Source organism: Chelmon rostratus, chromosome 8 (genome assembly GCF_017976325.1).
Source record: "Chelmon rostratus isolate fCheRos1 chromosome 8, fCheRos1.pri, whole genome shotgun sequence".
Taxonomy (NCBI): domain Eukaryota; kingdom Metazoa; phylum Chordata; class Actinopteri; order Chaetodontiformes; family Chaetodontidae; genus Chelmon; species Chelmon rostratus.
The window spans coordinates 26176252-26464609 of NC_055665.1; the positions used below are offsets into that span (position 1 = coordinate 26176252).

The following is a 288358-nucleotide window of genomic DNA, read 5'->3' on the forward strand; positions in this document are numbered from 1 at the left end:
AAATCAAGGCTAACGACACAAACACAAGAAAACATCCCAGGCTGAGAGGCAGCCAGACGAGCATTTCCCACGCCAGATGCCTCTCTCTTCTGACGTTGGCACAGAGGCCTTTAAACACTTCAGTCCCAGGTCAGGTGCACCTCACTGAGCAATTAGATGTAGCACAGAGGGGGCAGAGGAGGAAAAGGGACAACACAAACAGCTGTAACACGAACACCTCAGCAAGAATCAGGGTGGTTACGACTGATCTTAATCACATTACCACCAAAAGCATTGCTTCCAGCATTCAGTGGTATTAGACAGTACTGTACAGAAAACTACTACAGAGCCTTTCAGTTACTGTGGTTTTTCATGTATGGGTTACCGATGATAGCCACTAATATATATCACAACGAATCAAGACACAGGATGTCAGTGCCAACAAGCCTCCACACTTCAAACCCACTCCATGGAATACAGTCATCTACCTCGCGCTGTGCACTGCGCTGATCCTCCTGCATAACTGGCTGCCTGCAGGGTTGCCTGAGCCAGTGATTGGTTGCTCAGTTCCTCGCCCCAAACAACATGAAGCTGGACAGTTGAATTTCCCTAAACTAGCTCCCTTTGCTTTTTCAGTTCAGCAGATCATGAGCCAGTCTGCTCAAACTGTCACGCCTTTTCCTTGACGATTATTCGTGTTTTTCCCTGGAATTTTACAAATCTAAGAAAGCACAGTCACAGTATATTTTACTATCCAACGTGACAAACAGCATTTTGAGTTATCCATCACTGTCTTTAAAATGTGGTGAAAAAATCTGTTAACCCCTGACTATGCATTCATTTGAAGGTGGTAAAGCTAGTGAGAAAATAAAGATTTGAAACGGTCCACCAGCAGATGGTGATGCAGTGATGCTAAGAGCCGTCACAGCGGTCAACAGAGAGTGGCCTTTAAATTCCACTTTAGTTACTTGGGAACTGGTTGAAATCAGTGAGGGGTGTTCCAGTCTTCACTCCCACTGTGCAGTGCGTTGTCTTTTAAGGACACTTCCTTGCTCAGTAGATGTTTGCCCTTTAATTGGGTTGGCAGTGCACATTTTGTATCAAAGTGTATTTCAAGGAAATGCAGTTTAGCATCATTAATGGTCATGGTTGTGAAAATGATGATTATAAAGCTTTAGAAAGTCTGCAGCTATGAGTTTAACTTAAAGCCTTTTCCCTGTCAAATGTGTCTGCCCAACCGAAACAATCTGAATTGTAGTGTCACTGTTTGCAAATCCAAACCCAATTATAACGATTGTTTGTCAGACTATTAAAGGGAGGACCACTGTCTGCTGTCCTCATCGTTCCCCTGAGCCGAGCCAAACAGCATCAACAGCCCACGGTGCAGAAGAGACCCTCAGTTTGCAGAATACCACGGTACAGTATGACCTAAATGTGTGTTTTGTGCAATCAGTTATGCTTGTCTGCAGAGTTTGTGGAGAGTGTACACGGTTGACTGGGGGAAGGAAGGAGAGATGTGTCTTTTCTCCTCTGTTAGGTGCTCATGAAGAAAGCTGCAGAGTCACTGAACGTACAGGACTCATGCAGTCACACAGAGGTAGCACACCCAGCACACAGAGGCTACAGCAGGACACCAATCATGGTGCAGCAAGCTTCTCAATGTGAAAATTAAAACTCATCTTCTTTCAGCTTTACATTTACAATTACTTGAAACTGCTTTCATTAAAGCAATTAAAGCTGCTTTGTGTTGAGATTGAAATATTCTAACTTCAGTACCCTTTATTGACAAAAAGACACTAACGTAGATATGCAATGTGTCCCGACCATCCCCTGAGCAGGGGATACTGAGGTTAAACAAAACCAACACACTGCACCATGATTGCGCAGCCAAACACATTCTATATCAGCCAAAAGCAACAGTGTTGGGCAGGTTACCTGTTATAAATAATAATTTGCTCATTACTCATTAAGAACGTGGTTGCCTTGTTATCATCAGCAAAAGTAATTACTTACATTACCTTTGTTAGGAGCACAACTCTGTCAAAGGAGCCTTTAAACAACTCCATAGCCTTAGTACCTATACCTAATGTGAAGTCTCACCGTGTTGAATTTTATATAAAATATATAAATTGTCAGTACAGTATAATGTACAAAGCAAAGCCACGACATTTATGTAAGCTGTGGTAGAGGGTGTCTGGTAAACTGAAGTGACAGCTGGTAATGGTAGTGAACTGGTAAACAAGTCCTGTTACCAAGATTAGTTTAAGGTTAGATGTGGTGGGTTGGTCTGGCAGACAGCATCCCTTGTTAGCAGCACCAGTGGTGATATGCTGGCCAGTATGCAGGAAACAGAGGTTACACAAACTTCATCTCAAATGTGTGCCTATGGAAACAGCTAACACAGCTCAATGACAACTCATTTATTCCTGTAATTATTGAAGAGGAAACTGATTACAGAGAACATTTGATTTTGAGTGTAACCTGTGGTGTGACATACCAAAACCAAAAAGAGGCATTTTATCTAACTTTTGTGGGTGTGACTGCACTCTGCACTTGCAGTTGAATGTAAATTAGCAGATATGGTTCTCTGCCACTACAAAACCATTCATTAGCGTCTAGAGATTTTTAACTTTTGAACTCACACAAAGTGTAAGCACTCAGGCCACAAATCTGTTTACGATGTCTGAGTATTTATTTAGCCTTTATTTAAAACATGCAAGGCCATTGAGAACAAGCACTCTTTTACAATAACACCCTGATGACAACACATATATAATACAACACATCTAAAAATGACAAAACAAGACAACAGTGTGAGAAATAACATCAATTTAACTAAAACACATATCTATCAAAAGAGATTTGAATTGATTGAAAGCCATCAGCTGGTCTGGTTTACAGAGTTTCTGGAGGTTGTTCTATTTATGTGGTGCAGAGCATTGTAGAGTTTAAGATTTTCCCAATCTCAGTACTGACATGTTGATCCTCAAGGACCAAACAGTCTTTAGACAAGTGCAGCGTGAACTTGATTTACAGATAAGAAGACAGGAGAGATACTCAGGTAATTTGCAAAGTGCTTTGTAGATAAACAGAATATAGCGCAGTTCTTTTCTGACTGCTAACCACTGTCACCCAAATTTCTCAAAGTAAACACTGGTGCAAAACACTGGTGCAAACAATCCCCAGTGATGCACCTACTGGTGGGATGATAGACTGCATGGAGGGGATGACTGGACAATTTTGACTCATGTAAGCCTTGTTTTTGTTAAATAAAATCCCAGTTTTCCTTTTCAGGAGTCACTTCATCAATATGTTTTTAAGGCACAGCTTGTCATTCAGCCAGAAACCACGGTATTTAAGAAAGGATACTCTTTCAGTTGGTGTCCCTTTAAGAGTAGTAACATTCATTTCAGTGAGTTTTCTAGAAAACAGTGTGCATTTTGTTTTATCTGCTTTCACAGTAATTTAAGAGTTTGCTGTACAGTACAGAAATCAAAATGCAAGTTTTTGAACCACCTGGGCAACAGAGGGAGTTGTTGCATATAGAACGGCGTCATCCGCATAAAGATGAATTAATAATAATTAATTAATTTGTGAAAATATGTGAATCAAGTTGCCCACTAATAGAACCTTGTTGCACACCTTTGTTAGCATCTCATAGAACAGGTTGTGGTCTGCTGATGAAATAATCTGCAAACCATTGACACGATTTTTCACCAAATCATCATCAATCATCAAATTTTCACAGATTTCAAGTGTTTCAAATGAATCTGATGATCAACAGTATCAAAAGCCTGAGATAAGACAATGAAAGAGCAACATTATCGGAGCAAGCACACCATTTGAGACGTTAGATGTTGCTCTCATAGTACTATGCCTTGGTCTAAAATGTTATTGATACAATTTGAAAATGCAGAGATAAAAATGTCTGTAAACAGTAAGTTAGGAAATTGGTCAATAATTCAGCTTACTTGACTGAACCCCTTTAGGCAAATGTTGGCCGCAGGCTGTCTTCCACAGGTCAGGGATGCTTTCTATCACCACAGTCAGATTAAAAAAACAAGAATAAGCATTAAACTAAAAATGGAGCCACTAACAATAATAACAAGCCCTGTGGACTTTTTAGGATCAGTAGAACTACGAGCATTAAAAACACTAAACACAGATTTGTAAACTGCTTCATTGACAAGATCTGAATGCCAAGTGTGTTTGCCCCGCAAGGTGCACGATCATTAGACCCAGGGGGAGGAGATCCAGCATTTTCACACATATAACCTGAAGGAATAAAGAGGGCACTGAATGCATCACAAATACTCTTTCCAGTTGAGATAGTAGTCTAACCTTGAGCAATTTAACTGGGTAAGGATGAAGTAGAAATATGTGTTATTGATTTAACCATTTTCCAAAACTTAGCGCAGTTTATTGTACTGTCAAATAGTTCAGAGACATAAAATGATTATTTAACATTTCAAATAACAGTAAGACAATATTGGATGATTTAATTTTCTGAATGTCAAAGTGAAGAAATTCAGTGAAGCACAGGTAAACGGCGGGGGCAACTGACTCTCTTAAGGTGCTGTAATTTGAGGTCCATAGCGTAAATAATTTGCTTCTTTGTTTCAGTCAACCAAAGACACAAAGTTGTGTGGCAGAAGACATCTGCTTTAGACACAGGGTTGTAAAATCTTGAGGGGACAAAGACTTGTGCCTTTACCAATACGTGTGCTAATTGTACAGCCCAGATACACACACACACACACACACACAAAGCTTGGCCTCCAGAGTATTTTAACAAAGGTCAAAAGCTGATGATCAAAACCTCAAACCACAATGGTGCCTCATCTAACCAAGAGGCTCACTCTCCTTCCAGAAACTCAGGCAATGTTGCATTGATGCAACATTGCAGACTGTCCTCCCTCTGTGGCAGGCTTCTGCAGTCGTAGTAAGTCAGTTTAATTGGCCGCCACAACCAGCGGAGCAAAAAAAAAAAAAAAGAGAGCAGTCAATCATATTGATCCAGTGTTTGTGGTTTTGTAATAGAGGTTTAAGAAAATGCAAGATGAATAAAATGATGAAGATCACCAGGGAAGACAAAAATAAGCACACCATGTTCACTTACATCATATTATATTATCTTGGCCTGGAGTCCAACAACAACAGTTTAGGTTGTAACAGTGTGTTATGGGTTTATGGGTCATGCTTAGATTACCGCCCCTGACAACTCTTTTAATGAGAAGGCCTCAAGGGAGCCTCATTAAAAAGTGAAACAATAATTAGCTACAGCCAGCATCCACTGGTACGTCTACAGTCCCACAGGCTCACCATGTTTTACCATCCAAATGAAACCATTAGTCAGATTGTGTTGGGGTGAATGGTTATGTAATGGACAATCCTTTATAATCTCTATCATCTTCAGTGCACTGAGGAGTGGGCCATCCTCAGCTTTAACCTAAGGTGGCACATTATGGTTTTGACTTTAATGAGTGGACGACTATTATAATCATCACTGAATTAATCAGGAATCCATGGAAGCCCACAGCAATTACCAAGGAAGACAAGAAAAAGCTTGTGTTTCTGTAATTATTATCTCATATTTCTGAATTTAGACTCTTGCACTTTTGGGGAAATTGTCACAGTTAAGAGAAATTTTTGTCTTGCATGTGGTATTTTTAGCTGTTTTAATTTTGACATGCAAGTATTTTGTAATGTGAAAATATCTGAATGTTTTGAAAAAGACTGTAGCCAGCCATTTGCAAAGTATGCTCCTGTCTTTTTCAATTTGGAATGTATAAATTATACCATTTCAGTCGTCAGCTGGTTACTATTCATTACATGAGCAGATTCCTGAAACTTGTCTGAATTACTGCACGCAATCGGTAATGGAGACCTCAATTCTGGATGCATTTGCCTGGAAAAATCTAAAATTGTTCATGATTTGTAGTTAAGGAGCTAAACGTTGCAAACACAGGGTCCTTTAACTGTAACATTTACAGCAGCTATGCGCACTATTCTTCAAGCCATCTGAGATAATAGAACGGCTAAAAATCTGTACATCACTGATCACTATTTGCAATAGCCAGTTCATTTTTTACAAAATATTATGCTGCTGAAAGGGAGTTTCTTGAAATTTACAAACCTCATTATTGAACCTTTCTGCACATCATCAGCTTATTTCATCTGTTTACCTTAAAACGTTCATCCCTGCTAACTAAAACATGACTTACTCATTTTTGTGAACACTGACGTGAAGAATAGGACAAGGTTACTTTTAAATTGAAATAGCTAAAAAACTAGTTCTCACTTATGTTGAACTACAACTGTTGCTGTTGAGCAAATCACATTCATTATTCAAAACAGGATTAAAACATTTTTGAACATATTTGTGGAGACAGCGTCTAAGCCTTAAGAGAGTGTCCACACCACAAGAAAGACAGCGTCAGTTGTTTCAGCAGCTGCCTCAAATGGCATGTTTATGTTCAAGTGACAAAACCTTCTAACATCTGTCGTAATAATGATGAGGCCAAAGGAGGATGTCATTGTTGCAGGTAGCGCTGTTATAGAGTGACAAAGTCTGCGTAGGGAGAAGTTCAGGGTGGATGGAGGGGACAACAAAACAGCAGATTTAACCTGAACAAAGAAGCAATTTTAAACCAAACCACAATGTTTCCCTAAACCTCACCACAACCAACATATTTGTTGTTCAACTTACAGGAGTGATGATAAAAATGGCAAAATTAAAATGACACAACTAGCTCGAGAGCCCATCAGCATCAGCTAAAAATACCATAAAAAGCAGAATCAAAGAGAAGAAACTAGATGTTGCATATAAAAGACAATCAGTGTTACAAAGGACGACCCACGCAAAACAGCTGTGGCAGATTCCTACAATATGACCAGAGACAATGTTATTTAAAGCCACATATGATCACGAGTCAGTTTACCTTATTACAGTGGATGTTGCTTCAGGCTCCAGCGGTCTTAAACCCTCCATCTAAGCAAATAAATGAGAAGGTTATTTTACAACTATTAAAGCCCAGCTGCCAGAACGAATTGTTGGCTTTGTACCAATCTGCAATCTACAGATACATGAAATTCGTTTTTATTATGTGTTCCATTTCAATATTTCTACAATCAGTATCAAAGTGATGTAGTTCCAGTGTAACCAGTGCATGTATATGAGATGAGTTTTTCCTCATCAGGACGAGGAGGGGGTGGTGGTGGTGGTGTGACAGCCATGTTTTAACAAGATGTCGGATAATCTCCCAGCAATGTTCGTGGCAACAAAACTGGGTTTTCCAACCCTAACCATGTGGTTAACCAGATATTAACCACAGCCTTGTAAATGTACTCATCAAAAACAACTTAACATCTTAAAATGATTCCAAAATCAAAAAGAACTGCCATCACACCTTTCAGTGGCTTTCCTCGTTTCTACAGTCCAACCTGACCAACCAGGCAAAGGCACTGTCTTCCATCTGGTCATTTCATTTGTTTTTTCAAAAAACATGAGACTAAAAGCAACACCATGTGATGTCTTAGCAAAAAAAAAAAATTTTTTTTGGTTCAGTTTGACTTACACCAAAACCACCAATCAACAATGTAATGTTAATTTTGAACACAATCCAAACAGCAATGAGCCTCTTGTTTGCTTCCTCCACAACATACCGAGGGCAAACTAGTAGCACTAGTAGCCCCTGGTACTAGAATTTAACCCTGACCATAATTATAATGGTGCAAATGATGAGAATTGTACAGAGGTGTTAAAACTCTTGAAGAAAGAGCTTCGAATCACTTTGAATAACTTGTCACTTACTTGATTTTTTTTCAAAAATTGTGAAATATTTTTTCTCAGAATTAGAGATAGTGAGGTTAGAAATAGGCTATAAACAGTAGCCTTATGCTAATACCTCTCCACTTCTTTGACAGAAGATCAGTGTAATGTCAGACTGAATTATGAGGCACTAAAATCCTCCTCTGTCTGTTGCCCTTGTCCAGCAGCATTCGTCTTGCCAGTTCTGCAGCATTATACAAAGAAGCCTCCTCAGTTTGTGTTGAGCCACAAATGAACAAAAGCCATTAATCAGAGTCAAAGTTTCCTCAAAGATTAAACTGTCGTTGAGAACACTCCTGCATCCCCACTCCTCACAGCCTCGCCATTATAAAACATTTATTTGCAGAGATACTGAACAAGTGCAAGTGTATAAAAATAATTACTGGGAGGGAGCAGTCGCAGTGAAGAGTGCAGGCCCTCACAGAGGACTTTTCCAATTAATTGACTTTAATGCACCATAATGTGGTGTCTTCCTCTCCCACTCTTCATAATGGCTGCCACCTGACTGCTGTACAGTCAATTAAAACATAATACAAATTGACTTAAGCAGTCAGCACTCAGTGATTAGGTTTCCTCAAGACAATTAAATTTGAGAAAGAAAGCAGAGAATGGTAATTCATAATCATTTTTTTCTTCATTTCCTGCTGTCACATTAATTTTGTTATATTTAATGACATGTCGCTTGTTCCAACGAATAACTTACAGATGTTGATAATCATCTAGGTGTCTTGGATGTCGTACATGTGTGCACCAGGGAGGCTACTCTGTGTGCAGTGCAAATGTGTTTGTTGGCGTTTTGGCTGCATTATCTGTTTGGCAGTGATTGAGTGCGGCAGTAAAAAGGCACTGAGAAAGACACAGGGATGTGGAATGATTGCCGGGTGGCGTCGCGGAAAGCCGAGGTAATTTCCCTCGCCGCCAACCCAACTCCGTCGTTTGTCAGCCACCACTTGTGCCGCTGGCAGCTATTGTGCCAACAGCAGTCAATCACGCAGCTTATGAATCCGAGCCACAGTCAATCGGCCTGCTTATGAATCCGAACAGCAGTCACCCGCTCAGTGTGGGAATCCACTGACACATCTGGTGATTCCAGCTGGTCACATGAATACCTAGCGACAGGACATCCTGGAGGCAGGCAGAGATTAATCGCGACAAATGCCTCAAAGGAAAAAGATGGATCTGGAAATAAGGGACGGAAAAACTAATTCTCAAGTACAGAACTTACAAAACTACTAACAAGCCTTAAATAATATATCTGATGTTATGGCATACATTTACATTGAGTTGCTGATGAAAGCTCTTATCCCTTGCACCTATACATTGAAATAAATTACACATGTGCATTCTTTTGTTTGAAACAAGCACACTTGGCCACCAGCTCAGGAAATAATTTCACTCAGTGAGATTTATAGAAACACATCAGGATGTCCAGCTGCCAGAGTCTTCAGTCATTACAGCTTGGAATATGTGTTAGAGCACGCTGGAGAGAACAGATCAAACATGCCCCTCGCTGTAAAACTCCTAATTGAGACAAGGCAAGTGACACTGACTTAATGAAACCAAAGAGTCTTACATAGTCACCACTCGATAACCCAATCAATACTCGGAACAAGTTGGACCAGATTCTGAACGTAAATAAAAGATCTCACTTTGAAATACAGTTAGAGCTATCTGTTGCACCAGACAGGCGTTGGATTATTGTGAAGGTGTTGTTTTGTCGTTGCTGTGTGAATGGATGTCAGATGTTTTGTTGTTCTTATAATTTTTTTCATTGATATATTGTAAATATGCTATGTGGAGCCAAGGAAAAGCAGCTTCTGTTTTGGTTATAGTAGCTAACTAAATAAAACCAAACAAGGTAGAACTTCAGCACAGCCTGAGCTAACACGATGCTGCATATGGGAAATACTTTTTGTCAGTTAAACGGACTAAATGCACATTTCCATTTGTGTTGTGGTATTTTTACATTTGTCTTGACAAACCCAGCCACATTCACTGAAAGAGTAGAGTCAGAAAAGCTGGACAGGTTGTCATAAGTGGACTTCATAACTCTTAAAATTATATATTTCTTCGTTGTGAAATCCGTTAATTGCCATTAGTAACTATTACTCCAGCTTTCATGCCAACTTGCTCCTAAGCAAAAAACGGCAAACATGAATACAAAATAAAATAATGCAAAATAATGGCGTTCAAGCTCATGAGCACCAGATACACAGAAAAAATACACTTACATGCACTCAGGAAACAATCTGATTTAAATGGATGGATGTACACCCTTCCTGCGTGCACGATGCCTCTTGTGCTTCTATCCGCCCTGCAGTTGTTGAGTGAGGTTAATGATGTAGAAATTGGGGTGATGAGTTGGAGAGTGGTGCGTTCCCTGGCCTGGGAAAACTCGCCTCCGCAACCTGTTAGCTCTGCCTCGGCCTCCTCTCCCGCAGCCTGCCTTTGGAGGATAACAGTGGTCTGGTCGGCATCCCGCTGCAGTGGTTGGAGGTTAAATGGATTCCACCCTGCCGCTCTCTTATCATAACTGTCTGCCATTCTGTCAGAGCAGACCGCAAATGCAATTCCCTAACCTTGGGGTAGACCGACCAAGGCATCTGTTACACTTAATAAAGTGCTGACCTAAATTTAACTCTACACTCTGCTACTTATGTGGTCCAGGGGGAGCAGGGAACCAGGCAGAGGGTCTTCCTATTGTCTAGTGTTTGTGCTTAAAGTGCTGTAAGTGATGTAAATTCATCTAAAAGGACATAAATTAGAATAAATGTGGTTTCATCTATACGTTGTGTAGCAGTGTCACACAGATGCTGAGTTAAAGGCAAACACGAGCTCCCGAGCTTTTAACCACAGCAAAAAACAAATCATTGGAAAATGGAGTTATAATATTTTTCCACTTTACTTGACAATTCTGTTAGAGCGGATCCACCCGAACCCAGTGGCCTTTCTGCTGTTAATGGCTGAGAAAGACTCACTTTTTATCTTTCAGAACGTGTTTTTTTCAAAAACAAACAAACGGAGGATGTGCCAGTGGGGTGCAATTATTCCACTTGCTCCTGTGAAAACTGGAATGTTTCCACAAATGAGAGTCACTGCCTCGAAACAAAACAGTCTGCGCTCGAAACTAGAAAATCATGCAAATAAGGTGTTTTGTATTGGGAACAGGTTTGAGTGTCTGGACCTTCAGCCCTGCTGGTTCACCTCACAGCTTTGACTGTAACACTCCTGATCACCTCACCTTTAGTCTAGCGCCACCGGCACATAAACATGTTCGCTTCCCCGTAAAATAAATCAACGTGCACAGAATGGATTGGCACACAATTGAATCGAAACATTCATGGTACAATTCCCAGATGATGCATCTTAATGACTGACAAGTTCTCCAAGCTAAATCACAAAATGCATCGTTTCTTATTGCTTTTCACAATGACCCTTGTTAGCTTTTTCTGATCCGACCCTCCCATCAGCAGGTGCAGTGCCTTTCAAAACTGTCACAGAAATGACTGGTGTGACTGTGTCATCATCTCCTGTATCGCCACTTAATGTTTGATTAGTTTAGCCCAAGGTTAGGTAAAGCTCATGCTTGGGTTTTGGGTTCAAATAACTACTTAATTAGCAAGCAGAACCGCTTGGTTAATGTTCAGGAAACCCATCATCATGGCTGACAGAAAAGGTCGACATGATTTGCCAACCCGTCCAGCCACTGCCACCACCAATGCAAGGGTGTTTAAGGCTCACATAATGTCAGCCTTTGTTTCCAGAGAGATAAGAGTCGTAATTCATGTGGGCGCCAGAGGTCCTTGTCAGAAAATCACATCAGGAATGGCTTTGGTGGGTCCCCGGCTTTTCATATAGTGGTCAATATGTTCGGTTCAAAGAGGAACTCCATTGATTTTCCACGTTGAACTGTGTTTTCTGGTGTTACGACTGTGTGTGTGAAGTCTGATTAATGTCCTCAAGTGATGTCACTTGAGTCAGCGTTGGTTGGGGCTGAGGACTACAAGTTTGAAAATCCAGAAAAATCTGGTGGTGTGGAGTTAGAAAGAAGAGCTTCCAGACCTTTGGAGCTGCTCCTCTGCTGGTGACAGAGGCTCAAGGCTTCACTCTCCTCTCCTACCATAACACGCCCCTGCTGGAGATGGAGTTGCATTGTGGGTAATGTAGGTGCCAGGTTTTGACAAGGAGAAGCTGATATATCTGGCTATGCATCAATGTGGATCCTTAAAAAATCAAAACAAAAAGATCTAACAAAAAAAAACTACATTTCATGAGTCTGACAATGACTGTCCCACAACTATTCGATCGATTGCCATGAACTTTGGCACCTTCACTTTGAGACGTAGTCCTCACATGAATGATTGTATTAATAATGACTGTGGTCTCAGAAAATCTCAAACAGGTTAACACACTAACCTTTCAGTTTGCACCATCCTCATCCAAAACACTATGTCACAGTGCTAAAAACATCTCAACACTTTCATCCACGAAACATGATAAACCCATTTGGTTGATGATACCAAAAGCCAATTTTCACACATGCTTCACCACGGGTGCTAAGAACTCACTGGCTTCTTGGTTTTTGAGAATAACATTTTAGTACTCAACAACAGACGAAATGACTTAAGGTGGATTTTTTTTTTTTTTTTTTTTTTGTAGTTCAGAAAGACAATAATTGGATGATCCATGGTGTGTATTCTACACATTTCTGGTTATGTCATCGCTGAAATGGCCAGAGATGTGCTTTGCGACCATTTGCTTCTTTGCTATTTGCTGATCTTTTTGAGGCATGTACCCTTCATGTGCTCTTGACTGCAAAGAGAGGAGAAAGTGGAGAGAAACCTGCGGAGGAGAAAGAGCGGGGGCAAAGAGCTTCCACTCTCCTGTGTAGATTTACTGATCTGTCACGACTTTATGTGGTTGAAATGGAAAAGAGAATTGGGCTATGTTTACAGCACTATAAACCTTTCTTTTAAACCCAAGGACTTGGCCACCCTGAAACTGTTGCGCAGCACCCATAAAACTGAGGCTAACGCCGTCTTTTAAATCTGATGAAACATTTATCGATTCTTTTTAGATCTTGTTTTATTTGCTCCCCCTCTCCCACCTCTGGGTTAATAGAAACGAATCAAAGGACAGCAGAGGTACTGAGGATGGTGAAGGTTTGCATGCAAACAGCATGGAAGACAGACAAAAAATACACAGAGGGGGCTGCTGGGAAGAAAGAAAGCTCAGTTTGATGGCTTAACGCTGGCTAATATATCTCTGCAGTCCGGCCTGCGTTAGCTGTGCTGTAACTTGCTGAAACTTTTAGATTTTTACACTGAGTGATGTATTTGAAACCCTTAGAAGATTACCCTGGTGTTCCTTTCTATTTTTTTACTGTCTGACTGTCCAGAACATTCCTTAGATGTCAATTAAAAGATTATAAAGCTATAAAGCTTTATTATTATTCTAAAAGCTCAGTCATTTCACTGTAGTTTTTCTCAAATGTTACTCAAACAGGAGGAATTGTGCATTTGTTGAGCACTATTATATACCTGGCTGTAATAAACAGAGTAGTAGCTGTTTGCCAACCATTAATACACCTCAAAGAAGAAGAAGCAGAAGAAATAAAACCAGTCGCCATGGCGATCTACGAGGGAAAAATGGAGCCAGGCCTGACGGCCACCTCAACCCGAGCGCGAACATGTTAAGCAAAATCGAGGAAGTGTTTTGCAGACGTGTAAGATGTATAAAGCTCTGTGTAGCAAACAATGTGTATGCACACAAACATGCATCTCCATTTTTCTGTCAGATTGATGTGGTGTGAATTCATTCTATTTTATTCATTGCAACTACTGTGAAGCCTCGTACGGGCCAGTTATTAAACAAGACGGCAATTTTCTCTTCCCTTCCCAACCCTGCTTATGGACACATTATGATGATGATTTGATCGTCAATCAAATCATCATCATAATGTGTCCATAAGCACGGAGGACTCCACGTTGTCTCGAGACCATGTCCCCTGAACTTCCGAACACACCTTGTGCCAGTAAAATGTTTGTCTTTCACTTGAACTTTTTTATGTAATCATACGTCCATATTTTTTTTATTTTTTTTTAGCTTGGACACCCCTTTTGGCATTCACGGTGTTTGTTGCTGTATGGTGCTGAGCAGGTAGTGCAGAGTAGGTTTTTCGAGCCTTTTCGCTGAAAACAGCTGCTTGACCAGGCTGAACGCGATGCGGGTGAACGCCATGAGACTGAATGAAAACAGTGACACTGTGGGCTGGACAATGAAAGCGATGAGTTGAAAGGCACTAAAACGCTCCACAGAGCTGAGGAGAGCTGCGTAACCGGGTGTTAATTTTCTGCGGATTTGTGACCCCTTTCCAATTACGTGTGGTAATGTGATCCCTTGTGAATATTTAAATAGTGATTAAAGCTGCATTAATTAAATGAAGTGTGCATATTATACTTTGCACATAAAACGTGCTCACAACCTAAACTTCTTATGTTATTGTTAGATGCTGTGCCTCACATAGCGAGCGTGTACTTTCACCACACAAAACGTGGGTGCACCTGCTCTGAAGTATGCGTGAGATATGCATAATGTCTCTGCGTGTTTTTCTTTTTACCAGTTTATGTTTTCCTGCAGGTCTGCTGCAGATTTATCAGATTTATGTGGAGCTGACTGAAAATAATGACGCCAATGAACATCAACGGAGCTCTGTGGCACAAATGACATACGTACATTGATCATTTATTGCTGGTATTGGTATTTAAAATGGATTAGTTGACTATAATGTGAACATAATATAAATATATGATATATAATATAATATAAAAGTTTGTCATTGGTCAGTGGTATTATCCGATTATTGTATTGTTTTCCCCTCTGTTTGTGTTATTAAGAGCACTATCGCAGCTCTCTCATGCTCTGCCTTCTCTTGTAGATTTTACATGCACTGCACACTGCCTCTAATTCTTCTCCTCTCATTCTGCCTGAATAGGAGAGGAGACAAAATAGAGCCGTCTGAGGAGGTTTGTCATGAGAAAGACAGAGGCAGGATCGGGCTGTTAATTTCAAGAATTTCAGAATGAGCTTTACTGCTTCGGACAATTTACATCCCCAGGTCTTTTTACCCTCATTCTCATTTATTGTTACATCTTCAGCAACATATATTTCATGTTGCAGACACTAATAGCAGAGCTGTGGCTGGAGTCCGTACAACGAGCTGATGGGTGGCTGTTGTTTTCTTCTAATAGCCTGCTTGATTCAATTTCAAAAAGTTGAGACATTTTATGGCTGAGTGTTCTGCGTAGATTGTATATTCTATACTCTATATCATTAGGTACATTGTAAATCATTCTCTTACATTATACAACTGTATGATTATTTACCTCTGGCTGCTCTTGGTTGATAGGAAATAAAACAAGGTGCCCATTTCTCCCTGCCACCTTTTGTTTAATACGTCACTCTTCAGTAGGCCACTGTCCAACAATGAATATTCAGTTCTTCAATAGACTGATAGCCTCTTTCATTACGTCTCAGTCATGCCATTTCGATTAGTGCTCGAGCACCTCAGAGATGTCAGCAATGCTTGACTTCCTTTGTTGATCCCCTCAGAAAGGATATAAGAGCGGGGCTGTGGAGCCGTCTGTCCATCACGCGCTGTATCTCACATGCTACTTTCAGGATTTCGACCAAACTTCAGAGAGTTATGAGCATCATCGTCTCATTCCAGCAGCTTCAAAACAATGACTGGTCCTCGAGGGGTGTGACAACATTTGTGCAGCATGTCTCTGAGTCACGTCCAATATCTTACAAACACTTCTGAGCCTTTCATGAAACAAGAGGGAGTGGTGTGTCTCTTTGTTGCACTTGGCGCAGCGAAATGGCCCATTGTGGGACTGAGTCATCCGAGGGTGACTTGGGTGACATTTTGCTGTGTTGATATTGAATCTCCATCTTTATTGGTAAGTGTAAGTGTAATTGCTGTGGTACTATCTTCCTGCATTTTCTGGAGATCATTAAATGTTGATGAAAAAGAACAAACACATTTGTCTTTTATGTTAAGTTTCGATGAGGCTGTACATAAGTTCAGCTGCTGTAAGTGTACAAGCTTACTTTCCCTCAAATATTGAAAAGCATTATTTTAACTTGTGTCGTGCTTCTAATCAGATGGCGGTTTATATTACTGAGGGTATAATAAATATTAGAAACGCCTTTCAGTGCATTGCAATACATCGACTACAGCATGAAAGTCTGAGCACTGCTGATGCAATATTTAATGGGGGGGGGGGGCATGTTTAGATTTTAACTCGTGCAGACACAGGAGAGCACATGTGCGCACATGTGATGCACATTCCAACAAACAGTATCACACTAATTTGTTGGTGGCAATCACATGCTAAGAAATGTAGTAATGTACCAGCATACAGGCAGAGAAGAAGACTGCCGTTAACGTAGCCTTAGGGGCATTACAGAAAGCTGGATAGGATGTTGTAGGATGGTGTCTCATTCATTCCTTGCTAACTGGGTAAAAGGTTTTTCAGCGTTCCTTGTTTTGGGGCCTCGGCGCATTACAGTCCTTATGCCACCAAGCCATCGGACTTCCTGTTGGCTCCCTACACACATGAATGGGATAAAATGATTCAATGATGGGGCTTGTAGTATTTCCATTTTTTATTGCAATGAATGGATCAAATTCTGATAATACAAAAAGCCATTACAAGGTGTTTGCCTCCTGTGATGATTGTTATACCCATTGTGGCCTTCTGAAGTTTCCATGTCGAGTTCAACTTTAATAAGCAAATGTAATTTTTTGCAGTGGGATTGCTGAGAGGGCAGCCACGTGGCAGAACCAAACAAAGACTCAAGATTTAGAGATTAATGAGCTAAAATGCGGCAAAGCTCCAGATGGGAACACAAGGGCCAGCTGGGTATCAGGCCAAAAGATTTTATCCTGCTGGTCAGCTCTGTTCCTTTGATCCTTTTGAGAACAGTGACAGCACTGTTGACACTGATCGCACCACTGGCCACAACCTTTCCCTTTAAGTTTATAAGTTCACGCTAAAGTCTCTTTCCTTGGGTCTTTGTGTGAGTGCAATGCCTCGTCCATACTGTCATGAAGCCACTGGTCTTGCAGCAAAAGCTTTTCTTTTTTTTTTTTTCACTTTTTAATGATATTTTGGTTTAAAATATTGTGTTTGTGTGTGTTCTGCTTCCTCCAGCACCGCCATGATGTTGATTCATGATAATTAACGTCTCATGAACACATAATCCATCTGCAAGTGTTTGGAATGAATTAATGATCTGAATGCTGCGTGGCGAGCGAAAGCTTATGCCAAAACTCACTGGGCGTAAGGCACGGTGCACCACGGGCAGGTCACCAGTCTATCACAGGGCTAGTTAAGAGAATACAAATGAAGGATTCCACACTTTTCTAGACATTTGAGACACTTAATAATGTCAGTTATACTTCCTGAATGACACTAATTTATTGTACATAACTATAGCAGTGTTTCATATTGAGTTACTTCTTGTATTTTACAGAACTCTAAGATGCTTCCTGTGATTACAGGCACAATGTGCAGTAATGAGAGTGAGGAGCCTGTGTTTTGAATGAGTGTTTCTATGTCTTGATCTAAGCATTACCAGAGAGGATTGATGGAAATGATTTTGGTGACTGTGATGCACAGGCTAATGGATTTATCTTATTCAACACATGATTTAAATGTTTTTAAGTGGTGTTGTTTAGCAGGACAAACGGTTGGCCTGCATTTATATTTCGACTGAGAGAAGTGCAACAGTGTTTCAGAAAATATTCTTCAGTGATAACACCTGTTGCTGTTCTATATTTTCTTACCATCATCACCCTGTCTGTGGCATTCAACCCTAAGCTCATTAGTTCTTCATGAAAAAGTGAATCTTTAAAAATGTGTGTCGAATATATAATTAGATTTTTAGAATCGCTAAAGTCATTTAATAAAGCTGGGCACTGTAGCTTTTAGCAAAATGTGTTTTAATGGTTTTTGGCATTTGAAAAGCCAGCGAAAATAAACTTTTTTTTAAAAGTAGACATTCTGACTTGAACAGCGCAGGTTACCGATAACACTGATGATCGCTCCATTCCACTTCTGTCCTAATAAGCCATGCACGATAACGGGACTCTTAAACTGCAATACCTTAACAGAATGCAGCAACTTATGTTACCAATTACTCCTGTGCTTTTTGTGCAGTGACAAGTCAAAATGTCTGCTGTGAGGAAGACCTAAATGAAGGTACGTGCTGCGTATTTGCCATGAAATTGAAGTTGAACACATATAATAATTTTCCAGGGGTAAAAAGTTCTAGTAACTGTTGATTATAAATGTTAATTGTTACTGTTATGATTATACTGATTTGAACATATATGATGACAGAGCTGGATTGTTTTACAAAATCTGACATGCAGACTATGACAATTTGAACAATGCAACCAAAAAGATGCCTACATTACATTTGCTGAATACAGACCTGTAACTAATCCGTCATAAAATAATAGTCCTAAATAGTATTACAATGCTTTTGTTTGTAATTATTTCCTTCTGTAATTTTGCTAACAAGTATTCTTTCGCTGTAATCGGTATGCAAATGTGACATCAATTCAGAATAAAGTAATATGATTTGTTTTCCAAAAGGTTGATTGGGACATTAATTACTGTGCGCTGTACAAAACAGAGCAGTCTAAATTAGAATGTAATTATGAGCAGTCCCATAATAGACTGTTTTAATGACACAGAGTATATTTTTGCAAGGAGCTGTGAATGTACAGCATAATTACACCATGAGAATATCAAGTCAGGCCTGTTTGCACTAAACACAAACTGAAGTTAACTTTTATTGAAGGCCCATGTCTGTTTGTTAAGTATGAACCTGCAGAACATGAACTTCATGTTCATGCTCTGCAGGTTGTAAGCTAGTTGTAAAACCAAACGGTTTTATGCTAAAAGCACATGACTGTCAGTCCACCACTGGACTCAAATATCTCATCTCATGGTGCCCAGAGGATGAATTTGTCTTTATTGCTAATTAGTATAATCATATGCTAAACATAATTGTGAACATGGTAATCATTATTACTTGTTAACACCAGCATGTTAGCATTGCTACAACAAGCATGTTAGCATTCCTGTTACATTTAGCCCAAAGCACCACTGTGCCCACAGGAAGTACATCCTCAGAGCAGCATGAGCATGGCTGTAGATCCTTCGCCTTGTTATGTGCCTGTGTATTTCAAAGAACTCTTCCTCTGGGACCATCATCAGCTCAGAGTCTCAACCTGAATACAAGAAATATGAAAATGCATCTGGCAGATGACCAACATGTTCTCAGTAAGTCTGATTAACTTTTTCCATTTGGGACCTTTCCACCACAGAATCATGTTTTGTTGTACTGTTTAGTTTTATCCAATGTCATGAACATTTCAGCCTTTACACCCCACTTGAAGGCTTTGACTGCTATGGTAATGTTCTGTATCATGTGCCTTCCCGTGTCCAGTTTTGAAATAGCGAGAAAATGAGTTATACGCGTTTTGCAGAAGTTGGCAGTAACATAACAGGGAAGCAAATCATAAACACAACTTACAAGCCTTTGTCCAGAGCTTTCAGAAACCATTCCCCACAGCATACAAGTCTTATTGCGACGACAGAAATTTGCTCATGTGATAACAAGTGGCTGGGCACGGGAGATGGAAACTCCTGTCTCCTTTCAAAGATGGCTTCTGGCATCAGCTGTGAATGTCTCTGATCCGTCTCTGGTAGTCTGTTGACTCCTGTTCGATGACCTTTGACCTCTTCCCAGTGGACGCTATGACTGGTTTTGGTCTGGCGTTAACAGGCAGAGGATGCTGTCTGTTTCTGGTGTTTATTCAGTCCCGTGTCCAGGCTGTTTGCTCTTTCACTGATGCAGTGGTGTCTACAGCTGTCACATGTAATGTCACTACTCCAAACTTCCTCTGAAGACCCTTCCTCTGTGATTATAATGCATTAACCTACAGAATGCAGCACATTGCAGTCTAGTACAGTAATTCAGTCACAGTTTTTAAAGGTAAATTCGACCTGTCCAGAATTTGAATTGAATTTATTTTTTTGGATCAGCATTTGGAAAATTGATTGTAGATACACAGAATTTTGGTGAAGGTTGAGTTTGAGTGATAAAACAATTACATTTGAAAGATGTGGTAACCGAATGTGAAAGAAATGCACATTGACTGCTGTTGTGTTGAAGGTCGGCATCTATCTTTTCCAGTCTGTGAAGTGGTGTTGTGTACACTTGAAACAAAAATTAAAGTTAAAAATAGATAAAATGATGTCACATCAGATATTTTGCAACACTGTCTGACAATGTAGGTGAGTATGAAACAATAAAGGCTTCTTTACAGCCCAGACATATTTGCTCTGATGTTCAACAATAATGTGAGGAAAAATACATCGATCACCCACCCACAGTGGCACCAAATGTCAGCTCAGTGATGCAGTGGTAAGTGGTGCATCATATTTTTCCTCAGCAGGGGAAAAAAAAAAAAACATTTTCTTTTTTTTTTTTTGCATTTTCTTTTCTGATGAAACAATACAATCTTTCTTCTTTGGAAATTATCAAAAGGCATTTTAAGGATTGAAGAAGTCACTGCAGAGGAGGTAAAAAGCTCAGACTGAGTACAGTTTTATACAAGACTTAACAGTCAAAACTAATACTGGAGAGAAGCACCTGATTAGCAGTGTTGTATAAGTTGCTTCCAAAATATAATATATCACATATTAGCTTTTGCTGTTGTTTTAAAGTAATAAGTTACTTTGCAGCGTGTCTGTCTGGGTGGAGTAATGTGTTACCCATTACAATACTTTTGCATTTCATTCAGCAAAATAAGCAGAGTAGAGTTAAACAGGACCGACTCACGAGAAAAGTGGTCACTATGTGGATTCACAGATATTTATGAACTAATTATTACCTAAAGCTTTGTTAATAAAGCATGTCCCAGTCTGTTCTCCAGTAACTCCTCATTGTCTACTACATAGTTCATGAATCACAGCTGTTCAGGAATAACTCTTTAAAGATTCATTAATTATCAGGACATTCCTGATTCATGCCTCACTTGCCCCTGAGTAACTACTGTTAATGACTATGAGCCAGTAACAGTGTATATGTATGAAGAATAAAGTTTTTTTTTTAATCCGCTGTTGGATTTGATTTAAGAAAACCACAAAAGCAAACAACTGCAGAAAACACCCACCACAGCAGCAGCAGCAGCAGCAAGGCAAAATGTAGGAATTGTAATCAAGGGAAAGCATGGAAATCAGAGCATATCCATTCCTGGTTTGTGGCATAATGAAATATGACAAATGATTTATGTCTGGCATTATTATACTATGGGAGGTAATTTGTTAGGCTCCAAACGCACAGACGTCCCCTTTTGTAATTGAATCACACAAAATAATGAACATCCTACTTTGTTTAGTCTGGCTGTTTGTCTTTGTTCCCCATTGTTTTGTTTGCTCCTAGAAATTAATTATGCCATACATTATGCAAGTGCGTTTGATTAAACCTGGGTGATAATTTCACCAGACGTTTCACTCAAGAACTTTTTGAATTGTAAAACTCCAGAGAAACCTTTTTGGCCTAAAGTTCAAATATTTATAGTTCTGCCCATCACACAAACTCATCATGCTGTGCCATGTGAACTGCTTTTATAAGTGTAGCCTGATACGTCAATGGAAATTATTCTGCATGAAAAAAGTTCCATTTGCTGATGAAGGTCATTTGACTCAAAAGATCTGAAAAAAAAAATAGGAACTTAGCTTAGAGTTTAGATTCATTAACCACAGATCAGATCAGATTTAGATGCAATTAAATTGAACTTTAAAACATATAGCTTAAGGGATAGCTTTCGTTTTTTACAACCTGGACCTTATTTGTAGCATTAAATACGCCCATTTACTCACCCAGACAACTTTGGTGGCATTTGGAGTCGTTTTGAAGAAATTAGCCCCAGAGGAGCAGCGCGTATATCCGTATAATGCGAGTACTCGGGGCATCCATGCGCAGCCTCTATATAACGCATAATCTGCAGCAAAACTTGTTCATATTCCAATATTTTGTTATGATATGCTGGTGCTATTCCCCTCTGAGCCCGTGGTGGCATGTTATCAACATCTGGCGTCTCGAGGCAAAACAGCTAAACTAGCCGACCGCCGCAGAGTTAGCCATGTTGTGGCTGGCTGCTTTGGAAATGACATCATCCACGACAGAGGTAGTTGCCGCAGGAGTTTTGCCGCAGATTATGCGTTATATAGAGGCTGTGCATGGATGCCCCGAGTACTTGCATTATACAGATATACGCGCCGCTCCTCTGGGGCTAATTTCTTCAAAACGACTCCAAATGCCACCAAAGTTGTCTGGGTGAGTAAATGGTCTTATTTAATGCTACAAATAAGGTCCAGGTTGTAAAAAAACGAAAGTTATCCTTTAAAGAATGGCCTCAGATCAAGTTCAGCATTTATGCCACAGGAGATAGGAGCAACAGTGATTGTCCATTTCTCCCCATCCATCAAAACATGGACGCTTTTTAAAAAAGATAGCAGCTAACAGGTGGTTATTGCATTTTTTTGTTCTTCCTTCTCCAAACACTTCAAGGTACGCAGCATCTGTGACTGAGCTGTCCTGTCATACGATAAACCACATTTGCCATGACTAAATCCCACTGTTGCTCATGATAAGCAATTAATTTAACTGTGAGCTTACGTGAAAGAATCCGCGCTGACATTTTTTTGACATTCCCACTTCCTAGTGGTGAACGGAACATGTAAAAGAAGGCATTGTCGGCCCTATATCGTTTATCGGAGGCCAATTACTGTACCTAATCCAACATTTCAGGCTGGTTCATTTTAAATGATCACATTTCCACATTTAAAATCTCACTTTGCACATACCGTGACGGGAAGATGTCACTGTGCGTCAGCACACTGAGCAGCATTGTAAAAGCTTTACATGCAGTCGTCACTCTGTAACCGATTTACCAGAATTGGATTAGATGGAGAAACTCCTCTGTGGATAGTTTGAGATGATATCAGCATTCAGCTGCTGTACAACATCACTGTGAGCCCTTCTGTGATTACTTTAATGCTATCAAAGCCCTGCTCCTTTTCAACACAGTCTTAATTAGTACGACTTTAATTAAGGACTGATTCATCCTGCACTGACTGACTGTTCAGTGCAGGGACGTCCACTTTCCGTCATGCCTGTAAATTTCACCAGCCGTGAGAGACCCCCGCAGAGGATGGCTGACTGTATGTTGGTAATGATTATATCCACTGATGATTGACAGCATGTGTGGCGGCTTTAGCCATTTTTTTGGTCATATGGCTGTACTCGTGAGTCGGAATTGGCTGTCAGGATCCCAGAAAGGCCTGTGATGGCTGTATCATGTATCTGCTGTGGGGGGAAAAAAAATCTCATTAAAAATGACATAGAGATTATTAAAGGTTTTTTTCAACATACATTGTAATACCAAACGTCATTAATCTGCAGCCATCTCCTTCCCATCAACAGTCGGGATGAACAAACGCTGCGTTTATAAATGCATTGCTGGAGATTACAGAGCAGGAGCTTCCCATAGCGAGTCTGAATGTGTCACTCATTAAATGTGCAGAAAGACTGAATATCTTCTTCACTCCTCACTTCTTTTCAGGATTGTGATAGGTGCTGATGGCTTGTATTGTGCAAACACTGTGGACAGGTCTACTTCATGACAAGACATACAGAGGGAGGCCTCTAACATTTATAGAATTTAAAGTCTGTTATTGTCACTGCAGGAACTTTTCCAGAAGCACTTTGAGGAACTCTGGGATTTTACCTGATGGGAGAAAACAAGGTCTCAGTTTGGTCCCATTCTTTCCTGCTCTGGGGAAGCACATTCTGAGGGCCCACAAGCATCATGGTGGGGTTTGCTGCACTGAATTCTGCTGTCGCTAACGCACAAGTCTCAAAGGCTGTGACAGCCTTTGTACATTATTCACTCAGCAATTTGTTTATTTAAAGCTTTCAGTCTCCCTTTCAAGCCTCATTTGCAACACCCACTTAAACATCACAGTCACATAACACTTAACCAGAAAGAACAATACAATGACTGTGTTGCTGCATGGAAAAATTGCACCAAAATAATACTTTGTGTTCAGCTACGCGAGCTGCAGGGATTGCAGTGTCCATAGTTAGTTAGTCCACGATTCTGGCCCAGACGGAAATATCTCAGCAGCTGTTGAATGGATTGCCACTGCCACAGTAAAATGTCTCCTAATGACTGTGGTGAGTGTCACACTTTTCTTTACCAGCACTAGCAGGATGACAGATTTGGTTTTGAGGGACATATCTCAACAAGTATTGGATGGATTATCTTGAAACTGTGATGTTCCCATTAGGATAAATTGCACTAACTTTGTGCATCTGTTATCTTTTCATTGTGCACCACCATTAGATCAAAATCTAATTTGTCCGATCATTTTTGCGTTGGGTTTGGGTTTGGTACCGAATATTAGCAAAAGTAATGACTGGACGTTGTGTTCATGATGTTGCTAATCAGCAAGTGTAAACTAACATGTTAATTGGATAAACATCACTATATTAAGATGTCATTTTGAGTATGTTGGCCTCACATACTCCTCACAACAGCATGTGCAAAAGGCACCTTTATTTTCTTAGCTCTGCTCCTGAGGAGCCCTCAATTCCAGGTATGTTTTGGTTAAAAATAGTTTTTTTTTTTTTTTTATTGATGACTGCGTCAAGCAAGACTTTGTGCTTCAGCTGCAATCATTTACACTTAACTCGTGACTCAGACCAGGAGTTGGGGCTTGTGCTGTTGAATGATGTGCACACTCCTGCAATTTAAAAGTAGTCTCAGTGGTTTCTGCCACTGATCTGAATAGTGCGTCCCTCGACTCAAACAGAACTCACTGTGTCCTTCCCAGACACAGAAATGCTGATAATGCAGTTTACAAGATTACAGGCATATAGAGACCAAAAAAGGCAACAGCTTTGTCAACGCAGTCTGGCTGCTAGTTGCCAATACCATGCAATATGTATCCATGTGGACATGACTATTGACTAACTGCCTAACTGCACAGAATTTTGTGGGATGGAACTGAACACTAATCATGGAACCATAATCTGACATTTTATTTCAGGGAAGGGGATCGGTTATCATATTTTAAGGTCTGGGATTAATCAAAAATCTGTTTTCATTTTACTTTGTCAAGCAATATCTGTCATGAGTGTTATGTTTTAATGGCAGGGTGATTTTCTCATAGATGACAGCATCACTCTCGGGATGGCAGCGTGGGTCTGTTGGTCCACCTCTTTGGACCAGAATTAACTATCACGACAACTATTGGGTGGTTGCCGTTCGGGTAGAGACATTTATTATATTACTGAAACAAAGGGACTTATGCATACATTGATGCTCTCTGTCCACGTTTCAGATCACTTGTCCTCATCGGCCATTTTTTTCCTATCATCTACCGCTCGTTTCCAGAGGGGGGCATCTTTATTAAAATGGATGGCAGAGTTTGCTCAGGGGTGGGAGGGACTCTCTGTCTTGTAGAGCTGAATGGTTATTCCCAGCCTCTGTTGACTTATAGCTGGCTGCCCAGTAATTAGGCTGGGTAATAGCTTGCTGTGAGCGACCAGGGTGCTATCAAAGCCAGATTCTGTGGTGTCTCGAAGTGTACAGGCTTCAAATGCAAGGGCTGTAGCTGGGGTCAGCGAGAACAGGTCGACAGCAGGGTGTGATGGCTGCTGCTTTAAGCAATGGCTGCAGGCTAGTGGAGTACAACAAAGTAGCGCAGGGCTGAGTAAAGTGTGTGCCTGTGTGTGGGAGCTTGTGATTGAAAGGTGAGCAGGTAGCATGACTATTTGACCAGCCACATCGTGAGCCACCTGCTGTATATGGTGGTGACCTGTGTTAAACTGCACCATGTGTCAGGTGAACATGGTTGCATCGTACATTAAATTGAGAAAATGATGCTATGAGATACCATCATTCATCTTGAATCTATCGTGAAATATAGGAGCTCAGGGAAGCTGTATGCTTGACTTAATTACTCAGGCTGACTCACTTGGCTGTGTGTCAGAAGGTACGAAATTATCCTAAATAGAGACACGAGTGCTATGATTCCTCGAGATGAATCATGTATCTTCTAATTTTAATTATTTTCTGTAGAATACCCAACCAAAACCCATTAACAACTTGGCAAGTCTGCCCATGCCAAGTCCAAAACATGGTGTTTTCATTAAATCAGAAACACTCTCTCGGCAGCCAAAAAAAGGGCTAAACCTGCTGCTATTTGTGAATTTAACTGTGAGGCTTTTGTCTCCAGCATGCTTACAACAGGACTAGCTGTAAGAGTTATTATTTATTGAAGTTGCTGAGCACTAATATTCAGTGCCAGTAGTGAAGAGCTTTAAATTTGACCACTTTCATGTCTGAAAATTGGAAAATTGGACTCAGTGAGAGTCATTTTTTTTTGGTTTCTCCCACACCAGCATGCTAAAACAACAGGAACAGGCTTAAATCTCACCTTCTTTCTCTTCTTTACGTTAGCAAACAACAGGATGAAATTACAGTCATCATTATTTATTAAGTAGTGGGACAGAGACGGGGAGGGTTAAACCTCTGTTCTGTCCTCTCTGTGAACATTCCTGTTGTGTTTCAGTACAGCCAAACCTGCAGTATAACTGTTATTATTTGTCTTGTCTCTGTGATTTAAGTGATTTGACCGCATATCATAAATGTCAGCTTTAATATTTAACTTTTAGGTAATTACTTTGGACCAAAAAGTAGAACTCAGATTCAGAGACCCTGTGAAAGTTCAACCAAGAGCAATTTATTAGAGGATTAGTTAGTGGTGGGAATCCACAGCAATGGAGCGGGGCTGTCTGGACTGTGTATTGTGAATCAGAAGCAAACAGTGGAGCAGGGCAGGCAGGGGCTGGAACACTGAAGACCAAGGAGGATCAGGATGTAGCGGGCAAATCAGGAAGGCAGGAGGACCTGAAGCACAGGTAAAACAGGATGAGGCAGGTTCAAAGACAAACACAGTTCCACTGTGACACACAGAAACATCTGGCTAAGAGTAAAGTGAAGGACCGGAGCTCATAAACTGCAGGACACAGGTGTAGCTGATGAGTGGAGTGGCAGCAGGTGTGCAGGTGAGAGGAGGAAAGTCACCACACCCTGATTGAAAGAGAGAACATGGGGGGCAGCAGAAACACACGAGATGAGCGAGGAACCCTGCTAGTCCCTAACAAATGACAAGTAATCATACATGCAGATCAATCAGGAAGCCTGTGTGATCAGCTGTATCGACAATAACAAGTGATGATGCTAGTGAGTCTAAGACGCTGTATTTAAAGGTGGAATATATAAGAACCATAGGCTAAAATGTTCTAAAATAACTAAAATCACAGACAGAATGTGAAAAAATAACAGTTTTGATAATCAGTCAAGGAAGTCTTTTGTGTTGCAGCCATATTGACTGAAGTTAGGACGTTCACCAGCCCATCCTGTCTCATAATACCATTTTGTAACTTAATAAGTGGTGATAGCATGTCGTATCACCCCCAGACGCTTAGCTGTTCAGCTAAAGCTGGCGTTTTAGATGTGTTAACTATTCTTACACCTTTTTTCTTTATTAAACAGACACACACAACGCCTTCTGAATTCAAGTTTTTTTTCTCTTTTACCAAACTTAGACAAACTTAGTTGCCTTCTTTAGTCAAAGAAAAACACTTTTCATTCAAACTTGACAGAAACGAGCTAAAACTCACCAAAACTGCCTTGGTTGGTCTTTCGTCTGTTCTATGACCATAGCGGTGATGGCCCGACCTCCCTCTCGCTGCACTCTCTTCAGGCCTCACCTCTCCCCGCCTGCCGTGTCTTCATCGCCACCCGAGTCAGAGAGGTGGTCCGGCCACTGACCACCTCTGTACTGTATCATCAAACTGGCCTCCGCCACTCAGCCAGACTTGAGTCAGCTGATAGCTCCAGGGTTAACTGAGCTAACAACAGCAACACATTTTTATCTTGAATCACGTGAGGCGTAGGATTAATTCTCCGGCGACAATGGATGTCTGTACCAAATTCCAGGCCAATCCATCAGAGTTATTGAGATATTTCAGTGTGGAGAAAAGGGCCTTTCTTTATGACAGTTGAAGCAAGGATCTGTGAATACTAGGATACCTTATGACAACTAATAATGCAGTATTACTCCAGTACATGTTTTACAATACACTGTACCTCACTGAAACCATACCGTTTAACTGCAATGAACTTAATATTTGAAGTCTTTCTGTGTGGCTGAAAGCAGCCCTCATCAGCAGCCTGACAGCTGGGTATTAATACCTAATTGGTTTACTGTGGGCTTTAGGTCACAATAATTGACCTCACACCACGTCTCGCTCACAAAGCAGTGACTTTTGGCTTCATTAGTTCTCCCTTTGAAGCACAAAGAGGACAACTTTCATGACCCCAAGAGAATTGGCTGCTTGATTCATACAAATTGATGTTTGGCTCGCTGTCTGTTCATGGCCCTCACTAGCTCGCGGCACTTTGATCATTTTTCAAAGCAGTAGGCAACACAGAGAAGTGAATCAAAGCTTTCACACAGCCTCTGGGATTCGGTAAAGGGGGAACACTCAGGGGAGACCGCGGTAGTAAAAGGCCGGTGACTCCACCTGTTCACTGCAGCAGTGTTGCACTCATCAGAGGACAGATGCTAACTGTGCAGCAGGGAGCTGCACTCCAGCAGAGGCACACTGATGTCCTTAGAATGAGACACTGTTAGAGTGACAAATGCATTGCTGCCATAAATTACTGACCGAACAGTAAAGGATGGCATGATTATGGCAGTGAAGATACATGTTTTTGTACATGTAATAGTTGACAATTTGCAGAAATTCTCAGGATATCAAAATTCCAGGAGGAATATGCATCCTATGAGCACAATTGTTAACAGTCTTTCCATTTTAATCTTGGGGATAATTGCTCAGTGTCAAACCTGCTGGGGAGCAATGGCTCTTGCAAGACATAACCAGCAGAATGGCAAAATGTGTCGTGAATTTGGGTGACACGGTGTGGAATCCAAACAACTGTGCCAAGGTTTTTTTTTACGTGTGAAGGTGTTGAAATTTGATGTAAAAGACAAAAAGAACCAAAACAATGATAATAATAACAGCAACAAAAAGAGAAAGAGGAGGAAGAAGAATCAGAACACGGTGCTTGGACCTCCCAGTAATTACTTGGCCACTCTCTGAGATTTTATGGATATCAAAGCTGAGTTTCATTGCCAGTAGAGACTGCAGATTATTCCACAGTCACAGATAATTACTTGATAACTTGGTACTATTCAAAAGATATGCTGTTCTAAGAACATATGATGCTATAAATGCTCTTTAACGTAATTAAGATTTACTTACGTAATTCTAAAGAAATCTATCAACAAGATTGGACATCCGTGACATTTCTTATTGCTTCACTATAATGACGGTATTATAAGAATTACGACACTAATGTAGAAATGCAAGTGAACACTTTTCCTAATTATGGCTATTGATTTTCAAATGTATTAATAGCTATCTGTATTTTTCCAGTTCCTTTCAATAAATCTTTCCAAAGACATGCACTAACTTCACTGATACTCATGAAGCTTACTTCCACTCTGCTGACAGTTAGCAGGCCTGTCAGCCAATCACAGAGTCCAGTCTCCAGCAGCATTCTGCTGGAAATCACTTTGACTTCTCTTTTGCAATGGAAATAAGAGCGGAGTAGAACTTCAAGTCACCTGGCTCCTTCAATAAATGCATTCAGGGGGGAAAAGGGAGCTATCGTCAAATCAGTGTTTGCTTTATCCCTTCAGGGTTTTTATAAGTAGTGTGAAAATGTTGATGACAAATCCTGTTTCTTTGTGTGGAGGTAAGAAAGGCTTGCTCTTTGCAGTCCCACTTCTGCAGTTAGTGGGGGCAAAGAGCTGGGAGGGGCAGCCGGGGAAGAGGTGCTAGCCAAAGGATTTACAGTTCAGAAAAGACAGGCTGCTCCAAAAGCAAAGCAGTGCCATTGTCAGAGAGTAATTTCATTTCATGAATAAGCGCTTGACTGCTTACAGTGACAGCCTAGTCCTCATCCTGTCTGCCCTGGCATCGCTCCCCTTCACCAACCAATGACAGAATGTCATTCCTGCTTCCAAAACGCACAGACCAGGAGGATGGGGCTTATGTGCAACAACCAAAATCTGTGCCACCCTGACGGATGTTCAAAATAAAATGTGAAAGGAAGAGGACTGCGTCGACTTCGCCTCCTCTCAGTGGGAACCGTTTTGACACTTGCTCCGGCTGGGAGTAAATTTGCGGAGGTTAGATCTCTCTGGTGAATATCACTGTCAGGTAGCAAATGGCATCGAGCAGGAAAAAAAGCACATGAGCCAGGTTCTGCAAGAGCTCAGCTCACATGCAGATACGAAGAAAACAAATCACAGTGCCTTCCAAAAAAGTCCAACATAATGCCAGTATTCATGTTCAGGCTTACCAACCATTTATTCAGTGCATACAATAGAGACTGTCCCTCAAAGAATCATCAATGGGCCAAGTCTGTACAATGAAGTGGTGCAAAGTCCATTTACTCAAGTACAAGTACAAATTTCAAGTACTTCTACTCCACAGTTTTACAATGGCACAGATAGTCTAGAACCAGGACTGAGGTCTTAGTTGATTTAACTCTTGATGATTTTACCCAGAACCATTACTCCTCTAAACCACACATAGCAACTCCAAAGACTTGTCTGCACCATTAACAGTGGAGACTCTGCTGTGTGTATTCTATGAGTTCTACAGCTACTGCTTTGCCTTTGTGTCCGTGATTAGACTTGCTCTGTGTGCTGCTGTCCCAACATATTAAACAGAGTTATTTCTCCCAGACTGTCCTGAGCAGAGGCCAAGTGGTGCGGCGTTGTGATGAAAACAGACGTGTTAATGTGCAGATAGGCTGGGCAGGGGCTGCCTGGGACACAGTTTAATATGGTTCAGGCCTGGGTCTAACCGGGAGTGACAGTTCCCTGTTTTAAAGAGGCGGTAGGACTGATGCATTATGTATGAGCGACCTGTGTTGCACGAGTCATGCTGCTTCGCTTTGCACCGTGTACTACTATTACTGCTCTACTACACACAGCTAGTGACACACGACACATACTTCCCCATGTCCCTCTGCTGTGCTGCCAGAATGCCAATGGAAGTAGAGTTAGTGAGCGGTACACACAGCTGTGCTTTAAGTCAGCAGGCTTTAAAAAATATGTAGATATGTAGTAAAGAAATACTCATTATTTACAGTTCAATGCATTTACTGAGGCTGCATAATAAATTCTTAAGTTATTTGACAATTTAAAACTCATAAAATGATCATCTTTATCTACAGAACGGCTTGTAAGGCTAATGCTGTGAGTAATTCCGATGTGCTGAAATGAATGAGATGGGAGTACATAAAAAGATACACAGAAGAAACCATTCAAGCCCACCCCTCTGTAAATGTCAGAGTGCAATCACCAGTGTGTAATAATGCTGATTAGTGAATGTCAAGTTCAGGTTTAATGAAGAAACAGAAACAACTGTGCTGACTCTTTATTTGGTGCTATTAAACTGTCTGTTATTGTGTTCATTTTTAATTACTGCTGGGTTCTTCCCTGAAGGCTGTTCATTTCAGTAGTCGAGCTACAGTCAGACATTGAGACACTGAACATTTAAACTTAATTTTCAACTGTTTTTTGGCCACTTTGGGGCAAAACAAGTTGAAAACATAACATTGACGTATCGTCGCATTTAGGCTGATAAGAAACAACCAGCAAACACAGAACAACAATAACATTCCCCAAATTTTCACTTTTTAACTCTGCTCTGGTCTCCTCCAACACCTGAGGGAAATATGTGGCTGCCTGCTGTGGCTGAAAAAAGCACCAATTAGAAAGGTAAGAGTGAACCAGAACAGTAAACCAAAGCCAAACCAAACCAACGAGTTAACAGATGTTCAGAAGCTCTGTCGAGCTGAGGCGAACTGCAGAGTTGGAGGATGATAAAATAATAACGTAGCCTTTTCCAGTAGTCATGGGACATATTGCTGATATGAAAAAGAGACGCTTCAATAACTTAGGAGAGCTTGAGTTTGACTAATGTTTAATGGCTCGAGACTGAATGTTTACACTTCTTTCTAATGACTCAGGACTTGACTGGGATTTGCCCATAATTGTGACCTGATTTTAATTAACAACTGAAGACTTGACCCTGGATTGTTTCTGATGACTCGAGGTTGCCTTGGGCTTCTCCTCTGAAGACTTGAGGCTTTATGTATGCATGTGTTTAATGAATTAATGAGACTTAACTCAGATTTGTGCTCAGTGAACCTGGACTTATCTCAAACTTGCCTCTTATTACTAGAGACTGCATATCAGATCAGTGTGTTTTTCTGAGGTGTGTCATCTGTATCTGAGCCCTGACTCGCTCTCGCAGTGTCAGAGGCCACTGACAGAGAGCATTTGCTGACGTCACAATTATCATTTCACATAGAATTAAAGGATGAAATAGTCCTGGGAACCAGCAATCTTTTCCACCAATTAAGCACGACATGGCTGCTTGTTCCCGGCGTGGCTCTCCAAGATGGCAATTCAAAGCTAATCAAGTGCAAAGCCCTATCATTCTTCACATTCTCCTCCCGCTGTTCCTTAACAACATCTCATTTCCACCGATACTCTTATTTAGCATCCAGGGAGACACAACTGAGCAGCACTTTGCATCCTGGGAGAAGCCGGAGCATCAGTGGACAGGGTGACAACATGACAGAGTACCGGGGTTCCAAAGTGTGTCTATTGCCAGTTAGATAATGGGTTATTTTGGGCGTCGAGATGAATCTTCCACATCATTAAGTTGTGTGATGGGGGTTTCTGTGGAGCGGCTAGCAGGGGGGAGGCACCGAAGCCGAGATAAGGAATGTGACGAGAGCCCATGCAGTGACATTTTAGTACAGAGTGCAAAATGTGACCGCTGACTACACGTATAAAATACCATCAACATGCATGCAAAAAAATAACATGTTATGCTGGCAGCAATAAGTTTTACATGTGCGGCGCTATGGTTTTGCAATTGTGCGAGACAATGTTTTTATCTCCTTGAAGAGAGAGGGAGGAGGGATGCTGATGACTCCCTGTGGCTTTAATTAGAGTTTAAGAGGTTTCATTGCACATTTCTAAGGTCCCCCATTGCTTCTTAATTTGATTGTATCGCACATAACTGTACATAGATAATGTAGAAAAAAAGAAGAAAAAAAAAAACATATAGAGCCACAAGCAAACGCACCAGGGTATGACAAATATAGATTTCTGTAAAAGATTTAATAAGTTAATCAATTTAAAATCTCCATTTTCTATGTGGTCTGCAGTTCTCTAACAAAGGCTGAGCCAAATGTTTAGTGGTGGGAGCACCTGGAATATACTCCTGTTTGTAAATGATTTCCAATCAACCAAGAAACAACTGCACTAAAAAAAGAAACTGTTACATATCTGATATCTGATGTTACTGAGCTTTCTGATTCATGTTTTACTCTGATATCATTAAAGTAGAGAAGGCATGCATTGGTCAGTGAATGTTTTTTAACGCTGTAAATATTGACACATACTAAAAAGTGGCTTCAAAAGTCGATTGTCCTGGACAGAGAAAATTCAATAACTTTTACAAGAATGTGTCAAATTTAATGTTAATCAAGAGCATAATTTCCACCGGGGACAGGGGCTATGCCCCCCTCACTTTTCAGAATCCTACTTTAACCCCCCTTTTATTGTTTCAGGCTGATTTTGGAACTGAAGCATCATTCTCTGACTGCTCAGCTGCCGTCATCCAAGAGAGAACAAACTTTAATGCACTCATCTGAGCTGACTTCGGTTACTACCATGATCTTAACTATTAGCAGCCAGAAGCGTGGCCAGTGGAAGTTGGACCTTTTGCCTTGAGGGTCTCTGGGTTTACTTATATAGTCTGAAAAGAATGCCTGTGCCTATTGTCTACCACAGCCATGTCAAATCTATTCCATAAAGGGTCGTGTGGCTGCAAACTTTCGTTCCAACCAATCAAGGGATCACTTAATTATCAGCTGGAGACTGAGATCAGCTGATTAAATGAGTCCAGCCTGGTGTGCTCTTCCTTAGTTGGAACGAAAACCTGCAGCCACATTAAGGTAGCGGTTTGACATGCCTGCTTTAGTATATAGTAAAGGTCATAGCTATAATTTCATCATTATCTATTTGCTGAAATTCTTTTTTTTTTTTATTATAAAATTTAGTTTTTACTGAGGCCAAACACATGTCCTTATTCTAAACTGTTAGTGATCTTAAGGAAACAATACCTTTCCGAGCTGAATTTCTGCAGCTCATCAACTATTTCTTGCCTTCAAACTTCATTGTTTTTCTAGGAATTGTAATAATGGACCATTGCTAACATGCTAAACTAAGATGGTAACAATGATCAACATTATACCTGCTAAACATTAGCATATTGCTTTGTCATCCTGAGGGTGTTAGCATGCTGATATTAGCATTTAGCTCAATGCACACTCTTACAGAGCCTCCATGTGGCTGCTGAGTCTTAGTCTTGTTTTGCAGCTGCTGTATATCATTCGTTTGTCTTCCATTCTTGCTTTCTTGCTAAATTTTGATCATTCATGAATTTTTTCTTGTCGTGTAGCCAAAAGAAACATATCTCGCGTCTACTCAAAGAAACACTGGATTCCTGCAACTACAGTGGATCAGCCCTGGAATATCCCGACTGTAGCATGGACTGACATCAATGTCTACGCCTTGTATTGATATAACAAAAAACAACAAGAACAAGAACATTATTATCATGCATAAAAGCACCCACCCCAAAAAAAACATGTTTGCGTGGCCTTGCTGCATAAAGAGGACACAAACCCCAGTCTCATGACACTCACTGGGTGTACATGTTCATTTGGCTTAACAGCCTCTAGTCAGCTGCAGTTGGTGAGTCCATAAATCAGTGTTTGTGTATTTGGATACGTGACATTTTGATGCTCTTTAGGAGGCGGTGGGTGGGCTGAGAGGAGCAGGGGAATGCAGCCTGAGAGGAGTCGAGGAGCTCTGAGAGGCATTTATCCAGATGTCGACTACAAGAGGCATCTTGTCAGTGTAACTCCCGCGCTGGCTCACACGCTCTCACTCACGAACATCTCTGTCAACACTACGGAAACACTTCACACAAACGATCAATGCCGTCAGCATTCAGGGGATCATCAATAAGAGGCGGCCCCTCTGTGTTCAGATGAGATTTGGCGTGTCAGGTGTTTGATTAGCCGGGCTGCTCTTCTGAGCTGTGTGACACGCAGCGCTGCCAAAGCAAAGGCTTCCTGTTAATAACGACCGCTCTGCTCTTTGTTACAACAAGATCCCTGCAATGTGACGACCTGAACTGAGCCCTGTGCAGCTGGCCTCTGTCAGAGCACACATGTTCACACATATGCAAGTGTAGAACTTTTCAAATGACTAAACGTTGTCAAAGGGATTAGGTATTTAGCAGCAAGTCATGCAATATAACTGTTTAAATTGTCAGTACATAATTACGCTTTTGTGAAGTTAGGCCTCAATAACCGTATAAGTGAGTGCAAGAATTCCTTTATTACAATATAAAATGTCAATTTGCTGGCATTTGAATCACTTGAACAAATACATTTGAATGCCATACGCAGTTGCTGAAAATCTAGTCCACACGTACACAGGCATTTTTCAAAAGATTGCTTTGTCTATGTGTTTTATTTGTTCAGGTCACTGAAAATGATGCTGTAGCACATACAGAGGAGTAGGTGGTCGGAGCTGCAGCAAACAGTGTGGCGTCAGGGCATCAACAAATGTACAGATTAAGCCAGATTTTAGGCCAGAATTTGTACACCAGAATAATTTTAGAAGTGAACCAAATATAAATCAGATTGGTTGTCATGTGATGCGCTGTTTGAGGTCACAATTCCAGATTAATTACCTGAATAAGCAACGATCTGCCTGTCTGGCAAACAGTTGGTTTGTGGTCATTAAGGATCCAACAGCACTTACTGCAAAGAGTAAGGGGTTCCCTGGTGTCCTGACTAAATTCCCAACCTGGCTCTCTCCATCTGGCCACCTAATCACCCCCCTGTGTAACTGGCTCAATGTTTCCCTCCCTCTCCACCTCAAGATGATGTGTGGGGAGCGTTCTGCCGCAAAATGCCTGCCATATATCACCCAGGTGGGTGCTACACGTTGGCAGTGGTTGAACTGAACCCTTTACTGAAGAGTTTTGAGAATCATGATAAACCATCTATCTCTGTCATCTACTTCTATCAGACATTTACCTCAAATGCATCTATGTCAGTTGATCAGTCACTCCAGATAATGATGGTGTATTGCAAATGGTACCGTCTGTACCAAACTATACTGGTTGAAATCATATGGACTGCTTCATTTTTTGTTCACAAAATATGCAAATGTTTCTATATTATACAACGTATGACCCCAACTCCAAAAACAGAACTGTGTTTCTGACACACTGTGTGTACCATTGTTACATTTGGTTTACTGGCCAATGGTTTAACAAAGTGTTGCTGAGCCCATGGAGTAATATCCTTCATGTGTTTTGCAAAGTGGTGAACCTCGCTCCATCCTCACTTGTGAATGACTGAGCCTTTCCAGGATGCTCTGACGCTGTGAGTTGAGAGAGACCCAGGAGCAAAAACGGAGAAGGTTTAAACAAGGTTTATTGCACAACACAGGAAGCAAAAACAGGGAAATGGTGAATGTGATCCAAACAACAAAAGGAGGCTTCAGAGAGTGCTGGGCTGTGTGGGCACGGGAGGCCTGGAAGAAAAAACACGAGACACAAACAATTACTCCACACGAAAAAGTCACGAGTAGGTAGTCTATATATATGTTACCACAAGAGAGATGTGAAGCCACTGGTACCACGGTACGTGGTAGTATACTCTGGCGTCGAGAGGCTTCTCTGTGGAGTGTCAATAGCGTCCTTGATTAGGAAGTGAATCCAGGTGCGCCCAATCACTCCTCGGCGCCGCTGGGGGAAGGGAGCCTCAGTAAACAAAAGTAAAGTTAAGGAAAAACACAACAAAACAGGAAGTGGGTTTTCAAAATAAACAAAAGGAAGTACCAACCGCCACAGATGCTCCTTTTATACCCAGTCATGATGCTATCACCTGTTTCCAATCAACCTGTTCACCTGTGGAATGATCCAAACAGGTGTTTCTGGAGCGTTCCACATCTTTCCCAGTCTTTAGTTGCTCCTGTCCAAACTTATTTGAAACGTGTTGCTGCATCAAATTCAGGATGAGCAGATATTTATAAAAAACAATGAAGTCAATGAGGATATATGTAAAAGAAGGGATTAGTAAATGAATACATCTGTTGTATTTATGTTTTACGTAAATGATCCTGTACTTGACCCCCAGATGAACATAAAGATGAATTTAAGATGTTCTTTTGAAGAGTTAGATAGATGAAAGAAAAATAAAACACAGCTAAAAACTACAAAAATGTAAGAAGCTCCCTTGTTCCATGAGCGTGCACTTTGGAGACGGTCCCTAACTTCAGCTCCTCAGTTTCTGTCTTCTGTCAAGTCACAGCGAAATCGTCAGAATCTGAACTGACACCTGAAGTAACACCTGTGGAACATCAGCAAAGCTTTTCGCTGCACAACAAACCTGGTGAAAACTGAAGTTGATTTTTTAAATCTTTCATATCTCTAATAGATTTTATTTTCTTTCACACACACACTCAGGAAAAGACATGGCAGAGACAGGGCACCCTGTTAGCTGGAGTCATACAGAGGGTCGCTGAGACAAACCCAGTGAAACCAGCAGCAGATGAAAAGAGTTCCAAATGAAAAATGAATGACATGCACACAGGGCAATTTTTCCCTTGAGAGAAAGCAGAGCCCTGTAAGTATGGCATTAAACTGGAACGGCACATCTTTTATGTTGTGAGTAACAGTAATATCTTTGTTTGGAACCAATTCCATTCCCTTTAAAAATCTGACCCCGTTGCTCCGTAGCTGGGAGCTCCATCGTAATGATGTAGCCTTGTGCGGAGGAACCTGATGGAAGAAAAGACCTGGACAGCCCATTAATGCTGACCGGTGAACCACAGAGACCTTTAATGTGCTGTTGCCAACTATCTACACAGCTTTGTCTTGCCAGCAGTTTCTATGGAAAGATATCAGTCTGATTTGTAAAACTGATCGATGTGCAATGATATGGCTGAATTAAGTGGCAATCCATCATATGTTTGTACATGGGGGCAGGTCTCCCACAGTTATGCTTCCTGCTTTGTTAGGTTTTGTTTTGCCTCCATAATCACTTCTGTAATGCCGTGTTAGTGCGTCGATAAAGTTTGAGTTTCTGCAACGCCACTCCTTTCTGGTCTCTGCTCATGCTGTACATTGTTCTTTTACTTTTCATGCTCATTCAAAACTAACTGGACACACACAACTGATCAGTTCCTTTACAGTAAAGTGCTGTTTGCTTCAAAAAGGCAACTCTTCTTTGCTGTTGTTTGTTTGTTTTGCAAACTGCTGAATGCAGTTCTGTGTGTTCTCCGAACGATGGTGGTGATGGTTTCAATATTTTGGTTTAATGGTGTGGGTTTTCCTGACTTCAGACACGAGCAAACATATGTTGTAAAAGGATATGCACTGTTGAGAGGAAACATATTGTTCAGCCAGAGAAATGTTGCTGCATGAGCAAAGGGAAAACCTAATCAAGAAATGCCTATCGGTCTGGATCACAATCGTTTCATATCACTGACAGAGATCAAATGAATAATTAAATCAAAATGAAGTATGTAATCAAAAACATCATGGATTAATTGGAGTGCATTTGCTGCACAGACATTAAAGATATTAAAGCAATAATCATTATACCGACACAAGGAAGTTAAGGTTTCTCATTTGCTTGTCATTTCATACCAGTCAGCCCGAGACGTTCAGTGTTCAAGGTTAACTGACTTGCATGCTAATTTGCTAGCTAACCACAGTTAAAATCTGCCAGAAACAGTCAGAGCTAACTTACTAGAAATGAGAAGCCTATTTTGTCCACCTCTGTCTGAAATCACTGACTTTAAATAAATAATATTTATTTTGAGTAGTTCATCTGCATACAGTCATTGCTAAGCAGCAAAGTTTGACAGTTGTAGCAGCAGTATGTAAAGGGGTCAGGGCTGAGTGAAGGGTCCATCTCATCTCAGGCTGAGCACTAAATACAAGTAGATTGTAAATGACTTTCAGGAAAATCTGCAAAATAAAATGCAACCGTTCCATCCACTGCTGTTTTGTGAATATTAGGAGTTGGTGCAAAGAGATAAAGAGATGGTGGAGCCAATTCTGCAGTCGATGCCATTATTAATTAAAGTCAGTAGCTGTGTTTCCATCAAGGCACATTTTGAAAAATATTATAAAATATTCAAAAAGCTTGATGGCAAAATTCGAAAAAAAATCCTCAATTTCCCAAAGAAGCTTTTACCCTCGCTTGAGATGGTTTTTGCCTTTTTAAAAATTTTAATTGGCTAAATGGAAATTGAAAAACACCTTTGCCGAATAAGTTCTGTACCATGAGTTACAAGACTGGTCAAAGAAGAAGAAGAAACTGTTTCTGCTGTCATCGTCTTCCCGGATATTCCCATAATACACAAAAACATGGTTGATAGTACTAACAGCAGGTACGTAAAAACATGACAGTAGTACCTGATATGAAAGAATAATTATGTTGTTGACAGTATGAACTGTCAACATGCTGAGTTTATTTGCTCCAAACCAATTTATGGAAATGCAGCTAATTTGCACTTGTTTTTTTCATTTTTTTGTACATGTGAAAATTTCACTTCTAATTCGCTTGACAAAGTGAGAATACACAGGTGTGTCTTGCAGTCTGTTGTCACTCCCAGCTCATCACAGAAGGATGCTTGGTCTGACCCCTTGGCGTCACTTAATTAGGAACTGGGTACCCCTTTTTTACCACATTTTTCAATGTGCAGGATAGTCTGACAGACTTTTATGGACAGCCCGTTCTGACTCCCAACAAGTCAAAGAACTATAAAGAGGTTGGTTTCATTTCTAAGTTAAGTGATGTATGTCCCATGAGCAACTGCCTTCTCGTCCCAGGTAACATGCTCGGACCCACACCTGTTGCATATCATGCACACATTCTCACTGATGGAAGGAACACACACATCTTCAACAAAATATGACCCCAGTTGCAACACACATGCTTCATGCATCATTGTCATCGTTTTTCCTCTAAGTCTGTTTCCCTTGCACTTTGTCGCATTTTGCTTTCATGGATACACCTTTCAACTTTTCCAGCTCAGCCAAGCACATATTTTTTTAAAGCTGCCTCTTCCCACTGCACTGGGTCACACATTCTCACTCAGTCAGGAAATTCAGCGTTGAAGTGACTGGTCTGGGAGAGAAATTATAATTGCCACCCACACTGACCTTCCCTTTTGCCTATATTCAGGCCAAGAAATTGCCTCGTGAAAAAACAATCCTCTGCTCCCCGGAGAATTATCCCTTTTCACCCAGTGGATGAAACTTTAAACACAAGATCTACCATCATCTCACACAGTAAGCCACTGACAGCCTTACGACACAGTAAGTCGTAAGGCTGCAAACAAATGAAAAAGCAAAAGCAAGTCGCTAGTAAATTGGTCATTCCGTCATTTACTTTAGCTTTGTGAGGTGTAATGAACATTGCAGCCTCTTGGGTGTGCTATTGGCACTTCAGAGTTTGAGTCCTGTTACCTCAACTATGGTATCTGAGACGCCAGTGGAATGACTGTGATGGAACTTTGAAAGATGACTAAAGAGTATGGTCAAGACCTGAAAGTGCTGAATAGTTTTATGAAACAACCTCTGGCGATTTGGCTCGATAGACACAAAACTGAACTGAAGTGAGAAATTGAATAGATGTTAGAGGTTTATTTGCCATAAACATCTCTGTTTTGGAGATGTTGGCAACCTTATATTTGTGTCTGTGGCTCAGGGAAGCAGCACTGTGTTGTTATGACAACAAAACTCAAGCCTCTGTTCGTCCATATGAGGATATAAGAAGATGGCATTGTGTTCTCAGATACAGCAATATGTTTCAGCTGTGCGGCCCATTAGGAAGCCTTTAATTTCTCACTGCAGAGCTCAGTCTGATACACGGAGCCCCTAGGAGCTATAAAATGCTGATTTATTTCCCTCTCCTACAGCTCAGCACATAGAGCCGGGAGAGGAGCTAATGATGTACTACTGCAGCTATTTAAACCACTGTTTGAACACTGGTTTAAATATGGAAGGGGAAGTGAGAAATTAGCATCAGTTTTTTCCCAGTGTGATTCCAGCCTGGCAGCCTTGTCCCGGACACACTGACTTGCACATTCTCCAGAGCAATGGCACATACAAGGAGAAGTTAACTTTAGGGGGAATATTCCATTTAAAATAATGAGTTCATCTGCAAAACATGTGAAATCAGGTTTTAGAAGCACTTCATGTTTATCAGTGTAAGAAAAGAAAGAAAAAAAACACATGCAGTTGACTTGTGGGGGAACAAATCCTATTAAGATTAAATATTATCTTTTGCAGGCAATTATTTTACTCAAAATTTAAAGTAACACTTATTTCTCCACTGTAGATGTTTCCAGCATTTAAATTGTAACACATCATCACATCATGTGTTTCTTAGACCCCATCTACACCTGGTATTAAAACACGATCTGTATGTGTTTAAATCTTAGAAAGATGCAAACACAATGTGTACAATGTGCTGGCATCCATGCACGACATAACTGGCACGGATACTTGTTTGAAAAGTATAGGTTGAAGCTCAAATTCAGAGAGTGAGCAAATGAGAAGGCTGAAAGAAACAATTACTGGTTATATGTCTGTTCTGTTGGATGGAAGCAACAAAAGATGTGTCATTCAACAGGAATATGTGAACAATTAAAATACATAAGTGTGGAAAATGAATGGCTTACAATAAGAAATAACTGTGTGTGCGTTGCACACATTTGTGCAGCTGTTCTGCTGTTACTGCGGCAAATAAATTCTGATGTAATATTACGGATAAAATGATCCCCAAGCCGCCGAGCACTATAGTTAAAAAAAACATAGCTCCACATGTGAAATGGTTTATGTATTAATACATCAACATGCACAACAAGTGCATATCAATGAATGGCAGCAGCTGTTCAATTTAAGCTAAGAAAGAAGTTCAGTCAATAGTGCAAAATAAACATGGTTACCAGCTGCATTCAACAAAACATTTAATTATGTAATATATGCAGGTAGAGGGTACATACGTTTTTCCTTGAATACACAGTCTTCGAAGAAACTTATTCAACCTACAAGAAGAGAAAAGTGGCAGAAAGCAGGCCAAGAAAGGCATACCTTCAAAATAGCCATTACATTCTCCCACTGTAACAGCAGGAAGGACGTAGACACCTGGCTGTGAGCACTCAGTAAACTCCACTGGATAATCATTGGTCCAAACATCTCCAGACACACACACGTTTGTTCATGCAACAACAACAGAAACGTTCAATCTCCATGCCACAAGTCATGCTACAGTTACTTGATTTTTTTGGTGAGGGCATTCCACTGCCAGAATCAGACCATGTCACAGGAGACCCAGTCTGCTTTGGGACTGGTCAAATGGAACCTGTCGCTGCTGGAGAGAACTAGTAAACTGGAGTGGTAAAGAAAGATGAAACAGTGGTTGTCAGGCCGGGACTCAGAAGAGGACTCAGACGCAGAGATCAGTACACACAGAAGTTTATTGAACACTCTGGAACCGATTCGCGAAGTGTTAAACAAACAGGCTATAAAATTAATTTAGGCAAAAAGCAATATCTAATAAATATCTATTATAAGAAAAATAATAAAGAACAGAAAACGCTCACTAAGAGGAATAACTAAGGAACTCTACGACTATGAATACTAGAAACAAAAAACGCTCCCGAAGGAGGAAACTCAAACAGCCATGACTAAACAAGACTAGGTAGGGAAAACAAAGAACTCAAAATCTACTCCGAAAATAATGGAGGAACAGGAAACAAAAAGACAAAACTATCACAACAGAAATCACTCTACAAAAAAGGTAAATAATTCGGCTAAGTAGAATCTTACATAAATAAATCAAAAAACCTAAGTTATCAAAGTTACAACACAAAACACTCACGAAGAGGAAACAAGAGCTTACAACAATATCTGTGGCTGTGGTACGGGCAAGGGAGATGACAGGCTCGGGTGAATTGCTCGACGGACAAAGACACACTGGCACAAGACAAGGGAGACGCAGACTATTTAACACGTGGAGGGTAATCAGGAACAGGTGGAGACAACAGGTAATCAGGGCGGACACACGGGACACATGAGGAAGGGCAAGTGCTCTGAAACGAGAGGAGAGTTAGGCCTTCAAAATAAAACAGGAAATAACAAGACAAAAAACCCATGACAAGACAAACCTCACTGCGGTGTGACAGTGGTAATCTTAACACACTGAAGGACATAGATACACATCAAAAGCCTGTGTTTCTGAAACATTTTCATGTGTGTGAGATTATAGAAGTGAGAGCGCACACCTTGAGTTAGGGCCATACGTTTTTTGGACATTAGCAGGAGTCATGTAATTTTCACTCTGTTATCCAGAGCAGAATCAGAAGTTAAATAATCACGAAGGACTTCAAGTGCAAATTCCTCTTAAATTTGTTGGTTTTTTCCAACATAGCAAGTGAAGCATGTGGTAATTATCACTGTTACATCTGTCGTAACCACCACTAGACAACACCATGTGGACAGGTCTGGTGACAAGCGATCTCCTTAATAACAAAAGTAACAACACAGACACAATCCATTCTGCAATTAGTGGGTCCATCACTGATGAGATTTGCTGTTATTTAGGTGGTAGATTAGCCCAGTGGCTAGGGCCACACTCTCAACCACACATCCCAGGGGGGCATATGGGGCAATCTTGGACATCAGTCTGCAGGGATATGCACTCAGTTGCCACTTTATGAGGTACACCTATTATTTATTATTTATTAATTTGGCTGGCTGAATAACCCTTCCTTTGTGGCACGGAGTCTAATCAACCAGGAAATAAACCACACTTATTTCTTGTCATGGACCTGAAGGATGGATCCTTAATCTCAGGGAAAGGTCTCTGATACTCTTCCTGCAGGGCAGAGTGCTTGATGTTGCTGAGGATCAATAATAAGAACCACTTGACTGACTGTCATGTCTTTCTCATCCTTCTTCCACTTCTTTTGCAGCTGCAGGTCAAGTAAGTAATTCCTGACAAAGTTGATCCAGAAATGATCCATGATTTGGATTACCTCCATGTTTTGTAGTGCATCACTTGCAGCATATGTGGTCTGCTGAAGTGATGTATCACAATGGCACATCAGTAGGATATAAGGTGTGATTGTGTCCAGATCTGCCAGGTTGGATGACACTTAGCCCAACTGCTTTGATTTGGGCACACCTTGCACCTCAAATAGGACTGTGCATAAAACGGCAAACAAAACTACTCGCAGAACAACTTTCTGATGCTTTACCTCTCGTTCCCCCACTTCTCTGAAATGCAGTAAGTTAGGCAAAATGGAAGGCTCTGCCAGCTGCTTTTGAAGAGAATCACCATTACCTCAAATGCCACATTCAAGTGGTTTCTCGTGTGGTGAGATGAAAAGTCTAAGGGACAAGAGAAATCCATCAGTATCCATGCCTTCCAGGGGGTTCAAATGAACACACACCCAGTGTTGTGAGACAGTTGTATACAATTTCCCAGCATTTCTCATCCAGTTCTGATGGTATTGGAGCGATGAGCACTCTTCCCCTGAGGATCCAGCAGCTGTGTTTCATCTTAGAAAATATGCAGTTTGCACCAGAGTAGAATAGGTTATTGTCATATTCCTTCAAGAGAAGCTTTGTGATTGCATAGTGGGAGTCCAACACAATGGGATGAATTGCTCAGGTTCCAGGTCTACAGACTTGGATTTCTAATAGTGAAAGGCAGGACAGGTGAGTGGAGGCAGTTAGTAGTTTGTCTGAGGTAAGTGCCTTAAATGCCCTAGTCTCACCTGGAAAGGAATCAGCTTGAGCTTTCCTGAGAAGGTGCACCCTACATCCTTATATTTTGAGACTAGAATTCCCCCTGCAAGTCTGTCAGCTGCTCTGTGGGGTGACTTAAGAGCTGTTTGCAGCAAATCTTTTCATGTGGAGAACTGATCTAGATCACAGAACTTTGGACTTTGACTAACATTCACTTTAAAACCAGTTCCCTGCACTCAGCTCGAGATGGGGCATGGAGAGTTGACTTCTGTGTGGTCCTTTGGGTACCACACAAGAGCCGGGCTTGACAAAGGTAGTGTGGACATGACCTTGTTCATCAATAGACCGCAAGCATGCAACTGCCCCACAAGCTCTCTTCAATGTGTCATAGAATACATGGAATTCCCTAGTCACTGCAGCACAGTCTGCACATGTTGGGTCAAAGCACAAAGGAATCTCCATGTTGTTCAGGTCACTTAGCTCTAGTATCTTCCCAGTAGGTCTTGCTGCTGAACTGAGTCATCCTTTCCATTCTCAAATATTGTCGAACAAAACCTTGGCATGGGAAATGTACATAAGTTAAGTCTATGGATCATATTGGAATGCAAGCACCTTATATATGTATCTCAAGTCAGTAGGGGAGATTCCAGGGTTCAACTCTTGTACTCTAAGGGTGTCTTGTAAACAGTCCCAGTGCAAGCCAAAGGTGGGTTCCTGGGGGTTGGGGCATTTATGAAAAAGCCACAGCTTGCCACTGCTGCTAGCATCACCGGGCAGGTGGTCTGTGCCAGCGATGTCACTGCTTCTCTCCGCTATTATTGCACATCTGCCCACAGACAACACTTCCCTCATCTTGTTCTCTGGGTCCTGGGCTTCAGTCACTGTCCCAAGACTTCCCAAGACTTTGCAATTGCTAACATGGAATACCTGTTGGATGGACTCCAAGATGTTGTAATTTCCTTCCTTGTTGTCAAGCATGTCACTGCAGTACATAGGTGGCTTAGCAGGGACTGCCTGTGGGTTCCTCCGTCCTCACCAAATCACCAATGAGCACTTGAAATCGTACATCAGCTAAGAATGGGAAAACATTCCACTTGCAAAATTACAGCAAATGGTCTCCTGTCCCAACTTTTTGAAATGTGTTGTTGACATCAAATTCTAAATGAGGATAAAATTTTCAACAACAATGACATTTCTCAATTTCAACATTTGATGCTGTCTTTGTACTGTTTTCGATTAAATAGGGCATTTCAGTGGAGAGTATTTTTATATGTCTTGAAACATGTCATCATCATTGTTTTACAGAAAAAGAGGGATTTGATGCAAAGATCCTTAAAATGACCTGACAAGTGCTTGGCATAAACCAGGAATAGCATAATGATATAGAACAGAACTTACACCACAGTGTCTGAAAGGTGCTTTTGACATAACGACTTTGGCTAGAAGCCCTGACAGGCTAGCCACGTGAGGGGGTCCTACTAGGAGAGAAGTTGGTCTGCAGTGTCATCCAAGCAAGTTTCTCAAAGATTTTAGAAAGGCCTATAATGTTCATTTTGACCTTTGATTAGTCTAAGGCAAGATGGACAGTTGCACAAAAATAAAGATTGACTTGTTTTAAGTCTAAAAATTTAACAAGCCTATCCACAGGCTAACTCTGAACCACAAGTCATGTTTCTGACAAGCCCGGAGGCACGAGGTTTCTGGACTCAAGGATGCAGACCCACACAGCAGCGAAATTTTCAAAATAAGAATAATTTATTTAACAGAAATCGCTCAGGATGTAATACAAATAAACTAAAAGAAATCAAAGTACAACAAAAAGTGCTAACGGTAATAAAGACTGGTAATTAATAAACTAACTATGATACAAAAGACTAGGAGGAAAAGTAACAAACAAAAGGCTTAAGGCAAAACTTGGCACTAAGGCTGGTTAACAAAGTATAAACAAAAGACGCAAGGCTAGACTAATCACTATGGCAAAGTTCAAACAAAAGATATAACACTATGCTAAAGACAGACAGACTTCCAAGGGAATCAGGAGACAAGGATCATGAAAGCTAGATAGCAAGGCAGTACAAGACATGGCACGAGACAATCTGGCACAGGACAAAGGGAGACGCAGACTATATATACACAAGGTAACAATGAACAGGTGGAGACAATTAGGGCGGGGTAGACAATCAGACAGGCGGGAAACACACCAGGAAGTCAAGGGCCTGAAACGAGAGGAGAGTTTCACAATAAAACAGGAAGTGCAAGACAAGACATGACGCTCTTGAACAAAAGACATTAACAAATCTGACGAGACGTGACAGTTTCCATGGCAACAATGAGTGACACCAACTGACAACGAAGTAGCCTGTGGATGCCTCGTACTTTGAGGTCCGTAAATGATGTTATGAGGTGACAATAAGAAAGAAACAAGTTTTAAAAAGAATGCGATGACCTGTTGGCCATTTCTTCATACCAAAATTCATAGCAAATTAATCCCACTTGAGATCGTTAAGAACTAAACAGCTTTGTGTCAGGAATGAATTTAGACATCTATTTGAAGTCTGAGTTGGAGTGAGACTTAAACGACGGTCAAAGTCTATCTTCGTTCTCTAAGTCAGGGTGGAAATCTCAGCAACAGCAGTTATTTGACACTGTTGACACCTGATGCAGCTCCATGACATCCACTGATGAAGACCCTGGATTACCATCGAAAGCTCTGGAAAAACTAGTGGACTTGACTTTAAATTGTCAAACTGTGGAAAACATGTTAAACCAAAAGACTTTTAGCTTTACAAAGACAACCAGTATAGTATGGATCATTTAGGAAATATGTAATGAACAGAATAATAATACTAATATACACATACATGGATTGTAATTGACCACTCCACTTTCTACAAATGAGGGCCTGTCTTTTAACAAGTCCTTCTTTTGACAGCAGCAGCATAGTCCAGTGATGGTGCTGGAGACGAGCCTGTCCTCTGTTATAATTGCACATTCTTCCTCTGGGATTTTCTACTGAAATAAACCTTCGTTAACATTCCAGACATTGACCAGAGGTGATAACCCCTCCGCCTGCCATTGAAATTCCCCTCAGCCCACATTTCCTGGGAGATTTATCCCCTTGTTCGTGCTGTATTTACAGAGGCAGCAGACTAGAAGACAGTAAACCACTGTGAGCAATCAAGACCATGGTTAAGTTTGTCCAACAACCTGCACAGAATGAAATCAGAATGAAGATACAGGGCCACAAGGTTAGGAAAACCTGACTTTGATTGCTTTTCAAATGTTTGAAAAGCTTTTTCCAAGCAAGTTTCCTATTATATCTACACATTAAATTCTTTGAAAAATGCAAGGACATATAAACTTGTCAAGAACATTTTCTATAACGTTTCTCAACAATAACAGACGCATAAAGAGAATGACTGAAACAAATTTATGTTACATAAATGCCTCAGTCAAAAGGACGGCTACAAGCCTTTTGTTTCATGTCTTTTTTCATCTCCTTTTCCATTAAAACTCTTGAATGAAAAGCAGTCACTTTGGTTTGAGGAAAATATTGCTGATTGAAGTGTGTTGGCAGCGTCATAACCTAATAATTCCAAAATGTCAAGAAAGAGATGAGCGATGATGGACAAATCTGAGCAAAAAAGCAAACAGTTTCACCAGCACTGGTAGAAAGTAAAGGATGATGGGTTGTGGGACTTGACCCTGTGGCTACACAGCATGACATCATACTTATCGCTGTATGGCCCTGGGAAACAACACGCAGCATAATCACCCCTCTTAAAGATCAAATTAAGCCTATTACTATCTCTAAATAAGACCTCCTGCTAGAAATGTGAGGCAATGAGGAAAAGAGCAAAACTGTGTGTCTGCTGTTGATTAAGTGATGCTCCGAGCCACTAAAAGCCTGTAACATATGGGTCACATGTTCCAAATTTTGGTGGCTGTAAATGTATGAATGTGCATTTACATAAACAGGTTTTTCACTTCAAGAATTTAACAAGCCTTACTACTCCTCTTTGGGGGCGAGGTCCTGAAACCAAATTTCAGCACTGCTCAGAAGGTGGTACTGAACCAAGTCCCAGGTACTCTCTTCTGAATGTTGAAGAAGCATGTGGAGATGAGGGTACACATGAGAAACACAATAAATGTTTTGTTTGGACCCTACAAGGTCCTCTCCCAGAGCCCCCATCCACAGAACACCAGATTATGGAGTGACATGTCAGTGCTCTCTCCACCATCACCAAAACCTAATAAGGGTGTTGGTGGAGTAGTGATCATCTCTTCAGTAGAGTTTCTGCACTCAATTGATGAATCAACTAATCTTTCATCATTAACTTAATGTACATAATGTTTAATTAATTAGAAACTCATTTTTAGTTTCCATTTTTAGATCAATTTAAGAACTTATGAACGTGAGTTATTTTGATTTGAAATGATAATTCAAATGGATGCATATTAACAGACAGGACTTGAGGGCTAAACTCTCCACAGACCCCTCTTTCTTGTAGTTTGGAGAAAACATTAATGGAAACGTGTTATGTGTCTTTTAAAACGTGATCAGTCATAGTTGTTCATTCTGGTAATAATGAAAACAGTGCTAATCATGATGAGGATTTGTTATCAGTTCTGTTTCTGAATCTACACTTCTGGTTTCACAAGGTCACAGGGAGCACACTCACATTTAATCTTTGTATGAGCTCCTGCTCAGCAGTGGCTCCAACAGGAGCAGCAGCTATAAAGACCTTTGTGGCAAAGGCAGAAGTGACGATAAACTGTGAAGCTGGATTTATGTTTGACACAGGGGTTAACAGCAGTCCTGTCGTTGGTACCTCTGCTGTAGGTTTTAAATTTATAGTTCAGTATCGGATTTCACCTGTTGTAAGCCCCATCAAAGCACAAGATGTATGTGTACGATCAGGCCGACTTGAGGTTTAATCCTATTCCTCACAGTAAATGTGTTTTTGTCTTTTCATCTGCTTGGTGATATCTGAAACGTTGTTTGTCTCTGTGTCTTTGTTGCATGTGTGCTACTGAAAAGGAGGATGATACTGACCTGCTTCATGTTGTCTTCACTCTCAGAAATCTCCACCGGCATGAGGAGAAAACCCAGGCAACCAAAATGACCAATCACAATCCTTGTTGTCTCCATGTGATGTCTCTATAAACACTGTAGTTCCAATGTGTTTTTAGATTTTTGAGGAGGCACTTATGAGGTACAGCGTAGCTGAGGCTATGTGTATACTTCTTAGCTACACAGTTTCCTTAATACACAACTGGAAACCTGTGTTCAGTCTCTGCTGGATCCCTAATGCCCTTTTTTATGTTTCCATACAGAAATCCAATTCTACTACTGATTTCTCAGTAAACTATATTCCCTGTGTTGCATATGGCTTAATACAGATAAAGTAACTTGAATTGTAATGCATGAAAGGAACACTCAGCATTTTGGGAGATGCACCTCTTTGTCCACAGCCACATCATGCTTAAGGTAAAAACATCCCAGAGCTTTCTCTGCACAAAAATGAAATTGATATTGATCTTCTCATCTGACACCAGTTTTGACAGCTACTGAGCTTATTTCTCAGTGTTGTGACTTTGCCGTTAAAGTTTCTAATAGGCTATTGACTGTTGGCCTGAACTCAAGAAGAGGGGTCTTGGTAAAACTTGACCAATGCTATAAAATCCCATGAGGGGCCTCTACAGTCTGCTATAGGATTTGCCATGTATGAAAAAAAGTTAGCAATGTGAAAAGGTTTAAATGTAAGCTTTTGTAAGAAATAATGAAGCTTAGTGAAAGTTCAATCAAGTAGACTGTCTTCATGCTACTCATGTATTTACTCTCTGTCTCTTTTCCCTGCTTCCCACTCAGTCAGTTGAGGGTGTTCAGTTAAACCAATAAGATATTGCCAACTTCTCTGAGCCAACTTAAACTGTTCCTCACTCTGCTGCTGTCAGATGTCATTTCAGTATCAGATCATGCAACCCTTGTCAGGTGTTGCCGGTAGTGAACCCACAGGAGAACGCACAGAACAGGCACAGGCAGATCAGGGTTTACGTGAGTTTATTGAAAAAAACTTAACTCTCCGTGTGGCAGGTGGAATGCTGGAGAGGAATGAGTGTTCAGTTCACTGAGGAGTCCGCCGGGCAGCTGTAAGTCCACAGCGGCTGCTTGTGGAGCAGCGGAGAGACGGAGCTGTCCAAGGTCCAAGGCTGGATGCGCCGGAGCGCACAGACAGACGGGGAAGGTATCGGCAAGTGGCCGAGCAGAGGGAAGGCGGCGGAGTCGAGGGCTGCCGAGCACAGAGGCAGTGGAATACTCAGCTGGTGTTGTTGGCAGAATGCAGGTGAATGCAGGATCTCGACGGAACGGTCAAAGGACTGCAGACAGAGAGGAAAACACAACGTTAAACAACGTTCAGAAAAATCTTGACACTAAAACGTGCAAGCGGGTCAATCACTAACAGTCGGAAACTGAGTTTACGATCTTGCAGGGAGTGGAGTGTTGAGCCCGGTTATATGGAGGTGGTGATAATCAGTGAGATGACACGCAGCCGTCGGGAACCCTATGGCGCTGATTGCAGATGGGAACCGCTGCTTGAGAGCTGCAATGACAGGAGCTGAGACAGGTGAGTGAGAGAATGTGGAAGGAATGACACAGGATCAGAGAGGGCCTAAGCAGACACAGGGTGAGCCCTGACAACCCTCCTCCACCCCATGCATCTCCAGTTTTCATCACAACCAGCACTCAAGGCTCCTTCCACTGAGCTCATCAGAAGGCTTTTTTTTTTTTAACATAGGACATTACCTTTAGAGAGTGAGGATGATTGAGGAGCAACCTGTGGACTTCTTTCTTCCTGGGGACCCAGCCTATCTAATGATGGAATGGCTGATGAAGGGATACATCCAGTCTCTCCAGCCATAACACCAGAGCAGGAGCCATTCAACATCTACCGTAGCTCAGCCAGAACTGCAGTGGAGAGGGCGTTTGGGAGATTAAAGTAAAGATGGAGGGTGCAAACGTAACAAAGTGATTTCCACTTCACATTTATTCCTCTTGTGGTTGACCTGTTTTGCCCTCCAGAACTTTTGGGAAAGAGAAAAGGGACATGTCCATCATGCTTGGGTGGAAAAAGCTGCAGTCTTGGAGAGAGCCTTCCCACAACCCTTTGCAGCCCCAATACACAACAGAGCCACTGCTGATGAAGCTGCATATACAGTACATACACAGTCTGCAAAATTCCCTCAAAGGAGACATGAGACTGCACAGATTTCGATTCTGATGAGCTTTTTTTGTTTTGATCTGCTACTGTCAAATTATGTTTGACAGTAACAGCAACTGTATAATAGATTTTGCTTGGATGAAAACAAATTTTAATGTAGTTTAGAGATGGGCTCTACGAACAGAAAATGAATCCACAACAGTAACAATATAACACTTTCATATGAAAGAAATGTCAGTAAGCATTCATTTGGTGATTCTGGAGGTCAAGCGACATCAAAACTCGGCCAAATGTGCTTGTAAAGTGTAATGTATTAGACGTCTAGGTTATACACATCTGTTGTTTCAACAGCTTTTCAATGAGGACATTTCACTTTTAAGATGCATTCCCTTAAAAACCCTGATTCTCGGTCAAAGCTGTTAAATGAGTACATTAAATATTGTGTCTGTCATGTAGCCCTCTATTCAACTTTCACTTCCACATATTGCCCATTGATTGATTGATTGAGAGCGTTTTTGATCTCATTGATTGTATCTTTGACTAAAGTGATGACATCATTATCTGTGAGCAACAATAACAGGGTATGCATCAGCCTGTTGTTTTACCTCACATGTGATGCCACAGCTCAGATATTATTGTGGGCTACTGAGACTGGTTTGTGACCTCACAGATATTGCCACAGTCTGCATTTCATTACAGGTTATCCCCATTAATGATGTCACTGGTTCAGGTAAACGAGTTGGGCCGCTGACGACCTCCAGAGTGCCCTGCTCTAACCGAGTATTGCCATGGGAAAGCTGTCCTCAAACTTGTTTCATCCACCAGAGACCACCATCTAATTCCTTTGTTGCTATGCCTCTTACACTGTTGAGTCTTACTTGGATGTAAAAAAACATGAAACGTAGTTTAGAAATGGGCTTTACAAGCAGAAGATGAATCCCCAACAGTCATACTACAGCACATTCAGATAAACTAAATGTCAGTAAGCATTCATTTGGTGATTTGGAGGTCAAAAGACATCAGACCCAGCTAAATGTGCTTTGGATCTCTTCAAAGAGCACTTGGTAGGGAAATCAGACACACTAGACTTTGTGTTGTATTCATTTTTAAATAAGAGGACTTAAGACACTGACATTGATTCTGACCTACTTATGTCAGGATGGTGGCAAGAAAATGATCAATGAAGTGATGAAGATTGTTGGAACTGGAGGTGCCATAATTTCTGATCCAGCCAGCGCAGGGATACCTGAGCACAAAACACAGGTCAGTTTACTGAGCACAAGCAGATACGAGACAGACTTGGATACTGGGCCTAGTTGTTAACTTGTTGTTCACTGGTAGGCGTACAATTTGATGAGTACTGGTTGTTTGTCCGGGGTTTTATACTGTGTGGCCATGTGGCCCTGAGTGTATGATTGAGCACAGGTGTGCTCAATCATACATTGTGGTGCGTCTGAGGCGCTGGGGGATGGGGAGGGACAAACATAGGCGGTGGCTGGTGCTGGATGCTTCACAAACCTTCCACACGGAGTGATGCCATGCGCTCAGTGGAACAGCTGCTCATCTTGACAATCATTGACAGAGGCCTCTCCTCCCCTTCCAGGGCCTCTTGGATCTGGGATTCTAGCCACTCATTTTACTGGTGCTGCGTTGTGCTGTGCAGACCAAGTGCTCATGGCAGAGCTCTTAAGCTTTACATTCCCAGATATAACACAGAGTGAATATGAGCTAGCTACGACTATGAGGCAATGCATTTACATATTGTTAGTCCTCCTGAATCATGCTGATCTGGAGTCCTGGATGGAGGGCTCTCCTCATCTTGGACAATGCGCTAGTTCCAATAATATCAATATATTCCCTTTCCCCAGAAATCATGTAAACACTGAGGTACCTGAGTTAAACCTGTAGTCCACCTAGTCAAGCTGAGGTATACACTGTATGTAGAGGTTAGTATTAGGACAGGACGGTTTAGCTGGAGTTACAGCTCAACATGTGCTTATTGTAACAAAGCAGTCAGGTTCAGCTGTGTTTAAACCCCTTAAAGTTCTGGTTGAGCTGAACCATTTAAAGCATGGCTAATCTACTCAGATGCCAGGGGTCACAGCAGTGGTTATTAATAGTTTGTATTATTTCCTATTTAGCCAACAAACAAACAAACAAACAAATAAACAAACACAGCCAAAACTTTCTGTTGCTTTGAACTTAGACTTTTATTTGGGAAGATATATTTGGTCAAACAATATTTACCAATATCAACAAATGCTACAGTATAATACTGATGAAATTACACTACAAGCTGATAAATAAGTTAATTTAAGTAAAAATCCATAAAAGACACAGAGCGTACAGTACAGCAGTGAAGACAGTAGAGCTCAAGCTGCCTGGTCCCACCCTGAAACTCTAAGACAGGAAACACCCCAGCTCATGCCTCTGAGCTAATCACTCGATTCACTATTGTGGCTTCAGCTTTGATGATGACATTTGAGTCACAGAAAACATCCACAGCAAACCCCCCCCCCCAAAAAAAAACAAACAAACAAACAAACAAACAAAACAGTAAACAGTAACAAAAAAAGGAGAAGAAGGACACTGATTACATGAGAGGCTCTGACTGGGGACTCCTTCCCCACACTGATGCACATGTAAACAGAGGCAGGGATGATGGAGTAGAGATGTTGTTGCAGGGCAGCCCCCTCCCACTGGAAACCAGCTGCTCGGGTCAGGGATCGGACTGGGCAGGAGCACCGCTGTGTCACTGTAATGACAGCAGCTACCTGTAAAACACAAGCAGAGCAGACAACAGGCATCAATCACCCAGCAGACACCGCCGCCTCATGCTTAGCGATGGCGCTGTCAGCCTTCACAAAGCACACGGAGGATGCAGAACTCCAACCAGAGCCCTGCCTCGGGCCTGTTATTCTCTTTCATTTGTGAATTATTAATTGGTGAGAAACCAATTTGTTCTTTTTATTCTAAAAGTGTCACAGGTTGTGGGAAGTAATTTATGATTCGTGGTCAACGGCTGAGTTTTAATTAAGTCCGGGCCAGAGTTCACAGTGCTGGAGATGGAAGTGGTTCATTAATCACCAACTAGCAGACTAGCCTGGTACATGAAAGGCCAAAGCGCATCACTTTTATCTGAATTACAGTTAATAGTTGGCCAACAGGAAACACGTAAATGAATTAAGCCCTGCGAGTAAAGAGGATTCTGAGGATCGTGTTGGCTTCTGATGACGAGGCATAGGAAGAATCTGATCAAATCAATGCAGGAGCTTCTCAATCGGTGTATTTAATAATATGTGATAAACAACCAGAGATTTAAAACACTCAGTGATTCAAGGCTTTTCACAATGAGGGGAAACATCTAAATTCCCACTGGCATTGAGTGTAATGCATTACTGTCAGATAATAGGACAAACTATCATGGGATGGATGCAATTGATGGATAAACAATGGGATGGGACTTGAATAGGACTGAAAGCGTTAGACATGGCAATATTTGGCACCTGAGAGTTTTCCAATCCATCAGCTTAGCTGTAGAATGTTTTGCTGAGTCACTGGAATCATGTCAAAAGTCGGAAAAAGACAACTTGCACCATTCCTAAAACAAAAGGGTGGCGTATAGTAGCTTTGTGTAGGAAACATTGGGAAACATCAAAAATATTTCCCAGATAAACACATTTCTTCACCTGCAGTAGTCCATCAAACTCAGCAGAATTCACCAAACATTTCCATGTCTTCATCAGGGTTTTGTCACCTTACAATGTCCATCCATGCAATATATTAGACTGGATTTTATTTATTTATTCATTCGTACTCTCTGAATGGTGTTTTAATGCGACAGGCCAGTAAACACAAAGAACCTTTGGTGAATCCAATGTTTGCTTGTGTGCTGTCCTTTTAAGTAGCTTGAAGGTGAAACCGACCACCGAAAGCTGCTGGTCTTACCAGAGCACGCAGGGCTGTAAGACAAAACCCCTGAGTGTGTGATGTGTGAACGAGGCTGCTCATGAAGTTTTCTTTTCATTCATATGGAGCATGTTTTTGTTGTCCCCTCATTCAAAAGTTGGAAAAATCACCTTCCTTCACGCTGTATGTCTGGGTTTGTGTGACAGCTTGTTCCAACTGTTCATTGACGGGATATGATATTTTCACTGAGTGACATGTTCAAACACAAGTCACGAGACTCCACGTTCTTTTTTTTTTTTACTGCATTATGCACAGCGCTTTTGACAGGAACTCTTTAAGCGGGGTGTATGTCAAAGTCACTTAAGGCACATAACTGTGATTTAGTTGTCGCAGTCCAGTCAAAAACCACTATTGTGGTTTGAAAAATAAATATATAGAATAAAAAGAGAGGACGGCACGAATCAATGAGCAGTTAAACACCGAACATAATCAGCACCATGGTGCAGCAGCGCCGCACAACACAATCGGATGACCAAAGGTAAATATGACGTCCTCTGCTCCGCTGACCAAACATCACTGGTGGCTCTGAGCCACAGTAAATATTTTCCTAGGATTAACAATAGCAATAAGTGGATGATTATGGGTGTAACTGTGGGAAACATGAATGAACCATTGACAGAAGAGTGGTGTCATAATTCTGACATCTGAGATGGGCAATTACCCTAACATCTCCTGTGTCATTTCATGCACAGCTCTGACACGTTTGGCATCCTTGTAAGCTTTGGGACAGTTCAGGTGTGCAGTCACTCAGTGAAACAATTAAGCAGCGGCTGACAGTCTACCAAAGACACGTGAACGATTATGTCGCTACAAGGTTCATCATTAGACAGCGACAGAGATCTGTATCGTACAATCAACCTAAAACTTTCTCCTTCCTTCTCCAGCCAATCAGATGCTTCCAGATAATCACTAAATGAGCTGCCTGCAGCTACGTCTCATCTTTTATCACTGCTCCTGAGGGCTGCAAGTGACAGACCACACACACACACACACACACACACACACACACACACACAGAATTAAAAAGAGAGAGAGACGGGTGCAGCAAAAACAGACACCCAGACAAATTCAGGAACAAATTGTATTTCTCTTCACATAATATATTTTTTATGTAGCAGTTATGCTCTGGCAATACTAATAAAGAAGATTAAATTGAATAGAACTAAGCGAGTAAGGCAAATAAATTTGTGTTTCCCTAAGTTTTCTGATGGGCTCGAGAGTTTCCAGACCTTGAGTGAGAGATTGAACCTGTATTAGGTGAGCAGAGCCTGAGATCAAACAGTGGCTCATTGCACGTATTTCTGCCAAAAATGTGAACAAAAAGCAATAAAAGTTAAAATATTAAAAACGACAGATACCGCTGACAACTGCCCTCATGCAAACAGATGTATGATGACAAAGCAGGCAGATCATATCAGAAATTTCAAATGTCATTCACTCCATCGGCAGCTATCATCGACAGGGACGTTTGGGGAAATTTGGAAAACGGAAACCCGCCATCAGAGTGAGAGGGGATCACTGGGACTGACGCGGGAAGGACGAGCACGAGGAGGGGAGAGAATAGAGAGAGCACGGAGAGAGAAAGAGTGATGAGGGGGCTATGAAGTTTGACAGGAGAATGAACATGACTATACTGCAGAGCTCGTCCATGAAAAGACCTAAGGCGTCCGTCAGATTGGTGATTTTGTGCCCATCTGCACAATGTTCCAATCCAGACCAACTGGAAGGATGCCAGTTTAGGGGGAAAGGAGGTGGATTTATATGAAGGTAGATCTCTCTGTGTGTGTGTGTGTGTGTGTGCAGAGAGGGGTAAAGATATCTCTTTGTACAGATCAGACTGTGTCTGCTTGGCTCACACAGTCAGAGAGTGTTGCCAGTCATGGCCACATCAAAGGTCTGCCTGCCTGCCACCACAGAGAGCACCCCCCTCTACTTCCGCACAACACACACACACACACACACACACACACACATGCACAGACACACATTTGTATGACCACATTCATTCCTCAGCCCATAATCCTGCTGGCAACCTTCACCACTTTGTCTTAACCTTTCCCCCAGTCTGGAATGGGAATCCTGGTTTCCCACAGCATTTCCTTCAGTTATGATATTCACCCGAGTACCTGAAACACGAGCAGTCGGATGGGACAAGATGTGACCAAGCCAACAGCTTCTCCAGATTATAACTAACTTCATGTGAACGCGAAACCAGCACTAGCACTAGCTGGCTAATCTCCTAGCATAATGCACATGATCTGCTCAGCACCAAACAGCAAACACACACACACACACACGCACACACACACGTAGCGACTCGCTGGTGACCACAGCATTTGTTGGAGACTAAAAAAATAAATCAAAAAATAAAAGAGCTACATTTATCATGTGGAGCATAGTGTCATAATTTGGATGGAGGCTGGTTAGCAACAAGTCTTCACTTTCATTTTTATTTATATATTTTTTTGCATTGATTATAGTGGAATCTGAATGAATGTTTCTTTTCCTTTGACATTTTCCTCTTTTCAGATATGTCTTCCCTGATCACCATCTTACCGGTGGCCTTGCTAGTGTGGACAAGTAGGCAGGGTGTGTGGGGTGGGGCTGCTTCCCACAAACCCTGCTGACACAATCTGGAGTTACCCAGCGTTCACTCGGTTGAACCACAACTATACTAGAAAGACTTTGACCATAATGCTGTTCATCTCTGTTTGTGGTGCAGCGTTTCACTCTTCTACCTTTATAAAAGAACCAGTGCTTGTGTGAGAAGGAAGGAGGAAAAGCCCATTTTAAACAACCTGCACACATTGCAGGTCCTAAATTGCCATATAAGACTGCAGGTTGTGCTCTGTTTGTGGGCAAGTTGTATTCACAAAAATGTTACTGAAGAGTAAAAAGAAGAATTTCACACCAATTTCACATGAAACTTCAAATCCTGCTGTTGGAGACAGCAAACAAAAACATAATAAATGTAGCAGTGTCAGCAGTGGTACAAGAGGACCTAAAACCATTGGAAATATTAATACAGCTGTCAGCAATGTGTCATCAAAGCAGAGCACTGTGACAGAAAAGAGTGAATTTTCCTAACTACTCAACTGTAGCCTATAAGTTTCCATGCCAAAATAGGCCAATGCCAATAAAAGCATTCAATCACACAAACAAAAAGCTGCATCAAGCTTATTTTAGTTGTGCATTTTCATCTTTGTTGATTTCTGTTATATTAATTTGTTGTTTTGTTCTTGTTCATGTGTGACACCTAATGGCCTACATTTCTGCATGTCACAAATTCTCTTCAATTCTCTGAACAAATCTGTTCATGCGCGTGGTTCTTGTATGAGGTCCATTTTTTTCCTACAAAATACAGTTCCCTACAGAATACTGATGCAAATTAGCAAACATTTGCAAAACATTGAAGCTCAACGATGCGGGGAATCACAACATCATCCAAACACTGTCCCTATTTAACCAAGTTCAAATAAGTCCTCAAGACCTACCAAAGGCTACATCGACAAACATCAGAAAGTCCAATACTAAACAACGCTGTGATCTAAATCTGAGGTGACTGAGGCAGTTATAGAGGTTTATCCAGAGTGATGGGAGATTTAGAGGTTTCAATCTACTATAGATCGATACAGACTCATTGGGTCGGTCTGCACTGTCCTGCCGCATTTCCAGAACATAGTGTCCAGATGCAGGAAGCTAATAGCTCAGATCAATCACAGCCAAAACTGGTTCCATGGCACCGCCATTGATTGTCAGTCAGCAGCAGGATGAATGGCATCTGTGTAATGTTGTGGAGACCAAGCCAGCAGGGTCTATGTGTTAGAGGAGTGAGATGTCCAGAGGTCCTCACAAGACTGAAAGCTTTACTGGTGAATGTGTAGCCTCAATCAAGAACTGGAAGAGCTATTATAGCAAGGTGTACAATAAACAAGCCCCCTCCCAAACAACTTTAACTTTGTGACTAATTCATGGTTATACAAGCCACGACTTTGAATGTTTTATGCTAGTTACTACAGTCATGGTGTATTAATTCTAAACTGTCTTCTGATCACCCAATCACTGATGTAAAAACCAAGATTGGTCCATTTGTGATGACAAAAAGGTCATCAACTCCAAAATAATCTCTTCCCCTACATCCCTTTTCACAGTATATCACCTCAAAAATGCATCTTATTAGAGTGGCCTCGCACACAGCATTTAAAAGCAACACGGCCAAGGATTCTTTTTCTGCTCTTCCACAAAAGATTCAGAATTTGTCTCCATCATATCATAGCCAGCACCTTGCTTTGTCAAAAACAGTCTGAAGGACTAAACTGTAATCACTAACTGTCATCAGTTTTACCACCCACATGCCCCTGTCTCATGTCTCTGTCTGCTGTCTATTGTGCTCTTTCTGTATCGATCTCACTCTGTATTCTCTTGTTTTTGTCACTTGGTTTGTTGTCCATGGTGGTAGTTAAAGAACAAAAAGGCTTTTAACTAAACCAGCCCTGGAACATGTTGTTTTTGCTTTTTCTTTTCTAAATAATCAAAGTGAAATTGAAACTCAACTGAAACAAATGGAAACTACTGGAGAATTCAAACTGTGGAAACTGCTTTCACGCTCATTCTTGGGAACACAGGCAGCACACTGTTCATCAGGTCAGAGGTTCAGAAATCTGACGTTTTTTAAAGGGCCAGTTTGTTTGATATTCCCCTGAGTGCACAATACAAAAACATGATTTATGAAAACTCAAACATTTTAAGATGTCTATCAAACCAACCGAAAACTGGTTTGATTGGTATTCCCTGGAGTGTGTGCAAAAAGAGAAAACTCAGATGTGGAAAATGGGAATGGTTCATTCTCTGGGGAACATGAATATTCTCAGCAAAGAGTACATTTGAAAGAGGATAGGTCAACGAGCTGTTGTTACTTTGTGATTGTGAAGCATGGCATACTTGTGAAAGACCCTTCATAACCTATACGTCTACAACAACCTGTTTTACTTGAATATCACTGTCTCTGTTGCATTGCTTTGGATCTCATCATAGTTTTGGGCAGAGCTGCATTCTAACCGCAACCACACCAAACCATTAGCTGCTCCCAAATGTCTGTATGTATAAGAACTGATGACATTCCCATCAGCTTAATTTAATGGTAACTGGCGAATGTTAGGATGCTAACATAAGATCGTCGCTGTGGTACTGCTGAACAAACTGCTGACCGACCAACTAATATAACTGGTGCAATTGTAATTTCAACTTCTTTGTGAGACACACAACTTCCCTTCTGTCTCTTCATCAATTCTCAAATCCATTTGTCGACCACTTGAGACTTCCTACTTCCCTTTTGCTCCTTCAACAATATCCAAATCTTTTGTATTTAAAACTGTGATGTCTAGACCATTTAACACACACCTCAGGGGGTCGGTACCGATACCCACAAGAGACAAAGGTACGAATTACACCTTTGGGTAAGGGGCCGACCCTGCAGCAAACAAAGGATGGAAAGCACACTCCAGGGGTGGGTTTCTCCACAAGTATAAAATGTCCAGTTTTCCCCATGCTCGGGGTCTTTCTTCATCCTGACCACTCACATGTTGATTGACCTTTTCTTTGCAAGGGAAATAAAAACTTCTCTATTCTCTCTATAACGTCTCTATTTCATTCTTCACCAGTGGAAGCAGCAACAGGGAATTTCCACCACAGTGGTGTCCTCTCGTTGCCAGGTCAGTCAGTTTGTATGGCAGGAAAAAGCATTCAAACACCTCCGATACATCACTCGAAGACGTCCCAGTCCCGTGGCAGTCCTCATATGATGTGATCCAGTATTAAGCTCTCCACTGGGGGATGACACTCATTTCACCTGTTAAGGTAATCAGTCAGCTTTAGGTAATCTCAGATCTTCTGGAAAGCTGTTAGCAGTGCATGCTGGGAGCTGAGCAGACAAACAGGCAGTGGAGTGTTTGCTTGTGTTCCGCAGTGGAGGGAAGGGTGGCATTTTGATTTGATTGGGGATTAAAGGTCATGAAGAAGTATTTAAATGCTCCCGCTCAACTTTGGGCTAATCATCCCTCCACAGCTGTGAGTTGGAGGAGTCGGCAGCACTCTCAGATCACCGTTGTCACAGTGTGTTGTCTCCCACTTTGCGGTGACAGAGCCTTACCCACCCAGCCAGTAATCCCCTGCAGGAAAGTTTGGAGTAAGCTGACGGCATGGAAAAAGATAAATAAGGATTTTCATTTTTTACCCTGTAATGAAAAATTGCATAGCACTCTCTCCTCGCTGCATTTATCTCTAATACAGTTTCAGATATTCCCATGCTGTAATTTACCACAATGAACAAAAACTTTCCACCTGGGGTTTTTCACAGTCCAAACAACGGAAACTTACTTAAAATAATTATTTCTTACTTCCAGACTAAGCGTTCAGGCATTTAGCATCTGCTAAACTTCCCAGCTTAGCGTACTCAGTGCCAGACTGAGTAAGTAACACATCCATACGCACAAGAAACTTCTCCCACTTAGAGAAGAGAGATTGAGGACGTCAGTGACAAATGTCTTGCATTAACTTTGTTGTTTATTTTTCCCCGGAAGATGTGAAATAACCCTATTAAATCAAGTAGTCACTTGGCCATTAATCTCAATGCAGCTGACTAGTCCCTCAAAGCTAATGGGGTTTAGAATTTGCATGAGGCGAGTTTACCCACAAAGCTTCGCCTAAGAGGATTGCTGTTCAGACAGAGAGCTTATTGTCACACTTGTTCATAGACATGGATTAACGATACTAGGCCCAAAGAACTCCACTAACTGTGGCAGCAACTCACAAGTTCCCCTTCAGTGGCTCAGATCTCTGTTTCAGAGGGACAGACATTCAGACAGTCTGCAGCACGCACTGGCAAAATACCTCGAATCTGTTTAATTTCTACAAATACAGTCCCACTCTGTTCAGCACCCATCGACATCATGACACATCATGCTTCTTTAAACTGGAAAGGTGAAGAGAAAGCCGAATGTGACGACTGTCCCCAGTTTGAAAACATTCCTCAAAACTTACCTCCTGCCTCCCAAATATCAGTTCTCTTTCAATATTTATTTTCTGTCATATCATTGCAGCATTGCAGCACTCCTGAATTCCCGCTCTGTGTTGTCAACTTAGCTTTTTACATCATTTGAATAAGCCTCTTTCAGTGCAAGCGTGTGCGCTGTGTTTCATAGTGACTAAAGCAGCTTTGGAGTCTAAATATAACATGTATCCACTGCATTAATTCTTTAATATTTATCAGCAGGGAAAAGGTACTTGAAATGTGGCATATATCCACGTTTAAAATTCAGTAGGAAAACAGCAAAAAAGGAAATAAAAAATACACAAGTTCTGCTCAAGTTGCGACACAGTTTGATCAACACACACACACACACACACACACACCTGCATCTCCAGGACAGCACAAATCCTTCAATATCCTCAATATCCTTTGGAAAAAAGAAACTCTATCTTGTCTATCACTGCCCACACTGTGTTACTGATCCACAGTGTGAATTCTAATAGCAATCTGAACACTGACTCTCACTTGTGTGATAGCTGCTCAAGGTTGACAACAGGCTGTTGTGATACAACTGCAGTTTATTCCCTCGAGTAAAGTGGTGTGTTACGGATGTGTAGCACATCACAGCGTAATCCGACTCTATTGTGGAGCAAAATGACAAAGCAATGCGAGCAGAAGTTTTAAAGGGTGCTAAATGATTCTTTTGTTTTCCCCGTCCATCTATCTGCTCCCAGCACTTGCCGATTTCTTTTCAGGGCCACAGGGGGACTGGAGATGATGCACAGTTAGACTTGTGAGGGGACAACATTCGGAGGCAGACAGCATTAGTGAGGACTGAGCTACTGGTTTTGAGTTGGAGAGCACCGAGAGAAGGAGACGCCTTCTCTGCCAGGCCTGCCCAGAAACCCAAACATCTCCTTACAGAAACCATGGAACAACATTTGTCTCAGCAGAAGTCGGGTCACTTAGAAATACCGTTAAATGACATGTAAGTGGTACCGGACATGTTCGGCCACAGAGCGAGTGTTCAACAGCGGTCTCCTCCAACATCATCAAAACACTAATTGAGGGAATATGTTTTAGAAGAATTCTGTTCATCCATCCAAACACTGGTGGAACTACACCATACAGTGACTCTTTTGCCCTACAGACTGCAGACTATCAAGTTTGATGCTGAAAATCAAGCTTCCCAAATGAAGATTTCTTAGAATTATGGCCAAAAAAATGACCATGAAACAGGCATCATTCAATACGTTTCTAAGTGCTTCCAAAGACAACGGGACTTCCGCCTCTCATCCAAGAGGCCTCTTCAGTTCTGAGCTATAGCTGCCACTAGCTCAGAACTGAAGACCCTTGAACCACAAGCAAGTCCAGTTGCCTTTGGAAGCACTTAGAAGTACCATGACCTGGATGAATGAGAATCTTCACAGACATCATTTAATATGCAGATTACCGTAAAAATACGTGAACACATTTACACTGCTGTGGAAATAACTCATAACTCACTCGATTTTAGTTACCCTATATGCTTTCCCCTAATGCCACCCTCAGGCCAAACTTATCATATATGATATTTTTACCCCACTGCTGGACAGGCACTGTGAGTAACACAGTTTTCAACATGTTGCTCATTATAACAATCTAACATTATGGGCTGTAACATGAATATTAAAACCTCTTGTAGTCACTAAGTTTAGCCTATTTAAACATAAATGTATTATCATCAAATGAATTGTGATGCCTTTGTATGTTCACTGTTAGACAATGTTTTCCTGAGATGTGGGGAATCAATTTAAAAGTGCAAATAGAACTAATCACTCTTTTGTCTTCACTAGCTAGGCGCTAACCTTGTCTGCTGTTTGGGCAGGAGCAGAAACAGTTTCCTGCTGCTATGGCAGCAAGGTAGAGGAGTGCTAACAGTTGCATGGCAACAACGATGTTAACACACCGATGTTTAGCAAGTAGTGTTCACCATTTTTTCCATCTTAGTTTGGTGTCTGGCATGCTAAGACTGCCAATCTGCACTACACATGAAGAACCTCTGAGGCTGATGAAAATGTCATTCATTTTACAGGTATGTGATCATAAGCTAAAGTATGAGATCAAAGGTTATGACACGTATCTGGCAATATTTCATAAACTCACAGCAACAAAAAAATGCAATAATTTAGAGATAGCAGATAATCACTCTTGGTTGCCAAGCAACACACAGACGCAGTGGAAAGCATGCTTAAAGACGGTGGTGATTCCTAACATTTATCTGGATACTTATATTAATTGTGGGATTGTTCTAGTAGTGTTCAGTTAGCATGTCCTGTTGGCATCCCTCTTTGCTGGGTCGTTGACTCTGGTTCCACAAGCAAGGATTTTGCTCCACGATCTTGTCTCACTGCAGTTTGGGCAGTAAGTCAACCACAGGGTTCACCTTCTCTGTTTTGCACAGTGGCACAAATCTGACAGAAAGCCTGGTTTAGCTCCATTTTGCTGATTGTTTTAAAATCAATAGCCGTATCTTTCTTGGCACACCACTTCTGAAAACAGTGTGTTCAATGGTCTTTCTTAATAATTTCAGCATATCTCCTTTCTCTCCATATGTCCTGACATTTTGAAACAATTTATTGGCTGCAGTAATATTGATGTAGAACATCACAGCTATTTTGTATTTTAGAACAGCTCCACACACAGCTTAGCCTATCATTAGCAAGGAACTCTCAATTTCCTATGTGCTAAATGAAAAGCCATTAGATTTATTTATTTATAGCAGTTCATCTAGTTGGAGACATGAATGTGTGTGCCAGATTTCATGGGAAACACATCCAACAGTACGCAGAGACATGTTAACTGAACTCAAATCAGTCAAACTGCACCACATGTACAGACCCCAGGAAGATAAGTGACCACTTTATCGAGGCTAACAGGGTCCAATTAAAGAATAAATAATTAAAGATAAAATAATAAACCTGCTTGTAGCGCTAGATGAAAACTTAGGGTATCACCCAGGTCTTGTTCTCTAGTGACTATAATTGTCTGTTCTAAGTATCATGGCAATGCATCCAATGGTTGTTGAGATATTTTAGGCAGGAATACATTTACATTTTGTGCAATATTACATATCATTTACTGTTTTGTATACTTTATTCTTCTGTGCAATAGTAGTAACACTTTTTATTATTATTTTTACTCTGAAGGCATATTTTTTATATATTTTTTTATACATATTTTATTTGTCTTTTATATAGTCAAATTCCATTTTTAAAAATGTTTGTATAATATATATATATATATATATATATATATATATATATATATATATAGATAGATAGATAGATAGTCTACTTTTTATTTTGTTTTATCTTATTGGTGGACTGACTGACCATCACTGTCACCCTCAGAGCCATACCACTGGTGTAGCTAAAATTCCGATTAATGCATGTTTCCATCCACTACCATTATGATAATATTAGGAGTTAGTTCATTGATGTAAACAGTCAACAGTGCTAAGTCTCCAGTTACGTTTCTTCAGATCCATTCATCATTGTGGATGACTGCAGAAAACAAATGTACATTCCTACTGTAACCGTCCTCCCTCCCTCGTGTTGCCCCTACTGCGAGCTACATCACACATATTGGGGTACACAGGCACACTCTCTTTGGCTGGGGAGGCATGTGTATGTTCACTGGCTGAGTGTCAGGGGGATATGAGGGGTTGGGCCGGGCCCGACGGTTAGTGAACAGTAGAACAATACACAATAATGCACTAAGATTAAGGATGACACAGGCAGAATTAAAAAGGTTGCATCCACCCTAATAAATCACTGATTTAATGCACCACCTGGCCAGCGCACTAAGTGACACAAAGCGAACAGCATCCAGGATGGTTTTGGCTGAAGGCTGAAATGCTCCTGGTGGATCCTCCAGCTGTGACATTTGCTACATTGCTAGCTTCTTCCTTCAGTGACTGTGTGAGGGCTTTTTACTGTTTCTGACAAGTTCTGTCACAGTAACTGCAGAGCCTCATTCAGCAGAAAGTGCCTGAAAACTTTGAGGATCCCAGTGGGACACAGAGATGGACTGATTATAGTGGGACAGACAGGCTGAGGGGACAGTTTGTAATGTGAACTGACACTGGTGGTGAAGCAAAAAGGCTGAATCAAGAGAAGACTGTTGAGGACTTTGAGATGCACAAGGCTCAGAGAATGACGTTCAGACAGGTGAGCAGCCTACAACAACTACAGAGACAACAACTGTGTTGCTTAGCAACATAGCGTCGTGTGAGTGTATGCATGCTAGGTGGTATGTGAATGCTGTGCAGCTCTCTTTGCTTTAATAAGTGCGTTTGTCACTGCAGCCACTGTGGAGTTTGGATTGTTTATACGTCTCTTTACGATGTAATTTCACTTCTGTAGCCTAATACTACTTGTTGTACCTGCTGTTGTGTCCACAGCTCTTCATTATTGGTCATTTGTGTTGAATTGTCTGAGTACTGCCCTCTTTTCTGATAAATTCTAGCGCGGCTGTACATTTAGAACTTATAATCTGTCGTGCACAAGCTGCAAAAATGTTGTTCCATTAGTGTTGTTGGGCTGACATTTGATGCAGTTGTAGTCTAAAGGTGTTCTTTAATTTAACAGTAGTATCATATATCACCAGAGTACATTTTAATTGATTCACTTTTTATTTTTACCTAAGTACATTTACAGTATTTTACACAAGTACCTTCTTTTCCTTGTAGTTGAGTAAATGTTGTTTTATTTGATTATCACATTCCAGGATTCTTTTCATCCCTGCACACAAACTGCAGTGATGTTAACACATCCAAAAACACAAACACAACAGTACTAGACTTTAAGATTATTCTCTTTAATTGAAGGGTTATGTTCTATATATCTTTACTAAACAATAGGATCTGTCCCCAATGCAAAACAGAGTCTTTCAATCTGTAAAATTTTTTTTTTTTTTTTTACATTATCTGATGTCCCCCAGTTAAAGTGTGTGTGTGGGGGGGGGGGGTTCAAAACATAGTTTAGTTAAAAATAAAATAAAAAAAAGACAGAGAGATGAGAAATACAGTATGAGGATAATGAAACATATTTCATAACTAAGAATGAGAATAGGGTCTTTAAATGCATCATATACCAACATTAAATCAATCAGATGCTTTAAAGGCACAACAGTTCCATTGCCAACGAGTATTAAGTTACATCTGCCTGATTTAACTGTCAGTCAGTATAAACCACACTCTCTTCTGGTCTTCTATCCAAAGACAGAGACAGAGACGGATATTTTGTTGGTTTAACAGAACGCCAAGACAATAAAAAGTGTGTCACTGTCCTTTTGTCCTTTCAGACAGGCAACAGGGCATGTGTGCGCCTTATTTGAAGGTGTAGTTCCCTTTTACATGGCTTTAGGAACTCTCCCATTATCCTCTTATCCTCCAATACGCGTGTGAAGCCAGGTATGTACTCAGTCTAATCTGTGGCCTTGTTTAACTGTGAAGTCCATTCACAGAACATTCTGAGGTCTGTCATTAATGGATGTTTGCACCTGATGAAAATTCATCACTGCTCAGAAGAGCCTTTTCTAGTCTGTTAATGTCTGAACGACTGTCCAGTCAAACAGGCCGTTTCGATGGAAACTGTGGAAACAGCTATCCAACTCATGAACAAAGGTTGTTTTAAGGTTTTGAAAGCACAACAATCCGAAACTAACAGCAATTCTCATCACTCAAACACTGAGATTTTTTTATAAACTATATTATATATATATATATATATATTTCTATATTTCTAAACTCATTTTCTAAAATTTATCCTGAAATTTGAATCTACTCTTCCTTTGTTCCATACTGACCATCTCATTATTTGTCTGTTAATACCAAACTGTATCTGTGACAAGTCATAAAACCCTCAAAAGATTTTTAAGGTCCATTGTCAGGAAGGTGGGATTTACCGGGAAACTAAGGGGAACTATGGGAGCTATGGGTAGAACTCAGATGCAGACTCGAGGGGCGCTTGGTTTAAAATAATAAATTTATTAAACACAACGAAAGACACAACTATGGGAACTATGGTTTAACACACACACTAGGGATAAGGGCTATACATGCAACAAGGGCAACACAGGGAAAAACTGAACAATTACAACACACTAACACAACTCACAACGGGGCGTGGATGAGACAAAGACGGCACAGGAAACACAGAATGCAACAGGGGTTTGAACAAGACGAGACTAGGAACATACAGGCCGTGGCGTGGGTAAAAAATAAACACAAGATTTGACTAAACACTACGGCTACAAAAAATAGAAAACCAAAAACGCTCTCGAAGGAGGAAGAAACAAACGGCCACAAAAGATCAAAGAACTACACTGACAAAATAACAGAAACAAAATTCACTCCTGAAAACTGGGAGGAAAATAACACTACTATTAAATAAAACAAAACCAAGAAACAATCTAACAAAGAACTGAAATTCGGCAATAACTAGCAAAAACAAAACAAAGCTTGACTATACAAATTATAATAAAAGTAAAACTCACAAGGAACACGGCACGGACATGAACACAGACAAACCAAGGGACAACTCAGACATGAACTGAAACACAGACCTGAACAGAGACAAAGTAACAAAAAACACTCACTGAAGGACTATGGCAATGACTATGGAAAGGGAATGCAGACAGCAAGGAAACACAGACACGGACATGAACAAAGGTAACGCAACAAGAGACACTTACATGAAACACGACAAACACTCACTAGGGGGGCTACGGCTAGGACTATGACTATGACTGTGACTGTGGCTGTGGCTGTGGTTGTGGCTGTGGCAGACGGCAAGGGGATTTACAGACAAGGTAACGCAGACAACGACCCAACAAGGACCGGGGGAAGACACGGACTTAAATACACAAGGAGGGATCACTAATGACACACAGGTGGAAACAATCAGACAATCACACGGGAGGGAAAACACAGGAGGAAAGAAAACCAAAGACACATAACATGAACCGGAACAGGATGTGACAAAACCCAGACAAAGACAACACACAATGGCAAAAACATAAACACAACGGGGCAATGGTTGAGACTAAGACAAAATAAAAACTCTTAAATAAAACGTGGCATGACTATAGACTAAGACAAGACTCGAAACTCGAGCACATAAAACACGGCATGACTTAGAAGACATAGGGGAAACACTTACAAGAAACAAGGCATGGCTGAGACAACACTAGGGATACACTAACATGAAACGTGACCTGGAGGTGAACAAAGACAGCACATGGACAAACACTTAATAACTGAATGGGGCAACGGCAGAGATCAATAAGAGAAAACTAAACAAAAAAACGGCATGGCACGGGTCATGACAACCATAAAGCAAAGGGGAAAAAGTTCCATGTTATTCTTGTTAAAGTTCAAGAAAGTTTTCTGAAAACTTTAAGCCACAATTTCTAACAAACATGAAAAATGTCTCTTCTTCTCTTGCTTCTAACCACCTACTCTAATAACCAACAAATCAAATCAGCATCAGAATATTCTTGGAAAGAGCTCTTGTAAATTCATTCATGGGAATCATACATGACATTATGGTGCCCTCTTGGTTATCCTATTGTAAACTGTGCAACTTTGAAAGGCACAAAAGTACATTTTTCCTCATAAAAACAAAGGTTGGATTTCTAAGCAATAAAATTAATGTACCACACCCACCCTAACTTCTGTTTTATGCCTTGCTGCTGGCAAAGGCATATTTTCTAACACTTTCATTGTTTCAATGCGATGTCTTCACTAAAATCTTTGTAAACAGTGTCTTCTGACTGCCCAGCTGACAAAGTCCACAGCAGAGAAGACAGAAGCTCTCGACACGCTGAGATGTCCGTCTAGCACTCAATGATGAGGGTGCATTTACAACGATAAAGCCTGAGGAGCAGCAGCAAATTTGGTTTGCAGGCTTTTGTGCACCAGTTTTTGTCTCTCAGGCCACATCTGTCTCTCATCTGTCCCGCCAACCAAAGTGGCTGGGTGCAAACACTTCCCAGATATTTAATATCCATGTTCCCAAGGTTCTTAGGAAACACAAAGACACCCTCCACCGTGGGCAGCGGTGAGCCACCTCATTGTTTGCTGCCACCATAAAGTATAAAAAGAGCAAGAGGGAAGTTGATCACAACTAACATGTCAGTGGAAATGTAACTACCATCCACTGGAGTGTTCAACATGACAAGTAAGATCAGCAGAGGGCCAGCAGGCCTCGGAGAAAGTGACAAAAGGTGGAGTAATACACGAACAGCCTGGTGCAACAATGAAATGATGGAAGAAGCAAAGCAACAGCTGAGTGTCTGAACAGACTCAGAGACAGCGTCTGTTTGACTCGACCGCTAACTTCTAACATTGACCTCTGCTCTGCACTGGTGACCGCGCTTCTTGTGGGGATTACGTTTGGACGGCTGCTGCACAGTAAACAAGCGGTGAGACCGACGATTGCAGTTGAGTAGTTGAGAAGTAGAGTAGTAGAGAATGTAGCCAGTGATACAACAAGAGGAATGCAGACAGGTGATGCAGACCTTTCTGTGTCGATTAGGTGTTCGTCCATCTGTTGTTAATGCTCGGGGCTCCAGTAGGGGGATCACGCTCCTCTTCCTCACTCAATACAGACGAGTCAAACCGTTTCATCATCTTTCTCCCATTACTGTCCAAAAAAAAAAAAAAATCTATTATCTTGTTAAAAATCTTAGAATTACATCTATTGCTCCATCATCAAGAAATGCTGAAATGCTCTATGATTGTTCAAATATGTGTCACTTCAAATGTTGAACTACTTCACAGGAAATGTCACATATTTCACTATTTCGGTTCATTCTCAGTGTTTGTGCATTGGTGGCTTCAGGTTCCCACATCACACTTGTGTAAATTGAGTATTGGACCAGGATTAGCATTGGATTGTAAGGTTTGTGCTCTTATTTTAGATCTGTAAGAGCTGAGTTCATATGGCAGCAAAAACAAGCTAAAAATGAAAAATGTACCTGCTAATTCAGCAGAAGCAGCTGATACTGCTGCTCACCAAAAGTTACATAGGCACACTTTTAAGCTCCTACTCATGTTTCAAACTTCAGCCTTAATCGATTGAAAGGCCCCCATGGCTAAATTCTATCTTGATTAATGACAGCAATTTTTAGACCTTTGATCCACTGGCCAATTTTAGCCTTAATATATGCTGTAAATATATTAATAGGCTTTTATAACTCTTTAACTTTGCCCCAGTCATGTCTGTAATAGCTGTGGTTTGAGCTGGAGAGACGCGGGATGAGTACAATTCAAATGCACTTCTTGTAAAATGTGATGGGCTCTTACTTTAACCCTTTCAGTGGAGAAGATCATGTTTTCTCTGCTGTAGCTTATACAACGCACAGCAAGTGTATTTTTAGCACATGGCGCTGACATGCGTATAGAGAAATCTCACTTCCCAAATGACTTTGTAAACAAGATGTGAGGGCAGTGCCAGTAACATAATTCGTATAGGAATAAGTGTCAGGGTGCAGTTATTGCATTATTTAGAGTGCCATAAAGAGCCAGGCTATTGATTTGAGAGCAGAAGCAGCTCCGCAGTTATTTCTGTCAACGTCACCCTCATTAAACTGATGTATGGCTCTTGCTATTCTCCTTTCTGCCTCTCCTGCTTCTGTTCTCTGTCGCTCTTTCACTCACTTTTTTATGCACTCTGTCTGGCTGGATGTCTGCTCAGGCAAAAAAAAAAAAAAAAGAGAGCAAGGACCACGTTTGTTGCAATTTAAACTGTGATTGTTGGATCATTGGTAAAAGATGTGCGATCACCTTTCACAGTTCTTCTCATGCCCTCTTAAGCATGCAGTGTATGGATGCCTCTACCAGTGAACAGCAGTGGATAAACATCATCATATAGATACATCATCCAGGAATATCAATGTCTGTATCTGTATATTTTATGCCAGTATGCTGTATTTAGTATACGTTGCACCACCAGCTCGTGGTGCTAGATGAAATGTCAGGGGATCACAAAGGCCAGTAAGGATCAAGCTCAGGCCAAAGAATATCTGTGAGACATACCCTGGCAATTCCTCCACCTGTTTCACTCTGGACAGACCAACCAATTGACTGACTGATCAATCGACTCCCAAAAGCCCAGCCACTATCATGACTAAAACATTTTGAAGGGTAATAATTGCTCGATATCATAAAGGTTTAGGCCGGGGGTAATCTTTTTCTTATGAGGGCCATTTTAGCTTTCCTTCGAGGCCCATACTCAGTGGTGCCCACTTTTCACAGGGGTGGCACACACAGGGAGATGATTGGGTTGCACCTGAGAAGCTTATAGTGTATATGCGACAGGGTGGAGGGCAGTGCTCACTTGAGGGGCCAGCAAGTGCGTCACATTGTAGAGCATCACAATTTTGCCTGTCAAAGTGCAATTTAATTGAAGTCTGTACAAAAGTGAAAGAGGTCAATCTGCAAAAGGGGAGCAAACCCGTCTGATCCAGTCTGAGCTCACGTGACACCTGCAATAATGGATTTCTTTTGTCTGCTTGGAGGCTGCAGAAAGAAGTTATGAACACAGCATCGACCTGCCATCACATTTTCAGTTGATATGGTGAACTTGTTCATGAATAATTGTGTTTTTGTGTGCATCTGATGAATGTAAGCCAAATATTTACTCTCTCTTACCTCTGAATCTGTCTGTGCCTTTGGCTGCTAAATGCTCCACTAAGTTCACCAGCCACTCTCTAACTGCGTCTGCTGGTTGGTGCTGAGTAGGTAGTGTACACTGGGTTTTTGGAGCTTTTTCTCTGAAAACAGCTGCCTGCTGCTGCTGTGAAAGACACTATTAGAGCAGTGAGAGTGAACCAATACAGTAAAGTTACAGCTAGACAGCTAAACAATGAACTGAAACACACCATAAAGCTCTAAGGGGAGCTGCAGATTTAGCTGATTATTCTCTGCATGTTCATCAGTACAATAGTCACATTGTTTTCATGAAATAATGGAAACTATCCATTATAACTGCTTTAAGATAACTGCTTTAAGGTGCCAGTAAAGCCAGGTCTCCAGTCACTGCACTATTGGTCGGATTCTGCATATGGCACCCGCTCAACCAATCCATGGTCAATCAAAGACTGCAGAGGAGGCATCATCTGAAGCACAGGCAGATGGCCATTTTGACTCATGATCAACTTCCTTACAGCTCCAGTCTGAAGATTTAAGGGGATCTATTGGTGGAATATAGCAGAATGTGAATATGATATTCATAAGTTAGCAGTAAGTCTGCTACTTTCCACCGTCATGTTTCTACAGTAGCCTAGAATGGACAAACTGAACACTGGCTTTTGGAAGTGCCTGTTGCACTTCCATTTTTCATGTTTTCAGTGGTCACTCTAGGTTCCCCCACGGTTGGTTGCAATCTGCAACCTCACCACTAGATGTTGCTAATGTCAGGATCAGACGATTTTGGCTAGGTGGACCAATTACTAGCATTCGTGGCCGATGGTGAATGACAATCGTGCTCTATACCTGTGTAGTGTGGCATGCTCAATGATCTGTTGTGCAGCGTTTGGGACCCTCCACAACACCCCGACAAAAAGACTAGCATGTCAGAATTCTTTTTGTCTTGACACGCCTTGTGTGACATCACAACATGTTCCTGAGTGACCAATCAGATTCTCTCCACAGTGTAGTCTGGACATGGCAAAGAGGAAGAGGAGGAGGGATGCTGAGCTTGCTGCTGTCAGGTGGGACAATGAAAGAGAGGAAAAGGTCATTGAGCTGCGGCAACAGTATCCCTGCCTATCTGATGTTTCCCTGTGGGAGAACCATGACCGAGTCAAAAAAGACAAACGTGGGAGAGAATTAGTGGAAGCACTTCATCAGCCAGGCGAGTAGCTGCTGTCTATGCTGTCATAACATTATCCCCAGTCCTAATTGCGGGAATATTCTTATCATTACTCTGGTAGCATGTGATTAGCTAGCTGCTAATGCCAGATCTAACATTAAAGTAGCGTGTTTGATGCGGCCAACCCAGCCAAGCCTGCTCTTTGTGGAATATATATGGAAATGAATGGCTATATGGGAAACTTGTTGTACCTGTCCTGATTGTCATCCGGATGCTATCAGGACAGGTACATGGATGCATGAATAAAGACAGAACTGGCTGAAGTTTACACCACCTCCTGCATTTTTTTAATGTCAAAGCGCATCCACAGCTGTTTTTTCTTTCTTTTCTTTTGTTTTTTGGGGGGGTACACAAAGACCACCAGCATCACACACAACGCTTCTGTCAGTTTGACTGACAGTTGCTTCTCCCGCCTCCTCAATGACATCTGAACTCGCGCATGATCATGAAATAAGACGTGCCGCGATTGGTCGGGGTCATAAATGTTGTCCTGCTATTCACCCCACCGAGAGGCGGCAGGGGTTTATGGCGCTGTGACACGGTGACCATCGTCAAAGATGAAAACATTGTGTAGTCTGATCCCAGCGTAAATCCTACACACTGGTCCTTTAAAGCAACGAACATGAGTATTCGATGTTCATTGTACGTATACACAGATACATTCTATTTAACGACGACCCTTACTTTATGAGCTCTACATCAGAGCCTGTCACTGGTAGCGGTGGGTAAGGTAGACCAAAGGTGCCAGCTGAAGAAGACTTGTCCTGTTTCGCCTCCCTGTGCTTCACATTGTTGGACCCTGTTACAACTTTATTTTCTTCGGTGACTGTCGACTCATTAGATTTTCACGAGCCCTTCTTCAGTTAACTTCTTTGAGTTTTGCTAATAATAAAGCGCTTTACAGCTAAAAGAAGCTGGCCTTGTCTCTCTCACTTTGATATGTGGGTTTTGAAAAAGCTTGTTTAGAGACACATGAACTCTATAGGATGCTTTACAACCATATAAAAGATCTGTTAAGGAACAGTCATTGTGTATTGTGTAATTTCCATTTCATTTAAGCTTTCACTGATAAATATTTTGAGCTTTAGTTTTAACATCACTCCTTTTCTCCAGTTTTCAGTGATCCTTTTGTGTACTGCCTCGCAGGTTGCATATTTGCTCTCTCTTTTCAATCTCTTTGATTTTCTTTAACCCTGTTTTTATCTGCACCTTTTGAAGCACACTGGGGAAACTCACTTTGGTTTTAAACTACCATATCAATAATTTGACACTGATATGGACACTGACAGACAGCCACGAGAAAAAAGGCTGAGAGGATAAGAGTGTGCACTGAGCCATGAAGAGGTCAGCAGCAGATTCTGTGCCGGGGTTATAGATGTTATGATCATCCATCATCTCAGTAAAGAGCAGGAGAGAGAACGTCAGGTCAGTTATTTTCTCTGGCAGCCACCAAAAGGTTGTTTATATGAGGACCTGCTCAGCAGAGCCAAGACATCATAATTCCACAAATGTACAATTAGTGAAGCAATATTCTGGGCTCTGGAAGACTTCATGTGTGCCGACTGCATTTAAAAAAAATTGAGTTAGAGCTCAGCAAATCACATTTAAATAGTCTGAACATCCCTAACAAACTTTTCTTTTTTTTTAACAAAATGCTATGCAAAATAAAACATGCAAAATAAGGTTGTACTAATAAGGAGGATTATCATCCAACTCTGTGATTCCTCTCAGAACAGCTGATGATCTGATCTATCAGATCATCAGCTGATAGACACTCTAAAACCCCACCATACACGACCTGCTCAGCAGCAAGCAGCAGGCAGAGTGAAGCATTTAGAAGCTAAAGAGCCAGATATTTCCCTCAGCAGTTGGTGGAGACTAGAACAGAGCTAAAAGAGAGTGAATATTATGGATGATATTGTTGCGCCATAACTACTAGATATGGAATTTTTTACCTTGCTTAACATTTCTAAGATGATGAAATGTCCAAAATCGTCCATTAACTTGACTCTAAAGTTGATCCATCAGTGCTTTTTAAAGCTTGAAAAAACTAAACTAAAACTAAAAAAAATATGTGCTTTGTGTTAGAAGGCTTGTGAACCAAAGTTACAGTATACACCAGCTGTTTGGAAACATATTGCTCAAAGGTCTGCACCTGATTTTTATTCAAGGTCAGAGGTCCGAAACGATGGCTGATGACAAAATAACATGCAATCAATCATTTAACGTCAGATCAGTTGTGATTTGGCCAGCATGAACCCGAGGCAGACAAGTCTCATTCTGTCACCATATTTATTTCAGACTCAGACATTTTCTCACCACTACATTTACTGTAGTTGGAGGAATCGTGCTCAGGCGAAAGGAGACAGATTCTGTTTCTGTGATTTCGGAGCTGATAGCAAATTCTGTGGTGAACTCGGCAGCAGCTCTTGGTGGAGCATTTTCCAGAGCTCCACCAAGGAGGCAGTCAGAGCTCAGTACAAAACCCACAGTTCAACTAGCGATGAGTGAGTCCTGACCTCAACTAAAAACTCCTGTTCAGGATCCCAGGAAGCAAAAACAAATCAAAAATCCCCCATAATACTCATTTTGAGACTCAATACAATAGTTGGCCGACAAAAACAAACACAGTGACATGTTGGAGATGATGGAGTCGGACAATGATTTGTTTCTGTAGGACTCTTTGGCTCGTTGCCCATTGGCTGGCAGGTTAATCAATGATCACTGTCAGGACAGACTGGACCTCTCCAACCAGAGAGTAACGTTAGATGTGCACATGTTCTGAATTCATTAATATTCTGAGGGACGGATGTGGCCCATGGGCTGCCAGCTCACGATCACTGAGTTAAGGGCTGGGTCCACACTGACCTGCCATTTGTTCCTGATGCAGACTGAGGTCCATGCACGTAAATGTGTAGTATTTCATGCACATAAGGTGCATGCCAGACAAACTAAGAACACTTTTCAATACATCTGACTACACTGTTTGGAGGCTGTGCTTTCTGCCACACACTGACTGACAGGGAGCCTGAACATTTGGACCCATTTGCTGGTCTATTTATTCATTTTTCCAATCTGTTTAGCAAATAGAAACTACCTGTAGACATAAATTTGCACATTCTTGTTCAAGCCTCTTCCTTGAACAGGAACAGGTGTGTGCTGACTGAGAATATCTCCAGACTATCTGACCGCCTATTAAGATAATTCCTTTCATGGACGCCTCAACTGAAAGCAGAGAGAGTTGCTGAGAGTTACGTGAGCAAGTGAAACAGGGAGCTGCTTCTCTTCAGATTTCCGCAATATACCTTCCAACACCTTTAAAGCTCACTAATAAATGCAAATGCATACAACGTACATATGTGTACAACACATCAATTAACAACTATTAGAGGTGTTGGTAGGTGTATTTTAATCTTTTAGTCGGACTAGTTATGTCCTCCTGCGTCCAGTTAAACTATTAACCTGACTCCAGCTGTGTATCAAGAACAGACATGAGTCAATTTTCTCATCTATCAGACAGGGAGGGAAGAAGTGCTCTCATTGCTACCTCAATACAGTAAATAGCTTCCAGTTGAGCTCTTATTAAAATGAAGCTAAAAGTCATCTGTCTGTGTTCACTGCATGGCTTATGTCATTCCTCCTGTTTTTCATCTCCATCTGTCCATCCACAGTCTTGCTACTGTGGATTGGGACATCCTCCCTTAAAGGAAACTGTCTGAACAACGACAGTCTATAACATACTAAACATATGAAAATATTCATCTGTGCAAATATGTTTTACAGAAGAGGGTTTGTCTACATGTGTATTCCTGGTGTGAAAATTACTTGAATAATGGTAAAACAGTTGGGCAGCTACTGCAGTAGAAATTAAGATGTTTAAGACACCAAAATGTTAGATGGAGCTGAAAGCAGGTGTGTTCATCTGGATCTTTAGAACAAGAACTTGTTGACTTTGTCAGGCTTATGACTGTTCTCCTGTGGCAATAAACCCAGTTTATTCTGCGAAACTCAAATAGAGATATAATACTTTACCCTTCAGTGCGAATGAGGATAGTTATTCTCTCTCTCTCTCTCTCTCATACACACACACACACAGAACAGTAGTAATCCTGCCTCATCTGCTAAAACAAAGACTTTGGTCTATTTCCGTAAACATAAAGAGCTAATCTGAGATCTGAGTAAATATAGTAGAAGGCGATTTCTGCTAGAAATGTATGCATGCACCACAAAGAAATCTCCAACAAAGATTTTAAATATTTATAACTGATGTTTTTTTTTCTCACTAGTATACTAAAATGTAAAAATTCAGAGCATATAACAGGTGAAAACACAAGGAAAAAGTCATAGCTGACAAACAAATATGTAGCAGAGCCAAAGAGTCTTATCATGTGGCTTCCCTTCAGTTTCAGAGGCTAAACGATTAAAACAACAGTCATGCTGAAGTAGGTTCAAAAGAACAAGACAGTCATGCTCGGTTATGTTTTGAGCTAAATGTTAACATCAACATGCTAATATACGCTCATAATGACAATGCTAGCATGACAGTGAAAATACATCAATATCTTAGTTCAGAGTGTTAGCATGCTAACATGCAGTAATTAACACTAAGCGCAAAGAACAGCTGAGGCTGATGGGAATGTCATTCGTTTTTCAAGTGTTTGATCATAAACCTCAAATATTGGACAAATCCAAATTTTGCCTCAATGAAAATCAGGGGATCAGCCAAAGGGATTACAGTTCATCCTGGGGGGAACATGACTGTCGTAACCACATTTAATGGGCAATTCATCCAAAGACATTTCTGAATCTGAAGCAAAAAATGTCAAGCTGCCAATATACACAGAATCCGGCTGTGTCGTGTTCCAGCTCTGCCACAGCCTCTGAAGATGATCCTCTGCCTTTCTATCTGCTGTGTGAGTGTTTGTTTGTGTGTGTGTGTCCAGAGCTCTGTGTCCAGAGTGTCTTGCACCTTTTCGCACTGGTCAGCTTGCATGTATTGATCGTATAGTAAATGCCTGTGTATATCAACAGCCGACTTCACAATATAACTGTTCTCATGTACATGTTTTTCTGTTTCTGTTATCAGATACTGGAGCGAGTATAAAATTTGATTGCAGCTCATAAATTCCATGTTGTCATTACATTACAAAGCTGCTGAACTGCAGATAAAAATATTATTTCACAATCATGGCATCGTCAGAAGAAATAAACAAAAACAGAGGTTAATGACAGCAGCTGTGCTATAGTGACATTTAAAATGAGTGATGATGGAGAAGCTTAGAGGTTGTCATATTGAACTAAAGAGACAAAGCATCTGCTAGCATCTCAATGACCTGCAAATGTGTGTGCGTATGTGTGAAATGTGAAAAAATGTCAGCAAAACAGTTCTAGACGACAAAACAAAGGTGGGTGCTGAAGGACAGATGCTCTCCTCCTGAGATGGAACGGTGATGAATAAGAAAGCGATGCACCAGGATGCTGTGAACGTTAGCTGATAACCAGAGTTATCCTGATGATTCATCCTCCTCTGGCATTTCATGGCATGCCATTAAATATTTGTCAAGATATTCCAGTATGAGGTGGACAGATCAACAATGTATGGCTAACATGTCTCTGGCAATCAAGACATTTTTTTAACATTTAAAAAAAAAAAGGCTGGGCTAAAGTTTTCAGAATGAGACCTCAGTAAGATCTAAATTGGGCATTTTTTTGTATTTTAGATTTCTTAAAATATGGCGTCTACTTGACCCTTTTAGATATTGTGATCATTTATGTGAAATGTATAAACAGTACAGTAGTTAATGGTGGACCTCTCAGTGGCTCGTCTCTTTTTTTAGCTCTGAGACTGTCTTGCTGTGGTAACTGATAGTGTCTAGCCACTTGAGCCTCGGCCACCAACCGCTGAGCCTCAACATGGGCCGGTCACCATGGGAGCATCGATTCAGCCCGCTGTTTTATGAATAGAACACTTTGTTGCACAGGATTTCCATTTTCTTCCCCTCAGAGGAAAATAGGTGACGATCAATACTTTATGCAAGCAGAGACATCTTGTATTGACCATCAAGTAACAGTGAAGGTAAAAAACAGTGATTGTCAAAGGAGCTTTTGCAGCTATGAGTCATATGAAGCTAAAATCAGTTCTTTTAGTGTCACATGGCAGCTTGGTTAAACTTGGAGGACAGTTGGAGCACATCATTTATCTGATCGCCAACTTCAGGCCAGAGGTTAGCTATCTCTCAGCTTATCTTCCTTACTGGTTCTAATTATGCTTGAGAAATCCATCCAGGTAACCAGAGGAGATAACAGACAACGTTAGTTTTCACCACCACTATCTTATAATATGTGGGAATATAAAGCAACAAGTGAGTCTCATGAATACACTGAGCCGGTGGCTGCGAGTAGGGCCAAGGAAAAGCTCAAAGTGTAATAGACTGAAAAACCAGACGTGAGCCCAAAGACACCTTTGTGTCTTTTTAAAAGTTGCTGATACAAACTCCCCAAGCTTGGTATTAAATATGTTGAAAAATGTTTTCAACAAAATACGGTTAGCTAAGCAATGGCATGCTACACAGAAGATGCTATAGATATATTCAGGAATCAGGCTTTAGCAGAAGGCACAAATCAGGGGCATTTTTTATATGTCTTATATGTCAAATGACAGCGATGGAGGAGAGTCACCATTCAGCACGCTGACTAAGGCTTTAACACTTCTCAAACCGATTCCATGAAGGTTTTCATTCCAACCCAGGAGGAGCACTGATCTCAGTCTTCAGCTGATAACTAATGATCCCTTGATGTTGATTGGTTGGCCTGGTGTGCTCCTCCTGGGTTGGAATGATAACCTGCAGCCCTTTATGGAATCGGTTTGAGATTCCTGCTTTAACACAAATGGACACTGCTATTTGAATGCACAGAAGTAATGCTGTGACAGCAAAACAGAACCAATACGGCTGGAATGTGCAAAAGAGAGCAGACCCACAATCCTCTGAACTTATCAAGTGTCCAGTTGACTATTTTTTCTTTAAATGTCCTGTCTTATTCCCATGTTTTTCTCTAAATCTGCGTGGTACTGGTGAGTGATGTCTTCAAACCTGGACAGAGGGATGTGATACGCAGTCTTGATCAGACAACAGCGGGCCAACACAGGGCACATGTGGCAGTGAGTGTGTGAGCAGAGGGCTGAACCTGACACAGAGTCAGTCAAACAGCATTTTCATAAAGTCGGCGAACATTTTCAGAAAGCTGAGCTGGACTGACCAACGCAAACTATCATATTTCTCTTTCACACAATTTATGTTTATGGCCTCGACGGCACGACGGCAGTGAGTGTGAATCTCAGTCTTAAAACAAGCAACTGCCTTCAAAATGAGATTCAGACTGTGGACTAAGTGTTCTCTAAATAACCACTCAGTCACTAAGACACCTAAAATATATCCAGGACTATCGCTGTGTGCATTCTCCATACAGCATGTATGCAGTATACATGCTGTACCTTTGAATATATTTCCTAAAAACATCTCAAAATGTTAGCCTATGGAGTTAGAATTAGCTGACCCTTGCTGGCCTTGCTCTCTCTCATATTGAATTGAAAATGCCTTCTGACTGGGTTGTTTTTACATCATGTGTCCATAAGGCACATGGAATTATGGGATGTTTTTCATTCATTTTGTGTGAAAATTCATATTTAATGTTTTCCGGTAAACAATGCACATCCAATTTTCAAACTATTTGCACACAGTAGGAAGAATTTCTTTAATAATAATTAATTAAAGTTGATGGCCACTGTCCATTGTGCTGAATGTGCTTTAATTTCATTTTCCACCTACATTGTCAAATTTACATTACAGCTGGGGTTTGAGAGCATTTGAATTTGGGGTTCAGCATCAAATTCAAATCCTGTCAAATCCCTGAGCACATCTAACAAGGTTTAGCTTTCAAAAAGCAGGTAACTTCAATTAGTAAGTGTAAGTGGAAGGTTCATACCCATTATATTTACATGATGCCTTTATATAGATAACTTCTCCACAAAAACACCCAGTCCACTCATGGTTGGGGGCTTCTTCTCTATCACAAATCATCTTGGCTGAGCCACCAGCTTGCACACACCACTTTTAAAAAACAACTGCCGAAAGTTTCCTGTTAGCGGTCACAGCCTCATTGTCTACGAATATATAAGTGGTCTGCTCCACCACAGCTGTCTGTCGTTTGAACCAGCAAAGTGGTGGTCAGTCACAGCTACAAATGACAAACCTGCTACTTAAAGCGGCAGCAATATAGAAAAGAAAGAGTGAGAAAATATAAAGAGCTTCAGATAATTGTGACATTATCTGCAAAGATTAGCGAGTCCTTTGGGTATCAACATGAAACAGAATCAAAATTGGAAAAGTAATCAACAGCAATCGAACACCTGTAATAATAATAATGCTTGTGAAGTGATGTTGCTGTGCTATGGCCTGCTTTTAGGTTTGGTTTCTCCCGTCATGGACTGCATTTGGCCAATAATCTGTGCAGAACACGAGGCATGACAGCAGTTTGTTTGGCAGAGCGTTGCTGTAAGATGAAATTTGGTCTGCGTTCTGAGAAACTGCAGCATTATACAGTCAAGATGTTAAGGTGAGAGCAGAATTTAAGACTGCTGAAACCTGCAGGACAGGACAGCACAGACATAATGATTCTGTCCAGCAACAAGCACAGATTTGTTTTTAGTGGTGGCAGAACAGGCTGATGAACAACTGAGTAAATACAGCAGACAACACACTGGGCAATCGTTAGAGTCGCATTGCCAGGCAACCGCTGAAATCCTGTGAGAACACAAACTCTCACGGGCTGAGGCCCGAACACAGAGTGGACATTCAATAGTTACTCCTGCACTCAGGATAGATAACACGAGTTCACCTCCAACTGCCAGCTTTGGCCAGTTTTTTGTCTTCAGTGTTTTTTCGATTCAAAATAGTAGATCAACTGTCCTGATTCCTGCTGTAAATATCAAACACGTTTAATCTACTGAATATAAAGATTACCAATTACAATCCTACAACAGACAAACACACGGGTACTGACAAAATGACAAACAATTACTTGACTGACAGCAAATTATTTGCCAACATCAACTAATTATTTAGTTGATTATAAAGCAAAAAGGTGACTGTTCCAGTCGGTGTTTTTGGAGCAGTCCAGAACAGAACCAGTCTTTTGTTGTTCCTGTCCCAACTTGTTTGAAACATGTTGCTGCATCAGATTCAGAATGAACATGAAATGAGTATCTGTCGAAAAGGACGAGCAAATGATCACATTTTGTTTTATGTTTTATACAGTGTTGCGACTTTTTAGAAATTGTAAAGTAAAGTGAATATTTTTCCAGTTTTGGAGGGAAAAAAAAGGATTCAACAAAACAATAAATTGATTAATCAATCATCTCCTGACTGTACACACCAACTGACCACTCATCACACCCAAATTACATTTTATATAAGTTCAACAGTCAGAAGTTGTGTCGCATCAAATTAGATAACTTGGATCAAATGTGTAAGACAGTGTCTGTGTGTGTGTGTGTGTGTGTGTGTGTGTGTGTGTGTGTGTGTTCTTTTGTGTGCAGTTAATTCAGGGAAAAATGGAAACATGTCAGTAACCTCACCATCACTTTATTAAAAGGCAAATATCAGCTCTAATTGAAGCAGGAGCATCATTTCAACCAGTCTGGAGCCGACAGGACGGGGGTTACAGTGTTGTGTTTGGATGATCTTACCACAGTGGCCGGTCTCATTTTCTCGCTGAAGCGGCAATGATGATGATGAGGATGGTGAGGACGACGGCTCCGGCCACCAGGAGGTAGCACTTCCTCTTCCTCAGTTGCCTCTGTGGGAAGACAGAATTCAGCTGGTCGGTGGAGATGAAAAATAAAAATAATGAAGGCGCTTTAAAACTTTGCAGAACTTTGCATACGTGTAAGTGATCGCCATAGCACGTTAGCAGCCTGGTAAATGTCAAGTTCCTGTTTAATAGCCACATAACCACAACACACCAACTGCCGTATTTTGTGTTTTTTTAACCAATCCAATGCAGCCACCTGTCACACATTTGAGTGCACTCGCAATGTGAAAGAAGGAAAAGGCAGTCATAGTGAAAGTGAGCACAGAAGAACACACAAAGTGACAGAAGATTAACGCAAAGTTGTGAAGGAATGAGAGGATTCAAGGTCATGCAGACAAATACAGATAAAAAGCAGGAAAGGCTGAATGGGTTGGCTATAAAAAGGCCAGTGGTGGCCTACACTTCTATCCATTAAAGCCCTGTGCAGTCATCACTGCGATGGCTCTGCTGTACATTACTCTCGACTATGTGATGGCAGCCTTACGTGAGCTGAGAGGAGGAAGAGGAGGAGGGAGGCAACACACAATGTAACATACATTACCCAGATAAAATATTTTTTTTCTCCCGAATGTCTTTATTCAGCTTGTGCACGGCTATCAGTTCATTAGCTTGTTGCATATTTGTGTCACTGCTTGAGTTGAGAAAAAAGCAACAAATAAAACCTGAGATAAACTGGTGATTCCTGCAGGTTTATCACCTTATTACAAAGCTTCTGAGCCTCTGTCAGCGGGTAAACGGCACTCATCAATCTGCCATCTTTTCAAAGAGCATCTTTAGCTCGATGATGTTCAAACATACACCACAGATGTTAGAATATGCACAAGTATGCAACAAATGGGTTATTAGTCTTCAAATGCTTTTAGCAAATGGCACTGAGAACTGTTACTACATAATCCATGAGTGTGTCTCCCATGATCGCATTTCTCAAGACCGATGGAGGCTGTTAGGACTGTTGCAATTACAATGCATTCACTTTCATGTTGTACATGGCACTTGTTTTTTTTTTAATATTATACACATACTACATGTATATGTACATGTTTTTGGCTCATGTGATCATTTACAGACAAACAGGTTGGACATTGCACTGTGTGTATATGAATATGTGTATATGTTTGTATATATGTGCATGTTGTTTCTATACTTTTTAAGCTGTATGTTGTCCATTTCTTATGATTTATTATTTATTCTGAATAAAAAAAAAACAATTTATGTCTTTTTGGTCCTTTCTCGTTTTTTTTGTAAGTTTTTTTCAGAACTAATTTAATTTGTTTTCATTTAAGTATTATTTTTTGGCTGATTTTTCTGGGTGAAACGTGTAAGCAAGATGGAAGTCAAGCGTTACTCAAACAGTCAGTCTGTACAGAAGACCGAAGCGTACACTCACAACTGCCTGATCACAGAACACACAACTCAGAAACATGTTAAAGCACACAATTTCACAGCCGCTTGCTCTCAGTCAGTTCTTCCGATCTCAAGTGCTTACAGCCCTTAAATGGCTTTAAACACTACTTTCTGTTTCACTTCTAGTATTGCCTGTGCTATAATTTAGATTTCCAATACTTCAAACATTTCCTCCACACAGCACATGAGCTTCATTCATCCATGTCAATTACTTGCCATGTCTGTAAAAAAAAAAGGGGGGGGGGGTATTGACTGTGTTAAGCAAAAATATTAAAGTAAATAGAGTGAAGAGTAGGGGTTAGGAAATATTTATATTTCCTAGTTTCCTCAGGCGGTGACGATGTGTTGAAGCACAGAATCTATGTTGTTTCGAAATGCTTTTTCTCCCATTTTTTTCCAGCCTGTTTTCTGCTACAAAGGCAGCAAGAGCAGCGGCGTTAGACCAGAGCCGAGGCTGGAGTCTTTAAATCCTGACGCGCTTCAAAGCAGGGAGAGAGCAATTCATCTTCTTATCTGAGACTCAAAACAGGCTTTCTGTGTGGAAGAGAGAGGCAGAGCGGGAGAGGGGGAGAGGGGGAGAGGGAGAAAAAAAATGCTGTCGAGTAATTTTCCGTTTAAACGTTCCACTCCACAACAATTTGCATAAGCAGCCCTGCGTCTGTGATAAGAAGATTGGTAATTTTCAAAGGCTCTGTGGGGATTGAGAATTAAAAGCCTTTCTCCGCTATCTCCCCTCTTGCAGCTGGCCACCACAGATTCCCCAGCTTCTCTCACGCGTTTCCTCCTAAACTACGCCTTATAAACTTTCTCTGCTGTCCTCTCCTTCTCTCTGCTCGCTCTGACAGTGCCGAGGCGCTCCCTCTGTCTATATACTGTATTCCCTCCCTCCCTCCCTCTTCCATACACTCTTTCCCTTCCTTTTTATTTCTCCCGCTCACTCGTCCCAGCACTGCTGTTATTTGGGGAGAACAAGAAAATAAATAAGGTAGAGGGGGAACAAAAAAGGGCTTAGTATAACAAAGGAAGTGTTGCAGTATTTTTAAACCAGAATTTTCCAGATTGCAGGGCAGGCTGAGAGGCGGGACAGAGAGACTCACAGAGGGAGACATGGGGAAGGATAGAGGAGGAATGCTCTTATCACCAGTAGACTTAATCTGCCGGAGAATGTGTCCTTAGTAGCAGCACTTCAGGTCCTCGGGGTGCTGCAAGCCCTCAGGGAGAAGACAGTGTCTTCCTGACACCTGTTCTATTCACTTTTAATGTCTAATACGAGGGGAATAGTTCATATTTAAGCTGGGATATAATCAGTATGGGGTTTTAAAGATTGATATCCACACTGACAATTTACAAATCAGGCTTCCAAAAGCTATAGCCAGTATCTCAAATCATGATGTTGATGCTAAAAAGAAGGTTTTATTGGGAATTTTGTTCTTGTCAATGTGCAAAATCCTCTTAAACAGTACTTTTTTCTCAGTAATATTTATTTTATCGCTAACTGTGACATGAACTCTTAGCTGAAACCCAACACTAAGCGTGTTTCTATTCACTGATTTTTATGCACATTTTCAATTTATGCACAGTGGAAATACCAGGAAAACAAACGTCTACAACAAGAATGAAATCTTGCAAGAAAGTTTTCAAGTGGAAGAGTCGGCGTATCGATAAAAAGGTGTGACAGGGTGCCATGGTAGCAGACTTAGCTAATAAGTCATGACATACAGAACATTAAGCACGTGACTTAAGTGTCAGTCAAGCCTCCACTGAGGAAATGAAAAATTACAGTAGCATGGAAGATGTGTGGTGCAATAAGGAGACTGTAACCTTTCTCAAATTAATTCATTATTAATAGGCAGCATTAATGCCATACGTCCGTCAAGTTCTCCACATAGTTTTCCACTACTTGAGGTTTGGCTGGTGCTCTGTTAATTACTTCATCGAGCTCGTTGAATTGTTGTCTTCCTCTGTGGTGGTTTAAGGGAACTGGACTGGAGAATCACTACCTGTTTGTTTAATGAACCAACTCCTAATATTCTCATAGTGGGTGCTTTAAATTAATTTAAAATTTGCGCTACATGTTGATGGAAAACTGGCTAATGACAACAACAAATTCATGCATACTTGCGCTCTAAAGCTATTCCTTCATACATCCAGTGCAGGGTAAGATATACTCCATATACAGTGATCCCTCGCTATAACGCGGTTTACTTTTCACGGTTTCGCTACTTCACGGATTTGCATCGTGCATTGTGTTCTGCATTCTGATTGGCTAAAAAGTCACTCCGCTTCTTCTCTACCTGTGCGTCAATAACGTTGCAGTTTAATATGTACACGTACGTAAAACAGCTCGCCAAATTTACATTACGTACGTGCAAATTCTCTTGCAATTTCGAGTTTTGCCTATCACTATGTTCTTCTCCCGAACAAACACACCTGCACCGCGGGCTTCAAAAGAAGAAAACACTGCAGAGCAGAGTCAGGATGCAGCGGCTCAGTCTGAAGAGCAGTGAAATACCCCTGAGTCACTATTTGTCCGACTGTACTTTGTATTTTTTTCATAATCATTTTTAATTTTCTCCCATTTAATCCAATTACTCGGGTCGCGGTGGGCGGTGCTAATCTCCGCAATTTGAAGCCTTCTGTTCACATTGATGATTAAAATTATTATTTGACAGTACAGTACAGAAGTTATTTGTTTAAAAAAAACATTTCTAAAGTACTTTTATTTGTGAAACAAATGCTTGAGCCTGTAAAATGGTTTGTTCTTTCTTTTCAATGTATAATAGAGTATTTAATTGTATAATAATTGTAAAAAAAAAAAAAAAAAAAGGTTTCTACTTCACGGATTTTGCCTATCACGGGTTCTTTTTGGAATGTAACCCCCGCAAAAAACAAGGGTATACTGTACAGTAATCGTTTAAGGATTATATGTGAGGTAGGTAAACAAAGTTCAAAATAGCCAGTATTCAATATTTAAGACAAGGCTAATAGCAGGTACTACTGGAGGTAGCACTTCCTAACACTTCTAGAAGTTAACACTGGTCAACCTTTGCTAGAATTCACTATTTTGGATATTAACCAACACACCCCTGCATGTTTGGCTCTGTTTCCAGGTCCAGGTAGCAGTGGGAGCAAATTCAACAGGCCCTTCTTTTCCCTAGTCACATCCTCCAGCTACTCCTGGGGCCTTCCCAGATCAGCAGACATATTGAATCTCTCCAGTGTGTTCTGGGCCTGCTCCAAGGTTGCCTCCATGTTTGGATGGAAGGTGCCCAGGAACACATCCTAATCAGGTGCTCGAATCTCCTCACCTGGCTCCTTTCAACAGGAATGAGCTGATCCATGGCAAGCTCAGAGAGAGTTCAGCAATCACGTCAAAGGAACGCACTGAGTACAGTGTACTACACTTAACTGTCATAACGTCTACATTGTAATATTACATGAGAACTACATTTTCTTCAGCAGAAATGCAAATATATAAATATTAACTAACTGTGTGGGAAGGAGTGACACTGTTTGACACTATTCACTGCAGATACACCTAAACTTACAAAGTGAATTTCAAGCTTAAAGTGTAGCGTATTTGAATACGTACATCTACCTTTGGACAAGCTGACAAACTCGTGTTTTTAGCTTGACTGGATCAGAGATGGTTGGATTGTCACAGAGCTGTTCTATGGCTGGGTTATCTTGGGCATAACATATATACCATATATGGGTCAGCGTGAATGTTTATAGTTGAAATCTTGTTTGCTTGGTGCAATATGTTGTTCATAATTACCTGAATCACATGAACTAAGTGCGTTTAGTCAGGGTGAATTAGTAAGGGGTTAGTCTACAGTCATGTAATGTTAACCCCTTGACGCCTGAATTTATTTAGAATTATATTAAAAATAATAATTATTTGTGTTTTTGCTTTCAAATTGATCCTAAATTAAGAGGAGTTTGTTAAGTTTTCTGTAGCACATACAATAGATATAAATTTAGGTATGATGCAAATTAGTGACAACAGGCGTTAATGCTTGCATTTAAGCATTAACGCCTGTTGTCGCTAATTTGCCTAAAGATACTTTTTTTTTTCAAAATTCATAAATGTGCATCATAAAAGCCACAAAACTGTCTTACAACCATTACATTGTAACAACAACACAACAGCTGTAATTTTCACTTTGACCGGTCCGACGAGAAACCAGTGCTTGCAAAAGGTTCCTAGGTGTGTGTTGAATATGCACAAACCGGCATTAGAGGAATGCATGTGCGATTCAGCTGCAATGTGGATTAAAGCGGTATGATGTGAATTTGCGACAATCGGCATTAAGGGGTTAATGTTTTAACTGTTCAGCAAACGTATCAAATTAAAAAACAAAAGCAATGACATCCACATGTAACTATGCAGGAAAGGTCAGCTATTTATTTCAGTTCTTTAAAACTAAAGGCTTAAAAGTTGCCAAAGAGAGGGAGCTTAGTCGACAGAGGAGGAGAGGAAATGCAGCTGATGTTAGCTGCTTTCCAGCAGAAAAAGTCATCAGGCTTGTTTGAAATGAGCTGCGACTTGCCTCGAAAGTAGCCGACTGCAGTCGGGGGAGATATCAAATAGTGTGCCTGAAGTCGAACAGCTTGGAGTTGACTTGACTTATTTTGCAATGACTGGAGAAGCATTTGTGTTCTTCGTTCCTGATGACGTGGTTGCAATAGAAATCCCACTGATATTGGATGGGGATGGACATGATTAAAACAATCTGTCAGTATCAATATGCATTTAAAAGTATGATAGTATTTACTGAACTTATGAATTTACTGAATTTCTTCATTTCAGAAATCATCTAAATTGTTAAAGAAACATTTGAAGTCAAAAGCTGATTAAAGATATAGAAATCAAAGCAAGATTTAAGACATAGACTAAATAAAAGCATAGAAATGCAACTAATCCTGCATGTGAAAGGAACAACAACTCATTCCTTTTACAAGTACAACTTCCGTCAGTGGTTTTGACCTCTTTGCATTTATGGAGAATGAACAAATGTGCTAAATTGCTAATGTCACAAATGCACTCACGAAATACATTTGTTAGTGCTTAAGTTCACGCGGATCAATGCTGTGGAATAATCATGAAAAATGATAATGAAAGAGTCATTTAATTGTGTGGTGATATAAAACTTTTGCACAGCCAAGTGGAGCGTTTCATCCATAGCACAGGGTAAGAACTCCAAATGAGCGCTCAGCTTGATCTATGGGCAAGTTGTTTCCCATGAAACAATTTGCTTCTGCAGCTCGTAAAGAGCAACTGCGGCGCCCAGCTCTCACAGTGTGTGTGTTGGCCTGCAACAGTTCCATGTCTCACACAGTAGAGCATCCAGAGCAGGTTGGACAAAATGACAAACCATCATGCAATGCATTCCGAACGATGGTGATTGAAATTGTGCAGGTCTGCATCAGTCGGCTCATCTCAAACAAGCCTACCCTGTGAGGTTGACATTAGAGTAATTTAGCTGGTGATGACTACGCTCAAGCTACCTATTTCAGTGGGTGAGTCATTTAAATGTACCAAAATTAATTTAAATCATGCTGGCTAGGCCAGTGTGTATGCCATTACTGTATTGAACATTGCGCAGCAAGTCATTTATCGTAGTGGTTACTGGATGTAACTCCAGTTCTATGAGTGCATGCTACACCTCCTATCAGTCTTCACCAGTGGTGTATCAGGTTTTGTTTAGAGAGACAAAATTTTGAACATATTTTTGAATAGCATTTGCCAGTCCAATCCTCTTAGTGCAGCCTTAAGTGAAAAAGGTCCTCTTGGCACAGCATACCAGAGAAACACATGGTATTTAAAGGAACATTTCTCTACTGTTGAATGGGAAAGGCATTCCAATATCTTCCAATTTTACAATCCGTATCACAAATTCTGAAAAACAGTGACATTCAGGAGGTGTTGAAGAGTGCAATACATTGTGGTTCTTCAGTACACTAGTTTCCAGTATGATTCCCACTTCAAGGAAAACAAATTTCTACCTGGGGTGAAATTTAGGCAGTCACTTCTACTCTACTTTGATGATTTTGAAAAATGTGAACCTTTAGGAACGTCTCAAAGAAGCACAAGGTAACAGGTGTCTACTGGTGCAGATATTCCATTTGTTGAAGGTCTACAATAACATCAGTTTACTTAGATGTTTGGTGCAAGGCAAATGATGTGAAGAAATATGGCTATCCTTGAGTGCTAGAGCCATTACTAAATGATATGAAAGGTCTGAAGAGGATGGTCTTTTTGTATTCTGTTTGGGAAAAAGGCAATACAAGGAATACAAGGCACTGTATTCATAACCTTGGTGCCCACTCGACCCACTTGCAGATTTTGTGTTGGAGAGTGGTCCCAGTTTCAGAAACTGGAGCATTCCCTGTTTGAACAAAACAGCAACACCAGCTGGACACTGAAACAGCATTGGCTAGTAACAACCACTGCCATGGAGTTTAAAGGAATTGTGCAATTACTCAAAGTTTATTAAATAATTTTCATGTGACAACAGGTTACCCACCTGATTTACTTCATTATTTCCTTGAGGGTATTGCACGTGTATAATTGGCATTGTGTTAGATATCTTGACAAGGAAAAAAAGAGCTCAAACAGCTCAGCAGAATCGTCAAACAGTTCCCATAAGTGGAAAGACAGGACAAATTGTCCCAGAGGTATACAACCAACCTTTGCCTTCTGGTGGTAAAGCACATGAAAATTGGTGCTGACCGAGGCTGCTTCCACTTATGATGGGAAACAAAGTACAGGAAGAGGAACAGAATTGGCAGTTGTTGATGTCACTCAAAGAGTTGGTTATGTCACCTACCCACACAAAGTATTACCCAGATATCCTGATTGCTGTGCATAGAAAAAGATGTAGCGCTGTAGCACATCTAGCACTGTTTTGTTACGAGAAATCAATTCCTAAACATCATTTTGAAGAGCATTACCCACAGCTTATTAAATAATTTAGGCCACGAGTGTCCTTATGGATGATGAATTTGAAGCTAAGCACCACTTCTTTAAGAGGAAAGTCAGACAGACTGCTTGTGTAACATTTAGTAGCATTTAGGAGTCTATAGCAAACATAGAAGATATATAGAGCATGCATTAATCATAGGCTCTCGTGAGGATATATATTATTTGCTCGTCTTATCCAGTTCTTCTTTGCTTTCTCTTGCAGCTCTGCTTGCCAAAGTGGTGATGATGTTTGCCCCCAGTCCCAACTACGTGTTATTATTTCAGAGACTAAAGTTCACAAGTTAACCCTTCCAGAAGGAGTTTCGAGCACTGAGGACATTTTGGCAGCTGCACAGGATTGTTTTCAACTCCAAGAAAGAAGACTTCCTCCTCTGCAGTGCCACTGGATCGGTCTTTCCAGGATGACAGTTCCTCAGTTAGTTCATCCAACACCATCATTTTACCACAGCCCCCAGAGTATCAATCAGAACCGTGGCCAACTAATTTTGTGATACCTACCTTTTCATATAATCTTGAAATGTTCCTTCAAACAGGAAATAAGGCTTATGAAAGTGATGGATCATTCCTCCAGAATCCAGCCTGAACTCTGACATACTTGAGAAACTTGCTGAAGCAATATTCCAATACATTCCTATCCCACTGGTCTTCAAATACCGCAGTTGTGGAACATCCAAAAAAGCATTCATGCCTAAGGGAGCCTGGAATCTCATTTTCAGGCATGTATAGGTTGCAGCACCATCTTAAATTTAAAATGGCTAATTACTGTTCTAAATGAGGAGACATGTTGTCCTGAGCTTGATATCAACTTCTTGAAAAAGAAATCTGCCGGCCTGCTTCATTTTGTGAAGCTGAGGTAGGTGAATCTATAAGCCCTTAAAATGTTACCTGCTCCATTGAGCAGTAACAATAATTTGTTTTAATTATATATGTCATGGAGTGCTGTTCAGGGTTGAAGACGTGAAGATAAATAAACCTGAAATTCACTTCTCTCAGAGTTAAAATTGGAAACCAAATTAGTGCTCCTCTTTTTGTGTTGATCGTTGTTTAATGCAAAAGCTCACGCACAGCTCAAGTTTCATGTAGACAGGTGCGTAGGAGGAAATATCCATGCACAAGAGAACAGAAAAAAAAAACAAATTTATTTAACAACATTTTGGTTCTCAGAGCCTGATGGAGGTTTGAAATGTTTTTGTGTCAGCTAAGGTGCTGTTACCCTCACTAGCTGTTGATCAAAATGTTTTAATGCATTAAAGTCCTGATGGTATACTTAAAGCGCCCTCGTCCAGAGTGAAGTTTGAATGTTGAGATTTGTTTTAGAGGGCTGTAAGGTTAATTGAAGATTTGAAAAGCACCGTTCTATGTCTGTGTTGGATGCTGCACAAACAAACCTTTGCAATATTTACTGACAAATCAATGCCTGTTTTAACTTTGATACTGTATAATACTTGGAGTGGGTAAGGTACTGTTATGGATTTAAACAAACTGTTACTGATTGTTATTGTTGATTATTCTAAAACTAAAGTAATCAAAATTTGGTTATGTCAATATTACCTTGCTTTGTCATGTTAAAACTCATCCCTGTTCTTTTTGTCGTGATATGCCTCTATATTTTATTGACTTTTATTAGTTTAAATAAACATAACTTAAATATAATTAACATTTTCTTCAGTTAAGTGGTCAGTACATTTTATTTGATACTGGCAAATGAGTTGCACTTGATATTACAGCAGTAAATGTACTTAAAAAGTACTTGTGCAAATTGTTACGAGGATTTTATCAAGTATATCCCACCAGTTCTTCTTGTATCTATGATCTTGGTCAGGCGAGGTTGGAATTGTGCATCTGGCTCTTCACAATGACAAGCCAAGACAAAGGTAAAATAATTGCATTTGCTGCTTCACTCTCATTTTTCTCCTTTGTGAGCAAAGCCCTGAGATACTTAAAATCCAGCAACAGGGCCACTGGCTCCCGTCCACCCTGTAGGGAACAATTCATCTTTTTCTGACAGAGAATACTGGCCTCAGACTTGGAGGTGCTAACCCTCATCCCGACCGTTTCACACTTGGCTGCCAAGTGAAGTCAATGCACAGTGGAGGTCACGGGCTGACAAAGCCAGCAGAACCACATCACTGGCAAAAAGCAGAGATGCAAGCCTGGGGTCATCAAAGTAGACACTCCAGTCCTTTGCTGCACCTCAAAATTCTCTTCAAACCACATATAGAAAAGGGCAAAGTCCAACCACCCACAAAAAAATGACCTAGAAATAATACAATCTTTGCAACAGGCCCAGCACTTTGCAATGGAAGCACACCTGACAAGACATCTCTGGGGAAATGGTAATAAGTCTACAACTTTCTCTGAACAGAAGGAAATCAACAGCTCCATGATGGGACAGATTGTAGTGCACCAGCTGAATCTGAGATTTGGTAACGTGGAGTACAAGAGTGTGGTAGAAATTCATGGACATAAAGGAATGTATGATTTGTGCATTTTGTGAACCTGAAAGGCCTCAGAGTCACACTTGGTATGCTTTATGTCAGGAGGCTTTGGGTGTCCTCAGGTTGAGATAAGACACAGAGCTTGTAGATGTTCCAGGCTCCCTGATAGTGTTGGATGACAAATGACATTGGCGGAGAGTTAGCCACATTGGTGTTCATTGTACAGGACTGCAGGTGCCCTATAAAGCTGTGTGATGTATAATGAAGTTTAAGCTTTTGGTATTTGCCTTTGTACATGTTAACATGCTGTACCAGGATCTTCTCTGATGTGACATTTGCACTGTAATAAACATACATATTCAAGTCAGGACAACTGAGGCTCATCAGATTTTTCTTGTATCCATCAAAGTGAAGACCAGAAGCCCATTTTTCCACATCAGCCAGCATGTCCCCTGCTTCCCTCGGTGAGCACAACTACCAAACGTCTGTCTGTACATGAGGACCGGCGCAAACTTCTTGAAATATGTTAGCCACAACAGGTTGACAAAATTCAGAGCCTTCAGCAGCATAGGGTGAACCTCACCCACCTGGGTCACCTTGTTTTTTTTAACTACATCAGTGATCTCTGTCAGGGAGGTGGGAAAGGATCCCTCATAGTCCTCTATCAATACGTTGTACAACCTGCAACACACAAAACTACCAAAGCCACATTCATACTGGTACTTAAAGAAAAAGAAGCTAAAGAAAAAAAGGCACTGAGCTTTGTCCTTGTGGTTCAGTTTAAAGTTATTAATGTCTGCAGTGAGATGAATGCTAATGACCAGACCCAAATGTTTTGACAAATAGCATGTAGGCATCCCAGTTTAGAAGGACAGCACACACACATGCATGCATGCACGTTTGTGTATATATACAGCATGTAATTATCAATATCATTTTATTTTATTTCATTATTATAAATATTATTATAGCCGTTTCCTGTTCACAGTTTTAAGACTCATTACTGTTTTGCATCCCTTCCAGCCAAATCATGAACTGTCTTCAATAAATCCCACCTGTAGATACATAAGGTACACGAGGGTCAGCAGCGCTGGCCTTGGAGAAAAGAGGACATAGAGGAGAGCGTAAATGGCTTGTTTACCTTTCAATTTTTCAATATATCTGAGCCCGTAAGAGACTTTCAACAACCATAAACCATTTGAAAAACATCTTTTTACCTGAGCGAGAATGCAGAAAAACTGAATTATAACCATTAGAGCTGATGGGACTGCCACACAAGCCATCTCTCTCATCTCCACCTCCCTTCCATGGAAGACAAACGTGCTATGTCTCTGGGAGAAAAACTACTTACCTTGTGTGACATGAGAAATATCCTCATAATACAACAATAATGCAATGCAATGCAATGATAATGGCCATAATATTATTTTCCATTTATCGCATCTGGTTGTGAAAATTGGAAGTCCATAAAATAAATAATGTTTACAGCGGAACTGCCTCACTTGTAATCGGCTTATATGCAATTTACATAAAACTCAGAGTCCCATGCAGTCACCCTGATTATGATATTTAAGAGGAGCAGCAAATAAACACAGACTTCACGGCCAATCCTGGCATCCTGGGAAGAAGCCCTGTGACAGCTATTGTCAACAATGGAATAAAAACACTCAGCAGCATCAGCATATTTGGCCTTTTATTAAAGATTGGTTGACCTTTTGTTAAAAATATCCTCTGACTTGGTGGAAGCTCCTCTCTGACCACAGTAACTGAGTGACAGAAAACTGGCCAGCTCAGACTGAGGAGGCTCGTCCTGCTAACTTACACACAAATGCGACATTAGCCATGATTCTAATCGTGGCAACACAAGTGAGGAAAGATTAGTACGAAGAGAAGCTTAAAGGACCTATCATAACCTGCACATGTTTGAAAGCATGCAGCATCAAAAGAAATAGCTAAGTCTGGTTTGCAGTTTCAGCATTGTGTTTCAAAGCTAATGTCTATGCCTCACCTCCTCTGTGGACTCATGCAAACTATCCGTGACCACAGCTGTGTACAAACCGCTGCCCTCTCTTTCTTACTGGAACTGCCACCGCACATCGACACTGCTGTTTGCTTCCTGGAGAAATGTACAGTAAACACAGTGCAAATCCTACCAGGAACTCTAGATAAACCAGGAAACGAACAGATTACTGTGTATGATGCTATTTAAATATAGAATCCTCAATTAACTACACAGTGTCTTTATTCCCAAATGTAGGCAACACATAACTTGACAAACCGTGTTCAGAAAAGGTCTGTGTGATCCTCAAACAGTTAATTAAGTGCTGGTTATACAAGAGCCAATCATCATTAAGGAGGCGTTCACTGACCGCAATGTTGCCAACCTGAAGAGACACCCACGAGGCAAACTGCAATGATGTAATTGTGTAGCCTGGCACTGGCAGGCACTAGAGCGCATCAGCTGGCAAAGAGACATACAGTGGGCCTAGGACCATGTTCAAACACGCTGTAGACTTCAGCCAAAGAAATGATTGTGGTCACTTTGGCACAGATCAGTTAAAGGCTGGTTAGCCAAAGTGAATTGCCATTTTGCTTCACCTAATTAATTCAGCCCGGCTCTGTGTTAATGTTACCAGATTTCTTGTTTTGCCCGAAACAATCACTAGCAAGTGACATTACATATTATTATTATATTCCTCAGTTATTTCTCCAACCAGTGGAAACAGACTACAAAGCTGTACATATTTGAATATGTGAGCAGCGAATCAGGTGTGTGGAACCAAACTACTGGTAAAAGTATCTGCCGCAATGCAAACATAATGTCACCAGACAAAGACAAAGATACTGTTCAGAACCCTCAGCTCCAACCATGAGCAGTTCAAGTAAAAGCTTGACTCCTGCTTGCCCTGTGTAAATTGTGACATGTTTTTGGGTGCACTAGTAGTCAATTTGAAATTTTGGGTCACATTAATGGTCAGATATTGCCAAATTGTAATTTCTTTAAAGAACATTAACCTACTCCCCCACAGAAAACAAGCTTTTATAAAATCAGACGAGGGTGGAAAGTAACTACTGAACATAACTACTTCACCTTTGACCGACCACTTCAGATCTCATTGTTTGAAGTGACAGCAGAGCTATTTACTGTGATGTGATTCACTCATCCAGGCTCTTAGATACTACACTGAAGGCAGATTAAACCTTTTTTGACTCACAAAGGCATCCTCATTGAGGCCATGGAGGGTTAACCTTGAGCAAGAAAGCTGAACTAATCTTAGAGTGCTGTGCGTACAATCACGCTAGATTCCATAGGAGAGCCTTTCACATCACATCTGTGTGTGTGTGTGTGCGTGTGTGTGTGTGTGCATGTGTGTGTTTATGTGTGTGTGTGTGTGTGTGTGGGAGCGAGTGTTAACTTCATTAATGAAACAAAACCATCAATGCAAACCAGCATTTTTTTCCATGTCTAAGGTGAGAAGATGTTCCCTGTACTGTGCAGGGACCCCACCCCCCCCTACTGATACTGTAAAACTACAATGGCAAAACTTTTATTCAACTAAATATAATAATAAAAAAAACTAACAGGGGCATTTGACCTAAGACTAAGAGTAAGACTAAATAATGGCTGACAAACTAGTGGGGGTCAAACAGAGTGACTGCGGAGTCGTTCTCTGGGCTCAGATTCAGGCTGTGAGGTAGAATTAAGCTTTCTTGGGGGAATGCAGTGTGAGTGTTAGATGTATGCATGTAACAGAAATACGACATGAATCCATCCCAGCATTAACATGGTGCTGTAAAGCATGTGCACCTCATAGAGGATGCCAAGCACAACCTTTCACATGCATTTGTCCTCTTCTGGACTACCTGAAAGGTTTGCTGTTGAGTAATCATTGTTGCTGTGTTTTTTCAGCTCCTTCCTCAGTCTTCGCTGCTCAGACCTCATTTCTGCTCTCGCGCTGCACCTTCCACAGATCACTTGTCAATCAAACAGCATGCCTGCTTTTGTGATTACTTTTTCGCCTGGGCTGATTTGGGATTCTCCGTTAATCAAGTTTCTGTAGGTGGCGACCTGTCAACAGTGCTCAGTCTAAACACCCAGTTTTTGTTCTATTCTGAATTTAAAACTGGAAGCAAGGTGAATAACTGTGTATTCAATGATGGGTTTTCCAGACCTGCCAGACATATTTAAAACACAACAACAACAAAAGCACTGATGACCTGACAACATAACCACTGCTCTGCTACAGCAATCACTGACAGAAAGTAGACACACAGCTGAGTGACAATGTCAGAAGTTATTAATAAGACTTTTGTTCTCTCACGCCAAAAAGACAATAATATACAGTGTTGGTGGGGAGTAATACCAACAACCTGTTCTGACATTCAGTTTAACTTGCAGGGCAACAACAGTCACAACTGTAACTGTAACTGTAATGCTTGTTTTAAAGCTGATCATTAAACAGCAACACCGGCCACAAATGATGAGCAGTAAGTTTGCAGTGTTCTGCTCACTGAAATAGCATGATGAAGTTAGAGCAACTGACCCATCAAGACCTTACCACAGCCAAAAAGCTTGGAATCAACTCACTGCCACGCATTTTTCTCTAGGTATACACTCGTGGTCTCCAGAGGATGATATTCAATCTTTTTGGCGACCTCCTGGCCTCTATAACTGCATCATCCGGCAAACATGGCAGCGCACACATTTCAGTTTCATTCAACTTCACATGAACATGCTCAAAAGGGGATAAACACAGGTCATTTTAATAACCCCATGAGCTTTTACAGTTTTTAGGGCCTCAGGATACATTTGCAGTTTTCTTCCCTCTAATTGTGATGCTCTTAATTACCGAAATTGTTGTTCATACATTGACTGTATTATTGGGCGTATTGACGCCGCAGTGGCTATGGGTCTCGTTTTTGATCAAACTAAAGCACGTCTAAGAAATGCATCCATGTTTTATCTAAAGTGAGTTTTTCTCTTTCCTCCAACACGCTCAGGCCAGCTGTGGCTGTGGAGTGTCACTGACATCAACTTGGGGAACTTCAAATATTGTTATTTCCACTCCATATCCTTCAAAGTAGCATAAAGAGTCCAGAGGGACTGGGGGAAGAGTGATTGAACAGTAAGCCAGTTTCCCTGCAATCTGTCAGCGTTAGCCCCCCAGCCCAAGTGCAGTGATCAGTCAGAGCTTTAACACTGTGATTAGGTTATTCTTTTTCATTATCTTCTTCGTCAAAAGGCCAACAATTTGTATGTGTCTACGTGTGGATGAGTCCATTCATCCACCCATTCATTTACGAGCCATCTTCCTTTCTTGTCTTTGTTTCCTTCCCCTCCCTCTTTCTTTGTTGCTTTCGCGATCACAATACCCAGCACTCTATATTATTCTCAATTAAGCCAGAGGAAAACTGTGTTACATTGATTTTTTTTTAGATCCAGAAGGATGTAGTCGCTCGCGAGGAGATCAATTTCAGTTCTGAAGATGGATGGACTTTTAAGTCTTAACAATTACATCAGATCAGATCAATAATAACTCAAGTTATTTCATAGTTTTTTTTTTTTCTGCCTGAAATGGCAACAACAGCTTTTGTTCACTGAATTGCTGGAACATCTGTGTTTTATTGGTAATTATATCCCATCTTGTGCAGCAATCAACAATCAGTTCATTGTGGTCCACTGAACACAGATGAGGTGATAAAACATCACCGCAACTAGAGAAACTTGCAGCGCGGAGAGTAATCTGCCTCCGGATAATGGATTATAGATTCAATTTATTTTCAATGTAAAGTGAGTAGACAAGGCGGGGCACGCGAAGAAAATGACATCCGCTCTTAATTGACCATTGGTGGAGATGTGCAGTGGTGCATGTAGAGCAGCATCAAGGGGTATTCAAGACTACATCAGCGCTGAGGCTTGCTGCAAAGTGTTCAGTCTCTTTCTTTCAAGCGTTGCCTCCCCCCTGTTCACCCTCCCTTGTCTGTTGAATTTTTATGTGGTCACAATAGTGCCATTAACTTCACGCTACATTCACTTCATATTGGGTAAATACAAGCTACCAACTGGTAAAACTGTTCACACCAGCCCGTAGGGGCAAATAAAGTAGATTTAGAGGATTTAGGGCAGATTCAACACCCAGACAACCAACACCTGGCTAATGCTGAAACAGGTCGACACATGTAGTCTACCTTAGCTCCAGATGGACCCTGACTTTAAATCAATGCGGCCCTCAGTCTGCATCATTTTGTGTGGACATCAGAGAGAGTCTGCATCTCTGATCTGTCTGAAAAAAACAAAAAAGTGGGAATATTGTTCTGACCCTCATCATTTAAAGAAGATTAAAATTCTAGTGGAAATAACAAATGTGTCAGGCTGAATTCTGGGACACAAATATCGTACAGTCTGATCCTGGCACACGACTCAAACTGTCTGATAGAATTCAAGTGCGCTCTCTTGTGCTCAAAAAGTTGGTCCAGGCCTTAATGTTTATTTGCTCATGAAATTTTGTACAAGAATTAAAGTTAAATCTAAAGCTAGCTGAAATGTAATCACAGTGTCATCACAGGAAAATGGCAATTGAAAATTTAGCAGTCAGTGGACCGTCCGCTCCAGCTTGTGTGATAAAAGCTCAATAAAAGCTGAAGCGGAGGGCCGAACTGCCAGCTGAAGTGTAAATTGAATTTATAATTTCAGCTGAAGGGATAGCAACAGCTGTGTACAATGTGTGTGTGGTCAGTGCACTGCTGTACTGTAAGCAGTTGAAGTGAACTGTCGTTCATCTGTAACAGCTGAAGTTTCATTTGAAGAGTAAAAATCTACTGAGGTCTCAGCTGATGCGCAGACCCTGAAAGCAGGTGAAAACATCGCTTTAATTGGAAGCGCTAAAAGCAGTTCAGCTGTCCGTTAAGAAAGTGTGAAAAGTAAAAGAGGGATACAGCGAGTTGAAGTTTAGGTTGAAGTGCAACGATGGAAACAGTGAAGTGTTCGCTGAAAAGTAAACAGAACGCCGTTGAAATGTCAAAGAGTAACAGCCGAAAGCGACTGAATTTACAGTTAACGGATATGTAACTGCTAAAAGCAGTCAAAATGGAGGTTGAAGCAGATGCACCGGAGAATGTGTGCACTGCAAACAATTGAAGTGTCAGTTGGCATGAAAGCACTGACAGCAGGTGGAATGTCTGCTGAACACACAGCACTCCCCTTTCACACACTGTAGCTTTAATAAAGTGTTGGAACAGGCAGATGCACTCTATATATGGCAGTCATATGGTTTGGACACAGTTTTATAATTTTATTGGACTGCAGCCTTGCACAGAAAGATATAGTTTATGATCTATGACAGACATTGCATCTGATGAGAAATCTCACTGCATTTGTTATCACCAGTTATTCTATGTATTGTAAGCAGCAGCTATAAAGTCTAGAACTTTTACATTGTTCTGCACAGAAAAGATTGATCAGGTTTGTTGTCAGCTGTATAGAATCGAGACTTGCCTGTCTCCAGGTCCACCACGCTGTCTGTCTGACTGACTTTGTGCCTGTCTGTCTGTCCTCTTTGTTGTTTTTGTTCCATTCAGCTGCTCAGCTTCTGTAAAGACAGCGGCTGTCTGGATTGGCGGAGAAGTAAATTGCTCAGTGTGAGCTCGGTCACGGCTGAGCTCTCCTTGAGATAATGAAATGACAATTAATGGGAAAGCTGTTGCCAGTCGCTCATTTGTTCGCTCACTAGTAGTGCAGTGGCATGGGGGGACAGGCAGAAACCACTGCATTCATGACAGACTCTGGAAACTGCTCAGCAATCGTTTTCATATTGAATAGCTGCTGATGTGATGTTGAAAATCCAGGCAAATATAGAAAAATGAAAGTTGAGTGTATGGCTCCCTGGCTAAAATAAGATTCAAAGAAAATATCGTTTTGGTACCAGATTCAAATAGTTACCAGAACTGGACAAATATGAATTTTTACCTTTCACTGGCACTTTATTTTAAAGACACATATCACTGATAAATGTCTCTATAAATTACAAAAAAATACTTTCCATAGCTGTCCAAAGTGGTTGCAGGTAGAGAGTTCAGATGCAGCTCTGAAGCTGTGTAACCCATGTATAAAGGTATATCCTTTATTAACCCAGTGACACTTAAGTCAATACATTATTTACCATAGCCAGGGGCCTACACAGCACAGAGCCACTCTGTGCTCTGGCCTACTGAGATAGTCCCTGACAGAATGGCAGAAGACACATATATTTCCTTGAAAAGAAAGAGCGAAAGCAGACCCTTGGGCATCTCATAAAACGTCTCTCCAATATGTGCTGTGAAGTGGAAATTCTAGCCACCCCAAAAACCACAGAAAGAGAGAGAGAGAGAGAGAAAAAAAACATTTTCTGTTTAATTTCTGGCTGCAGTTGTTTCCTATTAATGCATTTTCCTCTTTAAGTCAATACACTTGTAGGATAAAATTGCAAATTTATAAGCATTATCTCAGTAGAAGTAAGACGTGCTCGTGGAATTGGAATTATATACATACAGTATGCAGTTTTGTGTTCTTATAGGACTCCAGGCAAGAACTTTATGTTTTCTGTCTCTAACTACAATTAATTTAACTGAAGGCAAAAGCTAGTAAAGTATGACATGAAATTACATCATCTTTGTTACTATGCTAGTGGGGGATGTGATAAAGCTGTGTAATCTAGTTAGCAAAGTCCCTGTTTGCATGGCTGATCAAGCTAAGCTTCTTGTGACTGCATTACAATGCAAAAACTCCACAAAATTAAAACTGAACAAAGCGTGAAGCACACTGCAATGCAGGGCGGGTCACTCTACCTGGTATTGGTTGGCCTTCGCGAGCTCCTGATTGGCTGATTCCACATTGGATGATGCAGTCTGGATGTAATCTTCAATGCTGTCTGAGGAAACAAAGAGCAGATTGATTGTTAATGGGTCACCTCCATTCCAAAAATTACAATGTGGTCGGGGGTCTAACCACAGCACAGCCAAGTCTGTCTATAATGCTTTATATCACACCTTACAAAACACACAGGCTTGAAGGAACCAAAACAACTTTCTTTTTCCACCAGACCTATTTTTGTGTGTGTCAGCTTTGTTTGTTGGGTTAATATCATTATTGTAGCTAAGGCAAGTGCAGCTGTGTAAAAAAAATGGTAGAATCCAAGCAGTACATGCTGAGATGTCACATTCTGCCTCTCCGTCCCTCCCTCCAGCCACATTTCCACTTCCCCATGCCTCTTCATTATCATTCTCTACTTGTCCACCAGATGCCCTCAGACTTTTCCACGTCGTACTCCCTAACTGTCACATCCACCTGCTCACCTGCTTCCACTTTCCCTCACCACTCATTCCCTGCTGGATTGTCAGTGTTGTTAGGTTACTCATAGCCTTTGGATCCAGCCACATGTACTGTATCTGTACCTAATCCTTGCTACCTGTCACCTGTGACCTCTGGATTTGTTTGACTGTTTGGACTGCCACCCTTTTGCCTATTGTAAGCCTGTTCCAAAGCCTTAAATTTCCCTTCATTCTACTGGCTTGACGAGTGTGTGTTGTCTGCATGTGAGTCCTCTTCCCTTTGTTGCTGGAATTCACCAGTCATGACAGAAATCCTGAGTTTTACTCCGTAATATTAGGCTTCAATCCAAAAAAAACCCCTCCAACATGGAAAAGTGCAATGGAATGCTCATTGGAGTTGGAGACTTGGCCCAGATCCATCCGGTTTGAGTTTGAAGATATTGACACACCTGACGTCACAGCAATATGGCAGCGCACACAGTGAACACTAAGCAGAATTATCTTTTTGGAAGTTTTTATTTTGTGTAGTCTGAGTGTTGGGAAATGTGCTGTAAGAGCACTGTAGCTGTATTTCCGTTCAGTTAATTTGTGCTTGATAGAAGTCTTTGCGAGCGTGTGGTACTAGCCTACTCCTCCCGTCTCCTTTAAAGTGTGCTACTTCACAGACTTGCCATACACACATCAGTTTGTTGTGGACGTCCATCTGTTCCCCAGTAGAACTAGTGACTTCCGACTTGTAATGGATTGCAGCAATAGTCAAACACCAAAAACACGCTCCTACACTTCCCATAATGCAACTCAATTTTGTCTTTAATTAGACGCTTCAAACTCTTTGCCCCCGGGTTGTAACACAGATTTTCAGTTATAAATTTGCTGGCACCAAACCCAAGCCAATAACTGCTGTTACCATAGCCTGACAAGTTATCTGCCCAGCACGTCCGTGCAGCATCTACGGCTACAGTGTGAGTTGCCAGACACGGTTGGTGTGCACAGGTGGTATAAGTCTTGCTCCAGACACAATGGAACCTGGCAACCTTAGAGTCACAGAATCCAGCTATTGCTTGCTAAGAAACTGTCCCAGCACTTAGCTCTGTTAGTCTGTTAGGTGATGGTAGGCATATTGTTGAAATTTGCTCTGTGCTTAACACACAACTATGTGTTTGATATTGATCTTCTCATCTCTTGGACAGAACAAAGAACGTAAGCATATATCCCAAAATGTTTAACAGCAAGCCGCTTTGATATCTGATCACTCTCCACAGTTGGCCTATTTCATGTCAGATGCATCAGCTTTGGGTAAGTCTATTTTCAGTGGATGGTCTCCAGACTATAGTTCATATCTGTTCATATCAACACTGGGATTTGAAAATAAGATTTTTCACAGCCCCAACCTGGGCTGTCCCACCGCCCTCCCCACTGTCCACATGAATCCCAACATCACCAAGCAACCACTTGCATTAAAAAAGCAGAGCAACAAGGACTGAGTTAACTAGTTCCTACATTAAGTGACGACAGGTGGTCAGAATCAGATACCTGGTTGAAAGTGACATGCTGTGAACTTGAAGGATGTGTACCCATCACTTACACATTATGCTTCACTTGTGATTTTGAGAGAGGCTACTGGCAAGAGAGACAATAGGAGAGGGTGGTTATGGAAACGGATGGCAGAGCTGGTACAGTACATTCATTGGTGGAGCAGTCTCTGCTCCTCTTAGATGTGCTCATGTCTGGCAGATTTGTCACATTTCCCTCTGTGTGATACACTAAAATGTGTGTTTCATATTTTACAAAAAAATCATGATTTTGACTGACGTCTCTCTTTATTGGGTTGTCATTAAGTTCATTAAGCCTCTTCCCATTTGGTGAGATACTTGAGCAAACTTTCAGCCTCCTCATTCTTGTAACCAAAACTGAGCTTGCCAGCTGTAGCCTGGCCTTATTTGGCTGAAATGTTGTTGATGTGGTATAAACTTAAAAAAAAAAAAAAATACACATGCAATGCATATTTAAAAGCTTTAATGACCAAGCATTCGAAATTATTTATCGCATCTTTTTTTCGGTGCAACCCCATGACAGTACCGAGTAAAATAGGATGGCTGCAAAACTCTTATCATCAGTTAAATTCCCCACAAAATACCAATTTCTGTTTTAAGCCATTAGACAAAAATCAAAGGCCATTTTCTGGTGTTTTTGTAGTATCATATTTTTTGTATCATTAGTCCTCTTATAACGCATTAAAAGAGGGTGCAGGCTGGCTCTCACTCTCCAAATATCACTTGATATTTGCACTCAGGAATTAACCTCACACCTGAACATACTTTAACTTGCTTCACATGAATAATTGTAATAACATCCAGTCAAGAAGCAATTTGAAGAAGGATTTTGGCAAAAAGCTGACCTTAATAGAAGGACTGACTTCATATTGTGAGTTGTTCGGCACACACATGACAGCCCCCAGTGTTACTGAGGACGACTGGTCTAATAGTTAACACTGTTAAAGCATTAGGGCCTCCTTTAAAGTCTGCCAATACACAGAAGTTAATGGGACGAGACAGAACAAGTTTAATGAACCGGATGGTCGAAAATATTCGGTATTACCACATAATTACCCGCATATATTTACAACTGGCCGATAACAGTGACAGTGCCATTGATTGTTTTGGCGTTGTGAGAGTGAAAAGGCTACAGCCAGTTTGAGATGTGGGTAAAGACTTCTCACTGTTTCATGTTGTGACTGCCTCTGATAATTACTGCACCACCTAAGCTTGTAGAGAATTAACATTTGAACCTAAGAGCAGGAGGTTGGGAGAATGAATTGTGCTGATTGGCAAAGTGCACTAACTCTGTTGCTGAGTTGGAGAAAGCAGAGGAATATATGTTTAGACTCACCAGATAGAGAACAAGGCTGACACCTGGACCGACTCATTCTATCCATTCTTTCTTTTTCTGCCTCTCTCTGGCCGAGACCTTTTCTTTCTTCACTGACTTTAAGGTCAGGTACATATATATATATATATATATTGCCCCTTAAACAAATATAATTGTTTCTATAATGTGGACCATGATTTAATAAATCTCTCCCATAACAACATCTAACATTTTGGAGGACCCAATGTGCTAAATTTGGAGTAAAACCATGACAGGTCACTGCAAGTTGCTCTAAGGATGGCAATATTGGTCTGTCACCAGCTGGTTAGTCCAGCACTTTAGCCCTGACTTAAACATCTAAAGAGCTAGGGACTGGATAGCTATGAAATTTTGCACAGAACATTTTTTACACATTCCCCAAGGGATGCTATCCCTGAAACTGTTATGTAGTGCCACCAGTAGGTTGACCTTTTTGACTCAGAGTTAACTAAACGATCGAACGAATGAAACAATCTCATGGATTAACCTAAAATTTGGTACAGACATTCATGTTCACCCTCAGAATAATTTTGGTGAACCCTTACTGCATCACCACAATAATTTAGCAGTCAAGATACCAGCAGAGTAACCTAACATGGTGAACATGGCAGCGTTATACCTGGCTAGCATTACAATGGCAGCATTGCTGACAACATTTGCTTAAAGCACAGCTGTGCCTAAGTAGAGCTTCACAAACCCTCAAACATGGGAAGACTCTTAGAACAACTAACAGCTATTAAACATCCTCATGTGGCAATCTAAGTTTATATCTCTGCCATCAGGAAAAAATTGCATTTGAACGCACTCATCTAAATCTAACATACAGACTTCTATGAAACTGATGGAGAGCGTTCATGCTCTCAGGAAGATGAACCCTTTCACTCCATGAACTTCTCTCGAGCTTAATTCCACCTTCAGGCAAAATTAACAATATTGGATCAAAGGTTTCTCATAGTCATTATTCTACGAATGTCTGATTTTAATTCATTAAAACCCGAAACAATTGTAGGACCATGCAATGTTTTCAGCGCCACCTTCAGGTAAAACTCATTCAAACATTACAAATACCAAAATACGAAATAAACACACATCTGTAGTACATTTTACTATCCAATAGAAACAAGCACCTTGCATGTCCTATGCTAGAATATTTCAATCACCTTGAAAAACAAAAAGAACGTACTCTTTTGATGTGTACAAATGAGTCTGTTTTTAACACCTCTTTTGTGTGGCGTGCCAGAGTTTGTGTCTGCCTGCAGAACCAACCTTGTGATTGTGTATCTTGACTCACAGGTTTTAATATAGTGTGTCCTTCGGCAGCATGAATAGGCCATAAAAGCACTAATCCTTCCTTCTTTAGCCTATTCATTTCTTTGTATTACCCACTGCTTTTGCTACAAACGCCTCCACAGCACAATCACATATTATTCATATCCACCACTACACCAAGAAAGCCTTGTTCAAAAAAGGCCAAAGGCAATTTCAGTGCATCTCTTTTTAATGGGGAGAGGATCGGATGTAATGATCAGATTGGACTTCTGCTGTGGAATAATGTCATGAATGCCTTCATGGAGTCTTCCACAGAGACCTCTTCTATATTTCTGTTTGCCCATTTGGGTGGGAGCACACTGTGTTCCTCTGACTTCTATGTCCAAAACACCATATCAGCAGTCTTTCACATGCAAATGACAAAATAGCTGGAAAGAACTCAGTGCAGTTCATGCACGTGTGATTATGCTGAACAAGCACGGGGTGCAGCAGAATTCACAAACAGAAGAAAGAGCCAAGATGTCTAAATGTGATGGAGGGAAGTGTTCAGTTTATTCTATATCTGACTGAAGAATGGCATGAGGAATGTGTTGAAGTGCAAAACATAGATAATAGGTTACCTCATTTTTGGCTTTTAGAGCATTTAGAAAAAAATCCCTGTCAAAACACCAAACAAAAAACAAAATACACAACCAAAAATGTACCATCCAACAGAAATGTTGCAAAACCTTTTAATTCACTTGATGGAAATGAGTTAATACGTATTCTGATTGCATGATTTGGAGAATATGTATGATTATTTGGATTTATATACCAGTAATCAGCAACAGCCATCACTCAATATCTGCAATAATATCTAAATAATGCAATCACAATGTTTAACAAACTTGTCTGCTCATTTTCAAGCATCACTGACAGATAGTCGACTTCACTAACCTCATGGGTCATGGCAGGAAACAGGAGTGTCGGGGAGTTCCCTGGAAACTGTTGCTATGTAGCTCATTTCCATTGTCTTCTGTACGACCTGCAGCCTTTCTGCATTTGGTTGTGCTTTCTGTCTTTTGTTGTCCGTCTTGTTTTTGCAATTGCAATTAAGTTAATGTGGGTTACAAAAAAAGCTACTCAGAAAAACAAAAAAAAGTTCAACTGTGTTTTCCTACTCTGCAAGAACAAAAGCCTGCTATGACGTCTGAAGACGCTTGTGTGCAAAACTCCATCAGGCTTCAGAAATGTAAACAAATCAGCTGATGCGCCTGACAAACTAAACACAAAAGCATTGAGCTGCAAAGCAACAACCTGCTACTGAGAGCAGTTCTCTTCAAATATTCAGTTCTGCTCAAGACTGACTGACACACACCTGATTTTCTCACAAAATGTAAAACTGTAAAACTAATCTACGCCTACATTTTGTCAAATGACAGAAAACTCCTTCCACTGCATCTTCAGACTCAATCAGTCATCATCATCATTACCAAAACTGACCCCACAGAGCATCACAAATTTTACTGTAAACACTCGTAAACAAATAATGCAAATAATGGCTTAAAGGTCTCAAGTGTTCATGAAAGTAAATGACAAAATTTTCATTCATGGTCGACATAATGTAGTAAAAAACATTTTGACAGTATTCTATCCTTATGTTAATTATCGTAGTAAACGAAGAATTTTTAGATCGTAAGAGCATCGTAAAAATAAACAGATATCTCTATGTTGCCTTGACGAAGCACACAAATTCATACATTTTTGTCTTGATTATTGACATTTGGACACCAGTTTGAAATCCGCGTTCACGTGAAGTCCTGCTACTTGCCTCGGTCATTGTGTGAAGCCATGTTTAGCTTCTCACCTGGCAGGTATGTCTACAAGAAGATGCCTTACCCTGGGTGTCTAAGGTTGTGATGTCGAGCTCTTGGTAATGCAGAACAAACGTGCAGGCATTGTGCTGTGTGGATTAAAGACGCATCATTTCTAAATCTTTTTAATTTGACAAGTTTGAAATAATTATTGCCCAGGCGGTTCTGCTGACAGACGCTCATGCACTCACCATTTGTTTCCTCCTCTCCTCTTCTTCTTCCTCATCTCCCCCTTTCGTCTTCCTCTTGCTGCTCAAAATGCCCTTTCAGCACACTTGTCCAAAGGTTTATTTAGCTTATCCATGACTGTTTGTGCACAGTTTGTCCTCAGGGAATACTGTAGCCCAGTAGTTTTACTAACATGTTGCAGTTTCTGTCACCCTCTAACAGTTGGAAAATCCTGAGTGCAGCTTTAAACTAACTCAGGGCAGCCTGTTAGTTACTGTTAGCAGTTATTACGTACTCTTTCTTGATCTTATTCTTTATTTTTCTTTATCTTTGTGATTATTTGAATCTCTGATCGCATTCATCTGTTAATTGAAGTGCATTCCATCGTCGTGTCTGATGCAACTCTCAAGTCCTCTTTTCCTTTGTTTTAGAGTGTATGTATGTCTTCTGACATAAATCTTATCACGTATGCAACTTTCTTCACGAAGCTCAACGTGGTCACACTGTGCCATCGGTGGCAAAGCTTGTGGGTTTAAGTTCCAGTTGGTAAACCTACTCACTCAGGCTTTGTGCTGTGTGAATTGGAAACAGGTGACTTCAAGGTTTAATGATCGTTTTAATCTAGGCAGTTCTACTGGTAGACCCTCCTGTATTTTTCATCTTCCTCCTCTTCTTGCTTCTCTTTCCTCAATGCCTGGACCTGGCTCACTGCTGCTCAACAGCAGCTTTATTTTTATATATTTTTTGACCATCATTTTATTTAAAAATGTTATGATCACAGTGATCTCATAGCTGAGGCCAGATGCATAAACTGTGGAAATTCTATGGCACAGAGGCAGAAATATGCATACGCATTCTTTCAGTCAGATTTATAAATCTGTGCTTATGCCTGATTCTGTTTTATGGATCTCACCCCCACAATAAGCCATAAACGGGTGGAGAAACGCCCTTAAAACCCCATTTGCATATGATTATTCTTCTACCTGCTCCACCACTCATTTGAGATGTCAATGAGAAGCGCAGCAAAAAAGAAAAAAAAAAGTACAATTTAGCCAAATGTGTTCCATCAGTGCTCTCCAACAGCATCAGAACAGCTGTCGTAACGTGCGGCCATAGCTATTTATAGCACCTGTACCACTAATACATCACGTATGCCTGTAAACCATCATACTGGTGATATCTCAGTCATCATTATGAAAGTTAGAACGATGATCAATCTACAGGGCTCATGTTGAAACAGACTCTACAAAGTGATTTGCAATTCAGGATCATTAACTGGAAAGCAAGTTAAAATATTTTTTTCTAAACGTGCCTATGAGTGACGTGTCACAGAAGGTTGTGTAGACTACAGAATAATACCACAGTGGAAGTTCAGTGAAAATTGCCACGCAGGCTAAACAATGTTTTACACTATGGTTTCATCACTCACCTTATATTTCATGTCCATCTTATCATTTCACTCGCAGCTATCTCTCAAAAACCGTGCGTGTCCCTTTACTGAAGTGTGAGCAAGGTGCGCACAGTCTCATCGAACATGCCTGTTTTATAAACGCCAGTTTACGTGTGGGAACAGGCTTACGCTTGCTTTTCGTGCGGACATATCATTTATACACCTGGCCCCAGGTGTTTTCCACATAACGGCTCATGAAAAACTGCTGCTATAGAGTGACATCATTGATGAGGGCATGACTAGAGGCACTGCGTACTGAGAGCAGTACAACATAATGTTTTTTTTGGACGTGATTTTGTTTGTTCCTGCTCTTTAAAACAGGATTCAATTTGCATTTAATGCACGTGAAGCCTGCTTACTGGTGCTTTCCATTTCAGCCTTTAATTCAGCACACACAAAATGACACACCACCACTCGGCTTCTTTGTTTCAGGGCATTGGCTGAAGACTTTCTGACTGGGATGGGTGCTGTGGTTTTCATATGGTCCGGGGACACAAAATAACACCAGTTAAAGAAAAAACTAATTAAATAAAAAGTGCTAGGAAAAATACAAATGCAGCTTCTCAATTATATGCATCATCCATTGATCTAAATGTTAGCCATCCTCATTCAGAATGGTGCATTGAAGAAAGAAGAAAAGGTAAAGAAAACAGGTATTCCATTCTTGTAGAACTGGGCCAGTCTGAGTCAGCCTGACTCTAAAGGGTATTTAAAGGGCGTCTACATTAGCCTGATTGAAGGCTGCAGACAAAAGGACACTCTACAACAAAAAGGCAGCAATTAGCAAAAGCTATTGCTCATTCCTCATCGCACACACACACACACACACACACACACCTTCACACAGTCTTCACACAGTTTTGCACCATAAAGCTGGAATGTGCAAAAAACATTTGGAAGTACACTGTTAACGTACAGTATTTATTGCACGCAGCTCTTTGCTATTGTCTTCCTGTTCTATCTATTCACACACACACACACACACACACACACACACACACACAGTGTGATGCATGCCAGTCTGAGGCCATCACCTTGATGGTGTGCCAAATGACTGAGACTCATATGCTGCCAATCAGAAGAGGGGGAGGGATTCAAGGAAGCCAGAGTATGCTAAGCCACGGAGAGCCACTCTGTCTGAACACGCTGCAAAACCCTTTGAGGAGAAGAAGGATGAGCTACAAGCCAAGCTAGCCAGGGCAGACAAGCTAGCTCTGACCACCGACCGCTGCACAGCTCACACGTACAACAGCTACGTCACAGCTACCTGTGCTGAAGGGTGACATATCTCCATCTCACCTGTCATAATGTCCAGTGGAATTAATTACTGAGCTAGATGTGACAGTATTCTGGCTCTTCTCTCTCACTCCTCTCCTGATTTGGTGGATTAAGGGTTAATTTCAAACAAACCATAGTTGGTGATGGTTGGAACCATGAAGGTTTTGGTGAATTTATTCTGTCTGATAAAATGATTGTTTCTGTGACTGGAGTCTGGTGGATTTGGCACCAGACGGCTGTAGGATCCTTTCCATAATTCTGTCAGACACATACAATAATAATCTGAGCCTGTCAGTGGCAAAAACACTCTTCGTGGACGTACATTGACGGTGTGCAAACGCCCAGAGGCATTACATTGCAGCCCGTTTTACAGCTGCGGGCTGCAGCGCTCTCACTCACTAATTGCTAGCTATTACATGTTAAAATAGGTGCTTTGCTAACCTCCTGTGTCCTACACTAGTTGATAAAGTTTGGTATCAACAAAGGCATGTTGAATGTTAGACACTGTAATGTAATCAGTGAATAACAGAGAACAGACACACAAAAACATTTTATTCTAGCTTCAGTACAGTCTCTGTTTGTCAATACTTGAATGTTGGTCTAAACAAATTAGACATTCTGGACCAAATGCTGAGAAAATATTTTGAAAGTATTTTCATTATTTCTTATAATAATAATAATATTCTGTCTAAGTGGGAGTGTAACATGTTCAGGGTCACCACAGCTTACTTACAGACCTACACTTACATATTATTCTGCTTGTTGTATCATTCAGATATCAGTTCCTGCCTTTTCTTTTGTTGAAACAAACACTTGAATATTGATCATTTTTAACAAAAAAAAAAAAAAAAAGCAAGGCTGGGTCCATGGGCTATCTGTTTGCCTCTGGCACATCTGCGACTCCCTCACCTCTGTGATTGTCATGTCTGTGTGTGTCACTGTCACCAGCATGGCGATCCTGATCCAACCCACCACAGTTTGCTGCTCCACCCAGACCAGATTCAGGGGTCTTGCACAGTCGGATGCCTGTTTGTGGGTGCTGGAATTTGTCAGTGTTAGGCTGGTGTGGATCGCATGCTGCTGTGTCTTTGACACTCATTTTACTTGTGCGTAGAGATGCTTTGCCTGGACTCTGATTTGCTGTATGGTTTCACAAGACCCGTAACAGCGCCCCCTACTGTACGACAGCGAAAAACACAAGTTGCCGGCATATTTGTTTAAATAAGTCAAACGACTGTAAATGAACCGACTCTACTCCACCCACAGCTCCGGGTGTTTTGCAGCACGACTCCAGCTAAAGACAGTCACCTCAATTTGGAAAGTCATCAGCCTTATCAGACCTTTCACGTATTCTCAGAATTGATCTGCAACCCCATCACAACAACATTTTTCAGGTCTCTTTGACTGCGTGGTCGTTTGACATTATTAACGAACAGCCAATTCTCTAGTGAATGTTCACGCTGGAGCCAGACGCCGCTGATGGCAGATTTCTGACCCAGCGGCAAAGCCTCTCTATCTGCCCTATATCTGTGTCCTAAGTTTCATTCTGTTTCGCCAAGTTTAAATCACTGCAGGGTGTGGAGAGCCGTTCACAGATATCAGGGCGGCTAAATGGATTTTCTCTAACAGGCCGCTGCTTGTAAACTCAGAGCGTTTTGCTTCTCATCAAAGAATCTTAACAGCGAGGCAACAAGGCAGAGGTTAAAAAGTTTGTTTGGCCCAGCAGAATTTTCCCGCTCGTGTTATTAATCAAGCACATCAAATTAAAACAGGACCGCGGAGGTTATCTTTGCTAATTGGGACAACAATGTAAACAATAGTCAGCACACACATACACACACATGCACACACAAGTCTTACCTATGGTGTCTCCTTGTTCGTGGACCATACTGGCCAGATCCTTCATGATCTGACTGACGTCCAGCATGTTTCTCTGTGGAGAAAAGACATAATATGTACTGATGTTACACCACTGTTCAGTTCTGTAGACACTGACTGGCTAAGAACACAAGTGTCAAATTTGTAATACTCCTCTTCTCTTGGTGAGGCCTTTGATATGTGATTAGGCTAGTTAGCTAATTAAAAGTACTCCATTTAGCATTGCACTCCTAAAACATTGTTGGAATCACAAAATTGATGCAGCAGAAATAGAGATATCTTTTTTAATCCTCACATTCTTTACACTGACACCTGCCGCCTACATTACCCACAATGCAACCTGAACACTGACAGTTCTCTCCTGAGAGTTGGGTGTGTTATGCTAGGAGTGACTAAGAAAGCCTCAAGTCTCCAGCATCAAGCCGCTGTGCACGTGCAGGTCACCTCCACCGGCGCCGTAATGGGAGACACGGCACTGAAATAAATGATTTTAGCGTTCCTGAGTGTTGAGTAATAGAAAACATTCACTTTGAAGCACTGCGAGTTAACAGTTTGCCTCAAATATAGCAAATATAAATGTGCTGAATCAGCACCGCACCACTGCCTGTTTTTCTTGCGGCACAGCCAGAGGCACACATTATACAGCTTCTATACTTTCCTCAAACGTTTCCCATTACGGCTTTAGAGGGGGAGTGACCTGTGTGATCACGGTTTCCATGGGAACATAGCCACTGAGGCTTTCGTCACATAGGAGCAGTGTGGTTTCATCTAAACTTGGTTGAGAGATCGAGCAACGAGCTCAGCTCCACAGATCAAAGGTCACAGACATTCAGTGTTGCTTCTCAGCCTCGCCTCTCATGTGCAGCGATTTCTCCTGATTCTCTGAATCTTTTAATGATATTATGGATTATGGGTGGAGAAATCCCTAAAGTCCTTGCAGTCGCATGTAGAGAAACGTTGATCTTAAGCTGTTGGACCATTTTTGGTTTTCACGCAGTGGTTAACCTCGCTCCATCCTTGCTTGTGAGAGATTGAGCCCTTCGAACCTGTTCACCTGTGGAATGATCCAAACAGGTGTTTTTGGAGTGTTCCACATCTTTCCCAGTCTTTAGTTGCTCCTGTCCAACTTGCTTGAAACGTGTTGCTGCATCAAATTCAGAATAAGCAGATATTTACAAAAATCAATGAAGCTAATGAAATAAAACATTAGTAAATTGTCTGTGTGCTGTTGAGTGTACGTATATCAAAAGGATTAGCAAATGAACACATTCCGTTTTATTTAGGTTTTACACAACATCCTGAGTGTTATGAATGTGAGGTTTGGTGACTGCGGGGTTGCTTCAGTTTGCCATGTGTGAAGTGACTGGGATGAGAATATGCACCTACAAGTCTGAGGCAGTGGAACTTGATGGAATATGATGCACTGCCTCTTAGAGTCTGGAACTGTTTTCTTTCTGTTGATTGTTTTCTTGATCAATCAGTTCATTGTTTTGCCCATTAAAAAATCAGCAAAATGCCTAACACAGTTTCCCAGAATGCACGGTAATGTCTTGTCTTGTCAATACTCTAATATTGTTGCTTTTACTATCATAGAATATTATAACCTGAGACAGAAGACATCCAAAAAAAATAAATTTAAAAAGGCAAAACTGCATTTGGTCTTGTGAACATTCGTGGCATGTCAGAGTTACCTGAGCAGTGTGTCATCTGATCACAAAATCCTGAAATTCTAAATCAACTTCCATGTCCCCTTAATTTAAAACATTTTTAAATCCTAAATATTGTGTGCTTGGCTTGACTGAAGGGAGAAAAAAAGAGGGGGCTCAGAGTTTTTGTTCAATTATTTCTCTGTCAGGGCACAGAGCAAAGTAGTGCAGCTCTGGCTGACCACAGCTAATTCTCCACAGTCTCTGAGCTTTGAATCTGCTCTCAATGTTTCAGCTCAAAGCAATATGAAAGCTTATAAAACCTCTGTCTATCTCCTGCTCACAGGTCCCCCCTCTCCTCCATTATGGCTCCGTGCAATCACAGCTGCGTTTGTGTAGCCTAACCCAGTGGGCCATCCATCACAGGTGGCGGAGATTGCTGTGGAAACTGGCAGCCATCCTGCCACTTGGCAAAAACCATTTGAATGGAGCCAAAATGGCCCCTGGCAAACCTTGCGATGCTAAATACTTTTTTTTTTTTTGCATTTATCTATGGGCAACCCTGTCTATCATGCTGTAATAGAATAACAAATTTATTTTACCTGGCAAACCATTGGGCAATCAGGGCTCATTTCATCATAATGACAGAGCAGTGTGTAACCAATTTAGCAAATAGTGTGTGGAGGTGAATAGGCAGAGGGAGACGAACACACACAGGGAGAAGGCAGAGATGTGATGGGTTGGGACCCCTGCCTAAGGGCTGAGTGGGTGGCCAGGCTTCAGGCCAACACTGTGCCCTTTTCCATATTTCATGGGCTTTAAATTCTGCTCATGGCCAATCCAGCAGCCACTGGATACTGGCACTGGGCTGGGAACCAGAACTGGAGATTTTTCTATTATGCTTCCAACAACAGGTTTACTACAGGAGGTTTTCTTATCACCGGGAGGCAAGTATATCAGTGTGCTCAGAGCTAGCTCCTGCTCCAGCTCCTCTGTGGTCCTGATCAGATGCAGGGGAATTAGTCAGAGTCTTGGGCTGTGTTGACACATTTAGTTTGGTTCAATTGTTCTGGACTAAAGCAAAAAAGACTATAAATTAGTTTTCAGTTCAGTCCGTTTGGGCTTCATTCATTGCATGTCTGAAATCCATACTGTGATGGCAGAAGTACTCTGACCTTTTATTTAGCAGCTATACCACAGTGTTTGAAGCATTAGTATCAAAACTAAAAGTATTCATCATGCAGAACTGTTAATTTCAGAAAAACATATATCACATTAGATTATCATCAGAGTCGAGAGTGGCCATGCTAATTTCTTTGAATGCACTTATCACGAGATCACAAGTCAGTTATTTCGTTATCGAGATAAAAAAGCTCTTTTTCTGGTGATAATGGGTTAAGTTACCTTTTTGTCTCATAAAAGCTAATTTCTTGAGATGAGATAATTTATCACAGGATAGTTACTTTTATGTGCTTCAGGCAGCAGCTGCTCAAATAAAGCCTCTAACACTGGCAGAGGTGCAGTTTGCATGACCTGCAAGCCCGTCCAGCTGTACATGGTGACCTCAGTATCTCCACCTGTTGACTGTCCCCTGAGACTCTGTCAACACATTCGTGGCATAGCTCATTTCACGGGAAATCACGTGTAGTCAAAATGAAATGGATCACACCCACATCTGCTGGAGAGGTGAAAGACAATAAGCAACAAGAGGAAACAACCTTTTGTTTCTTACATGGTTGATTATCACAGCCACTTCCAACTTCTGTCGATTCTAATTATTGATGCATGTCACTTTAATTATTCAGCTAATAAAGGTGCAGCCAACTTTAATGGCTTTATATACTGCTGTGTAGATTATTCCATAATAATGCATCATAAATTATGACATGATATTGGGTTTGAATAATCAGAATCTGCAATGTAAATAGTAACTGAAGTTTAAAATCTATGCAGTGGAGTAAAAAGTACAATATTTGTCACCAAAATGTAGTTGAGTGGAAGAGTAAAGTAGCAGAAAATTGAATTACTCAAGTAATGTACTTCAAAATTAGACTTAAGTACAGTACTTGAGCAAACAAGAGGTTTAGGTGTTCGTCCAAACACCATCATCAGTTATAAAAAGTGACAGGAAGCAACTATGGCAAGAAATACACACAAAGAAGTCACATGATCAGTGCGTGACCTGAGCTGTAAAAATCACATGACTGCTGAAAGGTCACTGAAGTGTTCTTGCCAGAGGAGATTGTGGCTGACATTTTTATGGAAGAAAAGGAGAGAAAAGTGTTGGACACCTATAAGCGCGGTGCCCCGAGCCATGCGGGTGACACCTGGGTGAAAATCAAGAGCCACGAACAAGGCTCTAGTACGGATCACGTTAACTCAGTGGATAAAAAACACCAGGTGCACGAGAGAGGACATGAGTGGAAACAAGCTACCATGTTTGGATTGTTCCATAAAGGTGGGGAAAGAGGGAACCCTTCAAGTGGAGGGACCAGAAGCCCACCCATACTGGCCAGTATCTCTTGTTTGACTCTCATCCTCCGCTGGAGCAGAGACTGGGAGTGATGCATGTCTTACAACATCAGGCTGAGACTGTGCCCACGCATTCTGAGGCTGGAGAGAAGGAACACAGTCACGTTAAATAAGCGCTGACATGTTGTGGCCATTCAGCAAAACGCACACAAAACACGAGAAGAGACGAAGCAATTAGGAAAAAGGGATTGCAGGTCTATCCCCCTTTTGTTTTTCACACATTTCAACACAGTCTTAATGACAGTCAGGTACATATCCTAGACAGGTGGAGCAAAGTGGAGCAGCCAGGGGAGGTTTGAGACACCGCCTGACCCCAGCTTACAATGCTGTATTGCAAACTGTGCCCCAGGGCTTTATGGATGAAATAGTTTGCTCCACCTCACAAGGGTGAGGTGAGGCGCTACCATAAGCTGCTGGAACACCGCCTCCTCTGGGAAGCACACTTCAGTGACATTTCAGACGTCATGTGACTTTTACATCTCCACTCACGTGCTGATCGAGTGACTTGAAATGGTGGGCGTTCATGCATCACCAAAGGTTCAGAAAATCTGAGAGGCAAACTTCCGGAGAGAAGCAGCCATTTTCCAGAGCAGCGTTTTGAACGTTTCACACGGATGGATTATGCCATGAAACTATCGAAGCCTGATGTTCCATCCATTTATCCCGGAGACACAGCGAGTGCGAGCCAACGTGTCGGTGAATTTATTTTCCTTGTGTTTGATTCGCCCACTGTGTCCAAACAAATCTGCAGCGTGCTGGATAATGTCAGCCAATGCTACCTGATGACTGATGTCAAATACTGACTTTGAGATGTCTTGGGGGGGGTTTGATGAAGAAACTTCAGGCAGATGTTACTGAAAACAGTTTGTCAGATAGCTAAGCTGCTGACTTGCATGATAGCTATATTCATTACGATAATTAAAAGAAAACTTCACATGACTTTGTGGTTGTTCTTCAGAACTGGTTTCCTTTTGGATCCTGGCTGAATTACTCCTATATAACCACTAGCCAGTGTGTAGCATACAGTAACTAACAAAACAGAAAACAAGCAGAGGTTTGTGTGTTTGATGAGTTGCAGGTGAGCGGTGAAGCAGTGCATGGAGATGGAGGTGGGGATTATTTAGATCCTCACATACAGAGTTACATCCAAACCATTTTAAAGCATGAAGGGATTTTTGCCATGGGAAAAAAAATCTAAATAAAACAGATTTTAGTTTTTATGGATGAAATTTTTCACTACGTTTTACTTTATCATATCAGAGAAAATCGTTCAGACGTCTCACCGTGGATCTTTCAGGATCATACGGGGCATTGCTTCCTTTCACCCACAATCCAATCCTTTCTGGTACAGCTGTTCAAATAACAGCCGTCACACCAGCCTAAATGAACCAAACCGAATGGGTGAACATACCAGAGTTTGAACTGTGCCAAACAGGTCAGGTCAGTGTCTGCCTCCATAATCTGGAGAAATAAGTTACAAGCCTTGTCTTTATCCTCGATTCAGATCCAAGCTTCGAGTCAGCAAGGTGACAAAAACTTCATTTTGCCACCTTAGAAAGACCGAACAACCATTTATAAATAAAAAAGATACTGAAAAACGATTCATGCTTTTATTCCCAACCACCTCGATTACTGTAAAACACCATTTACTGGCCTACTGAAAAAACCACTGGAAGCTCATTCAGTCCAGTTTTAGCTGCTCTGCACTGACAGAACTGATTTTATGGTTCTCCTCCTTGCATACAAAGCCCTACACGTGCTAGGAACAAGCTACATTGCTAAATCCCTTGTTCACTATTTGCCTTCAAGAACGCCGCGATCATCTGCTGCTGGTTTTGTGGAGGTTCACAGCAACAGCCGAAAGAAAATCGGAGATGCATCTTTTGTCAGTTACTCCCTAAAGCTTCGGATAAACAGCCTGTAGATTTCAGGGTAGCAGCTCGCTGAATATTTTTTAAAAGAAAGCCTTTAACCAGCTATGACCTCCTGGCACACACCTGAAACTTTTGTGTTTTGCCTCTTGCTTATGTACTGCTTCTTTTCAAACGTATGTATGCCTTCTATGTGCTCTATTTCCACCTTTATTTTACTACTTTTATCCAGTGGGTTTCACTTCCCATTTTATGTTGTGCATTCTCTTTTCATACGGATTTTCAGCTTATTTTTATTATTATTATGCAACCCAGTATCACGCCATAGTGTTTAATACACCCGCCGTGTAACATCCGGCTGCTGACAAACATTTCACCTGCCCGCAAAACTACTTAGTAAGGTGTCGGAAAACATCATGGTTTGACACAAACTTTATCTTCATTCTCTGTCCGTCTTATGTGAAGCACTTGGCACATGTGGTTTCTTTGTTGTAAAGCACCTTGAGCTACATTTCTTGTATGAAAAGTGCAGTACAAAAATGATTCTTCTTATTATTGTTCAAAGAACCAAGGGCATTGCTTCTTTGATAAGGAATGATTCTAACTATTGTAAGTGTGAGGTGAGGCCGTAGCCATTATACGAAAAAAGAAATGTTATTTACAAGTGTCTAGCCTGAAAAATAAGAAAATAGGACAATCCAGCACTTGTAATAAATACCTTGGAGTGTGTCTGACCAGCATCACATGATCTTGATCTTGATCACTAATGCCACATCACATTGTACACAGCAGTAGGGAAAACCATTCAAGTTACACTTTCATTCGGAGTTGGGACATCAGGGAAACCTGACACAGCAGTATCAGTTCAGTTCTGAATAAAATCCAATTCATTCAGCTAATTTAGAAAGAGCTGTTCACACTTTGTGTCTGGTTTCACTTCTAAACCAATCATTACAAATATGAAGCATCATATACAGATGTATTTTCAAGGCTAACAGCAAGAGGAAGTGTTAGCAGTTCAGAATAACAGATTTTCTCGTTCCCATTTCGCCAACATGGCATGAATTGAACATTAGTGCGAATTTTCTTTGCGCTTATCAGTTCTCTGTGACAGCTTTCCTTTTCCATCCATTAGCTTCCATCAAAGTCAAGGAATAATGGTGGTAAAAAAAAAAGTCAACACTATTTGTGACTGTGCTCTGCTGCTGGCCCTGACCTCACCTCCCTGTGAGGGATGCATGCAAACAACGAAGCTCACGTGCACGTGCAGGGATCAATAGTGTCAGAACTTCTTCCACAAATTGTTGCGATGGTAGCCAGTGATTCAGACTGGTCCTCAGTGCTGACGCTCGCCTCCACTGGTACTCTGAGCCTCCTGTCAGTCCTGCAGCTGTTGTTATTGTGTATGACTGATGAAAAGAGCATACTTGAACAAATGGAAAGCTCCAAGGGTCTGTAGATTTTCATGAGCTTAAAATGTCAGACTCCGAATCAGACATCTGTTCCATCTGACACTGGGGCCACAGCAGAGACAGCAAAAACACAATTAAACTTGAGGCCAAGATAAAAAAAGTCACAAAACATGCCTGCTGGCAGCATCTGATTGACACCTCAGTCACCAGCGCTGCATGCCTCACATTTCTCCAGTCATAAGGATCTGTCTGATACTGGCTGATATGAGCACTTGTGGGAGATATTGCAGCTCACTCCAAAGCTTTACAACCTGCAGATTGTCTGATGGAGGGCGAGCGGTGGAAAAGTGACTCCTCTCTCCTCTTACTTTCATGTTTATGTTACTTAAAGGTTGTTCTGTTCATCCACACAGAAATCAGTTATAGCATCAGTGAGCGTCCTCTGTGTGATGACTTTATTCCTCTTGTGTCTTAGAAACCATACGTTCTTCATTAATGGTAAATTGCTAGGCACAGTTTGATACCTCACAAGCTATCAGCACAATGAGGATGATTTCCAACCCAACGTAAACAGTGAGCAGCGGGGATCAGAGGATTTGTCACATATATTGCAGTTTGCAGCTTTCATGTTAATGCGTCAGTCAGTCTTTCACTGCAGAGCGGTGAGGAGACAAATAGCTGTACATGGAGGTCTCCTCTTGTGCCTGCAGAGGGAAGTGTGGCACAGCAGTGCACTCCCATCAGCCTCTTTAAGGTGAACCGGCTTCAGTAATAACAGCTGATTAAGTATGCAAGTCAAGCAGGAGGAGGGAAAGCGCTGATAGACAGCACGACCCCTGAAGAGGCGTCTGGGAGATTTACGGCGTTTTCACACCTTGTTCGCTCGGAGAAGTTACTTGGAAACTCTAAAGTGCTCTCTCCCACTTAGTTTGCTTCTTTTGGCCAAATGAGAGCACAGCAATCAGAGCGAGACCTCGCTGAGAGAGAAGTGTCTCACTACATTCCCAAACTGAACTGACTTCTCCTCTGGACGCCGAACGTGATCCGACTGTGATCAAACTACAGCACTCGTCGCGCTGAGCTGTCTGTTCATGTGACTACGTTCATTCACGTAAAACAAGAGTGATGGGAGCTGTGTGACAGCCGTCTCTGGCCTCTGCAGTTAGAGGCTTTATTTCTCTTTTCTTTAAGTGTGAGATACATTTTAATGTGTCCAAGCAAATATCAGCATAACTACTAGAAGTCTCCTTCAAGTCTGTCCCCATGTTAAGTGACCCTGTGGGGGATCCTGGTTCTGTGGGTGAGACACTCCAAATGTATTGTGTGTATCCAGAAACAAAAACTTACACTGTTGTTGCTTTCAAATAAAAATGGATATAATAAATATCCAAGTAGTAACCCAACTGTGCTAACTGATACATACCCAAACATAATGTTCCTAAATTTGGAGATGGTATTATAAAGGCACATCCTACTGATTTTACACATAAAGGTCAGTCTACTAGTTTAGAGGAGTACCACTCAGAGTGTGACATCAGTTGCACATCGTCTTCTGCAGCACTCGAGGAGCTTTGTCAAGTCTGAGAGAATAATGCTGATCATGCTACTGCTTGCATTATGGGAACTAGGACCCAGTGTTTTGGATCTTGGATCATGCTACTGTCTAAAAGATGTTATATTTATTTTGTCCTCATGATTACTGATGATGATTTCCTGGAATTTTCTTTCCTGATATATTTTTTCTTGTGAACAATATGGAAAAAATACCCTTAATGAACTTATTATCTGTGCATTTCCATGTTATAACTTAACCATCTTCAGATAATAAACCCTATTACAAAGAAATTGTTGCTGTTATTACCAAGATACAACCTGGTTGTTACTTTCATATTACTGGGCTAATAAAGTGTTAGAATAACCTGACTTTAGAGAAGCTTTACATTGTAATGCCAGTGCCATGCAGTGGAACGGGCGCCGTACTGCCTTTCAGAGGGCAAGTTGTTGTGTATCTCAGGTGAAGACTAGTTTAGGGAGCACATCAACTGACTCTGTCACGTCAATTGCGGTTTGACGCATTCGGTGATGTATCCACTCTCCACAGGCGCATTAGTCATCATTCGCTGTCAGCGCTTGTCATTTCATGTCCCTTTTGTTCCCGCTGCGTACTGGCAAATCCACAGCCTGCAAGCAAGAAACTATCTTTACTATGTGCCGCACAGCACACTTCTACTCAACCCTGAATATAGATCACTCTGCAGCCTGAGATGAACTGAAATCGAACAAAGCAACATTTCTAAGTGAAAGTCCAGACATCTGATCACCTTAAATCATTGGACTAATTCATATGTAGATACATTATGAGCACACGCTACTCGGATTCAGATGGTTACCGACAAGAAAGCCTCTCAAGACAGGGAGGTGTTGAGTCAAAACAAAATACTCACTGTCTCCTTAACGACAGCGAGAGAGCAGCGAGCAGTAAGTGCTCCATCGTGAGCCAGATGGACCTCTTCATCACTTCCACCCCCCACCACATATGAAGCATCCATGTGGGCCTGCCATGGAGCTTACGTGGCAGGCCCATTGCATGCTATCTGTTATGACATCCCTCCAGCACAATTTAAACCTCAACTCAACTGCACCCATGGTATTTCTGTACTTCACTGAGAAGACAAACACCTGCTGGCTTTGCTATTTAGTTGAAAGAAAAGCATCAAAACATGACTTATTAACATGTTTCAATGTAAGTACACAAACTCAATTAACCTTCTATACTTGCAGGTGCTGGGTAATCACTGAGGGAAGACCTCTCCCCTCTATTTCTGTCCGGTAACATTTTCATGCAACAGATGTTTTCTTCTATCTGAATGAATTAGAAATCAATTCAACGTGTACACCTAACTAGTAAATGCCAGGAACCAACTCTGGCTCTGAAACAGCCTGAGGACTCCAGATTCAACAGGAATGGTGGAAACGTACTGCATTGAAAAGCATGAAAAGTTCTGAAGACTTCAGTTGCAATGTCGTAATCTGGCATTTTGACATGTTGGTTGTAATGTTGTATGTTTTGTACAGACACTATGGTCATCTATTTTTCTCTTATACATTCTGTATCCACTAAGAGTAAGCACTGTTTTGTGTAAAAACTGTTTCAAAAAGATAATGACTCATTTTGTGTCTATGGTGTTGTGTAAATCACATGACTGATCAATGGACTGTAAATAAGGAAACTGAAAACAGTCACCCTGATGAGGCCAAGATAGCCAAAACCATTTACTGGAGTCCTGAGACTTTGCGGTTTCTTTGCAGTATGTTAGCTGTTCCTTGGACTGCACTCTTCTGGACTCTTCTCTCCTGGAATCTGCTGGTCACAGCCCCTAATGCTCCAGTTACCACTCCGACCACCTTGGACTTCATCTTCCACATCTCTTCTTGTAGCTCCTTCAGCTCAGTTCTCATTCTTCTCGTACTCCTTCTTTCTGGGTTAATTTAAACACAAGATACTTGTGCTCAAAAAGAGGATTCATTCTCAGTGAAGAACCTTGGAGCTCTAATCTGCCTCTATACCTGCCAAAGAGCAGTGATTCCTAACACGTCTCTGGGGGTCATCAGGTGGAAACCTCACTTCAACAGTGTTTCGCCTACTTAGTCCCACTACACCTCCAGGAGGTTAGGCAGTGAACTCCGGCGTCCCAGAGTCACCCCCCTAGTGCCAGTTCACACTGCTCCTACACAATCCAAACAGCACCGCCACGTTCAACTGACCCAGAGATGCTCCAGGTAGTGGCCAGTACCGATGCTACCATTTAACTATTGCTAATGCTAATGCTAACCGCTAGGAAGAACAGAAGAAGACAATACAGTTCCGATGCTACCATTTAGCTAATGTTACGTGCTAACCGCTACCTGCTAAGAGGAACAGAAGAAGACAATAAAGCTAGATTCACCTATACAGTTAATGTTAATTGCTAGCTACCAATACTAACTGCTAAGATACTATCATACTCTCACCGCTTTAGCTATTGTTAGCTGCTACAATGCTACCACAGGCCTAGATGCCACATGTAACTGCCGATTGCCACACTACCATCATCTACACCTGCCTCTCACCACTGCACCAAAAAAAAGCGGGGTGGGAATACAAACCCTGGTTCGGGTAGGGGGTAGAAAATAAAGAGGTAGAGTCAAAAGATGAAAGTAGGGATTGGATACAGACCCTTGTTCGGGTAGGGGGTGGAAAATTTAGAGGGTGCTGAAGGTGGAGGCCTAAACCACAGACTAGATTTAACAGCCTCTTCTAACATTTCCTTCAAGAAGCAGCAAACCCTACCATTTCCTTCAAAAAGCAAACAAAGCAGGAAAACAAACCCTAACATTTCCTTCAAGAAGCAAACAAAACAGGAAAACAACCAAAAAGATCAAAAAACAAGCCAACTCTGTATCTCACCACGCAAACTCACCTGAACAGGCCGCATGATCCCAAAGAGAGACTCTAGCTGGCCACACCCCCACCTTATCTAAACTTCCTCTTCCTGGTTCTCTTCCTATTGGCAGAGCGAGAAGATGGGTCATCTGGACCACATCTATCACAACTGTCCTCTTCAGCTCCTTGCGAAACAGCAGCTGCTTCTCAGCCTGGAACTTCAAGTTCCACAGGGTCCCCATTGGGACTTGGGGGCTTCTGGTTCATACTTGGCACAGATGTTCCAGTATACCATCCCAGCCTCTCAGTGTACACTTTCCCAGCTTGCATCTCACACCCTGCTACTGTGCTGAACTGTCTCTGGGGCCTCTTTGCACAGCCTGCACCTTGGGTCCTGTCTGCTGTGGTAGACCCCGCCTCGATGGATCTGGTGCTTCGGGCCTGTTCTTGTGCTCATCAGAGCCTCTGAGCTGTCCTTCAGGCCGGCTGTTTCTAACCACTGATAGGATTACTTGATGTCAGACACCTCCTCTGACTGCTGATGATACATCCCATGGAGGGGCTTGGTCTTCCAAGATATTTTCTCTTCCTATTCATCACCCTCTTTCTTCTGCTGCCTGTGGCAGTATATATAAATATATACACAACATTTTTCATTTTGGTCAGTATCTTCTATTGTGAGGCAAATGGAGGCTAGACCAATCAATAACTGTGAGGTGTGTTTGGGTAATGGTAATGTTTGTTGATGGGTGTTCAATTACCAGGCTATACTGCTGTATCAAATAAAACATATTTCCATATTAAGGTTTAATTCATGGATAAAGTTGTAGATAGAAAATCAAAGACCAGTGACAGCCCAGTGAGTGGCATGTTGGTCCAGTCAAGTATAGTATCGTTCATGTTGACACCTGAGTAAAGAAGTCATACCAATGATACACTGTTTCTTATCGACTGCACCATGATAACATAGTTGGGGGAATGTAAAGCTATGGATGATCAAAGTGGCTTGAGCAAAGGACAAATAAGTTTATCTGCTGTTCTCTCTCATGCTCCGTCATTCCCCTCCCCCCATGGTGCTCTCACTCTTGATAAGTGTGCTTAATGCTGATATGAAATTCTTCCCACATCTACCCGAGCCCAAAGGCATCGGGCAACAGGACACAGTGTCACTGCCACAGCAGAAAAACCGTTAAGCAGATTTACTTGCACGCTTACTGGTGAAAAGGGGGAGGGGGGGGAGGGGAAAAAATGATGACATTTTTCCCACAACGACTGCATGAGACATCTCTTTTTTTTGCCCTTACTGAATAAACGGTTTATAAATGTAAAATCATGTTTCCTCTCTGGCAGCAGCCCAAGGACCGAACACCCCTGAATACGGAGCAGCAGGGCCTGAAGGGCAGCGAGGAGACAGAGCTGAAAATATTAGTGACAGAGGTTACAGTCTGCTGAGGCTCAACCTGCTTCCTCCTCTGTGACTTCAGCATAACAAGGACGGAGGCAACACATTCACTCTTGTTAGTATTCGTGAATGCCTTTGCGCATTTTTTCTTTTGGCCACGCAACTCACGGGCTTAATGCCAGGTTCAAACTTTAAGATATCAGTCAGATAACGGCCCAGCCCGAAAGATGTAGGGCATCGTGAAGGGACTGCGAAACAATTCATGATTTTATCTCATGGAGTGTATCATAGTGGAAGACAACCAACGTTGCATACGGGCAGTGTTGTGCATGAAGGCACTAAAAGAGTGCATTCATTGAACATGCTCATGCTTTTGGTGAACGGACTGTGATGGAATTTTCTGTCACTCGACTACACCTAGTGGGGGCCTCGAGGTCGTGGCCAGGTAAAGGGGTCGTCTTCAAGCCAGCTCATGCTCCAGGTGAAGGGAGGGGTCTGTTGTGCTTCTTTAGAGTACAACGCAGCTGTTGGATTGTTTAGGGAAACCGACAGCCTTTGGATAGGGAGAGAAGCTCCGTTGCAGAGGCGACCAAGGGCATATGTGATAAGCTGTGCTGTCCTCCAGACATGGCGGAGCAGACTATCTCCTGGTAGAGGAATGTGTTGATGGCGACCTGAAGACGCCTGCAATGTGAGCTGGGGAACATGGACGAGCATAGTTACTTGCTGTAGGTATGGAGAGCCAATATTCTTAGTGGATAAAGAACCAACACCTCCAACCATAATCCAGCATGAATCAGATCTAGTGATCCCAGCTAGGATAAAGGACTGATCATGAAGCATTCACCAGAACTGAGGTGGCATCAGGTAGAGTTCTCTCTGTTCTCCTCGGCCGAGCATCAATAAACTTTCCTGCATTAAGACGTCAAATTCTGTGGACAGCTTTCCTTGGGGGGGGGAGTAGACCAAATACAACATTTTTCCTGAAGGGTTCATTTGCAACTAATGCTAATGAGTGATGCTAAGATCCGTACAGTTTTCAATGGAAACAAATCTCACATGTTTTCACAAATTGTGCCTGCCAGGCCTGAAAAACAAGTCAAAACATCAGGAATTATTTTCACTGGAAATGATGACCAGTCTTGGGAAATATCTGCAGGTGATAGATGATCACAGAAATCATCAACAAAGGATAAGCGAAGGATCTTTTGGAGCCTTCAAGTTTAACCTTGAAGTTTGTCACTTGTTCAAGCACCACCAAAATCTTTAGACTGGACATCTTTCAAACGTTGTTTCATTACGTGACGATACAGTCATGCAGCCACCGCTTTTGTCCAAACCAACTCACAACGAATGCTGCCAGCCTCTGCTGAAACCTATTAATCAATCAGTTGATGCAATCAAATTGTATCATGTTTAATTCGTGTGAGAAATGAACATACAATTCCTAATGTAAAAACATAAACAGAAAGTGATATTAATTTTAAAAACCTTTTCCTATGCTCGCATCGTGGCTAAAACTCTAGCATCACACAGCTGCTAGTATGGCTGGAGACTGTTATATCATATTTGCCTACAAGCCTCTTATGTCTGATTAACTCTTTGCCTGAAGTGTTCAGTTTTTCTAAAACTTTAACTGCATCCAAGCAAGAGACACTGGACAAATGTGACTTGATTGTGGTGTATTTAGTAGTGGCAGTCTGTCAGGCAGAAAAAGAGAAAAGTCAATTTATTTAATTTCATTATTCACTTTGTTATATTTTAATTAAAAATGCAATTAAACCGGACTCCTCTCAGTGTTTTATGTTGCATGTGAAATAAAGGTAAGACCGTTCTTGAATTAAAAACTGTAACCTAGTTATCTTTTATTAAACAGGTTTTCACATCAACACTTTTACCTCAGCTTCAATTAAATTTCAGCAAAGGGTCAGAGCTCATTAGCAGGATATGTTAATACTGTTTGCATGATTGCACACACTGTACATCAGAAATACTTTAATTTACCTGCTGCGTCAATTATTTTCTTGTCTGTGTATTACTTTTGCGGTAATGACAAACTGTGGGAGAAATTTTGCGTGTGAACAGTGTCACTCATTAGGAACCTGAAGCCTGTATGCTTCAGTGTGAGCTGAGACGATAATCAAGTTTGAGTGGAATATCAGCATTTGTATTTCACAGACGGCTGGTTCTCGTTATCTTGAGGGAGCTGGCGAGCAGTACGTGATCTGCCATCATACTATTAGCTTCAGTGTGTAAAAAGACGAAAATCAATACAGTTCTGATTGCCAGGGTTAATAACAAATGTGCTTGCTAATAAACCACTTACTTTAGGATCTTTTCTGCTGAGGCATAAAAGCCTTGTTGTTTTTCTGCTGGAATTATTTTTCCTGGTGGTGTTTCCCACTGTACCTGTCTCCAGTCAAGGGTAAACTCTGTGGGCAGATCGTCCTGAGGGTGCATTGGTAGGACAGACACGCTTTGCTGTGGGCCTTTTTTTTTTCCTTTCTACTAGGCCAGGTGTTGTAGTCAGATTCCCCTTGAAAGCTGTCCTCTGTTATGCCCTGAGTTTTCTTTTTTTTTTTTTTATGAATTCATTTTTGATGAAATGATCTCCTGTGCCAAAGCATATAAAGTGCAGCTGGGAGGTGACAGTCAAACAGGGGATTGGAATGTGCAGAAAGTGCTGCAGAGGCTGGATACTAATACTCTGACTCATATTGCTTGTCAGAACATACAAAGTTGTACAACAATACTCAAGGACAATATGTCCAAAAATGTAATCACTGTGTCCGAGGGGAGCTCAAAAGCTGCCCTGTTTTTTTTTTTTTGTTTTTTTTTTTTAACATGGTTTAACTAATGCACCCTAACGCCAATTATCATGTTTATTCTAATCCAGCTAATGTAGTTCCTGAAACACAACTTCAGGACTGATTTGTTCATCGTGGACAAAGTTAGCAATCATACAATTAGCTTAGTTCTGATCATGTGGTTGTGGTATTGATTTGCTGGTCTGACCCAGTGACCGGATGCAGCTTCAGAGAATTTAACTTTAATCTGAGGGACCAAATTAGTGTTTTTATATGAAAACAATGTTTGTTGTGTTTTGTGTTGTGTTCAGGGTCATTGGTCTGATATCAATTTTAATTTTGTAGTTAAACTCAATTCATGCTTTGCTTAATATATTGTGGTCCACCATTTTCCAGCTCAGGGGGTTGATAGACTCCTTACAGTCAAAGCTGGTATTGCAGCTGGTCTGTCATTTTTTTTAAATTGTTTGCATGTATTTTCAAAATGAGACATGCAATCAGCTATTTTTGTATGGTGAAAATACTTCCTGATGTGTCAGATGTGAAAGTGTTCTGGTTCGACCCTCTCTCCTTCTCCTCTCCTGATATTTTCACATGAGAGGTTTTGGTTCATTTTGTTTCTGTCAAGGATAAATATAAAGCATAAGAATGAAGTGTTGTTATGATGATAAAATTATTGTTTCTGTAATTGGAGTCTGGTGGCTTTGGTGACAATGATGCAGCAGCTGTTTGTGGTTAAACAAAAAGGATCGTGCTCTTTAACAAAACGGCCTTTCTCTGTAGGGATCCTTTCCATAATGTTGTCAGACACTTAGAATAACAATCTGAGCCTGTCAGTGCCTGGACGGATGCATTGTAGCCCGTTTTGCAGCTGCCGGCTACAGCGCTCTCACTCAACACTTTTTGTTCCTGTTAGTCACTTCAAAACAAAAACATGGTCAGTAAAGACAGATAATATCTGGGTGGAATTTCACCCATTTGTCTGGGACATTATAATCTTGCAGGACACGTAGACTGGCATCAGTTTTTCTAACGCAAACACTCCACACAACGTCACTTTGACTGATTGAAAATGAAGTGGAGATCAAGCTGAAACAAGTGAATAATTTAACAACCAACAACCATGTGGTAATGATGGTAGAGAGTTCACAGCCCAGCTTCCTTGCAGAGAGATGGATTTGCACTACTTTGAAATACTTTGGATTGTGGTCGGCAGAAGCCACCTGTATGAATATTACCTAACCTGTATAAAAAATAAGCTACTGAATAATACATCAATTGCGAATCATTCATTTGATCTCGCTTGTATATTATTTTTTATTTTGCAATGTGTAGGTATGTTGACTTTTAAAAGATTTTGCAATAAATATACCCATATGAGTAGTTTGTCTCTCGTTGTATCGGTTTGTCCTCCTGTGGACTTAATGAGCAGCATATTTGAACCGTTCAAACCTGTGTGTGTTCTTTTTGGATGTCATTTTGACAGCTCTTATTCATTCGTCGGGACACAGGACAACAAGGGTTATGTAAATTACGTGAAAGGGGCTTCTAACTGAGTGTATTATTCTTATTATTGCAGCCTGGCACAGACCCCACACCTTGTCTACACCAGCCCTGTTGAGAAAGTCCCACAACGACACCAGCTGCAGTTCTTTGTCAGTATCAGGCCACAGGTGTATAAGTAAAGCATAAGACAACATGTGTGGACAACTGTAATGAAAAAAAAAAAAAACTGAAGCTCTGTCAGACACCAAAAAAAACAAAGCTCAAACCTATCCAGTGCCCACAGGATGGAGAAGGGAAGAACCACAAATGGTTGGCTGTGTAATTCACATTTCCCCCATATTCAACAGGATACTTGACTTGAATGCATCTCTGTACAGGTGTCCATGTTATAATTTCATGGTTCATGTTATGATTTCTTGGTTTCCTTGCTGCACACTTACGGTGCGTTTCTTTTTGTTTCAGGGTGGAGCAGGAGAGGGGCGGTGCTGATCACCGGCCCTTTATAATCAGCCCTCGCTCTGGCCTCGTTGCCAGACTATTCCTTGTGTCAGTGCCTCTCGCTAGTGATCTCTCGCCTCGCTCCTCCTGGTTGGAGGAGTTTTGCTCCACTTCTGACTTTTTGGTTTGTGAGTTTTTCATTATTGGCTTTTTCCAGTTTTTTCCTTTAATGGTGATTTTTAGCTCCTCATTTAATTTGTGACTTTGTTACCGCAAGAGCTTTCTGTTGATACTCGTGGTTATACTTTGTTTTTTGACCTTTTTCCCGAAAGGTGATTTTCAGTTTTGCTTGTCCTCAATAAACTGTGTTTCTGCATCTGGGTCCTGGCCTCTCTCATTGTGAATCACAACAGTCCAGCTCTCAAAAACATAAAATTGTGATACTTACACCAACATAGCTTGATGATTTTTCATTTAAAATCACAATTCCATCATCATTGCTGTATTGGAGCCTCTAAGAAAAGCAGTAATTCTTATCTAAGTGTTTGTTCATGCTTCAGAGAACTGAGAAATCCAGGTTCACTTAAAATCATCACGCCCACTCAGTTATTCGCATACATAGAACGAGGACTGGAAAACGTGACGGTGGTGCTGACGTGAGTGTGGAAGACTTTATAAACCCCAAAGAGACTAACATGCACTGCACTGACAGTCAGTGCACCATGTCTTGCCGCCCCACCTGCAGCCAGGAGGCCTTGGCAGAGTCCGCACATACATCCAGTCTCTGAGGCAAAATTAACCTCAGAATCACATCAAAAAATGTTCCTGCGAGAGAGGGGCTGATAACGATGACAGACACTAGGCTCTCTTGGTCCACTGGGATGAGAGAGAAGAAAAGCAAGGCATGTTGGTACCCAACAAACACTGTTGATTTAGTGGTATGAAGGGGCAGCATGAACGGAGGCGAGGAGGCTGGAATGGAGGTGAAAAAGCCCGTTGTCAGACACTATCACTCTCCCCACAGGAACAACGTCAAGCCCCTCAGCACCTGCCTGAGCGCTGACTATGACATTTATCCATGCTGCTATGACTAAAGCGCAGGCGAGACGACCCTGTCTGAACACCAATCCTCCGACTGGCCCGTCTCTCCGGCTGCGCTGAAATGAAGCTGTCATTCGTGCCGTGGCTCTTTGGCTGTGTGTCACTCTGCGGGGGGAGATTGATGCTCTTCCTTTTTTCACTCCCATTCAGCGCAGCTCCTGCAGTGGGATTAGCTGATTTGAAATGTTGATGAAGTTCAGACAGCTCCAACTGGGCACGGAGATACATCTTCATTATGCTGCGAAGTGCTCCTAAAACATTATCATTAGTCTTCAAACGGCTGGACGGCAAACTGCAGTCCAAAGCTGGACTGCCACGTGCAGGCTTGTCATTTTAAAAGCAGACTGCTGCACCATGTGTCACGTTTCTATCTGCTTTGATTCAGCCATATGGTTCTGAGATGGGTGATGAAGGTTTACAGTGCATCTCCAGGAGTTTTATTGTAGACTTTGCACAAGCAACATGTTCAATAAACCCCACACGTCAGGAGAGCTGTCGAGACCGTACACATCAAAACCAGTGTCCACAAGACGGGGGACGGATTACAATAGATTAGATAGAAAGATTTGGAGTACAGTAGAACATTTAAAACACCCCTGTTATCATGGCTACACAATAAAGATAAGAAGACAAAAACATGCCAAGAGCACACAGAATTTTCTCAGGGTCAAACAATCTCTCTCTCACACACACACACACACACACACACACACACACACAGAAATAAGGCAATGCTTTAGACACAAGCTCATGTGGACATGAGTCTAAATCTGTAATCATTAAATAAATGAAGAGTGATTTGCCGCCCTGTCTTTCAGAATTTAGGATTATTTTCCCAGTTATTTTTTTACTGAAACGTAATTGTCTGGATTATGTTCCTTAACAACGTTCTTTCTTGTACATTCCTGTACCACACATGTCATCAGGAGGTTGGGTCGATGGTGGGCATTCAAAGTGCGGGACATTGACTTTAGTGACTGAGGTTTGCATCCTTGGTCCCATGTGTGGTTACGTTGTGGCAACAAAAGCACTTTGGTTAAGACTGTGGTTTCAGTTAAATGCTAGTACTTTGTGTCTTGGGCTTCAAGTCACTGCATTCATTTTTCTGTATTACAACATGACCATGATCTTGGTTTTCCACTGAATCAACCAAAAATATGTATACCAATTGACAACAGGGCAAGGTGAAATTCCCACGACTATAGCTTGAAGAGGCTGTAATGGATATTTATATATTAGCAATGTATCAAAATGACAGTGTGACAATGCTGTGAGAATGAAACATGTCTTTCATAGCGATGATCCTACAGAGAATTATCAGCTGCATGTGCAGCTCGCCTCGACTTCACAGCTTTGCAGTGAGTTTCAGCTCATTGTTTATATGCTCGGTTGCAACTTTACTGCTTTGGTTCACTCTCACCATTGTCAATGAATTGTTTTCAGCCACAGCAGGCAGCGGTTTTCAGAGGAAAAACATACTGCGGCATTTAGCTGCTAAAGAGAGGACTGTGATTGAGAGTTGGTGGAGAACAAAACCAGAGCTAAAAGAGATTGAATATTGGACTGGCATTTATCAGATCCACAAACACAACTTAAAATGAATAATTGAATTAACATTGTACCGTTACTGCTGGATGTAAAAACTGTTCGCTACCAAGTTTACCATATCTGATGTTATGCAAGTTATTGCTCAGTTTTCAGCTCTCTCTCTCTGATCACGCTCACCAGGGTGGAACTTTTAAAAATCCAAAGGTAATTTTTTGTTCCCCGTTTTTCAAAGAGTTTCACCATGCTTTCAGTTGGAGGAGCGGCAGCTCTCCATGGGATTTACAAGAGACGGCGACAGGGGGAGCTTAGGTGCTTGTTCAACTGAGACAGCGGGACTTCAAACTGCGCTCCTATTAACCCACCTGTTGAATGTCTGTTGCCTGGTCAATGAAATGGATGAAATGCGGCTCCTCAACATAGGCAAACATGGACTTTTGGAGCTCTGCTGCCCTGTGCTTTACCAAAACCTGGCTTGGTAAGCACATATTACATACTGCACTACATCTGATTCCAACTCATCAAAGCAGACCACGAAACAGAACAACACAGCAAGACGGATTCTACTTCTACATAAACAAAGGTCGTTGTGCAGATATCACCGTTTCAACAAAATCATACAGTCCTCACTTAGAAACTACTTTCATACCCAATAAACAGTTTCATTCACAGTGGGAGTTTGCTTTGTTAATTCTTCTTTCTTTACATCCCATCTCTTCCCACCTGGCTGACAACATAACTAACATGGAGCATAATCGTCCAGAGGCTGTTGGACGTTTGTGGACTTGAGGCCCACCTGTCAGTGGATCCCAAACTTCCTGACATACAGGTGGCAGCAGGCCAGGTTGGGGACAGTCTTATCCAGCACCTGGACAATCAGCAGTGGTACCATTCAGATGTGTGCTTTTCCCTCTGCCCTTTGTTCCCTTCTCTCGCTAGACAAACAAGTGCACCTCAGGAGACTGGGGTGCCATCTATGAAGTGTTTAATGTGAATCTGTGAATCTCCTGAAATTTGGAGACAACACAATAGCCATCAGCCTCATCCAGGACGGTGAGGAGTCTGCATATAGACTGGCAGCTGACAGCTGGCACTTTGCTGTGGTAATAACAATCTGCAGCTGAACACCCTCAAAACTGTGGAGATGACAGTGGACCTCAAGAGGAGCCCCGCCCCCAACACTTGCCCCCATCACCATGCAAAACAGCACTGTGTCTGCTGTAGAAACCTTCAGGTTTCTAAGCTCCACAATCTCAAAGGACTTAAAGTGAGCATCCAATATAGACTCCATCATCAGAAAGCCTCAGCAGACTTCCTGCACCAGCTCTGCAAGTTCTCAACTTATTCTTTCTACATTTCTGACTGGCTTAACAATTCCGCTTTTTTCAAATATTCACATTTTGCTAATTAACATTTTAAGTCACACATTATGTACAAAAACATACAGTAAATCCAGTTAAAACAAATCTAAGGGATTGAAAGGCCTTCCACATGTTTTCTCTCCATTTTGAGATGGATCAGCGTAGCCAGACCCATGGCAGAGCTATGATAAAGTGTTTTATCAAGCAACACTCACACAATGATCCATGATTACTTTTGTTTTCAAGTCAACCTGCCAGAAACAGCAGATTTAGCTAACACGAATTAACTGAATTCAGGTCACCAGAGAGAGAGAGAGAGACACTATTTTATGGAATTTTAGGGGGGAATTTGGGAAGTGCTTCTTCACAGTTCACACTAGAGCGATATCTGATCAAAAACATTTTAATTGCATTTCCCTGTTATTGTCCATTGATTTAATCTATTTATCTATTTGTTTATTTTTATTGCAGTGGCAAAACTTCCCCTGCCCAGGGAAGGATTTGGGTGCATCCCTACGAAAAATGGCTTTACAGTACTTTTTTTTTTTTTCAAATAAATGTATAGGAACAGGACTCAGTCTGGTCTAACTGCAGGCAGATGCCATTAATAAAAAAAAAATCTCATCCATCTGAAATTTCATCTGTATCACAGAGACAGAGATATTTTTGATATTATTTTACAGTATTTCAAAGAATGGCATGGGCTGTCACGCCAGCTTCAAAAGTCAAGGCTGGAAACATTATGATTCCATACACACTTCACCCAGGTAAAGGAACAAACAAGTCCATATAAGCACCTTAGTAATTGGGTAGCATTCAATATCCTGCAGCAGCATGGGGGTACTGTGACAAATACTAATAAGCTTTTGGAGGTGGGAGAAAGACGGAGCCTGTCTGTTTCTAGTTACTAACCTGGCATGTGCTGGCCTCCTGGGAGGCAATATTTGATGAAAACAAACTACTTTGTTTTTTCTTTTTTCTTCTTCATTTTTTTTGAAGAGTGTTTTAAATTCAGGTGTTTTCTATCTCAGACACCCGACTGCATTAAAGGTAAATTGCCAGGATTTTTTGTTGTTGTGTAAAAGACTGTAATAGGCCAGATTTGTGCAAGTGGAAACAGAGTTTCTCATATCACATGTGATACATTGTGCAATTAGTTCAATAAATGTCACCCTGAAAAAATATCTGTGAGCAAACTTGTGATTTCTACAAGTTTGCTGGTTTGGATTTTGTTGGCTTTGCTAGAACTTCCTGATAGCTGAAACCATGAAAGGCATTTTTTTTTTTTTTTTTTGGCTTCTGTGACATTATGGAGCTTCTGTGGCATTAAATGTTGTCTCTTTGCAGATACATTTTAATAATAACAATTTGATTATTAGCAGCAAGAAAACACTGTTGTCTTACTTGAGAGCACAGAGCCAGGGACCCAGAGGGGTTGGGATGATCTAACTGCACTGCTTTTTGTGTGAACAGACTGTTGTAAAAGGAAAAGTTTTATAATATATATATATACATATAAAATCTTAAATTTAAAAGATCAAAACCAACAATGTGTTACTCCAGTTCCAAAGAGGTAAATATGTTGTTTGATTTTTCAGAATGGCCCTGTAATTCCCTAAAACAGCTGGATACTGCTAACAAACTTTACTTAAACAGGAAGAAGAGGTGCATTTGTTAGGGATAATCCTTTAGGAGTGGATTATCCACATTTGGTGCTCTAATGGCTATTTATGGCAGCAGGACAATGTACGTGGTGAGTGATCAATAATTTATACTAATATCTGCCAACACTACATAGTTTAGTGTGCAGTGTGTGTATTTTCAGAACATCTAATATACAGCATTCTAGGCATGTTGTGTCTCCTAGTTTCAAATCTGTGAGGAATGTTTTTCAGGAGAAAACCCGCTAGTGGGACTTCACTCAGTCTCTTCTCTTAAATGTCTTGCCTTGGTAATATTTTTATTGCAAAATCTGTCACAGAACAGAAAAGTCCAGTAAACTGTGTTTCAATTTTGAATCAACTAAAACTTAGATGGCGACCGCCTTGCTTGAATCATTATTGTTTCACTTCATTGTTTCAATATATAATCCACTGAACTGGATCTGCAGACTGACTTTGAAGATGACGGTTGAATCAATATTGGTTCAGTGTCAGTTATGGTTGAAAATCCAACGTTTGTTCAACATCAGTCATGACCAGAAAAGGCAATTTCTGAAGAAATTGTGGTGTGAATGCTTGATGTTGAAAAGCTGATGACAAACTGCACTGCCGGCTGTAAAACTTCAATAATACCAATAATGTGTGAAAGATGTAGGATATTTTAAGGTTTCAGTGAAGTTTTTGGGTTAAGGTATAAATGAGTGGATAATAGTTAAAAAGAGTACGAATAGAGATGGATGAAGAGGTGAAAGCTAAACTGCCATAGCTGTCGTACTGTTGTATGAAGCTGTAGCTGATAGCATCTGAAGAGTTAGAAAAGTGGGAAAATGCTTGATTCGTATGAATGGCACTGAAAAGTTGAATCAATCCCATTATGTCCAATGTCCATGTGGAACATTTTAAGGTTTGATTGGAGTTTATCAGAAATTATGAATGAGTAGATAGACCTGAAAAATGCACGGCAAGTAATTTTAAACACATCTCAGTCAACAGGTACCTTCATGGATTTTTCAAATGATGTAAAAAGATCGAGTAACATCATTGGTATGTCAGCTGACATTCTAAGATTTAGCTTTAATACCAGGGGGAAATGCTAGCATGGTTGTGTGACAACGTGCATGGACTCTAGTTAACTCCCATTTTATTTTGCAATAACTCTCCTTCGCACATCCCCTTACATTTAACTTCCTGCCATTGTTCAGTTTCCCGGCAGTTTTATTATTGCCTATTCTCGATTATCACTCTCCCAGTACTGACAGTCGTAGCTATCCACCACCTGTTTGCCAGGTTGTCTTGCCGGGACAGGTTAAGGTTGTGATGAGGTTAACAGACCGGAGTCTGGTTGTTCTTGTTTGAGATACCTCAGTCATTGTACTTGCTGCTTGCTTCTGTGTGTCTAACTGGTTCCTTTGATTGTGATATCTCAAGCTGTTGGTTTTTGCTTGTGCTAGTTTCTGTCAACGCACATAAAGCAATTAACACAACTAGAAGCACCAGTTGGATATTTTTGATCTTGCTCTGGGCTGTCTTTTTTGTTTGTTTGTTTGTTCTGACAGTAAAATTGAGTCATTAATGAGTCGAGTGTTTTGAACCATTTGACAGAGGGGGTGGAAAACAATTAATCTGTAAGGTAAGTTTTTCATTTTAACTGTATGAGAGTGAGTGGTAGCTTGGTCTAGCATTTGAAGTCATTTTATTTATTTATATTTAGCAAAGAGCTATAATTGAGGTTGAAGAGCTCTGACAGCCTGGTATTAATGCTTAAATATTTGATATTACCAATGTGAAGTGGGAGGGGAAATCTTGTGACAGTGGTGGTTTGGTCGATTTGTTCCAGTCTCTTGTACATAAGCTGTTGATGATATCTAAAGTTTCCCTTAGTGTCTGTAAAGTAGTCTGTAAGTATAATAATATATCATCTACGTAAAACAAAAATAATTTTATGTTCTGAAGTGGCATCCTCAGTTCCTTCAATTTTATTGTTTTGTCAAACTGCTGCTATAAGCAGTCCTTGTCTGGTTTCCAGATGGAGTGTGAAGCTCAGTGACCCCGTGTGTGATTACTGTGGCTTCAGGTGAGGTGTACAGTTTTCCTATCCAGTGGATGAACGACTATCCAAAACCAGACTTGCGTAGGATGCTAAATGGAAAGGTCCAGTTTACTTTGTCAAATGCTTTTTCATCATCTACTGACACAGTTTTGCCATTGTTTTGTTTTTGTTGTGATATATTGATTAAGTTAAAAGCTTACGGGTGTTTTCTGAAGCCTGTCAGAGTGAATTAGCACAGGGGTGACCGTCTCTATTCTGGTCGCTAGTGTTCATTTTAAAATCAGTGTTGATTAGTGCAAGGGTGGGTTGGGTCTTTACTGGGTTTTTACAGAAGCGTCACACATTAGTTGTCATGTGCACAGGTATGGTGGAGGTAGCTTTAAGTTCTGCAGTTAAAACTGTGGTGATAAAATAACCCAGAGGTGTTTCTAGAGTTCAGAAGTTGATCTGGTCCAGGTGATTTGTGATTTGACATTTTATTCAGGGCTTTACTGAGATCTTCACAGCATCTAAAATGTTTACTTGCTCTCTCTGTATTGTTCTGATTGGTTGGGTGTGTGATATGAGGAGTATTAGTTGCTCTAAATGTATTGAAAGCCTTTACTTATATCTCGTGGAATGTGAGTAATAGCCCTGTAGAATTAAGGATGGACAGGATGATTGTTTTCTCTCTGTGTTGTAGTAGATTTCTCCAGGTGCTCCCTTGATTTGTTAGTGTACTCAAAGTTGGATAAGGAACCATGTTTTTTTTTGTGTTTGATAGTTTCTAATTGGGTTTAAAGTTGACTCAGTTCATTCTCTTCACTGGCTCATGAGCTGTTTAATTATTTGTTTTAAGGAATTTTCCAGTTCTTGTCACTGTTGTTTCTTGTGCAATGAACATGATATGATTTGACCTCTCATTACTGCTTTGCCTGCTTCCCACAACTGCGATGGCGAGATTCCCTGAGAATCATTACTCTCCCGGAAGGACGTCCCTCTCTTTTGATCTGTGCATTGAAATCAGGATCTTAAAGCATCTTAAAGGATATTAAAGCACCATCTTGGAGGAGGCCTAGTGTGCTCGGGTGTTTATTGAAGGACATCGGAGAGTATTTGCTGGTCATGATTGAATTAATTGGGCTTTCTAGGATGCGTTGGGTGAGTGAGTTGCTTACTAGAAAAAAGTTTATTCTGGAGGAAGATTAATGGAGGGAGGCAAGTATGAATGTTCTCTCAATGACATAGTTCTCATTCTCCAACTATCGGCACATCGTCAAAAATTGTATTCTTTCAGTGGAGTGCTGGTTTCTTGAGGTACCAGAGGTACTTGAGTGGTCAATTGTGTGGTTGATAGCAGTACTGAAGCCTCCAGCTATTATGATATTTGTTGAGTCATGTAATAGGGAGAAAAAGTCGTGGAAAAAGGATTGTCGGGGTTGTAAACACAGGCGACTATAAATGTATATGCAATAATAAGGATAAACCTTCCGTCTGGATCAGTAATTGATGTGTTGTGGACAAGTGAAGTTTTTCTATTTGTGGATGATGTGGATGAAAATATTATTGTTTAAATTTGAGATTGTTTAAATCTGATTTGTGTTTCTTGTGTGAAACATGTACCAGCCTTTACTTTGATAAGATGACTGATGATTTGAAATCTTGTGGATTGAGTGTGGGTGTACATTCCATGTTACCAAATGGAGCGATTACATGAAGTTTGAGGATATCCTGTTCTGAATGAATATTTTTGGTGAAAGCGCTCAGATTTTGCAGTGATAGGTCAAGGTCCTTTGTCAGATCTTAAAACTGAAAACTCCCCATGCGGCTATGTAAAGCTCAACTGAATTTTCTTACCTCGATCTGCAGCAGGGCCTCCTCTCTTTGGCGAAGCACCTTGACGTCCTCCTCACTGATCTCGGACAGGAAAGCCTGAGCCCCTCCCTCCGAGCCAACTGCTTCTCCAAACAGCGGACCCTCCTCGATCTGTTCAGTGGATGGGGTCTGAGGACTCTGTAGGACACACACACAAGTAATGTCATGTCGAGACCTCATCACCTTAACAAACAGCAGATGCAAGACACGGGTTCATTTCTGGACAAGCAGCGTGAACAAGGAGGAGCTTTGCCCAAAAATAAAGCTGAATTACCGACAGACAGCTGAGCACCAGGGAACTCTGGAGGAATAAATATCTGGAGTAACACCAGATTCTGCTCTGATCCAGAGCCGTTTGCCGGTGGGACAGGAGTTTATTTTTTATACTTTTGGGATTAAAAAGTGGATTTATCTTCAAGTAGAGGGACTGGAGGGAAACAACAGAAAGAGCCAGAGTCTCTGCCGAGTTCAGCCAGAGGCTGAACACAAACGCAGACACACACATGCTCGGTCCCTAGCTTGTGGCTACCGCATTATGGTATTCTGGCTGTTTGTGGTGAATAAACACAAATGATCCCGAGGTCCAACTCGTGCAAGTAGAATGAATGAATACAAATGACCCCGCTGTTAAATTATCACAAGTAACATGAGGTGAAAATTCACTTTGCTTTCCGTGTGAACACACTGAAATGCAGAATTGCAAATGCAAATTTTGCTAACAAATATCCGAAATATTATTTATCGGCCTTGACTGGATAACCAACCTTGAGGCTGATCGTTGTTGCTAACTGATGATAAAGTGTATCAGTGATTTTGGCTTCTGCAGCACGTTCCTGGTTGTGGTTCTGTGGTTGCCATGGTCAGGGCAGGTGGCCAATGACAGTACGCTGCCATGAGAGCTGCAGCCACCCTCTTGCTCCTTGCTGATGTTGTATTGACATTGAAAACCCTGGAGCTGGCAGCAATCGCTCGCTGGCATACAGATCTGTCACCTGCAACAGTAGAACTGGACCATACCCATCGCAGCTGGACTAAATATAAGTCACTGGTTCAGACCGCAAGTACTGCTCTAGTTCTTACACTAGTAGGACTGAATTTGGTTACGATTACAGTTTTACAACATATATTGTATAACATTTATGTAGTAAACATTCTAGCGGCTAAATGGCTGGTGTTTTGCGTTCGGTTCTCATTTTAAAAATAAAATGTGGGTTATCTACAGAAAATACTCAGTATACACATATTCAAATTCAGTCAAAGTGCATGCATGTCACAGAGGTGGAAAGTAACCAACTACATTTACCAACTTCCTGTACTGAAATACAAACCTGAACTATGTATACAACCCTGATCGTTCGGGCATCAATTTCAGAATGTATTTATATGTACAACAAATAGTAAAGCTCATCAGTTTGAACATTAAATGTCTCGTCTTTGGACTGTATTCCGTTGAACAAAAGCCAGCATTGTGATGGTACGGGGGTGTGTCAGTGCCCATGGCATGGGATAGCCTGCACATTTGTGAAGGCACCATTAAGGTACACTCAGGTTTTGGAGCAACAGATGCCGCCATCCCAATCCATATGCATTCCCACAGCATCAAATATCGCCCTGTGGCATCTCATACAGACGCATAAGGTATCCTTCAGCACCTGTGGGAGACACATCGAGCTTTGAACTAACTCCAGTGTAAACCCATCCGCAGCAACATGCCCTTTTCCCATCGATGCACAAAGCTTTCCTGCCAGACAGCCTCTCTAACATGTGCCTAATGCTGTGAAACTTCAATAATTTGTGTCCTCAGCTTACTGAGTGTTGTCAAAAGAAAAAGTGATGCAACACAGTGGTAAACATGACCCTGCCTTAACTTTTTTGGCACATCGTTCAGGCATCAATTTCAGAATGTATTTATATGTACAACAAATAGTAAAGCTCATCAGTTTGAACATTAAATGTCTCGTCTTTGGACTGTATTCCGTTGAACAAAGAGGGTTTTTTTTCAACTTCGGCGTCAATCCCTTTAGAGTTCAAGGGATATATTGTTCTTTTTCCCTCACTACATTTATTTAACAGTTGTAGTTACTTGGTATTTGGTTGTTTCGCATTTTACACACGAAGCATTATTGATGCACTCTTATAGATTAAACTACTCAGCGGTGTATAGAGTATTTAGCTTTATGATGACAAGCTACATCATTAAAGTGGTGGCCGTACTTGTGAAGGATGCATGCATGTGAGAGCCCTCCAGGATGCATAAATTCATCTGCAGTTTGCATTCAACTAATATTTGTGAAACATCAGCTGCCACCATTTGCGACCTACATGTGCATGTGTCAGACAAGCCACTGAATACTTCCACCACCTCCAGGTCCTCAGAGAACACGACGGCCATTCCTCAACCGAGACCATCAACGTTCTTCTGCATCTTCCTTTTCTGTTCTATTTCTCGTCAAAGACAAACATAGCTGCAGCCACCACAGCAATGACAGAAATTTCAATGCTAAGCTTGTGTTTAAAACAATGGAAAGTTCAAATCAAACCCCTGTTTTTTTTTTTTTGTTTTTTTTTTCTTTTTTAATTAAAGAACAGGCATTTCAACGAAGCTGAGTGTCCATTTTGGTCTAGCCAGTTACTGATATTTGAACAGTGCATGTTAGTCTAGAGCAGAGAAATGTAGGAGTTGGCTGAGACTGAGGCAGTTAATCTATGAAAATCTGTACACTCTGAACATCCAACACACTTTGTTATATGTGCAAAGAGAAGCAGAGGAAAGGGGAGCAACATATAGTCAGAGAAAGGCCTGCTTGACTTTTTTTTGCATTGCTAATGCACTCCACCTTTGTGTGGCTGACTGCACAGCTAAATCATGATAGAGGGGCCAGTGTGGGTCAGAGCACAAGGACCAACCCAGGCTGAGTCACAGCGCTCTATCTACTGGCCACAATCTGACTCACCGCTCCTCAACAAACTCTGCAACATCGCGCTCACTCCTCCACATTCATGCACTCTGGAATATATTAGTACATCACACAGATGGGAAAGAGGCTGAAGACAATCATTCTGACACCTTTTTGTAGAAGTTCACATGCTGCTAAAAACTTCACACAGTTTTTCGAGTTTCCTGTTGTCAATTACAGATGACTCTGATGATGTGAATTTCGAGATGTGGGTGGAAAGCAGTCAATAGCATCGGCAGCGATCTGCAAAATGTTTGTCTAAATGCATATGTATGGCATCCCGAACGTCAGGCCGCCTCTCATCATTTGCTGTCCACAGACTGAAAAAGCCTTCCACTTCATCTCCAGCAGAAAATACACTCGTTCCTACTGCCACTGCTCACACGCGGTGCTGCAGTCGTTTCACCAATTTGTTCTTCCTCAGTGTACTCACTGATTAGTGAACTTGCTGCTATGCATTAAGGGCGGTTAGAGTTATATAATGTACCATCCAGCTTGACGCCTCCAAAGCCATTTACCTCTAACGCTAGCATTATAAAAGCTCGACAATATGCCTTCAGAGGGACATAAAACCATAATACATAGGATTCTCCGTTCCGTAAAAAAGATAGATTTTAGAGTGTTTGTGTGAGTAAAATGGTTCTTCACTCTCGCTGCTCTCTCATCCACACAGATCACACAGCGGCCAATTGGTCAAGGGTCGGATAAATGTTAAACCAAAACTTTGAATTCTGCCTTTTGTTTCTGAAGGCCATTATTACAGTGGCCAAGAGCGCTCAGAGTAGCCTCTTATAACTTCTTCATTCTCTCAATAAATGTTGAGCTTTTGCACTGACCAATACTATTACCCCTACAGATACTTAACATGGTCAGTTTGTGTTGCAAAACTGAAAGATATTTAGTTATTTTATGTTAACAGTTGGACATTACTGTAGTTGATATTGGCCTCCTTCAGTTTCCATTTGCTATCACATAACATAAGACTGTGTTGATGTTGTTTGCCATTAATCTGTTGTTTTTTCTTGTCCTTTATGCCAACATACACTCATATCCTTACATTTTGTGCAATATTACATATTTATTTTACATTTTGTGCTCTATTACATTTGTTTTCGACTGTTTTGTATATTTTATTCTACTGTGCAGAATGAACACTATTTGTCATTATTAATCTGAAGGAGCATACTTTTTTCTCCACAGTTATTGCGGCAATGCCATTATGTGTACATATATATAGTCAACTTTTTTATTATGCTATTTTTTATTATTTATTTTTTTTGAATTGCTTTTTTTTTTTTTTGCTGCTATCAGCGCTGCTGTAATACCCTGGCTAAAATTTCCCTGGCTGGGGATAAATAAAGTTTTATTTTATCTTATCTTATCACTGTCTGACTGCTAACATTTCTAATCCATATCAATATTAATATCAACATTAAGATTTCGAATAATGTGAATATACAGTCCAGTCCTATTGCAAAGCATATTTCAGATATGGTAATCGTGGACCTATACAGCAGGTGAGAAGAGAGCTTCTTCCACATTTATTAGTTCTGCTGCTGCAATCACCCCATATACAAACAGAGATCAATAAGTTTTATTTTATATTATCTTGTTTTAGTAATCAAAAATGAGGACTGACTCACATGAATTGACTTTCATTTGCAAAACACAATTACAGATTATCAGCCTCTCTTTTAGCTTTCACGGGGCTTCACGGTGAAAATCAACTCTTGCAGGTAACCAATTTCGATTCAGATAAAAAAAAAGGCATTTCAGCAGTGCGTAAGAGTTGGATGTGATGAATGGAGTCTACTGTAATATAACAGAGTGCTGGAGACTAGACAGAGCTTCAAAGGAGCCCTTGTGAGGATGCAATCGAGCAGAGAAATGCCATCTCATCATCCTGCTCTTTTATGAATGACAGTGAAACAAAGGGCGGATTTTCACCCTCCATATCAGCTCACCTTCCTCTTGTCTTTCTGTGCTGGAGGGAGCAAGGCCCTTGAGCGCTCTGCGATTTTCTGAAAGAGAGCGAATGAAGAGGCAAAGTCAAGAAGTCTTTTTATTCCTATAATAAAATAAGTCACACATTTTTTATTTTGCCCGTATGTACAAAGTAGCACTTCAGTTCATATGAACAACTGTCTGCCAAAGGAGCAGCTCCATCCATTTATCAGTAATTAAGAATTCATTGACCATACCAATGAAATCATAAAAGCAAACAGAGATATTCTACATGTGCATACCTTCTGCAGATCCCCATAGCGCTGCACAGACTCTGACAGTTCAGTCTTTAGTCTGGTCAGGCGCAGACGGTCTTGCTGTGCAACAAAACAAGATTAGCTTTAATTAGCTCAAATGTTGTTTAATCAACCGTTTATTCTTCAAAATGACAGTGAATGAGGGAGGAAGGGGAGCATAAAATACCCGTGAAGAGCCGCTGATTATATCAGAGAGCTGTTTGATGAGTTGGCTTGTGCTGGTGATGACTTTGTTGGTTTGCTGCTGCATGGAGTGTCTGGGAAAAAAGATTGGAAGAAAGACACACAGAGAGAGAGTATTTACTGAATTATGACAAGACTGGAAATTAAATAGAACTAGCCAGCATGCCAGTATTTTTATACAACAGTCGAGCTGATATTTTGAAGAAACACTTTAATAATATTTAATGCATTTTATGTGAAAGTAACCATTTTCTAGTCAAGAATGACAAACTGTCAGTGCTGGAGGACGACTGAAACACACCTGAAGATGAACAAAACAATTACGGACAGTAAAGTTTGGAAGAACCAGTCCAATTAAGGCTAAAATGCACTGTAAAAAGTCTTTTACACTCATATTAAACCTTCAAAACTTATAACATAAGTAACCTGCCAGCGGATGGGATAGTTTTGAGTGTTACCACTGCATGATCATCTGGGAGTTTCGAGTGATGAATGTCAGCCTTTGAAAAGTTCTTCAATGACCCTAAGTGTAGAATTTTAAAATATATGAAATTATTGGCACCCCTCACTACTAATACTAAAAAAGACACTGTGGCAGAAAGAAATACACATTGCTAACCCCCATCGTCCTCTCCACACACAGTGGCCAACAGAGGGTCCTGTGGACACAGGAGAAGATACTGATGTAACAGCCACCACACCAACAGCGGTTTGAAATGTAATTACATTTATATATCTGTGAATTGGAACAGCAAATGCATTTTAAAGTAACTATAATGCTGCACATTTGGGCAAAAGGTTTTGTGAAAATGTATTTTCAAAGTAAGCATGAATAGTATTTGTATGATTATATTTACAGCACTTGGTTAGAGTTTGGGAAAATTGATGGTTAGTGTTGGTTTAATTTATAAAAAATCAACAGGGAGTGTTTACTTTTACAATATCTAACCAAAACCATCTTTTACTCACCTTAACCATTTGAGTAGACTAAACACATGTGACAAAGTCGAAGTGCTGCAAACACTTGTTGAAAGAAAGGATCCAGTCTAAAAAGTGTCTTTCAAAAGTCTGGTGCTTTGTCAGTGTTGCCAGATTGGGTAGTTTTCTGCCCAGGTGGGATGTTCCTATTTGATTGGACAGGTAAAAATTGTTTTGTTTCCCTTTTTGTATATGTGGCAAAGCTGTTTGCATGCTGTCTTAAGAATCATCACACACACCCCTATATATACCCCTAAAGACTTTACAAAACAAGCATCCATTAATGTGAATAAGTAAATCTCTCAAATGGAATTCATAGAGATGGGCTTCATTCATTAGAATTGGGCAGGTTTGAAGATCTGATTGGGCGACTCAGCGTCAGTTAAATATAGCCACACATCACTTTGTATGGCTATAATCCATCCATACTGAGAAATCACGCTCCCTAAACTGCAGGCAAAACCATTTAGCTGTATATAAATAGGACTTTTAGTGGACAGGGTTGCTTAACAGTATGCAGTCTAGTTGCAGCAACATTATATTGTGAGAAAGCCCAAACATTTAAAGACCAGTACAGTCAGAACCTCACCACTAACTGTTAGTTAGGATTTGACACTGGGTATATGCAACATGTTGGTGTGGAGGTTTACAGTTGTTCAACCACACCTTTCCATAAAAAGTGTAAGGGAGGTGGGATATAAGGGGAATCTATGGAGGCTATGGGTAGAACCCAGACGCAGACACAAGGACGTAGATATAATTTGACGAATTTATTAAACACAAGGAACACCAAGGAAAACCAAAACCCAGGAAACTATGAATAAAGACACTAGGGTAACGGGGTTCACACAAAGAACCAAGACAACATAGACTATCACAAACACGCAACACAACAGAGCTAGAGACAAGACTAAGACAACATAAGAAACTCACTAACACAAAACGTGGCGGAACTATGACAAGACACGACTAGGAACAAACTATCAGGGAATAAAATAAAGAACAGAAAACGCTCCCGAAGGAGGAGAACACAAAAGCTATGAAAACGGTACTGAACAACTGAAAGAACTAGATAAGAAAAACTAACTCAAAATACACTCCTAAAAACGGAAAAAAACAAGAACAACAAAAGTAATCAAACAGAAAATCACTCTTTATCGAGGAAAACAAATCGGCAAGCTACAAAACTATGAAAAGAAAACAGAAACTAAGTTATTAACGTACAAACAAATAACACACATGACAGAACTATGGCATGGGAAACTCAAAAACAGCAAGGGAATAGCAGACAACACTAAGGACGGGGAACACTACATAAAACAAGACATGAACATGAACAAAGACAAGAACAAGACGATAAATTAACGAGAACCATGGCAAATAAAAGACAAAGACGAACCAAGGATACCATCACTTAAATCACGGCTGGACATGAACAAAGAAAACACACTTACATAGACTGTTAGAATGACAAGATACAATGACATGAAGCAAACTTACATGGAACGCGACACGGACATGACAAAGAAATCACACGACAAACACTCACTATGGGCGCTATGACTGTGGCTGTGGTCGACGGCAAGGGGACAAGACAAGGTAACGCAGACAATGACCCAACAAGGACAGGGGGGAAGACACGGACTTAAATACACAAGGAGGAAACACTAATGACACACAGGTAGAAACAATCAGACAATCACACGGGAGGGAAAACACAGGAAGTAAAGCAACACAAAGACACATAACGTGAACCTTCAAAATAAAACAGGAAGTAACCAAAACCAGGCAAAGACAAGACACAATGGGAAAAACAAAAAACCGACGTGCAGAGCACGGGTCATGACAAAAAGTGGATTTATATAGCTCTTTTTTTACTTAAATCAAAAAAAAAGAAGAAAAGCAACCCCTTTAACCAACCCCTGCAGGACTCTGGGCCTGCTCTCAGGTTTATATGGCCGAGATTTCATCTGACCAGCAGAGTGACTGAGTATTAACAGCTGTGTGATAGAGGTGAACAGTGCAACGCAGCTAAATCCTCTGTTTCTTCATGTTTTTACTGAGAAGCTTCACCGGGGGGAAAGGTTGAAGGTGCAGCCATATTCATACTCTCCAACACGTCCGCTGGAAGACTGGGTTAAGACAGACCCGCACACGCAAGGCAGCAGCCTCGCTTCCCCTATAGGCTAACCTCCAACTTGCCACGATACCGGGCTGCCCCACAGAGATAGGCAGCTGCTGCACAAACACACCCCTGCTGCTTCATATCCTACTCAAATATTGATCTACATGTAGCTGATGGCAGGAGAAGCAGACAGGCCATAGTGCACTGCAGCCAGAAGGAGGATGTCACTACAATTCTGTATCTGTTTTGAAAAAAGTCAAAGTGTCACAGTGGAAAAATACCTGAAAAACATCAGCCATCACATCTGTGCAGAGCAGGGTTAAAGAGAGTTGAAGAGCCAGGGAAGTAGACAGGGTAGAAGCTAATTTTGCTGCTAGAAATAAAAGTTTTATTGTAAGGAAATAATTAAATTGGATTGCAGCCAGTGTGTCTCCCTGGCCAAAGTCATGACAGACAGAAATAGTGTCTTCTATGTGAAGAACTTTTACACTGATAATCTAATCAGGATTTAAGTCTTTAAATAGCCAGAATGCTGTCTTATATTGCTTCTGTGAGGTGATTGTAAATCTGTATATGCTTGAGATCAGTTATTATGATAATATAAATTGAATAACTCAAAGAATGGAGTACTGTCTAGCATTATAGTGTATAATCAATAAAAGGAAAAAAAAAACTTTCACTTTACTTTGCTAAAATGTCTTGGGGTAAGCACTGTACATGCTGTACTATTGATCAGCCGTGGCAGTACATATGCTTTATGATTAGGAATGCATTCTGCTCACAGACACACCATTCTCATCCAGAATGTGGATGCGCACAGACACACAAAAAAAAAAACACCCACAACAGAAAGATTAACAAGTCCTAAACCTCAGCCTGATGCGTCATCGTTTAGCCGCATCACATGTCCTCGCAACAGACGTGAGGGATTATTCTGAAATCACGGCCAGCTAATGCTCCATCATGTTACCCACCAAAATTACAGACTGCAAGGCTGGCACTCTGCATTAGGGATCTGTTGGAATGGCGAATAACACTCAGCGTGAATGTGCAGCTGTGATTTACAACGTGAAGCATATGGACAGTTTCATTTTAGGAACACCTTTAATGCATCAAACAATCAACAACGTGACATTCAAATAGCTGCACTCACTAATAACAGAATCCCACTAACCAGTCAATCACCAATCAGTCATGACTATGTGAGCGTCTTTTGATTGTTATAAACCGCTCACAGAGGCACACAGACACACACACACACACACAGTGTCCAGCAGAACTTGCACGACCAAGCCCCAAAACTCTGGATCCATTTCCAATGATGCAACTCAGTAGCATTTTTCATTATCGCCCCCCTGCCTTGGTAAAGGCCATGTCTTTCCACTGCTGGTGTTTTCTAATTGGTAACACAGGTTTTCTGTTGGACATTTGTAGTCTCAAGCCCAAGCTGAGCTAACCTCCACAGCCACCGAAGGCATTATACAACAGTGTCCACAAGCTACAGAACATGACTACGGTTTGGATTTTTGATGCTTAGAATCCATGGAGTGCCACTTTAAGCCACGGTTTATTTTCTTTCTTTTTTTACATATCGTGATGAATGAGCATGGACTATTATCTCACATTAACAACATTGTGCTGTTGAGTTCTTGTGAACACAGTTCTGTTCATATTCACTGTTTCTCACCTGTATCACCTGTTTTGTCCTGTTTTAGCTTCCTGTCTTGTTCTTCCTTGCCATTATTGGGGTATTTGTATGACCGGTCTTGTTTTACCACCAGTGTTGACGACAAGGATGGGCCATGGCCACCGTGATACAATGACTGACACCCACTTTACTGTACGGTACAACATGTAGTTTTCTAGATGCCTTGTTATAAACCAAAGTGTCTGCGTATAGTTAAATGTGTGGTAGTCTGGCCCCTCTTTGAGATATCATGCACATAAGTACGACAGGCTGACCAGTGGACCAACCATCACTGCTTGTCCTCTAAGTTGGAAAATTGAGTGAAAAAGAAGCAGTTGTTAAATGAAGATGAGGTCAAATTCTGCTCACCGTCCAGACCGGAAGGATTTTAGCAAGTGGCTCAATCGACAGCAGCTTTGTACAAACAGATGGAAAAGTGTATTCATTTGACAGGTAGAAGTGGCAGCAAGCAAAGGGAATCCTTTAAAAGGGAGTCTAAAAATAAAATCTGAGCTATACCTCGGTGCTGATGAGCTCCGATGGATCATCCATGAGTCAGTGGAAGCCCCGCCCACCCCTGACACGTTGTTACCAAACAATCAGAGCTCGCCCACTATCGAGGACCCCTGAGAGGACCTCTGCTGTATCGCTGCACAGTGATACATCTGCTAGTCACACTCTTCCCCCACAACAAGCTCGAGAGCCAGACGGCCAGAAACAACATGCAAAAGATTGGAATTGCTCACACTGTGAATTTCAATCAGTCACCTCCGCTGTGCGATTCTCCTGCCTGCTTGGCGCTTGGTATTCCTTTGAGGCCTGGCTGGCCCTGGTGAAGGAGAACTGAGGAGTCTGGGAGCAGCTGACTGCAGGGGAGGTGTGAAGGATGGAGGAGGTAGAGTGTGGGGGAGACAGGGTGGTGGTGGTCATAGTTTCAGGGCTTCACAGGATAGAGCGGTGCTTATACTGGGCTCTGATAAGATTTAAACCCCTCAACTGGAGTTGCTTCCTACACACTGCTGACTTCTCAGTAGCTCAGATGACAATGCAGAACATTTGTAAAGCTCAGCACTGACTAAAGTCCACCGGTGCTGTATGGTGACACCTTGTCACACTGGCCACATAGTGAAGGCAGCGCATCAGCTGCTCCATCAGTGTCTACACATTATGTGTTAAACCACAGTACAGCGGTGGCATCAGGTGCGCTTTGGCAGAACTCACAGCCCGATCCACAATCACTGTAATGTGTTCAGTGCACAGACTGGTCTGGAGGTGTAAGGAGGAGGCTAGGACTGGGTTATGCCAGAAAAAAAAAAAAAAAAATTAGGACGTGTAGTCCGACTTTGTCAGAACGAAAAATGTGCTAAAAGCTATTCTGAGGGGTCAAACAGGAAAGCACAGTAAAAAGCCTGATGTCATATATCGAGGGGGGTTATCTGGGGACAACAGCACACATTTTTAGACCGTCTCCTCTGGAAGACATTCATAGCGAGTCCACAGTCATCATTTTGATGCTGTTCTTCCATCCTTGTTAGCTGCCACGAAGTTGCTGGAATATACAACATGTAGGCGTGGAGGTTTCGAGCTGCTGAAGGGCACCTTTATATAATAAGGTTTTTTAATATAAAACTTTTCTGTGATTAACAAGCACTTCAGATGAAAATGAGATTTATTAATTACTGAGCAATAGATACAGACTAGTATTTTAAAATAAAATAAAAGGACCAACAGTGGAGAAAAGCTCTTTTGAAAACTTATGGAATAACCTTTAAAACACAGGTGGAGGATTTCATCTGAGAAATGAATTTACCTAAAGCTCAGACATCAAAGATGTGTGTACAGGTGTTCAAAGAAGTGGTTGAGTGAATCGAATTGATATAATTTAGTGAAAAATATGTAATGAGTAACTGATTACACTTGGCCACCAGTGGTATATGCATGCATGAGCACAGCCAAAAAATGTTCAATGGGTTGTGGTTGCACATTTGACATGCCAGTCATGATGAAGCCTCTGTGGGCAGCTAGAATGAGTCAAATTCAGGCATATCTGTTCCATCAGACAACTGTTTATGTCAAAATCAGACGACGTGATATCAGCTCAATAATACTCCAATCAACACGGCATCGGGGACACCCCCTTGCAGTCCCATCAAAAAGACTAGCCAGCCTTTCCTTGCCTTCTCGTATCTACTTTGACAACTTCTACACAGTGTAGAGTGAAGCTGATCCACAGGAGCGCAGAGCATTCTCACTGAACAACTGTAAACATGGCAAAGCAAGACAAGAATAATGTTTTCTTTCATTTCAGTGAACTTGTGAGGAGCATTATATACATCAATCACATGTTTTGGTGTGATATCACCATGCTCGGTCATATGTATGATGCTCACATTCTCTCTACCCTGTAGGAAGGGTTAGGGTTAGGGTCACCGCCCAGTGACCATGAATGGCTCCGGCTTCGCATATGGACACATTCATTGTTGGTGCTGTTCGTTAAGTCTGTCTGTGGCGCCTCTTTCCCAGTCACCTACGCAAGCGAGTTGTGAAAGATAGCAAGGCATAATTGGCTCTAGACCAAGTCACGGAAGGAATTTGTTACCATAGAATCCCCTAATCTGACACAGTGATCGTCTAAAAGGACAAAACATTGTCTTAACATGCTTCCTGTGTACGCAGAAATAGTTTCAAGGCATGTGACAGTGTATAGGAAGTGGATGGTGCACACAGCAACTTCACGTCCTGTCTTTCTGTGGTCTTGACACTGTGTCAGTGGATGAGGAGAGTTAATATTATGGTTGGAAAATACCCCCAATCGAGCATAATTAAGATATATTAAAAATGACAGTGACTGGTGAACAATAGATGGGGAGATTGGCTCTTCGTATGAGGAGTCACGTAAAATAAGTCAGAGAAGACTATTGATTTCAAGGCAGCAGTCCACTTTATATTCTCAATACAGTACTGTGTGCACTGTGAGGCCTGTGTGCTGTGTGGAGCCATCGATGCGCTGTGTGGCAACACTTAAAGGATAACTTTCGTTTTTTACAACCTGGACCTTATTTCTAGCATTTTAAATACGACCGTTTACTCACCCAGACAACTTTGGTGGCATTTGGAGTCGTTTTGAAGAAATTAGCCCCAGAGGAGCGGCGCGTATATCTGCATAATGCGAGTACTCGGGGCATCCATGCGCAGCCTCTATATAACACATAATCTGCGGTGAAACCCGTTAATATTCCAATATTTTGTTGTGATATGCTGGTGCTATTCCCCTCTGTGCCTGTGGTGGCATGTTATCAATATCCGGCTTCTCTAGGCAACTACCTCTGACGTGGATGATGTCATTACTGAACGCCGGGCGCTGCGAGCGAAACATAGCTGTGCCAAACTACAGCTAAACTAGCCGACCGCCGGCTCAGAGGGGAATAGCACCAGCATATCAGAACAAAATATTGGAATATGAGTTTCGTTGCAGATTATGCGTTATATAGAGGCTGCGCATGGATGCCCCGAGTACTTGGGGGCTAATTTCTTCAAAACAACTCCAAATGCTACCAAAGTTGTCTGGGTGAGTAAATGGTCGTATTTAATGCTAGAAAAGGGGTCCAGGTTGTAAAAAACGAAAGTTATCCTTTAAGGCTGGAGCAATGCACGGCGTGCCACTGCATTTGTACCAGTGGTGTGTTTTCAGTGTGGGGAGCATCAACATGCTATTACATTGATATAAATCACGTGGACAAAATATTAGAATCATCTTTCAGTAAAACATAATACTGTTCAGATTCCTAAATGCAGACCGATGTCTTATTATGAAGTGAGAAACTCACCACCCTTCACTAATGACTTATGTACTTAATCAGTCACTTTCTAATAAGCCTGAGTCTGTAGTTATAAAGAAATGTCAGGAAGTCATTAAAAATCTTTCATTCTTAATGAATAAATATACAGACTATATTTGAGTATTTAATGATTGCACTGTTCAGAAATTGGTTGTTTTCAGCAACAATACAAATGTGTACTTTGAAACGGGTCATTTTTAACCTTGTAAACACTAATTTGACAAAATACATCTCAAGCAATCTACAATCTATATTTACTTTTACTCTTTTTGAATGCCTAAACTCTTTATATTCTGTCCACTACATTTTGCTAAAAGCCTACATCAAAATTCAGAAGTGTCTCATTTTAGTCTCATTTAAAGTGAAGGGAATAATACATAAACAAATGAAGGACTCACGTCTTATCAGTTGCTCACTGGGTCTCTACATCAAGTCATCCAGTGTGACGATAACTGAAAATGTCATCCAGTGTGACGATAACTGAAAATGGCATTTGCCTCAGTGACTGGCCAAATGAAAGGAAGTAAAGCTTTAATCATATAGCATTACTTAAAAAAAAGACAGTTACAAAGTGCTTCACACACACACAACAAATGAGGTAAACACATTACAATATAAAACACAGTACAACCGAAGACAGACTGGACAAAAAAACAAACCAAAACACAGCCGGGAGGGAGCTCTATAAGAAGGCCTGTCTATAAAGATGGGTTATAAGAAGCTGTTTGAAACAGATTCAGCAAGTCTGATCGAGGGTTGGGCTAAAACAGCAAAGACGCCGTCACCTTTGGTTTTGCAGTTGGAGCAGGGGATGGATAAAAAGCAGAGATTAGAGGATCAGAGTGGTCGAGAAGTGGAATACAGAACGTGGACATCAGAAATGCAAGTGAGGGCGAGGTCACAGATCAACAGGATCTTATAGTTTATTCTGAATTTACAGGAAGTCAGTGGAGGGAAGCAGAGATCAGGGTTAGTGTGGGACTGTTGGCTCGTGCTAGCTAATAGCCTGACAGCTGCATTCTGAACCAGCTGTAAATGCAGCTTGACTGAGACACGTGCAGAGGGAATTACAACAATCAAGGTGCAGAAAATGAAAGTTTGAATTAATTATTTGAGATCTGTGAAAGTGACATTTCTTAGCTGAAGAAAACAGCACTGAACAAGCTTAGAAACATGTTGGTCAAAAGTCACATACAGATCAAAGATGACTGTTGATACAGGCATTAAAATATCTCTTCATCAAATAGGAAGCTGTATCAGAAATGCCACCACAGTTATGCAACCTGTGAAGTAAGATGGCATGATCAATGGTGTCAAAGGCAGCAGTCAGATCTAGTAGGATGACAATGGAGCATTCACCTTTGACTGCATGCATAATAATATAATCGGCTCTTCTCAGTAAAGCAGTCTCAGGATGACAAAGTTCAATCCGGGTTTTGTCACAAGACTTCATGACCCTAAACCAACTTCAGGAGTTATTTAGTGAGAATTTTTTCAAGGAGACTGATCCATAATGCTCTAACTGGACTGCATCTAGAGAGGGTTTTTTTTAACAAGCGGCAAAGCGGCTGGGCCTGAGACAGGAAAGATGGATTTTAAAGAATTTTGTAGGAGTTCTCTCACATGGACCAGAGGAGGGACGCATATGAGCTACAGCATTTACGAGGGTCTGCAGGGAGATCCTGAGATACAAATTCAGAATTCAGACTGGAGGATGGCTGAATGGTGTGGATGCTAAAACAGACAGTGGAAAATAGGACATCAAACCATCGATCTTGACTACAACAGTAGATAAAAAAAATCCACAGCCAATCGAGGATTAGGTGGGAATGACAGGAGGAGGGAGGTGTACAGGCTGGCTAATAGTGTTGGGTTGTGTCACTATTAATAAGTCAGAAAAGTAGGCAGCTCGGGCCTCTTAATAGCCTGCTTCTATTTTAACAACAGCTCCTCGTTATGAGGTGATGAACTTCAAGTTTAGATTTTTTTCCATTAATTCAGAACTGACAAAAGAACCAAAACCAAAAAGGAACAGAAGAGAGAAGATTGTTTATACTCTACCTGGCAGGGCAGAGCTCCGCTAGAGGGGACTACTCCCCAGGTTTAACACAGGTCTCAGTAAGGAAGAGGAGGTCTAGGTTATAAAATGTGATTAGAACATTGAGAATGAAAGATTTCATTAGACACAGACTAAAAGTTTAAAAGAGCAAAGATAACTGGAATAAGGCTCTTATCTAAACTGGAATTACTACAGCAGACTGTAATCAGATTATCTGACCTCGCAGTTGAAAACACAGAATGTATAGGGTAGTGTGCATCTAGGCTTAATCCAAACAGGAATACTGGATGAGGCCAGGGAGATACAGCCAGGTGGACTCACTGCAGGCCAGGAGGACTATATAATGAAAGAGGAGTATATGAAAGGCAGGTGATGAAAAGCTGGCCACAAATTCCCAAAGGTCAAGAATCACATCCATTAACACATTCAAAGAATCAGCTGCGGAAGAACATTCGCTCACCCTCACTGTTAGGCTTCAAGGATCCACACAGAACATTCAGGTGAGAAAAACTGTGAACATAGCTGTGCTTGATGACAAGAAAACTCCACAGGATACCTTTTAGAGCACTTCTTCTTTCAGAATAAGTTCCAACGTGCCTGACATGATGGCTACACATACATGTGGCACCTGATCCACAGCAGACTTGATATTATATATTTGTATTTGCAGGGATGTGTTTTGGGTGCTTATCTAAAGAGAACTCCATTTCCTATTATTACCCATATGAACACACACACACACACACTCACACACACTGATGCTGCTGCTTGGAAATCCATCTGACATTTGCATGTGCATCTCCACCACCCACTGTTGGTTCACACACACGGCCGTATGAGAGCGGTGCATTATGTGGGCTTGAGAGGCATAATGATGCCTGCTTGTTGTGTAAGAGTGGAGGAGGACGAGGTGGAGAGGTGCATCCACACAGTCATGATCTGAGTGTGACATTCTACCTGTTTCCTGCACGTGCCCAGCCAAGTCTGTGACGAGCGTTGATTCCTCTGCTCTCCAGGAATTGCTCATACAGTCGTGATGTGATTACACCGTACAGTAACTACCAGTTGTATGACTCTGAGGCCTGTGAAATGTCTGGAAATGGCCAATTAGGTCGCTGCAGCTGCGTGTGTTCACTGTACTTCTCGTTACCGTTGAGTAGCCACAACAAAATGTATGCTATTTACATGACAGTGGTTCCATTAAGGTTTCTGAACTTCTTCATAAACATTTTTATGTGTATCAGAAAGCATGTTGCGTTACTGGGACAACCAGCGTCCATAACTGTCACGTGTCTTAATTATGACATAACAGTATATTTAACATGGCTTTTAATACAATACAGGTTTCATTGCTAAATTCTTCCATTTTGGTCGTTTGAAAACATAATTATAATAGCATTGTGGAATTCTATTTCATGTAAACGCTTCATCCTTTTAATGGTAAAACATTATTAAAAACACCCCTTTAAAGAGCCAGGCTAGCTGCTGACCCCCTCTTCAACGCTTTATGCTACGCTAGGCTAACCACATCCATACATGAGATTGATATTGTTCTTTTTGTGTCATTCTTGGAAATGAAGTGAAGAACACAGCTAATTATTTTCAATAAGTTTGTTTTAATGAGTTTAATTAATTAATTTGTTTTTAATTAAGGAGTAGGTACTACCATACCTGCTGTACTGCCACCAAGTCATTTATTCATTTAGGTCTAATTAGGCTATAGGAAAATGACTTGTTTACCTTAATTAATGAGTGTAAAACTACAGAAAACACACGAAAAGTGACAGGACAGAAAGAAATAGACAGGAAAATTACAACAGTAGAGAGAGAAAGTCGACAGAATAGAGAAATATTCTGTCGGCTTTCTCTCTTGTCCAAAATAAAGCCTAGCGTCATTAGCATTTTGGCTTTATGAAAGATAAACTTCACACTTCATCAAATTTGTGTTTTCTTTTTTTTAATAGGGATGTGAAATTAGCTGATATTTCTGGCAGCACAGAAAGCAAAGTGATCAGATTCTGAGTTTGTTTACTCACAATTTCATCAGTATGGTGACACAACATTTTGTCCCTCATCAGCGAAATACACAGGGAAATACAGTAGTAGTTCATGGGCTACTCCCTGGAACTGGCTGGCTACAGCATCAGTGCCCAGGCATCTTGGTCATATGCAGAGGATCAATACAGTACAGTCCAGGCTAAGTATTACTAAGCCATGTCCTGCGTGGTGCAAGATTACTAACAGTGCCTTAGAGCACGAGTACCGTACAGTGAGCAAGCTTACTACATTTTTTCAAATACTTCAATGAGTTTTTACTGTTTTAACAGTTTTGCACAGTAGAGTATGGAATTACCATGCAAAGTGGAAACCATGTATCAGTCATGTAACATGCAGAAATGCCACTGCCTTCTCTGGGCCATCTGCAACGGACTCATGTAAAGTGAAGGCGTGTCCTGTGGACGTCAAATCATGGACGTCGTATCCACTGGGCTAAAGAAGAAAAGGGCCATCAAGAATGTTACCAGCACAAAGTTCAAAATCCATCATCTGTGATGGTATGGCAGTGTGTCAGTGCCCATGGCATGGGCAGCCTGCACATCTGTGAAGGCACCATTAATACTGAAAATATTAAAGCTGCCATCCAGTCGACGACCTTTTCCGCGCTTAGTGCACAAAGAGAATGCCAAATCACATTGTGCCTGTTTTACAACAGCATGACTTCATAGTAGAGTGTGGGTACTGTCCCGTCCCCCAAAATCTGCGGCACATTATGAAGGGCAAAAGACGACAATGGAGACCCTGGACTGCTGAGCAGCTGAAGTCGGATATAGAGCAAGAATGAGAAAGAAATTTGCTTTCCAAACTTCAATAGATGGTGAAAGAAAAGGTGATGCAGCACAGTGGCAGACATGCCCCTGCTCCATCCTATCTGGAATGTGTTGCAGGCATCAAATTCAAATTCATCAAAGTGTATGTTTACAAAGAACTACAAAGTTGATCAGTTTGGACATTAAATATCTCATCTTTGGACCGCACTCAGTTGAATATAGGTCAAAGAGAAGTCTTTTTTGAATTCAGGGTTGCATATGATATTATCTAGATCACAGCAATTTGTTTTCCAATATAATTCATTCTGTTCAAGAACTTCAAAAACTCAGATAAGTGTAAAAATCTTGAAAGAAGAAAAAACAAGTGTCTGCTACTTTTGATCAATCAAGAAAAGTGTCGTCTTATTTGATAAAATTCACTTGACCTCTTTTAAGACGGGTTGAAATGATCTTAGTGCAACGGCAGATTTTGTCACTTTGTTTAAGAAAATAAGATTTTGAAGCCTTGAAAGGAATCCAGCAATAAGTGAAATGAGCAAGAAGTACAATATGTCTTCAGTGCAGAGAAGCAGAAGCAGAAAGTACCCCTCGCCTTTAAACTGTAGGTTTGTATTGTACTCGTTGTAGATACTTTTCACCACTGGTAATATGTGCAAAATGGGAATTCAATCAAAACCACAGCATTTATGTTTTCTTTGCTCTTATTAAATCAGTTCATCTCATCTGACATTCTGATGTACTGTATAACTTACTGTGCCTGCAAACAGTCAGTCAGTCAGTCGGGGGCGCTCTCTCCCAAACACAGCGCTGTGTCCTCTGGCGTGTTACAGCCAGAACACCAGTGAATGCCTAATGCGCTAACAAAGACAATGACACTCAGAGGGTGCCGGCCATTAATCCACTTAGACTTTTTGCCGTGTGCATTTCCACGATTACAGGGGCTGGTCAAATTCTATTAACTGTGAGATTCGAGCTTTTGCCTGAAGACAGGCAGGCAGATGGCGGGTTACCATTCTAACCACGGGCACAAACAAGACTTGCTTTTATTTCACAAAACTCAAGAGTCTTGCTTCTCGCAGAGGGACACGTGTGCGACGATCTGCTGTGTGAGATTAGCGCAGCATGTGTAGGGCTGTTTTCAGCGTGTCTGTATGGAGATCAGATCGCTGTAGTTCCCCAAATGTTACTGCAGTTAATCATGAAGGGGAGCAGGCTCAGGGACGGGGAGCGGAGAGTGTAGGCAGCGTCAGGAGGTGTTTGGATGAGTGAGGGTCAAGGTTTCCATCTCCACTGGTTGAAGACATTGTGTTTTCAAAACCATTTTAGACCTTGGCAACAGATGTCTGTGATAAAACACTGAAACTCAAGGTTCGCTTTTCGAGAGCTTTTGTTCACATCAAGGAATTCTTGAGCTGATGGAACTGGCTAAACACATACATTCATTTGCTGGACTCCATCACACACACATCCATATGCGGGACTCCATCACACACACATCCATATGCGGGACTCCATCACACACACATCCATATGCGGGACTCCATCACACACACATCCATATGTGGGACTCAAACCAACTATTGCACACTGTTACTTTGCACAACTGCACTATATATTTAACTGCTCGTATGTTTAGTTCAGATGTTTATCCTGTATACCTTAGTTCTTTATTTTTTACTTCACTATTTTTTCTTATATTGGTATCTTGTATTTTGTATTGGATTTTGCCTCTTACTTGAAATCTATCTATCTATCTATCTATCTAAAGTGCCATCACGTGACCTATGTACAGAACATTGGTCCTGTGATAACAAGTGGTCATATGCATCCATGCTATACAGTCAAAAGACAAATTATGTAGATTTTTTCTATACTTCATGTGCGCGAATGAAACAGACTGCAGGATATATTTTACTACAACGACAGTGCTCATTATCCAACAAAATGCAACAAAAGGGAGACAGTAACTTGCTGCCCTCCCTGCCCTCCCTATATCCACACTTTGTTTGTTTTACATACTTATACTTTCCGCTTAAGTGCTGAAAGTGAACCTATGTTTCCCCAAAAGCTGAGGAAATAGGTGACAAATCAGGTAACATGATGTCAATTATATGGAAGTGACTCTGATATCTTAAACGTGCCAATGAAACGCTGACATGTTCTGCAAAATCAGCCGTCACTCAGTGCCATCCAAGACATATGAGTCACCAGACGAGCTAACTTGTTTGGTGAGGGCAGATGAAGCATGTTTGCAAAGTGAAACGTGGATGTTATTTAATATATTCTCCTATCACAAAATATATTTGCAACCAAACGTTTACATGATGTTATTTTAGCTCTATGTTAGTGGACTTTATTCTAAAGCTGAACTCATGAGCCCTCTGCTTTCTTCAGGCTTCAGTCATTATCAGGTGACTTAGATAGACATGAAACTCTTCTTTTTGAACCACAAGTAAAAGATTTCTAATAATCGGTAAAATGATTGAAGATGAGGTAAAAGTGTTGACCTCAGAAGCAGCAGCTGAGAACACAGTCTCAGCATGAAGTCCATTTAGTTGCTGCTCTGGAGGTTTCAATCACGTCTTGATCTTAATTAGCAGGTGAAGTTTCAGCTTCCATGAAATTCCTGGAATCCTGAGAGTGCTCAGACCAACATCCAGAATCCCATGATGAGATTAATAAAAACTCCACAACATATAGTAAATGGACCTTGCTATGAGGCAGTTTTTTTTTTAATTAAAGATAACTTTATGAATGGGAAAAGGCTTCCAGAACCAGCATCTCCCCCCATGTCATTGCTTCGGTATGGTGTGATTTAAGTAGCAGATGTAGCCACTATTTTGTGCCAGCTTGCTTTCATCCTGAACACTTTCATGCTAACCCTACAGGTACACGCCTTATTCAAACAGCGTTTCAGTCTATAAACCCTCACAAGGAAAACAGCGGCGCAGTCAATAGACATTCACAAAGAAAACGACAGTTCAGTCAATAGCCCCTCTTCAAGAGAGCTGCAGGTTGGATTTTTCAATCTGCATGGTGCTTTCTGTTTGTCAGTACACGCCAGAGATTGACGGATTTCTGAGTGTCATTTGATCACTAAAATGATTTTTAGATCCTTGTATGTTTTTGCTCCTGGAATTTCACTCCTGTAGGGGTAAGCCTTGAAATCAGCACACATCACAGTGGTAAAAAAAACAAACTCATGTTTCAGCATCATCATTTTTGAATATGTGTCTCGAATGTCATCAATTTGTGTCATAAAAAGCATGTTGTTTTAAAGTTCATCACAGGAAACACGATAATACTGTTGAAAACAAAAGCCTCTACTATGTAGTTAATGAGCTCTAAAAGTCACCATTAGATTCTTGAATCGGACGGCATCCTGACTATTTCCTGGAACATTGTTTGAAAAACACTGAGAGCTGCTGCATAACACAAAGAATCATACTGGATGTAATTTGCATCAGTCGGAGGCACTGGATGTGTTGTTTGCGTCAAGCATCAATACTGCTGAAGGAAAATGGGCAGTTAAAAATAAAAGCAGCCAAGCATTGTCAGTAAGTTTCCAAGGCGATCATAAAAAATGTTCAATAGAATTGATGACATGCCAGCCAACACAGTGGGATGTAATGCATTTTAAACAGATGCAATCATCTTAGATTGGCCACTTTGTCATCAGCTTTGAATTTGGCAATTGCTGGCAGCTCAACTAAAAAAGAATAATCAATATGAAAGAGGGCAATGAAACAAAGAAAATAAGCAATTTTCTGGAAGGCAAATGTGCCCCATACAACGTGCTGGACCACCAAGTGAGTCCACCGAACATAAAGGGGTTACTGGAAGGCGTCAGTGATGCAGGAAGTATTCAGATCCTTTACTTAGTACTTAAATATAAAGACCCTCTATCGCAAATACAAATCCCCCATTTCCTGTAAGTTTATACAGTATATCGAATGATCTAATAATCATCGGCACTTTTTTTTTCTTGATTCATGTATTTGTTTGGTGAAAAAAGTGAGAGCTGCCCATCCCAACTTCTCTGGGTGACACCTTTTGTCCGACCAACAATCCAAACCTCAGCTGCATATTGTCACATTTGACATGCTGCAACCATGAAGCATTTACTTGGCTTCATATTTTTACATGAAAAATGTTTTAAATGATGAAGCAGTTATCAAAACACTAGCTGATATATAATATATATAATTAATTGATCAATTGACCAATCGCTTCATATCACCTTTAGTATACTATTTGGAAGGTAAAGTAACTGCCAGCAGCAATGCCTGCAAAAATTATGTAGTAATATTAAAACAATCTCTCTCTCTAAAATGTAGAGTATAAAATGTAATGAACAGGGATACTCAAAGTACAGATACCTCAAAGCTGGACTCCAGGACAGTGAGTAAATGTACTTGGTAACATTTCACCACAGGGGTGTGTGTTACTCACAGACTCTGTCGAAGCTCTGCTGTATCTCTGGATGTTCCCAGCGATTGAAGATTCTTCTCTAGTGTGACAACTGGTGGCACAAAAGAAGAATACAAGCATTAAGAGTGGACCGGAATCACAAACACACTCACACTCATCTACTTAAGTGCTAAACAGAATCTTCCAGTCAGTCTGAAATCCTGCACTGAAACTAATGCAAGTCTTCAATAAACCCGAAACTCTAACACACCTTAATCCTAATTCAAAAGTATGTTTTAATTATGGCCCTAAACCAAATCCATAATCTAGATGAGTGCTCTTGTCAAAATGGAATCTATTGTACTACATCAATCCTAAAGTCAAGCTTTGTTTAGAAACTATAATGCACATCAATCATGCATCTAAATTTAGTACAACCTCTACTCTGAACACTACACGAAAGATAGTAGTTTGAACTTTTGTAACCTATTCCTAAACCCTGCCTGCAAACCAGGCTCAACACTAAAATAAAGCTTTATTTGACTGCTCCCTAACTCAAATTTAACATGACTTTTAATCTCAATTTAAATCCACATTGTAATGCTGAACTAACCTTATGTCATGTCTAAACCTAAAACTGGATCTAATAATAATATAAAGCTTAAATCTTAAAAACCTTAAAAAATAAACCTGATACTACTTTCCTCAGACTAAACTAACATCATAATTCAGAACCCCAAGATCAAACTTCGGCTCCATAAACAAAAGTTTTAAAAAACCCAGACATGCTGCTAACTTTTCTCAAACTAAACCCTGGATTCATTGGCACTACTGCGACTGTAATTTGCCATAATTCTGAACAAATTTACCCCTAATTTAAAACTCTTCCCAACTCCACACTCAAGATTTGACCCTAAAACAATCAAACAAAAAAAGTCTACTTTAAACCAAAAACTAAATTTAGCCATCATTTAAAACTAGTACCAACACTAAAAATGCTAAACCCAAGACATAATCCTAGATTTACTAATCATATAATGAACCCTTACCTTGCAAACTAAATTTAATCCTAATTTAAAACCTAAACCAGTTTTAATCTTTATCTGAATCAGTTTCTCTTTCTAATATCATCCCTAAAATAAAGATTTAACCCCACAGTAATGTAAACCTTAATTTAATTGCAGCACTCCCTCTAACCTCATTACAAAATGCAAACTCTAATACACAAACTACCTTCAGCTCTAAACATAGCTCACAATCTTAGAATCCATTTAAAGGGAGGAAGGCTGGCCAAAGCGTCCTTGGTCAAAGGTCTAAAAGTATTTATTGTATGGACAAGGACAACACACACACACACACACACACACACAGTTTCACTGATGAATGGGCTCCTTACCGTTGGCGTTGATCTGGAAGATATTGGAGGAGGTCTCCTGAAACACATCTTGCAGTTCCGAGGGACTGACCTGTGTGGCTTTGGAGAAAACATGATATCAGCAAACACTCCTCAGCCCAGTGGAGCGTGACACTGTGAGAGCTGACCACACAGTGTACCGACGACTGTGATGAAACCAAAACAACATACATATCCAGGCAGAACATTTTCCAGTCTGTCTGTCTGGTTGCATGTGTTTTTCATGTTTGTCCACATATCTCAAGGGTTCATCATCTACTTTTTTCTTCCTTTTATCAAAACAGTGGATTTTCATAATTTCAACATATGTTAAAGCTGCATTAATCAGTATTGGTTTTACAACAATGGATCAAAACACCATGTGTAATGTGAAAGGGGTCACTCCTACTGAAAAAACTACTGAGAATAACCACCCAACTGTGCAGTTTCTCTGAGCTACACTGCACACATGCTCTCTCCATCAGTCTCATTTGTTTTAACTCATTGTGCTGCCCAAATGTGGCCAAAATATTTAATTAATTCAGGATTAATTTATGTATAATGTCCCTTAACCCACAACCCATGTGAGCCTGCACAGCGACTTGCAGAGATACACGCTTACACACTGTCACACACACGTTCAGTTCATTTGGCCTCAATCAAAGGACAAAAAATATATTGTTGCATTTTAGTTCAGCTCCAGTTCATGTTTAACCTGACATGAAGTCATACAGACTGACAGGTAACTCATTCATTGGACAGTGAAAATCAAATCATGGTGACTGACAGTAGTCCATGCAGCTCTTCAATGCTTCTAACTTATATATTTGTTTTCTCTGGTGTCACAAAAAACTCAAAGAAATGACCAGTTATAACCATTATCAGTATTATTAGACTGCAAATCGACTGCATGTTCAGAGTAATGGCGGGAGGTGGCGACAGATGGAAAAAAGAACAGTCATATTATGCTGGGGGCGTTACTGTGTCACACACTTATTCATGGACATAATGAACTGCAGTACACAGAGTAGGATACGAGCTAGATTTTTGACTGATGAATAAAAAATCCCTGCACATGTGCTGATACATAGACTGTACAGGTTACCATGGTTACCAAATGGTATGTACGTCACAAATCAATTCTAAGAGCGCTTCTTCAGCAGTTTACAACCAGCAGATGGATTAAATAGTAGTTTGTTTACCATGAAAAAAAAAAAAAACAGCAGAGTTTGATTGAGAGCTGTCACACCAGCCCAAATGAACCACACGGACAAACCAAACACACCAGGATTCATTTTAACTGCCCCAAACAAGCTGGGTGCGAAAGAGCCCAAAGAAGCCCCAATGATAGATTAAATAGTGGTCATAAGTTGGATGCATTATTTAAACCAGACATGTCTGGTACATGGATAAACACGAACACAAAGCCGGACGGAATCTGCATACTGATGCTTTGTTCACATTGTAATTCAACTGAAAAACTTTCAATCTAGTTTTTTGGCAGGTGATGTTTTGGTGCTGGCAGCTGGTAATTTGAGCACCACGGCTGGGCAGGAAAAACCTGTGCATGAACACCACCTTTTTATCTGACTTCTCAGCCATGGTGACTCTTTGCTGCTAATGCAATGTTCCCAAATCTGCTTTTGTAAATTCAAACAATCGGGAAATGTTAAACACATCAGGCCAAGCTGACAATGAAGTTCTAAAGAATAAATGTACAGACTTTAAAGAACTGACACATCAGTGTTACATTAATTAGTGACAGGAGGTAGACGGAAAAGTAACATTTACAGTAATTATATTGAAATACTCTGTATTGTTATTATAATGAATAGATGTGGAAATTGAATGGACATCAAAGGCTGCGGGAGCCTCTAATGTAGAATCTAGCTGCAGTGATGATGATAGAGTGGATGGGGAAAATGGAATGGCACTAAGCCACAGGCTGGCAGCAGGAGTGGTGAGTCTGCTGTATAAGTTATGTGGGCAGTGCCATTTTCCTTTTTCAAAAGCACATGTCATTGCAAATGACAGGGAGGGTTAATAGCCTGGAGCCATTACAGCGGGCTGAGATCAACATCACGACCTGTATAAGCTGCACGCACAAGCCATCTCACCCACCCTTTTGTCAAATATTGCACCCAGGAATGAATGCAGTTGGCTTTTTTTTTTTTTCTGACATGGTCAAAATTACAGGTGTGGAGATAAATGTAAAGGTGTGAAAATGCTCGAACGTCCCTGCATTTGAGGAGAGAGGGGCGAAATATTGGCATGAAATGAGGAGAGACAAAGCAGAACTGGACAGTGAAAAAGATATTCAAGGTGTGGGCTGGAGGAGGAGCCGCCAGACCTCTACTGCACATCACATGTCATTGACCCCTCTCACTGAGCTTTACCGACAAATCGTCCAGGTGATAACATGATTGCATGCAGTCCGTTGAGCAGCATTACAAGATTGTGATACAATTGGAAACGAGTAATTTCTCAACTGAAAGACTTTTAGTGCATATTTAATGTTATCTCTCTCTCTCTCACACACACACACACACACACATCTTTAACACATGCACCTTTCATTCACCATGACAGATAGATATATTGTGTGCATGCTACAGTGGCGCTTGCCTGGCCTATCAAAGGATGGGCTTGCAGGATGGGTGTATGACCGTGCGTATGTGTTTAGAGCTAGAGTCGCATATTCCTACCCAGCACAGGCTGAAATATAGATATACTGAATACTGAACCCATACCTTCAGCATGAAGTTACTCCCAGCGGCCATGTTATTTGTATAGCATGTCTCTGAATATAGTGCAGCAACCTTGCCTCAGAAATCCCATGAAAGACCATAATGTCTGAAATGCTAATATTACCATGTTATTATAAGTGAGACAGAAACGTTTCCTCACCAAAAATAATTCTGGGTAAAATGACTAGAAAGAGGTACACAGACTGTTAGATGAACATATTTACTGTACCTTCAAATGTGAGTATGTTATGTAAGTAGCATGTAAGTTAAATTAATGTTTCTGGAGGGATACTGAAGCAGACAGAGGTCACTGCTCAGCCGATGTTAGGGTTACATAATGCAACTGTGGTTGGAATTTGGGGTGACTGATGTCGTGTCTCGGCTTTAAAGTGTCCGAAAACCCAATTAGACATGGGGAGGGACAGAGGAGCGCCGGAGCAACAACAGAGCTGTGAGGGAGGTGGGAGTGTCGGTGGTTGCAGCTTACCAGGAGAGCAGGGGAGGAGGCCGTGGGGGTGGCGGTGGTGTGTGTCAACGCATTTTTTTAATTTGTCAGAGGAGGTGTGTTGAAGATAAAACAGGATGTAGAGATGCTCTGTAGAGACTACTCTTATTGTTACATTGTTATTCAGTCATGACCTGATGAACCTTGACCTTTACCATATTGTTTAGTTATAGACCCCTAAAGTCCCTTTTGAATTGAAGTGATATTTGCTAATGGACATGATTTAGGATGGTTATGCAAATCAACGTATATGCTGGCCAGTCCTTTTTTGAAAGACAGCAAATCATCCTGATAACTGCTGGCCAGATTGCCGTTACATTAGGATTGAGCTATTCATGGTCCCCAGAGGATGATTTTTAATGATTTGGTGAACCCCTGACCTTTTTCTAGTGCTACAACCAGGTCAGACTGTCCCCACAGAAACAAAAAGATGACAAAGAGCTGGATAAAAAGACCACAGTACTAGCGTGATGGATCACCACTGACATTCGTTGTAACTACTTGGAGGCCAAGCTGACTACAGCCAAAGTTCCCCAGGTGGAGTATCACCTTTGTGGTCTATGGCACTCCCTGCACACATGGAGACATGGAAACCTGCCAGCATCAGAGGCCAGATGACATGAACCCTCTACTTTCAGGGTGCAGCTAAGTGGTGAGGCCAACATAGAAATCATGGAGGAAAGAGGAGGAGAAAGAAGGGCTATCGAGTCAGCTGCAGTCTGTCATTGAGTGGGTTGTGGTGTGTAGTAGTCTCCTTGTTGAAGAGTGTGGCACAGTCCTCCTAATGGGCTTGATGGTCATTCTCCATCTCATATTTGTTCAGTGGGTTGCTCTTAACCTGTGCTGCCATTACCTCCATAACCAGTATGAAACTGGCTTGGAAGAGGCAGATGGGCTTGGTAAACTTGCAAACTTTGCTGCTTCCACTCCTTCTCCCCATGTGAAAGACAGTCTGCTGAATTCCACACAGTGGATTGACCATCCTGCAGCATGGCAGACAGCGTACCCATATCTGTTCCTGAGGGGTGCAGCGTCTTCAAGGGGGAGATATTTCAAAAACTGTCTAAAATTTTGAATCACTGTGTGACTGTTAAACCTTTGCTGCAGATTTAATGCCTGCTTTTAGATCTATTCATATATGTTTCCATTCCTTCCTCTTACACTTGCAGTATCTCTATATCTGTTTAGAGGTGCATGAGATCAAACATGCAATTTTCAGTGGATTGGCTTTTCTTTCATTTTACCTGTGTGAAAGCTTGGTGCAGTCCTTTTGTAAATAAGGACAAACACAACTTGAGCTCAGCTCCTATAAAAGGGCAGCAAATCCTTAGTAAATATTCCCCAACGGGAGCTGGTAAAAGGAGCAAAGCACCAGATTTGCCCCATATTTAAATGGTTGTGCTACTATTTGCACAGATGTTGAGTCCATTGGGTTGCTGAGGCCAACCAACAGAAAAATTCATTTAAGGCTGGAACAAATGCAAAATCAAACAACCACTGTGCGTAGGCACAGCCACAGTGGTGGTGGCACAATACTTCCTGATTCCTCCCACAGAACCAGAAAACGTGAACGAAAGTATGAAGCACAATCGCAAACAGTCTGTGGAATATCGATGGACAATGTACTGATAGCTGCCATGCTTGTTTCATAAGATTTTAGGATATTCTAGGCTGGAAATGCATCAGTTTGGTAAGAACAATCTCATTGTGTTATTTAGGCCACGTTAAAACAAAAACTTTAACACATTTACTTGCTTAATGACTATAAATTTAACATCAGCCAAAGATCCTCTGCTTTTGCTTACATTCTTTTGACAAATGGCTGAAAACAGTGGGCCCAGTTCATATTGTTGTCAAACAATCCTTTAACCAGGGAGTAACATACAGCAATTTCCACGTTAGAGCCCACAACACATCATCTGCACTTATGATTTCAAGCTCATTTTCACTCCACTCAGCTCCACTGATGCTGTTTTCCCTGGAAGGCTGACGGATCCACGCAGGGTTATTTCACAACCAGTGTTTGGTAAATGGTTTGGATCGCTTCAGCAGCTTTTTATCTTTTCACACTTGAAACTTTTCTCTCACATTAACATGTCGACACTTTAACATGCTCATATCAGCATGCCACTTCAAAGCTGTACTGATATGCAGTGCCTTCACAAAATCACTCAACTTTAGCCTCTCTGTGGTTTGAGCAGTCTGCCTGATATGGCCAGAACTTTGATGTTGTCCTATATTATATCCCTGAAGAGGCATTTTGGAAATGCTTATGAATATTATAGTATAAATGACTATAAAATATATCCTAAAATATTAACAGGGCTAAGACTCAGCAGCTCATTGAGCAGCTCATGTTAACATGTGTCATGACCCGTGCCATGCACGGCGGTTTTGTTTAGTTTTCCTCTCGATGTTTTGCCTTATTCAGTTTGTAAGTGTTCATTGTAGTGTTCTTTGTTCATGTTCGTTTCTCTGTTCGACTCTGTGTATTCATTATGTCTTCTAGTCATGCCAGGTGTTATGTGCTTGAGTCTTGTCTTAGTCCATAGTCATGCCATGTTTTATGTAAGAGTTTTTGTATTGTCTTAATCTGTACCCTTGCCCTGTCTTGTTTGTATTTTGTTAGGTTCCCCATTGTGTCTTGTCTTTGCCTGGTTTTGGTTACTTCCGGTTTTATTTTGAAGGTTCATGTTATGTGTCCTTTTGTTACTTTACTTCCTGTGTTTTCCCTCCCGTGTGATTTTCTGATCGTTTCCACCTGTGCGTCATTAGTGTTTGCCCCTAGTGTATTTAAGTCCGTGTCTTCCCTTTGTCCTCGTCGGGTCGTTGTCTGAGAAACCTTAGTCTAAGTCATAGTCTGTGTTCTTGCTATAACCCATGCCATAGTCCCATCGTGAGTGTTTGTTGTGTGGTTTCTTTGTCATGTCCGAGTCTGGTCTCACGTAAGTGTTTCTGTGCTGTGTTGTCTTTGTTCACGTCCGTGTCGTGTTTCATGTGTATGTCTCCTTGGTTTGCTCTTGTCCTTCGTTTCAGTCCATGTAAGTGAGTTTACCTTGTTCATGTCCAGGTCTTGATTTATGTAGTGTTCCCTGCCCTTAGTATTGTCCTGTCGTGCGTGTTATTTGCATAACTTAGTTTCTGTTTTCTTTTCATAGTTTTGTAGCTTGCCGATTTGTTTTCCTCGATAGAGATTTTGTGTTTGAGTACTTTTGTTATTAGATTCTTGTTTTATTCCGTTTTTAGGAGTGAACCTTGAATTGATAGTTTTCCTTATCCAGTTCTGTTTGTTGCATATCATAGCTTTTGTATTTTCCTCCTTCGGGAGCGTTTTCTGTTCTTTATTTCATTTATAGTTTATTCCTAGTCATGTCTATAGTTTTCCCACAGTTTATGTAATTGAGTTTCTTGTCTTGTCGTAGTTCCGCCAGGTTTTGTGTTAATGTTTTTTCAGTTGCTCAGTGTTTCCCTGTGTAGCCTTTGTGTGTTTAGCCCTTAGAATTTGTCTTAGTTCCCATAGTTGTGTCTTTAGTTGTGATTAATAAATTTGTTAATTTAAATCTAGTGTCTCCCTTGGTTGGTCTGTGTCCTGATTGTGTTTCCCTTTTATTGCATTGTCCATAGTCTTGCCCTGTGTGTTAGTGAGTTCCTTGTGTTGCCCTAGTCTTGTCTCGTTGTGTTGCGTGTTATTGTTTATCCATAGTCTACGTCCCCTTTGTTTGTCTGCATTTGGGTTCAACCCTTAGTTCCCCTCTTAAGTTTCCCCTTAAGTCCCCACCTTCCTGACAACATGCTAACATACGCTCTGGCGACCATGAAAATCCATCCAATAAAGAGCTCAAGATATTTGACTGTTGACCAAAGTCGTGGGCAGATCCCCTGGACTGTACAGCCCTGCTGCTTGCATTGATAAATTACCTGGATTTGTCTACAGGTCCTTGTTAAATGAAAATCTGCAAGAGATTTTCAGAATAGATGTCATTCTTTCTTCCTCATTGCTCCATCCATATAGAATTGTTTGCAATCTGCAGAGATCTCCTCCGACTAAGCAGTTATAACGTTCGGACAGCGAGTTTCAACTTGAAGAGTCACAGAGCTGGCCAGTCTCAGCGGATGGGGAGAAGCACACATCCACCAGATTATTCCTCCTCCTGACACGGACTCCGGAGACGAGGCTCATGTTTTACCACAAGTTGTATATTGCAGTAATAACGTATGGTCATCACAAAGTCCCATGGCACACCTGGACTTGTCTCACGGCGCACTCGTACAGGAAGCACAGTGTTAGGACAAAGTAGCTTCTAAGTCAGTCTCATTACAATAGAAGATGAAAACTAGACCTCTTTTAAATTCCTTGTATTCACTTTATATTATTCTGTTTGTATTTACTGTGACTAAAATTATATCTTACTGATCAGATTTTAGTCTATTAGGAATATTTGCGATTACTGAGACTTGTGAGAAATAAGTAAATTAAGAAAGAAGCCTTAAGTTTTTGATTTTCTTTTGTTTTTTTTTGACTCTTTTGATCTTCCCATGTCTATCTTTTATTGTTTGCTGCTTTTAAAAAGAAAATGTAAAGATGCTTCAAACAACTGACAAGACAATGTTTGCTTGATGTGTCCCTGACAGGATTTTGAATTTTGCAGCATTTGTTCAACAAGCAGCATCATAGCTGTCGATATAAGTGTGAAGTGTCTGAAGTGGAATTAGGAAAAAGAAAGCTGTAGGGCACAGTCTCACTTTGCATATTCCCAGTTGCCAACGATAAACCCCAGTGAACTGATTATAGATGATGATCAGTTTGGCAGTGTGGTTGATTTTCTTTTTCTCCTTTTTAAGCACTGAATAATCAATACAAAGTGCCCTGATTTCAGTAATGAGTGAGAGTCCTGAGCACGCCGGGGATGAATTACCATCATGCCCTCACAGAGTAGCTTGTCGATAGCACAAATGTGCTATCTGCAACATGTTCAATTATACTCTCAAATCAGAGAGGAACTTAATCAAGGGCTCCCATCTCATTATGCCTGAGGTCAGTGGCTGTCTCTCCTCAGTGAAGAGGGACAGATTTTACTCTTCCCAAAAATCTGTAATTTAGCCACTGAGCAGCTGACTGAGAGGATGAGAACCTGGCCTGATCCCAACAGCTGGCGCTGCAGGTGGAGCCGGAGAGGTTTGATTTTTGTCCTCGGTGGGATTTGATCGATATATGCACAAACCCCGTCTAAAACTAAACTCGTTTGGAGTAGATCAGAGAATACTGATAACGTCTTATACCTCTTTTATTGAAAGGATTTAAACCTTGTTTTCTGGTTTACAGTTCTTGCCAAAGGGACAAGAGCTAATAGCACGGTGTCATTAACCTCAGCTCCAAAACTACGGCCAAAACCCAGAGATCACTGCTGGCACTGCTTCACACACATCCTCAAAAAGGCATATAAGATTATCACTGATGCCAGAAATGTCTTTTATGACTAATGCATTTAAGATTGCCTGTATGCGAAATAAATAGAAGGACGCTTGATTCGACTTACGATGGTAAGTTTACTTTGTGTAGACATCAATACATACATGCACTTTTTACACTTGTGTGCCAGTTACAGATAAGAAACCACCATTAACCCTTCCAACTCTTTTAATCATTATCATATTCCAGTTGTTTCTATATGTGTGAATTGTTTGTATGTATTTGTGTTTGCAAACTTGCAAGCTACCCACAAATAATATTCATTATAACTGAATTCCTCAGAGAGGCGGGGCTTCCATGGTGGCGTAAAGTTACCGACGCTGCATGATAAGACGGAAGCAAAGCCGAAACCTCGTTTTATTAGACTATGTTAAAAACTCATGTAGGCTTTTATTTTGGAAAAAGAAGGAAGTGGCTCCTCGGCTCCGCGCATGAACTTGTGTAACTTCAAAAGTCACAGACTGCATCTACGTGATGCTCAAAGGTGCACCGAGCTAAGGTAAGAACAGAACACTACAGGTTCTTAAAAACAATGTTTTGCCAACTTCTGTTCCACTTGGGCCCAGTTTGGTTGAATTTGCATGGTAAATTGTTCACTGTGTTTTACTTTAGTTAGCTCTCCATCTGGATAAATGTAGGCTAAACATCTCTTCCCTGTTTCAGTAGCGTTAGCATCCTTTGTGTGTTGAGTGTTTTGCTACATGCTACATGAATTAATAGTCAACAACAGAGTATCATGTTGCCTAATGGACCGGCTTCCAGCTGTGCTACACGTCCTTCATGGTATTGATGAGGAGAATAGTGGAGACAGAAGTGTTGAGGCACGTGGTCTGCGAGCGAAGCTAAACCTAGATTTCATTGGCCTTCTAGCAACCTTTAGAAAAATACTTGGCGATACAAAGTTTCTGAGCGACATGCTGCAGTCCTCATCAGTGGACCTCGCCAGAGCAACTGACCTCATTGAGGCGCTGCAGGATTCAGTATTAAAATATAGAGATGATTTATCTTTTGACCAGTTATGGACTGAAGTGCTAAACACGGCTCAGCGGTGTAACATCAGCACAGAGAGGATGTGTAAAAGGCAACCTAAAACAAGCTCAACTCTTAACGACACTGTTGTCATGTCCACAGTTGGTCAGTGTTACAGTGACACCAGCAAGGATTATTTTTGTAAGACTGTTTACTATCCGATCCTAGACCGTGTAAACGCTGAGCTAGAGAGGTGGTTTTCAAAAACCAACTGTGATATCATGCGAATGATTCAGGCATTAAATCCTAAAAGCAACATATTTTTGGAGGAGGCTCCTTTGTTTTTGTTTGGAACCATTTATGACACAAACCTGGAGGATCTGAAGCATGAGCTCCACCAAGCTAAGCGGATCTTGAAGAGAAAGGAGGCAGCTGGAATGAAGACTCTAACCAGTTTGCTTAAGTTTACAGGGTTCCTGGAACCTTTTAAAGAGGTCTTCTATGAACTGTTCAGGTTGTGCAAAACTGCTTTGGCCCTACCTGTAAGCCGAGCTGCCTGTGAGCGCAGTTTTTCTGCATTGAAACTGATCAAAAATCACTTGCGCACCACCATGAACAATGAAAGACTGAGTGATCTTGGTGTGTTAAGTGTGGAGTCTAAGAGAGCCAAGGCCTTGGATATGGACGAGATTGTAAGGTTGTTCAGCAGCAATGCTGTCCAATGGACATAAGACATGTCTGGACTGAAAGTGTGGAATCCTCTGTTTCTAACTGTGCCGTACTGAACAGATACCGTTTGGACCGTTTGAGTTGTTCTTTTCTTTTTCTTTTTTTTTTTTTCTATTTTGGCACCCCACCTGGGTAACATTAAAAAAGACACTGTGAAGATTTTCAATCATCGAGGTCATGGTTGTCCACTAATGCTGAATCAAGGGCAAATGGCCTTGGTTGGACAAACATCTCGCCTCTCATCCAAGGAGCTCCTTCAGTCCCAGCTGACTAGTGGGGACTCCTGGGTATATAACCTCTGTGGGGTCGTTATGAGGGTCATTGAAACCGCTGGGTCAATACATTTAGACGCCCTTGGATGAAAGGGGAAAATTTTCAAGTTTCCACAGCCAAGTCCAGTTGCCCTTGAGTCACCCCTCCTTGGGTAAAAAAGACACGGCTGTGAATGAACTGAAAGCAGCACTAAGGAGGAGATTAAGTATACTCAAACTGCACTGGTCCTTTTTTACAGACGGACCACACAAAGGTTTTGTGGAACATGTTTGGCAAAATAACTTTCTAAGACAATAATGTGACAAGACCATAGTTATAGCTTGTTCCACTGACCCCCAGTGACCCAAAAACATTAGTATCATTGTAAAGAACACTGAAACTAATGACTTGAATCAACATTTGTCAGTATTGCTGTGATCGTAGCAAGAGAATATTTTATATAGCATTATCAATCATAATCGCTTGTATAATAGGTACATATATATATAGTCTATTTATTTTGTATTTTGTTTTTTTTTTCAAATGTTCTACGTCTGCTGCTATTATTTTCTTCTCATTGCTTTCAATGCTGCTGTAATGTACAAATTTTCCCGACTGGGGATAAATAAAGTTTTATCTTATCTTATCAAGTAATAATTGCTCGTAATTACATCTAAAAGCATAATCAACACAACAGCTCAATAGTAAAAATAAGTACCACAAACAGGTTTTTAGGTTGTTCCACATTCCATCTCAGGTCCCAGAATACAGCTTCAAGAAGGCTGTTACACTGTTGACATGCTACGACTCCAGCTGAGCTCGAACTCAGATGTGAATATGCATCAAGCTCCTGAGCTCATACATGAGTGATGCTACAGTAGAGACTGGTGCAGCAGCTTCATTACGGACAAACAGGGTTATTTTAAGCATATGACTGAATCAGGCTTGAGAACCTGGAGAGAGTGAACAAGACACAGGAATTCATAAAAGATTCACCTTGACTTCTTTGGGAGGAGGTGTTTGTACCCCCCAAACACAAACACACACACACACACACAGCATCACCCCCCCCATGTGCTGTGGTTGATGTGCCGTCATGTTGCTCACAGCCAGAGAGGGCAGAAAACGCGGCCCAGCATTAAATCATTACCATGAAAAGCTTTGTTCCGGTCTGACTGAACACCATGCTGTTCAAATGCTGCAATTTGGCCAGATATTTTGGTTCCTTTGATGAAAGCTTCCTCAGAATTTTGCCTCAGTCCTGGACTCAGTAGGAGACAGACCATTTGTGAACAGTGTGAGGAAAGATTTGCAAAGATAGCGCATATTAAGTCACCAAATTGATCTTGCTTAAATATTTAGAAAAATAGCCGTCAATTATGTGATTCCAATTTTATAAAATCTAAGTTTGTTGATAAAACTTTTTTTTTTCTCATGATTTCCCCACAATGCAAATGCAGACTAAATTACTGTTCATAGAAAAATAAAGCAATTAAGACTGTCGAATACTGAAAGGAGAGATATCTTTCAGTTACACAACATTTGCTTTCTGTCTAATCCTGATGGATCATCCTTAATGTCAAGATGCTGTCAGGCCATTGTGTTCATTTTAATGATCCTTCATTTTTACTGCTTTAGCTTTGTTAAATTGTTCAGTGCACAATTTGATGCAAAACATGACCTTTCCAACAACAGTTATAGCTTCATGTAAAACAAATTAAGCTACAGTATTATGAGCACTTTCATGTGAGGAAAACTCTGCAAAAAAAAAGGCATTTGATATAAATTCTTTAAGATTAGCAGATCAATCAGACAAAAGCAGGAGAGGAACTTCATATCACTTCATGTGTTCAAAGCTCAGTTCAAACTCATTTTTCTTTCAGTTTCATGTTCCCACACAGAACAGCTGTTTGCTTTTCTGCTCTAACTGTGCGTTCATTCTCTGGTGGTGAGGCATGCTCAGGGTATGCTTATGACCAAAGACCAAATTTGAAATTCAATTTAAACTTATTATGCTGCAGATCAGGACCCTTCTAATTAGATTTTAATTATAATTTATGATCTAATTTTCACGTGCATGTTTTGGTATTATTGATTTGTTTCACCCAATTACATGTTTACACACGTATCAATATTTTAAATCTTAATAAATAAATAGAAACTGTGGCTAATTAATCCTGGTTTATGTTACAAAGTATTTGACAGGCTCAGTCTCAGTCCTTGAGTGGGCCAATAAAATGAAAGTTGGATGAAACAGGCAAAATTATGACAATACTGTTTCTCATCAAGTGCTGCAAACACAACCGCTCTCGTGGTTGCAAATCGTCAGCGTGGTCCCGCATCATTCCTTCAATCATTCCTGAATCTACTGTATAGTGAGCATTTGCCTGGTGACGTTACCATGGGTTTATCAGATTCTAGACATTTGTGTGTGTTTGACTGTTGTAATCAAAGAAGCGTTGGTTTTCAATGCACTACTTCAATACATTCTGTATTTTTGTCCACACAGCTAAGATCCACGGCCGACAGGAAATGTTTGGAATAGTTCTTCAACAGTTTTTAAAATGAAATTGAAATTTACCTTTCAACCATGTACAAAGTGCATCTGTCAAGGAGCATTTAAACACTGTGCAGCCCTCAACTCATAGATGCTCACAGTCGGCATTTTGTTTGGTATCGGCACTCTTTGAGACTGTAGAAATGGTTTTACATTCACATTTCTTTTTTACCTAATAGTCTTCATACTGCAATTATTATTATTATTATTGTTTTTCAGTTGAAACTCACTGAAAGAAACTCTGCACTTTAAAGTGGTGTTTTCTCTTTCTTTCTCTATGCATGAATCATGAACTATTGATCAAAATAATTCACGACAAACAATTGTGGTGTGATCAGTTTTGCAAAGAGAAATTTAAGACACTGTTACCCAGTAAAATGATGTCACGTTGTTTATTGCAGAAAGCTAATTGCAGATGTTTCTGGATACAGGTATTATCAAAACTGAACTTAATAAAAATGAAAAAAACAAAGGATTGAAGCATCAGGACTTCCTTTAGTGTATTGTGAATAACAAAAGGCTAACTTTTCATTACACGATAATGCTAATTTCACAATCAAAAATCATTGCGTCTATGAAGCCTTGTGGTGGCAATAGCTCCAGAGCTCTTCAGAGAGAAGGTGCAGAGGGCACGGGGAAGTCAAAGTCAACAAAAGTTCTCATATACAGATGCAGGGTCACAGAAGGCTAGACTTGAAATCAATGGTGTCTCAGTTGGTCCATTAATCCATGCGTGGCTGTCTCACACATGGCCCACTTTGGCCACTTTCTGCCCATCTGCAGTGCATGGCTGGAGGAGCAAGTGCTCATCACAGGCGTGTCACACCCAGTCCACCCTCTTGCTTCATTTGAGCTTAATGATCAGGTCTGTGTCTCCAAAGAGCTCATCACAGGGAACTAACAATGTGGACACATCCATGGGTCAGGTCTAACACCCAGCACTCTGCTGTCTGCTGCTGGAAACCCGCGGGGACTCCTTAAACCATGATGGGAGATGTGGGAGGGATGGGATACCGGATGTCAAGCAATGACAAGAAGGTCTTTACAGTGCTCATGAGGAAATAAAATCATCCTTTATATATGCAGCTGTGTCCAAACAACAACTCTGATTAATTGTTTCAGTCAGTTTTCAAGAAAAAATCTATAATTTCTCAGGCCGTTTACTCCAGTGGCAGGATTTGTCTCTTCTCTTTGCTGTGTATAAACTGAATATGCTTGGGTTGTGAACTGAGACCTTGGGACCTGCAAAGATGTGATTTGCATTTTTTTTCTTTTTTTTACTAATTTCAGACTGAGTTCATAGACAAAATAGTTGACATAGACACTCACAGCTTGGTGAAACTGCTGTCTCCTTTTATGCATCCAGGGCATGGATAGAGCTGCAAAATACCATTACCTTAGAAGGACTCCCTTCTTTGAATAGCTTTAAAGGTCTTTTACACACTGCCCTTAAGCAAACATGTTGCTGTTTTACATAATCCTTCACTTCACGTAGAATGTGTTATGGATAGTGCTGGTCTGGACTCTATGCCTCTCCTATCTTGCCATTTCCTTTGTGTTGCCTTTGTGTATTGTATGTAGTAACATGTGGAAGACGAGGTTGCACTTCAACAACGGGTTTCTATGTCCTGTGAGCATATTCCAAAATATTAAAAACATGAGCCAAGTGAAATGTGAGTATTTTATCTGCTTTGAGATAAATTCTAATGCTGATGCTTAGCAAGTAAAATGTTTGCCATGTTCACCATGTTAATTTGGTTGCTTAATAGCAATGTTAGCACGCTAACATTGCTAAGCATTAAACAGAAAATACAGTTGAGAGTAACTGGAAAGTTGTTATTTGTCATTTTTGATAAACCAAAGTAGAAGACATATTGAAATTTTGACCTGAGATGAAATGACAGAGGCTAACCAAAACATTTTGATTCATGTTCATGATTCATGACAAGGAAATTAAATTTATTGCAAATTTGTCAGTGGACTGACTGACTGACTGACCTTGCCATAAGAGCCACATAGCTAGTGTTGCTGAATCAGTGCATACTTGCATGCTTGTTTGTGCCAGCTTCTTCAAATATACCCTAAAATATAACCAGAGGTGCATGTGATGAATATGCAGGTACACATGCACAACGAAAATCAGAACTGGGTCTGGGTTATAGATTGGACAATGTCGTGCATGGCATTACTTTGGGTGGACACTGTGAATAGTTTTTGCTGTGAAGCTGTTCCAGCAACAACAATCGAGCAAATGGCAGCAATGCAACACTTATTGATGGCAACGGGGGCAGCAACTGTCACTGGTCATCAATGCACATTTCTTGTCAACAGTGACCCAGTGAAGAAACCTACTGTGAGAAAACAACAGCCATGAAGCAGCTACTTTGGCGTTCTACCATCTACAAAGGAACGTCAAACCGAGAAGAACAACATTGCTCTTTCTACAAAGTGGCACCAAGATGTGCCATCACAACACAGACTCAAAGAATTTCAACCATACTAAGGATTTTGCACGATTGAAGCGACTTGGAGTGAATGTCAGAGCTGCGTGTTGACATGAAGGGGAAACATGGATAATACAGAGTATTCGCAAACTATCAGAGGGGAGTTAAGAGCAGAGTTGCTGTCTGCTGAGTTTTGGGGGCTACTCTTTGATGGATTGGAGGACATCACAAAAAGCACCTTACAACTTGACACAGACTCCAATGTGAGAGTGTGGATGTGCTTAAAGCAAATAGGAAAATGCTTGGCAATGACCTCTGTACATCTACATATTAATGCAAGCAATCCAGATTGTTAGTCCAACATCAACATGATGGTTAAATTCCCCTGTCAAAGATGACCACAGAGAATGTACTGGAAACACCTGGGCACAGTGAGCCCAGTACAAGATAGCACTTCACCTCTCTGTGTCAGCGGGCTATGAAACTAGTGAGCCCAAATGCTGGCAAACCAGGCAAGAAAGCAGTTAAAGGTATTTATTGTAAGTATGAATAAGAAGGGAAAGGAGAACCATAATACATAGCCCTGGTCCTGAGAGGTCTCCAGGGGAACTGAATCAGTGTGGATCTGAGCCACGGTGGCAGAGCATCAGGCCTTAAGAGGCCAGGGAGTGGAAGCAGGGCCGAGGCAGGAGTGAATCCGCAGGAAGTTGAAGAGGACGCATGGGGTGAGTGCCAAATAGCGTCTCCTGCTACTCACCCGAGCACCTGACTAAAAACGTTATGAGGACCGCTAAATTTAACCCGCATAGCCAATGTGGTTGAGGGTTCAGAGCTAATACCATTTTATTGTGGTCATTTAAGTATTTTGGACAAGAAGAGGTTTCATTTAACTTTCTCTTGATTCAAGCATATAAGGATTCCCATTTCCCTCCAGCACTGTTTAATTTCTGTATCTCAGTCTTTAAAAGCAGGTTCCAAGAAAAGGTCCATCAGTCCATCCAACACAGAGAAAGAAACAAGGTTATAATCTCAATGTGACTTCCTGTTTGAATAAAGGTTATAAATCCTTAAAAGCAATGGTCAGATCTATGCAGAATGTTCATTTTATATTGCCTTTGTAGGCTTGGAACAACCTCTTCACGTGAAGAGATGTCTGCCTACATCGAATGGAAAACTGTTATAGCTCTTCCTAATGGTCACACTCAAAGGTGGGACATGAAGCCTGCTGTGAGAGAGGGGCAAGATGCAACGAATCATGCAGTATAAAAAGTGATAGCTCATATTTTCTAGTCCATATGTGTGCCTTTCAGACCTGACCAGACTGAATCCGCTCAGTAATGCTGAGATTGAAACCCGGCCTGAGGCTGGGGTTGTATTTTTGTTATTTCCTCTTCAAAGACAAAGTTATATGCATGCTGCGTAAAGGCTTCTGCAGGCATAGAGAAACGCTTATCTGACAACAGTAACAGACCAACACAGAGTACGGCACAGCAGCAACTGGTGCCATATTCTGTGCCGATGTTTCTGTTTTACATTGAGAATAATGTATTCGTAAATTGTTTTGCCAGCGCAGTGTTTCACAGCGTGGTGAACCCCTCCCTGTCACTGCAGAAAGACTCAGCCTCTCTGGGATGCTCTTTTTACAGCCGGTCAGGTCACTAACCTGTTACTAGTGAACCTAATTCAGGTGTTTTGTTTTATTCACAGCTTTTCCAGTCTTTTGTTGCCATGCACTGTCCCAGCTTTTTTTGAAATGTGTTGCTTGCATCAAATTCTAAACGAGGATGTAATTTTCAAAAACAGTAACATTTCCCAGTTTCAGCATCTGATGTTGTCTCTGTACTATTTACCATTAAATATGAGGTTTCAGTGTCTTGCAAATCATCACCTTCTGCTGTGTGTCCCAACTTTTTTGGAAATGACTGAGCGGAAAAAGCTCTTGTGCTGTTGCTGGTGCAGACAGGATTTGAGAAATTGGTTGTGGAAAAACGAGAGTGTATTTTAAAAAAATGCACTTGTGCACTTTCAACAAGTTTTCTTGAAAAACATAAAAAAATAAATAAATATAGAAAAACTATATATACACATGGTAAAACTGTCATAACATGACAACTGTGACCGCTAGTGTAAACATAAAATAGTGAGCTGTTGCACCTTTCTGTTTCAGCACTTATTAAAAACAACATATGGTGTGTCAATATGTGCTGATATTAAAGCTGTGTTGCCCTGTCACCCCCAATGAGACAACTGGCTGTGCTGGAAGTACAGCCAATTGGAAGTGCATGTAACACGCCGCCTCTCAGAGTGCAGGGTGGAGGGTTGAGAGCTTTTGCAGCGAGAAGGAGGAGAGAGATTAGCCTAAAAGACAGCTCTATTAGAGACTTAACCTGGGCTTTGATCATTTCCTGAGCTCCCCTTCAGATCAGGCTGAGCAACAGACGGCAAATCTGACAGGCTCCTGCACCTCCCTCCGAACCCCCAACCACCACCACTCATATCCCTCATAATGTACCCAGGCTTCACTGTGATCAAAGACCCCTTTCTGGTGACTGAGACTCCCATCTGTCTGCCCACAATAGAGAAGATTGGGAGAGAGAAGCTGACTGTCAGACTGACTGAAAAGGAATATTTCAGGGCGCACATACAAGTATAGTATGCTGGAGTCCAAAGACAAAAAATGTGATGTTTGTTTTTTTCTCTGACACATCCTCCCTCCCTCCTCCACTGTGTATCTGAATTGCAGCATAATAACTTGTGCCAACCCCCCCCCCCAGAGTGTCAAACATGATTGGTATGAACATACATTCGGAATTCACTGCTATAAATGCAGAGTACAAAGCAGACAGATAAGGGCATATTCATTTGGCGCTGACCAACCAAATAGGGAACGTTCGACAGAGAAAAAGACCTGAGGTCTTATTCATAAAGCTCAACACTAACAGCAGTGGATTGCACAAAATTTTCTGCTCAGTGATTTGAGCTTTTTCATAAATTGACTCAGGTTGTGATTGCCTGAAACACACTGCTGCATACTCCCAGCAATTACTTCAGTGACAAACGGCAAAAATCAACATGTTAATCAAGTCTTACATAGTTAACAGCCACTCTGATTATGTATGAGTAGCTAGTAAGGGGGAGAAAAAACGGGCAATTCTTCCTTCAAAATACAACCCCGATTACTGACAAAGGTTTTACATTCCCAGGCCCATGCTGTAATATCCTTTATATAATCACGTGTTCACAAAGTGGTGAACCTCGCTCCAGCCCCACCATGATACTGTCACCTGTTACCAGTGAACCTGTTTACCTGTGGAATGTCCCAATGCTCCTGTCCCAACAACCACTGAAACACGCTGCTGTCATGAAATTAAGAATTAGCAGACATTTACAGAAAATAATGAAGCTGAAAAGATTACATTAAATATATTGTCTTTTTACTGATTTCAACTGAGAATGAGTCAAAAAGGATTCAAATAGTCATATTATGCTTTATTTATGCTTTACACTGCATTCAAACTTTATTGAAATAAGGGTTTTAATGCTTTGCATAACAGAAAACCTGTGAAACAATAATCATTGTAGGTTAAATATGAAGTATCACTTGAAGCACTTACGTGTTGATTTTAGCATTGTTTAATTGTTTCAGATGGCATATGATTTTTATTGGTGGAAAAATGAACCAGCAGGAAAATCATTCTGTGCTAGCAGCTCCGTGGGGCTCTACTAATCACAGTGGAGCTAAATACTAATGTCAGCATGCTAAAATGCTCACAGTATCGTGCTAGCATGCTAATGTTAAGCAGGCATGATGTTGCCATGTTCACCAACATAAATTAGCATGTTGGCAGGCTAACATTCGCCCATTAGCACTAAACACAATGTAGAGTGGAGGCTGATGGGAATGTGATTTGCTCTGTAGGTAGAGCATTTAATCATAAAACTAAAGGATTGGATTGGAAATTGAAATTCTGACCAGATAATGGTGCTCAATGAAAAGTTAAGGGGTCACCAAAGTGATTACAATTCATTCTGATGGGAATATAAATGTCTGAACCAAATTGGTGACAATTCAGGAAAGTCACCGGGTCACCAAAGTCAGTAAGATTCATCTTATGGGGTATATAAATGTCAGCACAATACATCTGGGTGGGCAAATGTCTGTGCGACCTGTGGTTATGTCCTATCTGACCAGCAGAGCTGTGGAGACACAGAGGACTGATCACAGCCAAGAGCTAACTCGCCATTAGAAGCGGGAAAGGCACGGAGGCTGGCTGTCGTTTGGTCGTTGCTAAAAGCCCATTTACGCCCCTGTTAGAGAGAGCCCTGTATGGGTACCTGTGTTGTTGCTGGGCTACAGCTCTCCTGATGTGTGTGAGTGCCACTACATAGCTTTTAAAGTCAATCGTCAATGTTCGTGAGCCCCAAATGACCAAAGAAGCTAAGTATAGTCAGTGATAGGTGGAACCATGTGCTACGTTTACACTACTGCCACAGAAGAGGGGTGATATCTTCATCATGTCTGACAGAGCCTACTAGAGTCTGCACAGCCTCGTCAGCATGACCAGCCATGAGACTAAACCTCTGCAGCTTACAACCAGTGGTCTTCCAACTGATGCTCAGAGCCACAGTTTAGAAAGCCACTCAAAACTTCTGAAAAGTTTATTGAAAAGAGCTCTAATCACAAAAGCTGCTGGCTATAACTCACAGATCAAGATCACAGATCTATGTGCACAAAACCTGATCCCGGTCAGCATGGAACTGCAAAATCAGAGCAGATCTCAATCTTGCAAAGGGATTGGCCATGCCTTCACCATTCAGCGTGTTTTTGGACAACCATTCTTGCTCACACAACCAAGATGAACTGCCTCGACTCATTTGACTAACAGGGTACAGCATTGAGCCAGATGAGCCACAGAATGAATGGTATTAGCTTTTTAGCCTCTTGTCTTGTACTTTTTCTGTATGTCACCAACAATACAGGATGAGATAAAAAAAAGAGAGTAAGGTAAAGGGCCACTATTTATGTCATGACTTGGTAGAGAACAAACCAGAGCTAAAAGGCTGGTAATCCATTAGGAAGGTGTCTGCTGGTTGTAAAAGGACAATTGATTCCTATCACATCAGCCATGCTAACTCCAGTCAGTGGCCAGTGTTTTATGTCTGTGGGTTTGTTTTAGCGTTGTTCTACCCCCTAGGTCTCAAATATCACCTCATACGGTGTCAAATATTAGTTTAAATCTTCATATTATCATTTGTGTGCCAAAGAGATACAGTGACATGCCAAACACAGACGTAGCATAGCAAATATGAAAAGTATTTGAGGCTTTTTCTTTCACGTGGCATTTTGCATAGGCCGGTTACAGTACAGACAGCTGGAAATGTGGTTGTCACTCTTTTGCTTTTAGCAATTGGTTGTAAAAGGGCTAAAATATTCTGATCAGTCGACTCCCTTTGAAATGAGCTGGAATGCATTTGGTGAGTTCATGCACATGGATATTCTTGAGTTGTACAAATGGCTCTCTGTCCTGCCCACAACATGAAACATTAGTTCATTGTCCTCAGCATCTATTCATCTGCAGCTCTATCTGCACTGAGCCTCTCTCCATCTGTCTATCTTTCTCTCTCTCTCTCACACACACACACACACACACCTCCAGGTTGGCTGGGAACAGGTTTCGCCTCAGGGGCTCTGTCTTGCTCCGACCTAATGTGGGCTAATGAAAACAGTGAGAGGATCAAATCCAACGCAGTTGCTTTTCACACTGCTTAACCTTTATGAAAGCCTGTGACCTCTGTGCAGGAGCGTGCTCACACACACAAACACGGATGATTGATACATACACTGTAGGTAATTATATACAATCGGGGGGTGGGATGTAGAGTTCATACACATTATGTACAAAAACTGTCCGTGGTTTGTGCAGCACAAATTATTTGTGCCCCGTTTTTCCATGTAATCTATTTGTATGTGTATTTTTACTCATGTACATGCAGTGTTGATTGCTTGAATTATTAATTTCTTCATGAATAATAAATGTGTAGTGATGACTAACACCTGACTCTGATTACCTGCTTACAAGTAGGAAAGCGAGTGACTACACAAATTCATGCAAACTTTCAAAAAGCCGCAATGTTGACATGCATAACACTTGAGTGCTGCTGTAATGAACTCTTGGGAGACGCTGATGATATGAAGCTTAAGTATATAAGGTTTTTTCCCCTCACCCATGCTTTTTTGTTGTTTACCTGCTACATTTATGATACGTTTTACAGGCACTCTCTGCTGTCAGCCTTGATTCAAAAATTCTCTGTCTTAAATATTTACCCAACAGCAGCAAACATTTTCTTTGTACTGAATGACTATGCGAACTGTTCTCTGCCAATGCAAAGTGTTCATAATGAACATACTGTATCTGCAAAATATTTTCTCTCAATGTATGTCCTTGTTTTCCTACAACATAAGCTCCAGGGACGAAAGCATGAATAATGTTTTTATGGTTTAAAAAGTCAAATGTCTCCTCTCTGTCGACTGTCGATTTTTTCATTATTTACCTACTGCTTCCTGATGCTTCTTACTATTGTGCCACCCCCTTTGTTGGTATAACTAGGATTATTTTACCTCATTTTATGCTTCCCAACAAAATAACAAGAAAGGATTGACTTCACCCAATCTTGATGAGGCAGCATGAGGATGGTGAGTTTCACCAACTAGCAGTATGTTTGACGTAATTTCGACCAATCAGATCACAACCAGTTTATTAAAGAAAACAACTTATATGTTTTGTGACAAAAAAGTATATTTCCCAATCATTCTGTCACAGAAAAAGAACAAGTAGAAATAACTGAAATGTCCAAACTGCCGTGACTTAAGTATTCCTCACAAGTGTATGTGGTGTGACACCACGACTGAATGCGCTGCAGAGGGCAGTAAGGGAAAATGATGTTGGTAAATGTCTTAGTTATTTATGGTACTTATGTCGTTGACTTAGATTTAACATGATAAGCTTTTATTGTTGTTAGATGTTATATTTTAAAGAACAGCATCACATGACATTTTCGTGAGGTCATGAAGACATCAGTAGTCGACCTTACCTACTGGCTGGTATCCTTGCCTTGTAGGACCTCCAAATGGGTTGCGACTGCCAAAAGAGCCTCCGTCAATGGACCCATACGACATTCTGCCTGATGGTTGGTGGCGTGTCAGATGAGGCGTCTGGGGAAGCAACAATAATCAGAATCCAACAAAAAACACCATTTATTTCCAGTTTGCTTCAGGCTCAAGATGAATGCACTCACAGTAAATTAAGAAAATTAAGTAAGTCAATTACTGTTACTGAAAGACTCATTACTTCATTACTTTATGTGTAGCTTGGTAAATTAATTGTTTTTGACTAGCTGAAGAGATAGAGATAGACTACGCTTCCTGTTTATGTCAAAAATTTATCTGATCTCCAGCATGGAAATGATTGGACATGTACGGTGATGGTGAAGAGGTTGTTTCTTTACATGCATATTCTCACTACTTCGAATATCGAATATATTTTGAATTTGAAGAATAGTGAAAATGTAGCTCATGCCTCATGTTTTATCCACTGCAAAAAATCGGAATTCTAATCTTTCAAAGCACCTGGACAACCAACAGGCCTGCACGAAGCTTGTTGCTAAAGGCCTGGACGCATCTGACATCATTTACGTCACTCCACCCAAGCACCCGAGGCTGGATTTCAGTAATTTGGGTCTGACTCCTGTGACCCGGGGACAATTTAACAACCTAAAAGCTCAATATGTTGTAGAAAATATACAGCCTCTCTCTACTTTCGAGTCTCCCGCTGTTAGGCAGCTGGTTAGAAAGATACCCTGTCCACGCGTCTGGCAAATGGCCAGTAAATCTTTTTTTCTGCCTGGACAGGGAATACATAAAAATGAACTAAAGAAAACCTTTGGGGGGCTACAGTACTTCTCCACCATGGCAGATATTTGCTCTGTTCACAACAAAAACCAAAATGTACTCAACCAGGTAATTCAATACTTTTTTGTTAGCAACGATTCAGTATTAGAACTTCACAACGTCCGGCACTTGGTCAATTGTGTGTCCAGTGTCAGTAATTGAGAGGATGAAATGTAGAATTTGTCTGAATCTCCACTAGGTGGCAGGACTAACAAGGTAGCCGAGCCAGGCGCTGGTCTGGTCCATGGTCATAGGGCGTGCTCCTGCGCATTCACCCCCGTTGATACAGTGTGAGCCTCAGCTTCGGCTGTCAGAGTAATGTAATGTATTATAATGCCTCTGCCTCAACATCATCAGCGTGTCCTCTTCAGAAATAATACCTCCAGCCCTGTACAGATTACCAAAGCTAGCTCCTGCAGTCTGCTGTGGTACTACTTAGCTTACAAAGCTGACACTGATGGCGAACCCACTGACACAACAAAGTCGGTATGCAAAAGGTCCTACAAAGCACTGCTGTATAAGGAAAGAAACAGTTCAAACTTCACCAAGCACCCCAGTGATGGACACCAAAACCTTTCCAAGGAGTAAAAAACATGTCAGCAAATAGGCTGTCCAGCCCGCTGGTGTGATGGTAACACGCTGCTACATTATGTGAGATATGTAGGGTATCAGTAGCAAGTGTCAGTGTCAGGCCTACTCTGTATCGTAAATAGCACGGCAACATATTTGAAAACGTGAGTTCCAAAGCAACAAATGTAATTGAGTATTGAATCCGTATTGTTTCAGTTTCAAGTATTGTGTCGGTATTGTCAGACTACACTTTATATTGTTTTCACAATCAAAAATGATCACAGTCATGTATGCATTAATGTTTGGTGGATGTAATTAGTGAAGACATTTTAGCATTTTTTGGTAACGAGGTAACGAGTAACTATAATTAATTACTCTTTCAGTTCCTAGCACAACACTGATTAATACTGCTTCAGTGGTGTATTATGTTATATTTATGATGAATGATGAAGCTACATATTTCAATATTTTAGATACAAACACTGAAATGACAAATTACTGGGTAATATTACAGTGTTCACCCTCTTATAGACAGTTGGATCCAGCAAAATAGACGTAATAAATCGAGTGTACCCTGCCCAGCACTAAAGTGCAGACTGATAAACTAAGCAACTAGCAGGTGAACGTAGTGGAGCATTATTCAGCTAAAGAGCCAAATGTTTTCCTCAGGAGTTGGTGGAGACCGCACTGTAGCTAGAAAGAGAGTAAATTCACAACTTACATTTATCTGGTGGCACAATAATGGTTTTAAATGTTGCTCAGTGCCGGGTGGATGTAAGCATGTAAGCCACAGTTTTCTTATTATTAAAGGCCCAGCACACCTTCAGGTTTTGAGATGATTCTGTTTGATTAGACCTCTGCTTAGTTTGAAGGTAGGTGAAAGCACACTGGGAACTGTGGGACTTCTTAAATCCATTTACCAATAAAATTATTGATAACAAAACAATACATCTGTACTTTGTCCTAACAACCTCAACCAAATTAGCAGGAGAGCGGAATGATGCCCATTCACACCCACACAATCCTAACTCCAAATTTAATCCAACGAAAGAGTTGAAACCACACGTGTGGGTTTACCATGGGCCTGCAGTGTCTATTATAAGCAGGGGATACGGTGGTGGTGTATCTGTAAGCTGTGTTATCTTTTGCCTGCCTGTTTCTGATGGTTGAGTGAGAAAGAAATGGTTTGCAAACACAGTATAAATACAACTGAGTGGCATATTAAGGTATGATGGAGGCCTGCTTTTCTCCAACAAAGAATCCAACATCATTTGTTAATTCTAGATTGTTACTTAATGGTACATCAGATAAAGCATACTAAATACTCTGAAAATGTAAACAAAACCAATCATCCATTTCACTTACAGTTACTATATGTGATTCAGCAATCTGTCAATAGCAGTGAAGGGCACCCTGGGATTGCTTCCATTGTCATTGATTATTTTGGAAAAATGGGATCGTCTTGCTTCACGAATGACACAGATACAGTCCTTCATAATATCAAAATGAACATTTAGCCTGCTTCTCCGCCACCCGTGTTCAGCTTTTCGACACTTTCTTTTTCAGTTCCCCCGCTCTGTTGCCTGTTGAGGTGAAAGATGAAGTCCCAGCTATGAGAATGTGGCCATAGTCTCGAGTACAGATTAAAAGAAATTCAGGGATTTCAAGGGATTCATTTTCTATTATGTTGACACGGGCGATAAATGTTTAGCAGCATTTATCGCCCGTGCAGGTTCGTGGGTTCAGGTTCCAGCACCTCTAAAGATCGTTAAGACATATTTCATTGGTTAATCACCAGAAATAAAACAATGACGTGTGATTTTTAGGAGTTGGCTGTAACTATTTAGCTGTAACTAACTTCCCTTATATCCACAATTTGCATTCTCTGTGATATGTTCATTTTTGTGATAATTAGTGAGCTTTAGAGGTGTCGCTGGATGTTTTTTATTTGTTTTCATGAATAATGTCAGAAAAAAGTGAAAACGCAAAATGCTGAATGATTCCTTTAAACTCTACAAATAGACTCTAAGAGCGACAAAACCATCAGTATATAGTTCTTCCTGATCTATTTGGCTGTGATGTAATGAACAGTACAGCCTCTAATGGCTTGTGTACAGAGGAAGTGTTTCAGCCACATTTCTAAGTCATCTGCCTCACTAACAGAACAGATCTGTTCCTATTTAAATCAACGCTGCTGCCTGCAGAGGCGGCGAAGCGGCTCGCGTTTCATGTAAACACAACCCGAATCATACGTTTACACTTAAAGTCTATTTTCTTCTGCTTCACACAAACTAGCTATGAGGTTGTGTGTTAGGCTGTGAGCCTTGCCAAAACGTGGGTGACCTATAATCAATACTGTGCCTGAACGTATCCCGTGTAGAGACAGATGAAGGTCTGAAGATGCTGCCGCTCTTCTCGCTGCTGCTCACGCTACACCTCCTCTGCAGACACAGTGTGAAGGCTGCTACAACTTTTAGTAATCTTCATGTTTTGAGCATGACTCGGTCAGAATCCGACATGTCAAATACAATAGTGATAATTTCAGAGCCATCTAACATATAGTGTGTTCCTGTGAGGGCACTGTTATGTACCCTGGTGTGTGGGTGTGGAACTGGAACTGGAACTGGAACGGTTGGAGGCATCAAGCATGCAAGCACGAAAAGTAACCAGTGAATATTTTGGAGTCAGCCTCGTTAGGATGTTAACCCATAACCCACTCATACGACGAGAGGCGGGGAGGACACAGAATGCTCATCTGGACACTGCCGAAAAGGTCAAATCATCGTGTGAACATGTGTTTCACCCGCGGCCAGAGACACACAGATGAAACTCTAATCAACAAATCTCTCTCAGCACTACAGCATCTCCATCAAAGGTCAGAATATGATGCCGGTCAGCTGGCCAATGCTCTCTCCTCGCTGTGAAAGACGAGCATTCAGACAAGCAGGAGAATGTGATTACACTCCAGTGCAGCCATTGTTGCGGTGAAGCCAGTGAATCCGGCCTGCAGGACTGGCGTTATGGGTACAAGGCGGGACAGAGGAGCAACAAGAGATTCAGCGTCCACACATTACAGAGAGACAGATTCACTGGGCCACAAGAACGTTTAATCCGATTAATTTTCATAGAGAAGGGAGATTAATTACTTTTGGCAGTCCATAAACAATCTTCACTCTGCTTGATTTCAAGCCCAGTGACTGCGTCTCACATCCCTCTGAAGTGTGGACACGCACCGCCTCTATCTGCATACAAGAAGCACACTCATGGATGCACATTCTGCACACATGCACATACACATTTAACCTTATCCTTCACCACTGTGCAGAATTACAAATCCCTTAGTTGCTCATACAAGTGAAAACTCAGCACTGGGGAAACATAAAAAAAAAAAATACATATATTGCTTTTCCATTACTCATGCATGATGGCATCATCCCTGGTGATGTCATCGGAGCTTGCCCTGTCCTCTCTGTCACAGCATCATCACCACAGTTGTAATGGACGGTGAATACACCCAACTGCACCCAAATTGCTCTGACTCCTCATTTTTGCAGCGCTGCATGTGGAATATAATCTTAAAAGCAAATGTAAAAAAAATGCAACAGAGGAGTAGGGGTTAACATCTGTCTGACGAGCAGCCAGAAGGCCACGCTCACGAGACAGTGACTGACCACAACCTCTCAGGGTATGAAGTTTGGTCAGAGAAAATCTGCAGAGAGCAGACTCTGTGTTTCTCCAGTGGAAAGACGGGGAGTCGGGCAGAGTCAGCTGGTCCAACACGAAAGGTTCTTCTGCTGTGTTTGAGGGAGGCCCAGTACATTGTCGTAGCTGTTTATAGCAGTTAAATTAACATTACTGGTCATCAGCCCTAAAGTTTAGACCCATGTGTTGTCAGAGCTCTTCTGTAGACATCACTTTCCAGGACTTTTCCAAGACATTTTCAGTGATGATCCAGCTGATATTACAGACTGGAAAAACACCATACACTAAAACTGATTGAACTGATTTAAAAGAGTATGTGAGCATACTAGCTCCTCTTACTCTTTTATTTTGGTTTTTATTTTATTTTATTTTATTTTTGGTATTCCATCATTGTATTTTACGTAGAAAGCCCAGTGTGCTCTATGCTTAGCAAGATCTCTGTAAATAAAATGCATCATTATCATTATTATTCATAACCTCCTGTAACTTATATCAACCATTGCTGCCTGAACACCAGTAGCACAAATAGTATCCCACAATTTTGCCTGCTGACAAATCCTGACCGAACTTTCATACCTCAATGTACGCCTAAAAGTTAGTCTGCTCTCAGTTTATCCCACCCACCACCACACTTTAGCCCCTGAACTACTAATGAGAAGTGGAGTTTTGACAAGGTGAATCACACCAGGTGTGAGCTAGCTTGCTTCAACAGTGCAGCTTTGCGTTTGAAGAGACAAAGTAAGAAAATACTGTTGGCCAGTATTTGTTGGCCTCACATATAGTTGGGTTCCCATTCATTGTCTTGACCCTGGCTTCAATTCATCATTCTTCAACTCTCTCAACAATGCCCAGCACACATCTGAAACCACTGCTCATCACCCACAAACCTTTAACCTCTGCACACCAAACCAGCCAGCAACCACGCCAACATTAGCAACTGAACCAAACAGCTTACCAACATAGCATTATTCAGTTGTTTAAAACAAGTAGGGAAGAAAGCATCTATAGCCCTAATAAAAACGACTATGGGCCTTAATCTCTAACTGCTTTTGTTGTATTTGTACAGTCATCTTGTCGGTAGTCTGTAAAGCACTTTGAATTACACTAATCTGAATGAAAGGTGCAATACAAATAAAGTTTGATTATCGTTATTCAAAGATGCTATTATGCCAAAGTAGACAATATAAAGAAACCCTTATTTGCATGCCTATGATTTATGTACTGACTTTTGAATCTGCATGCATTATGAGGTGTTTGTCTCCTGTGCTTTGTTGTGTACTTACTTCATCAGTTATTTTCACTTTTCTGAGGTTCTGTATTTGTATTTTTTCTTAACTATCTAAACTATTACACGCTTTTGTGATATAATTGGTATTTCAATTAAAATAATAATAGTATTATTGTTTTTATTAATGTTATTGAAAATCCACCACTCCTCCTCAGGGATGGGTTAAAATCCATTCTGACTGTATGACAATAAAAGGACTCTATGATAACGGGACATATCAATCACTCATTCATCAGGCTATGATGCCAGGAGATTTGGAGATAAATGAAAAATCCAAATCCAAATCAGTCAAATCCTGCGTGTACAGCTGTGGACCAGGTAGTGCTGAGTGATTTTATCTCTTCTGGCCTGCCGGTACGATTGCCTCGCGCTGCATCAGCATTTCTTTGTGCTCTGTTAACATTGTTTCTTCCGACAGCCATCATTTCTGACTGCTGTGCACCTGGAAAACCCACGAGTCACAAAGCTTTTTGTGTTGCTACGGCAACAGTCAACCGTGAGCCCCTGTGTCATTGTGGGGGGCATAACTGCATAACGCTACATGCGAAACAGGGTTTGTAATAATGTGAAGTTTGGTTTATTTCCTATGTTTTGATGTGTGTGAAAACTTCAAAATAAAATGTAGTTGATGCGAATGTTTCCTCTGTGAAATGTTATAAGAATCTCAGTGTAAATACACAATGAACATTTAACAATCTCGCTGTCCTAAAGGCTAACTGATGACTGGTCAAGGAACAGGAGATGAACAGTTTTTCTAGTACTAATAATTAACATATAGTGCCAACCTTATAAGAGAGTCAGTCTTTTACAATGCAGATGATAAAATGGCCATACGCTCTAACACAGCACCCAAATAACCAAACATCACATGGATAACATTTATAATGTCTACAAGTATAAACTTAAGTGGCTGACAATGTAGTTCACAGTAGGACACACATCCAGCACAGAAGATGAATCCTGCATTTCTCATGTTAACTCCTGCATGAAAAAAAAAGCATTTCCTCAAATATATTTATTTTAAAGCGACAAAAAATATCCAAAAATGCGCTGGTGATGAAAGATTTTTCGAGCACGGGAAATGCTGCTTTTGAATGGAGACAGCTCTTACTTGTAGAGAAAAATAGGCCCTTACAATGGTAAACAGAGTAGAAGTGAGGTAGAGCAGCGTGCACCCCTGTGTGACACTGCAGGACACAGAAGGATGGTAAATACAGGCCTGGCAGGGTAGACTGACTGGATCCACAGCTACTCACCACCCCCACTGGTTTTCATTCAGTCCCCCACTCCTTTCACAGCTGTCATTATCAGCAACACAGGGCTTAGCTTAGCTAGAGCAGGCAACTGAGCAGAAATAAGCCGACACCGTGGACACAAATGCTGCATTTATCACAAACAAGCAAGGGCCAACCTGAGGCGGGACTGTGGCTGAACGTGTGTGTGGGAGGGTGCGGCTGATATGGAGGTTTTTTTTTGAAGGCTGACATCAACATTTCTAGACGGAGGTGACCGTTGATGTTTTTGTTATTCGCTACTCTTATATTCAGCCATTTCAATCAGCCATTCAACCTTTAAGTTTGAATTTTTCCTGTTTTTGTTTATGAAATATGATGATTTTGAGCTGTTGTGCATATTTTCACAGTATTTCAAAATGCATGCAGGCTACAACACATAACAATTTGTCATTTGACACGTGCCAGCTAATGACCACAGTGCTAAGATGGTAGCTGTCATGGGCTCACTAACATACGAAATGGTCAGGGTTACGCTGGGATGTGCCGATACAGGAAATAAATAATAAAATTGCTGTTTTTCTTGCATAGGAAATAATGGAAGCCGGTGGGTATTGAATGTATGTGGTCCACAAGCCTCAGTTCTTTTCAGATGGCGTTGCTTGAGTGCCAGCTGAAAGCTGGTGTTGCTAGACGTCATGTCAACTCGTGTGGTAAAGAATGTCATTCAAATCGACGTGGTGTTAGCTGTGAACCGCAACCTGTCCGCTCCTTTACAACATTCAATGTGTCCCGCCTTGTTGCTGCAGGTTTCTATTACTCTTAGTTAGCCTTGCTTGCTAATTTGACCACTGATTCTCACTAGATGCTACTTTTGAGCACCTGGTGAGTGCCTTTCTATCTGCCAGCAAAAACAGCATTTCACATTTTCAATTTGTGCATTAAAGCGGCAGTGGAAAGGCTGGAATTTCAGAAAGAAAACTCAAATACTAAAAGACTATTTTATCATTTGGCTGAGGTGAAAAAGTTAGTGAACTGATAAAAGCAAAATACTATGACGGTGGATACAAATGTATATAAAGCATGTTACTATATCGTCCAATGAAGCTTCCACTGTGGAGCAATATGGAGACTGTAACCATCCTAAAATGAATTTATGAATTAAAGATAAATGCCTTATTTCCACCATGTTTTGCTCATGATTTTCATTCGTTGCTCTTATTGCACCCTTTTCTTCTGTAGTGGTTTAATGGCAACCGACTGGAGAAGTTGCTCCTTCGACTGTTTATCTGCATGACCCAACTCCTAATATTCACATAATGTAGCGGATGGGGACGCACATCATTTGCATATCATTTGAACAGATTTTTATTTTCTAGAAATTTGGTTAGAATTTGCACAACATTTGGATGGCAACCTGCCCATTGGCAGCTTTTGCTCAGTCAGCAGTGTTTGTTCAACATTTTAGAAATGAGGGGGATCAAGCTGGCCGTCTTTTGTTCATAGATCCAGATGTGCTGACAGTAAACGGCCAAACTCACAGCAACAGGCAGGTCTGTAGCATCCGCACTCAAAATACAGATAAAATCGACAGTATCCTCAGTTTAAAGCAAGGTTCACTTTTAGTAAATACAAGAGAAAACAGGACATTGACCAATATAAACGTTTCCCACTGTGACTGACAAAGCAATGAAAAGTAAATTAATTAAAACCTTAAAAAAGTGGAGAACATTAACATTGCAGTGCTGTCACTGACGAATGAAAAACATGTATTTTTGGTAAATGATTTGACCAAATAAGCAGTGAAAACAATGTATGTATTCATTTCCTGTCTCTCCAGTTCAACCAATATGATGAATTTCTGTTTGGGTCAACAGCAGCTTAAAGAACCGTAACAGTGATGTGTTTTCATTTTGTTTTTGTCCTATAAATGACCAGTAAACTGCATCTCCTTTACATTATTGCTGACAGTTCTCCAAGCATACAGTTGGATTTAGATCAGTATCCCTCCTGGAAAGCCTTTGCTTTTCTATGCCTTTCCATTTCCAAAACAGGAAATTATATTTTGGTATTTTTCATTAGCTTTCCTGCAGAGGATGGAGCAATTATATTCTAATTACAGTGAAAAAAGAACAGTTGGCATAGTTAATAAGTGCCCCTGCTTTATTAGAGTTTCAGAAAAAGCCTTGAAATTATATTTACATAGAAAATGGATGGGGTCATGTTGTGTCAAGTTTATCCAATTATGAGTTCAGAATTTTTCACTTCTCTCAAGGAAAATATTTCATGAATTAACAGCCTCTTATGTACTTCACCAACCTGACCTCTTCCACTTTCATATAAACTGATGGTTGTTTCTTACAAACCTTTTAACATTTTTTTTCTGTGATGAATACATGGACCAGATAATCTCCTACCAACCCAAACTTACTACACAGCAGCACATACGATTCTCCATGTTTGTCGTGGACCTCTGTGCAGGGTAAAATCAAACAGGACCTGTTTCACATCTGTAGCAATGGTCAGTGGAGTTACATGAGGTGCACTGGGACAGCATTATTAATATAATAATATAAGTCTTGTTGTATGTGTGTTGCTGCATTGTTGTGGCCGACATTTTCTTCTACATCATGCTCCACAGTGTTTCCACAGTTTAATCTCTGTTAAACAGGACACTGTAGTGCTAGTGCTGTGATCAGACAGAGTGATGCTGTATCATTAGTGAGGTCATGCCCAACCAACACACACAACACTTTAAAGTGATAATTATAAGCTTGCTATGAAAACACAACCGTACTAAAATCTCTCTAAGAGATTGTCATTTGACCAATAAAAACACAGTAAACGGTCAACTGCCCATTTTTATAGTAAATTGAATGCCAAGTTCTGATTTCACTTGTATTTCAGCTGTTAGACAGTTTTTCAAATGTGGGTAACTCAGTTATCCACCTACAAAGAATGGAGTCCTGGGCCCAGGTGCCTTATGATGCTACAGTTTAGTTTAGTTTGCACAAGCAAATACTGTAGGAAAACAAACGACAGTGAGTGTTTTGCAGATGCATTCAGTCTGAACATTTTGCTTCATCTTTCATTTAAAAATGTCTTCATTATGCTGATAAAAAATATAATTACGGCAGCATGACATTTCTCTCAAAACACATTGAAGTCTGTAAACATAATTTCTCCAGCAGGACTGGTGATGACATGCTTGTGTTTCAGGTGATAGAACAAAGGTGTGGCTTTGAGAGGAGGCACAAGTCATTTGTTCCAACAGTATTGACATTTAGCTTTCTTGTCATCTGTATGTTGACTGAAGCTAAGGTGCGACAGACTGGGCATCTGTAACAGCTCGGTCTCATCTGCTCGTATGCCTCTAGCTGCAAATCCTCCAACATTTGACTGGTATTCTCCATCCAATGCTGACTCCACGCCTGTACTGACTAAACCCACACAAGACACTCAGGCTAACGCTGGCTGACAGTGACTGGTTGTTACTGTGGGTTATATGTAATTCAACGTTCTGTTCTGGTGGATCTGATGTGTGAGCTAAAAATGACGGCCGGCCTGTGATTTACTGAACATGTGAACATGAGTTAAACTAGGTTGGCTAAAAATTCATAACGGCCATTTTTATTTATTTTTTTGTTTTGTTTTAGTACCCTATTTGCGGGAAATCAATTTGAACAAGCAGATGACCAGATGGGTCCTTTGAATCAAGCAGAGTGATGCATCATACCTTTTTATCAGCAGGGGGAACTCTGGGATACATTGTTGACTTTAAATGAGAGTGCACCCTGACTGATCGATATGTATATTTACAAGATACCATGGATGACCCATATAGCCATGTATCACTACTGTGTGTATCACCCTATCGATGCATTTTTCCACGCACAAAATCACAAATAGTTATTCAAAAGGCAGTGATGATGATGAAATTAAATTTCAAAGAAGACCCCTGGCCCACTTTACAGTGGCCACATTACTGTCAGTGGTCTGGAATCAAGTCCATGAGGACGCTAATAACACTGTGATGTTGTTTCTTCAAGACAGGGCTGACCCTAATCAGCCAGGCTTCCTTTGACCAAATATGCTCATTCTGACATCCAAGACATCCTGATTCCCAACTCTAATGGAAGCTCCCTGTCTAATTATTTCACACACACAGTTCGATTAAGTGACTCTATCAGGTTAATGGATATAAAAATGTGTTAGATATGATTCATTTACCAACCCAGAAATGTCTGTTGGAATTATTCCATACTCCACAACGTGCTGCAATGGTTCTCATTTAACCCTAATGTTTATCTATAGCCTTGGGCAAGCCGGACAACTCTGTAACAGCGATGTGGAGAAACAGAAATTGCCGAGAAGTTAACATGTCGAGATAACTGAAAGTGCCAATCAGATGGAAGCATTGCCGGCTCTGAAAACGTTTCAAACTCTTCAAACAAACAAAGAAACATGCATGAACAAGTGACAGGACTGAACTTCCAGGCCCGTAATCACACATATACTCATACAGCTGCCTGACAACACAGACAAATACATCTGTACTGAGGTATCTGCTTTGAAGAAACACCGAATGTACAGTCAGAAAAAAGAGCTTAAGGGAAAATAGAGTTCTGGACCTTATAAACGCTGTGAGACTGTACATATCCACAGCATTGCTTTGAGCTAAATGCTAATACTGCATGCTAACATGCTCAAAATGACAACTATAACATGCTGATGTTTGGCAGGTACAATGATAATTACGCTAACATTTGGTTTAGCATGTTAAAAATCTGACATTTGTTAATTGTCACTTAACAAAGAAGACAGCTGAGTCTGATGGGAATGTCTGTGTTTGTGTTGCAGGTATTTGGTCATGAACCAAACTAATGCACAAATGAAAAACTTGGCTCGATGATGGAGCTAGGTGGAAAGACAGAGGATCAGAAGTCTGTCAGTTCCTTCCTCTGAAGGTGCATCATCCACTAGTTGCCAAGACATTCCAGTGTGGACCAAAGAGGTGGACCAGCCGGCAGGCACTGTGAGGGTCACATCTGTGGCTTCGCTCGAAATGTCATGACAGTTATTGAAAAGATATCCATTAAATGTCATACGGACGTTCATGCTCCGCTCCGGGTGAATTGCAATAACTTCACAACTAAAAATCATTTGGCTCATGTCTCCCCTCCTTCAGCATTTCACTGTTTAGCAGGCTTGTTTAATCCATCACATAGACCAGTGGACCATTGAGCGACTTACTTTATTGACCTAGTAATGAGGTATATGATCAGATCAACCAAATATCAAATATATGTTAGATTAAGCATGATCTCGGTAAACTGATGTTGAAATGTAGACCACTCTTAGTTGTGGAATGTGAGGCCATGTAGGGCCACATAGGGTCAGATCAGGAAAAGGGAAACCAGAGGTGGTAATGTTTATAGAGGGGGCTATTATGGTGGTAGATTGTCAGAAAGGAAAACACTCCTCAGTGGCACAAATGCCCAAAACATGATCTGTTTTTTTTTTTGTTTTTTTTTTAATTAGGAAAGATATGGGTGGAGTTAGACAAACCGTCATGCTATATATTGTGTCTGTATGTTAACGGCAGAGTCTTCTGATCTGACCCTGCTCTCTCGGATGGCCGGCATCTGATCTGATACTGCTTGTTAATAAAAGTCTCTTCGACTCAAGCTTGCATCAGCAGAGTTCTTCCTACATCATCATCACACCACTGCTCAACAGGACCTGGCTGATAAACATCAGTGACATTTAGAACTGCAAACTTTGTGGCTTATTAGAGAGTACCAAACATGTGAGCATTCATTAATGTGCTACCATCGTTCAGAACCAATTACTACCAAGTACAAAGCATCAACACCAGCCAACCTTAACCCAAAACTTGTTGTTATTAGGGCTTCTGACAGATCTATGAAATGTTGGTAAATTGTTAGTATGAACCATTAATAAAGTAATTAGTTCAATGCAGCGTCTTCGATGAGAGAATGTGCCTATTTTTAACTTATTTTTATAATTTTACATCAAAGTAAAAAGTACTTGCAACATTTATACCCAGTGTAACAAGTGTAACTCTTTGTGAGGGTCCTTTTGTACAGGGAGTAATCCAAAAAAAAAAAAAAAAAAAAACCAACAACAACATCCCTTTCCTTGGAAATCTGTATATTAAATTTTGCCAAACAGTAAATAGATTCTCAAACAATGTCTAAACCATATTCTTAATTGTTGGTGTCCTCTTGTAAATTCAGCATAACAACAATGTACCACAAGTAGTTCTTTCAAGAATGTTTCATCCTGCCTGTGTCTGCTGTCTATTCCTGCTCCTCAGCTGCTCAGTGCCAGTCATTTGCATTCAGTGAGTTTGTCTGAGCGTTTGCCCTCTCCTTTGATTGCTCATTTTACATTTCACAGTCCAAACTCTAAAGTTTGGTGAGGCTCACTCCAAAAATTTGCATCTGCTACATGTAAATAACAACACCAGTATCCTAAAGCTGGGGCAGATTAGGTCCTGAAATATCCTCAGTGCAGCTTTGTGTGACGTTGATTCCAAAGCCCTATAGCCACATATTATGGGCCACGTGCCTGCTTGTAATTTGAGATTAAAGTGAAAGGATGTTTTACCGATACCATGGAGAGAACCAAGTTACTGCTGGTTTGACTGCAGGCTTTTTGATGTGCATACTCAGAGATAGAGATATGCAGCCACATGGCAGATTTGTATGACAGGATCAAAGGGAAGGATGCAAATCAAAAGGCAGTGTGTTTTGAGGCTCAACCCTCGACAGTAACCTCTTCAGAAAAGAAAAGAACAGTGGTCTGAAATCCAGTGTCTTTCTCTCCAGTGGGAAAGTGGCTCTGCTTCATCCCCTCTCTTTATTGTCACCCCTTCAGCTGACACAGCCAAACTTAAGGATTGCTCATGTGTGTTTACTAAAGCCTCCTCCCCCGTCCACAGCCTGATCTGAGGCCATTCCATCAGCACTGCCTCCCTTTGAAAACAACCTTCAGCCTGGGGAGGAGGAGAAAAAAAAAACACCTCTGGGCAGTGAAATTGCCTTGTCACACAAAAAGGAGTCATTATTGAGATAAATCACCCCATTCTATTCCATAACTAAACTCTGCCTCAGCTTACCTTCCAGTGGCACCTGCCATCCAGGCTGAGCTATCACATGTACTCTCCAGACTGAAGCTCTGACTGCCAGGAGGATTCAATATTGCCTCTGGTTGGTTTAGTTTGACAGTGTGATCTGCTCGAAAAAAAATTTCATTGAACGGTTAAGGCCCAAAGCTAACACTGACTGTTCAAGACAAGAGCGTAAAATATGCTGCAGGAATCACTGTCTGAATGCTGTGTTACCAGTTCCTTCCTAAAATCCAGAAATATGCATAAGCATGATTATCGGACTTCTAAAAACGTGGTTTTGCATGGCCCACTTTTATAAATATCATTCCTTATGAAAGTGCACACATGCACAGTCCTGATTTCCAAACAGTTCTTAAACTGTTTGTAGAAAAACACCTGATTGGGCTCCACTAGTGGCAGGGCCCCCTCATGCCAACATCAATGAACTTCAGACTGAAGTACATAAATAGATGGAATCACCACCTTCAGTGGGTCGTAAGGTGGCCCTGGAAACACCATGCATTGAACTAATTTCAGTGAAAACCCATCTGCGACAATATTAGACGCCCAGAGCAACTGATCCGGCGGTCCAACAGGTTCTCATCTTAGCAACACACAAGCCTTCCTGCCAGAAAGCCTTTCTAGCGTGTCCTAGTTTGGCTTGGATTAGGCACAGAAGCTACTTGGTTAGGTAAAGGAAACCATTGTTCACTTTTGGTTTCATGTTTAAAGTTGTGTGTTTGTTTAACCTGTCCACCCTCGCTAAACTCGCCCTTGTGTAGCAAGGGGTGGGAGGTCAGGGTGTTGGACAGTTGTGTAGTGTAGTGTATCATGTCGTGTTACACACTTGAAATTAATGTTCATAATAGACATAATCTAGAGTTTTGCAGAATCCTCCAATATCAACATTTTTGCATTGTGATTGATTTGTTTGTCCATGTTTACAGCATCACCTATTTTGTGCGACTAAATTTTGGTGTTCTACTGTCTGGTAGAGCCATTGGTACAACTGTGGACATTTATAGTACCTATTATGTACCAATGTCATCTACAATGACAAATATTGGAACTGTTATGACCTTTGTTCAGTTTAGATTTGCACTTTTTCACTGAACTCATGATATTTACTGGATGTTCTCATTTAATCAACAATGTCACAGTTTAGTTTGATAAGCAGGCCTCTCTCATCTGTCATGTTATGCTTGTTGCTATAGATACACGCCTCAATGACAACATTCACTCATCTTTTGTATGACCTTTTAGTGGCTGGCCTGTTCATGTCAGAGATAACAGGCCAATGTGAGTCGGTCCGTGCGGGTCCAGCCTCTGTACGGGGCCATACCAGCCCAAGAAGATAACTGTAAACCACACCCGGAAATCAATGCTCCTTCTGATAGAGATCCTGCGAGAGCTCTGTCACTTTGAGTCCAACACCGCCTTACTTCACCTGTGACCTAAATAAATCCTACATCTGTGATCTGAAGATGTCTTCGGCTTGTTCCTGGGCTTCCAACTAAAGAATCGGGTTAACAGAACAGTAATCAATGATTTGGTTTAGCACCCAAAAACGGAAAGAGTTTTCTTTTCTTTTGTGCTTTGTACAAAAAAAAAAAAAGAAAAAAAAAAAAGACTGGAAAGCACCTGTTTGGAACATCTCACAGGAAAACAGGTTCATTGGTAACAGGTGGTAGTATCACCTGGCTTAGTCGTTCCCAAGCCAAGATGGAGCAAGGTTCACCACTTAGTGAACACCTGATTGTGTAAAGGAAATTACTACATGGGCTTGGGAACATTTCGTAAAACCATCGTCGGGAAACAGAGCTTGCTTGCAAATGATCAACTCAATTTGTTGTACTCAGGGATGATATTCATCAAAGAGAACTTATGCTAAGAAACTGACCACTTATAGTCAATGATTATACAAATAGTGTTGGCAGGAAAAGCTTTTTCTCTTGGAGGGAAGACAACAATTTCAGTGGGAGAACTAATCCCCCCTCCCACAGTACATGACTATTAGATCTTAGCTCACCAATGCCAAACATTTATTCTGCATTGGCGTCATATCAGAGTTATCATACAGTAATTAGGAGTTTCTGACATGTAAGTAGCAATCATGTCACTTTCTAAGTCACACTTATGACTGATTGTAGCTGTGATTTCTCAGAAAGCTTGGATGTATCTAAGTGGCACCTAGTAATACAGAAGTGCCTGAAACAGTATGTTAATGTCACACAACCAACTGCATAATCATCATCAGCCACAAGCACAATTCATAACTGAGATACAGTTAATACGTGCACAGGTGTGTTGTCCACTCGTCATATAGTTGGTAATACGTCAATAGGTCCATACTCCAAGGCGATCAATAGGTTCTAGATTGGGATCAATATATTCAGCCATTCTCATTAACAAGTATTGGCTCCTGGAATAACTGTCAGAAATGCCCCACTGTTATAACATTGACTGCGCAGTGTTGTGAGCGAGTGAAAATATACTTATATAGAACATATATACAAACAGCTATCAGTTTAGGTCAATTATGTGACAGCAAGCAGCATTAAACAATGTGAGTGGAGTACCCCTTTCAGTGACATTTAGCAGATGAACTGCACTGCTACATGGTAAAGTTAATGATTGCCTCGCTAAATCTCATTCAGCAACCGATCAAATACTGTAAGACAATATACAAAATATTATAGGAAACCAGAAGGTTATATTTTCTTATTCAGAGCCATTCAGCACAGCATTGAAAGTTGTGTAATGAAGGGAAGCACAGTCAGAAATAGAATTAGAAGAAATATTGGCTCACAAAGATGGTCAGAACATCTATAGAAAAAAGTCAGACAGAAGTTGCGCCTCAGTGCAGAGACAGTCTGTGCTGTTGAGTCAAATGCACTCCTACGCAGATGATCAATAAAACCTGATCTGTTAGAAGCTAACTGGGACATTTATGTTCTGTTATTGGAGATGAATGTAATGAATACGATTAAAACTAGGAGCAGACATAATAGGGACTAGTAAAGTATGTAAAGATACTAAAAGTTAATTTAAGATAATAACATATTGTAAAATTATTATAAAAGTCATAATATATTATAGTGAAAAGATCAGCGCCATCAAGGATGCCAGTGGATGTCACCAAAATGTCCAGAAACGGCTGCGTGTATCAGAATGGCATCCATTCTGAATGGAATGAGACTCAAAGACAGAGTGTCAGTCCATGTCTGCTGTGGCTTGTTTGTACTTCACTGAGCTTTTTATCTTACCAAGAAATGCAGCCTATTTTTTGTTCAGACTGGGCTGTTCCTGCATTTGAACTGCTAACTAGAACCGGCTTGTCTTTGGCCAAGGTTTTGAGCTAGTGTGACTGCTCCAACGCAGACTCTGGCCAGATCACATGTCCCCAACACTCCTGAATCCTCTGCTTCTGTTTCAGTCGTGGACTTGAGAGACTGCTCACGGATCTCGCCCCTTGTTCTCAACCTGCTGCTGCAGGCATGGCTAGGCTCGTCTATAGCCAAGTAGCCAGTGGCTAGCTGTGACTTTGACCATGGGTGTGTGTGACAACTGTCAGCCTGTCTACTCACAAATTGCTATAGAAATCTGTTGCTAGTGACAAGATCTGAGGAAGAAGGATGAGCTCTTCATCCACCTCTCCACAGTCTTCACTGCTCTGGCTATGCACATTCCGTGCTCCATGTCCTCATCCTTAGCACCTCTGGACTCCAACACCACTCTGCCTTGGTGATGCCCCACCCGCTGTGAAAGAGGATGCGTGGATGAGCCTCCCAAGCTTGTTCCACCTCTGAACCCTAAACTATAGTGAAGGGCAGAAAGCTGAGAGGGCATCGCTCCGCTCCCTGCTCCATGCCAGAGGTTCTCCATCTGGATCCCTGAACTCACAACTGATGTCTTGGATGAGTAGTAATTTCCCCCGCTGTGTGAACGACCCCAATCTTCCAGGTGGCTGCACCCCAACCAGCCTCCTCTTTGTCTATGCCCGGCCAGTGTGCCCGTCACCCAAGGGGACACGCCACTGCCCAGCACCACCTCCCACCCAGGCGCCCTTGAAACGGTCATTAACACCTCTGCCCTACAGCTGCTATATATCCATCTGTCTTGGCTATTGTGGTGCATGTTGGCATTAACCACCTTAAGATGCAACAGTCAGAGAAACTTACAGAGGATTTTGTCTGCCTCTTGGACAGTATTTCAACACAAGCAAACAGAGCAGAATTTCAGGCCCGCCACCCTCCACCCATTTGGTGATGTAACATTTAGCCGACTATGGCAGCTGCACATCTGGTTTAAGGGCTACTCCAGTACCAGAAACATCACCTATGTGACAACTTCCCTACTGTCTACAAAGAACAGATCTCTTTAAACAAGATCACCTTCATCCGAATCATGCAGAATCTATCCGCTACATTCCTGCAAAGCATTCACCGCATGAAGGTATGGCAGTCAGCTCGCATGATGTCCTCCACTCTCAACCTCTGCTCCTGTGCTTGAAATTCCTGTACCGATCACTCATGGCCAATGTAAACACCACCACCCTCTTTCATGTACAACTTATAACCCTGAAAATTTAATAATCATAAAACCCCAGACAAGCTCTAGGGTGCCATTTGTGGATAAGCCCTCCTGTGACTCTGCAGACTTATTTAACCCACATGCTTTCAAATCCGTAGCTTGAGGTTGATGCATTTAAATATAAGAAGTCTGTATAATCAATTTAAATGAGCTTATCTGAAAATTCTTATATCATAGACTGACACTGATATCCTGGTTCTGACAGAAACTTGGCTTAAAGAGAGTACACATGGTTCTGAGGTTTTCTTACATAAGTTGAACCAAATAGTTAACCGGGTTTGGTACAGCAGTATATGGGAAGTCATGTTTATCTGTTGCTGTTTTAAAATGTGTCACTATACTCCATTCTTTTAAATGTATTGGCCTGGAAGTTAATTTATCTCGTAATAATTCAGTTAATTTGGTGGGTCTATATAGACCACCCTCAGCTGTCTCCACTACAATCAATGAATGAGCACAATACAGTAACTCAAGAGATGCTGGTTCTAGGTGACTTTGACTCAAAATGATCACTGTTTTTGAGATTTTGAATCATTTGTCAATCTCATTCTGTCACAGCTGATTGATGAGCGACCAGCCCAGATTTGAAGGATTCTTCAAAATCAATACTGATAGATCTGATTCTGTGCAACAGAAGGGACAAAATTACTGCTTCTCTAGCTTTTGCTCTTGGCTTTAGTGACCACTGTCCTCTAGCTTGTGTTAGAAATACAAGACAGGAAAGGTCAAGCTCAAGAATAGCTATCAAACCAAATAAAAAAAGAACTTTAATGAACACGCTTTTCTCAGTGACCTTGCTGACCGTAATGTACATCACATTTCGAAAATTCTATCAAATGTAGAGCTGGCATTGGAATATTTTACAGATTCATTACTTGCTATCATTGATGGACATGCGGGTTTTAAAAAGCTTAGGGTTGAAGACAGATGAAGCTCCTGGTTCTCATTGATGTTCAGGTCAAGGGACAAAGCCTGGGCTCTAGTGAGGAGTACTGCTGAAATAGCCCATTGGCTGACTTTCAGACAACTCAGAAATAAATGCATAGAATTACTCTCTAGCTCTTACAAACCCCTCAACATTTGAAAAGCAATACATGTAAATACAAAACAAATCCTTTATATGTATTCCTTCTTATGTTGCATTTAAAGACTGCGTAATAAATCAGTCATCAGAGATGTGCCATGCTTTCAACTCTCGTTTTGCTAAAGCTGGGAATCAGTTTGATATGGTGTACCCAAGATCTGCTCTTAATAGTCAGCCACTGGCCTATGTGCCCTGCTAAGACCTCTCAGTACACCCTACAGGCATTCACTTCCAAAAATGATCTTAACAGCCAATTTGTGATTTCAGAGCTAAACACAGTACGATCATTACTATAACTCTGGTAACAAGTGATATTGTATCTGCTGTTGACAATGGGAAATATAGTCCTGCCCTCTCTGAAGACTGAAGAAAGGCATTCGATACTGTTGATCATGCTATGCTCCTACACAGGCTTTGTGATTTTTGTCTTGATTCCAATTCTTGGAAATTGTTCAGGACTACCTGCCCAGACAGCAATGGTTGTGTATTTTTACCACTGTCAAAGGGGGTTCCACAAGGTTCAATAATGGGTCCTGTCTTGTTCACACTTTATATTAACAGTATTACATCCTCTATAACACCCATCTCCATGCAGATGATACAGTTTCGTATTGCTTTTCTAATAGTGCACACTCAGATGGACTTTTTAATTTGAAATAAGTTCTGAATGTTTTGCGTATTACCACTCAGAGTATGAATCATTTGGTATCTGGCTGGATCAAAAAGTTACATTTAGATTACACATTGACACACTCGTCAGCAAGCTTGGACAAACGTGACCTTTGTACAGAAACAGAGCTAATTGTCCTGTACACAGCAGGAAGCAGATAATTAAGACTGTCATCTTGTCTGTCTTGGATTATGGTGATGTTATCACCATACGCCTCTGCCTCCACTCTTAAACCCCTACACTCAGTTTATCAGTCCGCCTTTAGATTCATTACTGCTGACAGTTATTCTACTCATCACTGCATCTTGTATGAAAAGGTTTGGTGGGTATCTCTAACAGAAAGACATGACAGACATTAGTTTCCACTTATTTTTTAAGCCCTTAATGGCAACATGCCATCATACATCACTTCTTATTAAACTGGTCTTATAGTCATTATTTGATTTGTTCAAGTGTTTGGCTACTGCTCAAGGTCCTGTGTGCAAACACTGAATGTGGGAAAATTTCTTTTAGTTTATGGGCTGCACACAGAACATTTTACAACACACATTAAAGCTTAACACAATTGTACCTATAGGTCAATTAAAAACGATCATTATAAACTGCTCTGCTCTCAATCATAATTGTTTTAATTGTGCTCACTTGTTTGTTTTCTCTTTATTTCCATGTGTATCTGTTGTCTTATTCAGTTTTATCATTTTCTTGATTCTTCAAGATTTAAATAAAGAGTGATGAGTCCCTCATGAAAAAGAAGCACAAAATTGTTTTGAACTGAGTGTCAAAAAAAGAAAAAGAGGAAAAACTGACTTCAAAATAAAGAGAAATGTAAATAAAAATGGAACAAGCTATGAAGACTTGAATGGGAAAGACGATTCATGTAAATACAGAATTCTGGACATGAGCTACTTTGTGGTAAGAGCATAATAGAGAGCATAGTGTCAAAATAAGGGCCCAGTCTGAGCTGAGTATGTAAATCACATACATACATACAAGACAAGACAAGAGACTGCCGACCTCTAAGTCTTTATGTGTGAATACATTATCTGATGTCTTTGTCTTTTTTACATAAAAAATGAAATGTACAGCATGATCAAGTTACGTTGTTCCATGTTAGGCTCCCTTCTGAAAGCTAAGTAGAGTTTTTGGGATACATATGCAGCTAATATTGTGTCAGCACTTTATGCCGAAGATGCCAGAGCACATCAACACGCTTGCTGCTGATCACAAACAATGACACCTCAGCTGCTCCAAAGCAAACTAGCTAATTGTACCGTGCAGCAATGACGTGGAGCAGTTAGCAGCCCGGTGCTGTCTTTATCTTCCTGATCCTGCAGAACACTTCATGTTGTCACACAAACAAGATTTTGTGATCTACGACGGCCCCTTCTCTTCTTCAATAGCGTGTGTGGATTGGCAGGGATAAAGTAAACGGTTAGAGGGGAGGTTTTGATGGAACACAAAGCATGTGTTATCTGTGTTTGTTCTCTGTCACAGCTTTGGCCTGAGGAAGGCAAACACGAACAGCAGTCTGGCTCAATACATAACGCTGTGTAAGGGGAGAAGCTGAACATACTGCTCTGCTTTCATTAGCTCACATGCTGATGGGAGCATCTCTGTGGATTTGTCACTGATGTTACACTGATTGCACAGTCATTTCATTAATCCATGTACATAATGCTAACACCGGCAAAATAAGACACCCATAAACAACTCAAACCATGTTGTCACATATTCTGACACAGCAACATGTGGGTAGAATGGAACCGACTGAGTGTGTTTCGGTGTCTGAACATGATGAATTGAGAGACAAAACCAAACTGCTGACAGTTTAGGGACTGGAGGGGGTTGCTAGCCTATTGGGTGAAGCCAGGGTCTTCAAGCACCTCCCCATCACACCCGAGCTCACTCTGCTCTCTAATTGGAACAACCTCTTTAATTGGGTTTAGAAACCATGGAGACAGCCGCTCCATCTGGGAGCTGATAAGCTGAAAGAGACACCTTCAACAGAGGAGATGACACTGAGCAGGGCAGCCTTGGCTTTGCAGCGACTAAGATATGTCAGACACTAGAAAGACCAGAGGCCGATGTGACTGACAGGGAAGTGTTAAACCTTCCCACACATTCCTGTTCTAACTGCTGGTTAATAGCACAAGTTTACAAAAGGACAGCAAGATATATTAATACAGCAGTTTCACCATGGCTTGAGTTGAAGTTTTTCAGACGTCTCATACTGTGAGGAGATGGATTTTTTTTCTTTTTTTTTTTCTTTTTTTTATGCGGTGTGACAGAAGTGGATCAATTCTGGGCCCATTTATTTGCAATTTCAAGTAATAGTTGGTCATCTTAAGTTTCAAACTTTGTTTATTTTAAGGTATTGATGCAACTTGAATGTGAAATGATTGCAAGTTTAAAAAACTGGACCCAGGAGCTAAAATGTATCCCTGGAAGACTAAACTTTAGAAAAAATATATGTGCTGTATATTTTATTGCAGCAATAAAGAACCCCTAAAGGTGTTCCAGTATCCTCATGTGAGTGAAAACCATCTGCAGTGCTGAATGTAAGTGCAGTCACTCCAGCACTGTACTAAGGTACAATTATGAGGTACTCAGAATGAACACAGAATCTGAATAATTCTTCCACCACTGAATATCAGTACCCAAAGTGAGACGTGTTTGTATTATTATGTCCATGAGGGTGCTTTGCTGTCGATCTGAACATCTAGTAGTCGGTGAGAACCCTGTCTCTGGCCACCGCTGTCGCCTCACACGGTGGTAAAATGAAATAAATAGATGTGATTTCTGTACTGCCTCTGCTCGGGTGTTTACATGTCTAAAAATACATGTGTAGCCTCAGCTCAACTTTAGTGACAGCTGGATGCAACATTAGCGACCCGGTGAACAGTCCCAATGAAACAAGCAAAACAGAATTAATGAATAAAAAGCAAAGGCATGAACGCAATGACTGGCTACTGATGTGTTTCCAGGTATTGTCTGGATCAATATGAGTTCAGCTTGATCCCACATAACAAGCACTGTCTGTTTCTCAAACAGCGAACACAGCTAATGTTGCTGCAAACATCCTACTGCACTGGTCCAACAGGCTGTTGGCAAGCTTAATTAAACTTGTATAAGGACCAATTACTAAAATAAACTCTAACTATTCAAATATAAAATAAGGATAACTTCAGCCGCATTTCCTGACTTATAACCCGACTCTTTTTTATACAAATTAATGTGCAGTTAAAGGGGTATTCCACCAATTTTACACATGAAGATCAGTTTAGTCTAATTGGCATCACAGAGTCTGTGAAAAATATTGTAGAATGTGCTTGGTGGCTCTGGAGGAGCTTTCTAAAGTCTGAGACATAACCTTGATTAGGTCATAGTGATGTCATCAGCAGTGGCTCATTTGCCATGATTCTCACTGTAACTGTTAAGGCAGGCATGTCCAAACTATTCCATAACGGGCCGTGTGGCTGCAGGTTTTCGTTCCAACCAAGGAGGAGCAGACCAGGCCAACCAATCAACATCAAGGGATCCCTTAGTTATCAGCTGAAAAGGGAGATCAGCTGATTAAATGAGTCCAGCCTGGTGCGCTCCTCCTTGGTTGAAACGAAAACCTGCAGCCACACGGCCCTTATGGAATAGTTTGGACATGCCTGAGTTAAGGCATTCAAATTCTGGCACATTGTCAACAGTAAAAAATAGATAACCAAAATAAATGATCTAAATGTCAGTAATGCTCCATGTAAGACTTTAACCTGTTGATTATTCCTGAACAACTGCAGCTTGCCCTTGTTTATGCAGGGCAGCACAACAGACTGATTAAAATGCACGCATGCAGCAGGGCTCCAGCACTCTGACCATGTGTTTAAATCATGTATTCTCTAGGCTGAGTGTAGTCCCATATCTGCAGCAGAAAACACTACTGGAGCTTTAGTTCTAGCTGTGGCACGGTGTGACTCTGTAGTGAGACGCTGCCTGAACATTGCGGAGAGACAGACTTGCCTTCCGGTCTGTTTTGGTCTCGTTCCGCTAATTGACACATTTGGATGATGCCGTCATCAATGAAACACACTTGACTTTAGCTGAACAGTGTCGGCATGCAGTTTGACACTCATCATGGTCCTGTAACTGACCAGGAAGTGCTTCCATACAGCAAAGCAGCAACACTATGACCACTGACTAACCATGGTGAGCCAGGTATTCAGATGGTATAGTCGATAGACAACAACTGGTGCACTGCCAAACCTTTCTGGGTAATGTGTTTTTTGTGTGTATTTTAGGGACTAAAAGTCAGAATAAGAAACAATCTCCTACTTTTTGTCATTCTTTTCATCCAACTGTTTTCAATGGCAATACTACGTCAGGTTCCTGCTCTTTGACCAAATTGCAGACATTTTGACCGTGAAGCACAGGTGTGAGCACTTCTATTGGCTGCATTCATTTCAGGTGCGTTAATTCCAGGTGCTGGCGCCCTATGTGACTTAGCGAGGCACTTCAATGAAACATACCCACACCGAATATTATTATTTACATCTGTGACGTTCTTGCTATGACGACAAGTCAAAATGTCATTTGTATATCCCTTACAGAGCAAGACAAGCTGTGGCTGGTTTGGCTTCAGACAAACTGTTTTCCTTTTCCACAGCTAAAACTCCACAGGTTAACACTCCTAAAGGAATAATTAAAGAGGTGGTGCAAAAGAGCATCACCTGTCTCTCAGCCTGCTGATTGCCATATGACTGATCCCAGCACCCGATAGCATACAAGCTATTCACTGTGACATGATGAAAAAAAAAAAAAAACTCTAAATATTGCCTTTACTCTGGCTCTAAAAGAACCGAAATTGTGTTTAGAACAGAATAAATCTCCCCTTGTTGAAAAAGAGAAAGCTGCTGATGAAAAACAAGACAATGTTCAATTTCTCTGACAGTTCTATGATTGTCAGACGCACACAAGGGACAGAGTTAGTTGGAGCAGTCAACAATTACAGAAACATCCCTTTAAAGAAATCAGAAAGTCAAATTTGATCCACTTTAATAAGAAAATAGTGTGTTTCCCTGCTTATGGATGGATGACGGGTGAAACGTTCCCTCACAGTGACTGCAGAGGTAATGAAATCTCAGGACAGAATGGGTGCAGAGATAAACTCCATCTGCATAGCATGACTGTGTCACAGCCTTAGCCGAGCCTCCGGTTATTCCCTGTGTTTTTTTTCCCCCCTGCCATTGTGTCTCCTGTGCTCTCCTGTCTGTTTCTGTCCATGAGGCACTCCCCCAGTTTCCTGTTCAACCAACAACCCGCTCCAAGCCGCTCACCTGCAGCCCATCGACTCATCGACCCCGCAGTATGTCAACCCTGGTTCTTCAGCCGCCCGCCAGATCGTTTAGTGTGCCAACCCTGGTACCAACGCTACGGCCAAGCTTAACTCTTGTTAGTATTTCCCTCGTGTTTTGCCTGCAGCCTGTTTAATCCTGTGTTTCCTGTGTTTCCTGTCCGTCTGTGTTCTCTCAGTCTGCCTGCCTCATTCAGCGCCTCGCTAGTCTGCCTCCCATCCAACAGCTCAGCCGCTCAGCCTGCTCCGCTCCACCATCCACTCTGGCCCAGCTCTCCAAACCCCAACTCACCAAATTCTCCACAAAACAGCTTTTTTTAAGGTTGTCGCAAGCTTCTCGTCCAAGTTCTGCTTTTGGATCCTAAATTAACACACAGTATGCCCACTGATCACATCTGGATGGGGCTCAGAGGGCTGAACTCAAGTTTCCTCAGTTTATATTAGAAACATAACGATCACTATGATTAAAAGCAAGCTCACGTAAGGTTGGGTTATGTGCATCATAAATCGGACCTTATTGGTCTGCAGTTGCACACTATCTTCTGGCACAAAAGTAACAAGTAGCAGGTCCCTTTACCTTTTATTAATTGTGATTGCATTATATATTTTGAAAAAGTAATTTGTTACATTTCTAGTTACAAGTGTAATTACAGTAATGCCTACACCCAACCCTGCTTGGAAAGCAAATTTATGATCTGCAGAGAAGACTGATGGTTGTTGCATGGCTGCTTTTCTTTCACTATCAAAATCAAATATCTAATATATGAATATCAAATAATCTGAGCTCTGGGATGTAGGGGACATACAAGAGCATTAAGTGCCTGGAGCCAAAGATAGAGTTTTTGAAAAGATAACTTCAAATCTAAGATTGAAATCAACAAAACGTCACAAAAAATCATCAACATATCTAACCCAAGAGGCAAAATAGGATGTTAAAGCCATCTGGACGACATTGTTTGTCAGTGCCTCTCAAAACAGTCACTGCAATTGAAAGTAAAAAAAAAAAAAAATCATTGACTGTAGGAGGGATGCAAAATGTGTTTCCATTGTCAAAGCTCTTTCACACCAAAATGCACAAGTTTAACAATGTGCAGAAGGGGGTCGTTATTTCCAGTGGAAAGAGCTGCTGCACTTTCCCAGGCAGCTGTGCAAGGCACACTGCCCTGGTTTCCTGCCAGGTCTTGCATCCAAACCTCAACTAAATTGAACTTTGACCCTGAATATAGTAGCTGCCACAACGTCCAAAGAGATTCTGGTGTGTAGAGGAAGCAGCACGAAGTTATGACAACAGCGATTTCACTGACAGACTATAGGTTGCATGAAACTGGACGTAAGTATCCTTTTAGCTTTAGGTCAGATCATTGTAATGATCTGTAAGCTGTTGTGTCTGAAAGGAACAAGCTGTATTTTTATCAGTGAGGCAAGTGTCCGGGCACAGCATACACAGTCCAGCCAGGTAATTATCAATAACACTTTACAGAAGGGGAGCCGAAACGTCCCACAGCGAGACAGGGATGCTTCAGTGGAAGGTGACCTTGAGTCAGAGGGCCAAAGCACCGAGCTGCTTTCATTTGTTTGAAAGGACCAAAAAGGTTGTCCTTTCTGCACTTATTTGATTGGATTGTCGGTGGCAGGATGAGAGTTTTCTGCTGCACAACACTGCCTCACGTGCATGGGAAGGTGGAGTGGAGCAGGTGATGGTCCTGAGGGGAAACTGTTCATTATTCCAAGAACTCCTCTCGCTAATCTGTGCATAAGAACTGTTCTGCTCTCTTTTCCTTCAGCCTCTCGCTCCCAATCTGGCTGTGGCCTTTCTCTAAAGGACAGCGGAGCGTGCAGTAGACTTTATCTGGCCTCCTTTTCATCTGACCTTTGAAAAAAGTAGCTATTATGTTACCTCAGGGTTGTGTAACACACATCCACATACCTACAGTAATATCTCAAGTCAGGCCATTCAAAACTATCTCAGCTGATTGTATTTTTAGTATGGCCCTTGAAAGAGGAAAAAGGCAAATAAGAAAATAACCAGAAGGCGGATGCTGGATTAGGGAAGGCTGAAGCATAATAACACAACTCATATGTCAGAGGGACATATTTTTGGTTCAACCAAAGCACAAAGATGTCAGACACAGAATGTGAAGACAACAACAACAACTGCTGCTGGATAAGTCTGCTCCTTAAAGGTTATATCTTCTGTGTGAAGTGAAATTTGATTGTCCCACATTAAAATACCTTTTATACAGGTTTGGGGAAATGTATTGCTCATTTCAATTGTTACACTTTGATGATGTCATCAGTAAAGCCACCCCGATTTCACTTAAATGGATATTTATGAGATATCCAGATATGGCATACAATTAGTTCCATAGTGAAAAAAATCTATGCTTTATATAGAACTGTTTTGACATATAGCTCTCCCCATGACGACTAAACCAAGTTTGACACGCAAATCCCAGGTAGTGCCACTTTAGGAGAAAATGCAAAATTGAGGGAAAGAGGTGTGGATTGGTGGAGAAATGTAATGGCTATATTGGGTGGTGTCCGCTCCATGTCAAACACAAACACAAAAGGTGTCTTGAAGTAAAAACCAGAACAAGAAAAAAAAAGGGGAGTCAACAGTCATATGAGCAGCTCTGTGAAGCTGTACTTTGGCACAGCGGTGATTAATGCTAACACCAGCTTGATGTTAGTTATGCGAGCATGTTGTCATAAAATTAAGTGTTGGACAAATTGAAATTTTGACTTGGTGATGGCACCACAGGTCACAGTCAAAAGGTCATCGAAGTTATCACAGTCGTCCGGATGACCTGAATGAACGAAGGCTGCAGTGGATGAGATATTCTACTGGATATGTGAAAGCTCATTAAAGGATCACTAAAGTCAGTAGGATTCACCTTTGGATAACATCAATGTCTAAAAATACCTCAACAAGCACAGTCATGACCAGAGCGGTGCATCATGTTTGATCTCCTTGGTCTCTAAATAATATAGAGATCTGAGAAAAGCAAGAATTTTTGATTCGGCCATTCACAACAACCACAGCGTCAGAAAGAGTAAAACGAGAAATAGTTTTTCAAGAAACAGCATCTGAGAAGTTGACACCTTTAATATGGCAAGCTAAAGCAAAAAAAAAAAAAAAAAAAGACCAAACAGCCATTTCCTATAGAAACTAAAAGAACCACACAGGGTTATTGTGCCACAGTCATCCTAAAATAGTTTTTTATTCATCCTGTTGATTATATTAACGCCCCTATTATGGTGGAAAACTGTAGCTCTGGTGTCCTGCTGCATGTCTCACTGTTTGATCCCTTCTGAGTGAAACACAATCTCTGACTCTGCACTTGCATGTCACAGAAATCCAACAGCACACTGAACACTTCATGTATTACTGCATACTTGAGGTAACAGATGTACAGATATGTCCCTGGTAGTAACATGGCACCAGCAGTGGAATGCCAATAGGTCTCCTCAGGCCTTGTGGACAAGCCTCCAGTGACGCAGTCTGGTAATGGGCTCCCTGTTTGGAGCGGAGTGGAGCAGCCCGAGGACTTGGCCCGAGATGAGGAAGAGTAATGATCTTTGGCCGATGAGTGAGCCATGCTGTGGCCGCTTCCACTCTAGAAGTCTCATTCTGCTCACCAACAAATGCACCGCACGGAGTCATCGCTCCAGTTGAGGATGTTTCCTGGAAGTCCCGCCGAGAGCGTCTGAAGCTCAGTGTCTGGGATGTGCTGAAGAGCTCCCGGGGGGAACGAGCACTGTCCCGGGCCCTGGCATTTGAAAATGCCGTTCTTCCTGTGTGGTTTCTGGGGGGCTTCCTGGCCCTGGCTGCAGGACCACAACAGATGGCCAACTGGACATCCACGACGCAGCCTTCTGGTGCCATCCTCATGCCACATATGCTTCACCCTGCGGCTATGACTTCCTGGAGATTGCTTTCTCACAGTTCCTCACAGCCGTCACCATGGCTACACAATCCCAATTGTTGGGAACAGATCGTAGTGCAAACACACACACACACACACACACACACACAAGCATTAAAACCCTCTTGAAGCCCAAATGACCACATGCGAGGCATTCCAAAGCCACTGACTGTCGGGTATTATTTTATCAGCCTAACACATACTGGCAATGCAGCACAGTGGGTAACTGCCATCACTCTCTCTTAATAGTCCTTAATATTCAGATTTCACATGTCATGAAGCCGAATCATTGGTACGAGATGATAAGATGAGTCTCAGTCAAGCCTCCACAAAAGATGACTCTTGAGTGAATGGATTTCACTCTCTGGTTATGACAAGATAATCAGAGGCATTTCCAAACACAATGCCCAGCAGTCATCTGGTCACGCTTTGGAAAACAATCAGGCTGCTTGGCAGACTGATCAGCTCAGGCTAACCTGTGGAATACTGTGCAATATAATCAATCGCGTTTGCTTTCAAACAAACTGGAACCACAGGGCGTCGCAGATGAGGAACACGGACACATGGAAAAAGTGGTGGAAAGGACACATGAAAAATAACTTTTTTCAGAATAACAAAGGCAGCTACACAGGCCAGTTACATTAGCCTGAATGCTAATTAGCAGTATTTGTTAGCTTTAACAGGAACCATCCAGTATTTAGAAAATCAGACGAGAATAATGATTTGATATGATGATTTTCACCTTAGGTCTTTTTTCTTTTTTTTTTTTTTTTAACTAATCAGCACTCGCATTCTAATGGAAAAAATGGCTATTGTGTTTGTAAATCTGATTAATGATGTGAAAACACTATGGTTATGGTTTGGTTCGGCACAATGAATACTTGATTAGGTTTAAGGAACAATCATGGTTTGGTTTAAAGTGAGTAGTTTCTAGTGTTGGAGGACCTTCCTTGTCATGATTACAATAGCAAACACAGTGTTAGGATTAGGAATTGACTGTGGTCATGCTTAAAAAAAATAAAAAATAAAAAAAGACAGTGGTCTCCCATGTTAAAGTCTGATGCCGTGTTAATCCCTCCATCAACCTCAAAGTCTTCCCTATGTGGAGTTTCTTCTTCTTCAGACATTTAGACCCAAAAAAAACTGCTGAAGCATGGTCAGTCTTGGTGGGGTTGCGTTAATTCTGGTAAAGGCAACACAATGAAATATGATCCAGGAAGTTTATTTTGAGTAACAGATTAATGCCTTTGACTTAACTATATCGTTATCATGGCAACAATACCTTTATTTAACCAGGGAAGGCAATTTAGAGCAAGCTCTCTCTGGCAATGATGCCCAGACAACAACACATATAAAATTCAATACACCTAAAAAGTTCAATTCATATAAAGCAACACAACTAAATTACAATACAAATAAAACAGTAGAGGTAGGATACAGACAACTAGCTTTTAGCTTTATCTGGTACAATAAGAGTAATTATGTATTGTGCCCTGTCCTTCCTAAATAAACTATAAATAAAAAGGAAATCAACAAGTTTAATAACCAATTGACTAAAGACAACAACATGAGAGATCACATGAATTCAAATAAAACATGTTCATTCATTCTGTACCACTCTATATCTATCAAAAGAGATTTGAATTGGTTAAAAGCAATAAGCTTGTCTGGTTTAAAGAGTTTCTGGAGGTTGTTCCATTTCTGTGGTAAATAGTATTGTATAGCCAGTTTCCCAATGTAAGTACTGACATGATCCTCAAGGACCAAATAGTCTAAAGGCAGAATCAAGACTGCATCTCAATAGGTGAGAGAGACAAAATTACATCACCATAGCCCATAAGAGGTAAAAAGGTAGAGGGACAATTTGCTTTCTGAGTAAACAACATGCATTTTGTTTTATCTGGTTTAACAGTAATTTACGATCAAAGTTAGCTGTACAGTACAGAAATAAAGATGCAAGCTTTGAACCACCTGGGCAACAGAGGATGCTGTTGTATGGTGAATAGCATCATCAGCTTAGTGAAAAAGAAACAGTACAAGTCATCTCTGTTTTCATTTCTAAAAACTGTAAATAATAGTGGTCCTAGAATATAACCCTGTGGCACACCTTTGCTAAGATGCATGAAACTGGACTGATAGCCATCGGCCAAAACAGCTTGTGTTTTACCACTGAGAAAAATGACAATCGAATTACATTGTTTTTCATCAAATCCAATGAAATCCAGGAATTTAAAACACACAAACAGACACAATCCTACTTCCTATCTAATTCATTAGCAACATCATTCAAGGTTAAAGTACTATGCCTTCGTCTAAAATGTTATTGATACAATTTGAAAATGTTAAAAATGATAAAAATGTCTGTAAACAGTAAGTTAGGAAATTGGTCAATAATTCAGCTTACTTGACTGAACCCCTTTAGGCAAATGTTGGCCGCAGGCTGTCTTCCACAGGTCAGGGATGCTTTCTATCACCACAGTCAGATTAAAAAAACAAGAATAAGCATTAAACTAAAAATGGAGCCACTCACAATAATAACAAGCCCTGTGGACTTTTTAGGATCAGTAGAACTACGAGCATTAAAAACACTAAACACAGATTTGTAAACTGCTTCATTGACAAGATCTGAATGCCAAGTGTGTTTGCCCCGCAAGGTGCACGATCATTAGACCCAGGGGGAGGAGATCCAGCATTTTCACACATATAACCTGAAGGAATAAAGAGGGCACTGAATGCATCACAAATACTCTTTCCAGTTGCGATAGTAGTCTAACCTTGAGCAATTTAACTGGGTAAGGATGAAGTAGAAATATGTGTTATTGATTTAACCATTTTCCAAAACTTAGCGCGGTTTATTGTACTGTCAAATAGTTTAGAGACATAAAATGATGATTTAACATTTCAAATAACAGTAAGACAATACTGCCAAAAGTGGGTGATTTAATTATACACGCTTTACCACAGAGTGTTTCTGTTTTTGACTCTATGACTGGCATTACAGTGACATCCTGAGCCAATCAGCTTTTACCTCATCAATCAATGAGGTACTGGTTTGTTAACCAGTGGTAGAGACTGAAGAGATGACTAAAATGTTGAATTTGTACTATTCATAAGACAACGTTTTCCCAGTGTCTCAATGGTGAGGCACAGGGACTTAACGTCTGCATGTAATTAGATGCAATTTCTAGCCATGCTGTAATTCATTCCTAGGTGTGTTTGACAGTTGGATCCAGGTCAATGAGAGCTGGGAAAAGCTCGTTTAGGTTACTACCTTTCCGCCAGAGAAACAATGGGTTAACCCAGAAGAGTTTAACACCTAAAGAAAGAATTTTCTGGATTGTTGCTTGCCACAAAGCTGTTGTATTCAGCTAGTTTTGGTAGAAGTTGGAGCACGGTGCTAACCAGGTTAGCTGAATTAGCATCAGCGTCAGTTGCACCCAATGGTTGCAGTATCTTGTGGCTGGAGGGACCAAGGCCAGGTGGAGAGTGGAGATCAGTTAGAGCAGCAGGAGCTCTGGGTGGTGCTGGAAGAGCTCCATCACTGCCCTCCAGTGATAAAGTACACCCACAAGGCCGCTTGACAGATGGACAAACTAGAGCTGGGTTGCTGCATTGAGACCTGCGTTAATCATGTTAACCTCTGTCTTGATGAAAGAATCTAACTCATAGAATAGCGCTTTTGCTTATGTAGTTGGTCGACCTTGCATTTTATTGCACTAATAGTTGAGCCAGGTTCAGCTTTTTTGCCAGGGGACTTTTTTTGCAGAAGCTTCCTGCATCACCATAGCAATGCTATAGCAATACAGTGGCCTTACAGAAATTAATGAGGGGATTGAGTTTTCCACACAGTGCTAATGTCAGTCTGAGTAATCCGTTATCCTCCATCTTTAATTGTTGCACAACCAGTGGTCTTCAGCAACTGACTCTAACAAAGGTCAGCTCGACAGCTCGGGTTCAAAGTTCAACAAATTTAAACTTTCGCCACGGCACAGCTCTGCACCACACGCAGCCATTCAGGATGTCAGGATGTCCAAAGGACAAAGCAGAATTTACAGAAGTAAACACAGATTAAAACAACATCAGGTGCAACATATGTTAAATTATTTTATATGGTGAGTATTAGTTTCAACACTGTTCAGACCTTTTGTCTGCAGTGACACTGTGGGCATTACACAAACTGTTCCAACTACAACTTTTCATGTCCTCATCTTTATATGTTGGTCAGACACATGAGTAATTACAAAGAGACAACACAGACACAGCAGCTCATTATCTGCATTCTGTTGTTCCATCACTCCATTCTCTGGGGAGAGTAAACCATGGCATCCCTACGCCCTTGCCAATACTTTGTGGAACAAACAAAGTTGTGAGGCAGAACCAGGAACTAATTTCATTAGCGGCTGCCATTTGTGACTGATTACAGGCTGCTCTCGGTGGCTGGCAAGCAGGTCCAAAGTTCTGGGAGGTTAATAACCAGTAACAATCAATTACTTAACCAATCTGATATGATCAATGAGGTTTCTAATCCAGCAGACAGCGAGATGAGTAGCGGAATACAATAAAACTTCAAACATGCTGAATGCTCTCCAGCAGCACTGAGCTGCAAATGAACTGTTCCCAAATGCTCAACTGTTTTGCATGAGCAAAATGGAGAAAAAAACAAAAACAAATGTAGCACGAAAAAAACGAAAAACTACCAAAAAAAAAAAAAACATTGGCTTTTTTTAAACACAACTGTCTAACATAGCACCACCACAACAGAGCACAATCCACACAGGAAAAATGGAAGCCTAATGAATAAAGAACTAAACATGAATTAAATGTAATGGGCATATTAGGATGAAACAATGAGTAAAAACATATTAAAACAAAATTCCCAGGCAGAGGTTGGATCACAGTGTATCTGCATTGTCAAAAGAGAGAACAGTGCACCAGCAGCATCTTAATTAGCGGACTATCAGCCATTGCCGTGCATCTCCGTCCACATCAGGACTGATTATTCTAATGATGTCTAAACCTCTGTCCGGCCATTATTCACACATCATAGAGCCCGGCCTTGTTATCTCTGATGGCAATGCTTCTTGTCTCCCTGAATTCACAAATTAAATCCAGAAAAAGGCTCCTTTCCCTTTCCTCTCTGTCCTAACTAAGGGGTCTAAGTTGTCATCCAGTATTCATGTCACTTACTTAAGCGATTAGGCGGGCTAAAATACTCATTTTCAACATAATTTTCTGACTGGCAGATGCATTCCAATAACATCATTGGTGTCATAACCAGACTAAAGGTGCAAAGCCCTGCAAGAGGCTCTGATGTTTATGAAACCCTGCAATATTACAGTATTGTGTATAGCAAACAACATATTGACAAGTTTGCTGTTCTATGAGCCAGAGCACCTTGTTCTACAGGTGAGGACTTGTTTTGTAACAAACACGACTTTATTCTAGAATTTTCTAGAAATACAGAATCTAGAAATGCTCCAGTAGGCATGAATAGTGCTCAGTAAATTCAGTGTGTGAAATTGTGTACATAAATGAAGCAGAATGTGATAATTTGCTAATCCTTTTTGATATGTCTACAATTGAAAACAGTACAAAGACAATAAATGTAATGTTTATTGTCATTGATTTTTTTTTTCTGATGCAGCAACACGTTGGACAGGAGCAACAAAAGACTGGGAAAGATGTGGAACGCTCAAAAAACACCTGTTTGAAACATTCCAAGGGTGATGGTATCAGGATTGGGTATGAATCAACCTTGAAAGGCTCATTCATTCACAAGCAAGGATGGAGCGAGGTTCACCACTTTGTGAACACATGATTGGATAAAGGACATCACTACAAGGTTTCAAAATCGAGGTGTGCCAACTTTGTGCAGACCTACAAAAAAGACTGGTTGCTGTGGTTGCTGCTGATGGTGCCTCTACCATGTATTGACCCAGGGAGGCGTATGCTTGAGAAAACAAGAAATGTCAGTTGGTTCAACACATGCACTCTTTTTCAATTTGATTTCACAGCCTTTATATGGTATGCTGTATACTTTAGGTAAGGCAAAAACAAGTCCCACTTAATATGTGACAGACCACAGACCACGACACAACAAGATGTAAAAACTCTGAAGGGGGGGTGTATTCATTTTCTATCCATTGTATGTGCTCATTGTCCTTGCTAAATTACATGCTTGCTATGTTTTATAATGTACAAATACAAAAAAAAAAATGCCAATGTCTCTGAATGACTCTCCTTACACATTTGCTTATAGGAAAATGTGTGTTTCAGTTCTCTGTCCTTTGGAGCTTGTTTTTTATTATATGTCTTTGACAAAATCTGATGTGACATTCGAAAGTTTGGGACAGCTCATTTTCACTGTGACAGGCCAATCAGAACTAGTCAACAGGAAAGCAGAACAACAAAGGCACATTGCCACATCATCTTTGTATGCAAATTCAGCACAGACATTCCACAACACATCATTGTGTCCACATTTTTCATCTAAGATGATGGCCTGCAGCATATTAGAGGGGTGAAATGACTGTTTCCACCACTGTTATTCATCTGTCAATATTCAGTCACTTATCCTGGTCTGGGTCTCTGTGGTAGCAGGTTAAGCAAGACACTCCTCCTTCTCCACAGCCACTTTTGCAAGCTCCTCCTGAGGAGGCATTTCCAGGACAGAATATGTAACCCCTTCGGTATACCCTGGGTCTTCTCCCATCTTTCAAACAAAGGTGTCCAGAAGCCACCTATATAAAATGGCTGAATTACCTCAAATGCTTCCATTCATCTTTAATGAAACTCATTTTGCTCTCTGGTAATCTCAGTCTTTTGCTCACTCCCCAAAGTTCACAAGGGCTGTAACGTATATATTGGTAAATTTAAAAGCTTCACCTTCAGGCTCAGGTCTCAATTCACCAATGCAGTCTGATGAATAATGATGACATTATTGCTGATATGGTACCAATACACCTGTCGATCTTGCATTCCATCTTAACACAACATCTACACAATGTCTACACAAGCTGTGTAGAGTGATCAAAGCCCAATACACAATCACTGAAGTCTAGAAAATAACTGTATCTTCCTACCATCCCTGTACAGTAAACTTAAAATGCTTATTCAAAGCATTCTCATAAAACAGCTTTCTGTAGGGTATTATAGTGCTAAATATTTTACTGGATTTGATCATCTAGACCTTTTCCAATGCAACAAGACTGCTTTTGTTGCAATGTTATCAATTAGTGGATTTTTATCATCAGTGAGTTGCCTCAATTTTGTAATTGTTCGCAGATTGTACCTGCTGTTGTATTTTTATCTTTAAATGGTTTGCATCAAGAATCTTTGCTTTTCAATGAAGTTGTACTAGTAGTACAAATTTATGCGTAACATTGTGTACATAGTGTACGGGCATAGCACTTAACATGCTGATGATCGCAGTGTTAAAACATAAAAATGTGCGGCAGGTTGTGATCACACACGTATTGCATGTATTATGCATGTATACAGCACTCATTTAAATTTGAGATGCATCATTCAGACATTGGTCAGATGCACTGAGGCAGAAAACTAGAAAAACACAACTGAAACGTCTCCAGTGTAGACAAGCCTTAATACCTGAGACCAAGAACCCCCAAACCCTGCAGACAAAGCATGTATAGTTACTATGGAGCCACCTTTACTTGGACAATTGTACTTGACTTGTGATGATAATGGAGTTATCTTGGTGAGAACTGAGAAAACTCCACTGAGAGAGAGACCACCGGATCTGATCAAAGCTCTTGAAAAAGAAAGAGTGGCCCTTAAGTTTGGCCTTGAAAAAAAAATGTGCATTTTCATTTCAGTTCCCTGTTCAGAAAATAACTTCATTTAGATCATTAGTTCTGAATGAAAGGTGTTTTGTATAAGGAAATACGATTTTCTCTTGGCCTCCTCTAAGATTATTGCATTCAGTGCTTCAGACAGTCTAAAAAAAAAAACTGGGTGAATGACAGTTACAGATCAGAGCAATGTGGTATGTTTATTACACTGAATTTTGCCATCTAGCAAAGTACAAATCGTAGGGAAATAGCCTATACATGGGCGGTGGGAGAATGTTTACTGTTGCCTGTATGATGGCTGGCGGATAGGAGAGCTGTTGCTGCTGAAATAATCATACAATTCCAAGCAAAAGCGAATTATGAACACAGTGTGACTGTGTCTGTCTGCCAAAGGATGATCATGTATTTGTACAAACACCACAACAGATGGGAGTTCTGAATGAGAGCCATACGTAAACATTATTCACAAATGTGATCGAGGCTGCGGATCTCAAGTCATGCTGACACAGCTGAGTGTCAGGGTGTGTGCTGCGTGGAGATTTCAATACTGCTCGCTTAACACTAGCCCAACCAAATATATGCTGTCAAAAGTGTGCTGTCCTAAAATTGATATGCCATGAAATATGATGAGTAGTTGCAGTGGTCAGAACAATTTGGGGATCCTTAAAAGGGTTTAGCGGCCATTGGAGGTTGGCAAACCTCAGCGTGCTGTCTGCTGTTGAAGTTTAAGTTTCACGATATGGTCTGAGCAAAGCAAAAGAAACCATGCAGAGGGCATTTCCAGGTTTGTAGGTCAAATTGTGTGACATATTCTAATGTATACATGACATAAAGGTAAATTACTGACAGCCATCAGGATGTACAGGTTTGCACCTTTTCAGTTACTAACTGCAGGCTTCGTCGACCGCTGTAGTTTTTTAGCTTATATAATTCAGATTTTTGGTCTTTGGTCTACCTTTTGACTGAAGAACAGGCCTTTCGAATGGGAACTGTAAAGACAACATTAGAAACATGTTGGCAAACAGCTGTTTATGTACACATCCAGCAGTTACCAAGCAACATTTGCATTCATTCGGATGCCGTCATGATTTTGGCCACACAATGAACATGAGTCCACTATTCACTACACCGATTCAGATGAACCAACTTTAGCAGCTAAATGCTCCACTATGTTCACCATCTTTACTGTGTCTGTCTGCTGTTTGCTGCAGCTGTCTGCTGCTGGAATCAAAGTTGATGAGAGCTTTGAAAGTGAACCAAAACAGTGCAGGTGAGGCTCTAAAAGCGAAACAATAAAACGCTCCATCTTGCTGAGTGGAAGTATAATCTGGTTGTATGTCATCACACAATGACTTTGTCAATACAGGTCTTTTACCATCCATGCTCCACCCTCAGATCATCCTGGCCTACGCTGCTATTGCTATGCAGATGACACCCAGCTCTGTCTCAGCACTACACCATCCCTCACAGTCCCGTGTCAACTGCCTGCGAACAGAAAAACCTGGATGTTGTCTGAAATAGCAACAAAACAAAGCTTTCCACAAGACTTTTCCAAAATACATGGTGTATGTTACTGATTCGCGAACGGTTACACATCATGGAACGAATGCTGTGGGACAGAAAAGCCTTTACAGTGTCCAGTTTTCCCATGACCCAGTCTGGTGACCCCACACCACGTCCTAACTCCCGAAACCAATGGCGAGGTTGTTTCAAACTGTATTCAGTCATACTGCGATACACTGAATCATCACTGAATAGTCATGCCGAACAGCAGATAATTAAATATCAACTAGAATAACAAACAGGAAGATGAAAGAAAAGTGCGAGTGGCTGTCCAGTTTGGCTAGATGAGCAATGAGTCATGCAGTGAACACCCACCATTCAGCATCCTGTTACATATACTCCGGCTAACACACAGCAGAGAAGGAATTCATTTCAGACATAAACTTGAGCGAACACTCATCCTCTTTTCTAACTCTTACAAGTTATGTAATATGTAAATGTACATGTGATAAAGTGAATCTCATTTGCAACACACAGCTGTACACCTACACGCACTAGTTGGCATTCTCTGTACATCGGCTTCATAGTTTCTATTCAGAAAGCAGTAATTTATCCCATTTCCTCTGTTCTTTTTTTATCCAGCAGAAATCAAAGAAGTGGACCTAATCTATCTTTAAATATCTTGTATTACGTGCAGTATACATGATATACTGCATGTGTAACTATGTCCACAAAGATCCTTGAGGAGTCACTGTAGAGCACAAAGTATCTAAAGTCTAAACTCTTCATGATTTTAGTGGGCTATTTAAGATGCCAGGATGCTTTTTTCTTTTATCTGGCTTCACTGAGACTAAGAACGGCAGTCATGCTAAGCAGTCACACGATGATGGTTATCAACTCAGTAAGCCAAACAAGGTGTTCTCAGTCTAGTCATGAGCACGTTCACATACAAGTGGGCAGCGTTTGCAGCATATGACCAACAGCAAACACGGACAAGTCTACTGGCAGAAGAGCAGTGTATTACGCAAACAAAAAATAAGCTATAATATTAGACAAATCTGACAAAGTTAAGCTGACAATCAAGGCAAAAAGTAACACAGTTGCACCTGCTGAAGGCAGGGAGGACAGATTTGCAGACTGTGTGCATGCGTACGTTAACAGGCTTATGATATTATTGGCCCATCATTACAGCACGAGCAGATTTGACTATAATCACATTTGTGTATTCCATTAAATTAATGTTTCTTGGATGTATTCTTATGGGATGTATGACCGTTTTAGCCTCATTCTTTCAGCTGCAACCCTGACAGTGTCAAATATGGCAAATATAAAAACATAATTCAAAGCAGGAAGTAGCCTATGATGTCTTATTAGTACAAGAACAAGGACTTAATGCTTCAATTAGTCTCTGTTGTAGGATGAGATCAGTGTACAGAAGCGACATTTCAGATAACATGTGGACTTTTTACAAAATTTTTTTTTTGTTGTACAAAATTACAAATATTTGTGAGAGAGTGAGTGTTTGTTCAGATCAAATTAAATTAAAAAAAGGAATTGACATCCGAATGAACGAGCAGAACAAAATGTAATTTGTAAAGCGTGTGAGAACGCGGTTGCTTAGGCAGATGTCTCACCTTTGTAAGGGTTGTGGTGCCTCCTAACATTTTGGGGAGTGTCACACTGCCAGTGAAACAGAATTATTGTCGGACTGTTTGAAGCAGCTTCTAAAAAGGCATTTTTATAGGTGAGCCTTTTTATAGATCTCCATTGTGGTTCTTGTTATTATGAGAACGACATTGACGTTTGTACATGGATGTGAGAAAAGCAGAAATATAATATAATATTAGATCAACTAGATCACAAAAATGCAACTTCCTCAGCTATTTGTCTAAAATGTGATTTTTTAATGAAAATGAATAATAATAGTAAACTGTTTTTGTGTATGTGTGAGTGTCCATATATCTGGAAGAAATTATTCTTGAAAGATGCGTGAATATGATCAAAAACACTGACAGTGGCTGAGAACTGTTAACAGGCCTTCCTGCTTTTTAAACTTGAGTAAATCATAGCACATATTAAACTTACATCAGAATAACAGTGGAATGGAGAGGGGAGGAGGAGAGAAATAGAAAACAAGAATCACCCATGTTTGGCCTCCTGCCAGAAGAACAACAGATAGCTCTTACATTAAGAGGAACTGGATTAACAATTCTCTCTCTCAGACTTCTGCATATCTCCAACAGCATGGCATCCATCCAAATACACACAACACATCCTCAGGCCCAGTGTGTTCACAGCAGATAGGTTTACACATGCAAGCATCTGTGCTTCCTTGTTGTCTAGAGAAAGCAACGTATAGACATCCATGATGGCCTACCATCCTCCACATCCCTGCCTCCCATCTCCTCCCCTCTGCTCCCTCTCCACCCCTCAGCCTGTGAGAGGCTGCAGCATCCGTCACTAAAGGCAGAAAAACACAGGGTGAAAAGGAGGGATTCCTCCAGCTTTACCTTTCAATGTAGGGAGTGATGTGGGCTGTGATTTAGCTCAGATGTTGCTGCTCCTCTGCCTCGGCTAACAGCATCATATGACCAAGTACCACCTGCTTCCTCTGCCTGGTCATGTGACCAGATTAAGCCCCGGCAAGGATCTCTGGGATTTGTAGTTGAGGGGGGATGGCCAGAATGGGAATTTCATTTTGAATAACATCCTGTGTGGTAGTGAAGAAGCATAACTGGATATAAGTGAGAGGTTTGAATTCACTTAACAATAGGCTATATCTTATATGTCTATGAACTATCATTATATTTTTACCAGTCTATTTATTTATCTGATCTTTTTAAAGATCCTTTGATAAAATTTCATTGAAGTAGGTACACAAGTTGAGCAATGACAAGACATGACTTGGTCGTTGCAATTAATTTCATTTATAGGCTTAAAGATATTAGAATCAGGTAATTATAATTTGTATCATGTTATATATATATATATATATATATATATATATATATATATATATATATATGAACTCATTCCAATAATGTAGTAAATATTTACATGATAACCACTTAGCACCTGAGGAGAAACATTCCACATATTTCTAAATCTAGTAAATATGTATGAATATATTTGGCTTTGAATAATAACAACTCATAATATGGGAAGACAACATCTTAATATACTATTTGATGATATGAAAATGTCAAAGATCCTGGTTATTCTGCTGCCCACCCAGCAGTGTGGAGGAGAATGTAGTATTAATCGTATCACAAATATGATTTTTATCTTGCAGTGCCTCCACTTGATTTTTGTTAATTTGCTTATTTTAAAAGAGATGAAGCCTGAATCAACATGTCTGTGTTCAGCATTAAGTTTTCATCCATTGTTCATTAGCTAAGTTGTTCCAAAGTGGCAGGAAAGAAAGCAGGACAGTCAAATAACAACAGAAGACAGTAAGATGTCACTGCAACAGCAAAATCAACAGTCTCTGCTGTGGACAGTGCACAAAGTGTGAACCACAGCAAAAGCAAAGCGCCAGTGCAATAACATAATAACATCCATGAAGTAGTTATGCAAAGCAATATGAAGCAATACCATTTAGAACCACATTCAGCAAGCAATAGCCATGCAGAGCAGTATTAAAACAGAGAAGAGCATGATTTTAATAACCCGTGGAGGGTAAAGTAACATGCTAGTAGTACAATAATGCTGGGAAAAGGAGCTTGTTACAGTTCTTTGCATTTCCTTGTGCATGTTGGTTATATTGTCTAGTCTTTGATCTTTTCTGCTTAATGAAACCCTAAGCAGTGGGACGGCCATGCCATTTAGAATGTAAAAAATCAGACAGGGTTGGTTATGAGTACATATATATCTAGTATTTGTCATGTGCTGTGCTGGTGCATGATGAACTGTGTGCATATAAAATCATTGTTAAGTTTGTGATTTTGTGTGATTTTAATGGCTCAGTCTGTCTGCCCTTTCCAGCCAGACCACGCAGCGTCTCATGCATTATTATTATTGTTATCTTCATCATTATTCTTCCATGCTTGCAGACTACAGAAGTGGTGTAGGGGCGCAAACGCACAAAGTAGGACACTCAGGTCAGTCTGGCTTAAAGCCACACCACTGGGCACAGACTCAAGCGGCAGCTTAAGACTGACAGTGAGCCCAGGTGGACAGCAAGTCTGAGCCAAATCTGGCCATTCTCACACCAGATCTGGGCCACTCCCTTCTGGCTGCCTTTTTGCCATGGCTGGTTTGCAGGGGACATTTAGAGCAAATTAAAGCTTTTCTGGGATCTGATGGAGGAAACTCTTAAGAAAATAATGTGAATGGAAGTGATAATGCACAGTGTGGAGCCCCCCTGGCTTCGGTCACTGTGATCCTGAATACCAGGTGGCCATCACACAACCTTCTCTTTTGTTGTTTGTTTTATTATCATATCGTGAGGTTATTATGAAGGAAGTCATGAAGACAGGTGGGTTTTGGTACGCCCCTGTGAACCAATAATTAATGCTGACATTAAGCCTGAGACGCTCTAATTTGTTTTTCATATTTGCACTTGTGGGACAAAAATTCCTGGAGGAAACCAAAGTATGGGATGTCTGTAGAAATGCAATGAAACAGGGAAAACCATTCACTACAGCATGATTTGAATGAGTCTATCACAGAAACAGAGCTATGAAATGTATAAAATATATAGTATCATCAGTATGAGCAGTAACACTGTTTTGTAACACTGATGGAGCATTAGCAACATACTGACTTATGTATGTATTTATTTGATAGTAGGGAATATGGGTAAGAAGCCATTGTGATGAATGAAAAATTGGCATCACCTTAATGTCATTAGTGTTCCACGATGTACCAAAAGGGAAACAACAACGACAACCACAACAAAAAACCTGCAAACCCAAGACTGAGGGAAGAACAGTAGATTTTGTGTACTATTGCACCCCCACTGCTCAAAGCTTTCAGGAATAGTTGAACAATTGTTGTGACTTTTTGAGATTTGCTTACTACAATGCTGGAGCTGCCTGAGTCCTTCGGGTTATTATCTGTGAACAGACATTACTCCTGATCACGCACTTAAATAATTAAAACCAATAAAGTAAGACTCCTGCAGGAAAGCTTTCATTATCAGCTCAGAGAGAAGCTTTCTGTGGTGTCTTATAAACCATTTATGGAATATTTATCTCGGGCTCAGTCATGATAAAAAGCAGGACTGTGATTGCAAAAAAGAGAGAAAACATGTTCCAGTTTATTTGTCTTTGTACTTAAACTTTTGATGAAGTCTGTCGAGCTGTAAAGCTGAGGGTATTTTTAGGGAAAAAAAGAAAAGTCTTGCTCTGATCATGACAGATTCCCCCTCACGTTTACTTCCTGAAACACATTTGCAGGTTTTGTTTTGAAAGCTTCAGTGGAAGCCTCATGTTTGCGGCTGTCTCGCTTTAACTCTGGTATTAAAATTCCCCTCAGCTCCTCCTGCTGCTCTGTGTTGTGCAGTTGAACCCTGCTCTGCTCTGACTGCTGAAGCTCTTTTAACCACAAACTGGGATCTCTCCAGGGGCGTCGCGTCCACAGAGACATCTGCCTCACTGACACCAAAGTGACCTTCACACCCATCCACTGTCTGATCAGTACGGTACATATGGCAAGTGAAACTGCAGAGACTGCCGCCAGCTGCCCCGTCCAGACTGAGACTGATAGATCTAGTAATCGAGCTGTTAATGACATCTTCGGACCTCAGCCAGTCTGTGATTTGATGATGGAGGATTCTCCCGACTTTACTCAGTCTTCATGCTGTCAGTGTTTGAAACAAGCTGCCCCATTCTGCTTTAATACTAAAAAAACCTTTGAGACATGTTAAAAAGTCTGACAGAGGCAAAGTCATTTTGAATTTCAGACTTCTTGGCTTGTATTCATAACGTCAAAGTTTCCGACACATGAAGTTTATTAAATAACAGAGTGCTGGAGTCTGTATGATCAAATATGTTCCACACATGCTGGAAGGCTTCCGTTAGTGAGATTTATAACATAACTGAAGAGGCAGTTAAATAAATTTAACTCATCCCCATATTTCTGTATTATCGCTCTTTGGAGAACGTATCCTTAAGTTAGGCTCGTCTGAATTACAGCCATTCACTGCAGGATACTTACACTTAAACAGTTTCTCCACCACCCCGTTCAAACATGACAGCTGTGGGGGTCTTCATACCGTTCAGTTGAACGACGTCCAGGAAGGATGCCCTCATGTATCCTCGCTCATGGATTCTCCGAGATCCCTCCTCACTCCTCACTCGAGGAGCGAGGACACGACAATTAAGGGAAATGAGATGCACCCCTTGTCATCAGGGTGTGGTACCTTAACCCTTGTTGCAGCGTCGGGTGTGTACAGAAAGTAGAGGAATTTTCCAATCTCCCCGATTTAATGTTTCATTTCTGATCTGAATTTAACTACTGTGCTGATTTGGTCTCATAACACCAAATGCCAGTTATCAATGCTTCTGGATTAATATTACTGAATAGTTAAAATGTATAGAAAATGTGTACTTAAGTACAGTACATGAACAAAGAGGTTCAGGGGACATAGAAAAGTGACTTTTGAAGTTACTGAACATTAATGTTTGCATGTTTGAATATCTGAATCAACCCAAAACACTTTCATTCCGCTTCATTTTTCAACACTACTGATGAGAGATGACTTGAGCTCTCTCAGCCACCATAGACAGGGCTATAGACAACATCTCTTTCCAGAACCAGTGCTCATATTACTCTGGTTAACCTACTAAGAACAAGTCTGGAATGGAACTACTTTCTACTATCATATGATGTGTGATATATTTCATGTGAAAATTGATTTGAATTTTGATTTTTGAACTGGGAAAAGGATGTGGACAAGAATGTGTGTGTGTGCTTGTGTGGAGAAAGCATGTGTACATGCATATGCATTTACTGCCTTATTAAGATTCTCATTAGCTGTGCATTCATGCAGCTGCCACTCCTCCTGGGCAACAATGTGGGCTTCCATAGGATCCAGACAAAGTAATTGCAAACTTCCCATGAGAAACAGTCTTCCCTGGAAGCAATGTCCCATGCAAAGGGATTTACACAGTTTCATCAGCCTGAAAGGACTCAAAAACATAAGACTTGACATTGAAATGAGTTTGAAGGGATTGTAAAAAGACAGCAGAGCTGGTGCATCACTCACACAAACTGTACAATTATTTACCTTGGCAAGGAGAACAGCGTGGAGAATAATTGCAGCATATGCCAAACACAAAGTGCATGAGCAGAGCGGAGCAGCGGTGGGGAGTGGCACCACAGACAGGGACAGATGGACATTTAACAGGACAGATGCTTCAGACATTTCCACAGTTCAACACTGCACAGGACTTCCAAGGAGGATTGAAGGAAAGGTTCTGGAGGAAACAACTGCTCAAATACGAAGTCAGCATCGTGCAAATGATGTGTTTAGCACAAATATTGACTCTTTCTGAATTCACTTTCCTGGGAAATCTTTGATGAATGCACAGGTGCAGTTTACTGAAAACTGCCTTTGGTTCTTGAGGGATAATTTTTTTTTTCATATACTCACATGCCGTATGTAGAGAGAGCTGCTGGTTGCTGTAATCATTCATCTTGTCCAAGCTGTCCATGAAGTGATCAATTTCAAAATATAAATCAACTAAAAGACACGGGGGACAAAATCCACAGACCTTGATCTGTATAAAAATGCATGTTATAGATCAGCCAAAGCGTCTTTAACCTAGTCGTGGTGTGTAAGTTTACTGCCCTTATTGTGTCCTGGCAACAAGCCTACACACAACAACCAGGAAGTAATCGCACATCGACAAGGAAGTGCAGTCAGGGGAAAATACAAAGATGGACATGTGTGCTGAAAAGACAGCAATTTTGGAAAACACTCAGTCTGTCAGCGGATGTTTGACCGCACTGGAGACATTTTCATGAAGACTGAGGTAATCCAGGGTGCAGTATACCACCAACAAGATACAAAGGTGCAGAAAACTTTAACAGTATGCTGAGGTGAAAGGATGGATCTAATTCTTGCAATATTTCTAGGCTGAAGTAAAACATGACTTAATCAGTTTTTGTGTTGTGGGGTGTCAAAATAGAATCCTAAGTTGCTGCAAACTGACATTATATAAAGGTACCCAACAAAGCCAGCGAGCAGAGGGGAGCGAGAAGCGTTTTGGATGGAGTGCAGAGCAGATTTCTTTTTTTTTTTTAAGGCAGGAGCGTTGACTTTATCTCCCGCCCCATCCTGCTCCAATTTCGCTCTGGTACTGCTCACGCCATGAGTTTGAAGTGAATAGAAGCTTCTCTGACTTTTGATACTGCTTGCAGCCGGCGCCGCCGCTGCCGCTGCTTCTGCTGCTGTGTTACCAGAGCTCTTTGCTCGTGTTGTTGACCATGTGAGCGGTTTGTTTTCCAGCTGGACCTGTGTGGGTTGTTGGCTAATATTTACAGGCACGAGCGAGAGAGAGGGGGAACTCATACCATTTTGTATCTTGTTGGTTGACTGTTTAGCTTAAATAAGACGCATTGAGTGGAGTTGAGTTGTGATTTTTTTTAAATGAAATGAAATTGTGTGTTGAAAGTAGCTTGGAAAGGAATCAGACCAACCTCGAGTCTGGCTCGAGTTTTAGCTGAAATGAAACTACAGTGCAGCGTCTTTCTTTTGTCGGAGTGAGCAGTGAGCGATCTGAGCTGAGTGTGGAGCCATGTTGAGCGGAGCGGCCCGGAGCGGCTTCGGGTGGGGGGCGGAGGGAACGCTCTGTCAGCGAGGAGTGGACGTTCTCACCGCTCCACTGCGCTCACATGCTCTGGTACTCAACCAATGTTAAACTGCTGTGACAATAGGAGCTCCAGCTTTCATTTATAAAGATCTCAGCTTTCTGACATTCAGCTATAGAAATATTTTGGTCCATCCCCCTCTCGATGTCATAATGCCATTTAGACAGCCATACTGATTTCAATCAGCTGGAATTGTTACGGTTAAAGCAAAGATACAATTGGCTATCATCAGCATAAAAATGGGGGAACTATTTTCCTGGAGATTGCTGTCAAGGGTAATGTGTAAATGGAAAACAGTGTAGGACCATAATAAACCCTTAGGCCACCCCGCAAAGGTGTTGCTTTACGACCAGTATGGAGAGGGGGAATGGTCGCAGCGTTATATATACGGCATTATTGGCTGTATTGTATGAAATGGACTTGAACAATTCAAACCTATCCTTTAATAGACCAAAGGAGTTTATTTCATTGATTTCGATCTCCACATTCATCCAGACCTACAGGTAAACCTACACATTGTCCAATTTCAACAACAGCTATTAAGCTAGGCAAACCATTGCAGTGAATATCTTGATTTCGCCTCCTGTTTAGTTTTTTGACATATTATGCCCTTTATCATGGTGATAGCATGAAGATGAGAGGAAATGAGGGAGAGAGTTGAAACAGAGGGGGATTTGAACTGGGGGACATCACAGTTAATGGCCCGGTCTTATCCTGTTCGCCCTCTGGCCATTAATCAAGGGTGTGCCCCTTGATTTTGTTTCTGTCAATTACCTTAACTCAACGACCGAGTTTTGTGCTTCTTTGCAATACATTCATGTGCTGGTGAGAGCCTCGGGAATCTGAGATGTGAGAGTTCGTAGCCAGGCATTGCTGCAAGAGACAACTACTGTCACAGTAATATTACTTATAGTATATACAATATATATTACAATAAGTGATAACACAAATACAAAAGGTAACACACATGAACATTGTTCCTACTGCATGTACTTTTGGGCATAGCCATTATTTTGACCTTCCTCCTGTATGTGTGTGTGTGTGTGTGTGTGGGTGTGGGTGTGTGTGTGTGTGTGTGGTACCGAGGGGGGCACAGCAGCAACTACTGGGCCAGTGAGTGAAGACGGCTTGTAGCCCCTGCATCTCCTCTGTAGCCAAAATCCTGCTTTGTCTGTCTTTGGGAACAGTGATGAGACAGGAAGAGAAACAGCATGAAACTGCCTCCAGATTGAATTATGCATGCCTCCATCTGCTGACAGAGGACAAGTCTGTCAGGCCTCCTCAGTGTCACCACACACACACACACACACACACACACACACACACACACATACACACACACACACACACATACTGATACATACACAGCTCACTTTACTCACACAGATCTATCGTTCATTGGCCCACTGCTTCTATAACAAACACAATCCCTCAGGTTAACTGTGCCATTCAGTTCACTCCGCTGCACTGTTGTTCATCCTCCTGGAATTGGTTGATTTAAGGGCAAACACGAAGCATGCATCAGTATTCCCAGCAGGACTAGTGTTTCTGAATATCCACATGCAGGAAGTTGTACTTCTATCTCACTGTGGTAACAATCTGATATTTAAAGCTGCGTGTGGCTGATATCATCATGCACTTCCTTCAGCAGGAATAGAAAAACGTGCTGGTTCAATTCCTGGAATGAAAGAATGAATCTGAAGAAAAAAGGTAGGTGAAAGAGGAGCGGAAGCAGAACCTGCTACCTATAAGGAAATCTAAGAAAGCACAGTTCTGATGTTTGTACAGTGTTGGCTGTGCAAAATAGCAGCAGCAGAGCACATATAAAAGAAATCATAGATATAAACACATGTGTATCTATATTACTTTTTATTTTAGACACATAGAAATACATACTGTATTTCTATATGTATGTTGATAGACAGGTAGCTTGTGAGCTTGCCAAATCAATTGCATTTTACTGCTAAACTCAACAGGCTTTACAGTAAACAGAAAGTATTAAACAATTAGACAGAAAACAGATAGAAATGCTCCGCATATATAAAATGACCTTTCAGACAACCATACAACGCACACAAATGTAAAAAAAAATTCTTTTATGACCCCTGTCCCATTCCTACAACAGCATTCACACATTAATTATAACAGACACAAACAAAGGCCCACATGTGTGCGCGCACACACACACACACACACACACACACACACACACACACACACGCACACTAACTACCAAGAGCATGAGAAAAAGCAAACAGCACCATGGTGACTTAATCTTCATCTGACAGTTTTAATTCTGGGTACATTCAGGAGACACACGCCTGATGATTAGTGTTAATATTATTTCAGCTGAGTAAAAGGCTGGACAGTTTAGTCCTTAGTCAAAATTATTTTAGTCTAGTTTTAGTCAGTGAAACATGTTGACATTTTAGTCCTTTGCAGTCATCAGATTGCACTGAATATTTCAGTCTATTCTAGGGAAAAACTGGATTTTTATTTTTATTTTTTTACATTTTATTATCTGATGAAAGACACAGGCTGAATGATTAAGAATGCAGCTTTGCAGAGTGTCTGGTCAGAGTGGTCTGATGGAAGGAACACTGAATACCTCTTTCTTGTCAACAAAAGTAAAGAGAGATTTTGGTACATTTTTATTAAACTACACTACCACTGGTCTCAACGTTTTTCATCAACACTGTTGCATGTTGATTATTGTCACATAGTCATAGTCGTATAGTCACAATTAGTATTGATGACACCGGGGCCGTCTGATCATCATCTCGTCTTGCTCATGGAATGTCATTGATGACATATTTAATCAGTTTTTGTTAACAAAATGAACACGACTGATGACCTGAGAGACCTGCCCGGGCTATAGCCAGTGAGCAGGTCAGACAAATATTTAGGAGACACAACATTTATGGCTTTGTAAACAAGCAGTAATACTATGAAATCAATTCTATGTTGTACCAGCAGCCAGTGAAGTGTATTCAGGACATGTGTCATGTGTTGTATTGTCCTGTCCCAAGTAGCACTCTGACCTGCAGCATTCTGCATCAGCTGGTATCAACCTATTGTGCTTTTGGGAAGTCCTACAAAAAGAGCAGCACAATCATCTAATCTGCTGGAGATGAATGCAGGGAGCAACTTTTCAGAGTCAGGCTGGGACAGGAAGCTCCCAAGTGTGGAAACATGTTTTTTTAAATGGTACAAAGCCGTCTTTGTAATAGCAGGGATGTGATGCTGCCGGTTAAGATTGGCGTCAGTAAAAACTTCCAGGTTTCTGACATTCTCACTGTGCTTTAGAGAAAAAAAGATGACAACATGGATGCAATCTCCTGCCTTTGTACTTTTGGGTGGATGGGTGGTTGATGTCATCAGTGCATCTAAAAAGCTCTTTGAGGTTGAGGCTTTCTAAGGAAAGTGAGACAAGCATTCTCACTTAGTATATTGCAAAAGAAAAAAGTCACTGAAATAGGCTCACAACCTAACAAACAATGCTTTATTTATTTCCTTATAGTTCATCTCCACCTAATCAGCCCTAGATCAGCCTAAAAAAAATGTCCTTCTGGTCAGAAGTATTTATGAGGTGCACACATTTTTGCACACATTTTTATCTGATGTGAGGTGAGGTGATGTAAGTTCCAGAATCATTTTGATCTAACTCATAGATCTAACATGATATTCATGATGATATTTTTTTTTCCTGGACACAGTCACAATGCTACAACATGTTTCTTGTCTTTGAACCTATGACTGAACATCATCCATAACAAAACACCATTTGCATGGACTGACACGTTAACGGCATAGCACATAGTATATTAATAATAATAATAATAATAATAATAAAAATGTATAAATTAGAAAAAAAAAACATGTATTACAAAGTGTTCCAGCATGCAGACATGCTTTGAAAAAAAAAAAAAAAAAACCTGAATAGATAACTACGTATGTCTTGTGAAGGCTGCTAGCATGCCAACCGTCTGTATTTAACATGCTTGTAGTTATTCACAGTGGGTGACTCTCAGCTGCTTTTCATGTCTGTCTTATAGCAGCTCATGCATGGTTCGCCGAGTGACTCTGCGTGCTGCCGACGGCCGGGCTTGTGAGATGGCTGTGTACTCCGGTCCTCCTACCCAGATGGCAGGGAGTGGAGAAATCACTCACACAGTAATCATCCTGGAGACACCTGGAGAACCGGAGCAAGTGCAAAGATGGCAAACGTAAACCAAGCGCTAAGTGAACCACTCAGTCAGCCTAATAAGGACCTGAGTTATCTTGTGAATGAAGGGCGCGCTGGCCATTCCTCCCACTCTCCAAAGTGCAGGCTATAAAGAAAAAGGTTCCACAGTGTTGATTATAGAACTGCATCAAAGCACAGCAATGTCATTTGATAGACCTATTGCATTTTCTACTCTACTTAATGGTAGTTGTCTATACGGTGCTGCACACAATTTAATACAGACACAATCAATTTCTATCTGTCATTAAAATGATTGTCCTTATGTGAGCACATATACAGTTGATATTTAATGCAGCTGTAATGGGAAGATTTCTCAGCATGCTGTTTCTCTGTGTGATTTCCAGTAGCTGCCCCGCTCTGGCAACAACTTGGCAGAGAAGAACCACCTGGGGATCACTTATGCCCAGCCTGTGATTGTATGACCCTACACAGTGCAGTTTAAAACTGAGCCCCGCTGACACTGTGAACATGTCTCCCAAGGGACAACCACAGCTCTCTGAGACGGCTTCAGGAGAGCTCCAGCTGAATGAAGACTGTAGGGGTGTTGTAGCTGGGTCATGCATCTCCAAATAACCATGATTTTTCCACTGTACACATTCAAATTAAGTCTAATTATAAAACATTTGAAATGTCCAGCTCCTTATACCGTTATACTGTTTGCTTTCACTGCTCTGTGAGGTTGTACTTAGGCACAAAGCACGAAGTACAGCTGCAGCTGATGGGAATGTTATTACTGTTGCAGGTTATTAAGGAAAGAATCAGACAAATGGAAAATTTGATCAAACTAGGTAAAAATCTTAGGAAGACATTCATTTTGTGTGCTAAATGTCATGGCAATCCATCCAATAATTGTTCTTCAACATTTCACTACATACCCCCCCTTTATCAGTTTGATTTATTCACTAAAAGGCCATTAAACTGCAACCTCTTAGTGTCCAACTGCCAAAATCAAGATGCAAGAAGCTCAGACACATTTCAGCTGTAGTTTTCAGACATTTTTCAGACATCTGTCTGATGAAATTAAAGAAAATCCGACCATCTATATCAGCCTTCTCACATCTGGAGCATCTTTTTATATTATCTTTCCACCCGCATGTTTAACTACATTCAGTATGTGTTGGACTGTGAATGCTGTTAAAACACTTATGGAGGCCTGTATGGATGTAATATAACTCCTATGGGGAGTAAATTGTAGCTCTGTTTGCTAAAGTGTGTCACAGGTCATTTTACAAAGGCAAAACCAGCCAATTCTAACTTTATTGTATGACACTGTGCGACTAACTGCCTTCGGTTATTTAAAACTTGCCTTGTGGAGCAGGAAAATCAGAGTACATCATTGGAGAGCAAGTCACTAAGTAAAGCTTTATTTATGTAGCACTATTTAAAGCACATAGTTACAAAGGGCTCACATACACAAAAAGATAAAAATGAATTTAAAAAAAAAGTAAAAATACAACACAAAAAAAACAATGAGAGAGCCAGACCAGACAATAGAAACAACAAAGCAAATCTATTAAAAATGTATAAAAAGGCTTGCATATAGAGGAGAGGTTTTAGAGGCCATTTGAAGTCCCATATATTCAACAAATCTGATAAATGGGGGAAGATGTTTCCAGAGGATTGGGGGCTAAAACAGCAAAGACACCATCACCTTATCACCTTTAGTTTCGCAGTTGGAGCAGGGGATGGATAAAAGGCAGAGATTAGAGGATCAGAGTGGTCGAGAAGTGGAATACAGAACGAGGATATGAGAAATGTCACTGAGGGCAGCGTCGTGCTGAGCCTGACATGCAATCCACATGATCTTGTAATTTAATTTGAATTTTGCAGGAAGTCAATGGAGGGAAGCAGAGAACAGGGTTCATGTGGCCTGTTGGCTAGTGCTAGCTGATAGCCCGACAGCTGCATTCTGAACTGACTGTAAACATTTAGAGCAGCTTGACAGAGTCGAGGGAATTACAACAATCAAGGTGGAGAAAAAGGAAAGTTTTAATTAATTCTTTGAGATCTGTGAAAGTGACATTTCTTAGCTGAAGAAAACAGCACTGAACAAGCTTAGAAACATGTTGGTCAAAAGTCACATACAGATCAAAGAGGACACCAAGATTCTGAGCTGTAGATTTGATATCTGAGTCAAACTAAACCAATAAACTGATTAACTCAGGAAAAGTTATCCGGACCAATCAAAAGAATTTCTGTTTTGGGTTTAGGGTTTAGGTGAAGGAAATTAAGAGACATCCATTCTTTGGTGGCTGCTGAGCAATAATGAGGGAGGCCAGCTGATTCAGATTATTGGGTCTAACAAATAAATAGATCCGTGCATCATCGGCGTAACAGTGATATGACACATCCCAACAGTGGCTAAACAAATGACCCAGAGGAAGCATGAACCATGAGGACTGATCGAAGGACTGACCCCTGAGGGACACCACCCAGCAGGGGAGCAGAGGAGGATACATGACTTGATACAGACTGATACAGACATTAAAATATATTCTCATCAAATATGAATAAAATCATTTTAAAGCTGTATCAGAAATGCCACCACAGTTATGCAACCTATCATGTAAGATGGCATGTTCGATGTTGTCAAAGGCGGCAGTCAGATCTAGTAGGATGAGAATGGAATATTCGACTTTGGTTGCTCTCAGTAAAGCAATCTTAGTATGTGCATTTGACGCGGATGCCTTTACCGGATGCCTCCTGGACGCCTTCCTGGGCGGTGTTTCGGGCATGCCCCACCGGGAAGAGGCCCCGGGGAAGACCCAGGACACGCTGGAGGGACTATGTCGCTCGGCTGGCCTGGGAACACCTCGGTGTCCCCCAGGAAGAGCTGGAGGAAGTGTCTGGGGAGAGGGAAGTCTGGGCATCCCTGCTTAGACTGCTGCCCCCGCAAGCCGGTCCCTGATAAGCAGAAGAAAATAGATGGATGTATGGAACCAACTGTAGGCATTGGAGGTCATGCAGTGCAGGTCCTATCTGCCTGATAACACCTGAATCTGCTCAGTGTCCGGATTCCTCCTCTGTTGCTCTTCCTGAGGTTTCTTCCTTTTTTCCCCCAGATACTGTTTTTTTGGGAGTTTTTCCTTGTAGGAATCCTGAGCAAGGTATTGTTTGGATTCATGAAAATCACAAGATAATGTAATTAATTGTTGATTTGCCATTGTTTTTCCAATTGTGATATAACTCTGCTGTTGATACTGTGTGTTGGATAAGCTTAATTTCTTGAAATGATTGTTTTAACTCCATTAGCAGAGTTACATTTATCAAGCTCTGTGAGCATTGGAAGCTGACACCAATACAGTGCCATCAGTATCTAACGATTAAATGTACTCTGTTCTTGGCTTAGCAGTCTCATGTTCACGTCTGTATGGCGCCGTGTTGTCTCACTGACAGTTTACTCAAAGGAAGTAACAGCTGTTGAGTTTTGCGGCTGTCACGCAACATGCTTCTCCACTAGATAGACAGAACAACATGTCATTTCTCATTTCATGGAAACATTGGCTAACATGCAGATGTGTAGCATATGCACAACATGGAGAAAATGAACTCACCTCACTGTACTCATACGGTACAGTGAGTTCAGTAGCACAGTGCCAGGTGAGGCTGCCATGTTTGGAGGCACTGCAGGACAGCTGGTAGTTACAGAGGAACAAATAAGCTAATTTCAAATCAATGAACAGCGAGTGCCTAGTCCCTGAATACTGTACATAATGCCACTATCTAGTGATTAGTTCCTACACAGTTGTGAATCTGGATACTATCCAGTTCGGCTGAGATGCTCATGGTGGATCCTCCAGATCTTCTGTGTTCACTGAGGAAGTCTACCCTCAGTGAGGTGTTAGGCTTTTTTTGGTGTCACAGTTGTTAGTGTATATATCGAACAGATGACTAAATTTGCACAAACTGTTTGGGTAGAGGCAAAAGCTTCTCTCAGCCATTCAAGCAACGCCTTAACATTTGCCCATAACTGTGGGGGCTAATAAGTGGTAAATGGAGCTAAGCCCTAGCCTTACATACAATTCATTTACTGCATGCCATGGAACACCCCAGAGCCAAGCCATAGCCAAGGTAGGACGAAGAGATTCTATTGTAAGTTACAAGTAACTGTCAAAGTCTATGAAGTCCCATGTCAAGTCCCAAGTCAAGTCCTGGACTCAAGTCATTTGGCAAGTTTTTCATGATCAACTTAAAGTAAACTTTGTAACATTTAAAAGCAAACTGATCACTTCTATACTGGTTTCTGATTCACTCTTACAAATTTCAGACCAAGAGTTGTTGTCTGTTTTATGCTGACCATAGCCAGCTCTTTACAGCTGAATGTGGACTAACCAGTGGCTTCAAATGTTGTTTGTCCCCTGCACCTCTCCTTTCTGCTTTCTGCTCCTTGGTTGGCTGCTGTGTCATCAAAGCATATGCATTGCCAGGAAAAGGAGTTGATTTGTTGGAGACTTTTTTATGACAGATTTGTTCATCTTTTGGTTTTGGAAACCTATTGAGTCGTTAAAGAAGGGAATCCACTTATTTTACATATCATTGACCTTTTACAGGTGTTGGGTTGTTTGACTGCATATGTGACCAAAGTTATTGAAATTCTTTTGTATCTCTAGAGGGAGCTGTGTGATGCCTGATAAACATCCTCAAGTGATGTCACTCAAGTCAGCATTGGTAAGGGCTAGACTACAAGTCTCAAAATGAAAGAAAACTGGGGTGTGGAGGTTGAAAAAAAAAGTGATCTTACAAGACTCTGTGACCCATGTTAGAAATATGCAGTGCAACATGGTGGACTCTGTGGAACATGGAAGGGGATCTGCTCCCTCAGTGGGTAAAAAGATCTCACTTTAAGGTAACAAATGCACATTATTTCTTATTTTCAGGTGATGATACGTTAATGAAAAGATGCCCATGAACATTATATTCCATTCCAGCCATATTCTGCCAATAGGTCCCCCTAAATCCTACACACTGGACTTTTTAATGCCATTGGTTGGAAGTAAAATTCAAGTTGTAATAGGCCTAATGTGTAGTCATCAGATTCATTAACCCCTTAACGCTGAATGTCACAAATTTGCATCATACCGCTTTAATCCACATTGCAGCCAAATCGTGCAGGCATTCCTCTAATGCTGGTTTGTGCATATTCAACACACACCTAGGAACCTTTTGCAAGCTCTGGTTTCTCATCAGACCGGTCAAAGTGAAAACTACAGTTGTTGTGTTGTTGTTACAATGTAATGGTTGTAAGCTAATTTTGTGGCTTTTATGATGCACATTTATGAATTTTGAAAAAAGTTTTTAATGCAAATTAGCATGTTGTCGCTAATTTGCATAATACCTAAATTTATATCTATTGTATGTGCGACAGAAAAATTAACAAATTCCTCTTAATTTAGGATCAATTTGAAAGCAAAAACACAAAGAATAAATTTTTTTAAATATAATTCTAAATAAATTCAGGCATCAAGGGGTTAATTGAGCCTGCAGTCCATGCCTTTGCCAGATAGCATCTCTTAATCAGGCACTCTTTGCCTGGTAAATGGCAACATCTTTGAAACTCCATGATTGCAGTTAGTGACACAGGATTATTGCCTGTAGTGCCCAGTTCCAAGTAAAGGTGACTGCTGGCATTTGTCATTTTAGACTTAAAAGAACCCTCCAGAGCCACAGAATATGTTAGAAAACCGGTCCTACATTCTGAGTATTACTAAGCATGACCAGTAAACTGATTTACTTGTGAGTTTGACACATGAAGTTGGTGGAGCCGAGGGTGTGGCATACAGGGAGGAGGGGGTAAGAACAATGGACCTGGATCAGCTGTAGGAGATCTGAGTTCTCAGTTCAATCAGGACGAAACAGATTATTTTGTTTTTGTTAAGAAACAGGAAAGATTTAGTTTTAGTAAACAGCTCGACTCTAGGCCTCTAAAAACCAAAGACCAAGTTTGAAATCTAGGTGTTTTAAATAGACTCAGATTATACTTTCACCTGCAATGCTAAAGCATATCATGAAAACAGCCTTCTATCATCTTAAAAATACAGCCAGGATCCAAAATGACTTTGCTGAACAGTTAGTCGGCATTTCCAGCCCTCTTTTTGGTTCAGATTTGGTCGTTTCCTGCTACCTGCAATTAACCCCGTTTCTTGTTTCCCTGCCATCTCGTCCGCCCTGCTCCCCTGCCTCGGAGTCCTGTTCAGCCCAGCAACTTTCTGCTGTGGACCAGCTCGGCTCTGCTACCCTCTCCCTTGGTCTCCCTGCTTGGCTCGGCCCCGGCTCATATCCCATTCCTTTTGCCCTTAGCAGTGAAATTACCGTGAATCTCTTATCCGTCTCTGTGTCTGTGCCTGAGCCTGGGTTCACTAGCTTATCCCCTTAACAGCAGCACATTCAGAGAACTGCTGCAAGAGTTTTATCCAGGACCAGTACTAACATCCTCACACTGGCTTTCGGTTAGTTACAGAATAGATTACAAAGTGTTGCTACTAGTCTATGAGTCACTGCATGGTTTAGGCCCAGAATACATCTGATATGCTTCAAGGATACGAACAAAGTCAGGCTCTGAGATCCATGGTCCGCTAGTACAGCCCAGAGTCCAAACTAAACATGAAGAGGCAGCATTTAGGTGTCATGCTGCATGCAGCTGGAACAAGCTGCCAGTCACCAAAGAGCTTACATGTGTCCCAACTGTAGCGATTTTTAAATCCAGGCTAAAAACATTTCTCTTTTCATGTTCTACGATGTCTAAAACTTGCTCCCTGTTCCTGTTGCAGTCTAATTTTGCTCCTTGGTTCTCTATTAGGTGTTCCAAAGGAGGCAAACAGTCGAGGCTACTCCTTCCATGTTTTATATTCTATCATATTTATAATACATTATTTATCTATATAGTTATATATTTTCCTTTTATATTATCTTTTAACTCCTTTTTAATTGCTATTTATGTCCTTTAATAACTTATAAATGGATGTTCTTTTGCTTCTATTTATTTCATACTGAATTGCCCCTGTGTATGAAATGTACTAAGGGCATAAATTTGCTTTGCTTACAGTGGATTTCCCACGATTGTGCCTCTTCTGCCCCTGTTTCTTCTGCTGACGCGGTGTGTGACAATGCCACTCCATCTGCTCTCATTTTATTCTCATGATATTTTGCCTTGATTAGACAGCTGTCAGTGGAGAGTGACAGGTGGAGGGAAAGAGGAGGAGGAAGAAGAAGAAGAATAAGAAAGCAAATATGCCCCTCACTGTACAGTTCATCTGCGAGGTACGCCTGTCAGCTTTTGTTTTTGGGCAGCAGGTGAAGGTCAGAAAGGAGCCTCCTGTCCTGCTCAGACACCGGGGATAACAAGGAGGAGATGACTCCATTATCGGCCTTCCCTACTCTCAAGGTCTCCTCTGGTCCTGAGCATGACAGCAGGCAGCAGCAAATCGATAAACAAAACACAGGAATCCTGGCAAGACGAATGGACTGCAAACAAGGACGTGAAGTGGGAAATGGATTTTTAAGTCACCCTGTGAAGCATTTACAAGTGGCATTTAAAACAGGAGGACATGACAGAGAAGGTGCTCAGTCTCAGCTGAGAACGGCCTGCATGTCTACTGCAACGCTATGAGAGCTTTGACTTGAAGAAGCACCATGATGTAAAGGACTTTGTAAGACTAACTTAGCAGCAGTAACAGTAGGAAACTTGCTTTTTGAGATGAGAGGTTGTCTGAAAGCTCATTGTTGGCACATACGGAGATTTCTTTCTTGAAGGTAGCCCACCAGGACTCTCCAGTCTTATGGGAGACATTCTGTTCTCTTGCTCTAATTAATTGAGTAAATATTGATGTTTGTTCTGGGCTTTTTTTCACTTTAAACTGTGTTCAGAATCGTCTCAATAATTTGATCTCAGAGGCTTCTTAATTACATTATTGCCACAAGGAATGCTGGGTACGATGGAGTGTGGGAGGAACTGTGAGAAAACACAGGCTGCTGTGGAACATGCAGAAGTAGAGGAGTTGCTAGAACAGCAGGGTAGAGACAATTCATTATCCTTTGATAGCAGGTGTGAGTGTGAAGGGATAATTTTGTTAACTTTGGTTAAACAATGACAGATGAAGAGATAAGGCGCTTCTGATTATGTACAGTTTGTATTTCTGTATGTCAGTGTGTCAATGGTATACAGTATCGCCATTACTTGGAATTTCAAAATCACATTCAGAAGTAGCTAATAGTTGACATCTTTTCAGCACTTCCACATTGAGCATTTTTAGTGTTTGTGTACAATGTTCCTATGACATTTTAATTGCCATTCCCATGGCTCACAATGGGGAAAGCCACACTGGCTGATCAATGTCTGGGTTTGTTGCAGTGATGAAGAATTATGTCACCACTCTAGCGTAGGTGAAAATGAATACTTTCATCTTTCAGGATATATGTTAAAGCTGAGTGAATGGCTAGACTCGAAATGCAGGACACAGATTCAGAGAAAAGATTTATTGTCGCAAATGGCAAATTGATCATTGGGCTAGGGTCCGTGCAGATCCAGGAAGGAGCGGGCAGGCAGATGAGGTGAGTCAGTAGGATTTCAGGTGGTGGACTGGAGCTGGGCAGGCTTTGCAGGGACACTCAAGGGAGATGATCCAGAGACACAAGGAGAGCACAGTTTAAGTCACAAAGCAGAGGCAATGCAAAACCTGAGCAAAGAACAAGGCATGATGAGAGCTACATGGCTAGAGATGACAACAATCTGGCAAAGACTGGTGAGGAGAACCAGGCGTTTATCCTGTGGCTGGTCTTTACTGGATTTGCTTTGAGGAGGAACCGCCCAGTCAAGACACACACACACGAAAACAAGGATAGACACAAGGAGAGGACTCACATGACACAAAGAGAGGGGGAAAACAGTGAAACACGAGAGGAGGGAGGCGGAGGCAGAGGCATCCCAACAAAACATGCAGCAGATCCTAAAAAACATGCCCGTCGCGACTGCTTTTTGCCACTTTGTTACTCCATCACAACGTCACCTGACTTCCTCCTTTGCTCCCATCACTGGGGGGCTGGGAGGGCTTTGTGACTTGAACATAAACATAATACTTCAACATGTGTTGTATCCGGACACTTGCTGAGACAACTGTTTCACCGATCTCACTGGAACTAATAAAATGGCTTTGAAATAGAAAGCCTCACCCTTTGAGATTCTGCTTTCATCTCTGACCTGCATGCTGCTCTGGAGTTAAACTGCAGTGTGTCGAGAGGCTGGGATGTGACTCAACAGAGCCATGCCGATCCACTGTGTGAAGGACCACCTCAAATACAGCTGCTTGGCTCACACTGGGCTCATGCTGTTCAGATTGGAAAATTTTGCTCAGAGCTGTCGCCACATTCCCAATTATGAATCCCACTGTGTGTGAGTGTGTGCGGGAGGGGCTGGTGTTGGGGTTGCCACCCTCACTCAGTGCCACCTTGCCACCCCAAAAGACTTCTGAACTCACCAATGCATAAAGACATCTGGAAGAAGACAAAACCGGTCAGCCTTCTTCGCTCTATTAATGTTTAAATCCTAATGTTTAACTCAGACATTTCCTCTCTTAGACGGAAGTAAAACAGCAGGCAACACGATGTTCACATTTAACTTATTTATTATTAGCAACCTTGTCATGCGTGAAATGTTCATAAAGTTTTCATTTTTGTACATTTAACAAAAGTTGGAAAAGCAAGAGCTTGTTAAATATACATGAAGGCAGCATTTCCTGTTTAAAACAATTCAGAGCACCGGCATCTCCACATTAGGACAGACAAAATCACTTACACACACACACATTCACCTCTTCCACTCCATCTCCCACAAGCTAGTTTTACACACATACACATACACAATTATTACAGGATGGCCAGACACACACACATGCATACACACAACGGGATCACCTCGCCTGTGAAATCAGGTAAATCTCAGTGTCAGTGCTGGCACCCCCACCACTGCACACTAAAACCATTGCATTTTTAAATTCTTATGATTTAATGTCATCTAATTTCCCCCTGTCCTGTTTCTCAACAGTGTCAGCATTTTTTAGAGAGATTACAAAGTACTAGCTCAGTCTCCCTAAAATTAATACATACTTTCATGAGATGATTCTGCAGGACACAATTTATGTCCACTAACCAACGTCCAGTGCCGGCGCAGGAAGTAGCATTGATGGTATGTGAGAAGTAAAGGTGTGGAGGTTGCAGCAGTGCATATCCTAGTTTTACTTTTGCTGTGTCCTTGTGTCACGCCTCAATGGACAATTGTCAGGCCGATACTGGAGTGAGGACTTAGATGCAGAGATAGCAAGATCCACAGATTTATTTCACTGGGTTCAAAGATCTCTTCGCAGAGTGAAACCAAAATGGCTATGAAATTACTCTAGATAAAATCTAAGATGTTAAGATGAAAACAATAAAGTAACAAAAAACGCTCCACAGGGAGGATAAGAAAAGAACGACTGTCACTGTAAAAAAATAAATAACAGAAAACGCTCCTGAAGGAGGAAGAAACAAATGGCTAACAAAGACTTAAGAATCGTTACTTGTTTTGTAACGAACAAAACAACAGAAACAAAAGATCACTCCTAAAAACATGGAGGAAAATAACACTACTATGAAATACAAACGAAACACAGGACAATACTACAAAGAACTGAAAATCGGCTATAACTAGCGAGAACAAAACAACAAAACTAGACTATAGAAATTACAACAAAAAACACTCACGAAGAGGATCAAATGACAGGAAGCAATAATACTGTGGCTGTGGCTGTGAACAAGGGAAGCACGGGTGAATCGACCAAGGGACAAAGACACACGGGCACAAGACAAGGGAGACACCGACTATTTAATACATGGAGGGTAATCAGGAACAGGTGGAGACAACAGGTGATCGGGGCGGACACACAGGTGACACATGAGGACGAGCAAGTGCTCTGAAACGAGAGGAGAGTCCTTCAAAATAAAACAGGAAATGACAAGACAACAAACCCAAGACGAGACAAACCTCACCACGGTGTGGTGTGACAACAATCAAGAGCAGCTTTTTAAAGGTATTTCACAATGATGACAATCTTTCCTTAAGTTGAACCAAATTTAAGTTGCAAAAGCTGATGCCACTGTGAAGCTGTTTTAGGCTAAATGCTAAGGTAATCATGGCAAGCTCACAAAAAATGTGTTTCAGCCACTTTTTTCACTCGATTAATAATGTCGCAAATAATTTTTTTACACTGCACAAGTTGGTCTAAAAGCAAAAATGTGCAAAAATGTGACAAAGCAATGGAAGCAGACTTGGTGAATAAATCATGATGACCTGTGAGCGATGAGGAGACTGTGATGTTCCTCAAATTAATGCATCAAGCAGACAGAGAAGTCATATTGTGTGTGGAGATCTTGTGATATGCAGTACAATCGATAAGGAGTATATTAATCAGTTTATTCTATCTCGCCCAATTCCTAACATCTACCTCACAGCATTCATTCGTTGTTGTATTGTTTTGGAAAAAATTCTGGAAACCTGACTAATTAAAAAGTCACACTGATGTTTCGCAGGTGATTTTGACCAAATTCACGTCTTAATGTAATGTGTCAGCACAAATTGGGCAGTGATCACTAAAAAAATTCAACAAATTGGGAGCGCAATAGGATGGGAACCTAGCTGATGACTTGTCAAAGCAGGAAAACCATAGGTGTAATTAATTATATGAATTATAGCTCCAGTAAGGTGTCTCAGGCCTTGACTAGAGTAAGGATATTGATTAATTAATTAGTATTTTGTGACAAATATTTTACCCATCTGTTTAAAAAATGTCCACACAGCTTTTGTTTCACAAAATATCTTTGTACATACACGACCACAAAAACAATTTCAAATGCTGTGATAAAGTCACAGGAGCAAAATATGCTTATTTGGAGTTATTTTGTACCTTTCTGGCACATGACCTCCAGGGTTTTCTGTAAATTATCCACGCAATTTTAGTAGGCATTTCAGTCTGGATTTTAAGTTATTTCCAATTTTAAATTGGCTGTCAGCTGGTCAAAGCTTACTGGACCACCTCGATTGCAGCTGCTAGCTTGGCTGGGCTTGTTTTTACCCTGATGGCTAGCTGATCACTCTTATTGAGATCTTTAAGATCTTTTTTTTGCACCTTTATGCACTCAATCCTGTCATCTCTCAATATTTACCTACTCGCTGGTGAGAAACTGAGGGTGTGTCTCCAGGTGTGGTCACTTAGATCAAGAGCAAGTTAGCCTCCACCAAGCAGCTCACCTTGGTCCTTCTCCAGCGGCAGATGGATTTCTTGGACAAGCATTAGTTAAAACTGCACCCCACAAGTGGATCACCATGCAAAACTCTTAAAACTAGAAAATCTGATCTCTTTGATTTATGGTAAATATCTTTTGATAGACATAGAACAGTGTGAATGTAGGTGTTAGTTGAATTAATGTCTGACTGTGTCATCTGGAAACGGTCCAGTGCAGCCGTCATGTCATGCTTCGCCACGTCTCTGCAAACATTATAATGCTACACTGCTGGTATTCCCTCTGGTGCAGAGTTCAGCACTGTTAACTCATTCGTCTTATTATGGAGATCTCTCACATTCCCCATGATGCTTGAGCGGAGGGCTGGTTTGTGGCACATGGCTCAGCATAGCTTCTCCGTCTCATCCTTTTCAGCCTTTAGGGAACATCAGGTCTCTCTCCAGGTGGGGTGCAATCAGCTGATCCCTGGTCTAGACAATGGGGCCATGGCTACGCTTGTGATCCAAAGATGAAGTTGTAAGAAATTTCAAAACCAGTAGAAAGACCTGAGCAAACTTTTTTCATGTCCATAGTGCACTATTAGTTGAAAAAAGTAATACCACACGTAAAAGTACTAAAAAACAAACTAAATTATGGAAACTGGAGGAGAGTTTGCGGTAGCAGTACATAAGGATTTCACACATTTATGAATTGTCATCATTTTGTTGTAGCGTCATACAACTGCAATTTTTACACTTATCAAGTGTGACACATGCAGACGCTAAACAGTAAATAGGAAGTGACACAGTGCAGGCAGGGGCGGACTTACCATTAGGCAAAACTAGGCAGTTGCCTAGGGCCCCAAGTTCCTGAGGGCCCCATAAAACTCCTCATACACTAATGGTTAATATAGTTATTACTTATTTGCGCACATTAATTATGTTTTTGATTAAAATCCTTTCGCTAAAATGCCAGCAGAATGCTTATTGTATTATGTGTGTCTCGGGCCCCCCCCGGTCAGTCTCCACTACATTGGATCAGTCCATCTTATTGCACATGTGCAGAAAGGATCCAGGAAGACAGCGGCAAAACGTACGTACAAAACAAATGGCGTGAAGAGAAGATGAAAAAAAGGAGGAAAGCAGAAAGCTGCTCTCAAAATTCCCCAAAGTGAGGACATTCTTCACTGCGGCAGCGGCTAACAGCAGCTAACAGCGGCTAACAGCAGCTAACAGCAGCTAACAGCGGCTAACAGCAGGAACCCACAACCAGCAAGTGAAACGCGACGTCGCCACCTGTTGGGGAGGGTCCACTGTTGACGTGTGAACAACTAGTGAGTTTTTGAAGAGTTTCGGCTTAAGAAGTCGCCCCTCAAAGGAAGACTTTAAGTTTATCACAAATATTAGCATAAAATCATCATTTTGGGTGTACATGGTTTCCAATGAGCAAGAAGGGTTTGAAATATATAAGCAGCAATGTAAATAATGTTCAGTAGTGGAGTAGAAAGTGCAGTATTTGCCTCTGAGACAAAATTTTGCATGAAATCCTCAAATTTCTACGTTAGCAATTGAGTAAATATTACTATTATTATTAATATTATTACAATTATAATTAATACATTTCACCACTATCAGAGAACCTACTGGTAGAAAAATAGTGCGTGCGTATTCTGTTAAAATGTTTATTTTAATTGACCTGTTGTTTTGTGTGTTGTCTTCTCATTTCAGAGGGCCCCATGCCTGCCTTTGCCTTGGGCCCCAAATTTGTTAAATCCGCCCCTGAGTGCAGGTCTAATCAGCTAGCTAGCTAAAAATGGAGAACAGTGAGAGAAAAATGGACTCAAGTATGGATGATGTTGCGACCTTTCGGGCACAGTGTCAGCCCAGTTCCTCAAAAAAACCCAACTTCATTTTTTTCTATTTGAGTTAAGACGAAAATAACCATATAAAACAGGTGCTTTGGAAGGGTTGTGGTGCATTTTGTGCATTTTGAACAGAGCCTAGTTTCCCTCCACTTCCATTCTGTTTGCTAAGAAAAGCAAAGCTAGTTGCCTCATGGCTCAAGCTCAATACTGGACTGCAGAGACATAAGAATGGCATTAATCGCATCATGCATCTCCTGGCAAGAAAGCAAATAAGCAACTCCACCACCAAGAAAAAAAGGAGTTCTCACATTTTTAACCTTGTTTCAAAATGTGTCTAAAACATTTTAGCTCTACATGAAATCATTTTGGATTGAGACAGGCTGACTCTGATTTGGATGCACCAGGCATCGCATGTTGACCAAGTAGCAAACAGTCAGTCAGTCAGCTGGCCTCTTTTTTAGCCAGCGACTGTTGCTTTCAGTTTACAGTCAGTTTGAATCATCGGCCAGTTTCATTCACTAAAAAATAAATCTGTGTTTTAGTGCTCCTAGTGTGCAAAAAATAAGCAAAACACTATGAACCATGCACAGGCCATATCTTTAGATTCTGTCCGAAAGCATAATTGCTGCCTGGTGGAAACTGCAGGAGCTGCAGTCACAGCAATGCTAATTAATGGCTTCTGCAGTCTCGTCACCCTCTGAGAGTAATTTCCTAACAAACCTGTTTGCAGGGGTTGAAAACTGGAATCTGGAAGGTTGGGGAATCTGTTGTAGGATGACACAGCAGTGGAAAATGTCTCACCACAAAATAACTGTCAGCCTGGTTCATACAGTGAGCTCTAACAGTATCTGACACTATATTAGCAGGTTAGACGGGAGGTACAGGCTGTAGATCAGATGCTCGGAGGAGAGCTCAGAGGAGAATTCAGTACTTTAAACGATTCACTGGGAGTGGCCTCAGGCAAACACCATGTCGTGTCCATGACTCTTTATTATTTAAAGTCCATATGAAACTGCAGTAAATCCCTACAGGCTAATTATGTTTTCCTAAACATATACAATCTTCATTAAAGTTTAATGGGGTGATGTATATTAATGCCTAACGATGCTGAAACAACCCATTGCAGCTTGTACTGTATATTTAAATAAAGTGTGCTTAAGATTATTACCCTATCCCCATTAGTTCACTGTATGGACAGCTGAACACTGGGCTGTCCCATGAGCAATACCTTACCATACACTAAGCACCAAAAAGAGCTGAGGACACAGATTTAGAATTCATTTCCAAATTTACCATAAAAATTCTGCATGTAAAGAGCTTATAACATGATAAATAAATACTATTTATAAAGCTGACATTATATGAGTGACATGATTGGCTGCTCTGTTTTCATAATGTCTCTGCAGGCAGTGTACTTTATTGTAGTTTAAAGTGCATATTCCTATATTAAGATGAGTTTATTAAAAAGTAAAATGTAAATATGTAAATAAAAAAAACACATACACACACACACACACACAATATTAAGTCTCTTGTGTCACACAGATGAGACAGGACATATAAAATATAATGTCATGCTCACATGGTGAAGGAATAAAATTAAAAAAAAACTTAATTTATGAGGTTGAATTAGGTCCTAGTTCAACCTCAAAAATGGTGAGTGGTGTTAATTGAATAAGTAAGTCAATTGTCATGTACAAACAAAGTATCACAGTATTTACATATTCCACCACTGAGGCTAACAAATGATAACACATGAAGATTAATGTGAGAATTTACTCATCACCTCTTCTCTTGAATTTTCTTCTTTTCACAGGAGGCAGACCTGACTGGACTCACAGCTTTCTATGAGTCTGTTATTCAGGCCTGGGAGGCTACAAGGCCACAAACCCACCTGATGTGGCTCTTTGAAGAAGCGTTTTATATCAGCTTGCTGGAGACGGAGTCCTCGATCAGAACTTCACATGACTTACATCTGGTTCAGATACAGGACTTTTAAATGGAAGAGAGCATGCTTCAGCAGGAGTCTGAGACGTATGAATGTTTACATGAAGTATGTATTGTCAATGTGTCTGTGCTTCTTTGTTGCACTGGCTGGGAAGACGGCTTTTCCTTTCATTCATCTTCAGTTTTAAATGCACATTCAGAAAGGGGTCTGTTGAGCTTTTCCATTTTCTCTTTGGAGTTGCTAAATTAGCTATTTGGAAAGCCAAAAAGAATCAGAGATGGGCAGATGTGTTCCTGAACATCTGTTCGCTTCTCAGTTCAAGGTAGAACATGCCAACTACAAACTGAAGCTGATGAGTGTGCGGGGGACTGGAGGAGTTCTGCAATTCAATTTGCTTTTATTCATTTTTCTTCTCTTCACTATAGAAATAAATGGACTTGACTTCTTTTGGATGGACATTCTAAGTTTTAGCCTTGTGCAGCATTTCTACATGTGTCCGTACATTTAGTAGTTATCTTCTCTGTGTGGGAGTGTGTGTGTGTGTGTGTGTGTGTGTGTTGCTGCTCTGGAGGCCAGTATTGAGTGCCACCTCAGCTCCTCTATGGCCTTGATGAAATATAAAGCAGGAGTGTTTTCCCCGAATCAGCATGCTGGTAATTGCATGCGACAGAAATGGATTTCCTGTCACTCCTGGGCTTTATGAAGAGGGCCGTGCCCCCTTTTTTCCCCTCACAACATGTGTTTTGATTTCCAGCATCGTGAAATGTGATAAATTGGCATACTCTTTTATCGGCTGTCAACTCAAACATGACAGAATCGATCGCAGCTCCAAAATAAGACACAGTCCATTTGGGGGAACTCTGCCTTCCACCGCTTCTTATGTTCTGCTTTCAGTTTATTTGGGGCATTTTTTTTTTTTTTTAGCACAAGGTTAGCCAGCTGTATTAAACCCAGACATATGAATCAACCAGAAAAATATTGCAGCCATAATTTATTCCCATTTAAGTAATCAAAGTGGAATAAATTGCTGATTTGATGAGTGCTCGACTTGGCATTAGAATCTGATGAGAGAAGCATTAATAGAAACACATTAAAAGAGTTTCTGGCAAGGAAAAAAAGAGTGCTGCCCTGGATCAATATGGTTCCGCAAGAACAATTTTTCATTTTCTAAGTCCTAAAACAACATTTCATATTCAAGCTTTACTTCACATGTTTGTGTAAAAAAACAAGAGGAGGAAATGAAGTGGAAACTTCGAGAGACGAGAACGTGTGAGCGATCTCTGCCTGCATGTACGCTGTTTTCCAGCCAACTTATTTCATGCCGTTCACACTCTCAGCCTTGCATGACTGGTCCTTTGGAGGGTCAGTTAGTGAACCGTGACTTATTGGTGCTTCCAGAGCAGCTGGGCCGGCTTGGATTGGTTTGTCAGGGTGCAGGAAACCATCAGGCTCTCTGATGATCGGGAGCTGCTAGTTTTCCGCGGCTGATATCATTTTAAACCGAACGCAATAATCATGATAGCAGATCATTTAAATGCAACATTAACTGTACCATACCAAATGTATGGCACAATATGCCCTGGAATTATTCCCAGTTACCCCCTTTAACAACCTCATTAAGCCATGACCACAGAGCAAATCAAATATAAAACAAAATTAAAGATGGTTTTACTGAGAATAGAACTTCATGTTTTTTATATATATGTTAACAAAGGTCAGAAAAGTATGAAAGGTGTTGCTCCAAGTGGTGAAGTGATGGCAAATCATCACTTTTAATGACTTCCTGTCTCTGCAGTTCCTCTCAGCTCCACACAGGTTATTATTGTCTTTTTGTCTTTTTGCTCGCTGGGTTTGGTTTTGAGGCCTGTGAGCTATGTTCTCATGAAATCATCTTGCAGGAATGACTTCAGTATATTTAACATTAATGTCACAATTAAAGTCACAATTGTTTGATCTATCTTTTGGCCATTTGGGAGATGTGCATTGTGTAAACCCAACACCTGACATATGATCACATTGTAAAGTGGATATGGCTAACGTGTTAGACTAATTGATTAAATAATGACTTCAACCCTAATAATCACTGTTATGCTGGATGGTAACATGTGAGCACGTCTTCATTTTAAAAAAGATCAAACAAACTGACTCTGAAAAACTGCCGTTTCACAACTCCAGCTCCCACGAGGCCTTGACACTTGTGGACTCTTCAATTATGTTGTTACAAAGAAGTCTAATGCACCATAGACACTTTTCATTCTGTGTTTGCGTTGCCACAGATGGGAAGGATTGGAGCTGTCGTGCAATTTGTTTTCAAGTAAAGACAAAAAACACAATGTTACAACTTCACCCTTCAATTAACGGTCAACAAAGCTGTGCCAAAAATAAAACTGCCTGACATTGTCCCCTGCATGTTGCTTTCCATTTTAGCAACACAATATTTTCATTTTGTGCAAAGGAACGTTAACCTAACAAGAATCAAAAATCCAGTTCCATTTTTTAAATGTCCTGATTTTGTCTTTCGGAGAATTAAAAATCCCCTTTAAGCTACTTAGGAATGTAGAGACCGGCAGGCGGGTTTGGCAGCTGGTTCCTGATTGTGCTGTAACTTCAAAGTGAACAGATTCTTCATGTCTCTACAGAATGGCGAATTAGTGCAAGTTTCATAGTTTTTGGGTCGCTTGATATGATAATTTAAGTATTTTAGACATACGCCGTGCACACATATTCTTATCAGTCAATAAACTAAGCTCCGTGTATCATCCACTAAGTACTTCCTGTACTGTATGTGCTGTGGCAGCGTGTGCGTGTGGATGTGTTATCTTGCATTGACTTGATGTTTGCAATTCAAAACGCCTCTGTGATCTTCAGTTCTGCCTTAAGCTATCAAAACTATTAGCAATGCTGCTGAGCATAAATACCATCTGACCCGGGTGTGACCCTAAATTGATGCAGGAGTGGACATGCCTGAATGAATGCGATGGCTCTGTAATAACTGCTTTTAAGACGGCTGCAACATTACATCAACATAAAAGGGAATGTTTTAAGCGAGGCGGCTTTCTGCTGCCAGCCTCATTAAGAGGGGAACATCAAACGCTCCACTGGGAGATAATCCCAGCCAGTTTTCAGCGCTCAGGCTTTCAGCAATAATCAAAGAATACAGGTAGATGCTGAATAACTTAATCCTGAAGATTAGTGGGAGTGCATAAAAATGAAGGAAGAGGATGGGAACAGAAGGAAGAAGAAAAACACTTAAGAGCACGATGGATCCAAAAAAGAAAAGCACTGAGCGTCAAGACCTGAGAGAGAAGAGGAGAGGGTTACAGCTGTCCAGATCAATAACACGGTAATCCATACCTCAATACACAGCTCAATACTCTACTCATTTGGTATCAGTGCCTATTAAAAAGCATTGATTACATAATGTTTTATGCAGTCACAAGGATCTCTCGAATGCACTTTCTGCACTTAAACGGCTTCATGTTTTTGCTCATGAACAGACTCCAGTGACACAAGAATCCCCCCAGCCCACAGCACAGGCCCCCTCCCTCACACTGCCTTTGTAAGCATCGTAGTTAGAAAGATATCAATTACAGTGGCAAAGATTACAGCCTACAGATGGATTACAAAGTCAACGAAAAGCCGATAGAAAGTGTTTTGGAATGGTTCTGGGTTACCATGAGCATAGACATCTGTTTGTTTTGTTTTTTTTTTTTGTTTTTTTTTGGGTGGGGGGTTGTTTTTTTTAATTTTTCTAGAGGATGCTTGAAGCATGAATTTCTGTAAATCCTGCAAACTGCTGAGTCGGTCACATCACCATATAATTTTCAGTAAGTTGATTATTGCCATAGCAACACATTGGTCAAAGCAACACATCGACACCAAAGACGAATGGATAACCAAACTACCAGTAACTAATTAGAATCAATAACAGAAAAAAACAAACCGCAGAATGACAACATTGCCTCTTGGTTCCACACAGGACACACACCCCAGTCCCACCTGACTTCTTAGAGCCTTTCTGCCAGAAAATGTTGGAAAGCTTCCTGGCAGAAGGTTTTCCGACAGAAAATGTCTCGCAGAAGAATTTTTGTCAAAACAATTTCTGCCCGAAAGGGTTTGCAGAAGAAAGCCCTGAGGGCAGCTTTCTCCCAGCAGTGGGCCGATGACCAACCACTCACTGTATGAGCACTTTAACACTGCTTGTAGGTGTAGTGTCCCAGTGTCCACATATATTTGTAAAATCATTTATTATAATGACTTTGATGTCATGAGGTTGAAATAAAAAAATATATATATTCCATAAAAGTTTAGAAAGCTGGACCATTGTTTAATAAAAGTGACAATTTCTGGTATACCTAAATGATGATGATCCCAGCCGTGATAAAAGATGGTGATGTCAGTATGAAGGGACAGCAGAGGAAGGGAGACGCCCCAGAACCCTGTGAGCAGCCACAGAGACCAGGTGCAGATGAGCCTGAGGAGGCAGCTCTGATGCAACACCCTTCACAAGCTCAGTGAATGTGTGAGAGCTTCCCAAGTGACCATGACATTAGCTGACAAGCTGCCATGTGCCTTCCCAGCTCTCTGACATTGACTGTTTTCTCTTATTGCTTTAATATCTCTCTGTCATTATCTGTCATCAGAAGAGGCATCTGGTCTCCTCCCTCTCGGTTGCCTTGGCAGTTCTACCTGTTCCCACTGTTAATTAACCCTAGTAGCCAGCCTGGATTCATCCTGTGCCGGATTGTCAGCGTTACTTGTGTCTGAACATCTCTTCCTGAGTCCTGCCTGGGATCTGTACCTGTGTATTGGCATCCTGTCTGCTTTTCCACTTCTGTCGGGCTGTTTGCGCTGCCTTTGCGGAACTGCCTGTAAGCCTGTATTTGACTACAGCTAACGTCCTGCCAACTCGCTGCTAAGTCGTGTCTGATTTGGGTCCATGCCCTGCTTACCTGAACAGCGGCGGAGCTGGGAGGACTCGCTTTGCACACAGGCTGGAACGAGGAGGAAAGGATTTTTATGCAAGTGGTCAGAAAATAAAACACTGGTTTTAAAAACGCAGGAATCCCTTGAAGCTATTTCTTCACTAGCAGAGTTTTAAGACACATATTTGTTCAACTTTTTTCTACTTATAATTAAGTTATACTTCCTAATCTGTGTCCAAACAAAAGACTTAACACATTCTGGACCAACCAGGAGGAATGACTACAGCGAACAATAACTCTCTCAGCGTACACAGTGCATGTGAATATATTAAGACATGAAAACGTCAGAATCTTTAATCTGATTCAGAGTAACTGGTAATTCATTGCAAGGAAGTGAGCTAGTAGCTGTTCTTGAGCTTTCTATCGTGTCACATTCTCTTCATCAGCAGTCGGATTTGCCTAGTTATCATGGAATTATAAATGTTCAGATTCAACAGTTTCTTGAAGCACTTGTTCTGCATGTTAAAGGCTAAATGAGGCTGACATTCAGTGCTTGACCTTGAAATTGTTGTTTTGTTGAATTGTCTACATGCTGATGAAGATCCTGTGATCGCTGCAGAACAGCAGGTAATTGGATTTTGTGATGATCTTGTTATCCACTCTTTCCAAGGTCAAAAATTAACCTTTAATGAAGCTGTTCCCATGTCGTCATGTATGTATGGTAAATATGAAGCTCAAGCCAGGAGAAGATTAGTGTTACAGGTACCAGGCTGCAGCCCCCATGAGCAGCTGACATACAGGAAAAAAGATGAGGCAAATCCAGAATAGACTGTGTCCTTTCATCTCTAGATTGATCTTAACAAATACGTCCTGCTTGTAATTGCAACATAAAAGCACTGACACACAGATACTATCAAGTATCTCTTAGGACTGCACATAACAGCACCAATAAACAAACATCTTGACAAAATCCAGTTTCAGCTGTCCAGAAATACAGTACAGTACATTTTAAACATGGTTAATTATTTACTTGGAACCAGCCAGGATGCAGATCTAACCAAGGAAGTGGAGACGTGAGGCCCAAGCTAACATTTTGCAATGACTATGTTTACAAGTAAACAAGTGCCATTTCTGTTCTTCTTGGCAGACACAACTTACAACAGTAAAAGTGAGCAAACTCTTTTACTGCTCATTTTACTCTTGTACTTGAACAAAAATTATCTCTCAGCATTAGCTAACACACTACAACAATGTCTGTGAGGTTTTCATAAAGCTGAAATCAAGAAAAAAAAACATTAGAGAGAGAGGTGGCTTGCCTTTGCTCAATCAAAGTAAGTGCATTATTTTAGTTCACAAAACAAATTACTCCTGTAAAAAGCACAGTAAGACTTTTCAAAATAAAAGAAAATACAGAAATAATTTCAAATTATGAAGCACTAATTCATGCAAATGTGATTATTATGTATTGCATTAGTGGGCATCTCATTAGCTTATATTAGCATAAAGGAGGAAAGAATGAGCCAGGCTCTGTCCAAAGTTTAAGGATCACTTACGGGCATTTGTGAAGACATACAAGAACACTCAAAAAGTTGACCAAACCAGTGAAGGTGTTTAAGATTCCACGTCACATTAGTGTAATTTTCATACTGGCTTTCAAACTGCTCGTGATGTCACAGATCATGATTGTCCATACGGTGAGAACAGAGAAACTTTCTTTCAGCAGGTGCAGGTGAACCTTCTTGTGTCAAACTCTGCACAGTGAAGCTCAAACAGAGGAAATGCTTGACAGAATACTGAATGTATTGATCGTTTGTTCGTACGTTGCTACTTGTTTCCAGGCTTTTTCCTGAAGTAAACTGATCACCTGCGGGCTCTTGTTTCATATTAAGCAGACAGACTTGAAAGTGGTCAATCTCCTCATCTGATTTTCAGCAAAGTGAATTAGATTTCTCAAACTCGAACATTTCTTTTCGTTATAGTTTTCTTATAATTTCAGTGCAGTTAGTTAACTAAATAGCTGGATAATGTGATGAAAGATTTTATGGCAAACGAGTGTATTTACCAAAACATCAGACTGTGTGCTGAATGATTCGACAGCTGGGATCAAATGCTTTCTACATGCTGTAGCTGTAGGGGAGCAGTATCTAACTGGGCAAGAGAGCACATATGCTGCTTGGGCGTGAATATGTGTGATGCCAGTGTGTGTGTGTGTGTGTGTGTGTGTGTGTGTGTGTGTGTGTGTGTGTGTACAAAAGCTAATATTTATCAGTGTGTTTGTATGTTCCACTGAATGTGGGTCATGTTTCCAGCATGTTACCTCTGAGCGAATGTTACCTCCAGGAACCCATGAAGCACATGTTTGATTTCTACGGCCATGGTCTCCACCACCGGGGGGTCATTTGCAGCATGATCCATGTTTTCTGCTGCTCCTCCAATCTGCAGGGAGGAAAATATCAAACGGGGCACAGCTAAGAGTCAGATGACCGACAAACTCATGGGAGGGCGGACGTTTGCAGTAATTCTGACCTCTGAGCGCTTTCTATCCACACCAGATACAGGGAAACAAGCTTTCCAAAGCTCACCTAATGCTTACTTGAACCCTGTGTCTCTCAAGCTCTGTCTTTTTAAGCCAAGGGGGCTGTTAGGGTAACACCAAGATTTTCTCTCTTTGTGACAATGTCAAAATATTTCTAAAAGTTGTATCCTTGTGAGAAGAGCAAGGCCACGGATGAAGACTACTTTCAGTTCAAGATAAAAGGGCCAAATCTCACAACAAATGATTTCTGATATCAAAGTAAGTTAGCACTGCACCATTAATTATAGAACAATAAGATCATGATCTTGAATCATGTCTCTATGTGATCTCATTTTCGTGCGACAACAGTTTGGCTGTGCATTACTGCATTTCACAAACTGTGCACAGAAAGATGACAGGTGCACATTTAAAGGCCACGACAGATTAATGGTCGGGCTGAACTGTGTACAATGGACATATGTTTGACAGCCTGGTCTTGTCAGTAATGAATTAATCCTGTAAATTTTCCTCAAATACCACAAGGGACTTCAGGAGGTTCTTCCCTGCTGGAGTTTGGGTGTGGAAAAAGTAGTTAACTTAGCAATGAACAGTGAGGACTCGGTCTCCATTCATAGCTGCCTTGGCCTCGTTGTTGTGTGGCTACAGGTGAGCTGTGTATTAATTACTTTTCCATCTTTTTAAATTAAAAGCACACAGGGAAACATTTGTTCAAAGATGCTCCAAGGAACAGACAAGAGACTTTGCTGACTATTCCTACATTTAGCTCTGTGTAGCTGCATTTAAAAAAAAGACGTGATCTCAATTCTGAGTGGAAAAACTCTCTTCTCTATTCTTCTTGCAGCTCTAATATCAGCGGTGGACAATACCGTGCGAGCCATTCCAGATCTTGAATCACAGGTGAATAGGAGCATGCCAACATGTCTTTAATTTGTTAGAGCTGTTTTGTGTAGAGAAACTATCTGCAACATGCACAGTATGTGTGCAATTTAATACATAGGAGTCGCACAGAGGTGTGCAGCAGGACCATACATATAATCCAAGGTCTGGTGGCGGAGAGCAGGCACCTTGAAATGAGAACGAATTCCCCTCCACCCCAGGAGACCTTCAAAGCACCTTGGAAAATGATCATCTATTCAAAAGTGGTGTTGCAGGATCCAGACTGGAAGCAGACACTGATGAAAAAATGCAGCAGTAATAATCAAAAGAGGCAAAGCTCTCAAGGACATAAACAGCCCACCTAATGTGACCCAACAGGCATGGTGATTGATAGCAGGGTGCAGGAATTGGCCAATGTGATGGTGCCAATACCAGTGCAAATTATTATTGTTGCACAGAAAACTGCTATCAGAGACTTACTGTGTGGATTTAGATTCAGATTTCATAAAACAATGCAGGTTGCAGCAGGTGTCTCACCCTTCTCACTGACTCTGCTTTCTTTCCATATGTTTCAGTATTTGAGCAGGTCATCACATCAGTTGTTTTTCTGAATTAAAGTATTCATTAGAGAGTTAACTTTCTCAAAGACAGTCTGTGTGCAGATACAACTTAACTTTTTCGACAATTTATTAATTATTTTAACTAGCATTCGGTATCTCTGTGCACCAAATGTGTATTCATGTGTATTAATGCACCACTGAAAATTCTACAACAATGCATTACAGTTTCTAAAAAACTGTTATGCCCAGCTGTTGTAGAATTTTTTCAAATGAAACCAAATATTTGTAAGCCACTTTATTAAATATTTGCCAATGGCAAGCTGAGAGCCACATTCAGGGTATGAAAGAGGGGGGGTGCTGACAGCAGATATCCCCTGCTTTATTATCCAAACCTGACACTCTGCCTATAAAAGGGGCTTTGTGTTCAGACCTTCAAGACATTCATTATTTCCACTGATATTGTCATTATACTGTACGGTGCATATACTAAGAAGTATTTTTTTAAATTAATTTCCACAGGGCAAACCATGTAATATTAGCAGTGGCATGTAATATTTGATAGTGGCAGTAATGGAGGGTTAACAGAGGCCCACCGTGCAGAACATGCCTTCAAGTAGCCATTTTAGTGACCCTTGACATTTCATAGAACTGCTATCAGGATGAAACTGACCCCTGACCTGACCCCTAGTCCGTATATCTCAAAATAACCAATAGCTGGATTTGATGGAATATTTCTGAGGATTAATTCTAAAAGTTTGATGCACTGTCCTTCTTTCATGTGCCACTGCAACAAACATAATCGAATGAGTAGCTTGTCTTAAAATCACAAAACAGTTTCAGGAGCCCCCCAAAATAAAAAAAATATTTTTTTTTTGTTATATTTACCTTGACAAATGTCATACAAAAGACACTTCAGATCTCATAATTATGAGTCAGACTGTCATGAAATCTGTGGAACAGACTCACGCTCCAGAGGGGGAAACTTTGATTTCAATGACCCTCATGACCTTTCTTTTTGCACTACCCTCTGGACACTTCAGATTTTTCATCCTCCTACCCGTAAATCTCTAAAAATATATACATGCTGTTTCCTCCACCCCAGCCTCCTGAAGTGAAAACTGCAGCATTGATGGCTTCACAGTTTAGCTCTATAATACGTTCAGAGCTGGACTGCACAGCGTAGCTGTAGCACAAACACTGCGTGAAAACCTAAATATCAGGGCAGATAATGTAGAGGGAAGCAGCTCCACACCAATTTTCCACCCATTTTGCCTTTTCATACACACTCTTGAAATAACAGAGCAAATACTCTCTGCTTTCATCTTGGTTGATGCTATCATGTTGATGAAATTACTAACCTTTACAGTCGTCTATGAAACCCCACCTTCTGTTCGTGGAGGGTATGGTAACACCAAGAGGCAGCAGCCAACACACCCTCGTAGTTGTATCTATGGATAGGCTTGCCCTCATTCAGTGCGTGAGTGGAGATACACACAGTCACAATCTTTCCACACACACACACAAACACACACACACACACACACACACACTGGTACAATCACATTATTCACTGTGTGCTCCGTAAGCTGACACATATTCACATCTCTGGCGCCCCTTTCTTCCTCTCTCAGCAGAAGCATGGCTGGGGGATGAGATGTGAGCGGCGATGATTTCTCTGGCTCGGATGGTCCCGGCCTCCCCCGCACAGTTAACACCCCAGCCACAGAGGAGCTGGACCGAGGCCAGATCCCAGCTCAGCAGGTTGGGGCTCGACAAGGCCTGAATGCACCGAGGATCAATGTATCACTTAAAATAAGCCTGGTACAAAAGTCGGCCTTTTAAAAATAGCACTGTGTGATGTGTGATTAAAGACACAGGGAAGGTAGCTGCATCCAAATTTGAAAGGTTATTAGGCTTGTGTGAGATTTGGACAATTTGGCATATATTAGGCAGGGACAAAAGCTAATTCATGAATAGCTACTGAGTAGACTCATGAAGAAATCCTCACAGTGAGAGCGGACGCCTTTCCCTGAGTCCTTTAGATAAAAGCAGCCAAAAAGGTCAGACTCAAATTGGGGTTTAATGTCCCTGACAGTGTTATCCAGCATGAGCTTTACAAAGCCAAATGACACGGGGCTGCGTCCAGAGATTAGATAGCAACTAGGGTTCACAAAAAACAAACAATTTAGGCAAAACAGCAACAGAAAAACCTGAAAGATTACATGTGTACATAGAGGATGATGGGCCACTGTGGGTGGCAGAGTGGCATTTCTCTGTATAAAGTTCATGTGCAATTATTAAATCCCACAGGATGCTTAACGCGGGGCACATCTCGCAGATGACGAGACCAAGCCCGGAGAGCTACAGTGTGTTCAGGTGAGGGAGAAGTCCCAAGTGCATCAGTGCTTTTCTGCATAAAACGCAGCACAGGAACGCTAGTGTGAGGTGGGTGGATAGTCTGTGGCCCTATTAAATATTTAATTACACATTTAGAGTCTTTTGGCCACGTGCTGAATTAGTCATGTCTGATAATGGTGTGCAATGCAGATGACAGGGCTCCGCAGCCTCCAGAGCCCCGCAGCACAACGTGCTTATTCACATAACCAAACAGAGAAGAACGCTTCAATGTGGGGCTTTTTTGTAATAGAAAATGACCAGAATTGAACATGAAAGCTTGAAGTGTGACTCTAACCACATTTAAAGAAAATATGCTTGTTTGCTTTAAAGCCTGGTCACAAAAGAAAATCGATATCAATTTCATCTGTGTGTGTCCAGTGAAGAGAGAGCTCCAGGATGTGTTTAGCCTGTCGGAGCCTGGTACAAAAGCTGGAGGCAAGGAGAACTGCTAGTCTCGCCCAGCCAGAAGCTAAAGTTGTGTCTTACAACAACACAAAAGCTGTCTTAGTTACATAGTGACCAAAACCCAATGATCTATCCGGTCTCCTAACCCTAACCCACAGTGAAAGATCTTGTCACTCGTGGCAAGTCAAGTCGAAAGGTTTACAATAAAGATGTCAGGAAAGTGTGGATTTAAGGGGGAACAAAGGGGTTGAACCCAAATGCAGACACAAGGGGGCGCAGATATAAATTTCCAAATTCATTTAACACAAAGAAAACCAAGGAAAACCAAAACTCGGGAAACTATGAATAAACACACACTAGGGTAAAGGGTTAACACAGAGAACGAAGACAACACAGGGAAACACTGATCAAATACAACACACAAACACAAAACTCAACGTTGCATGGGTGAAGACAAAGACAGCACTCGAGACGTGCTAACAAAACACATGGCATGACTAAGACAATGCTTGAAACACATACATGAAACCTGGCATGACTAAGACAAGACTAGAAACTAGCAGGGACTGTGGCAAGGTTAGGGAACATGGACTTCACAAGAACACGGAGGACAAACACTTAACATGAAACTGGGTACAGACGAACCAAAGACAATGGACAAACACTTTCTGAAGGCATGGGCAAAGGATTCACAGACAACTAAGGTGACACAAACATCAGGTAACGCAGACAATGACCCAACAAAGACTGGGGGGAAGACACGGACTTAAATACTCAAGGAGGGATCACTAATGACACACAGGTAAAACAGATCAGACAATCACAAGGGAGGGAAAACACAGGAAGTAAAGTAAACAAAGAAACATAACTTGAGCCTTCAAAATAAAACAGCATGTGACAAAAACCAGACAAAGACAAGACACAAGGGGGTCATGACAGCACGGGTCATGACAGAACAAAAGAAAACCAACATATATCAGATGTGGCAAGCACGGATCATAACAAAAGATGGCTTCATTAACGTGTGTTAAGGCCGGCTTAGTGATGCTTTCTCTCTAAACAATCTCCACTGGCTGCAGAAACTTGGAAAATAAAACTCTCTAGCCTCCTTAGCCCTCACATGTGGTGCACGTACTTACTCACCCAGCAGTTCTTATCATTCATGTTTCTGGACATCTGATGAATGTAAGTGCAATATTCACCCTCCTTTTAGCTCGTTAGCTGCTAAATGTTCCACTATGTTCCCCAGCTTGTCTCTAACTGTGTCTGTCTGCTGTTAGCTGCTGAGGTAGCGTTCAGTGGGTTTCTCGAGTGTTTTCTCTGAAAACAGCTGGGCTGGGCTGGGCTGAGGCTGACAGTTTTCCCCCGCTCCTGGATTTTGTGCTTGGCTAGGCTTAACACACCTTGGACCAACAAATGCCAATTAAAAAGGACAAACCAACATTAAGTGTGTCGTAGTAGGTTGTGCTTCCGTTGCCAGCTTCCTGAGTGGCTTCAGTGATTCTTGGCCCAGCGTGTGGAGCTCCGGTGGTGATGAACAGCACTCCTATGGGTGCAGCAGTAGCTCAGTCTGTGGGAACTTGGCTTGGGAACCCGAGGGCCCTCAAGTTCACAGATCTGGTGACTGTGAAGACCGCAGCATATGATTCACATCATCTTCATACTCATCAAACCATTCTGTGAACCTCTTATGGCCTGTATGGGAGCATGTGCTATTCCACTCACTTATTCATGTTTTTCGTTTCATTCATCGCCCATCCGTCTATCTCTGCTAGACGTAAAGTCATCCAGATGTCCAGTCATCATATTTATTGTCACATTGACTACATGTCAATATATAACAGAATTTCTGTTTGTTAGCAACCACACTTCAGCTTGTTATGCTCAGCTCTGATCATTTGGTCCTGATGAGAACTGCTGCTGCTCATTGGCATGGCTAATGAACCTGAGAGGGGTTCCCACAGGAAACGTGTCATTTTGCTTTTATTGACCCTCCCCCCAAACACAAACCTTTGTATTATGTTTCATCTTTGTTGATATTGCACATAAGCAGTCCAAAGCCCTAAACAAATTTGATATGAATGAAATTACACACCACATATTGGTGTGCAGTGAACCCGGGGCTTTTGGGACCCCTGGGGTCTGAGGTGTCTGGGTGGTTATGCAGAGACTCAAAAACACGAGACCAGATAACAAAGCCTTTAGAGTGAGATCTCTCCGCTGAAGCAAAAACATTCCCGCCACACGCCACAATGAGGTCATAAAATCATGTCACAACATGAAACATGCAGGCAGTTAAAGCCAATGTGCCCAAAATTACAACTTAATTTTCTCTGTAAAAATAGGAAGACAGGAAGCATTTACATCCTGGCTTTTGTTCTATTTTAAATCATGTTGAATAGCAACATTCATTCACGCCAAGCATTAATGAATTCCTGGGAACGCAGCGATCGTTAATTCCTCCGTGTCAGTGTGAGGCATTAGGAGACAGGCTTTTTCTTTTTAGGTGCTCTTTTATTAGTTCAGCTGCTAACACAGCTGCTTTCCCCTCATGCTCATCCCTGTGCTCCCCCCGTGCTCTTGGACTCCAGCTGAACATAATTCCAACACAAAGGGCTTCGGAAAATGCACCCTCAGCCTCCTGTAAACGCTGCCCATGACGAGGCTGCATAAGACCTTGATTGTGCCAGGAATTTGATTGCTTCATGGGTGCAGCAAAAAGAGGGAATGTTGGCAAGCGTTTCAGGATACATTGTGCTATATTCTGCAGCTTTAAAAGAAAATTACCTAAAATATGTTTCCAAACATGATCAGACAAGGCAATTCTGAAGAAAAGGTTTGGAGGCATCAATGCTTAAGTCATCCAGTTCAGCCCCAGCATGAAATATTCATATGTGAAACAGCTTGCTCATACGTACCCTGACAAGACTGTTTGCTAAGTGGTCTTGGGATGGACATGTGTGTGTGTGTGTGTGTGTGTGTGTCCTTAAGTGCACTTGCACATGCCTGTTTGTATTTGATTGAAGTCGGAACAATGACAGCGAAGGAGGAAAGATGTATTTGTTTGTGCTCTCGCCTCTAGAAGCCTCTCAGATCTCTCTGGGTTTCACATCAGAAGGGTTTCCCAGCTGTGTGGCTGTGTCCAGCAGCAAAGCTAAAAGTCTGCGCATGTTTGTGTCTGGAAGACGGGAAATGCCGGAATACATATCATCTGCAGCTTGAAGAGAGAGAGAGAGAGAGACTGATGCAAACTATTGCTGCGATTTGTCTGTGAGGGATCAGGGTCAGGGTGCTGCAGTGGGCACTAACTACTGCTGCACTAACCTCTGACATGAGGCGCTTGGACCGAGAGCCAGAGCTGAATATTGACTGCATCACCGCACAGCTAAAGCCGCTCACTGAGAGATTCAGAAACTCTTTACTGCTTTACAGCCCTGCTTCTAATAATGCTACTTTGTTTTTGAAAACAGTTATCAGTGGCTTATAAAATGTGCTTTAGGTGTTCATAATGCCACTCATTTTAGTTGCTTTTCAAGTGACATGAAAAATAAAACCAACACTTGTGTGCCACCCTTCTGTGTGTGTTTTCCTAGCAATATTTCAAAACTAGTGCTAACTACAAATAAACTGGAAACAGTGTTCATTGTGTCAATGTGTACTTAATATAAGATGCATTTCTCAACATTTTTCTTTTAATCATTTCTTCATTGGTCTACTTATTTGTTTATTTCAGTATGCACTGTATTCAAATTCTGTACAAAAAGTTTTGAAACTCTTTCTTGGTGATGCGTTTCCAGGAGTCAGACCAGTTTAAAGAAAAAAGAAAAAAAAAAGATTGATCTCAACAGTCTCAGCTCGATGGTAACATTGGATGTCTAAAGCTTAAATAAAGTTCAGTGTAGTCTGTCAGTGCTGCACACGGAGGAGCTGTCCATGGTCCTGATCCTGTGGTTGTCAGCAGCGACAGTGGTCCTGGCTGCCTGATCATTACATTCACTTGTTGGTCAGGATAGATGCCTCCTCCTGGCTTCACCTTTCCCCTCCGTAATGGCAGAAGGGGAAAGTATCCCGCAGCAGACTCACGCATTCGAACCATTCACAGAAGACTTTGTTATATGTTAAAGCATTGATGGAATTAACAGTGTTAATGAAGGCTATGTTCCATTTGAAAGAGCTAGTTCCAGGGTATAGAGCTGTACATACAGGCTCTCCTGACAGCCTTCTTCATGTCGAACAGTTCATGGAACAGAGCCATCATTGTTATTCGTTCCATCTGTGCATTTCCTACTATGATGAGTCAAAATGCCTGTGTGAAAAACACAATCACGGACCGGCGTGATCTCACCAGTGAGTGTTTGAATCTTCCTTTTGATTAAAGTGCAAATATTATTTGCAAAATACAGATTTTGTCATTTATATCCTGATTGCTAATTTATTTGGAAACAAATTTATGAAAAATTGGCTGTAATATTGCACTCATGATTTTTGTTTCTTCACACTGACAGGAGACTCTGTCTTTGAAGCATCTCTGCACTGAGCAAAGTGTCACAGTGCAGCAAGGAGGAAAGTTTCTGCTGGCCAGCAGAGCAGAGCGACGCGGTATTTCCATTTACACCTCTGGACCACATGGCAGCACACGATGTACCACTGATCTCTGTCTCTTATGACAGTAATCACACTTCTGTTCAAGGTGAGATTCAAATCGCTGCACATAATTTGCACTACAAACTCTTTCAGTACAGTGTAAAAGCTTCAGCGTGTGGCCAAAAAAACACAAAGCAGTTATATAAACTTCTGCTGGAAAACATGCACTCATGGGCAACAACAAGTGGGTCAAAGGCAGAAGTCAATACAAGCAGGTGTGCATCACTAAAAGGATGATGCACAAAATTTCTTTTTTTAACACTTTATTTATACCTGTACCCCATTTCAACTAGACTATTTTCAGACAAAGTGTTGTTAATGAACACTGTAGGAAAACTTCTCTGAAGAGAAGTTTAAACAAGAAAGAGGGACGAGGAGGCCCAAGTCTCATATCTTTATAGGCTTTATGGGAAAAGCAAAACAAAATGAGGGAAAACAAGGACGATAAAATAATTCACTGCTGGGGAAATATTAAGGAAATTATCTAATTTAACATAAAATGTCAAGCCAATATTCAGACTAAAAACATTCAGAACATCAGGCCAATAATTTGATGCACTACCACTGAAGACAAATGTACCAGCAGTGGAGGCACATTTTTAAGTAAAGCTTTTAATTTAAAAGCAGAGTTTTGTGTTGTAAAATTGTTGGATATTCCCTTTAATACAACAACAACAACAACAACTCGGCTTCCACGTGTTGGGGAGGACTCCTGCATATGTGAAAAAATGTTGGATAAAGACTTTCTGCCTCTGAAGCAAGCTGCGTGAAGCCTGATGAATATCCAGTGATGTTGTTAGTCAGCATCATCGGGGCTGAAGATTACAAGTTTGAAAAAGCCAAAAATCTGAGGGGGGTGTAGACAGAAAGAAGAGATCTTACAGACCTCCTGCTCCTGTTCTCTGCTTGACTTACAGGCTCAACACATCCAAATCATTTGATGAATTGCTATTTCGTGTGCGGACATAAACGACATTATAACTGTTATAATTTAAAATAACGTTTATCATTTAATAAAAGTATATTATAAAATGAATTGTTAAGGGCCTTAAAGTGGCCCCTGCATTTTTACCCAGTGAGATCCTGTCTCACAGTGGGGTCCAGTGTCAAAATCTACTTTTAACACCTTTTTCTTTTAGCAACTAAAAATCAACATTTAGTCAATATATGATGAAGCTGCATGATAAATATTCCTCAGATTATTTGAGTTTAATAAAATTACCACAAACAGAGACACCTGAGAAATCTGGAGTATCGGGGGTTTCTAGGTCTCTGGGCAAAATCCAGTCAAGCTGCCATGTGGCTGCACTTACAGGCACATGCATGCACACAATGCACAGAAAGGTGCAGGAACTGGGAAGCTGATGGGAGCCCAAACTCATGTTTGCTGAGGGACCCTTCAGCCGGATGTTGCTAGGATTTTAGAAATACTGAGGTCAAATGTCATTTCATACTTTTAATGAATTTAAAATGTTAACAATATGAAACAATACATGAATACATGTAATCTCCCTTCATGCTGTTCCAAAGCTTTCTACATGCTCCCAGGATTTAATCCTAAAGAAATCCCTTTATTAAAATATAATATCATTTTTTCTTCGTCTAAAAATAATCAGACTTTAGGATATTTTGTCTAAAAATATAGGAATCAGCCTTCAAGCCGACTTATATGTCATTTACAGGTTGTTACTGCGCCAAATTCTCCGACATAATACTGAGGACGTGACTTGATGTGTCTCCAGCAGCAGCTGCAGCCCCGTACATCCATATCTCACTGAATGTCCTTGTTTGTGAGATATGAGCCTGACAAGTTTGACAAATTGACTCATGTTGTTTCTCCCGTATAAGCTGGCGCATCACTGAATTAGCTGCATTCCCCGACCGCTTTCTGTAACCTGTGAAGAACCCTGTGTTGTGGCTATTTATTCTGAGCTTTTCCTTTTTGTGTGGTAAATGTAGGTGGTGCCACAGACCTGACACAACATCCAATTGACGCTGTTCGACTCCAGAAGAGGGGGCTGGTGGGTGAAGTTTCTATTGAGAGGAACCCCCTTAGCTTTGAACACAATAAAGGTAGAAACTGGCCGGAAATTGGACAATTTTGCCTTCAAAATAAAAGCTGCCCCAAGGGGAAAGCCTCTATTTTGATTGTATTTTGTTTCATCATTATTTTTCAGTACTACCATAATGTACAACAGAAACAAACAAACGAAAGTCCTTACATTTATATATTTCATAAATGCAGAGTGAATTTTTAGTACAAGTGCAGTTGTGACATTTTGAACTGTTAGGTCATGGTAAAAGCTGGCTGCAGTATGCCTATGTGTATGTTTTGCCCTTTTTTGTGGTTTGAAAACATATATATGGTTAATATAATGCAAACGATGTCTAGTAGAACAGTATGTTTACTTCTTTTTGACTGCATCTTTATCTTCATTTATACTTTGTAACTCTTCTAATTTTCTAAGAATAGCAGGTTTTTGTAAACAAAAAAAGAGTAAAGATCTAAAGGTAGGAATCATTTGTGTGCATTAAAGTGGAGTTCAACCTTCATTTAAAAACAGCTCTCTGAATTGAGTCTTTAAAGGTAAGTTTGAGAGTGATGCTCACCTTTCCAAGTGCTGCTTTAATCAAGAGGTCCTCCAGACGAGGACTCCAATTAGGGTTTTTATTTTGAAAGATTTAGCTGGAAGTCATTTTGGTGTAACTTGACTCTCTTGACAGTAGCGCGATCCCCGGGCTTCCAAATAAGGAATCCGGCTGTTGCTGCGCGCGGACACACAGACAGACAAGGACGCTCCAGTGCCGCGAGCTGAGGACGGCGGCTTCAGAGACGCGCGCGAGCCCTCTTTGATTTGCTGCTCCGTCAAACCTCCACGCACACCTGGAGGACTGTGCAGCCTGAGCACAGGGAGGATTTCAGATCTGGAGATGAACTTTTTGAGAGAAATGTCAGATTTTCTGGAACTGTTTTAAAAAAGGGACCGTTCCTTCATAGACGAAAGAGGAGCTGGGGACGTTTCATTTTGGAACAATGTGAGAAAAGAAGACTGGGTGAATACATTCGGGATTTTCTGAACCCTTTTTGCGGACTGGAGGCACAGTCGGAACTAACGGACATTCAGAACTCCTCTCCGAGTTTTCCCTCCTCATCCTCTCCACTAACGCTCCATTCATTTCCACAGCATAAGGCGGAATTTGCGTGTATAATAATGCGTTTTGTGGACTTATCCTAGGACTTATCTCCAGGCTTGTGGGATTGGTGACTGCCCTGTGACTGAGCTTTGACCACTGACAGTATGCATCAAAGGGACTGCTAACTTACTGAAGGTAAATTCTGCTTTTTTCTGACTCTAATTGACGTCTTCCTCACCTTCAAGTTAACTGTACTCACCAGCGTCGTCAGCGCATCTTGTTTTGCGTTGCGTCTGCGTTTTGTTTTGGTGACATGCGAGTCGATCGTAGCCGGTTTGGGGGCAAAATTCAAGAAAAAAAGGGGCTGATGTCGAGTTCGTACGTTTTGTGGAGACTGCTCCCTGCTGTTGGTCGGTTTAGAGAGCAGCAGGATTTGCAGGTCTCACACATCCAAACGGTTTGAGCTCAGAGGCGCACCGTCGCCGTTTGGGCTACTCAGTCAGCCCCGGAGGACGGAAGGATGCTCGTGTCTCTGGGGAGACAGTGTCGCGTAACTTTATTTAAAAATCATCTCATTTAATGAGTCTTCGTTTTTTTGCAAATGGAAAACACCAACTAGACGTAATTTAGGAGATTTTTAGAATGAGTAAGCGCAACTCTTTAAATCGGCACCAGTGAAACACGCCAAGCATGATTCGTTTCCCTAAATATATACGGTTTAACTTTTTCACATCTATTGCTGGACTTTAGTCAAAACGTTGTGTTTCTAAGCCTCCATAGGTGATATCATTTTTTGAAAATATCAGCTGACATGCAACTCATAGGATGTGTTTTGAAAGCAGCGTGTGGCTGTGCCAGACCGTAACGGCTGCATTTAAATGCAAGATTTTTGAACGGAGTTTGGTGTTTGGGTTCTCCGTCCAGGAGAACGCGCTGCGCATCCTGGCAAACCTGGTGCGTGACTTGTCGGAGTTTGTCTTGTTTTCATGAACTGAAGTCTGCACATTTTTTCCTGTGAAATGTGAAGAGAAACATTGCGAGAATAAAAAGAGGGAAAAAAAGAAACGAAAACTTTAAAGTTATTTAATCTTGTTTGCAATATTCAATGACTTTATTTCCATAAATATCATTTCCTGTCTGATGTGTCGTCTTTAAATAAATCCTGCTGAAACGCACGGAGAATGTGCTCAAGTGAGGTGGAAAGATGTTGATAAGGCGAGGTGAAGGCTTGGCCAGTGATGCTTGTGGGGGGGACCAGGGGCACGTAGCTGATCTCCTCGCAGTGGAGTAGGCAGATGAGTGCTTTGAGCCCGTTGCTGTGGCGCACTTTCAGTCAGCTTGGCATCACTCACTGATGGCCAGCAGTCTTATTCGCAACGGAATGGGTTGTCGTTCACTGTCCCCTTCTGGTGCAAGGAGCCTCCCTCATCCCTCCTTGTACTGCAGAAAGACGCACTAATGTCCAGCCTGGCGTGCTGCATGTGCATACACAGCATGATGACAATGAGACAGACAGGGAGGGCTGCTATTAAAAAAAAACAAAACAAACAAAAACAACAACAACAACAACAACAAAAGTTTCAGAACAGTCGCTGGCTTTCCTGAGAAAAAGCATCTACCTCCATGTGCATTTTCTGATTGTTTGGTTGACAGTATGAAAATATATCCTTCACTGAATTTGGTATAACCTCACCTTTTCAAATAACCACATCATGCTATTGGGGGCGCTGTAAAAACACATAAACCCGTCCCTTGGGTAAGCCAGGTTAAATTAGCCTATGCGCTCGACTGATCACTGCTGATTTATAGCACCATAATGTTGGCTCTCTTATTAGGGGACGGAGCTTAAAATGCAGGGTCATGCTGTACGTTTTCATGAAATGGTTTGATATCTCAACAGGTGAGGATATGTCCTTTAAAAGTCTGTTAAAACAGCAAACTGTCTTAGATTAATTCAGCTCTGGACGTGGAAAGTGCAGAAGCTTGTATCGTCGGCATTGTTTTGATGCACGTATGCTTGTCCACCGCCAGTGAAGGAAAATCAAACTGAGGATGTTAGGAATGACTGATGTCATTCTAAAAGCAGATACCAACATTTCTAGACTCAAATCAATAGTTTGCATAAATGCTTTGCTTCGGAAAGAACATTGAAACTATTAAGGCACTGAAACTGTTCACTGGAACGGAGATTAACGAAATTCTTTTGGGCTAGTAGCCCTTTAAAACAGTCCAGCAGTGCAAATTTCTGCAGAGGTAAAGATACATTAGCCATTTAAAGGTCAAATTGTATTAAAAGTGCCCTTGCCATGCTGCTTCCTCTTGTCCCACGGTAGATTGTTCTGGTATCCAGGCCTACTGTTCCAACCCTTTCCCCTTTACGGATTCATCCTCCACTTAGAGGTGTATGTAAAGCTCTGTCTTCATCAGAGATTTTGCCTCCAGGTCACACAGCCAACCCCTCCCATCGTATAAAACCTGCATAACTCCCTTTCACCTATGTCACTGCGGGTCGAGGTGCCTGCAAAAAAAAAAAAAGAAAAAGTAAAAAACGCCAACAATGGTTTGTACTTCTCTTTGACATCTCATTAATATTACAATGTTCAAATCAAGGCCCTATGGGCATCGAACACACATGAACATTCAGTGTTTTATACTAAACAAATGAAAGCACAGAGACTTAACGGGACCACATCACCCTGCCACAAATATCTGTGCTGCTTTGTTTGGAGAAAAATGTGCTTTTTTTCCGCAGTCCCGCTAAAATCCATGCAAGGCCTGCAACGAGACTCTGAGGAGAGCCAAGCATACAGAACTTGTCTGCTCTTATGACAACACATGCATTTCTGGGACAGTGCCAAGTTCAGGGTCTGAGAACTCCCCCCTTGCCCCCCAGGTACGGATATTAGCAGTCAACGGTTTTATCCGCAAGAAAGGGAGCAGATAACAGAAATAGACTCCACAGTAGTGCCCTGACAGGCACGGCTGGCTCAGAGTCACAGGGATGAGACAAGCGGCAACACAACGCAGGCCTTTTCAAAGGCATCCATGCATGTTTTTTTAACCTAGATGTCCTTCTTTGTTTCTGTATCTTACATCCTCCCGCTGCCTCGGAAAATACCCGCGCCGTCGACTCACTCGCCTTCCCTCCGTCGTCTCATCCTCTGATCACTCCCCTCCAAACAAGGCCGCAGTGTCCAAGGCTGCGTGCTATCAGAGAACCTCATATCTGAATTTGTGACATCAGACGGAGGACGAGGAGACAGTGGGGGGGGGGGGGGGGGACAGAGGGAGTCATTGAAAGAGGGGAGATGAATAGATGGGTGACGAGGAGACAGTCAGCGGGACGATAGAAGATGGATTAAAGGCGAGATAGAGAGGGACTGTAGACACAGGGCTGTGTGACATAGACAGACAGTGCCATTCTGCTGCCTCTGAGCTCCACACATCGCTTTGTGTGTGACATCCACCATACTTTGGACAAAATACACAGCAATCAGTCAGCACAGACAGGCTAGTCTCACACACACACACACACACACACACACACACACACACACTTGAAACACAGGCACTTTAAAGGTGAAACATGCCAATACCCCATGTCCTGAAAGTTCCTAATGGCTTCTCGACAGTGCTTAGGGGAGGATATCTTTGGAAGTTGACCAGCTCCTGCAACACCATTGGCTCTCCTAATTAGGGACTAAACAAGGAGCCTTGGAAGGGTGTTTAATGAGGCTTGGCCAATGTGCGGAGTGAGACAGGAACTTAGGCTGACAACCGTGTAACAGCCACAAAGCTTTACCACGAAGCGTCTCAATGGCTACATCCAAGCCTCAGCCCTCATGCTCAATTCTGAATGGCTGTTTGATTGTGATTGCTTTAAATGATTGTTCATATCAAGGATGAAAATCATGTCTGATGGCAATATGAGTTGATGACGGTGATGAAACGGACACAAAAGGCCAGTCATCCAGCTAGCACAGAGAAGTTCTTTTTTTAAATGACAAATTTGAATAAGTGAAGAGGCCACCAACAAATACACCATCCACCAGTCAGGTTGGCAGTGTCAGTGTATGATCAGTCAACCTAGTGTTGTTTTAACCACGGTTGTGCGCATTCCTTAACCTTAACCAATCAGTTTTAGGTATTAACATAACAACAAAATTCCCCTAAACTTAGCAAAAAAAAAGGTCCTCAATGAGATCCCTCCTCCTAAGATCTCAGGCAGCTCAACAGCCATTCACACCAGGACTGTCACGACTCACATGATGGTCGGGTGGTTCAGCGACCCACCCATTCACACAATGACTCACCCATTAACATCCATTGACCCAGTTAGACCATGAGTTTTGTGTCCCTAACAACTTACATGATGGCTGGGTGGGTCAAGATTCTTGCAAATGGATAAATGCGTGTAACTCTCGACCCATCAAGCAGAACAGAGGAAGTCTCTTGGATGAGAGGTGAAACGTCCTATAGAACCTCAAGCAAGTCCAGTTGCCTTTATAAAGCACTTGGAAATTTTGAGACAATAGCTGCCTATTAATACATCCACAGACACAAGGAAACATTTGTATTAGAGACATTAGCATGTCTCTGGCCATGTGATGAATGTAAATCCAATGTTCACTCTCTTTTAGCTCTGTCGTTGGCCTCTGCCAACTCCTGAGGAAAAATATATATCTATTTTGCTGCTAAATGCTCCACTCTGTTCATCAGGGAGGCGCTGCTGTTTGGTGCAGGGCAGGTAGAGTACTGTGGCTTTATCACTGACAGCTGTCTGCTTCGTCACGATGAGCAACACCTTTCCACCTGCATGTTGTCAGTGAAGTTATTGTCTCAAAAACATGGATTAGTGCACTTTTAACAAATTACTGGAACCAATAGCGAGCATTTTTGTGTCTAAGCGGTTGCAGATCTGAAACGATCACATGGATCATTTATGGAACAGTCATTTGGACTGGTTCTCAAAGGCAGTCACAATGTTATCATGCTAATAGTAGTGTCAGGTCAGAAAATGCTAATACGAGTCATCTTTGATTGCAGTGAGAAATGATGTATTTTGTCATTTGTTAGGAGCCTAAGCTGAATTCTTGGTCTTTTTATAGAGAGAAGTATAGAGAGAGTACACAATATGCGGTGTAGACCATGTGGGCACTAAGACACCAGAGAAATTATGCAACCTCCAGGCAGAATTTTGGAATGTCATGGGTCATGGCAAGGCCTGCCATGCAGTGTGCTTGGATTGTTTGTTGGCAGGATGTGAGAAGACATTTTTTTTTTCAAATAGAAGAAGTTCAATATTCTACCTGTTTCTGTTTCTCTGGGGGATTTTATTGATCATCGAGGACCTGAACCACCCCTTTAAAGGATTGATGATCCATTTCCAAACTCCTTCTACTGGCCAAAAAATATAGAGACCTAGAGAGTGAGCTGATCGTGAGAAGGAAACAGTATAGTACAATTACAGCAGACTTAAAGGTGATGAGTGGTACAATTAAGTCTCTAGTTAGGAAGCCATGTTGTGCAGCTCTGTTTATTGATTTATCTAAAGCATTTGACACCGTTGACCACTGTGAGCTAAGACGGCAAGTATTGAGTTATCTGAACAAGCAGCAAATGGTTTGACCACTACATTGCTGATAGATCTCACTGTTGTCCAGCATTACAGGGCTGTTTTTTGTTTGTTTGTTTGCTTTTTTTTTTAGTCAGACGATGATTTTCAAATTTGTGTTTTTTACAGTATCTGTGTGACAAATAGGTTACAGTTCGGGGAGGGAGACTGCGGCTCTGACAAAGCTTAGGCTAAGATTAGACAGCTAATTAACTAGGAAAAGGTTACGGTTAATAAAAAGGCAAATGGTCAAGTGCAGGTCTGGAACAAGACACCGTCTCTAGTCTACTGCATGGAAGTCAGATGCGTTCCACACCCATCCTCCTCCTCGACCTTGGCACCCTTGCTTTCCACGTCCCAACTCAAAACGTGTTAGCACTGCTCAGCCGCAGTCAAATATTAAAAGAGTTGAGTCTCAGCTGTTAAGCTGTCCTTGAATCCTGACAAAAGACAGCTTCCTGCAAAGGCAGTAACATGTCAAGGCAAACCAACTGAGGTGCTTTCTTTGGTAAATGCTTGAGCATTTCAATAAGCAATTGTCTATTTTAAACTGCATGGGAATAAACTGCACGTTTTATTTCAGATACAGGAAGATCTCACAATGTGATCTCGGGCACAAAGGCCTGGGATCGGACACCAGTAGCAAATTTATGACACAATCACTGGTTTGTATGCTGGTCAGTTCACTGCCCAACATTTATTTATAAGGCCATCCTGAGTTCGGCTCAAGTCTGTGGTATGGTTTAAGGTCAAAATACACTTCTGTGTTCCCACTGAGATTTGAACTGAACTGGGAGAAAAGCATTTAGGTATGCAGTGGTCTAGAATGACTTGCAAAAAAAACTTCAGATCAAAAGAACAGAGCAACTCTATAAATTCAAGTCTAGCACTTTGGCTGGAAAGTGAAAAAAAGTGTTTAGTGCCCCAAAACGTTGGTTTTCTATTTCTATAATTTGTGTGTGGTGCTGTTTATCGCTGTCTTCTGTCTTCTGTCCTGTCTGTAAATGCGTGCTCGTGTTGCTGTCTCGGCCAGGTCTCACCTGTAATTGAGTTTGGGATCTCAGTGGAGTCTTTCCTGGTTTTAGGCGTTACTCTCATTAATACTTTAACTAGTCCTGAAAATAAACTTGCTCCCAGGCAAAGGTAGAGCCTTCAGGTGACTTTCATTATCTCTGGCCAAAAATACACACTGGTCACAATACTGGGGCCCTTTTGGAGAAAGAGTAATTATTTTCATAAATGTACAAAGAATCTCCTTGTTACTGTCATCGTAGAGTCAGGCCAATTACAGTCATTTCAGTCTTTAATAAAAGTCAGGGGTGCAATCCTCTGTGTCCCTTTTCACCTCTGATGTGATAGATTTGATGCAATTTGATGGCAAGAATATTACTTCAGAGCAATGACAAAATTACCAGTAAAGGTGGCTTCAGAAACATATTGGTGGAACCCTCATGTAGTAGCGGTTACAGTATGTTAGGATCTGAGCTGCACGACTCTGAGGCGAGGTCTGCAATTAGCAGGATTCTCTTTCCCGTTTGCTATTTTTGTCTTCATGTTAGCGAGTGTGTGAGAGAAGCAGAGGAAACACCTTCACACCTCAGTTTACTCTTCTGGAATAGACCAAGCAGCCAAACAGATTAAACCATGTGAACTTACATACATACATATATATATACAGTAAAATGCTGATTATGGAAGATCAAATATCAATATCTAACACCTTATGTGTTAAATCCGTCTGCTGACATTATAGCTTAGTTTTCACAAGTGGAGCTTTACACTTCCAGATCGCTTATTCCACACTGTGATGGTTCTGTACTGATTCTTGTTCTGTTAATACCTGTTTGGCAAGTGTTTTTTTTTTAATAATACAAAAGGTTTTCCTTGTGTTGCCCAGAGTCATAGACATATTCAGGATATAACAGAATATGCAGTCTGTTAATAACAGCAAACATCACAGGAGTGTATATCTGACTTTTTTAGGTATGTTAAGTTGTGTGGAGAGTTGTGGAATTGTATCACCTTGTACACTTGTACCCAGCTTTGTGAATATATACAAAAATATTTAAATGCATACAATTTGTACTTGCATAAATTAATTCTGAAATATGATCTTAGAAGGCTAAACAGTGACTTAACACCTCCTGAAATTCTTGGTTTTTGACCTCCAGAGGTTTCAGTTTTAGCCTTGCTGCAGTGATGCGCAGGTGTACTCCAGCACACCTTGACATCACTGTTGGGTGTAAGTATAGATGTGCTGTTGCAGTTAGTTTGATGTGAAACTCAAAATACATTTAACAGCATTTCCATTGGTCACACCTGAAGGAGGGGTCACAGGCTTCTGTTTGCTCTGAGAAATTGTGAAAAACAGTGTGATCAGATGACACCAACAAATACCATCTGATTCATCGTTTCTATCACACCGCTCATGATTTACATTAGAGGAAGCGTTTGTCAGCATTTGTGCTGAGGGAAATTACACAAATTGCTAGTGAAAATAATGTCAGACATGTAGTAGGGGTATGCGATGTGACCTATAATTGATATCACAGTGTTTTTAGCATAATGATTAATTAGCAACGTAAGGGAACATACAGTATCTTCAGAAAGAAAAAATGATTCAAAAAGAGATGTGTTAACTGTCTCCACATAGGAATGAAAATGAGGTACATGTGTTTTGGAAGGAGCAACCTGCCCCATAATGTAGGTTAATTAGTAAATGTCATGTGATTCATTCTCAGAGTTAGACAATGGGTCGGATTAGGCGTTTACCAAACAGCATCTGTTTGGTAAAAAAACCTGAAGTATATTATATAAGTGCAGCAGTCAGTGTACCTCGGGGCACGTCTATCACCAACACTTACATACGGCGGCAACAAACACACATAGCAATGCAGCACACAGCAGAGGGGGCTTTTCTGCACCAGCTAAACCAGCTCAGTTTGTGTTGCAGTGTGAAGTGTGACGATAACGTTCGCTCTGGCTGTGAGACGAAGCAAAAAGCAAGGTGAAAAAACGGCTACCGACTCTGGTTCTCTGATTGGCTTCAAATGAGGCTCCACATTCACACAGTTTCTCTTGACCGTCCGTCAAAAATAGATACTCCAACATTGCTCCAGCGTGTGGCGACATCAATCACAGAACAAGCTCATGCCAAATTCAACAGGCTAACCAGCAAAATAGACAGTAAAGCAACATAAAAATGCAAAACTTGCAGGCTCTAAGTTTGAAGTTAGTATCAGTCTATCCCTGAGCTTCAAGTTTGAAGTGAATCCTGCTCTGTATTGGCCTTCGAAGCAGTCTGAAGTCAAATGAGTAGCACTCACATAATGATATAGGTGTTAGCTTAAGCGTTATTTTGGGGAGATTTCAATCAAGTTAACCCACTGGGTCTTAATTTCCTCA

General features: G+C 41.1%; 1 protein-coding gene across 1 annotated transcript; it reads right to left on the reverse strand.

Annotated features, from left to right (window-relative positions):
• Positions 1-54813: 54813 nt before the first annotated feature.
• On the reverse strand, positions 54814-191117 carry tsnare1 (T-SNARE Domain Containing 1). The gene is made up of 11 exons (XM_041942404.1): positions 191033-191117; positions 168271-168348; positions 166917-166986; positions 148899-149022; positions 148751-148825; positions 148469-148525; positions 143530-143685; positions 115921-115993; positions 104653-104735; positions 84875-84984; positions 54814-54986 (listed from the first exon to the last, which is right to left on the reverse strand). Exons 1-10 carry the CDS (start codon positions 191115-191117, stop codon positions 84889-84891), a joined length of 897 nt encoding a protein of 298 aa, XP_041798338.1. The 3' UTR covers positions 54814-54986; positions 84875-84888.
• Positions 191118-288358: the final 97241 nt, after the last annotated feature.

Excerpts from the sequence above, each read along its gene's own strand:
- tsnare1 (XM_041942404.1), bottom strand. The coding sequence starts at position 191,117 with ATGTCGTATGGGTCCATTGACGGAGGCTCTTTTGGCAGTCGCAACCCA. Across the intron at positions 168,349-191,032 it reads GCAAGGATACCAGCCAGTAG|CCACACAGGTCAGTCCCTCG; the intron begins GTAAGGTCGACT and ends TTTTCTCCAAAG. Across the intron at positions 104,736-115,920 it reads CGAACAAGGAGACACCATAG|ACAGCATTGAAGATTACATC; the intron begins GTAAGACTTGTG and ends TTGTTTCCTCAG.